General features: G+C 46.1%; 10 protein-coding genes, 1 long non-coding RNA gene and 1 other non-coding gene across 27 annotated transcripts; 8 read left to right on the top strand and 4 right to left on the bottom strand.

Moving 5' to 3' along the window:
• The first annotated feature begins 7,660 nt into the window (after nucleotides 1-7,660).
• Nucleotides 7,661-21,791, top strand: SLC25A19 (solute carrier family 25 member 19). Of its 4 annotated transcripts, XR_332918.5 has the most exons (8): nucleotides 7,661-7,815; nucleotides 10,206-10,386; nucleotides 10,956-11,111; nucleotides 11,743-11,913; nucleotides 14,741-14,912; nucleotides 15,375-15,505; nucleotides 15,624-15,728; nucleotides 18,045-18,175. XR_332918.5 is itself a non-coding variant. In XM_006136425.5 (7 exons), exons 2-7 carry the CDS (start codon nucleotides 10,255-10,257, stop codon nucleotides 18,243-18,245), a joined length of 963 nt encoding a protein of 320 aa, XP_006136487.1. In that variant the 5' UTR covers nucleotides 7,661-7,815; nucleotides 10,206-10,254; the 3' UTR covers nucleotides 18,246-21,791. The 4 variants fall into 4 exon arrangements, 3 of the variants coding, with proteins under 3 accessions (XP_006136487.1, XP_075759806.1, XP_075759807.1); XM_006136425.5 differs by lacking the exon at nucleotides 15,624-15,728 and having other exon boundaries at nucleotides 18,045-21,791; XM_075903691.2 differs by lacking the exons at nucleotides 7,661-7,815; nucleotides 15,624-15,728 and adding an exon at nucleotides 8,255-8,274 and having other exon boundaries at nucleotides 18,045-21,791.
• A 2,333-nt stretch (nucleotides 21,792-24,124) lies between these two features.
• Nucleotides 24,125-36,895, top strand: MIF4GD (MIF4G domain containing). 4 transcript variants are annotated; one of them, XM_014580277.4, is made up of 7 exons: nucleotides 24,125-24,265; nucleotides 28,668-28,801; nucleotides 30,201-30,310; nucleotides 30,823-30,912; nucleotides 31,443-31,598; nucleotides 32,498-32,590; nucleotides 33,780-36,895. In XM_014580277.4, exons 2-7 carry the CDS (start codon nucleotides 28,720-28,722, stop codon nucleotides 34,005-34,007), a joined length of 759 nt encoding a protein of 252 aa, XP_014435763.3. In that variant the 5' UTR covers nucleotides 24,125-24,265; nucleotides 28,668-28,719; the 3' UTR covers nucleotides 34,008-36,895. The 4 variants fall into 4 exon arrangements, with proteins under 4 accessions (XP_014435763.3, XP_014435764.3, XP_014435762.3 ...); XM_014580276.4 differs by having other exon boundaries at nucleotides 24,190-24,578; XM_014580278.4 differs by lacking the exon at nucleotides 32,498-32,590 and having other exon boundaries at nucleotides 24,186-24,578.
• A 355-nt stretch (nucleotides 36,896-37,250) lies between these two features.
• MRPS7 (mitochondrial ribosomal protein S7) lies at nucleotides 37,251-49,185 on the bottom strand. Its single transcript, XM_075903700.2, has 5 exons — nucleotides 49,028-49,185; nucleotides 45,106-45,297; nucleotides 44,115-44,178; nucleotides 42,142-42,309; nucleotides 37,251-37,931 (listed from the first exon to the last, which is right to left on the bottom strand). Exons 1-5 carry the CDS (start codon nucleotides 49,102-49,104, stop codon nucleotides 37,710-37,712), a joined length of 723 nt encoding a protein of 240 aa, XP_075759815.1. The 5' UTR covers nucleotides 49,105-49,185; the 3' UTR covers nucleotides 37,251-37,709.
• Nucleotides 49,186-50,836: 1,651 nt separating this feature from the next.
• On the top strand, nucleotides 50,837-91,419 carry GGA3 (golgi associated, gamma adaptin ear containing, ARF binding protein 3). 4 transcript variants are annotated; one of them, XM_025178118.3, is made up of 18 exons: nucleotides 50,885-50,909; nucleotides 61,919-62,041; nucleotides 65,051-65,135; nucleotides 65,920-65,995; nucleotides 66,563-66,661; nucleotides 68,542-68,665; nucleotides 69,868-69,971; nucleotides 70,521-70,601; nucleotides 72,328-72,465; nucleotides 74,213-74,294; nucleotides 74,971-75,087; nucleotides 78,363-78,638; nucleotides 79,316-79,383; nucleotides 80,144-80,466; nucleotides 81,183-81,451; nucleotides 82,727-82,896; nucleotides 84,163-84,273; nucleotides 87,345-91,419. In XM_025178118.3, exons 2-18 carry the CDS (start codon nucleotides 61,954-61,956, stop codon nucleotides 87,453-87,455), a joined length of 2,322 nt encoding a protein of 773 aa, XP_025033903.3. In that variant the 5' UTR covers nucleotides 50,885-50,909; nucleotides 61,919-61,953; the 3' UTR covers nucleotides 87,456-91,419. The 4 variants fall into 4 exon arrangements, with proteins under 4 accessions (XP_075759808.2, XP_075759810.2, XP_025033903.3 ...); XM_075903693.2 differs by lacking the exon at nucleotides 61,919-62,041 and having other exon boundaries at nucleotides 50,837-50,909; XM_075903695.2 differs by lacking the exon at nucleotides 61,919-62,041 and having other exon boundaries at nucleotides 50,874-50,909; nucleotides 65,051-65,148.
• Nucleotides 61,907-62,042, top strand: LOC112543601 (U4 spliceosomal RNA). The gene has a single exon (XR_003086839.2). It is a non-coding gene; the product is annotated as a U4 spliceosomal RNA (small nuclear RNA).
• NUP85 (nucleoporin 85) lies at nucleotides 90,252-111,888 on the bottom strand. The gene is made up of 19 exons (XM_075903697.2): nucleotides 111,731-111,888; nucleotides 110,984-111,074; nucleotides 109,717-109,879; nucleotides 108,899-108,969; nucleotides 104,946-104,989; nucleotides 103,377-103,446; nucleotides 102,209-102,330; nucleotides 100,660-100,794; nucleotides 100,049-100,171; nucleotides 98,826-98,957; nucleotides 97,988-98,094; nucleotides 97,558-97,641; nucleotides 95,934-95,999; nucleotides 95,278-95,429; nucleotides 95,060-95,177; nucleotides 93,184-93,284; nucleotides 91,267-91,418; nucleotides 90,529-90,615; nucleotides 90,252-90,438 (listed from the first exon to the last, which is right to left on the bottom strand). Exons 1-19 carry the CDS (start codon nucleotides 111,761-111,763, stop codon nucleotides 90,337-90,339), a joined length of 1,953 nt encoding a protein of 650 aa, XP_075759812.1. The 5' UTR covers nucleotides 111,764-111,888; the 3' UTR covers nucleotides 90,252-90,336.
• Nucleotides 111,889-123,266: 11,378 nt separating this feature from the next.
• On the top strand, nucleotides 123,267-132,625 carry SUMO2 (small ubiquitin like modifier 2). The gene is made up of 4 exons (XM_006136420.5): nucleotides 123,267-123,412; nucleotides 125,430-125,561; nucleotides 129,479-129,550; nucleotides 131,990-132,625. The coding sequence occupies exons 1-4, from the start codon at nucleotides 123,392-123,394 to the stop codon at nucleotides 132,050-132,052; spliced, it is 288 nt and encodes a 95-aa protein (XP_006136482.1). The 5' UTR covers nucleotides 123,267-123,391; the 3' UTR covers nucleotides 132,053-132,625.
• Nucleotides 132,626-132,773: 148 nt separating this feature from the next.
• Nucleotides 132,774-167,065, top strand: JPT1 (Jupiter microtubule associated homolog 1). Of its 2 annotated transcripts, none has more exons than XM_025178164.3 (5): nucleotides 132,774-136,185; nucleotides 147,956-148,098; nucleotides 149,026-149,114; nucleotides 151,088-151,112; nucleotides 166,089-167,065. In XM_025178164.3, coding segments are annotated over exons 1-5 (408 nt in total). In that variant the 5' UTR covers nucleotides 132,774-136,183; the 3' UTR covers nucleotides 166,238-167,065. The 2 variants fall into 2 exon arrangements, with proteins under 2 accessions (XP_025033949.2, XP_006136475.2); XM_006136413.4 differs by lacking the exon at nucleotides 132,774-136,185 and adding an exon at nucleotides 139,608-139,766.
• Nucleotides 161,779-189,656, bottom strand: ARMC7 (armadillo repeat containing 7). 3 transcript variants are annotated; one of them, XR_012896815.2, is made up of 5 exons: nucleotides 189,529-189,656; nucleotides 188,237-188,331; nucleotides 187,925-188,068; nucleotides 184,975-185,483; nucleotides 161,779-161,903 (listed from the first exon to the last, which is right to left on the bottom strand). XR_012896815.2 is itself a non-coding variant. In XM_006136416.3 (4 exons), exons 2-4 carry the CDS (start codon nucleotides 188,325-188,327, stop codon nucleotides 185,146-185,148), a joined length of 573 nt encoding a protein of 190 aa, XP_006136478.2. In that variant the 5' UTR covers nucleotides 188,328-188,331; nucleotides 189,529-189,656; the 3' UTR covers nucleotides 178,666-185,145. The 3 variants fall into 3 exon arrangements, 1 of the variants encoding a protein (XP_006136478.2); XR_012896814.2 differs by lacking the exon at nucleotides 161,779-161,903 and adding an exon at nucleotides 173,480-173,605; XM_006136416.3 differs by lacking the exon at nucleotides 161,779-161,903 and having other exon boundaries at nucleotides 178,666-185,483.
• On the top strand, nucleotides 167,928-183,496 carry NT5C (5', 3'-nucleotidase, cytosolic). The gene is made up of 5 exons (XM_006136414.4): nucleotides 167,928-169,155; nucleotides 180,740-180,840; nucleotides 180,923-180,983; nucleotides 182,942-183,056; nucleotides 183,155-183,496. Exons 1-5 carry the CDS (start codon nucleotides 168,970-168,972, stop codon nucleotides 183,388-183,390), a joined length of 699 nt encoding a protein of 232 aa, XP_006136476.2. The 5' UTR covers nucleotides 167,928-168,969; the 3' UTR covers nucleotides 183,391-183,496.
• A 25-nt stretch (nucleotides 189,657-189,681) lies between the features above and the next one.
• On the top strand, nucleotides 189,682-191,604 carry LOC142819102 (uncharacterized). The gene is made up of 2 exons (XR_012896816.2): nucleotides 189,682-189,824; nucleotides 190,376-191,604. It is a non-coding gene; the product is annotated as an uncharacterized LOC142819102 (long non-coding RNA).
• Nucleotides 191,605-200,359: 8,755 nt separating this feature from the next.
• SLC16A5 (solute carrier family 16 member 5) lies at nucleotides 200,360-237,908 on the bottom strand. 4 transcript variants are annotated; one of them, XM_089771927.1, is made up of 5 exons: nucleotides 237,483-237,908; nucleotides 233,532-233,612; nucleotides 209,851-209,994; nucleotides 207,310-208,176; nucleotides 200,360-201,332 (listed from the first exon to the last, which is right to left on the bottom strand). In XM_089771927.1, the coding sequence occupies exons 2-5, from the start codon at nucleotides 233,554-233,556 to the stop codon at nucleotides 201,091-201,093; spliced, it is 1,278 nt and encodes a 425-aa protein (XP_089628053.1). In that variant the 5' UTR covers nucleotides 233,557-233,612; nucleotides 237,483-237,908; the 3' UTR covers nucleotides 200,360-201,090. The 4 variants fall into 4 exon arrangements, with proteins under 4 accessions (XP_089628053.1, XP_025033915.1, XP_006136473.1 ...); XM_025178130.3 differs by having other exon boundaries at nucleotides 233,532-233,813; nucleotides 237,483-237,907; XM_006136411.5 differs by having other exon boundaries at nucleotides 233,532-233,776; nucleotides 237,483-237,905.
• Between the last annotated feature and the right edge of the window lie 1,576 nt (nucleotides 237,909-239,484).

Genomic DNA, 239,484 nt, shown 5'->3' with positions numbered 1-239,484 from the left:
ATCTGCCATTGATGTGGCAGACACAGCCAGGAGAGCCACAGTCATGAGGAGAACCTAACAGTGACTCCTGAACAACCCTCCACACATTAGGCCTGGACACCCCTCTATATCGTCACAGATGCTACTTCCCTTACAAGAAGAACAGGGACAGCTTCTATAGCCGCCCCCAGCATAAGCCTTATGACCATAACCGTCCCAGACAGAGATCCCAGAGGGAAGCGTCCGCCTCAGTCACATTCCTCGGGTTCTTAGGCCCCTAAGCAGCAAATGTGATATCTTGGTCGGGGATCTGCCCGACCTCCCCTATCATTCAGTGCCAACAAGCCAAAAACCTATATTCGACCACAGGCTCCATCTCTTTCTACATTGTTGGGATGCGATAACATCAGACCCGTGGGTTCTCGGGATTGTTCGCGCAGGCTACTCTATCCCATTCATGTCACTTCCCCCTCACCTTCCCCCTCTCCTGTCCCTCTTCAACAACCCCTCTCACGAGGTCCTTCTCAGGCAAGAGATCACTCGACTTCTACATATTGGAGCGATAGAGAAGGTCTCAATTCCTTATCAGGGAAGAGGGTTTTATTCAACCTACTTCCTGACCCAGAAGCGCACAGAGGTTTGGAGGCCCAACCTAGATCCGCGCAAATTGAACAAGTTTGAGAAAACAGTGCTTCAGGATGGTCATGCTGGCTTCAATCATCCCTGTACTGGACAGAGGGGACTGGTTTGCAGCCCTTGACCTCCAGGATGCCTATTTCCCCGTCTCCATACTACCAGCCCACAGACGTTTTCCCCGTTTTGCAGTTGGGAAGGACCATTACCAATACACCGTCCTCTCCTTCGGCCTCTCCCCAGCACCTTGAGTCTTCTCAGAGGTCCTCACACTAGTAGCGGCCTATCTCTGCCAACGAGGGGTCGTCATTTCCCCATACCTTGATGACTGCCTCATCAAAGGCTGGTCGTACACAGAGGCAACAGACATGGTGTTAAAGACCAGATGCCTCTTCAATTACCTGGGGCCATGGGCAGCAAGTTATATGGGCTCATGTTGCCCATGCTCCAGGAATTGCTGATCCATGATTACTGAAAATGTTTCACCTCATTTTTTCTTCCAGACCCAAGAAACCATGTAATAGAGTACACATGCAAATAAGTTTCTTAACTGACTGCATTCAGTTCCGTGTAGGCCAAAATTATGGATCTTTTAAGCTTGATTAGAATGGCAGTCTCAAAAGAGCAATTTTTCATGGTTACAATGGGCAAATATACACAGAATAACAGAACGTATTACATATCCAAAAACACCCATCCTAAAATAACTGCAGAATGCATGTAACAATACCTGAAACATGAGAACATCTGGAGTTACTATTGTCTGTCACATTTATCTCTTGGATAAAAGCACTAGCTATTCACCCAAATAAAATATAAGCCTACACTGTGCAACAAGCATACTAACCACTTAACTAAAAAGTGATAACTATGAGGATACAGTTTAGCAATAAAAAGATGGCTAGAATTAATGCTGATGCCACAACGTATGTTTAACTGGAATTTTTAAACATATTTCTAGGTAACTGAGCTTTAAAAGGCCCTACGTATTGTTTCACATGCTCCAGGGTTGTGACTTCAGATGCTGTAGATAATATAATTCACCCAACAGCAGAAAGATGGGAGGTCAAAGTATTTACGAGAAGTGAAAAAATGAACAAAGAGTTTCTAATCAATATTTCAGTCTTATTCCAACATGCACTTTGATAGCAATATACAAGCCATAGCAAAACTCTTATGTAAGAAAAAACATGTCAAATTAGCTAACATACTCAGGGAGCATTTTGTTGGTTTTTTATAAAAAAGGTATAGATAAGAATCTCTGCACTCAGACCCCATTCAATCTTTGTCATTTATTGCAATTTAAAAAAAAACTTAGTAAAACCAACTTTCTCCAATGACTGAGTTTTATAAATTTTATACAAAATAGTGTTCCAAAATCTGTTATATATGGAAAAACCACCTTCTACAGCTCCCAGAAGGGTGGGGGCCTGAAGAACATTGCAAAAGAAGGGGCTATATTTGTTTTAATTTTAGAAAGTATTTGCTTTTGAGGGTTATTGATCAAAGAGTGCTTGGTTGTTTCCATATTCAAAAGAGTGTTAATAACATTGATATTCTTAGTTAAATCATTTTTTCTTATGAAAAATGTAGGGAAACTGTTAAACACTTACGGTTTCCAGTCCATTTTTACATTATTTAATAAAATATATATATTGGTTGACAGGGCGGGTGGAGGAAGGGGGGACTAGACCCATTCTGGGCACCACCAAAAATTATACAAGCCTGCTGCCCCTGCCTGGGGCTTCTGATAAATGAGTAGAAATCTACCCCACTTCCACTCCAATAAATAGAATTCATAGGGGCTTGCCTTGATTCCATATTGGTTCAAGCCTACTTACCTCAACAGTGGTTCAATACCCTCCGCGATCTCATCAATGTGGTATCTACAAACCCAGTCACTACTGTTCATACCTGTCTCCAAATATTGGGCCACATGGCTGTCACGACATATGTTGTCCAGTTTGCACATCTCCATTTTCCCACCCTGCAACATTGGCTGACCTCAGTTTACAAGCCATCTCATCACCTGCTCCACAAGTCAGTTTCCGTTCCCAGTCACGTGCTCCAATCCCTCAGGTTGTGGACATCCCCCCCCACCCCGTAATTTACGCACAGGAGTCCCTTCCGTCAACCCAAACTATCCGTGCAATCACCACGGATGCCTCACTCATAGGCTGGGTGAGTCACCATACTGTGCAGCGAAAATGGTCACAGCACGAAGCATTTCTACACATCAAATTGTTAGAATTCAGGGCTGTCAGGAACACCTGCAAGCACTCATTACCAATCGCACAGTGTGCTTACTCATGGACAGTACAATCACTATGTTTTATATAAACAGGCAGAGGGGTGCACGCTCCCAATCCCTCTGCACAAAGGCCACTCACCTTTGGAACTGGTGTATCCAACATGGTGTTATCCTGAGAGCATCCTACTTGCCCAGGCTTACAGGATCTGATGACAAAGGGTGCTGGGGTCGGTTGATCCCTGTCTAGACTACAGTGCTGTGCCAACAATCAGCTGATTGGCACAGCGTGGTGGCCATTTTGATGTAAATGAAGTGGCGATTATCTAAATCACCGCTTCATTTTGCTATGTCTAGTAAACTCATCTACATGGCTCCGTCGACGGAGCCATGTAGTCTAGACACCCCAACTGTGAAGCACCCACGGAGACATCACCCAAAGAAGAAAAGGAAGTTACTCACTTTATGCAGTAATGACTGTTCTTTGAGGTGTGTGTCCCTGTGGGTGCTCCACGCCCCTCTCTTCCTCCCGTCTGCTCAGAGTTAAGTATACTCGGGCACAATCGAGGAATTGAAGGGGAAGGGTTGGGTCACGCGCAAAGCAGCTGTCAAAACACCAATGGTGTGAGCTGCCTCCTGCGCATGTGCGGCCTGACAGTAAACTGCTAGGGAAAAAGCTCCGAACTGCGATTCCGGGGATAACCTGTCACCAACAGTGGAGCACCCATGGGGGGGACACACCTTGAAGAACAGTTGTTACTGCGTGAAGTGAGTAATTTCCTTTTATTGCAAATACAGCATGTGCACTCATTCGTTCTCTCACACACATGCGCGCATCCTACAGGAGGTGTTACAGTCTTATTCGTGCTAGTGGCCAAGATGGCTGGGTACAGGGAAATAGCCAGGTTCTGTTGGCCACATTCTGATGCTCTGACTAACCCAAAGCTTCATGGCTACACACCCCATTTTTATGGTTGTAAGACCCAACTTTCTATAGATTTAGTGTCATGCTCTGCCACAACACTCTTTCACCGTTCACATACTGCAAATCATACTACCAACCTCCCTGCCCTGAGCTCCTCACACACCCCAACCCAAACTCCTGCACCCTCACATCCACAAAACTGTGGCTTGCTCAGCACCCCAACCCTTCACCTGAGCCCAGCACTCCCCAGCCTGGAGCCCCCTCCCTGAGCCAGCATCCCCTTCTCCACATCCTCCTGCATCCAAATTCCCTCCCAGAGCTTGTAATTCTCACTTTTTCCCACACCTAAATCCCTCATTCACACCCTAGAGCCCGCACCTCCTGTCTCAACCCTGTGATGGTACAGCTAGACTGCAGGAGTTTTTCAGGCAAACACGCTCTTTTGGCAGCCCCTGTATTCCTCGTTGCATGAGGAATAAGGGGTCTTCCAAAAGAAAGGGGTTTTCCAACATTTGTCGCAGGATGGGCCAAATGTCAGAAAAATCTCTTCAAACAGAAGGATTGAAAAAAGTGGCAGTGTAGCCCTGAGAGTGTATAAGGGCCGGGGATAGCAAGTGATGGAGAGAAGGGGAACAGAGAGGGCGGGGCCTTAAGGAAAGGGTGGGGTCTTGGGGAAGGGTTGGGGTAGATCTTGGCTTGTCCTGACATTTAAAAAGTGATCTTGGGTGTAAAAAGGTTGGAGACCACTGGTCTAGAGTAACATGCTTCTATGCTCTAACATCCACTTAATCTGGCATGTGTATTTATATCTTACTATATATTGCCTATTATATCTTGCCTGTGTCCATAGTGACTAGTATATGGTAGGTACGCTGAATTTAAAAACAAAACAAAAGGACACACTCCTTGTGAATCTTGGGTTTGAACACAAAACCAATGTATTTGTGCTTAAAAAACTGCACAGGATCTTTTGCAAGGAGATAAGGCAAAACACCACACTTATTGGTAATACATATATCAATCACTACTATCATATGCATCTGATATATATTTCACTCATGCATTCACACACACACAGGCACACTCTGTCCTGTTACCAGCCTGTTGCTCCCCCTAACTTCACTGGCCATGTGAGTTCGATGAGGGAGGGGTGGAACCAGGCTTCTGCTGATCCCGATAGATACTCTGATGTTAGTAAGAACCTGGGTCCTCTTGCAAGACATCTTAGATTTACTGTAGTTTCCCTCTCATGCAAATCTATACCAGTTAGTCATCATATGTACATGCAAAATCTGTGTCTGTGTCAATTGGTCATCTGTGGCACTTTCTGGGTGTTGTCTTAATGCTGCCACATTCATCTTCAAAGTCGGTGCTTTTCAAAGGAAGGTGCCTGCTTCTGAGTCCCAAGGCCCTCAATATGTCTGATCTTCTTTCATTGAGCCCACTTGACAGGTCTTATTGTTCTTAGATATGGCTTCCATCCCCTCTCCAACTGTTGTAGCTGCTCAGAGGTGTTTGCCTTCCAGGCATTATCCTTTCACACCTCATTCATTGAACAGGGCAATCAATTAAGTAAAGGGGAGAGATCTATTCTGATACAAAGACATAACTATAATAATATACTAAAACTTAATAAAAAGTTTCTATATAGAAGAACTTAATACAAAGTTATATGAAAATGGAAGTTATGTAGTATGAAAAGACATAATACAAGGTTATGTCAATACAAGGTTGTATGAAAATGATTAATACAGAGTTGTATTTACATATTCCCCCATCCTTCTACAGGCCATCTACCTGGGACTTCTCTCAATTGCATTCTGATCCTGTAGCAAGTACCTGACCTCATCAGAGGAAGATGTGATAATTGTCTCTGGAGGCCCAAGCACCTCTTTCCCAAAAGGGAGATTTGCCTGAGACCAGGATTGGCTAGCTCCAGATCTTTAAATGGGCAGAAGTCCCTTTTACAATCAGGCTATGTCTACACTGCAGGGTTTTTGCGCAAGAAGTCTTTTGTGGAAGAGTTCTTGCGCAAAAACTTCTTGTGCAAAAGCACATCCACACTGCATATACGCTCTTGCGCAAGAAAGCTCTGATGACCATTCACAGAATGGCCATCAGAGCACCTGTGCTTTTTCGGATAGGCTCTTTTTGTGCAAGAAACCCCTGTGGAGCATCCACACATGCCTTTTTGCACATGAGCTGTAGTGCAAAAAGGAGTTATGCCTCATAGAAGGAGGTAAACCTACACCACAAAAAGCCCTCTGATTTGTCGATTGACTATAGATTTTCTTGCACAAAAATGCACTTGAGGTGTGGACACTCCGTGGATTTTTGCACAAAAAAGGCTTTTTTGTGCAAAAATGGACATTTTTGCACAAAAACCTTGTAGTGTAGATGTAGCCTCATAGAATCATAGAACACTAGAACTGGAAGGGACCTTGAGAGGTCATCGAATCCGGTCCCCTGCGCTCATGGCAGGACCCAGTACTATCTAGACCATCCCTGATAGATGTCTATCTAACCTGCTCTTAAAATGTATGTTTCCTCTGTTGCAAAGATCAAGATGTGTGTGGTGGGACCTTTTCCTCTTATCACCCTAAACGATTTCCTAGGACAGGTTGGGAGGCAGGGATGGAGAGACATGGAGAAGAAAATTCAGTAGCGCTGTAACTCTAATGGTAGCTGGAATGTGTCCAACTAAAGCTTGGATTTGGGGAAGGAATTAAAGAGAATAGTAGCTGAATGCCACTTGTTATAAATGTGTAAAGATTTTACTCTCAAACTAGAGGTGTGGGAGGTGCTGCAGCCCTCTGGCTTGAAGAGATTTCCATTACATGCAGGGTTACAGGTTGGTTATATACTAGAACTGGATGGGACCTCCAGAGGTCATCAAGTCCAGTTCCCCTGCCTTCACAGTAGGACCAAGCACCATCTAGATCTGTGGTGTTCAACCTGTTCTGAAGCAGTAGCCACAGTGGCTACTTCTATAGCGACTTAGCCTGACTAAACTGGCCCAATAGCCACATTGATCAAGCCAATTAGCCAAATTCACCTGGTTAAATAGCCACATGTGGCTAGTGGCTAGCATGTTATACATCAGAGATCTGGATAATCCCTGGTAGATGTCTATCTAACCGGCTCTTAAATATCTCCAATGAGGGAGATTCCACAACCTCTCTAGGCAACTTATTCCAGGGTTTAGGAAAAACTTCCTGTCAAGGTGATTAATGTCCAACCTAAAATCTCCCTTGCTGCAATTTAAGCCCATTGCATCCTCTCCTATCATCAGAGGTCAATGAGAATAATTTTTCTCCCTCCTCCTTGTAACCCCTTTTTAGGTACTTAAAAACTGCAACCTTGTCCCCTCTCAATCTTCTCTTTTCCAAACTAAACAAACCCAAGTGTTCAGTCTTCCCTAATTGGTGCTGTTTTCCAGGCCTTTATTCAGTTCTATTGCTCCTCTCTAGACCCTCTCCAGTTTTTCCACCTCTTTCTTAAAATGTGGTTCACTGGCTCTCAGACCCCTCTCCCTCACTCATTGTACAAATTGTTCCAGGGCCCCTGGGGTGTGTGTACAGCTCCCCCTCCCTGTTTCCGAGCAGTGGTTCTAGGGCAGCCAGGCAGCAGGAGCCAGTGGTTACTGCTGCAGTGCAGGGTGGCTTAGGACTTGTGCAAAGGGATGGGGGTGGGAGCAAACAGGTTTGAAAGCCAGGCTCTTCCTTTGTGTTCTCACTGCCTGTGGCTGCCCGGCTCCCTGAGCCCAGGCTGCTAGAGGACGGGTGCATAGGGACCAACCTCTACGCCCAGCCAGCGGCGCCCCTTTGCCCCGCACACATGCGCCCCGCCCTGTTTCCACGACCTGGCTTGACTACATCTCCCAGCAGGCCGCGCGCCAGTAATGGTCGTGAGCATGCGCAGTCTGTGATGTGTCCTCCAGGTCCAGGACGGGCCTGGGCGGAGGTCAGGGACCGGGGAGCGGCTCTGGGCAGCGCCATGAGGAGGCGACAGCGTCCTGGGCAGCAACGGGGTGAGCGGCGGCGTCCTGTCTCCTCAGGTCGGGCGGCGGCAGGGCCGCTGGGGGCAGACGCCTGAGGGGGACAATCTGAGGTGCCCTGATCTAGGGCAGCCTCGTCCCCGGCGCGTTCCCGTCCACACTGCCGACCCGCCCGCGGCGCGTGCCCGCCACCATCCCTGGGAACTCCGGCGCGCCCCCGTCCAACCGCCGACCCGCCCGCGGCGCGTGCGCGCAACCGTCCCTCGGAACCCCGGCGCGTCCCTGTCCACACTAGAGACCCGCTCGGCGCGCGCCCCCGCCACCCTCTTTTGGAACCCCGGCGCGCCCCCGTCCGCACCAGCGACCGGCCTCGCAGCCTGCCCCAGTCCTGCTCAGTACTTGCCCCTGCTGCACGTCCCCGCCGGGAAGCACCACTCCCGCCCATGATCAGCCACCTCTAGCAGCGCTGGTCCCAGCATGTCTCGTTCAAATGTTAGTGTATTCGTGTTGCCTTTAGTAGAGTCATAGAGCTGGAAGGGACCTCAGAAGGTCGTCAAGTCCAGCCCCTGCTCTAGGCAGGACCAATCCCAGCTAAATCAACCCGGCCAGGGCTTTGTCAAGCCGAGACTTAAACACCTCTAGGGATGGAGACTCCACTACTTCCCTAGGGAAGCCATCCCAGTGCTTCACCACCCTCCTAGTGAAATAGATTTTCCTAATATCCAAGCTGGACCTCTCCCACCACAACTTGAGACCATTGCTCCTTGTTCTGCCATCTGTCACTACTGAGAACAGCCTCTCTCCAGCCTCTTTGGAACCTCCCTTCAGGATGTTGAAGGCTGCTATCAAATCCCCCCTCGCTCTTCTCTTCTGCAGACTAAATAGTAGGCTGGCTGCGGACCATTTATGTTATTTTATGATTGTTTCTGTTTGCATAAACCATGGGGTCTGGTGGTGGTCGGGGGTGGCGGGGGGGAGGAGAGCAGTGTTAGGAGTTGGGATTTCCTGTTGGGGCTACAAAATATTCACAGGCCTGAGGCTAGCGTGTTGTGTAACAGGGATCTCTTTGCTCTTCTGAGAGAAGGAGAGAAAAAAATTGTTGTTCTTAACTTCTGATGATAGGACTAGAAGCAATGGGCTTAAATTGCAGTAAGGGAGGCTTAGGTTGCACTTTAGGAAAAACTTCCTGTCAGGGTGGCTAACTACTGAAATAAATTGCCTTAAGGGGGCTGTGGGATCTCTGACACTGAAGATTTTTAAGAGCAGGTTAGACAAATGCCTGTCAAGGATGGCCTAGATGAGGGTGGGGAACCTAAGGCCCGGAAGCTGGATGCAGCCCCTGGGTTGCCTGGATCTGGCCCCCAAGGCTGAGTGCCTCCCCCAGCATTAGGGAGCCCATGCTGGCTCTCCAGGCTCCCTGCAGCCTCTTCACAGCTCCGGCCCCCAACTGATTTTTCTGTGGGTCTGTGGCCCCAGACCGAAAAACGGTTTCCCACTGCTGTCTAGATGGTGTTGGGCCAAGGACTGGACTTGACCTGTGATTCTATGAGAAGTAGACTAGGGATGTAAATGACTAGTCAAGTCACTACTTGCTTCCCCTCTCTTGCTGCTTCAGTATCAGAGGCAGCAAGGAGAGGGGTCAGGAGCTGGTTCCCCCCAGGAGTCTCCACAGGGGAGGCAGAGGCGCACAGGCCCAGCCAAAAAGCTGACAGGGGTGCCCAGACTGTGGATGCCACATTGCAGGCAGAGCCCTAGGGAGTGGGGCCGGAAAAGGAACTGCCCCCACTACTCCATCCTGTTGCAGGTACCAGACCAGGAAACTCCCTTCCCAGGCCCACCCATCCACAAGCCCTGGGTGAGTTTTGTTTGGGCCGTAGGAGCCAGCTCAGCCCTGCTCACCTGGGCTGGGCAGCGAGCGGCAGGTGGAGGAAGCAGCCAGGAGGGAGTGTGGGGAGCGTGTGCTCTGACAGGGCTTCAAACCCAAGCCCAGGCCACCATTGGGTAGCACGAAAGTAGCCGGGGCCAATCACCATAGCTAGTGTTGCAGCTAGTGATCCAGAGTCAGGCATCTCTCGACAGGAATCAGGCAGTTTCAGTGCCTGAGGCATCTCTTGTGAGGCTGAATTAGCCACCTGATTCACACCAAAAAGTTGTCAATTGCAGCGTGAGGCCCTGAAGCCACGGGGCCCAAGACAGCTGCCTTGCTCACCTTGCCCTAAGGCCAGGCATGGAGGCGCAGCAGGGGATGCAGCGCGATCCGGAATTGCTCAGTCCTGGCTTGTGTCCCCCCCCCCCATATTGACTAATCGAGTAGTCGATGGAAATTCCATCGACTACTCAATTAGCTTATTAATTGCTACTTAACATCCCTAAAGCAGACCTCTCACTGAAAACTCCTCGTTCTTTTCTGTTTTGGACTGTAGTGCTCCTGTAGGTTGATGCAGGTGGAGGCTGCCTGTGGACCAGACAGTGATGGTCGGTTATGACCCCAAATGTGAAGTGAAGTCCATCTCAGCTGTGGAAGTAGCTCTGGCAGGATCTGCATCTGGGTTTGTCACTCGGGCTCTAATCAGCCCTTTGGATGTCATCAAGATTCGCTTTCAGGTACTTTTCCCAACAGCCCCTGTGATGCACCTGTGACCTTTAAGAGAATAAAAGGAAGCAACACTTTACCTTTTAACCTTTTATAATATTTAAATAAATTGTTGCCAGTGTCACAGTACACCCAGAAGCTATTGCATAGCTGATTAAACCTCTGTGTAGGAGATAAATACAGATTATACAAGGTAAACAGACCAATTTCTCCTTTGGGGCCATTTCAGCTTTCTGTTAACAAACTGATGTATTTTTACTGCTCTGTCTTATTTTTGTGTACATAGTGCTTGTATTTTTCTTGTTCTTCCTTCTCTTTTTCCTTTCTGTACACCTGCTCTAATTTAGTTGTATTAACATTTTTGTTGAATATCATAGCTCTTTGGCATTGCACATACCTCTTATTCTTCCCCCAGCTCTCAAGGACCAGCAGCAGTGGTATCTAGCCAGTTGTAGCTGCCATGAGGGAACATTGACAAGGGGGGTCTGAGTTGTAATGTAAGCCACTGAGTGTTCTAAAGATCATGTTTAGGTCCTTGAAGCAGATCACATTATAAAATATTTTCTTTGTTCTTCTTCAGCTTCAGATTGAACAAATATCCTCCAGAAATCCACTGGCTAAATATCATGGCATCTTGCAAAGCACACACCGGATCCTTCTTGAGGAAGGGCTGACAGCGTTCTGGAAGGGGCATGTGCCTGCTCAGCTCCTTTCAGTCAGCTATGGAGCTGTCCAAGTAAGGTGTCCTGGGCTAGATTTACTCTGAAATTTTTAGTTCATATAGGGGTTTTCTCAGCAGGTGCATTCTGTCATAACTGCCAAAGTGAAGACTCTGGCAGTCTGATTAGCTGATAATAGAGCAGTGGACCAAGAGCAGAGATGTAGGTTCTATTCTCAGATGAGTCCTTGGCTGGGTCACTTAACTTTCTCGTTCATTTACTGTCTCTGGTCATTGAAAATGACAGTGTTGATAATACTAATTCTCAGGTTGTTGTGAAGCTTAGTTTATTAATGTTTGCTGAACCTGTGAGACCGTCTATTGAAAGGTGATGATATATAAGAACCAAATATGTATTATTTAATAAATAATTGGTTGAGAGGAGAGAGAGTTAAAATGGGATTGCCCTAGAATGCCTTTTTGTTTTAAATCCCAGACTGTATTCTCCTAAAGGGAGAATTGGAGATTTTGAATGCCAAGAATATTTCCCAATTTGATGGCTGTGTCCTTAAAGTATCCACTTTATGAGATTGCAAATGATGGATTTATTTATCTATTTATTTTTGTTACAATATGGCAGAAACAAGAGGGTTACAGGTGTTGGTGGTAAGAGTTTTCTCTGTGACGTATATTTCTGTTTCTTTGAAAGTTTGTGACCTTTGAGTGCCTGACAGAATTGGTGCACAATGCCACACCATACAACGCTCGCAACTTCATCGTACACTTTGTTTGTGGTGGCCTGGCTGCTTGCACTGCTACCATGACCGTTCAGCCCCTTGACACACTACGTACCCGCTTTGCTGCTCAGGGCGAGCCTAAGGTATGAGTTAGGGGAGAAGACCTTCAGACTTGTCAAATTGGTTGATGGTAGCCATGATTTCATTCAGATTAGCATGGGAAAGACTGAATACTGCACAACTTCCAGCAGGTGATCTGGGAAGGCTGGAGCCCATAATAGGTATTAATGTCATTACTGACAAGTTATCCTTTGGGCCGTTGACACACATGCTTTGTCCTGGCAGAGCGAAGGAGAAACTGTTCTTTTTGGTGTGGCTGATATGGCTCTCACTTGGGTACTCTTTTGCTCTTCGTTAGGGGACATATCTCAAACCTAGAATCATAGAAATGTAGGACTAGAAAGGATGTCATCTAGTCCAGCCTCCTGAACTGAAGCAGGACTGAGTATATACCTAGACCGTCCCTATCAGCTGTTTGCCTAACCTGTTTTTAAAAACCTCCAGTGATAGGGATTCCACAAGCTTTTTTAGAAGCCTTCTAGTGCTTAATTATCCATATCAGTGTGGGCAACCTGTGGCCCATTGGTGTTCTATATGTGGCCCATGAGACATTTTGCTTTCCATTGCCCATGCACAGGGTTGCCAGATTCTGCTTGTTTTCATCCTCATAGTTTTTTTCCTATTGGTATTACAAAAGTGACATGCACTTAAAACAAGGACACGTGTAATGAGGTGCATGCTGATATTACACAACGTTTTGAGAGCCGGGTGCTCCCTCTGCATCCAATCAAAGCACCACTACAGTTAAATCACCATACCCCATAAAGTCTAGGTACGCCAAGTTCAATTAGAAAAACTATCCTTTCCCAGGAGACTATCTTGGTTGTGACTGACTGAGATGAAGAAGGGCTACTCATGCAGCCTACTCACTAGTCTAGGTTGCCCCTCTCTGATCTATATAGTTAGAAAGCTTTTCCTAATATCTAATCTAAATCTCTCTAATCTCTACAGATAGGGAGCAAGTGTAGACGTACCCTTTTATTGAATACTAAGACCATTACTTCACATCCTAGCTTCAGTGGACATGGAGAACAGTTTTTCGTCATCCTTTTTACAACCCTTGAGATATTTGAAGACTGTTACTAGGTGCTCCCTCTGTCGTCTTTCTCAAGACTAAATTTCTTTAGTATTTTTAACCTTTCTTCATAGGTCAGGTTTTGAAATCTTACATAATTTGTATATTGCTCTTTGGACTGTCTCCAGTATGTCCACATTTGGTCACCACACTTTAAGAAAGAACTGGACACAGTGTCCAGCTGAGGCCTCACCAGTGCCGAGTAGGATAATTACCAGTGGGATAATTATTTCTCTTGTCTTACAACACCGTTGCTATTATATCTCAAAAAGATGTAATCATTTTTAACAACTATGTCACATTGTTGGTTCATAAACCTGAATTGTACAAAGAGACATGCAGGTTTTTATAGACATGAAGTTTTAAAGTAGTCCTCTAGAAATCCAGTTTCATATTTTTGTTTATACCCGGCTCTTTCTCCCCTTTGTTCTTCCTGGAGACACTTAATTTTGAATTGGAGCCATTTTCTTACAGTATTTCTGCTTGGCTTGCAATGGAATCACAATGCATCCGCATATAGTCAGTGCCAGGGCTTTAGTGCAGGAATAAACAGAGAAACTTAGTCTATGAGGAGGAAAACGCACCGCTGAAACAAATACAAGTGCCGGTGAGCTAAAATATTTCAGAAGATTATCAAAAATATAAGTAGCAGCTAGATTTCTTAGTACAATAAGTCTTTGAGTACTAGTGTTTTCTTGCCACCAAACAGTGGTCAAGAGATGTTCTCAGCTTTTTGAGTAAAAAGCTGTTCCTAGCATACTTGACATCACTCTTGGGGTGTGTCTACTCTAGCCCCCTAGTTTGAACTAGGGAGGCTAATGTAGACATTCGAAGTTGCAAATGAAGCCCGGGATTTAAATATCCCAGGCTTTATTTGCATGTTTCCATCTGGTCGCCATTTTGAAATTCCACTAGCCCGAAGTAACTGCCCGCGCGCGGCTACACGCGGCAGTGAAACGGCAATTTGAACTAAGTCCTTAGTTCGAATTAACTGTTACACCTTATTCCAGGAGGAGTAACAGTTAATTTGAACTAAGGACTTAGTTCAAATTGCCGTTTCACTGCTGCGTGTAGCTGGGGACAGTTACTTCAGGCTAGTGGAATTTCAAAATGGCGACTGGACGGGAACATGCAAATAAAGCCTGAGATATTTAAATCCCGGGCTTCATTTGCAACTTCGAATGTCTACATTAGCATCCCTAGTTCAAACTAGGGGGCTAGTGTAGACATACCCTTGTAAATTAAGAATCTGTGAAGGACACTCTTTTTATCTGTAAAGTCAGCTGTGTTTTGCAGTTACATCCTGCCTTATCTTCTATAATAGCTGTCCTGTTCTGCCAGCCTGCCCTTATTGTCACTTTCTGAAGCTGTTCACACCAGGGAGTTCTCAGTCATCAGGACCCATCTCTAGGACTTTTTTTTTTTTTTTTTTTTTTTTTAACCAGAATCAGAGTTTGGACAACTTCATTATGCTATGTCCAGCCTTGTCTTTCAATGGGATATCCGTGTGAAGCAGAACTGAGGGTTTGTTGGTTCAGTTAGTCTAATGTGGAAGAAATCCATGTTTATTCAGCCAGTTGGTTTTAGTTATTATCAACAGAGAGTGTCCATCTGCCAATACAGGAAATGGTTTTCTTAATCTCCTTGTGCTAAAAATCAAGCTGTATATTGAAAGATGGGAATTCCTATGATCAATATCAGGAATGTGACTGATTTCTGGATAACTGATTATAAGTATATCTCACCGGAAAATTGTACTGTTCCTTGTTGTTTAGGTTTACCGAAACCTTCGCCATGCCGTGGTAACCATGTACCAGACAGAAGGGCCTCTGACCTTCTACAGGGGTTTGACTCCCACTATCATTGCTGTCTTTCCATACGCTGGTCTCCAGTTCTCCTTTTACAATCTCCTGCAACAATTGTATGAATGTGTGATGCCATTCGAAGGTAGGTGCTTGGGACTGTGAAATACTTAGTCATGGTACCAACTTCTGATCTCTACCAGCCTGTTCTGATTGGAACCTTCAATTGGATGTACAAGGATCCATAGTCTATTACCAATCTCCAGTATTTTTCTCTAGCAATGTGAAAGCTTCTATTATTATTTCTTTTGTATATTGCCATTTCACAGAGTTGCAGAATAAATAAATAAATAAATAAACCAGTCTTTAAATTAAGATTGCTTAGCTTTCAAAAAAGTTGTGGACTTGATGCAAAAATTCCAGGGTGAGGTTCCATTTCCTGTTGTTTGCAAAAGTTGAGACTAGATTATCCTGATGGTCCTTCCTATACTTACAGTCTCAGAATAAATTATTCTAATTTACTTTCCATGATGATTTTATAAATTAGAACTGCCTTGAAATCTTCCATTTCCTCCCTCCATTCTCTTTCCACTCCTCTGCTTTTCAGGTAATGTTAAAAACCTTGTGTGTGGCAGTTGTGCCGGAGTTATCAGCAAAACCCTTACTTATCCTTTTGACCTGTTCAAAAAGCGGTTGCAGGTGGGAGGCTTTGAGCAGGCCCGGGCAGCCTTTGGGCAGGTGAGAGATATTTTGATCAACTGGTTTTCATATGTTGAAGGGCAAGAAATATATATTACCCAGAAAACTCAGCTGTAGCATCTCCTTTTGAACAGGGTTCTGTTTATTTCCTCTCTAGACCTACCAAAGCATGGAGATATTGGTTGATTTGTTCACAAGAGAGTAAAGAAAATTCTTTTATTGAGCAGTTATTTAGGGTGAACCAGTCATCCCAGATAAACAGGTACATTGATTAGGCAATTATTTTTCCTTCTAGAAACATACATTACTGAAAAGACCTGAAATTAAGTAAAAGACCGTAATGAGTAAAAATAACCATGACTTTTAAAAATCATCTGTCTTGCTAATTTTGTAATTTCTGTGTTAAACTGATGTTGAAATTCTGAAGTCTTGGCCAAATGCAGAATTTTTGCTTGTGCTGTTATAAACAATCAGCAGTTACTTCTGTTGACAATTGGAATAAATTGGCTTTCATGAAGATGACCCAACTGAGTAGTGTACACTATGTCTGTGTGTGTAGATATAGGCTAGTGGGAGCCTCAAAGGGGCCTTGGGGATTGACAGTATTCATAGCCATATAATAAATTTACTGTTGACTGAGGGTAAAATTTTTAAACATATTTAGATGCCTAACTCATATTTATTTGTGAGAATTAGGTGCCTTTTAAAAATCTGTCCCTGCCTCACTTGCACTGTGTTCTTGAAGACGGGATGAATGAAAGTTTGGAGGAATTTGGATCTATTTATTTTTTTATTTGCATATCAAGGTGACATGAAAATCTTCCTATTGTATTTTAATTTATGGAGTAGGCATTCAGTACATGGTGTGTGTCTAAAGAGATTTATAAAGTAAATTAAATACTTCAAGCATTCCTAAGCAACTTAAAATAGCCATTTTAAAAATAGTGTTAGAGAAACATTTCCTTTCTGCCCCAATATGAAAAATTCCTTTCCAGTTAATAGTGGCCTAATGTGCAAATTGAAGCAATGACAGATTCGTAGTTTGAGAGGGAAGGATGTAAATACTAGGGAGAGAGATGAGTTGTTTAAATTAAGCACCAATGTTAACACAAGAACAAATAGATGTAAACTGGCCACCAACAAGTTTTAGATGAAAGTTTCTAACCATCAAAGGAGAGAAGTTCTGGAATAGTCTCTTAGATTTTTTGGCATTACTTCTCCCCTAACTGGCTTCAAAGACCACTTGGGAAATTTTTGGTGCGGTTGGTATTGTAACAATAACAGCTGATCTGTGACAGGCTGTTGGGTCTTGCTAAAATGTTCAGGATATAACTGATCACCACATTTGGGGTTGGGAACCACGTTCCCTCTAAACTTTTCCAACCAAATGCAGTTTTTTTCTAATTGTATAATAAATTTTATGTGCATTGAGGCATGTGCGAATGGAGAAACAAAAAACCTAGCTGTAGACGCACTGCTAATCATCTGGCTCTCATTCTGCTAATCATTTGACTCTCTCTTGAGTGACCACACAAGTAAACAGCTTACCGGGAACACTGGGAAGGCATTTTTCCCTAGGTCAGAGTGTCAGAGCTCACAGGGCTTTTGGACTTCTTCTGTAGCATGGGGCATGACTCATTTACAAGTTTAAACTTATGTAAATGGGGATTCTCTGCACCTTGCAGTTTTTAAATCATGTTTTGAGGACTTCAATAGCTCATCCAGAGGTTATGGGTCTATTACAGGAAGGGTGGGTAAGGTTCTCTGGCCTGCAGTGTGCAGGAGGTCAGACTAGATTAGTGTTTCTTAAAGTGTTCTGGGGAACACTGGTGTGCCACGAGACAGTTGGAGGAGTGCCACAGAGAACAACAGAGTTCAAAATGGCCCCCCCCCTTTTTGCTCAACAAAAAAATCCTTGGCATTCCTCATTAAAAAAATTGTTTAAGAAACGCTGGACTAGATGATCATGATGGTTCTTTATGGCCTAAAAGTCTGTGATTCTACATGGAAAATAATAGATGCAATTGGTTCCAGAGGAAGCGTCGCAAGTCGGGGGCGTCGTAACTCAAACCCGCATTTAGGGTAGGTGCTGTGCACCATCATAAATGTGGGCCAAGGATATAAGTCGGGGGTTTACGACCCTTTCCGCACTTACAAAAATGGTTGTAAGTGCGGGGGGTCGGAACTCAGGCAGTCGCATCTTGGAGGCCTTCTGTATACACATTCTGAAGTGGTTGCTCTACAAATTGTGTAATATGAACAGTGCATGAATTATGGTCTAAAGGATTTCCTGCCATTCAGTTAGTGTGCAAGCTATTGCTGATAATGGTAAATGTTGTAATTTGTGGCTCTGGTTCCTGCGACTACAAAACAGTACATGCTCAAATTGATTCTCCGCTACTGACAATTAGCCATAGTGAATATCCCTAGAATCTCCACTGTATGGCTTCCTTTTAAGTCCTCTATGTCCCTTTCATTGAGGTGTGGTATGTAATAGAGAATTTTCGGAGAGAATCCTGTCCTGAGGGCTTGGGTTTGGACTGTTGCTCTCTTTACTCTCTCAATTCTTCTCCCCCAGGTTCGGACATACAAGGGTCTAATGGACTGTGCTGGACAGATTGTGCGAGAGGAGGGGCCTGTTGGATTGTTTAAGGGTCTATCCCCCAGCTTGCTGAAGGCTGCTCTCTCTACTGGCTTCACCTTCTTCTCATATGAGTTCTTCTGTAACCTGCTATATTCCCTGAAGGATACTAGTGGTACTAAGAGACAGGAGGGCTGATGGGGCATAACCCATCAGCTGCAACTGCTCTGTGGAGGAGTAAGACTGTTGGTCCCATTGTCACATGAAGTGGGATGGGGGATGGCTCCTCCCTGCCACTGCTTTGCAAATATATCTCTACTAGCTTTGGAGGAAGATGTGGTTGGAACAAAACCAAAGGACGTGACTGCAGCTTTTGTTGAGGTCTGAGCATCTTCCATCATCATCAGTACTCACTTTGGGAGAAGGGGTTTTATAAACAGCTAATGCTACAACTCATCTGGTAACGTATTCCTAAGAGGCATCTGATCAAGAGTGTGAAATCCTTCATGCACTGGGACCCATCTGGCTTAGCTAGTGCCACTCAGCCAATGTCAAATGGTGTTACACCTGCCAAGATTCAGCCTTCTCCTTAGGGCCTGTCCATTGTGCTGCATATTCATCTCCCTGGTGTACTGGTAAGCCCTCCCTTATTCTGCATAGACACTTTTTTTTCTCTTTGCCACCCAGATTTTCTGCTCATTGACATTTATAAGACATCTTAAACATAGCGTCATCTGGCAAAGTTTATACCCATCTTGAATTGTTTTCTCACTACAAGTGGCAAGCTTAATTTTATTTTATAAATGCCCCTTACTCTGCTTATGTGTTCTGCTGTGGGGCCTCTCAGGGTCTGTTTTATGAGTGTAATGCTCCAACAAACAGGTGTGCAGGTCTAATGCTATTTGCTCTCAAGTTTTTCAGTGCACAAAACCCATTATTATTTTGCACTGATGTGCAGGATTCTGCTTTGCTATTAGATTGTCATGATTAAGTAGATGCTATGAAGATTTTTTTTAACCTACCTTAAAATAATGAAGGATAGCCCTATGGAAACTAGTGAATATTGTTTTTAATGTATTACTTTCTCTGGATTATTTTTTGGAACAATATTTTTTTTATTAGGTCCCAAAAACATTTTCACCCTCTTGCAAGATAACTCAGACATGAGAGTTACTGTGCAATGATGCTCGCAATCAAAGGTATTTTTGCCAGATATGTCATTATGGAAAGCAATTGATGTGATGCTGAAGAAGCAAGCATGTCAATTTCAGCTCCATTCAAATACTGCTGAGTAAAATAATTCTCTTTCAGATAGAGGGAGATAGAAGAACACATCTTTCCTAACAAATTCAGAGTCACCAAAGGGTTTTACAGAGTTAAAAATATAAACCATCATTTGTACAATAGCAGAATGATAGTCACGCTTTTACTTCATCTTCTTAAGTTAAGCAGGATGGTGCAAAGTAAGTGATGTGGAGCAAGCTAATCAAGGTGAGGAAGGCTGGTAGTCATATAGAAGACGTCCAAGGAAAATCTACAGTACTCCAAATAAGTATAATGCAGAGTATGACTCAGAGGGCAAAAAAACATCATGTTGAGCCCAAAACCTACATAGAATTAGAGACCACTGTGTTACTTCCAGATGAGAATAAAACAGAGGTCCTAATTTCTCAGTCCCCTGGATGTCATGTGGCACTTTTTTCAGAACTAGGGTGCTAATCCCAGTGGATTGGTCAAATTTTAGTGTGAGCAATTTCATTCTGATTATCTGAATTCCCCTGGTAGTTTTGCTTGTACATTGTTCTCAGTCACTTGTTCTAAACTGCTGTATGGAGATGCTTGTGAACAGCATCTCTGTTCCTCCCTAGAAGTGGCTGTATTTCACTGGTGGGAAAAACAATCAACCTAGGTCTGTCCCTGAAATGCCGAGTGGTTGTATGTTTTTGTAAAGTGGCTTTGGATCCTGTAACACACAGAAATTCAAACAAGCAAAGTCCCACTGCAAGGGCAATTCTGGTGACTGATTGGAGCCAAGCAGATCTCCTGTGCTCTAGCTGATGCACCCAGGGTTTGATATAGGTGTCATGTGGAAAGTTGACATATGCAGTGGGAGTTGGTGGTCACATATGCCAGTGAAACTGGCAGCTTCATTTAAAGAGGGCACCTGTTAGCCTGGACTGAAGAAGTAGGATAACATTTTCAAATTCCAAGTTCTACTGACTTTTCCCCAAGTAATTTAGGTTCATTTGAAAATATACCATTATCCTCTGATAAAACAGACTGAGTTCAGGATTGTAGCTGATCTTTGGCTACCAATAGAGGGGAAATTAGGGTTGCCTAGAAGGTAGAAAATAGACCACAGCAGCACATCTCTGAACTATGCCATGGCCAAAAAGTCAGTGTGGGGAATACGCACACTGCATCTATCCCCCCAGAATTGGGTGGCTCTTCAGATTCTTCATGATCTGTCACTGAATTGCTATAAAACTCCTCTGTAGTAATGTAAGCATATCATAGAAGGAAGCTAACCGTAGTCAACTTTAAATAACTGGAATTGCAGAGTAGAGTATAAAGTGATTATTTCTCTCTGATCACCATAGAGCCTAGGAATTGCTGAGAACCTGATGCAGCTGGGAGATTCGTTCTTTAAATTTGGTGCTGGGGCTTGGGACAGACCTGAGATCTGTCAGACAGGCGGCTTTAGAAAAATGGCATGATTGCTCTGTGTTAGTGGGTGGGAATTAGTGCCCTCTATAGTAGAATGAAAAGACAAACCATGAAACAATCATTTCACCTCCTGCCTTCCTAATGTCTTTAAAATATTTCTAATGTGCACTTCATTAGTCTTTAAATTCAAGTCACATTATAGGTGGATGACATGAGAGCATTGGTGCCATTAAGTAAAGAAGAGAGAGACTGGTTTAAAACAAAGAATTAGCAGGATGGCTCTTATTTTTGCTACTGTTGGGTTTTGTAGGATTAGTACATTGGGGTTATTTCCTAGAATCAGGTTTAAAAAAGGAAAAGATCCATTAGATAACCTTGTTCTCACCTTCAAGTGCAGGGTTGTTTTGGATTGTATACTTGACTTTAGGCCAGTTTACAATGACTCATTCAATAGGGTTTGCACCATTTCCGTGAGATTGTGCCACAGTGTAACTGATGGTGATTTTTGGAATTTTATTCTAATGTAATCCTATCAGCGAGGATTTACTTTGCCTGAAATTCACCCCACAAGCGACCAGCAATTACATTTGTTTTTGTCCTAGTGCCTTTTATCATCTAGGTAAAGCAAAGCACTTAACTAAACAAAGCACTAATATTGCAGAAGCTGTTATGGAATCCACAACAGTACCCACCTAGTCTTGGCCTTTAGATCCTCTCTGTGCAAATTCTGCAAGGAACACTTTCCAATAGCATATCTCCTGTTTCCACTAGCACTTATCTGAACTCATGTACAGTAACACTCTTCTCTCAGGATGTTTGCACTGAACTGTATTTATTGGGTGCTTCAGTGAGGAAAACAAATGTTCTGAAGTAGGTTGTTTTCCCTTTTGATTTGAAGCCTCCATTGATATGCAAAACCTTAATCCTCTGCAGCATTTCTAGTGATCATCTGAATGGACCTTCTGTGCATGCCGTAGACTTAAGGTTTCTGACTAGCTGTTTCTTTTCACAAGATATGTTTAATGTGTGCCTGTGTCTAAAGAGATGAAAGAAAACATTAAATATTTTTTTATGTTCCTTTCTGGCTTTGCCTTTCAATTCTCTGCAAACACATAAAACTTGTATGTCAGTGGTTCCCAAACTTTTTGGCATCAGGCCCCCTTTTTGACTTTGGAAAAACCCTCGCATTCCCCCCCCCCCCCAAAAAAAATAGCAAAACTTGTTGAGCAAAAAAAAAGGGAATTGACCAGGCTGATGGGGTGATGCAGTTGGATTGTATTGGACAAACACCCTTTAACGAGGGCCTGATCTTGCTCCTGTTGACTAGAGAGATCAAGGCTCATGAATTATACTGCAGATGCAACCTGAAAAAACTAGTAGGCTGTAGCACCTTAGAGACTAACACAAAGTATAGATAGTACCATGAGCTTTCATGGGCACAACCCACTTCTTCAGATGATGAGTGAAGCAAAAGGCACAGAGGGACAAATTTAAAGCAGAAAATTTAGAATTTCAAAGTTGCTGAGCTTGGTTGCTAGAGGGCGCCATTGCCACAATTACAAAGCAAGAGAGGGCTTCAATTCTTAGATCTCCATTACTGCACAAATAACTAGTGATTGTCCAAACGGATTTGCACATGCTTTGTCATTCCACTGTGTATGAGAATTAAAGCAGCAGATGTTTGACCTACTTCACGAGTCTGGTAGACAAGTTCAGACTTAGTGCATATGTATCCATTACATGCAGTGCTGCAGAACATTATCAAAAGCTGCTCATTCTTCATTCACTGAAGCTGCTTTCTAGTTTCAAGAGTATGCCTGTACTACTTTGTCTAAATATGCTCATGCTAAGGAGTAAGAACCAGCACACATCACACTTTAAGCATGTGGTAACATTGGCACATAAAGTTGTGTTCTATAGCACCTGTTTTGAGATCTTAAAGTGAGTTGGCATAGCCTCTCTTTCTCTTATAATGTTTAGTGCTCATATATTTTTCCCCCGTTTATAAATTCTTCAAATGTTTTTTCCTACCTTGCAAGTAAAACCCTAGTGTCAGGACCAGAGCAATTCTGCTCCAACATATTCATCGGGTTGTGTATCTTAGAGAGGGAGAGAAAAATAGAAGAGTTAAGTAGATTTCAAGTTTCTGAAGTTCACATACAAACTGTGAAGGGAAATATGAAAGCAAAAATACGAGGTTCAGTTCTTATGAGCAAAACCCAGACTTCCAAGCTAACAGGAGAGTGTGCAGCCATGGACTACTACTGTACAAAAGGAAAAACCCAAAAGGAGGAAAAGTGTATTTATCAGCCTCAAGCACATGAACTGATCTGAAAGAGATCAGCATGGGGTAGCTGCTTGAAGGTGCAGGAGGACTGTTGGATATAGGCAGGCCCAGTTCCTAGTGAGCAGTTTTTCATGTTTCATTAGTAACCATAACCACTAATGAAAATCCCATGCAGCCCTCCCCATGCTGGTAGTGCCCCAGAGGCCAAAGGTTGAATGGACCACAGAGTGGGAAGGACTCATGTCTAGTAGGTAGATCCCTACAGATCAGGAGCGGGGCATGTTTGCAGAACAGTGTAGGGAATCTGCACTGTAGCTTCTCTGCTGTGCCTGTCCTGTGACTAGACAAGAGCACTGCAGCCTTTCACAGGGGCTAAGTTTACACAGAAAAGTAAAAAAGCTTGTATGGGCAAAACATAGCATTAAAACACAGCTGTGGATGAAGAGCTCTTATGAGTGGGAGACGTCATCCTGAGTCAGAGAGGAAAGGAAGGGCGTGTCACAGAATCATAGAACACTAGAACTGGAAGGGACCTTGAGAGGTCATCCAGTCCAGTCTCCTGCCCTCTGGGAAGGACCCAATACCTTCTAGACCTGTGTTTCTCAACCTTTAAAAAAAAAAAAAGTATCCCCTTTTAAAAAAAATTAAGTATCCCCAGTACCAACAGTTTTCAGACACACTTATTTTTTTTCTACCATTGCAACACATTTGTTTAAACAGCTTAATTGTAGCTGGGCAGGTGATGAAATTTTTGGGTGTAAAAAATACAAAAATAATAAAATGCTGTAAAACTTAAAACAAACATTCAGTTTTCTCCAAATTTCAGTTGTCAGTAACCCCCAGACTTCTAAGAGTACTCTTACCACTGGTTGAGAAACACAGCTCTCGCCCATCCCTGAGAGATGTCTGTCTAACCTGCTCTTAAATATCTCCAGAGATGGAGATTCCACAACCTCCCTAGGTAACTTATTCCAGTGTTTCGCCACCCTGATAGGTAGGAAGTTTTTCCTAACTGACACAGCTCCCAAATCTCAGAATGATGGAAGAGGAGGAGCAGGGTGAGGGCACCGAAAGAGAAGGACCGAAAGTGAATACAGAGGGCTGCACAATTCTGATTCTACCAGGCGATGGCGCTGCTGAATCACCGCTCTCACGTCCCTCCTCCCCTTGGCTCTGGCTGCTAGGAAATGACCTAAGAGGAAGCCCGCAGATTTGCAGTGGAAAGAATCCGTCTGGCAACCACTGAGCCCAAAGAAGCCAAAAAGTAAGAGCAGCCGCTGGGAGTTGAGCCCTGATCCTGCCAGCTGGGTCCGGCAGGGCGCTTGCCTGGTGGCGGGGCGAACGCGTGAAAGATGCCCATCTTGCATTTGCATTCCATGCTTGAGCTGCTGCCTTTCCTGCTCCTGCTGCTGCTGTTCTTGGCTCTGGGTTTTTTCCTGATCTACCTCCAAACCCCCGACCCTGAAAACAAGAAGAATTAGGGGAGGGGGCGGGTTTCTGTGCAAAGGTACCAAAGATGCGAGCGCTCGAGTCCTGAGAAAACCTCTCTGGGAGACTGAAGAGCAAAGCCGGAGCAGGTTGGTGACATTTACAGATCGGGCAGGGCTGGTTAGTTTCAGCAATTAACGCGCGCCACTTTTGGGTGGAGCAGCATCTACTTTCCGAGCAGGATATTTCTCTGCTGACTTTCTCGACTGGCTGGCCTACTTTTAAAGCAAACCGAACACCTAATTCCTGGGCCCAGTCTAGGCTTTTTCCATATTTTTTTTATTTTTTCCCAAATCCAGGGAAAGTTTGTTATTTAATGGTGAGCATAATTCGAGACATTTGGGGGGAATTTTCTGATGCCTAAAATCACTTTTCTCTTACCAGCTGAGCTAACCTAGATGGATCGACTGGTAACCACAGGGCAGGCACTTTCATAGTTGTTTTACAGGGATATCAATGTCAATTTCGAGCATGTTTCTCTCTCCTGACAAACAATGGGACAAACCATGGGTTATCAATTCATATACAGCTGAATGGTTTGATTCTACACCGATGGGGTATCTATTAAAAAGTAAAAGGATAGGAGACAAGACTTAAATTGTTATATAAACCAAGCCTAATCCTGGGTATTTAACCCCTCAGTCATCTCAGAGTGGATCTTCTGCATCACCCCCACACCGATTATAGTCCTAGCAAAGGGAAAATCTTGTCTCCCTGTTCTGTCTTGGGTATTCGTAGCTTCCTTTACCAAAGTATCTGAAAACCTCACAATTTGTAATGTATTTATCCTCAGCACCCCTGGGAGGCTGAGCAGTGCTATAATTTCCATGGTACAGAGTAGGACTGTAATAATCTAGTCGATTAACCGATAAGCAAAAGCTTATCGGTTAATGCTATAGACTACATACATTCCTTCCCTTGCAGCAGTAATTTTTTTTAGCAGGCTGGCCAGCAGCATGGCTCAGTCTCAGCTTGCGCCGGGTCTGGGACCTACCCCTTCTGCAGCTCTGCATTTAAAGTGTATTAGGAACCAGGCGGGCAAGCAGCCTGGTTCCAGTTTGTCCTGGGTCCAGGAGCTCAGACCCCACCCTTGGACAGAGGCTGTTGCAGTGTGGGGCGGCAGGCAGCTGGTCCGTGATGGGAGCTGGTTTTTAAACTGGCTCCCCTAGTGGACCAGCTCCCGCCTGGCACCCTGCACTGCTGCCTCTGGTAGAGAGGCAGCAGCGCGGAGAGACGGGGGTTCCCCGGGAGTGGGGCTGGAGCACACTGGCTGCTGGCCCCACTTCTGGGGACTATAGAATAGTTGACTAATCTATAAGAATTCATGAGGTTAATCGACTATTCAATTAACCGATATTTAACATCCCTAGTACAGAGGAGGAACTGAGGCCCAGAGAGACTGTGATTTGCCTGGGGTCATGCTGGGAGCCAGGAGCAGAGCTGGGAGCGGAACCCTTACCTAGGTCTTCCCGGTCCCAGGCTAGCACCCAGGCCACAGGAACCATAATCATCTAGTCTGATCTCCTGCACAGCAGAGGCCAGAGCCCCTCACCCACTGATTCCTGCATAGAGACGATATGCCAGAGATCACACTGCAGGGCACATCCTTCCAAGGGGCACAGAGGAACGTTCAGGGGTTGAGCAGTGATGCCAAGTGGCTTGTGCTTTGACTGTGGATAAAGTAGGGCTTGGAGCGAGAGAGAGACAACTCCACTTCCTGACCCACCTTAGCTGGCTACCCAGTCTGTGGGTCAGTGCCAATGCCTCCATGCCCAGTGATGGCTCCACCCCAAGAGATCATCACGTGCACTTTCCCCAGCCCTGAAAATCTGAGTGGGGAGTTTGAGGTATGGTGGGGGGGGAGGGGAAGAGCACCCAAAAATTATAACTCAAATAGTTCAGCTCAGAAAGTTTGACAAATGCTGCCATATGTTGTGGTGGATCCAGGTGATTTTTTTTTTTAAGAAACATGCTCAGTCTTGATTTAAAGACCTTGATGTTGCTTTCCCTGCTCCCCTTTGTTCTGTGATCTTGCCATTGATGCTGCAGTGCCCCTTGCAAAAGAAAAGCAGGGGGCTCAAGTATAGCAAATGGAACAGGGATTTGTCATTTATTATGCTGAGCATTCGTGGCTGGTCTTCACCCGCCCTTTTCTCCAAATACCCCGCAGTGCTAGCTGCAGTAGGATCCATAGATTGGCCTGACACTGCATTTTTACAGTCAGGCCATTCACATTTGCTTTTGAGCAGGGTTAGTTGATGGAATGGTCAAAAGGCTGGCAGCCCCCAAGTGACCACCAGGAGATGCTTCAAGGGAAATAGGCTAGAGAAAAATCACAGACGGTCGCCTCCTAGGTCTCTTGCTTGCAACATCAGCAGGTGGGCTTGTACTGCCCTGTTACCACACAAAGTGTGTCGAAATTCCAGCCCAGACTCAGCAATTGGAGAGTGGACTACAACTGTTGCTTATCGTAGCAACCATGAATGACAATGGAATGACATCACATCCTCACTAGGAAAGAGAAGTTTAACTGAGAACACACACAGAGCTCTGTGTTAAGTACATGGTATTAGAAGACCAACAGGGAGTTTACCTGAAAAGACACCTGGTGGCCAGGGAGGAAGAGATTGTAACTTGTGTTTATTCCCCTAATGTTAAACAGAGAACGTTTGCTAATTAAATGTTGTTGTAAAACCACAAGGGACAGCAGGGAAAATAAACTATTTAAATGCTAGTCTGTAGGCAGATAACATATTTGACTACAGGAGAGTATTCTGCTGTCCCCCTTTGTGCTCTCCAGATACTGGGCTGCTCCAGGAACCAAAATGGCCCCTTGTAAATTAGAGCATTGAGGGGTTGCCATAACTTACAGTAGCCTGTCTCAGGCTGCTTTTGGGCTATAGACAACTCCCCTTTTCTGGTAACCCCTCTTAAAGGGGAGTACTGCCCAGATAGAAGCAAAGATCCAGTTGAGTGTTCAGCTTGACATACCTAAGCGAAGCAATACGTGCAACCCTCTACTTCATAGAACTGACAGCTCCAAGCCTGGTGAGGTGCAGTGTGGTGCATTAGAAAAGATTGTATCTTGGACATCTTACTGAAGGCAGGCGGGGGGGGGGGGAGCTGCGGGTATACAGAGGGACGTGGTTCTCTGGCCTCTGCCCCCCAGAGCAGTGCCAAAAGAAGTCTTGCAGGTACTGTATAGTCACGGCAACTTAGATAGGTGCCTTGTCCCACTATCTGCTTCCTGGCCTGTTTGCACAGTGACTGAGAGCAATAGCTGTGGAATTCTCATGAGCTGGCAAAACGCATTGAATGCTCCACTTGGACATTTGCCTTCTCAGTGTTTCTGACACAGGCTACTGCAGCCCTGCAACAAACGTTTGGTGCTGCGCTGACCGGGGTTGATCTCACATTAGGTAAGGCTGGATGGGTATGTGAAATGACAATGCCCCCAAAATAACTAATTAGAGGAAAACTTGGGAGTTTCTGGGATCATTTTGTACTGGGGAGAATAATGCAGGATCTCCAGGAAAGCAGAGACTTAGTAATGGTGTAGAATTTACTTGCTATTTCTGTTTGCCACTCTGAGCAGCCCCTCTGAAGTCATTGAGTTTGGCCTAGCACGATGCGGACGCAGCTCTGCTATTAAGTGACAGTGCAGGAGAGAAGCAGACAGGATAATCATCTGTATGTTTGGAATTTCCCCGGTGTCTTTGAGCAAATCCGCTGAATTGCAGGTTCGGAGCCACATGCGAATAAATGAATCAGCAGAACCAAGCCGTGCTCTTGTGTGTTATTTCCCTGTGACCGGCTCAGGCTGTTACTCCCTGTAAAAGGAAGTGTTTTGGTTGCCTCAGGTGGGCAGTTTGTTTTTAAAGCCACAGATCAGCAGTTCAAAGAGGCTTTTATATTAGATAATATAAGGGAGTCCATTGGTCCAAAGCCCCCTGTGAAAGTGTGGCAGAGGGCAGGGATTATAAAGAAATAGTAGTGATGGTTGCCCAGGATTGGGGGTTGGAGTTTGGAAAAATGTCATAACCCCCAAATATCTGAATGCTCTTTGCATAGTTGTTGGTTAAACCACACAGTGCTCCAGCGTTTCCCCAAATGGCAAAACGAACACCTGCACTTCTCCATCTGGCTTCCTGACTAACCGTGTTTGCTCTTTTCTCCAGGGTTTGACACTAACAGCCACTTCCCTGACCGTGCTGTCAGAGCAGGCCAGACATGGGAGACTCGGGCAAAGAAGAATATAAGATACAGTCATTCGACACCGAGACACAGCAGTTATTGAAAACAGCTCTGAAAGGTCAGCAGGCATCTGCCTTTCCAGCCCCCCTGCCGTGGCTTCCATGCCCAGTCTGGCTGGCAGATCACATCTAAACAGCCAGGTGCCATTATGTCTTGTTAACACTGATGGAATAGGAAAGCTATGTCAGAAATGCAACTGCACTGCTGCTTGGCCCCCAAGGCCTTTTCCCTGCCATGGGGGAGCTAGTGGAACACACAAGCTCTGCTCCCTGCCACCTCCTCCCTGAGATTTAAGGCACAATTATTTGAATTCAATTCCAGGTTCTGGGAGTGTCCTCTAGTGGTTATTATCTTTCTGTTCCGATGCCTTCCAACTCTGTTCCCATCCACCCCCTTCCCTCTATCCATTTTTCTCCAATCCTGGATTCTGCTCTCCCACCCTCCCACTACCTCCCTCTCTCTGCTCCTGCCTGGTCCCCTCATCAGCTGTCTGTCTCCTGTGTGCTGAATCATACTTACCTATGCTCCCATCCCCCTCGGCAAATAATCAACATCCTCCACTCTCAAATCCTGCACTCCCACTCATCCTCCTTCCTGACTTACCTTTGCTCTTATCCATCCCCCCTCACTTTGCCTTTTGCCCCACCCAGGGCCTGCATATTCTCCCATCCTCCGTCCTGCCCTTGTTCAACCTGTTCTTAAAAACCACCAGTGATGGGGATCCTCAGCCTTATAGGAAAAAGCCAGCTGTGGTCAGCAATAGCAGTTGTATTCAAAGCATAATGAACATTGGCCCATTCAGCTCCAGTTTAAACTTGTCCCTTACTCTCACTCTTTTCCTCTTTCCCCTCCTCTTTGACTATGTCTACACTGTAGCATTTTGTCAGCAGAGGAAATGCAAATTGATTTTTTTGTGTGGAAAAAAAAAAGCAGTGTAGATGGGGCCATTTTGCACAAAAAACCCTTTTGCGCAAGGTCCTGTATACCTCCTTTTTTGAGGGATAAGGGGTCTTGTGTAAAAAGGTTTTTTTGTGCAAAATGGCCCCATCTACACTGTGTGTTTTTCCACAAAAACCTCTTCTGTAAAACAGATCGGAAGAGACTATGCAAATAAGAGTGCAAAAAATGTTAATGAGCGCTTCATTTGCATTTCCTCTGCCAAAAAAATGCTACAGTGTAGACGTAGCTTCAGTGACGACTGAGGGCTAAGGACTGTCTGAAAATGCCATCCCTCATGCAGTCTGTTGGGGGTGAAAGCGGCTGAGTTTGCTGCCTCCAGTCTGTGGGAAGTGGTGTGAGCCTGAGTTCTTCCAGCATGGTAACACAACTCACTCCCATGTGTACAGTGGCTGCTTTCCTAGTGCTCTCAAGGGAGCAGGGAGAGTGTGAAGTAGGGAGTTTGTGCCATGTTGGGAAGCGAGTGCGTGGTGCTGATGGTATTGCCTCATCTCCTGCAGACCCCAGCAGTGTGGACCTGGAGAAAGTGGCCAATATCATTGTGGACCAGTCCCTCAAAGACTCTGTGTTCAGCAAGGAGGCTGGGCGCATCTGCTACACCATTATCCAGGTGAGAGGAAGTCAGCATGCTGACAGCAAATCCTTAGTGAGTCATGCTGCCTGCCCTTCTGGATCACAGCTAGTGCTTGTGGACATCCCAGTGTCTCAGCTGGACCTGCCTCAGTTCCACAGCATTTACAGAGCACTTTTAATCCACAAAGCCTTTTAGTAACTCTACTGAGGCTTCCAATGCCACCCTCTAGAGCAGCCGTGGCCAACCCGCGGCTCGCGAGCCATATGCGACTCTTCCCGCCCCTCTTCCCCCGGGTGCGGCTTGTGAAGTGTCCCCTGTGACTTGTAAAGCTGCCCTGCCGTCCCTGAAAATGGCCCTCTTCTCCCGGCTCCCTGTGCTGGGCAGGGGAGCTGTCAGGTGCAGCCATTAAAGACGGTGTTGGCCGGTGGGAGCCTGGTGTGGCCAAAAAGCCTCTAAATGCATTTTCTTAAAGGGGCAGTTCTATTTTTTTTTTTTTTTTGCTTGACAACTTTGCACTGGATCTACTGATATTTTGGCTTTTTGCCCAGAATGGGTGGGCCACCCCTGTTCTAGAGGAGTATCATCCCCTTTTCAAAGAATGGGAGAAAATCAGACACAGAAGGACAGACTTGCAGAAGGTAATGCAGAGAATATAACCCAGCACATCCTTTCTCCCGGTCCTGTTTTCTGACCATCAGGCCAGCTCCTCTCTGTCTTTGTAAGGGTTTTAACAGAGGCTACCAGTATCTCCACCACTTGCCCCATCTGTTAGAGAGAAGCAGAAATCCGAAGCTGTCCGCATGTGTCTGAGTGCAGTTTCTCAGGCTGAATGGCAAGGGGGTCCCCTAGTCTTTGGGCAGTGGCTGTCATGGCAGAGGAACTGGTCCAGCATATTGATGGAATTATTTCTTCCCAAAAGATGAGGTGTGAGGCTGGGTTGCATGCTTAGGAGGAGCTGCTGTAGCCCCAGAGCAGCAGTGAAATAGAGGAAGAGAATGGGATGGGATATGCAAGCCATGACAGCAGCCTGAACTCCACATGCGGTTAGACTCTCGGCTATCATCTTTCTCTATGTAACAATGGGAGTCGGATGATGAGTGATTTGTAAATAGTCTAATAATGTACCTGCCTTTCCCCCCTGCCCCTCCTCACTCTTCTGGGGTCCTAGGCAGAGAGTAAGCAGGTGGGCCAGAGCATTTTCCGACGGAGTCTTCTCAACCGACTGCAGCAGGAGTATAAAGACCGGGAAGAGCTGCGTGCCCGCTCACCCCAGGCGTGGATCTGTTACGTCACCTTCATCTGTAACATTTTTGACTACCTGAGGGTAAGGTGCCTATGCGGGAGGACATCCCTGTCTGTTGCCTGCTGGCTAAAGAGGGTTGAAATGAACCTTTGCAGAGTTAGGGACAGGAGCTTGGGATCTGGAGTGAATTCTTGGTTCTGAACCCCTCGCTCTTTGTATGGGCAGGGGCTCTGCATTCAAACATCACCGTTCAGGCCTTCACTAATTGTTCAATATGCAGAGGGCAATGTGAGGCCATTGCTTACTATTCCCCTTATCAATAAAGCAGAGGATGAGGGAAAAGTTGTCAGTCTGTAGCGCAGAGCAAATAATTCTTTGCAGACAAACTGTGAACAACTAGCAGCATTCCTCACAGCTCCTGGAACAGGCGCACACACACCTTTATCCATTGCTTGGCACACTCTTTGACTGATCTCAAATGTACGAAATCCAAGTCCCATTGGTTAGTTGTGAAGGGTTGGGTAAGTTGCATGGTGGTATTTCCTGTTCCCAGACTGGATGAGTGCTAAAGCCCTCCCAGCAAGAATTGGTTTTCTGGGAGCTTTGTGCTCAGAGAACGCATGGGCTCAGATGCTGATAGGCAGTGAAGGTCATGGGGTTGTGACCACAGCTGAAGTGTGGTGAGAAAAGCATAGGTGGTGTTAATTCATTTTAAAATATAACCAAATCTTCCGTTTTTGTATTACTTCCCCATCTCTGTTGGAACCTTTGCCCCATGCAAAGATCCCTGGTGCCTCTGATTAAGGAGATATGTCTGTACGATCTCTTATGCCAAACCTGCCAATAGGACCTCTGAGCCAGAGTGACACCTTGACAGGTTTACAGGGGAGCAGTTCTCCTTCCATGTGAGAACAATTAAAAAAAACAACACCCCTCTGCCTCTGCCCATGAGCTGAGATATGCATGCTGCCCATTAACAGGTGAACAACATGCCCATGATGGCGCTGGTGAACCCAGTTTATGAATGCCTGTTCCGACTGGCGCAACCTGATAGCCTGAGGAAGGAGGAGGAGGTGAGCGCTGGTGGGATGCTAACCTGCAAGGAGAGTTTGTACAGCCAAGTGACTGGCAAAAAATACTGTCCTGCAAGGACTGCTGAGAAAGGTTTGAACCAATGTCTGGAACAAAGCGGAGGCACAGAGCTGAACTGAACCCCCCCCCCTTGTACCTATTTTAAGTGGGGTGGGCACAGGGAACAAGGGAAGCTTGTAAAGTGGGAAGTTTCCAGCTGCCCCAGAATGGAAGAATTATGGAGGTGTTGATGCTTCTCTAGTTAAAGTTGCAACCACGATTCCATTTCTCCCCCAACCCAAACTTTTACTTCAAGCTCCAACTTTGACTGTGGCTGGTATAGCTGCACAGTGATATCATGTGAATGCCAAAGGCACTGAAACAACCATCAAGTTCATAGGCCCTTAGATATGAATTTTGCTTCGCAGTTCTCCCTGCCATCCTACCCCAAACATACCCTGCAAGCATATTACTGTGTGGCTCGTAGCACAGGTGCTGCTGTTCCTGGTTAATTTGAGAGAATGGCAATCCGATGATAAAAGAATGCAAACCATCCTGGAAACAGAGCATAGTTCAGCCAGATCACTTGGTACAGGCGTTTATATACTGTACCTATTTAAGCAGCCCTGGGGAGAGGCTGATTCAGCATTTGCCACCTGCTGGCAGCCTCAGCGTGAGTTGGTGCAGTTCTAATGGTGTGAATTGCTGCCATCCTGCTTCTTCAGCAATTTCAGGTGCAAAGCTGTGGGATCTCCTTCCCTGAGAGCCCCCTCCAGAGCAGCTATCAACATTCAGATTCCTAGTCACTACCAAATGATGGCAAGTTTCCTAAGGAAAGTGGGCAGGGAAAAAAGAAATCCAAGAGAACAGGATGGAGGGAACCAGCCTCTATTAATTTTGAGGTGATGGGGAAGGAGCTCTATTTAGAAACACCATAGATTCCCACTGCATTTTAAACAAAAAACAGGACTATGTAGCACTTTAAAGACTAACAAGATGGTTTATTAGGTGATGAGCTTTCATGGGCCATACCCACTTCCTCAGATCAAACCTCATCACCTAATAAACCATCTTGTTAGTCTTTAAAGTGCTACATAGTCCTGTCTTTTGTTTCAGCTACACCAGACTAACACGGCTACATCTCTATCACTATACTACATTTTAAGGCATTTTTCCCTTTCGTCTTTTAAGGTGGACTGCCTGGTGTTGCAGCTGCACCGCATTGGAGAACAGCTGGAGAAGATGAATTCCCAGCCAATGGATGAACTCTTCTCCCTTCTCCGAGATGGTTTTCTCCTGCAGGAGGGGCTCAGCTCCCTCTCTCAGCTCCTGTTGCTGGAGATCATAGAGTTCCGTGCCGCGGACTGGAAGATGACAGATGCGGCTCAAAAATACTATTACAGCGAAGTCACAGATTAATGCTTCCACAGCCAGAACTATCTCACCAAATAGTTTCAGCCTGGCACTTTCACCAGCAAACATCACACAAATAAGTTTAAGAGATGTTAAGTTATGTTTTTTTTCTAAAGCTTTTCTTACATTGGTTTTATACTCTATTCCCACTAGAACCTTTGCACTTTGTCTTTGCTGCATTGCCATGGGAGACAGTTTGATGTGGGGGCAAGGGCAGTTTTAATCTAACCAATGTCCAGCCTTTTTCTATGGTTGATAATTAATGCCTCTCAGACCACTGAGCAACTGTACCTACATGTTCCCACTCTTCAAGTAGCATTAGGAAAGCACAGCCAATGGTTTACTGGATTAATTCTTATTCACCAACTCCATTGGCCACCAACGGAGCTGAGACAAGTGGAAGAAAAAATTTTCACAGCTTGTTTGGAAAACTGCATTCTTTGATTTACTGCCATATGGAATCTGTTCACGTAACACACAAACCAAGCTTTAAACAGTCCTCCGCGAAGAGTCTCATCCTGCTCCCTGTGAAATCAATGGGAGTTATGACTGAGCTGTTTACATGGGCAATCTATTGTTATTTCTCCCACTCCTGGCCTCTGGGTGACTATGGACAGCAGAAGTAACACCTGCTTCAGGAGGAGAAGCCACCAGCATCCATCATAGCAATTTCCTTGAGCACATGTAGCTAGAAAATGTTTTTATAAAGTTTTATAAAGTAACCACTATATAATTTTTCCCAAAAAACCTATTTAATGAAATTCAATATTGTACGTTGCTGATGACAAAAGGGACAGGCAAAGGGGAAATAAGTGTTCTACGGAGGCTTTTTTTTATTAAAATGTTTCCACTAATGAACACCATGTTTTCTCTCTCCACAGAGATCTTGCTTTGTAACATTTCTAGGAAGTTGGGCTTCTATGGAGGTGGCTACAAACAGGGTATTCTGTTCCGTAAGATTGCCACGTGTTAGTTTTCCTTTGGTGGAGGGTGGCTGTCGTTTGCAACTATAGGGCAGCTGAGCGAACACAGGCTACGTCTAGAATACATCCATTTTTTCGGTAAAGATGTAATTTAGGCTTGTCGACATTGCAAATGAAGCCGGGATTTGAATTTCCCACACTTCATTTGCATAATGGTAGCTGCCTTTTTTTCGAAATGGGGCTTTTTCGGAAAAAAACTGTTTAGTACAGGATCTTTCGAAACGGGGCATTTGTCAAAAACGCCCTGTCTAAACTGATTTTTTTTTGAGAGCCTCGTTTCGAAAAAAGGGGCAGCCGCCATTATGCAAATCCCGGCTTCAATGTCGACATGCCTAATTTACATCCCTGTAACGAAAAAGGGATGTAGTCTAGACACGGCCTTAGGGTTTTAAAATCAAAACAGACAAGGTTTGTGTTACTGAATTCTTCCCCAGATCAGATGGCTTTGCCCTGCGGTGAGAAAAAGTGCTCTATGCTTTTCCAGCAGAGCACAACCAGTACAGAAGTGCTAGGACAAGATTCTGACTAGCGGAATATAGATGGGAAGGCGTATCCTAGAGCCATGGTCACCAACCTATCGATCACAATCGACTGGTCGATCCTGGAGGCTTGACCAGTCGATAATGAGGCTTTGGGGGCCCCCTCACTGCTACCTCCAGGGACCACGGGTTGGGTGTGTGTGTGTGGGGAGAGGGGGGTTTCTGCAGCTGCACGCCAGGTGCTGGAAGTGCATGGGTTGCTCCGCCCCCCGCCCCCCCTCCCGTCCCAACAGCCAGTGCAGTACCTAAAATGCCAGTCCATGGTGCTGGGGACTTTGTTCCCCTGCTGCCTTCCTGTGCACAGGGGAGGGGTGGGAATCGTGACTGCGCTGGCTCCAGCTGTTCGGGCAGCGTGCACTGCCATAGGGTGTGGAGGAGCAAAGCATGTGCTGCCGGAGCAGTTGGGGCTGGCGTGGTCTGGGATTCCCCCTCTCCCCTGTGCAGGAAGGCAGCAGGGGAATAAAGTACCCAGCATGCCGGCTTCAGCTGCTTGGACAGCACGCACTGCCATGGGGAGTGGCAAAGCAAGGCGCACAGTGCCCCAGTGGTTGGGGCTGGCACAGTCCGGGACTCTCCCTCCCCAGTGCAAGAAGGCATCAGGCATGCGACGGACCAGCATTTCAGGTACTGCGCTGTTTGGGAGATGGGGGAGCAGCTCATGACCTTCCTGGGCCCTGACATGCAGCTGCAGGATCCCCACGTATCAGTCCCCTCTCTCTCTACCCTGCACCAGCACCCACAAGCACCCTGTCCCTGCACTCACAAGCACAGTTGGGGCCACATTAGTGAAGTTTGAGGGGTTGTGTTTTTGTATCTCACTTGTGTGGCCCCAACTGACTTTTCTGTGGGCCAGTGACTCCTGACTCAAAACAAGTTACCCTCCCATCTCATAAATAAAGACGATGCTGAAACCTTTTGTGTTTGACATTTTATTTAAAAATGAAGCCTGGCCAACAAGCCCCCAAACTCCTGCACCCCCACATCCCAGTCTTCTGCCACAACACTCCTGTACCATCCACACACTGCAAATTTGTGTCCTGAGCCCATCATACTTCCAGCCTCCCTGCCCTGAGCCCCTCACACTCCCAAACTCATCCACAAGCCTGTGGCTTGCCCAGCACTCCCCAGCCTGGAGCCCCCTCCCTGAGCCAGCATCCCCTTCTCCACATCCTCCTGCATCTAAATTCCCTCCCAGAACTTGTACCTCTCACTCTTCCCCACACCTAAATCCCTCATTCACAGCCTGCACCTCCTGTGGGGGTATGGCTAGACTGCAGGAGTTTTTCCAGAAAACGCACTCTTTTGGCAGCTCCTGTATTCCTCGTTCCACAAGGAATGAGGGGGCTTCTAAAAGGGATTTTCCGACATTTGGCCCAGTCTAGATGGGCCAAATGTCAGAAAACTTTCTTTTTTTCACTGCTGAAAAAAGTGGTAGGGTAGCTGTACCCTGAGAGTGCATAAAGGCCAGGGATAGCAAGTGATAGAGAGAAGGGTAAGAGAGGGCGGGGCCTCAAGGAAGAGGTGGGGTTTTAGGGAAGGGATGGGGTAGATCTTGGCACGTACTGACATTTAAAAAATGATCTTGGGTGTAAAAAGTTTGGAGACCATTGTTCTAAGAATAACACTTCCTTTGGCTGATAAACATCACGGCTCTGCTACAGTGATGGGCATCAGTAAAAAACCCTGAGACAGACACACAGCACTGGAATGCAGTTAGAGTCAGAGGATGATAGTGAGTTTCCATTTTTATTTTCTCTAACATCCAGATCACATATGTTCATTCAAACAATTATTCTGCTAACCAACAGTCTAAAATTCAAACTGAGCTCTGTCTGTCTCCGGCATTGATATGCAGAAGGAGCATTCACAATGCAAAACAGATTCCAGAAGACAACCCCTCCACTGCTTCCAGAGAGCAAGGTTTTTTTAGACAGTGTTGCTCAGAAAAATAATCTAAGAAAATGAAGCTTTTGTGGGTGCATATCTCATCTTGAATTTTCTCTGCTTAAGAACCCAGCCTAGGAGCTACTAACAGAAATGGGCAGGCAACCTCCCTTTTACAGCTCCTCTGCAGAAAAGTAGACAGAAGATGATGCTTCACAGGTTTGAGCTCCACAAGTACAAGGGAGTGAGGAAATGTTCCTGCTGTCGTAAGTCAAGGTCTCTCTTGGTCGCAGGAAGACCCCCTACCACCAGCGATAGTGAGCATAGGCCCGGTTAGCCTCAGCCATCTTGTGTATGTCATGCTTTCTCTTGATCACAGGGCCCTCATTGTTGAAGGCCTGTAGCAGTTCCTGGGATAGTTTTTCATGCATGAATATCCGATAATGCTTATGCTCCCTGCACTCAGTAATTAACCATTTCATGGCCAAGAAACGTTTCCGGTTGTCCGTCAGAGGGGTTGGAACCTAGGGGACATTCAAATAGTGACACTATTAAGATGCCTTATCCCACAATAGGACCATATGCTGAAATATCACTTTTCAATTGTTAAACACTCCCTGGTGATTCCATAGAAAGTGACTAGTTCTGAGGGGGAGGGAAGAGATTAACTCTAGCCAGGCACCTGTGAGTTTGTCCTTAGGCCACTATCTGCCTCTATGAATCCACACATCAGGTGCAGCAGTGCAAGGTTTCTGATGTTGACAGCAGGAAGCATTTGCCTCAAAACTGCAAAAAGAGCAGCAGCTACCTCTTGTGACTGGATGGGAGTTCCATTTGGTTCTTGGCCTTGCTGTCACTTAGGGGAACTTGACCAAACTATTTCTGATCAATTACCAGAGGGCAGTAATTTGTTGGCTGGGTAGCAGACTGGTGAAATGCTCCACAGTTCATTAATAATCCCATAAACCTGCAGGGTAGGGAACCTTTTTTGGGTCAGGGGCCGCTGACACACAGAAAAAAAAAACCCTCACTGACATCTGGCCCCCGAGAAGCAGAAAGACACTCCCCACACTCCCCTCACACACCAGAGCCTAGGGGGGCCCAGCCTAATAGTTTTTATGGGCTCCATTCCCATGGGGTGGGGGTGGGGAGGCTGGAGCACCAGCACAGGTTTCTCATTGCTTGGGGGGAGGAGGGAGGGCGGGCCTGAACCTCAGAGGCCAGATCCAGGCTAGCCGCATCCGGCCCCTGGGTCTGAGGTTCCCCACCTCTGCCATAAGCTATCCAGATGCAAATATCTCATTAGGAGAGCTAAAGAACTGAACTGTGCTCAGGTTTTAAATAAAACAAGGTATCTATATGAACCTTTTGTGTGCACTGCTCTCTGTGGGGGCTGAACTGCTCTGCTGCTTCAACTTAAACAGCTGGTTGTACACAGAGGCAGACTGGTCTGGCAGACAGACTGAGACCCCAGAGACGTGGTAGAATCTTGGATTTGCTATTGATCTGTTCTGTAACCGTAGATAAGTCATTTAATCTCTCTGTACCTCAGTTTCCCCTCCCACACTTGGTCCATTCAAAATGCAAGCAATCTGGGGTAGGAACTCTCTCTAATTTATGGCTCAATACAATACTCAGCACACTGGAGTACTAATTTTGGCTGGGGTCTCTAGGTGCTAATTAGGGACATTAAGAGATTAACTGATAAGATGATTCTTATTGGTTAATGTTACCAGTTAAATGCTGCCAACTTGGTGAGTTGGCTGTAGGGATGTAAGTGACTAGTCGAGTGACTATTCAACTACTTGCTTTCCCTAGCCCCATGCTGCCCTTGTATGAGAGGCAGCAAGGGGGGGGGAGAAGCAGGAGATGGAACTGGCTTAAAAGCCGGTTCCCCTCCCCCCAGCACTGTCTTCGTGGTGTGGGAGGAGGGGAGAGGCAGGGGAGGCAAAGCCACAACAATCCTGGAGCCAGTGTGAACTGGGACTATCCAGTCCTGTTTTGCGCTGCCCCAGGAGCTACTTACCCCCACTGCAGCTCTATACTTTAAATGTAGTAAGAGTCCATTGGCTCTTATTACATTTAAAATGCAGAGCTGCAGCAGTGCTAGCGAACACGCCTCCTCATCTACTAATCAAGTAGTGGATGGAAATTCCATCAACTACTCGATTAGCTAATTAACGGATACTTAACATCTCTAATTGGCTGCCCTCCTGCTGTGGCATTTAATTTGGAGTCAACAGGCAGGCTCTGTCCTGGCAAAAGCGACGAAGAGTCCTGTGGCACCTTATAGACTAACTGAAGTGTAGGAGCATAAGCTTTCGTGGGCAAAGACCCACTTCGTCAGATGCATGTAGTGGAAATTTCCAGAGGCAGGAATAAATATGCAGGCCAGGATCAGGCTGGAGATGACAAGGTGGATCCAATCAAGGAGGATGAGGCCCACTTCTAGCAGCTGATCTGGAGGTGTGAATTCCAAGAGAATAGAAGCTGCTTTTGTAGTTAGCAAGCCATTCACAGTCTTTGTTTAATCCAGAGTTGATTGTGTCAAACTTGAAGATGAACTGTAGCTCAGCAGTTTCTCTTTGAAGTCTGGTCCTGAAGTTTTTTTGCTGCAGGATGGCTACTTTTAGATCTGCAATTGTGTGTCCAGGAAGATTGAAGTGTTCCCCTACAGGTTTTTGTATGTTGCCATTCCTAATATCAGATTTGTGTCCATTGATTCTTTTACGTAGGGACTGTCCTGTTTGGCCGATGTATATAGCAGTGGGGCATTGTTGGCACATGATGGCATATATTACGTTGGTGGATGTGCAGGAGAATGTACCAGTGACAGTATGGCTGATCTGGTTAGGTCCTGTGATGGTGTTGCTGGTGTATATATGTGGGCAGAGTTGGCACCGAGGTTTGTTGCAAGGATTGGTTCCTGAGTTCGAGTTATTATGGTGCGGTGTGTAGTTGCTGGTGAGAATATGCTTCAGGTTGGCGGGTTGTCTGTGGGCAAGGACCGGCCTACCTCCCAAGGCCTGTGAGAGCGAGGGATCATTGTCCAGGATGGGCTGAAGATCACTAATGATGCGTTGGAGAGGTTTTAGCTGGGGACTATAGGTGATGGCCAGTGGTGTTCTGTTGGTTTCTTTCTTGGGCTTGTCCCGTAGCAGGAGGCTTCTGGGTACACGTCTGGCTCTGTCAATCTGTCTCCTCACTTCCTCGTGTGGGTATCGCAGTTTACAGAATGCTTCTTGAAGGTCTTGTAGGTGTAGGTCTCTGTCTGAGGGGTTGGAGCATATGCGGTTGTTTACAGCCAAGCACTGAGGTACAACCGCATATGCTCCAACCCCTCAGACAGAGACCTACACCTACAAGACCTTCAAGAAGCATTCTGTAAACTGCGATACCCACACGAGGAAGTGAGGAGACAGATTGACAGAGCCAGACGTGTACCCAGAAGCCTCCTGCCTCGGGACAAGCCCAAGAAAGAAACCAACAGAACACCACTGGCCATCACCTATAGTCCCCAGCTAAAACCTCTCCAACGCATCATTAGTGATCTTCAGCCCATCCTGGACAATGATCCCTCGCTCTCACAGGCCTTGGGAGGTAGGCCGGTCCTTGCCCACAGACAACCCGCCAACCTGAAGCATATTCTCACCAGCAACTACATACCGCACCATAATAACTCGAACTCAGGAACCAATCCTTGCAACAAACCTCGGTGCCAACTCTGCCCACATATATACACCAGCAACACCATCACAGGACCTAACCAGATCAGCCATACTGTCACTGGTACATTCTCCTGCACATCCACCAACGTAATATATGCCATCATGTGCCAACAATGCCCCACTGCTATATACATCGGCCAAACAGGACAGTCCCTACGTAAAAGAATCAATGGACACAAATCTGATATTAGGAATGGCAACATACAAAAACCTGTAGGGGAACACTTCAATCTTCCTGGACACACAATTGCAGATCTAAAAGTAGCCATCCTGCAGCAAAAAAACTTCAGGACCAGACTTCAAAGAGAAACTGCTGAGCTACAGTTCATCTTTAAGTTTGACACAATCAACTCTGGATTAAACAAAGACTGTGAATGGCTTGCTAACTACAAAAGCAGCTTCTATTCTCTTGGAATTCACACCTCCAGATCAGCTGCTAGAAGTGGGCCTCATCCTCCTTGATTGGATCCACCTGGTCATCTCCAGCCTGATCCTGGCCTGCATATTTATTCCTGCCTCTGGAAATTTCCACTACATGCATCTGACGAAGTGGGTCTTTGCCCATGAAAGCTTATGCTCCTACACTTCAGTTAGTCTATAAGGTGCCACAGGACTCTTCGTCGCTTTTGCAGATTCAGACTAACACGGCTACCCCTCTGATACTCTGTCCTGGCAGGCGCCATGTCCCAGCAGCTGGTCCCACTCTTGGGCTGCCCCTGCTGCAGCTCTGCATTTGAATTCGGAGCCAGCACACGTGCCGGGACGGAGCCTGGCTGCTGGCTCTAACTTCAAATGTAGCGCCCACAGCAGGCTGGAGTACATCCCCAGGCTTAACTAATGGTTAACTCTGTAACCAATTGGAAATGTAACAGTTACTGTTTTAAGTGATTTTTAACATTCCTCGTGCTATTATAATCTACTTCCAAGGGAGACAAGTTTTGGGAATGGTGGAAAGGACACTGGTAGTTTTGGCACCCAGGCTGGCCTTCTGGTCTCTTCTGTTTACCTGATAGGTTTTGCCTCCTTTCTTGATGTTGGAGATCCCAATGATAGGCTGACAGTTTTTCAGTGCCTGATGGAAGATGACGTAAGGGTTGCACTCAATGCTCTCCCTTTCCTCCTCAGAGGCTTGATGGTATTTCTCAACCTGCTTCCTTTTAACGGCTTCTAAGGTCTAAATACAAACAAGAAAACAGGAACTCTTGAGCTACAACAAATTTTACTCAATTCTCTCTCACCACCTTACACTGGGTTGCCACACGCAAGCAAATGTCCTTGCTGGAGTCAAGTACTTACTGTTTTTTTCCTCATGTAGCCCACTGAGAAGTATAGCAGTGACCACCAGCAAACAGGGTATCAGAGAGGAGATAAAATAGTTCTGCCTCTACCCCTACCTTACAACCTCCTATTAGATTGTCTCAAGATTCACTTCAACCTCCTCCATGTATCAGTTACACCAGTTTACATATACTATTATGCTGCATCTACTCACTTTTTTGGTCAATTTATACCCACCGCCCAACCCTAACCATGGAGAACACTGCCCTTTACAGCACCACTGCATGAAGCCCACAGCATGCACCCTAAATCAGGAAACTGTAGCCCATTATGGTGGGGCAGTTCTGTACTGAACGGAAATTAGAAGGCTTCTACACTTCAGTTCCACATCAACTAGTGCCCAAAGGAGGGAGTCTGGTTCAGTGAACAGAGTAGGAGATACCCTAAGAGGAGGACACCTGGTTCTGATCCCTGGCTGTGTCACAGTGGTCTTGCCTAATTTTAGGAAAGTCACCTGACTTTTCTGTCTCACAGCTATCACCTGTAACATCTGCATAATTATACCCCCCTTCCTTATGAAGGGGTCAGAGATCCTACGAAAAGAGTACTAAGTATTAACAGTATAGATACGAAGTACCATTTTATTAGGGCTGCCAAATTCTTATTCCTATTTTCAGTTGATTATAACTTGGCCAAATTTCAATTGTTTGGGCTGAAATTTTCCATACTGGGCGTCTGCCTCAGCATCATTTTTTAGCAGAAAATGTTAATTCAGAACAGTTCCGAAAATGAGGATGGGGGGAAAAAAACAATTATGCATGTTAAGAAAATTCTTTCTTTAGCCTCTAGTGCCTCCTAACTTTAGAACAGGGACTTCAAATATGGAAGTTGGGTGGCCTTTGTAGCAGGGATGTACCTTTGCCATGCCTGTGAAAATTCACCCCAAAGTGGCCAATTTATAAACCACTGAAGAAAGTTTGCCTGCTTTCAATAGAGACTTGCCAGACTTACCAAATAATTCCATCTGTACTAGGTATACTCTAGCCCAGTGTTTCCCAAATGGTGTTCTGCGGAACCCTGGGGTTCTGAAGTGAAATAAGAGTTCCACGAGAAAATTTCACTACAATAAAATTTTATTATTTTAAAAAATAATTAATATTTAAGAATGTATGAATTTTATTGAAAACAATTTTCATTTGTGTTTGCCACGGTAAGTGTCCCTGTGTAATGCCAGCTTCACCAGAGACTGGAGACGATGATGTCACTAATCAGTGCTGTGCACGCAGTCAGTTGGTGCTGCGATCGCCTGTTATACACCATATATAAGACTGTTATTAGGGGTTCTGTTAAATTCTTTCGAGTTTAAAAGGGTTCCGTGGCCAAATAAAATTGGGAAACACTGCTCTAGCGCAAGGCTGAGTAAGGCTTTCCCTGCAGTTTTAGCTCTGTGCTAGCGCTGGACACCAGAATGGAGAAAAAGGGAGCTTGTCTCTGCTGTATTCTGAGAACGACCCTCCTGCTTGGCCTAGGCAGCATGGAGAAGAAAGCTGCTTGATTTGACTGTGAAGCAGACAGGTATTGCAGAGGCAACCTTATTTCTGGCATTTCATAAGTTCTGAGCGCTCCCTTTGAAAGATTAATAAGGTTATTTCAGTGCAGCTTTTTGGCATGCAATTTAAAACATACAAGTCCAGTCCTCACCTGTGACATGATGGATCTGGCCAGCACTTTGTTTCCTCCCTTCATCATCATATTGATGAATTTACTGCAAGCACAAATCCAAACATTATACAATCGAAACTTTGGTTCCATCACCAGAGGTTCCCATCTGTGTTGTTTCCGTGGTTAAATCCTATTCTTGCTAGATTCTAGGTGTCTGTGCTCATCTTTAGCCTCTACTTTTCAGTGGCATTTCCATGTGTGAAAAAATTAACCCAAACACAGGAATTACAGAGTACATGGAAGGCAATACACAGCCTGGCAGATAAAGTCTAATGCGGGGAGGGGGCACTATAATGACTTTACTATTTAGCCATAGTGGACTCAGAAGCAGAACACTCTACTACTCCATCCAGCATCATAAACATCCATTTCATAATAAACAGCAAATCCCCATCCAGACAGAACTCATGAACAAATCTCTCCATCCAACTCATCTGCCACCCTCTTTCTGGAGAGGGGAAGAGAAAATTGACAGTAGGGGTGTGATAGTGTAAACGGTTACATACAGTCCGCCCTTCTCCCCCACTCCCCACCCACTACTGGCTCTGTATCAGAGGCAGCAGCAGGGGGGAGGGGGAGAGTGAAGGGAGGCAGGCAGGAGCCAGTACTCGCGGGGAGCTGGCTTCAGCATAGCTGCCTGTAACCCACCCCCCACCCCAGCTGCTGCTTCTGATACAGAGGTAGCAGTGTGGGAGGGAGCCACTCCGCAAGAGCCACCTCCCCTCACTCGCATGTGTAAATGTGTCTCAGCTGAAAATGTCAACCATTACCCGTTTACCAAAATAAATGCATTTCAACATCCTTATTCGGTGCTGATCTCTAGCAGTCACCTGGGATTATGGCGGCTCAACAATTCTGAACAATAAAACCCAATCCTGCTCCCACTGAAGTCAATGGCAAAACTCCCAGTAATTTCAGTGGGAGCGGAATCCTTGGGACACAGCTGGTGCTGTAACAGGGGCTTTCTGACCTGATTGTAGGGTCACTGAACAGAGAACTGGTGACATTACAAGGGGCAGCTTTTATGGGTTGGAGGGCTTTAAGATCCTGTTCCATTTTCTCCTCCTCAGACAGCTCCTGCCCAGGTTTCCGGTATACCTCCTTGTTCACTTCTGGTTCGAGGTAATCGGGGCCATACCGGCTCCATCTCACCTGGGTAAGCCTGCAAAAAGTAAGATGAGATGAAGAAGTTTGTAAACTGGCATCACTGTCATTCCTCAATCTGTAGGCCTGTGGTACCTTAGAGACTAAGAAATTACATGTACGTATAAGATCCAGCTCATCTGAAGAAGTGGGTCTCTAAGGTGCCGGATGACTACTCATAGTTTTTAAAGTTACAGTCTAACATGGCTATCCCTCAGACTTATTCCTCAATCTGGCTCACCAAGTCCATCTCCAGTGTTATGGAACAAGTCTTGGAACAGACAGGGAAGACAACTGATAGTGGAGATACATTCCAATATTGCTCAGGGGCCCCAATTATCATGAGGGCCCAATATGTTGGGTGCTGTACTAACACACTGCAAAAATCCCTTTCTGAAAGAGACAGCAAGGTCTAAATCCCCACACAGCAAATAATTAAATTCTGGTCACCTATAAACTGCTGAATATTAAAGATAATTACTAATATAAAACCAACAAGAATTACAGTGTGACAGGGAGAATTGCCTGCTACTGTCTTCCTTTCTGCCAGCCACGCACTTGAGCTACTCCCAGACAGCAATGATGCCCTCTCCCCGCTTTGGATATACAGAATGCTCCCGAGTGGCTGACAACCCCTTTCTGTGCAGACACCTGGGACATTAATCCCAAAAGCCCTAAAGTTCAAAAAGAATTGAAGGCCTGGTCCTGTGAGGTTACCAGTAGGGATGTGAAAGGTTAACCTGTTAACTGGTGGGGGCTGGAGCAGCTCCTCACCCACCTCGAGCAGGGAGCTACTCCAGCCCTGCAGGAACTGCTGCAGACAGGGATGCACTAGCCCAGCTCGAGCAGCCCTTGTCTGGAGCAGAGGGGCAGTCACAGGCGAGGACTATTTCAGCTGGGAGCAGCAGCCCTAGCAGCCACCTTTGGGATCCCAGTTAACTGGTTAACCAGTTCAACATGTTTAACCAGTTAATTGATTAAACAGGACTTTACTTCTCATTGGTTTCAACAGAAATTTCTCAATTAAGGAGTAATGTTATTTTACTACTTTTGAGAGAGGGAGGGGATCATTTCTAATAAAAAAAAACCCTGTAAAAAGCAAAAGGTATATTGATATACTTTACTCAGGGGGTCCTAAATAGGGTGATAGTTTCCCTTTAGTTACTGTTAACAGGGAACTGTGGGTACATCTAGAGTCTACCACCAAAGCCTCTCCATGAGATGTAACATGAACAATGTACTCAGCATGCATCCACAGAAAATTAAATGCAAAAGAGTTCAATTCTATGAGCAATTTAAAATTCTGGTCCCAACCCTGGCCCCTTTTTAACTTAAATGGAAATGGGATCAAGCTCATTATTTACAGCAAGATACATCTGTGACCATTATAGTAATTAAAAGTATATATAAGCAGGGCTCGACAAATAATACAATCTACTCACCCGTGGCAAGTAGACTGCAACCCCGAAGAGCCGGATTCGGGCGATCTGCGCATGCAGAGAACGATCTGCGCATGCACAGATCGCCGGACAGCGCGGCTGGCGAGTGGGGCTCGCCGCGGTTCGGCGAGCCCTGTATATAAGAATGGCAATAGCAAAAAATACAACTGAAGTTCAAGTAATAGTCCTGAGCATTAATATACTGAGTCTCCAGCTCAGCAGTATTGCTTTGATCACAATTATCCTACAGTGGTCAGCCAGTTTATTCATATTGCTCCACAAGAGGGTTATTGAAATACACTGACAAGACAATTACCTTTAGGAGCAAAGATCCCAATTATCCTTCTAAATTAAAGGTCCCAATCCTGCAACTGGCCCTGCATGAGTTTGTTTCCACCTGTTGCATGATGGAGACTAAAGCCACATAAAAAACATAGCAAAAAGACAGCCCACAAGAGCAATGCAATCTACAAGAGGGAGTCGTAAATAAATGTTTTGGGGAGCATCATTTTTCATAAGAGAAACAAATGTCTAGGTCTTCCTGATTGTCATTGTGCTTTTTATCAGGACAGCTCAGCACTTCATACCAGAGATGTTAAATATCAGTTAAATGAATACTCGATTAACCTCATGAATTCTTATCAGTTACTTGACTATTCTATAGTCCACGGGGATGGGGTTGGCAGCCAGTGCACTCTGGCCCCGCTCCCAAGGAGCCCCCAGCCACTCCATGCTGCTGCCTCTGTATCAGAGGCAGCAATGTGGGGTGCCAGGTAGGAGCTGATCTGCAAGGGGAGCCAGTTTGATAGTTTGAGCAGCACAGGGTGGTAGCAGCCCGCCTGGGAAGTGGGAGCTGAGCTCCCAGATCTGGCACGAGTGAGAGCTGTCTGCCTGCCTGGCTCCTAATACACTGTAAATGCAGAACCGCAGTGGGGGTAGGTCCCAAACACAGCGCGAGCCAAGACTGAGCCGGGCTGCTGGCCAGTCTGCTAAAAAATTTACTGGCAGGGGATGGGGGTGGGAAATGCATGTAGTCTATAGAATTAACCTATAAGCTTTTGCTTATCTGTTAATTGACTACACTATTACATCCCTACTTCATACCAACAGTAGGGCTAGAACTCAGATTCACCTGCTCTAAAAGCACAGGCCCCTGCCACATAACCTCTCTGTGAAACTTTTTTAAGCTATTAGCAGTATAAGGGCAATGATACATCTGAGCTGTTCCTACAATTGCCAACATCTTTCACTGATGAAATAGTAATGGTAGGGCTTTAAAAGGAAGCAAGTTCCAGGAAGAAATGTGAAAAAAGTGAGGGAAGACTGATTCCAGGCATGAGAGGCACAGGACAAAGAGCAAAAAGACGAGTGTAATCTGAGAGCAGAGCAAACTGAGAAAATTACTCCACTGATGTATCAGGCAAAGTCAAGTCAGTGTCATTAAGTGAGGGTTTTTTTGAGAAACACTGCAAAAATCTTCCTTGGATGCTCTAAAAATGCTTTAAAAAAATCCATGAGTGAGACTTGGCAACTCAAGAGACCAAAATCTATAGCGGTACTTACACTGCAACGGGACAATACCCCGGCTCACCTGCCATCCTCCCTATACAGCTGCAAGGAGCAGATTGTGCATGCACAATGCTTTGAAGATAGGAAGCGCCATCACCTTATTAAGCTTCACTATAATGAACCTCAGCTCAAGGCTCCTAGGCTGGCCTTACAAAGGGATGTAAAATCCGGTTTTAAATGTTAACCGGTTAAACTATATGTTTAACCAATTAACTGGCCCGCTGCATCATGCCATGTGTAGGGGGGGAGGCTCTACCGCAGCCCCTCATCCAGGGTGCACGGGATCCAGCAGGGCAGGGCCCACCGTAGCACCAGGCTGCTCTGGCCTGGCCAAAGTGCCCCCTGCTTGCAGCCTGGCTTGAAGTGTTTTCCAGTGGCCCCCAAACTTTTCAGGATCATGCCCCCCCCCCCTTACCTCTCTCTGTGTCCCTTCAGAGACGGGTAAGGGGGCTGAGGTTGGGGCCACAGTCAGGGACCTAGACGCAGGGCTGGGGCGAGGAGCAAAGCTGGGGGGCACTCTCTCCCTAGCCCCCTGGGGGTTGACCCCGGCCATAATCCCCCCTCGGCTTTCCCCTGCACTCCCCATGGGGCACGCCTCTGTGTACAGCTGGGTCAATGGATCCCAGCGTCCCGGCAAGTGGCGCTGCCCCCGCCCCGCAGCGAGCAGGGCCGGGCGGGACCCCGAGCCAGAGCGGGAACCGCGCAGCCCTCGCCAGCCAGCCGCGCGGGGCCGCTCCTTACCCGGGGAGCCAGGCCCGCGCGGGAGCGGCCAGCCGACGGCCCAGCGCCCCAAGCCGCCCCGCCAAGGGAGCCGCCATCTTCCATCCGGGCTCCGCAGGACCCCGCCGGGCCTCCCTGGCCGTTGCCTGCGCTGCTGTCTCGGGCCCGCCTGATCGCCCCTTGCGTGCACAGAGCCGGCCGGCGCGCGCCTGCCTCGTGCTAGGGCGGGCGCTTCCCTGTCGCGGCAGGTTATTATTTCCCTCACTCTGCCATTTGCACTGTCCCTTGTTGTACCGGACGCCAGGGCAGCAAATTGTGTCCGGTCCGGGAGAATTGGCAACTTTGCAAACACCTTTCCCCCTCCCCACACACTCCCTATTCCAGCAGAGTGATAAGCAGGCCTGATTCTCCTCGTTTAGCGGTTTTATTCCCATGCTACTCCATTGACGTGAATGCATCCTGATTTACACCAGTGTACGATCAGCAAGCATGTCCCTCTTTTCAGCTTTCAAATACTGCCCTTGGATCTCTAACTGTGGGTCAGGACCTCAAAACGGGTCGGGACCCTGTTTTAATGGGCTAGCCAGGACCTCAAGTCTTGCTGGGACTCAGAGCTGAAGCCTGGTCTGCCCTTCCCCCAGACTAGTGGGAGGAGGGCTGCATTTCCTTCCCTTCTTACTAGGGTGGAGGGGCTCAGTCTCTGTTCCCTTTTTGATGACAAAGTCACTACATAACTCCAGAGTAGGGGATGTGGAGAATCTCTGGGCTACGCATCGACATTGCTGTCATCTACATGGGCCCTTATCTGGCACAGTACTCTGTGGAGACACGATTCTGGAGCCCTCCGGATGTCTGCACCAGCTCTGCATAATCAGGAGCAAAGGGTAACAATTTAAAAATACCAAAATGAATTAGGAGTTTGTCTCATTTTCAAAAAATTACTTAGGCCTTTAAAAGTCATTTTGGCATTTTGGAAATGTTGCCCAAAATGGTAGTATCTGTGCTTTTAGTGCCATCCGATGTCTTACTAGGATAAAATGTAAGCCTGTCTTGTGATCATTGTTTACATTACTGGCATCCTACCATGTCCTGCAACTGGAGCCATATCAGTGCAGGATCCACTGATGTAGAAATGCCAGGTAGGGATCTCAGTTTGCTAGTTAAGATTAACAAAATAAAACCAAACCACATGAGAGGCGGGGGCTCCATGTCAGACATAGCTGAGTATTATCCCCTTTATGCTATTTTTTGAGGGTAAAAACCCAGAAGAGAACCGACACTGGGGCCTGAGTTCTGGAACCTAGTACCCCTGTCAAAAAGTCTGCCACCTAGTTCATGGGTCCTGGTGCAAAGGGGCACCACATGCTAGGGAGACCAGACAAGTGTGAAAAATTGGGATGGGGTAGAAGTTATAGATGTCTACATAAAATAAATCCCTATTTGGGATGGCACCTGTAACATCCGGACACCCAACACACACTTGCATGGCAAAACTTCTGCTGCACTGTTGCAGAGGGAGCCTCTGGGTGCTGTGAGTAAATCAGAGCAGTCGTGGGACAGACCAGGGACAGCTGAGCCCTAAGCCCATGGGGCAAGGAGTTGGGGGGGGGGGCTTTTATCAGCCCCATTTATGCTGGGGGTAGAATACCCCCTGCCTGCTGCGGGAGGCTCATGAAGCCCCAGCACTAGCGGGGGTCATAGCGGGGAGGGGGTTCAGCTCCCTCACCTCACCCCGCAGTCTCCCCTCCCACCACAGAACTGCCGCCCCTCCCCCGCTAGGCCCTCCCGCGCCCCTCCCCCGGCCCGGCTCCGCTCCGCTCCGCTCTCGCGCGGCTGAGGCGGAGTCTCGGCCCGGCCAGCAACATGGCGGAGGCGGAAGGGGAGAGTCTGGAGTCCTGGCTCAGTGAGTGACACCCCGCCCCCGCGGCCCCGTCCCCTCAGCAGCGCCCTGCGCTGCCCCGTCTGCCGCCCTCCGTGCCCAGGGCCCCGATCCATGGCCCCCCGTGTCCTCCCGTCTGCCGCCCTCCGTGCCCAGGGCCCCGATCCATGGCCCCCCAACCTCCCCCATCTGCCGCCCTCCGTGCCCAGGGCCCCGATCCACGGCCCCCCGTGTCCTCCCGTCTGCCGCCCTCCGTGCCCAGGGCCCCGATCCATGGCCCCCCGTGTCCTCCCGTCTGCCGCCCTCCGTGCCCAGGGCCCCGATCCACGGCCCCCCGTGTCCTCCCGTCTGCCGCCCTCCGTGCCCAGGGCCCCGATCCATGGCCCCCCAACCTCCCCTATCTGCCGCCCTCCGTGCCCAGGGCCCCGATCCATGGCCCCCGTGTCCTCCCGTCTGCCGCCCTCCGTGCCCAGGGCCCCGATCCATGGCCCCCCAACCTCCCCCATCTGCCGCCCTCCGTGCCCCGGTGCCCACCTCACTGCTTCTCTTTGGGCATCTGTCCCGCTGTCCATGTCCCCAGTCTAACTCCCCACACCCCCTTCACCCCTGTGTTTCCTGCCTGCCCCCCGTACCTCCGCGTCCTCCATCCTGTCCCTGCTCATGTCTCACTGTCACTGCTCATGCTTAATGCTCCTTTGCCCGCTCCATCCCCTCCCACTCTCATCTGTGCCCATCACCCCTCTGCCCATTTCCTGTCGTCGCTACCCAGCTCATATAAAAACAGGGGTGGGATGGGACATACAGGTGTAGTCTGTGTGTGTACATGGACACAGCCTTCTGGTCTCTGGTAGAAGGAAGTCGTTACTCATGCAGTTATCATGCTAGCTGTTTAATAGGGCTTCCCAGTGTACTCTGGGTTTTATCCCATGCCTCTATTTGTCATGACTGCCCATTTTTCTGAGTCTCTGGGCAGGTTGTTTAACAGCCTGATTGTGTGTTTGTTGCCTCTCCCCACTTCCAGAGTTATGCACAGTCTTTTGTCATTGCTTTTAAATCAAAAGTCTGATCATTCCTGATTGCTTGGCCTATCTTATACCTGTTCCTTTTTTCCCCATTGTATGTCTGCTATCTTCACCTACTTGACCCACTGAGTTTTTGCTTGTTCTCTTTTTCACTGCCTGGCTTTATTCCCTGTTCTGTCTCCCTGTCCCTTTCCTGTCACTCACTTCCTGTCATTCTTGCTCTCAACTGTGCAGTCCATCCCTGGTGCTGAAGGAGTAATACAAGGAGGAAGTTACTCCATAGACTAGCCGTCTGCTGTAGCTAGGGAGAGGAAGGAAAAGAAGGATTATTATGTTTTCACACTGCAGGGGAATGATTCTCCCCTCAAAATATCCCCACCAATAAGTTATATAACTGAGTGTTCAGTGTGCTCATCATGACTGTATGAGGGAAGCAGAAACCCAGTGCTGCAATTGCAGTGGGCACAACAGCAGGTCTGGCTTGTTTTTTAGTGATTCATTTGTGCTATAAAAGATCAGCATTTCACTTTTCTCTAAATTTTCTGTCGTTTGGAGTCTCATTCGCTAAGTATACTGTACTAGGCTGTCACACAATTTGTAGCTTTTGTAGGCCAAGCTCCTTGCCTTCCTCTATTACTGTTCACAGGTTCTCTGTATACTACGTTCTTCACCCCTTCTATTTCAGGGACTTTCTGCAGCCCTTTTTTTGCCAGGAGCTCTGCATGTACTCCATGCTCCCCCATTCTTACTATGCCAGAGGTCCCCATGTTCCTCCTGTGCCCATGACAGAGCCTCCCATGCCTGTGGTCTCCTCCTTCCCCACCAGTGCCAGAGGTTCTGTGTCCCACCCTCAGCCACATGAACTCAGATCATTGTCAGGAACTCTGTCCTATTTCCTCACAGATCATTGTCCTCCATTTTTCCGCAGGGGGTCCTGCAGTTTACTGTTTTGCCACGTGCCATGGTCTTTGTGCATTCTTTCCCAGCCTCCCATTCTGCCTTTCCATATTCAAGGCTCTGGGGAGAGGGCTTCCCTTGTGCTCCCTGTTCTCCATGTGAGGGGCTCTGTGTTCCTTTATACTGTCTTCCACATACCATTATTATTTGACTGGGAGGTGTGTCAGCATGTTAAACTCAATTGGGAGGATGGGCAGAGCTGATATGAGGTAGACCAGTGGTGTCCAATGTGCAAGCCACATGTAGCTATTTGGCCAGTTGAGTATGGCTAGTTGGCTTGAACAATGTGGCTATTTGGCTATAGCAACAGCCACTATAGTGGCTACTGCTTCAAAACTGGTTAGACACCACAGACATAGACAGTTTTGGTGGAAAGTGTTAATTGGTGCCATCAGTTATTTCTTGGCTCTATAGACAAATAAGATATAGTTGAAGCAGCTGCATGTCTTAGCACGATATAAGGGGTTCCGTGTGCCTACCATTTCCTCCTTCCATTTTTCATTGGAAGCAAATGTACCCATTGATGGCTAGAAAACTCCATATAGTTTTGGAATAGGCCAGATACGCCATTGGAAGTTATTGCATCAGATAGATGGCAGAAAAATGCTACCAACTTGAATGTAAGACATCACTTCATTTGGCTGTGTACTCTTCGTCTTAGTCCCCACATTTAGAAATTTCACCATTAAATCAGTCAAATACTATGTGTGTTGTTGTAGCCATATTGGTCCCAGGATAACAGAGACAAGGTGGGTGAGGCAGCTGTGACAGAAGTTGCTCTAATAAAAAATATTGCCTCACCCACCTTGTCTCTCCGATAAGTTGCAGTCATGTTACACTGGGGCCGGGGGGAGTAGGACAGTAACCCCTGCCTTATTCAGCACTATTATTTCACAAGAGGAGTTACCAGGTAATACTTACTATTTACAGTTAACCAGTGGGGGCCACTCCAGCCCACCCCCATTGAATGGCTTAACCATATAAGCATATGTAACCAGTTAATTAAATGGGATTTTAAAACCCTACTAGTAGCTATAAGCTTTAGATGAAATAGCTTGTCTTTTAAAAGGCTTGTGGAATTGTTGCAAGCATTAGTATTTGGAATGATGGCTTTAATGGCAAGTTACTCTCAGATTACAGAATCCTGAACTTTTAGGTAGAAGTCATCTTGGTTAGTCCATCTCCCAGCCTGTGCTAAACATTTCCCCAATTGTACATTAATCTGCTTGTAATAGGGTACAGACTCACCACCACAGCATCTCCTGTGGATCATTCTGGGAATTAGTTCAATTCATGCACCCTTTCAGGTGGTGTCTCATCTGTCACTACTAGGCATGCCATCAAATAGTCAACTAGATGATTAACCGATAAACTTAGACTTAGTGGTTAATTTAGTCGACTGGGCAGAAGCAGGAGCTGGTGCTGGGGGGAGCCGGATTAAAAGCTGATTCCCCCCAAACTGGCTCTGTGTTGCTGCTTGCTCCCCTTGTCCCTGTGCTGCTGCTCTGATATCAGAGGCAGTAGCCCAGGGGGAGGGACAAGGGAGGCTGCCACAAAGCAAACCCTACCTGCAGCGGGCCCTGTCCGCAAGGGTCCAACCTCCCTGTGGACAGAGGCTGCTTTGCATCCCATGGAGCAGCCTCTGTCCATGGCAGGCTTGGGCCCACCACAGACAGAGGCTGGTCCCCAAAAGCAGCCCCTGTCCGTGGGGGTCAGAGCTCCCCATGTACAGAGCCTGGAGCAGCCAGCCTCTTCCATCCCCTTCCCACTGGGGCCTCTGTCCATAAGGAGCTCGGACATCCCTGAGTAGGGGCTGCTTCCACCCCACATTGCTGCCTCTGTATCAGAGGCAGCAGCATGGGACGGCAGGCAGCTAGTCCATGAGGGGAGCTAGTTTTTAAATGGGCTCTCCTCACAGACCAGCTCCCGCATGGCACCCCACACTGCTGATTCTGACACAAAGGTAGCAGTACAGAGTGGCAGGGGCTCCCTGGAAGTGGGGCCAGAGCATACTGGTTCAGTGTTTCTCAACCAGTGGTACGAGTATCCTTAGGGATACTCGAGAGAAGGGGGGGGGGGTATGTCAACACAACTGAAATTTGGAGAAAACTAAATTTTTGTTTTAAGTTTTACAGCACTTTATTATTTTTGTACTTTTTACATCCCAAAATTTGATTGCCCACCCAGCTACGATTAAGTTGTTTAAACAGATGTGTTGCAATGGAAGAAAATGTTTGTGTATGTCTGAAAGCTGTAGGTACCAGGGGTACTTATAATTTGTTTTTAAAAAAAGGGAGTACTTTATAAAAAAAGGTAGAGAAACACTGGAATAGTCAACTAACTAAGAATTCATACTGTTAGTTAACTATTCTATTACCCACTATCTAATATCCATAGTCACCACTTTGTTGTCTCCACCTACTGTAGGTTATGGATCCATGTCCCTCCCAGACCAGCATCCTAAAAGGCACTGCCCTCTGGCCATTCCCCACAGGGGGAACCAGCAGTACTTTGCCTATCCTCATACTGCAGTGGTAAACTGCAGCTCCTAGTCTAACTCCTCCATCAGGGGCACACTGCAATCCTTTAGCAGTTTACATTCTCTAGCACCAGTGGGGCAAGGGAGACAGGCCCACCTGTTATTCTTGGCTCTGGCCCAGGGACCCTCAAGCAGCATCCACTTACTGCACTCCTCCACTTCTCTCTACTACCTGCTTTCCCTGGACCACTTCCCCATATCGCCAGCACCTTCTCTGCCCCTGTGTCAGGGCTTCAATCTGGCAGATATCAACTGTAGTTTTCTCTCTTCTACTTCTGCTGTCTTCTTCTTCAGCAGGTTTTCTTCCCCATACCTCTCGGAAGAGTCCACCTCCAGTCTGCTGAGCAGCCCCTTATAGCTGGGCTGCTCCAGCAAGCCTTTCTTGATTGGTCAGTTCTAGAAGCCCTTTCCTAATTGGCCAGGGTCTGCACAGGCTCCCTCCAGCCTGTTATAACCCCTTCCAAAGGAGGTCAGGTGCTCCACTACACTGTCCAATTTAGCTGTCTTTTTTTCCTGTGTTTGTTTAGTGCTTAGCACAATGTGGTCCTGTTCCATGACTGCTGCTCTTAGGTGTTGTTGCAATACAAATAAATAGTAATAATTTGTTTTTAAATTATCCAAGGGATAGGACTTCTACTACTGCTGTTAGGGAGACCACTCCACAAATAACTAGATCTCACAGTCTAGATTTTCCCTGTCTTTATTTCATCCCACTTCTTTCTGTATTTGTGTTATAATGTGTCTAAAAGTCCCAACCAGGATTCAGTACTGTACAAATGTAGACTAAAACATAGTCCCTACCCTATAGAATTTACAGTCTAAAATCTATTATGCTTAATTATATCTCCATGTGTCCACTAAAATAATTTCTCTTCCACCATGGTGTTTACACTATTCAGACAGGTGTAGAATGTTATCATCTACTTCTGTAGTGTCAGTTGTTTTTATCTTAGTCTTTCCTTATAAGTAATTTCTTCTTGCCTACTGATAATTTTTGCTGATCTTGTGACATACTCAGAAACACCCTGTCTCTCTCTCTCTGGATATATCTACACTACAGAGTTAGTTCGAACTAACTTAGTTCGAATTAGTTAATTCGAACTAAGCTAATTCGAACTAACGCGTCTAGAACTAAAAACTAGTTCGAATTAGCGTTTTGCTAATTCGAACTAGCATGTCCACATTGAGTGGACCCTGAACAGGGCTTAAGGATGGCTGGAAGCAGTGCCGGCAGGGCATCAGAGGAGGACTTAGAGCGTGGAGATGCTCTCTCAGGCTAGCCGAGGGCTGCGCTTAAAGGGACCCGACCCCCACCCCGGACAGACAGTTCTCAGGGGTGCCGCGCTTGAAAACCAGTCCTGGCTTGGAGTGCCCGGAATGCCCACACTGGGCACTCGGCCATCAGCCCGGCTGCACTTGCCGCAGGCTGCCATCTGGGGAGAGGGGGCAATTGGGGGGCTGCAGGAGAGCTTCCACCCCCAGAAGCCCGCAGAGTCAGCTCAGTCTTCCCCATCGGGGGCTCGTACCCAATTCCTCCCTCACCTCCTTCCACTAACCTTTCCCTAGCCCCCCTTCCTGATGTACAAAATAAAGATAACGTTTCTTCCAACATTTACTGAACAAAACTGGGGGAGACTGGGAAAAGGAGGTGGGAGAGGGGAAAAGAAAGGTTGGGAGAGGGGAGGGCAACTAACATGATCAGGGGTTGGAAACAGGTCCCAGATGAAGAGAGGCTACAGAGACTGGGACTGTTCAGCTTAGAAAAGAGGAGATGGAGCGGGGACAGGATAGAGGTCTCTAAAAGCAGGGGTTGGGTGGAGAGGGTGCATTCAGAAAAGTTCTTCATGAGTTCCCATAAAGAAGGACTAGAGGACACCAAAGGAAAGGAATGGGTAGCAAGCTTCAAACTAGTAAGAGAAAGTTGTTCTTCACAAAGCAAAGAGTTAACCTGTGGAACTCCTTGCTGCAGGAGGCTGTGAAGGCTACAACTAGAACAGAGTTTAAAGGGAAGTGAGATCAAGTCATGGAGGTTGGGTCCATGGAGTAGTCTTAGCCAGGGGGTAGGAGTGGTGTCCCTGCCCAAAGTTTGTGGAAGGCTGGAGAGGGATGGCACGAGACAAATGGCTTGGTCACTGTCTTCGGTCCATCCCCTCCAGGGTCCCTAGTGTTGGCCGCTGTCGGCAGACAGGCTACTGGGCTAGATGGACCTTTGGTCTGACCCAGTACGGCCATTGTAAGCTCAGGGCTCAGGGTCAGGGGGGTCTCAGTGGACCCCCTTGATTTTCATGCACACCTGCTCCTGGGTGGCCAGGCTGGCAGCTCTCCTGCCCTAGACGGCCACTTTCCTGTGCCTAGTGCGGAGATCGTGGACGAGGTCCACGATGTCTGCACTAGCCCAGGAAGGTGCCCGCCTCTTGCGGTCCCGGGCAAGCTCCCGGGAGCCGCCAGCCTGGTCCCGGGAAGAGGGGGAGGGCTGGGGGACATCGGGTGGGTGGCTCTGTGCCGTGCCAGGTGCAGGGTCTGCTGGCTGGGTGCTGGCAGGCTTGCACCTGGCAGGGGCACCGTAGCCAGCCCGTGCCCCTTTAAGGGGTCCGGGGCCGGGAGGGGGGCAATAGAATTTCCCTGGTATTGGCCAGAGTGGCCACCAGGGAAACCTGGGGAGGGCTAGCCTCCCACTAGTTCGAATTAAGGGGCTACACACCCCTTAATTCGAACTAGTAAGTTCGAACTAGGCTTAGTCCTCGTAAAATGAGGTTTTCCTATTTCGAACTAAGCGCTCCGCTAGTTCGATTTAAATTTGAACTAGCGGAGCGCTAGTGTAGCGCCTATGAATGTTAGTTCGAACTAACGTCCGTTATTTCGAACTAACATTGTAGTGTAGACATACCCTCTCTCTCTCACTCTCCCCAAGAAGAACTGATTCAGGGCATACAGCTCGGCTACGTCTAGACTGGCATGATTTTCCACAAATGCTTTTAACGGAAAAGCACTTTTTACGGAAAAGCGTCTGTGCCAATCTAGACGCGGTTTTGCGCAAGAAAGCCATTTTTGCGATCGGGGCTTTTTTGCGCAAAACAATACTGCGTTGTCTACACTGGCCCTCTTGCGCAAAAGCATTTGCATAAGAGGGCTTTTGCCCAAGCGGGAGCAGCATAGCATTTCCGCAATAACACTGACAATCTTACATGAGATCGTCAGTGTTCTTGCGGAAATTGAAGTGGCCACTGTAGACAGCTGGCAAGTTTTTCCTTTTGCGGAAAAACTTGCCAGTCTAGACGCAGCCCTCATACATGAAAATGTCTAATACGAAGGAAATTTTGGGCCAGGTATCAGGAAAACCTTCCCAACTATTTGAATTTTAACTTTGAAAGTTGAGGGACTGGTTGTCCTATGGCTCGGTGTCTGAAAATTAGAGAGAGCATATCATTAACTTCTCTGAGTCTGACTGGGAGCTGGAGGAATAGCACATTTTTCATGGGATGTAAGTGGGCTTGAAATGATCAGATTTGTATCAGTAAATGTTGATTTCACCTCACATGCACAAATTGACAAAAATATTTCCATGGATAATAATTGAAATGTATTTAGGATGTTAAAATGCGGTTAATTGACTAGTTGATGGAATTCCATTGACTAGTCGACAGGCACGTCCACATTCCTCCTTTGAAATGCACAAGAGCCCCTTGTACAGGAGGAATGTGGAACTCAATGTACAGCCGGGGCCAGCGGGAAGTCCTGCTGACTCCGGACTGCAAGCAGGTGCCTTCTTTGAAATGCATAAGAGTCCTCAGTAGGGCTCTTGTACATTTTAAAGGAGGAATGCGAAAGTTCCTATCGACTGGTTGACTAGTCAAAAGACTATCGGATAAGCAAATGGCTTTGAAATGTACAAGAGCTCCCGCTGAGGACTCTTGTGCATTTCAAAGAAAGCACCGGTGTGCAGCCTGGAGTCAGTGGGACTTCCCTGTGGCCCCAGGCTGTACGCTAAGTTCCGCATTCCTCCTGTACAAGGGGCTCTTGTACATTTCAAAGGAGAAATGTGAAAGTGCCTATGGACTGGTCCACTAGTCAAAATGCTTATCAGATAGTCGACTAGTCAACTAATCTTTAACATCCTTAAAATGTATAGAGAGCCAAAGTTTAAAAAAAAAACAGTGTATGAGAACTTTATTTTATTTTTTGTAGAGTTTTATTTAAGGATATTTACTTTGTATAGTTTGACATGATATTGAAAATTTGCTTTTTAACAGCTATAATACTTTTCCTTTTTGAATGGCAGTGTCTGATGCATTTAAATAATTATTGTCTGACTTCTCCATCTCTAGCTGTGAACATTAAATCCATAACAATAAAAAAGATTAAAAGAAATAATCAGTATTATCTATCTAAATGATACACAAAAATAAAAATAGAATATGCCAACTTGGATGTTGCCTTCTAATTAAACAAAACAGTTTATGCTTGATCACTAGTACAGTGACTCATAGAATCCTCCCTTTGTAGAAGAGTGCTCACAAATTAGTTTCCATTGGCCATTGAAGAAATGCATGTGGGCTGGTGGTGAGAGTCTGGGTGTCTTTGCCAAATGATACACACTTTGTCCTCCCAAAATTACATTTCCCCGAGGAAATCTCAGTGAAGAAATACAGGGCAGGGACCCGTTGCCCTGTGGCCTGAATGTCATTCAGTTGGATAAAGGTGAGGGGAATGTGTGCTGTTGTATCACTCTTCGTTACTTCATGGTAATTGTGTGGCTGTGGGAGTGGGAAACTTGGTCAGAAGGCTGAACTGCTTAGACTGTTTTTCTGAGGACTTTCTATCCAAAAAGGAGTCTTATGTCAGATGCTAAGCGGAAAGGTGTGTACCTGTTGTATCCTCATGGAAGAAAAGGGCAAAATCCATGCAACAGTAGGGACCAATATCCCACAGGAAGGAAAGGACAGAACATGAATTGTGTGACCAGGAATTTTCTGAATCAATGGCACTCGCCCTTCAACTGAGCAGTAGTGCCATTCTGTCACAGCACCACAGTTTAATCTCATCCTCAAGTCTTCACACTGCAGTGTAGGGATGTAATAGTGTAGTTGATTAATCGATAAGTAAAGTGTATAGGTTATAGTGTTATAGACTACACGCATTTCCCTCCCCTCCCCCACTAGGAATGTTTTTAGCAGGCTGGCCAGCAGCCTAGCTCAGTCCTGGCATGCAACAATTCCAGGACCTCCCCTTGCTGTGGCTCTGCATTTAAAGAGTATTAGGAGCTAGGCGGGCAAGCAGCCTGGCTCAGTTCCGGCTTGTGCTAGGTCCGGGAGCTCAGAGGCAGCAGCACAGGGCAACAGGCAGCCAGTCCGCGAGGGGAGCTGGTTTTTCAACTGGCTCCCCTCACATACCATATCCCAACTGGTACCCCATGCTGCTGCCTTTGATACAAAGGCAGCAGCACAGAGTTGCAGGGGGCTCCTCGGGAGTGGGACCGAGAACACTGGCTGCTGGCTCCGCCCCCGGGGACTCTAGAATAAGAATTAATGAGACAAGACAGTTAATCGATATTTAACATCTCTGCTGCAGCAGGAGATGTGCTTCAATATGTGATGAGTAAGAGATGTGAAAGATTAACCCGTTAGCTGATGGGAGCTGGAGCGGCTCCCCACCTGTCGTGGGTAGGGGCTGCTCCAGACCCATGGGGCCCACCATGGACAGGGCGGGTCACAGGCAGAAACTGCTCTGGGCATCTGTAGCAGCCCCTGTCCACAGTTGGCCCAGGCACTTCACAGGCAGGGGCTGCTCCAGGCGTCTGTAGTAGTCCCTGTCCACGACAGACCGGGGGGTGCATGTCTGTGTGTGTGTGTGGGGGGGGGCTTGAAGCTCAGTCAGGGACTGTTCCAGCTGGGTTGGAGCAGCTCCTGACTGCGGTGATGGGCCACTCCAGCCCAGCCATGGCAGGGAGCGGGGGAGGCTGCTCCCACCCAACTGGGCTAGAACAACCCCTCTTAATTGATTAACTGATTAAAAATGAATTAACCTTCATGTTTAACTAGTTTACCAGTTACGCAGGATTTTACATCCCTACAAGCATTGTTATCCTCTTTTCCTTCCCACTTCTGGCTACTGGGATGACAGGGCTCTTCCTCTTCCTGTGTGCTTTAGCTGAAATGGGAAGGGGAGGTTAACAAATTAATTTCAAAAGCTTCAAGGGCTAGCTGAGTTAGTCTGTACAGGATAAACTTAAAAAACAACAAATAGTCTGGTAGCACTTTATAGACTAACAAAACATGTAGATGCTATCATGAGCTTTCGTAGGACAGCCCACTTCTTCAGATGACCAGAGTGTTGGATGTCCAGAACTAAAATAAATAGGGGAGAAAGGGCAGGGGTGGAGGGGAGGTAACAAGACGAGGCAGTGGGCATAAAAATATCAAGGGGAAAGCCGAGCTGGAATGCCTTTTGCTTAACACTCTCTGCTCTGTCTGATGCCTACATGCAAAGTAAACTTACTTATATTATTCTTTGTGCAGTGGCAGTATCGTAACCAATGAGCTCAATCTGAGGCATGATTATTGCTAATAGAAAACTTTCCCCAATACCCTGCCATGATGACTCGTTATCTCCGTATGTGCTAGACCTTGTCCATACATATGGTAAATATAAAGTGTACTGCTCCAAAGAGTTCATAATCTAAGAAGAGGGAGATGTGTGTGCGTGTGTGCAAATCGTATAATTTTTTTCCATTTCATCATTAGTTGGCATTCTGCATATTCTACCTGAGAGAGAAACAAATTAAAATACCAGACACATAGCTGCTAGGAGCTGATTCAGGTCATTAGTCTGGTAATGAACATTTAGAATGTTGGCTTGTTTGTAACTTTTCCTTTTTTAAAACTGAGAAGTAAAACAGTGAAAATATGAACCAGTCATTAGACAATTAAAGATCTCTGTTCCCCAGGGTTCCACAGCATTGCTACATAAATGAAATGGGCCCCCTTGATTTACAGCTGAGTGTTACTTCATTAGTGTTTCAGGATTTGGAGCAGCTAAGGAATGCAGTGACTCTGACACTCAGATCAGGTATCAGGCAACATTATTATACCATCAGATATGACCCAAAGGATTAAAAGCCAAAGGATTGGGTGGTGATGGGATTGTGGTAATGTGTTATAGAGCCCTTTCCTGTAGCTGCTATTTCAGATCTACTGAGGGCTTCAGGGGCCTATGTGAAATCCATTGCTCACTTTTAGTATGTGTCCTAGCAGACCAGGTGTCGCAAGAAACCTGCTTCCACAATGGGTGCTAACAGGATCCTTGTTGACTGTATTAATAGAGAGGCCAAGGAGTGAGGAGTAAAACTCTTCCAGGGATGATACTTTCAGGATTGAGGCACATTAATGAGGCAATGTAGGGAAGCTTGTTCTGCTGCTGCAAGAGTGTTAACTTCTATGAAATCAGATATTGTACAGGTATAATATTGATTTTTACGAGTTGATTTCCTTAAGTGAAATGAAATCTCCCTCAGTGACATCTCTCTTCTTATTAGAATTGAATACCCTGAGAGTTCAGAGTATAAAATAACAAGGTTTATGAGGTGACTCCAAGTCCAAACTAAGAATATTCAATCCTCTGGGATTCCAAGAGATGCTAGGAGAAGTCATTAAGTTTAAAAAGCAGAGCAGAGCAGCTTTAAAATCAGTGGAAATGAACATTTATGTTTCATTGTCTAGATCAGATCGCCTTCTTGATGGCAGAATGTGCAGCCAACCAAATGGCTGGAAGGAATTAGTTGTTTTACAATACTAGAACATCCCATTGTATAGTTCTTATGTCTGAATTGTGAAAAGAGCAGCACAAGAGCAACGAAAAGGTGCTTTGGAACACAGAGCCATACAGAAATGCTGATTTGCTTGCCTGAAGAGAACTTCAGACTGTCTTGTAAGCCTGGCTTTTCATGCTTCTGTCATGGTGTTTAGAAATCAAAGGCACAGTAATAAGGTTTTAGTAGTAAGTGTTCTTAACAAATACTTGGCACTGCAGAAAAACTACCTTTTTAACAGAACTTTCTTGAGTTTAAAACACAGCTTGGAGGCGTAATTTAAAGACTAAGGGAAGCAGCTTTGTAATGTGTGCCCTTTTGCTCACCCAAAGTCCCATAGAAGCTGCTGGGGCTCAGCCCGGGCACAGGAATGTGGAGCATCTCGCAAGACAGGGGCCTGTAAGATTATGGGAGCATTTTTCTGTGGAAAAGCAAAGCCAAGCAAACACTGTAGGAATACAACAGCAAGAGGATTTGGATGCACTTTAAAACAGACATTTCAGTGCAGTAGTTTGACAATTGATATATGTATGCCAGTGGACCAGAGGAGGGATGTTTTAAATTAATGCTTATACTTAATGACTCTTCTTAGTGTAGTGTGTACTTAAACGTATTCTTTTACATATGCATTTAAGATGACAGTACATGCACATTTACATATTTTCACTATGGTTTGATTTGTAACTTTGCTATATGCTGGATTTGTAACACATTTTTTCCCTTGGTATTGATTCTTGATGTTGATAACTCAGTCACTGGGGCTATGTCTATAGACTGCAGGCTTTTTGCGCAAGAAGCTTTTTGCGGAAGAGATCTTCTGCAAAAACTTCTTGCGCAAAAGCACATCCACACTGCATGGATGCTATTGCGCAAGAAAGCTCTGATGGCCATTAAAAAATGGCCATCAGAGTACCTGTGCTTTTTCTGACAGGCTCTTTTTGCGCAAGAAACCCCTGTTGAGCGTCCACAGACACCTTTTTGCGCAAGAACTAAGAACTCTTGTGCAAAAAGGAGTTATTCCTCATAGAAAGAGGTATACCTACACCGCAAAAAGCCCTCTGTTCTGCCGTCTACTGTAAATTTTCTTGCGCAAAAACGCGCTAGAGGTGTGGACACTCCACGGATTTTTGTGCAAAACCAGTTGTTTTTGTGAAAAAACTCTGTAGTGTAGATATTGCCTGGGAGAGGAGGGAGAGAGGCTGTATTGGTGATGCAAAACTGCATCAGTTTTCTGCAGTCTGTTTCTTTTTGAGCTAGGGAGTGTTCCAAAGTTAAGTCTTGACAACTGGATCTATTTCTAGTAGGTAGTGTAAAGGCATCTAATAAATTCTGTGACACTCCAAGAACAAGGTAAAAGATCTATGTACTGTGTTAAATCTCAGATCCTGCAATTTGTACACATGCAAAACTCCCAGTGAATGCAAAAAGGAGCTTTGCTTACAACAGAACTAAAGGCACTGTCTGTAAGTAGCTCAATATTATAAATGAAGGAGGAGAGAGACAACATTGCAAACCTGCCTAGCTGAGGGAAGACTGTGAGGTTGTTCTCTTTTATACAGTAACTAGAAAATACTGAATCTAAAAGCACTTACTTGTCATTGCATGGTTCTGCAGTGAACTGTGTTAGGTGTTTGGCTAATTTTAGAGCAGCTTGACTTGACTTTGACACACCTTCCTTACTGAGCACCCACACATATATGGGAATAGAAATTGTGAATTCATTTCTCAATTTTGGTGGGCGGCAATTGATGCTTCTTCTTTGGAAAGGCCAATTATTCTGCGTCTTCTTGTGTTTTAGTAATACATATTTTCTCTCTCTTTCACTCTCTTTTTTTAACTAAAGACAAAGCCACCAACCCGTCTAACAGGCAAGAAGACTGGGAGTACATCATTGGGTTCTGTGACCAGATCAACAAAGAACTTGAAGGGTGTGTTGTCCATGTCAGTCAGACTTAGTATTGTATTTTAACATTCTTAATTTAAACAAAATTTTATGTCCAGTTGTTGATGTTTCATATTTGTAAAATATGCTGATATTACGAGGAAAACACGAACATAAAGGAAGCAGGAGAACGTGGAAGCATATAGCATAGCTCTGTCTCTTTTCTTTGAAAAGCACTGTGATCTGAGTGCAGGATTGGGTGCCAGGAAGACTTGAGTGCTACACCTGCCTCTGACACTGACTGCTTCTCTGGCCTTGGGGATCTTTCCTAAGCCCTCTGCCTCAATTTCTCAATCTGTAAAATGGGGATAATAATCCGTATACTTTATGTAAGGCTTTAGATCCTTAAAAAATCTTTATAAACAATAACAAATGAACCCTTATGAGTCATGGCACTCCTGCAAAGTATAGAAGTATTATTTTACTGCACATGAAGCAAAGTGAGGCACTGCGAAGATTCAAGGACACACTAGGAATTAATCAATGAAGCAGGATTAGATCTCAGGTATTCCTGATTATCAGCCCTGTGCACAGCCCACTAGACCATGTTCCCTTTTTACTCATGTAAACACCCCAGTTTATGTATATGTTATGAAGAATATTTTGTTAAAGTGCTTTGAAGTTTTCAAGCTAGAAGGGCAAAGTGGCATTTCCTTTTCATTTTGTGATGTCCTGCTTTTCTAAACACAAGATTTTGTAAAAGTCTAAAAAGTCCTAAAAAAATCTCTGTATCTGTTTTATTTATAATGTGGCACTTTGGTTTGTTTCAGTCCACAGATAGCTGTGAGACTACTGGCTCATAAAATCCAGTCACCCCAAGAATGGGAAGCAGTCCAGGCCTTGACAGTAGGTAGTCCGTACCTTCTCTCTCAAAGCCCCAAATCCAGCTGGTGTCTGTCACTGTGGACTTTTAAAGGGAGAGGGATCCCAACTATTCAGTGGGTTATCTAGTACTATCATTGTTATGCTCCATGAAACTGTTGCAATCAACTCCTTAATTATCCTTCTCCACAAGGGAATGGAGACTGAGAAAGTAAGATACTTGCCTTATGTAACTTAAGCATGGAGTTCCTTTATTGACTGCACTGGAGCCAGAAAATGTTTTCACTTTAAGTCCTCTGTTTGTTACCTTCAGAGAATTTTTTCTTCACCACTGCCACTCTTCTCCAGAAGATGGCTCCTAGATGTGCTCTGTCAAAATTAGAGACGTACCTGTTTTGATAACATTTCACAGTCAAAGAAATGACGTTCAAACCTTGTGTCTTTGGGCAGAGTTCCTGTATCTCAATGAAATGAGACCCTTACTGTCACCTGGTATAGTTGGGACCTCCCTTAGAGGAAAACAAGCTGTGTTATTTCTTTGGACTTGGGGGTGTATTGGTTTCACCACCTGTTTCTGTTGCTTGAACACAGGTGCTGGAAGCTTGTATGAAGAACTGCGGGCGAAGATTTCATAATGAAGTAGGAAAGTTTCGGTTTTTAAACGAGTTAATAAAAGTTGTCTCTCCAAAGGTCAGTCTTTAAGCTATTTTCTATACTCCTGTGTAACGGCCTGGCCTTTTTAAAACCACAAGCAGCTCCCAGTATCTGGCTCACTGTGTGAATTAGTCTGTGGCTTTTGTTTGCTGGGTGTTTTGCACTCTGATTACTAGTTCCCTCAACAAGCAACAGTTTTTTTCTCATTGCTGGTGCAAGATTTATCATTTCTCATTTCCTTAATGTGGTACAAAGACTTTTGGACCTTGTATTACTCACTTTGTTTAAACATAATTAGCAGCAGGGAGGAGTTGTGATTCAATGGCAAGAGCAAAGGAGTAGGAGTTGGGGCTCCTGGATTCAGTTCTTGGCTCTGCTACTAACTTGCTGTGTGTAGCCTTCGGGAAGTTGCTTAATCTCTCTGTGCATCGGTATAGCAGGCAGCTAATACTTATATACCTTTTAGGCGTGTGATGAGGCTTGATTCCTGTTTGGAAAGCTTGCTGCTACTCTTTGGTGAAAGATGATGTCAGTGCAATGTATCATCACCATCATTTTCTTAGGCTTTGTCTACACTTCAGGGCTTTTGTACAAGAAGCCTTTTGTGGAAGAGTTCTTCCACAAAAACTTCTTGCACAAAAGCACGTCCACACTTCACAGAATGGCCATCAGAGCACCTGTGCTATTTTGGATAGGGGTTTCTTGCACAAGAAACCCCTGCAAAGTGTCTACACTTGCCTTTTTTGCTCAAGAACTCTTGTGCAAAAAGGAGTTATTCCTTGTGGGGACAGGAATAACTGTACTGCCAAAAGCCTTCTCTTCTGCCGATTTACTTGCACAAAAGCGCACTTGAGGAGTGGACGCTCCACTGGTTTTTGCAGAAAAACAACCGTGGCTTTTGTGCAAAAATCTTATAGTGTAGACGTAGCCTTAGATAAAAGCATCTGGACACTCTGATTTCCTTGATGCCACTGGCAAAGCTCCTGATTTCACTAGGAGCAGAATTGGGCCCGGGGCAGCCCATTTAGACATTGTGTAACTCCAAACCAAATTTGAGTCCTGGGGTATGTCTAGACTACATGCCTCTATTGCCAGAAGCATGTAAATTAGACATACCGACATAGTCAATGAAGCGGGAATTTAAATATCCCGCGCTTCATTAGAATAAAAATAGCCGCTGCGTTGTGCTGGCTCAGCTGTTTGTTGGCATGAACCGGCAGTCAAGACTGGGATTGGTTGGCAAGGAAAGCCTTTGCCGACTGATCCCTTATGCCTCGTGCAGTGATGTTTACAGGATCGGTCGGCAAAGGCTTTCCTTGCTGACTGATCCCCGTCTTGACTGCTGGCTCGTGCTGACAAACAGCTGAGCTGGCACAATGTGGTGGACGTTTTTATTCTAATGAAGCGGGGGATATTTAAATGCGCGCTTCATTGACTATGTCGGCATGTCTAATTTACATGCCTCTGTCACCAGAGGCATGTAAATTAGACATGCCGACATAGTCAGTGAAGCGCGCATTTAAATATCCTCCGCTTCATTAGAATAAAAATGCCTCTGGTGACAGAGGCATGTAGTCTAGACATCCCTCCCCTCCCTTGTCTGAAGCAGGTGGAGATAAGATTATTTTATCCTGAAAAACAACTTAAATATTAGTTTAAAGAGGTGAGGGATGTTTTTGTCTTGATGAACTGCATCTTGTATCAGTGTAGTTATGATAAGGGCGGCTGGCCATCTTTATTGTGAAACTGTATCCCAGATCAGCACTGACAGGAGATAGGGGATATTCATACTCCCTTCTAATGTGGCAGACTTTAGTGATCACCCAATGAATTCCCATATTGAATGTTTGGTTGGTTTTTTTAACAAAGGAGAGATAAATTGTCATGTTTTCCTTTCTTTTTTCTCTCCTTCTCAGTACCTGGGAGACAGAGTCTCGGAGAAGGTGAAAACCAAAGTGATTGAGTTGCTGTACAGCTGGACAGTGGCACTGCCAGAGGAATCCAAAATAAAAGATGCCTACTACATGCTGAAGAGACAAGGTGGGAAGGAGCTTCTCATGCATGTATTCCTGCAGCCTACTTGTTTAAGCAGGAATGCCCCAAAGTGGAGAGACTCAAGAAGGCAACCACTGACTATCTGGGGACAGGACTTCATCAATTAGATGGTAGAAAATTCTTCAAAGACTTTGTCTACATGAGAATTTCACACTGGTTTAACTTAACTTGATTTTTTAAGCTGATTTAATTAGTGCAGCCTCCTATAGTCACTCTTATTTTAGTTTGAGTGGCTTATCTTGGTGGAGCTTAACCTGGTTCCTAATCAGTTTAAGCCAAACAGGCCTGGTTTAAACTAAAATAAAAGTGTCTGCACAGCTTGTTTACCCACTTAACTACATTACTTTATAACTGCACTTTAAAGTAATGCAACTTTGTCACCTAGGCAAGGCCTCAAGAGCTCTCTTCTCTCATAGCTTCAGCACAAAGAGGATACCTTCAGAAGCCTTTATGAGTATAATACAAAGTTAAGGATTTTGTGGTGGGGCCTAGCTGTGAAACTTGACCCTTTCTGCAACTAATGGCTGGGAGTCTGTGGAGTACCAAATCCTGCATTATTGTTCTTGGCTTGTCCTACTGCCCGTCTGCTAAAAGTACAGAGCAGGATTACATGGGACTTCACATTGGGGAACCCTGGCCAATTTGAAAGGTTAGACTTTAGGAAAAACTTCCCGTCAGAGTGGTTAAACGCTGTAATAAATAGTCTAGGGAGGTTGTGGAATCCCCATCCCTGGAGATATTTAAGAGAAGGTTGGATAGACATCTGTCAGGGATGATCTAGATGGTGCTTGGTCCTGCCGTGAGGGCAGGAGATTGGACTTGATGACCTCTCGAGGTCCCTTCCAGTTCTAATATTCTATGATTCTATGAAAGAAGAAATACACATGGTAGAGAGCTATTGATCACACGGGTCAGGTCAGAAACTGCAAGGATGTGGCAAACTAAGCTCTGGAGTGTTGGCCTTTCTCTAAGGAAACATCCCTTAGTTCACCAGATCACGTGCACAGGGAGTTTGCTGCTAAATTATCCCATTCCTCATGGAAACATCCTTCCATCTCAGTGTTTGAAGAACCGAACCCAGTATGCGAACAGCAGCACTACACCCTCTGTTTGCTGCTTGGATGCAAATAGTAGCAGTGCCTTGAGTGACTGCATGTACAAACTTGTTTTTTTCTTTCTTCTCTCAGGTATTGTTATGTGTGACCCTATAATTCCAGTGGATAGAACCTTGATTCCCTCTCCACCACCTCGCCCCAAAAACCCTGTGTTTGATGATGAGGAGAAATCCAAGGTAAAGTGAAGGCTGGAATCTTAAAACTCTTCAGCAAAACAAAACATTTTAGTAAGAGGAAGTGCTCTGACTCAGCTCCGACCTGCTGGTTTATGGGCCTGATTTCACATGGGATGTAGATTTGATTCTTACCACTTGGGCACTTAAGAGTTGAAATCCTGAGTGAGCCACCATCTCAGTGTTATCACTCTCTGGCCATTTCTAGTTAAGTTGCTCTTCAGCTGCTGTAATGGATGAGAGGAAAAGCTTTTTACCTATCTGCAGTCGGAGCAACTCTTGTCTAGTATCAGCAAGTCTCCAAGATCCCAATGTGCTTGAGCTGCACATGATTGCAGATATGGTAATTTAACAGAAAACAAAATAGCAAACCCATGAGAGACTCTTGCAGAAGTTACTGTAACTCAAAAAGCAAAGTAAGGTGCTTTGACCTGAGTCGTCTTTCTCTGAACTGTCCATTTCCCTTGCTCCAGTGCAGCAGCCATTCGATATATGATCTTTCTGCCTCACCAGAGGCCACTTTTCGTAAAAAGTGCTCTTCTCTTCTTACAGCTCTTAGCCAAACTGTTAAAAAGCAAAAACCCAGATGACTTGCAAGAGGCGAACAAGCTTATTAAAACCATGGTAAAAGAGGTAAGAAAAAGCAGTAGAATTATTTTTCAGAGGCAAGATCTATACTAGCCCCAGAAGGTCAGCTTACGGTACACAACTCCAGTTATGTAAATAACGCAGATGGAGTCAACATAACTTAAGCTGAGCATGACGCTGCCTCCACAATGGGAGGTCAACGGGAATAAATGCTCCCGTTGGCTTCCCTTACTCCTCACGACTGCGAGTACCACCAGCGCCAAGCGGGGGCACCCTCAGCATTCAATTTAGCGGCTCTTTACTAGATCCACTAAATCGAATGCCAGAAGATCAGTCTCCGGAGTGGCAAGTGGAGACGTAGCCTAAGAAATCTTTGTAGGAATAGGGGGTTGCTTCATCATGTAGTGTGACCCTGTAATTAAATATGTTAACAATACTGATGTATAGCTTTAGTGACCTGTGAATGACAGACTCATTGGATTTGTTTTTTTTTCATTCTCCATTAGTGTTGCACTAGTTCAACTAGTTTAAAGTTTAGGCTTGAAGCTCTGGGGACTGAATTACTCAAGGGGATTAGCAATGATGTTCATCTCTAGGATTGCCAGCTCACATCCAGTCACATTTCAGTAACTGAAAGTGGATATCGCCCAGTGGCTGTTGCATGGGCTGTCTGAAATGAGTTTGTTCATGAGTCTCAGGCTGGGTTCCAGTTAACAGGTATTTACATCCTTAAAACCTCTGCAATTCGTTCCCTTGCTGGAACACTCAGAAGAAGGAAGGATCAAATGGACCATGAGGAATAAACTACCTTCTCACTAGCAAACTGGCACTGTGATCAGATATTGGTGAGGGAGAAGCTTGCACTGATGTTGTGCTTGTAATTTCTAATCTGTGGATATAGTGGACTGTCTGCAGGGTTGTCAATCTGGCACTTGTCACAAGCTATCTACATGTACACATACATCCCGCCCAGCCTATATATCTGTGGTATCCAACCAGTTTATAGCTAACTAGCCACATTCAACCCCCAAATAGCCACATTGTTCATGCCAACTAGCCTTAAAAGCCACATATGGCTAGTGGCCAGCATGTTGGACACCATGGCTATATATGAACTTGTGATATGTTCATCAGCTCTAGTATTCAGGAGGCATGGCATTCAAGCAACCCAGTGTTGTTCTAGCAAGGAGAAATACAGTTTCTAATTTGGGGAGAATAGAAGTCACTGGAATCTCTTTTCTATAGAAATTAACCCTACCCCCATGCAAATCTAAGCATCACATAGGAGGGAGTCTCCCTTGTTGTTGAAGAGCATGGTAGCCTAATCAGAACTGATTAGACGTTTTCTGACAGACTGTTTGTGTCTCTCTTGGAAAATGCCAATTTGTTAAAAGTAACACATTTTTTGCAAAAAATGTGTTAATTTCAACAAAAATGTGTTTAGGATTAAAAACAGAACAGAGCATTCCAGTATTATAATTTGAAGACTTGAGAACAGATTGGAACAAAACATTTCAGTTGACCCAAAACAGTTTTGTTTTAAATTTTTTTCCCCACGGGAAGTTTTGAACTGTTTTGGTTCTGTTCTGTCAGCATGGAAAGGGTTTTTTTTGAAATTGCAGAATTTCTAGCAAAATAGAAAATCTAGTTCCTGCCCCCCTCTATTTCAAATAGGAATCAGCCTTTCATTTAATGTGACTCACAGCGATGCTCCTGCAGTTGAGATTTCATGGGAAAGCTCACTTTCCTCTTTTTGTTTTAAACCCTAAAGGATGAGGCTCGGATCCAGAAAGTGACAAAACGCATGCACACTTTAGAGGAAGTGAATAATAATGTGAAGCTTTTGAATGAGATGCTGGTTCACTATAGCAAAGAGGACTCATCGGAGGCTGATAAGGAGCTCATGAAGGTGGGTACAGCCTCATCCTTCTTTGTAGGAATCCTTCAGCATTTTCTTCTTTCAGGTTTTATGGAGCTTTGCCTTTTCATGAGTTGAAAATATGAAGAAAAAAATGATCAATAACACAAAGAGCTACTATAGGAACTGAGAACCATCTATGGAGTGATCCGCTAGAGATGATAATGCTATGCACTCAACACTTTTCAGCTGAAGGACTCAAAGTTATTTGTAAAAAAAAAAAAAGTGGTCATTAGATCTATTAACAGATGATGAATGACTTGCTGAAAACACAGTGTGGGTCACTGACAGAATTAGGAAACCACATTTTCTGATTCTCAGCCCCACTGGCCCAGCTGTAAAGTGGGGGTGATGATAGTTCTGTTCTTCCCATTAGATTGGAGGCTTTTTGGTGCAGGGAGTGTACAGCACCTCACACGATGGGACCCCATTCTCATTTGGGGTTTTTAGGAGCTCCTGTAGCAGAGATGATAAGAATCCAACATATGGAGTGGAAAAAGAATTAAGGATAAATGCTGTTAGCGTGGAGGACTGATGATATCAGTGGCAAGCTGTGACATTTTTAGTAAGGGGACTCAACAACTCACTTGCATTTACGGCTGTCTTTAGGATTTATGGGGCCCTACGCAGTGCTATTAAACTGGTGTCCCTATGGCAGCTGGGGAGGAGGGGATGTTAACGATTTTTAGAGGTATGATTTTATACTCTTCAGCAACACACTAATTAAATATTTTAAACTAAGGCTCTTTAACTATAACAATAAATTCAGAAACTGACAGTATATATCTGGGTTTGGCAAATGCCTGTTACATGGCTTCATTGCTACTCAAATGGCTCTTTCACAGGTTCAGTGTTCTGCTAGTAGGTCTGTCAGGCTTTTTCACTTTTAAGTTATCTAGATCCTCTCCAGAGAGAGCAGAGCCACAGAACAGAGATAGGAAGAGACAAGTGGGTGGACATTAAGATTCAGTGGTTCCCCAAATTTTTTGGTTTCCTATGCAACTGTGTATCCTGCGTATGGTTAAGGACAGCTCTGTTTGTGCGGCTTAGGTGGTCCAAAATGGTGTCTTCCATGTAACATGACCTTCCAAGTATGGCAAGATTTACAAAATGGCATCCCTCTCAGGGGACGGACAGAAAAGTCCTGTGGACTGCCAACTGGACAATGCACAATCAGTCAGGCATGCTGTGCATGACTGGTATTCTACTGGTATGCTACTGACTAGTATTCATCTTTATTATACTGAGAATGTAGATCAGACTTGGACTTTGCATGCTGATAAAATGGTAAATTGCCCCCTATAGGGCTAGGAAAGGGGGACTTGATCACCCAGATGGACTCTGGGTCTTCCTTCAGACTAGGGATGTAAGAGTGTAGCCGTTTAAACAGGTAACTGATAAACATGAGCTTTTTGGTTACCCAAATGGTTAAATATGGCTCCCGGTTCAGCTCCCAGGGAGCCGGCTGCTGCCCTATGCTGTTACCTCTGTACCAGCAGCATGGGGCAGGAGCCAGTACTCACCGGGAGCCAACTGCTGCCCCGTGCTGCGGGTGCATGTAACTGTGTGTCTAACCCCTGATATTTTCAGAGGTTACACAGTTAGCCCATTACCCATCCCTACTTCATACTGAGACTTCCATTCAGATGTGTCATTTCATTCTGACTGTCAGAGTGGTGTTTGTTGCTGTCGATGGCTTTTGGCTGATGAGATTCTTTCTTCCAATATCTCTTCCCAGGAGCTCTATGAAAGGTGTGAAACCAAAAGACGGACGTTATTCAAACTGGCCAGTGAAACAGAGGATAACGACAGCAGTTTGGGTAAAACAACCATGTCCCCTTTTTGGTAGGAAGGGGGTGTGTTTTAAGGAGAAGATTGCAGCCAGGCTGACATGGCTGGTAACTGCCAGTGTAAAGCAAGAGTGTTATTAATGTCATGTTACTTCTTTCTATGCCACCAGGGATGTGTATGACCCCTAACACAGGGATAAAAAGCCAAAGCCTTTAAAGCTTACAATCTGAATTAGAGCGGGGCCCTGGCAGTAAGAATTGTAGGTACGCCGTGTGGTAAACATTCTCAGTCAACATAAGGTAGGGACGTTCTACACTTACAGGAGGGGAAATGACTAGAGCCCTGCAAATGCACAGATATCTGCTTTTTATCCACAGGTATCCTCATCTGCAGATGTGGATGCAGGTATCTGCAGCTTCTTTTTGCAGATACGGATGTGGATGCAGGTACAAATTTTGCATCCGCGCAGGGCTCTAGAAATGTCCCTGTGGAAACTAATCACTGAGTAGCTATTAATTATTATTACTATTACTGTTACTATAGCAGTGCTCCAGGGCCATTGTGTGAAGTGCTGCACAGGCAGACCCTGTCCTGAAGAGCTTGCAGCCTAATAATGGATTGTTAATCGTTTGTAGAGCATCCAATTCAATAGAGAGCAAAGTGACTGAAATTTCTTCTCAAGTTTTGCCTCTCTCCCACATCTAGGGGATATTCTGCAGGCTAGTGACAATTTATCCCGGGTAATAAATTCCTATAAAAAAATAATCGAGGGTCAAGTCGTCAATGGTGAAGTAGATATCCCTACATTGTCTGCAACCGAAGGTGAGTAGCCTTCCTCAATAGTCATCTGCTGTTCAGTTTTGAATCTGGTCTTTTTGTGAAGGGTGTCCAATTAATTGCAGTAAAGGACAGTATTATCAGCTGTTTGGGGTAAAACCTGTCCAAGCAGGCGTCAAAAATCTGCTTCCAAACAGCAGCCATTGATGGGTACACGGATGAGTTTATAATTCTGGCCACTGGTGAAAATGCTTTGACTTGAGAGACTGGCTTTTTTCTAATGAAATCTCTTAACTTGTGACATTCTGACTAAGCAGACCTGCATCTGAGCTGTGCTTTCCTGTTTAGATTACTAATAGCTGGTGTGGAATGTAGCCTTTTCATTAGATTATTCAACAGTCCTGGGTTAAATACCAACAGGGAGAAGTTAATATACATTTATTGTTCATCTTGTTCTCTATGCTTAAATGGGAGGTCAGAAGCATTATCTAAGGGATTGGAACAGAGGTCTGGGAGTCAAGGGATGTGGGTTCTATTTCTGTCTCTACCAGAAGGTCAGTGAGTGAATTTAAGCAAGTCCCTTATGTATCCACTATGTGCACCAGTTTCCCCATCTGGAAAATGCTGGGGAAACCACTCTGGGCACCATGAGGCATAATTATTATTTGGAAAATACTTAAAGCCGTGGTCCCCAACGTGGTGCCCACAGATGCCATTTATGTGCGCCCGCCTAGTCTGCATTAGGCTCACCCTAATGCAGGGGCGGACTGGCCCAGTGGGACAGAGCCACCAGGCTCCACACTCCTGCACCGGAGCTGGTAGGGGCGCTGCTGACACTTACGGCCCCACCAGAAGACCCCACCAGGCTGAGGGACTCCGATGAGGAGGCCGGCAAGCTGACCCCGGCCAGGGAAGTTACCGGGCCAGGGGATGGGAAAACGGGCATGGCTGTGAGAGGCGCGAGCATGCGCCGTCAACCCGGGTGGAGCCAGGCCTGCACTGGGGGTGAGTCACGTGTGGTGCACCGGAGGGGGTTGTGCCACGTTGGTGTGGTGTTGCGGCGCCGTTTTTTAAAACGGCCAGCTGTGGATCGGGGAAGGAAGAGGAAGGCGATGTGCCGAGTGGGGGAGCAGAGCCTGGCTAGAGGTGGGACGGCGGTGAGCGCACCTGGCGGGGCGGTCGTGTTGTGAACACCGAGCGGCTCAGCTCCAGGTCCGGCACGTGGTCTGGAGCCTGGGCTGCAGGGACTTCTGGGGCCCGATCGCAGCAGACTCCAGCCCTGCAAACTGGAAGGCAGAAGAGAGGGGAAGAATAGGAGGAAAGGGGGGGAGAGGAAGGGGCTTATGCTGATGGGAGAGGGGCAGGTCAGGAGAAGAAAGGGGAAGGCACCAAGGGACAGGGTGGAGGAGATACAAATGCCGGGGGTGGGGGAGCAAGTGGACACAATGAGGAAAAGGGCAGGAGGGGAGGTGTCAGTGGGAGGGGGGACAGGGTGATGCTGGGAGAGGAGAGGATAAGGGCATTGGGGCTAGAGTGGGGAGGTGCTGGGAGAAGGCTTGAAAGAAGGGGTGGGCATGAGGAAGGTGGGGATGGAGCAAGTCATGTGTGAGGGCACAGGGGCATGAGGGGAACGGGGGCAGAGGGTGGTGAGGGGGTGGGCATCAGGGAAAAAGGGGGCAGAGGCAGTGAGGGAAGGAGGAGGCACCAGGAGGGTGCAGGGGTAAGGAAATGTGCAGGTGCCAGGGGATTCTGGGGTTGAAGCAGAAGGGCAGACACCTGCAGGGGAGGGACCAGCACCAGACGAGAGAGGCAGGGCAGGTGTGTAGAGGGAGGTGTTAGGAGAGGGAGTAGCTCACACGATCAGAGTGGGCTACTGAAGGAGTGGGCACAGGGGGGAGAGAAGGGCTGGTGGAGGGGGCAGGCCACAGGAGGGCTGAGGGCAGTGAGAAGGGCAGGAGTCAGGACAGCAGAGGAGGGTGAGAGGTTGGGGGGCAGCAGGCACCAGGAGAGTTGATGGAGCAAGGGGAGGAGACGTGGGGATGGGGAGTGTGAGATTTAAAGGTGCCATGATTTTTTTTGGGGGGAGGGTGCTTTTTATGCTCAACAACATTTGGACACTCCCCCCCCCCTTTTTTATTAATGCAGAATTTTGTTTAAAAATGAATTACAATATAATTAACATAAAAATTATCCAACTAAATTAAGTTTCTATCAAATTTACCCAATTCACATTTAATATGAAAATAGCAAATTCACATCCTGAGGTGAAAGAGTAATTGCTGAATAATTTAATAATACCTTTTACATGTAAAATTACCTTTTTTATCTTATGGATGCATATATTAAATATGATGTTTTTCATATTATTTAATGTACAAATACAAAGTAAGCCTTGAAAAATTGTTGGCGCCCGCCACACTCTTGTGAAAACATGAATGTGCTATTGGCCAGAAAAAGGTTGGGGACACTGACTTAAAGGTTCATGGATGAAGAACAGGAGGGATCTGATCACTGTGCAGAATGGGGTCCCTTATTGTAGGGAAGAGCCAGGATTTGGTTGTGATGAACTTGAAGGAGATTCTGGATGCAGAGAGAGCCTGTAGTTCTCTTTGGCTCGCTAGTAACTCCTTGACTGATTACAACCTGTACTGCCTATTGTCACTGCACTGGGGCTCCCAAGTTCCAGAACTAAGCAGGCATAGAGAGTTTGCCAACTACACAGAATATATGTAGTAGGGAGATAGCAATCGCTGGACTGGGGTCCTCTTTTTATACAGAAGTTTCCTAACAATACAGCGTCCGTCTCAATAGCTGTTAAACAGCCAATGCTCCAGTGCAGTATTCCACAAATGGTGTTCTGAGGAACCCTGGGGTTCTGTGAAGTGAAAATAAGGGTTCTGTGAGAAAATTCCATTACAATAACATGTTATGATTTAAAAAAAAATTAATATTTATGAATTTATGAATTTTATTAAAAACAATTTTCATTTGTGTTGATCTCATGACCTTGTTTAGCATTTGTTTATTATTATCCTTACTTATTTGTGGAGTAATTTTTCAGCTCCATGTATAAGTCTGGCATTAGGGGTTCCACAAAATTCTTAAATTTTAAAATTTAAAAGGGCTTAAAAGGGTTCCGTGGCCAATTAAAATGAGGAAACACTGCTCCAGTGGAAAGCATCGTGGTTTCCTCTCTTCTGAAGAGTCAGAAATTCTGATTAAAAGGGAAGCCGTCTGACCCAATTCCCTGGGTATTGTCTGCAGAGCCTTTGTTCCCGCTGACTGCAGTCCTTCTTAAACTTTTCTCCCCATCCCTGTAGGGAGTGATCCTACCAGTAATGTCAGCACACTCATTGACCTTGCTGGCATAGACGTTTCCAGTGCCCCGCCACCGCCAGTGCCACCTGCAACGCTAACGCCAGCGTCAACATTAGCACCGACACAAGCCTCCTCAGAAATTCCCATCCTCCCACCTCCTCCCCAAAAGTTGGGTCACTTACGGAGCCGGTCCTCCAGCCAACCAGAAGCTCCTCTGACTCATCAGAACAGCGTGGCCAATTCCCTCTCCTTGCTGGATGAGGAGCTGCTGTGTTTAGGTAAGTGGCAGGCGTGGCTACATCCTGGTTCTAGAGTTGGGCAGCAGAGGGCAGTGTATCAGTACTACCCACACATTGTTAGTGCTAGGGGTTATTATTCTGGCTTGCTTTGGATGTCATCCAAGGGACACCGAAGAAGCTCCCTGCCAATGGGAATTTGGGAGTAGGCTAGCATTAAAACCTCTGGAATACCCTGCTGAAATCAGAGAGAGGTCACAAATGCAGTGAGTTTGCTGTAATCCCAGTCTAATCCCTAAAAATGCTTGTCAACTACCAGTTCACATTACATTTCAGTACTGAAATAGCAGTGGGGCTGTGGTTAGGAGAAAAGTGCATTAGGGGATTCTGATACTAAATAACAGGGGATGCAATGGGTCGGGAAAGAGGAACATTGGAAGTGCTGCATGCAGAGACTTGCTTGCAGGTGCAGGAGATATGTGTATGAGATCTATGAGCTTGTGGCTGATCATTGATATGGAACACATATGTCTCTTTCATCAAGCTCTCAACCTGTTACAGAGTTGAACTGAGTGGTTTTACCATAGTGGTCAAAAACCCTATAGGAGGGGAGTAGGAAAACTAGCAGTCTAGCACCACTTCCTTTTAATTCTTGGCACTCGTGTTAAGAGTTTTTTGCAATTTTACTCCAGTTTCCAAATCTTTTCTGCTTCATTCAGGCCTGAATGACCCAGCCCCCAGTGCAATGAAAGAACCGACTGAAAATAACCAGTGGAATATATTCCAGGTATGGAGGGAGGGAGTTACAGACAGAGACTGTTGTGGTGTGGTGGCTTTTTCCATATTCTAGGGCAGTGCTTACACACAGGCCAGAGACAATAACTATTCCAGATTTGAAGGCCTGTGTCTTGCCTCTGGGTCTTGTATAACTGGGATCTCTGAACCAACAGAGAGAAGACATCTCTGCTTTCACATCCCTTCTTTGTACGTGCTGCTTTTTGAGTGCATCTCAACAAAGCTTGATACAAAAGTCTCTCACCTGGGGGGGATGTCAATAAGTATAGATTGAATAAAAACATTAACCCTGTTTGCAAGGGAATGGCTGTATTCTGGATTGAATACACTTGGAGGCCAAAGGGAGAGGCCATCATTCCAGGATACCGGGACTGCTAATCAACAGGTAGCACTCTTCAGTTGTTGCTACCCTGAAATGTACTGTCCACCTCCTCACCCCTGTGCTCTGGCTAGTATATCTTTCTCTGCTCTGATAGGATACTTTCCTTAGAAGTCCGCATCCAAATGCCCATAATGCATATAGCCACCTCAGCTTCTGACTCCTTCCCGTTGATCTCCAGTTCACTAATAGTATCTAGTCCCGCACAGCACCTTATGCTGCCAAGGAAACTACAAATTGGACATAGCCCAACAGACCCACCTGCTTGCCATTAGCTTTTCCCCCATCATATCCTAATGGGTAAGGCCTATTTCAGTGAGTTACAGTGGTATCTAAGGCACAGGAGGAAGTAACAGCATACTCTCTGTTGCAGAATGACCAGGTGGATCTGGACTTCTTTAGTTCAAAGCTGGTGCCTGTCGCCTGCAATACTGCAATGAACCCTCTTCTTCATCATACGTCTCAGTCTGTGTGTGGAACATCAGTGCCTCTGCCTTCCACTTTCACCGCCTCTCAGACTGTTTCCAACCTCCCTGCACCTAATTCAGCTCCGTTCTTGTTCCCTACTGGACCAGCAGCCCCCATGGGCCCACCGCAGGCTATGCCAGCTGCTCCCCGGTACCTCAGTTCTGCCATAGGAGGCAATGCATTGCATAAGATGGATGCACTGGGACATCTTCTTGAAGAGCCCAAAGGGTAATAGTCTGGATTTTGCTTCATCTCTCCTGTTGAAAGTTACTTGTTCTACAGCTATCCAGTTTGCAATAAGGAAGCCCTGTTTCTGTCTCTAGTGTGATGGAAATATATTATTGGCTAGTGGTGGTTTTACATTTATTTAACATTTCTCCTCTTGAAGGATCTCAAAGCACTTTACATAATGATATGGAAACTATACCCAAGGGTCCCTGTCCCAGCACTGAAATGCAGCCAGCTTGATGGTAAAGCACAGCACCTGCTTTGCAGTGCACAGCTATACTACGCAGTGGCTTAGGGAAGCAGATTGATATGTTGAACAGAACACTGGGGTGATCAGGGTCTACTCTTGTGAAAAGTGCACTGAGATCCTTAAATGTCCACAGATGATGAGGTCTGATTTTCATCTCATCCTCCAGCAGTATCGGGTCCCAAGACAATACTGGGGTACCAGCTCATTGCTCATTAGGGGTAGGAGAGACCTCCCAAATCATCACCACTCCCTGAAACATTGTGGTTTTTGGTGTAGGCCTCACCCAGCCGAACACAAGACTTCAGTGTCACAACACTCTGGTAAAACTACAGCCCACTGCTTTCACCCTAGTTTTAGGTAGTGCGGGAGATGGAGGGAAAGCCAGCTTCGTGCTCGGTGCTGTCACTGCCACTTCTGCTAGCCAAGAGTTCTTAATTTGCCACTTCTGTTTTTGTCTCTCTCCCAGGACTTCAGCCCAAGCGAAGTCAGCACCCTCGGCATTCCACCCTGGGGTTACCTTGCCAGCCTCTGTCACCTCTGCCCCTTTAATGTCCACTGCAGGATTACCAGTTACTGCTCCAGTTGCCCCTACTATTTATTTTCCAAGCAGCTGCACAACAGGTTCAGGAAGCCCTCTCCTCCAGCCAGCTTCATTCCAACAGCAGGGCAGCCCTCTGAAAGGGACGGATGTTTCTTTGGCTAATGTCCATGTTCCACTGGAATCCATTAAACCCAGTAAGTATCTCAGACCCCTTTCAACCTGCTCCCAAACCTGGTCTATCCCTGTTTCAATCCATTAGTGGTGCTTACTCTCAGACACTGTTAGTGGTAGAGAGTCAAATTCTGTGTTACACCTGAACAACACTGAATTATGTCTACAGCAGGGGTGGGGGAACCTGAGACCTCGGGGCTGAATGTGGCCCCTGGCTTGCCTGGATCCGGCCCCCAAGGCTCAGGGCTCCCGCTCCTAGCATTGGGGAGCCTGCACCTACCGTGGGACTGGAGCACACAAAATCTACTAGCCTGGGCCCCATTAGGCTCTGGTGTGCGAGGGGAACGTGGGGAGTGTCTTTCTTCTTCTTAGTCAGGGGCCACATCAGTGAGGGTTGGTTTTTGAGGGGTTTTTTTGGGGGGGCTTCTCATTTATGTTTGGACCACAACTGATTTTTCTGTAGGTCATTGGCCTGACCCAAAAAAGGTTCCCCAACCTGGTCTACAGTGATGGATCTGGGAGCAGGATCCAGCCCTTAGCACAGACTGCATTTAGGGAGATTAGGCAACTGGTTCTGGTTGTAGCTTTCTGGTTCCCAGGGATGAGGTTTTTGGCAGTTTCTTTCTTTCATTTGGACCTGCCCTGCCCACAGCATATGTGCAAAAGGTTGTAGGGTCTCAGGCAGCCAGCAAGAGAATTAAGGGGCTTTTAAATCCCTTAATCTGAAACTACTGTTTTTTTCTTTGGAATCCCCTTCCTGTGTTCTTTGTACACTGCTCATGTGCACAGTAGAGCTGTCAGTCACCTCTGAAATTCTACTGCCACTTACGGCGCTGAAATAGCACACTGTAATGTGCACTCAACTCAGGTGCTAAGCGCCTTACAGCCACTCCTGACACTACAAACCAGGGTCACATCAGTGCTGTTATTTTGACACATCAGCTGTATTTCTCTGCCTGTGCTTTTGCCATTATACATCTCCATTGTGTTTTACCTAAAAACCATCTGGTTGTGTCAAAGCCCAGTCCAGCCCTGCCTAAGCAGGAAAGTGACTCACAGGGTAACTGTTCTGCTCAGGAGATGATGGATCTTTGGAGAAAGCAGGTGGTTTTGCAGGTCTGTTGCATCCAGAGCACAAAACATTTTGTTCCTGAAGGGTATTTTAAAACAACGAACAGCTCTCTGAGGAAGCCCCTGCCATGGAGAGAAATGCCAGGTAGTGAGGTTCTGTTGTCAATTTGCATAATACTCCTGCAGATGTAGTCTTGTATTTGTCTTCCGCTCCTCTCCATTCCCAGGTCGTGCCCTTCCTGTGACAGCCTATGATAAGAACGGGTTCAGGATTCTCTTACACTTCGCCAAGGAGTGCCCACCAGGGAGATCAGACGTGTTGGTTGTGGTGGTATCAATGTTAAACACAGCACCCCTGCCTGTTAAGAACATTGTACTGCAGGCTGCAGTACCAAAGGTAGGCGTATAGACTCAAAGGTAGATGGGGATCCTGCTTTGAAACAATGCAGCCCCAGTAGGAGATGGGTGTGAGCTCTGGGGATCAGACATGATATTATAGTGCTATCTTTTCTTGGAAGCAGTATTCTTTCTGCTACCAAGTGGAAGTAACATATAGCAACAGAAACTTCTGATAGAGAGTATGTTTCCCCCTGTGGGGTAAGGTCAGCTGAGCTTTATTTTGGTGTGTGCACTGGGCTGAAATTAACTCAGTGGCAGGACTGTTCATACGCTAAGCTCCATGCTTTTTTCTTTAGGGGTTTGAGCTTTAAAAGGCCTATTGTCACCACATGGAAACATGCTCAATTCTGATCCCACCTATATTACAACAGCATCGGGGACCCAGTTAAAACCTAACAGTTTTGATGTAGCTGGGACTTACCCATGTCTCTGTAATTGGGTTAAAATCTCAGCTTCTTGATAGCAAGATCAACAATTGAAAAACTCCCAAATGGTGGGTTTAAACCCCATTGAAAGGGACATTAAAAACTAAAGTGGACATTCAACCAGAAAGTTTACAAGAGGGAATGATCCCATCCTGGCCAGGAAATGAACTAGAAGATCTAACAGGCTTTCCTCTTGTCTTTGCTGATCACTTTGGGGCAATGATCCCATGTTCTGAAATCTCTCCTCCCCCAATATCAGAAAAGGAAAACTGGTTTCTAAAATGCAGACACAAAGTAAATGAGAGGGAGGTCCAATTTGCAGAAGGGATCAGAGATACACAGGCCAGTAATAGCAGCTCCAAATCATGCTTTTAGAAAGGAGAAGGGACAAAATTAGACAGTTCCAGGAGTTGGTATTATTTTGCACTGTGCCCTAGGAAATATTTCAATGTGAGCTTTTGATCTTTTTCCACCTCCTTAGTTTTGGGTGACTGATTATAGTTTTCAAAATGAGATCTAAGCTTTGTTCTGTTCTGTCTGCATTAGTGAGGGAATCTGTATTAAAACCTTTCCAAGGAGCAAGAAAGGGTTCTCTTGTGGTTTGCCCGTCCAATTCATTATCTCAGTGTTGATTTTGGTATGTGCCAAGGACTATGTGCTCAGTATAGACTGGGCTCATCTGTGTCCCCTGCTCTTCCCAAATGGACACGTGCTCATGTACACAGCTAGCATTATTTTTCCTTGCTTGTGTGTAAACTCTGTTACTCCAGTTAGTTCTGGGGGAATTCTGCCAGTGCAGTTAATGGTACCTGAGGGTTCCTTTTGTTTCACATTTGCAGTCCATGAAAGTGAAGTTGCAGCCACCCTCGGGTACAGAACTTTCTCCATTCAACCCCATCCAAGCACCAGCTGCTATCACCCAAGTAATGCTGCTGGCAAATCCTATGAAGGTGAGAGGGGCTCAAAACTTCTCAACAGTGACTTATCCAGTTTGTAAAACAGTAAGATGAGGATTAAATTCCATATGGGTTTTGACTAAATATTTGTACAAACATGATCGTCCCCAAAGACTAATGACCCTAGAGCGCTGTCCTGAGGCAGAGTAAGAGAAACTGGGTATCTTATTTTGAATCTATTTAAAAATAGCTTTTGAAATTTGGCGTGTCCACACTGCACCAGATTTTGAAATAACGTGCTATTTCGAGCCATTCCTTATCCCTCAAACAACAAGGCTTTCCAGGATGGCAAAATAGCATTCCCGTTATTTTGAAAGATATTTCGAAATAACGGGCAGCTTGTGTAGACACAGGGTAGCTAAACAGCTGTGCAGCGTAGGCATACCCTAAGAAATGTAATTATGACCACTTAAATAATATACTTAACTCTCTCTGGGTATGTCTATACTACCCTCCTAATTCGAACTAGGAGGGTAATGTAGGCATACCGCACTTGCAAATGAAGCCCGGGATTTGAATTTCCCGGGCTTCATTTGCATAAGCTGGGCGCCGCCATTTTTAAATCCCGGCTGGTTCAAACCCCGTGCCGCGCGGCTACACGCAGCATGGAGTAGTTAGTTCGGATTAGGCTTCCTAATCCGAACTAGCTGTACTCCTCATTCCACGAGGAGTACAGCTAGTTCGGATTAGGAAGCCTAATCCGAACTAGCTACTCCATGCCGCGTGTAGCCACGCGGCACGGGGTTCGAACTGCCAGCATTTAAAAATGGCGCCGGCCGGCTTCATGCAAATGAAGCCCGGGAAATTCAAATCCTGGGCTTCATTTGCAAGTGCGGTATGCCTACATTACCCTCCTAGTTCGAATTAGGAGGGTAGTGTAGACATACCCTCTCTCTCTTCTGACCAGCATACTGGAAACATCCATTCACAAACTAGTTTTTAACCACAAAAGTCCAAATAAATCTGTTAGTCTTTAAGGTGCCACAGGAGTCATAGACTTAAGGTCAGAAGGGACCATTCTGATCATCTAGTCTGACCCCCTGCACAATGCAGGCCACAGAATCTCACCTACCCGCTGCTAGAATAATTCTCTCACTTACATCTCAGATATTGAAGTCCTTGAAACGATGGTTTAAAGACCCCAAGATGCAGAGAATCCTCCCGCTAGTGACCCGTGCCCCATGCTACAGAGGAAGGCGAAAAACCTCCAGGGCCTCTGCCAATCTACCCTGGAGGAAAATTCCTTCCAGACCCCAAATATGGCGATCAGCAGAACCCTGAGCATGTGGGCAAGACTCATGAGCCAGACACCCAGAAAAAAGTTCTCTATAGCAACTCCTATCTTCCCACCATTGGCCTATTTACTACTGATAGTGAGAGGTCAATTAATTGCCAAGATCATGTTACCTCATCAAACCATCCCCTTCATAAACCCATCTAGCTTTATCTTGAAGCCAGATAGGTCTTTTGTCCCCACTACTTCCCTTAGAAGGCTGTTCCAGAACTTCACTCCTCTGATGGTTAGAAACCTTCGTCTAATTTCGAGTCTCAACTTCCTAATAGCCAGCTTATATCCATTTGTTCTTGTGTCCACATTGGTATTGAGGTTAGAAAGCAATCATATCTCCCCTCAACCTTCTTTTGGTTAAGGTAAACAAGCCAAGTTCCTTGAGTCTCCTTTCATAAGACATGTTTTCCATTCCTCGGATCATCCTAGTGGCCCTTCTTTGTACCTGTTCCAGTTTGAATTCATCCTTCTTGAACATTGGAGACCAGAATTGCACACAGTAGTCCAAATGAGGTCTCACCAATGCCTTGTATAACGGCACTAACACCTCCTTATCCCTACTGGAAATACCTCATCTAATGCATCCCAAGATCGTATTAGCCTTTTTCACAGCCAAGTCACAGTGGTGGCTCATAGTCATCCTATAATCAACCAGGACTCCGACCGAGGTCCTTCTCCTCTTCCGTTACTTCCAACTGATGTGTCCCCAGCTTATAACTAAACTCAACCAGAGTTTCCACCTGCATCTCCAATCCTCAGATCTTTTCTTCCATCAATTCTATTAGGCGGCATTTCATACAAACAAAACTCCTTTCAGGTACCCCCTCCAGTACCATATACATACCACAGCTGCCACATCCATTCAGTCTCATTGTATCCTCCACTGCTTGGGTTATGGCCACTGCTATCTCTATGTTAATCAGCCTTCTCACCTAAATCCTGTTAGTCCGGCGAACACAAAAACAAACCAAAACACACCCCTACGGCAAAAACAAACCCTAAACGTGTCCCACAATCCAAACTCCCCTTACAAACTCCCAGTTTACAGCTGCTGCTGTCCTCGTTGATTTTGCCGATACAGATTAACACAGCAACCCCTCTGAGACTTCAGATAACCTAGGCATTTGTAACTTACTGTTTTTGAAGAGTATGGTAAAAGTAGTATTTACAACATCAGCTAAAAAGTGTTAGATCCCAAGGTACAAAGATCATGGGGTTTTGGTGGATTTCTATAAACTAACGTTGTGGAACATCTAGAAAAGCCATATAACCAAGGGAGGGAAGATTTATTTTTCCACTAGTCATTCTTGCAAGAAATAGGAATGTCAGGTTGTACGCGTCCTCTACATCTTGCACTACTGTTTGTTTTGAGACTTTGTACTCTTCTAGTGGTACTAAAGCATGTCCTTAGTGATGGGATCATTGGGAAACAGCTGAACTACAAATGCTGATGGTATACAATGTATCTATTGCAAAGTAAATATTTTTTTCTGCTATTTCACTCAAGAAACAGACCTTTCATACTCACAAACTAAAGAATAAATAAACCAGCCTTATTAACTAGCCAGAAATGCTCCGTTTATATATATATATATTCACTGACCCCTTGCTCCATATGGTGTGTCCAGACAGAGCCATTGTGGGCTCTAAACTATTATTACAGTAGAGTGTATCTTTTGGGAGCACTGCCATTGTTCTCCTGCTAGTAATGGGTGATGGCCTTCCTGCTCCAGGGGATGCTGCTACTTTAACATCATGTTTTTCTTCTTCCTTGCAGGACAAGGTGAGGCTGAGGTACAGACTGACTTTCACTTTGGGAGACCAGCCCAGCACTGAGGTTGGGGAAGTAGATCAGTTTCCCCCAGTAGAGCAATGGGGTAATCTATGACGCAGCGAGTCTGCCAGTCTCCATGACAGGACCAGGCAGGCACCCCAAAGGGACTGGAATGTGACGTGGAAGGGGCACACATGCTATCCACTGGTGATGTTTAGCTTTGTTTACATGTCCTGACCACTCCGCTTGTAGCTTTAGTCTGGAATGTTTTACCTCGGGTTGAAGTGGGCCTGGGGCATTTATGCCAAGAATGAACTGAGAGGCAGCCAGCGAGAGGCTTTGCTGGCTGATTTATCTTGGCCTCTGGGTGAATCTGGTTCTATCTTCCACTTTGTTAAACTTGAAATAATGGTGTTCTGGAAGGGAGACCTGTAGCCAGAAGGGGATGGGTTGGCTTCCTCCCTTGCTGTTGTCCAGAGCTGCCTACAGGCTGGTAAGGGTTATGATGCCATCCCGAGTTTCCTCGGGGCAGAGCCCTAAAGCCTGTGCCTGCCCTATGGCTTTTGCCTCGATGCCAGAACTGAACCTTCTCGGCATGCTGTGCAGGAACCACTGGTTCCGAGACAGGAAGGCTTTTTACAGTAAAATGACACTTCATGCCTCCTGTTTTCCTCTCCAGTGCCAGCTGGAGCCAGTGCTGCTCATTCAGACGGTAACTGCACCTTGTGTGATACTCTTTAGTTGCTTTTGTTTTATATTTCCAGCTGCCTCTGCACTGTCTCTCTTCCAGGCAGCTCATGCTAGTTTTTCTATTCATACGGCTGTACTGTGTATTCTTCTGCCTTCATCACATTCCATAGTATGAGGGAGAGGAAATGTGTGCAACAGGGAGGTAAAACCAACAGGGCCAAAAGGCTCCAGTTGTCCTTGACTGAGTGGACAGCAAAGGTTACATTGATAAAAGGATGGTAATTACAGTGCAGCAGCCTCAGCAGCCACTAATCAGGTGCAGAGACTGAGACCAGGGATAAGGAGAAATGCCTCTCGGTTCTCCTTATGCAGACAGTGTTGTTATAGCTGAATACTGTGTTCACTTGAAAAGACTAAGAATATGAGATGTAAATAGTGAAGTTATAGGACGTAAGTGAGCAGATTGATGAAGGTAAGGCAGAATCCACTAGGCTGAGATGTGCACTGCTGGGTTTAGTACCCTGTTTTATTTGTTCCCAGTATTAAGTGGCTAAGTGCAATTGTCTCCACAAGGGGAACGCCCTGCTCTGCAGGAAATCAACTGTATGTTGAATCATGGGGCTTGGGACAAATGAGCTCTCTATCTGCACATACCTAAACAATTATTCGGTGACCTTTTAGCTAATTGTTTTCATGAAACATTTTTTTCCTGGTTTAATTCTGTAAACTTGCACTCCAGTGAAGACAGCATGCAAGGTGGCTGTATAGAAACTAACTACACTAAACACAGCGTTTCTAACAGTTTAAGGTACAGTCAGAGCTCTCTGAAATTGTGAAGAGATTGTTCAGCCTGACTGCCCACACACTCAGTACTGCAGGAAGATATTCTAGCCTGTTATAGGAATAAAACTAAAATGAGGAAATGCTGATGGATTTAATGGAGGTTACAAAATTCATTACTGTTAAGTAGAGCTTGGAGATCTCTCTAGTCACTTTGTACTTTCCACAGTCGCTCAATGTTTTTCTTCAGAGTAGTAAGAAATATGAACCATGGAGCAAAATGAAAGGGGCACTAGACATTAAAAGGTAAGTAGAAGTAAAAATCCACTCAGCTTGCAAAGTGTTAGTTGTGATTTGGTACTCAGGACATGTGGCCTTCTGAATTGTCTTTGAGTGGAAGAGATGCTTGTCTTTTGAAAAAAAACTGCAGCTGTGTTCTTAAACTGATGGGAAAGGGGGGAGCAAGGAACATCCTTTTTGCTTTCAACATGGGCCTCACTGGCATTGTAGACAATACATCTAGGGGCTTTGCTTAGCTCTTTTAAGTCTGCCCAGGTGCTGTAACGTATTGTTAGGAAGCAGATTTCCCTGCTTTAGATGCCTAGAAGTGAGACTCACTGAGAGGAAATCAAAAGAGCACAAGTGCTTTCTGCAGAATAGCTTCATCCTCTTTGTTCATGGCACTGCAAGGCCCATGCTGTTCAGTCAAAGGGAAAGAGACCATAGTCTCACTTTGTGGAAAACTATTGTATGAGCTTTGGAAATTATTTATGAATGTTACTTGTTCATTGGCAGCTTCAGTCTGAGCAGTCACACTGTAAATATGTCTCCAATGCATTTGTTTTGCTGCATGTTAAATAAACTGTTTTCCCTACTTTGCTTATTGTGGGGTCTTTTGTGACAAACTGAGAAGTAGGTTGCTGTTTATGGAAGCCATGAGAGTCAATCCACCAATCAAAAAGAGGTGGAGGCTGTTACCTCAATCAGGGTTGGAAGGTAGGCCATTAAAATTCAGCTCCAGATAGAGGAGACACCACAACTGAAATGGTAACACGCAAATGTTGCACACATTTAGCTATCTGAACAACAACATAGGCAGGGCTCGCTGAACCGCGGCAAGCCCCACTCGCCAGCCGCGCTGTCCGGCGATCTGCGCATGCGCAGATCACTGGAATCCGGCTCTTCCGGGTTACAATCTACTCGCCCCGGGTGAGTAGATTGTATAATTTGTCGAGCCCTGAACATAGGTCAAGCCTGGCAAACCTTCACTTGCAAGCTGACTTGCAGCAACCAAATCCTTTATAGGAATTGAGGTGCCTAGAATAAATCTTAGAGGCAGTTTATTGCTAAAGGAATGTAGAGCATGTGGGGGAAGTCTTCCTACAGGCTCATTATCTTATTTGAAACATTTAGAGAAAACTGGCACAAGAACAGATGAGCTAGAAATATGCAAAATGAGATTTATTCTTAGAAAAGCTGCCAGTTTATGTACAGTATATCACAGAGTTACTTCAGTAGCCCATTCTCATGATCCTTCCAACGTGCCCTCCTTGACAATAGCTCGGGCAAGGTTTCGTGCGAGAGCAAGTCTTAAGATGTCCACCTTGGTGGTCTCAATATCATCACCCTAAAAACAAGAAGAGTTTTATGCAGACTTGCTTCCCCTTTCCCATGCCACTCCAGTCAAATCATCTAATTGACCTCAGGCCAGGATTACCTGAAATTTCTGATTATCTGTCTTTCCAGCTGTCAGGTCTTCTAAGCAGCGCATCAATTCATATGTCTGTTCTGCTGAAAATATTACCTGGAGGAAAGAGAATATTGCTTAAAACATTAACTACATAGCTGGAAGGATCGAGAATGAGTGGCTCTGGGGTAGGTCAATGAGAGGAGACAGCTTCTGCACACCATGTCTCCATTTGGACCACAACACCTGCCAAGGCACAGGTCTTGCAATTGAGAGGCTGTAATTTTCTGGACAAACCTTAAACGAGAGGGATGCACACTAGAAAATCCCAAATTCCAGCAACTAAAGCAGTTGGGCAAGTTTGTAGTGAGCCCAACCCTAAACAGTACAATGTTTCTACTACTTTGAAAGGACAGGGCTGAATTTAGTGCTGATTTACAATCTTACCCCCTACCTCCTGCAACCCTAGCGTACATATAACATTTCACAGGATGTACAACGGAGATTTATTTTGTCTTAAGTGCCTCTTCATCTTTACCAACACAGGCCACAACTTTCATATGGCCACATATTTCCTGAACAGCCAAATCTAACTTATTTGCAAGACAAGTACAGAGAATCACTAGTGCAGTTTGTCCCAGCCACAAAGGGCAGACAAAGAGTTCCAAGATACCCTGTCAGATCTCTGTACTCCTAGTCAGGATAAAAGAGGTGCCTGGGAATAACAAGTAGAGCAGTTGTATTGTTACATCAGAACCCCCAACTCACCTCTTTTTGCTCCAGGAGGGGGAGAGCATCGATCAACAGGGTCATCCAGAATGAACATGGAGCAATCCGAGCTGTCATCAGCATCAGGAGCAGCTTGGCAGCTTCGGAGAAACGCTTCTCCCCATACAACCGATGGAATTCTCGGTATTTCCCTGTGGGTGTGGTGAGTGAGGACAGTAAAGCATTAGCTAGTGTCAGAAGATCCAATGCCTTTTTTTTAAAAAATAAAGTTGCACGATTAGCCTCTGAAGTCTGTGGTAAAGCTCCCAGAACTTAAATGGTTGGAGGAGTGAGCTCCTTGGCAGGTCTTGGCTGAAGAGGAAAGTTGAAATCTTGTGCTTCCTATACAAGGCTACATCTACATTGCCTTGATATTGCCCTTGTGCAATTACATATGCAAATGAGGCATGGTGTTGAATCACTGCACCTCATTTGAATACTCAATGAGTCGTCGTTTTGCACAAGGGGCTTTTGAGCAAGAAGGAGCAGTCTATGCTGCTCCTTCTTGCACAAAACCCCGCTCTTGTGCAAGAGCCGTTCTGCCAGAGTCCCCAGCTGATACCGGGCTCCACGTGGCGCTGCCGCTTTGAAATGCCGTAAGAAACCTGACACTGGGCTCCCCACAGTGTTTCAAAGCGGCAGTGCTGCATGGAGCCTGGGATCAGCGGGAGTCCCTAGCTGACCCTAGGCTCCACGCAGTGCTTTCGCCTTTGAAGTGTAGCAACAGCCAGGGCAGAGGTGCTCTATTGACTAATCGATTAGTCAATTATGTGCAATTTAACATTCCTAATATGGAGTTAAGTGTTCCTCACTATGGGCCTAGAGTTGCCATGTTGAACAAATAGAGGTGTGGAGATGTACTCTGGAGAGCTCCAAGTGGCAAGCAGAACTACCATATGGGCAAGATCATTAGTGCAAGAGAGTTGCCTTATGTATCTAGGAAAATCCCCACAAGTTTTTCCAGGTTCTGATCACTAATGCCTCACAGGAAGCACCACTAGATAGGGAAACAGAGGGGAAAGGTAAGTGGTTATTTAATTAGATTTTAGATTTATAAATCCCAGATTTATGAGTCCCAGAGCCTTAGACTGTCCTGTACAAACTGGTATGGAACTTCAGAGAACTTCTTTGAATGCAGTCTGAGGTAAAACAGTCTGCCAACAGTAAGAAGGCAATATCCCAAATCATACACAATAATCTGCTCTCCACCCGACATCTGTAAAGGACTAGGGATGTAAAGGAAAGAAGAAATGGAGAGAACCTGTAGCAGCTTCAGACAAATAGTTGTAGGGTAAGAAGTTCTAAGAAGGGTTTGCAGTAAGGATGTAATAGTATAGTCAATTAACCAATTAACTGATAAGCAAAAGCTTACTGGTTAATGCTATAGACTACACATATTCCTACCTCCCCGCTGTTGCCAGTAAACTTTTTAGCAAGCTGGCCAGCAGCCCAGCTCAGTCCCAGCTTGTGCTGGGTCTGGGACCTACCCCTGCTGCAGCTCTGCATTTAAAGTGTATAAGGAGGCAGGCAGGGAGCCTGGCTCAGTTCCAGCTCACACTGAGTCTAGGAGTCAGACCCCACTCTGGACAGGGGCTACTGCCACCCCGTGCTGCTGCCTCTGTATCAGAGGCAACAGCGTGGGGTGAGAGGCAGCCAGTCTACAAGGGGATCTGGTTTTTAAACTGGCTCCCCTTATAGACCAGCTCCTGCCCAGCATCCTGCACTGTTGCCTATGATACCAAGGCAGCAGCACAGAGTAACGGGGCTGCTCAGGAGTGGGGCCAGAGCACAGTGGCTGCCAGCCCCACCCCTGAGGTCTATAGCATAGTCAAGTAACCAATAAGAATTCATGAGGTTAATCAACTATTTAATTCACCGACATTTAACATCCCTGGTTGGCAGACAGCAAATTCTCACCAAGAAATGTCAGCCGATCACTGAGCAGCATGGAAGGTCCCAAGTTATCTATAAGGTCCAGGTCTGAGAAGCTGCCCCTCTCACAATAATCCTTTAGGAATCTAAAAGGAAATGGCACACATCAGAGGTCAGAGGAGACTTGTGTCCACCAAGCTCAGTTTATACTTATTCTTATGTTCTGTTCCCACTCTTCAGAGAAGCTTTACTACCCAACTGCAAAACTTCACTCTGTTTTAATCACCCTCCCAAAGAGCCAAAACCATTCCATGGAGGCAGGATAGAATGTTTAATCCACCCATCTCCATACCATTTATTTTTGTTATTATTCAGGATACCTGCAGTCATCAGGGTTTGTTTTTAAAAGCAGAGGTGGAAGAATAGCAGTACAGTAAGCAGTCGAGGAATAAGTGCATAAACACCTCTGCCAGTTCAGAACTAAGGCTTTGTTTTTCTACTGCACAGAAGAGCTGATAATTTGCTCTGGCTGCTTAAGTCCTAAGAGTTTTTCCATTTGAGCCTTTATTATGCTTCTGCTTTCAGTGCCAACTTCCTGAGTTGGTTCTCTTCCACATTCATTCAAGTAAATATAATCCCTCCCCCTCCTAAAACAAGACAAATTAGCAATCCCCCCATGGTATTCAGCCCCCAATGTGAAAAAACACCACCTTGCACTATTATGGCATTTTTCCTAAACAAGTGTGTCCTAGGGATTGTGGGAAGACTCTAGATGGGTGAACAGGACACTTCTCCCAGCCCAATGTACAGGTGGCCTGGGGAGTGATGACTGGAGATCAAACATGCCTGCGCTCACCCAACAGTAAGCCCAACTCCTTGCTCCAGGGCATTGTGGTCTGGCACACAGGGTTGCAGTGCCACTCAGGTTTGGCCCAGCTGCCTGGGATTAAGATTGCAATGGTAGGGCAGAGAGTGCATATAGGTAAGGGTGGATTATAAAAAAACAAACAAAACCACCACCCACCACACCAAACCAAACACAACCCACCAAAATGTGTTTGGTGGGTCGCCTTAGCAAACAGTTTGGGAAGCACTGTTCTGGAGCATCTTCTACCCTAAGATCTCAAAGTTTACAATCTAATCCTAGATGAGACTCAGGTACTTTCCCTTCATCTTTAAAAAAAAATGAAGCAGATATAGGATAGACTTGTCAATGATCACATAGGAGCAAGTCAGAAATAGAAATCAGATCTCCCTTCTCCAACATTGGATAGAACACATTCTCCCTCCCTTAGAGGCCCCCCACTGCCCACAAGATTAAGTCTCCACAAAATAAGGTTAATTGCCTCTGCTACCTAAGATTAAGTTGATCTGTAAGTCTGTTATTTCCCTATTCTTGTCCTTTCAGGATTGCAGAAGATAGGGAGGAGAATGGTAAGGAAACAGCTAAGGAAGTAGTATGTTGCAAGTATTATACGTAAGGATGTGAAAGATCAACTGGTAAGCATCACCCTTCATAGGTGATGCTTACCAGTTCCAGATAACCAGTGGGGGCTGGAGAAGCCCTCCTCCAACGCCCACAGACAGGAGCATTCCAGCTCAGCCAGAGTAGCCCTTGTCCGCAGCAGGCCTCTGTTCCCCCTTTAATCAGTTAACCGGTTAAATATTATGTTTAACCAGTTAACAGGATTTTGCATTCCTAATTATGTAAACATCTCTCTCTCTGAAAGGGGTCAAGGATTTAATTCACTAGTGCAAATTCTGCACTAGTTTGTCCTAATGGGAGGGAGATTCTATTCTAAGAGAGGTTATCTTCACTAGCCTTCAGAAGAGCCTTCTCAGGACAATCCTTCCTTCCCTCCACCATTACTGCAAAGTCTCTAAAAGGTTCTGCTCAGTCTAGACAGTAACAAAGACTCACCTGTCCGATATGAGAGTAGCAAATGCTGCATCCTTGGCTCGGATGCTCCAGGAAAGTGCCGAGCCTAAGCGATTGTTTCGCACAGCTTTCATGGCCATGATCTTACAGATACTACGTACTTTGGGATGATGTGGGGAGAAGAGAAAATGGAGAGTCCGTTTTTAGTAGTTCTACTCAGGTCACTATAGAGGAATGAAATGTAATGAAGAGTCAGTCACCTTGTTCGTGCATCTGTCTCTGCTCACAGATCCTCAGCACCTTGAGGGCTTTTTGCTCCGTGTTGAGAGGGATTCGTTCTATATGAAGTTCCAAGTAGACCTTACCATACTCTGGACAATAATCAAAATAATCTACTCCCAGCTGCCATAGGCTACAAAAGGGGGGAGAAAAAGGTTAAATGTTCCATCTTAGGAGAACTCTTCAGTTAAGCATTTTATTATAGCCATGAAAGAAATTTGAGACAGGACTAAGAACAGTAACACAGTCAGAAACCCCTTGGTTAGATCACTCGTCTCTGAGACTTAAATTGGCTTTTACTCTTTATCTAGTACTGATGCCTATTGTGGCCACCCTACTACCCACAACAGCTGCTCTGCACACTTGGGGTTGCAGGGATAACGTTTTACTTGTGGCATTTATAACCAGAAAAAACAAAGCAATAAAACTATGGTGGAGACACTTGATAAGAACTAATATATCTTTCCTTTCTTTAACCCCTGGTTCTAGCAGAAGCAGTCCAAAGGCTTTGTCAAACAGTTCAATCAATATCCCGTCCCATAAAAATTGTTTTGCCTTTTATATCATTAACATGAAGGTGCCTCTTTTGATGCCCACTGTTGGCCTAGAATCTGAAAGCAGGGAAAGAGTTGTTTACCTGTGATGGGAAAAGAGCCCGGAAGCATACTCCAGCAGAAGGAATTCACGCATATTGGAACCAAAACTGAAACAGAAAAGTAAAAATATTTAACCCTTACACGTACTCAGACTACAATGTGATTACCTGTTTTATTAAGTGTCTCACAATCCATGCTATTAGTGTTTTTTGTTTTTTTAAGTAGCAGCTAAATTAGTCAATTTTTCTACAACTCATGCATATCAAGGTTTTTTTTGCAGCAGGATCCCTCAGCAAACTATGAACAGCCTCAATGTTGTATCTTAAATGGAAAGATTCTGTTGAAGCTATTAATAAACCCTTTTCATTTTCACAATACATTTCGTCCCATAGCATCTCAGTATGGTTTACAAACTCCACTGAAAATCAGCCACCCCATGGGACAGACACAGCAGCTGTTTAATAGCATTTCATAGCTAAAAAATAATTCAGGCCATCCTTTAGCCAACTGGAACGGCAAGCAAAATTTAGGCAGAATGCAATTACTCAAGTAGGAATGTAGCAAAGGTAAGAGGATTACTAATCCTACTTCATTAAAATTGTGCCATGGGATCTTTAATAACCACTGTCAGTTATATTTCATCTGAAAAAACTTCACTGCCCACAGCACACCAGACATTATCATCAATGAGGTGCTGGTTTAGTATCAACTCAGATGTGGCAGGTGTGGCAAAGCTCTGGCTGTGCCCATGGGTCCTATGCTTTGGGCGGATAGTATTCAGCCTTAAAGGTCTGCTATGTCCCACCACACGGCCTCTTCCTTTTTACTAGAGGCCTACTGAGCCATACCCATCATAGGCTAGTCCATACTATGGGGGCAAAACCCCTCTAAGTCCTGGTCTCCTATCCAGGGACAGACTCTGTAGTGGTGTGGGGAAGGCTGAGGGTAACCCAGGCCCACCCACTACTTTGGGTTCTGGCCCAAGGACCCTAAGGCGGCAGCAGCAGCAACAGATGGGATTTGTTCTCCTCCACATGTGGCAACTACTTTCCTGGGCCACTTCCCCAAATGATTCCTCCCAGAACCTTTCCTCTGGTACCTATTCCTTCACCACACTATTCCTGCCTTGCAGCTCCCACCCAAACTCCTCTCTCTCAGCACTTTGGCTCCTTCCTTTCTTCTCACATGCCTCTCAACTGACAGAAGAGGAGCTCTTTTAAACCAGTCTCAACTGGTTCTTGATTGGCCACAGGTGGTCTGATTAGCCTGACTCCCTTGGCTCTGAAAGGCTCCAGGTGTTCTAGCTGACCTGATTGTCCAGACTGCTTCTGGAAAATTCCTGCTGGTTCTATGCCAGCCCGTTTACCCAGGGAATAGACACCGACTTAATCTAGGGCTCACATACTTTCCTTCTAGCACTCTTAAATCCCTGACCTGAGCCTGTCACACAGATTAGCTAGCATTCTCCTGCAACGTCACTCCTTGCAGCACTTGGATTTTCTTTTTTTCCCCACAAGCTTCACAGGAATACACAGTACATCCCTGCTCTCAGAATCTGATATGTGGTTCTTCATCAAGAAAATACCACATTATCCTTCTATCACCACTCCTTGGTTCCTATCTTTGGCCTCAGGACACCTGAGTAAATAATGAAGAGGCACTTACTAGAGATTGTGAGACTGAAGGAGTTTGCAATGATCCAGCAGGTCAGTCAGATGTGCCACAAACCACCAGTTGCTCAGGGCGATGCTGCATTTGCAAAAAGCAAAAGAAGAAAATATTAGCCTGTAATTGAGAAGTGACTTATGTTTTCTGGAGAAATTTCCAACTGACAGAATCAATGCACTGCACTACCCCAGCAGGCTTGCAGTTGAGTGACATTATGCCACAGACCTAGTGGTGCTTTAAGTGTTCTTGCCAAAGTCTTTAAAAAGCAGATCTGAAAGGCTCAGTTATCCTTATTATGCAGACGGAACCCCGTATGCAGGCGGACTCCTCTCCCAAATACAGAAGAGATGCCAGCTCGCTGCTGGACTGAGGGAACAAAGAAGCAATGCTGTATAGTGAAGAAGTCAAAGTCTTACTAAAACTCAACCTGCATTCTTTAATCACTTGGTGGATCTCGAACTCAAAGGCTGCCATTAAGATGCTGTCTAAAGGTTCAGGGCTGCTCTCTCCTTCCAGGAACAGGTCCAGGCTAGACTGTGGAAGCCCCCAAAAAAACACAAGACACATTCAATGCAAAGGGCCATTGGGACAGCGCAGAAGAATAGATTTATTTGGCTGCATCGGCCTTATTCAGACCTTTCAGAAAAAATGGGGAAGGGGAGGATAAACAAAACATTATTGAAATGATCCAACAAGCTTCATCTCTGTTTTAACAGAAAAGATTCAGCACTATGATTTAAAGAAATTAGCACAGGTATTCGCCGCTTGCCCCATTCAAATAGAAACTGAACCACTTACAAAATACACTGAAAATTCTTGGTCAACTACATATTTTTTACTCATAACTAGGGATGTAAAAGATTCACCAGTAAGTCCACCTTTAATGGGTGAGGCTTGTCTGTTCCAGTTAACTGGTTGGGGTTGGAGTGACTCCAGCCCCACAGGGCCTGCTGGAGCTGCCCCTATTCATGGCAGGCCCGTCTGGCCCGCCTTCCCTGCCACAGGTTACACAATGGGTCCCTGGGAGTGGAGCGGAGAGCTGGCTGCAGAGCCTGCAGTGAAGCCTCCCCTGGAGCAGGAATGTAACCGCTACGAATTTTTAGTAGTTACAAAGTTACATTTTTAAATCCCTACTTATAACGCACTTGGAACTCAGGCGGTTGCTGATCCACTTTCAAACTCTGTAGGAAAATCACACAAGTATCCGGACCCTGTAAAACTCAGTCCTCGCAACATGGTGTTGAATACAATTACTCGCGACTTACCTGGGCATAGAAGCGAAGTTCCACTGGCTTTACAGTTGGGTGGGAATACAAAAGTCGGGTCACCAGAAAGTGGTACCAAGTGGTCATGAGCTCCCTCTTTTCCAGTATAGCGTTCTCATCTCCCAGCAGGATCTAGCATGAAAGAGAAATGCCTCCATAAGCCCTCAAAGACTCATCTTCATTACTAGTTTCCTTCCTTTTAATCCCTCCGCTCTACTTCTCTTGGCATCACTCCCACTGGCAGGACATGCAATCACTAACAACTTAATTAAAACCACATAACTCAAAGGAAAGGAATAGCTGTTCTTGAAGGCACTGTATTGAGGGGACAGTCTGAACTGATGATATCAATCTTACACTTATGACTGAGTCTTTTTGCTGAAATCCACTAAGGCTAGGTCTACACTGGCATGATTTTCCAGAAATGCTTTTAATGGAAAAGTTTTCCGTTAAAAGCATTTTTGGAAAAGCGCGTCTAGATTAGCAGGACGCTTTTCCGTAAAAGCACTTTTTGTGGAAAAGCGTCTGTGGCCAATCTAGACGCGCTTTTCGCGATCGGGGCTTTTTTGCGGAAAACAAATCTCTGCTGTGTACACTGGCCCTTTTGCGCAAAAGTTTTTCGGAAAAAGACTTTTGCCCGAATGGGAGCAGCATAGTATTTCCGCAAAAGTACTGACAATCTTACATGAGATTGTCAGTGCTTTTGCGGAAATTCAAGCGGCCAGTGTAGACAGCTGGCAAGTTTTTCCGCTAAAGCGGATGATTTTGCAGAAAAACTTGCCAGTCTAGACACAGCCTAAGTGTTTCAAAAAAATTAATCAGGCCTCCAAACATGCCTATGAACTCAGTTCTATAGCCAGCATTAGTCCTGACTTATGGAGAGGTGAAGTAAGTGGAAGTCACTCAAGAGTCCAACACCCTATATATCCTGCTTTCACCACAGACCACATAGCATACCAATATTACCTCTGGCCAACACGGGACTTCCAACCCCCCGTGGATGTCTACTGGTGCCTTCAAATCTATGATCAGGGCTCAACAAATCAGTGAATCTACTCGCCCGTGGTGAGTAGATTTCAGTGGTTGCCCCGTTCACCGGTGGCGGGTGTATGCGCAATGCAGGTCTTGCGCATGCGCAGTGCGGGGCTGGCGAGTAGATTTCGCCGCGGTTTGTCAAGCCCTGTCTATGCTCATAACCTTCTTCCCTCGCAGCCGCAACACACCTTGCAGATGGACTCCATGCGGGGATTAGAAGCAAAGGTCCCATCCTGGAGGTACTGCTGACATTCTTCATGCCAGTGCTGCCATTTCAGTTCCATCTCAGTCAGTGTCTGGGTACTGCCAATCTGAACAGGGAAGAGACATACACGATAAAGTAAATGCAAAGTCCAACTGCTCCGACAGTCATTCTGCAGGACTCTCAAACAAGCCTTTCACAACACAAACCAAAACATTGGCCCTCAGCAAGGATTTTTATGTATTCTGCTATCTTTTGAGGTTTCATCGTCATTTCAGCCACTTAAATATCAAAGAGATAGAGTGCACAGGAACATATCCAGGACCACAATGCAGCTTCTGGTGCCTTTTCACCACAAAAAAGCCACTGCAGCATGTGCAGAGGGGAGATGTGTGGATGAAGTCAACAAGGAAAATTATCTGGGAGGTTGTGTAAGAGCTGTCAATTTGGAAAGTGTGTCTCCTTCCACAGCATTAAGAACAGGAATCACTACCAAAGCAAAATGATACAAGCTGGACTACAAATGCCACCCTCCTAAAGACCATCCCATGCATTATTCCATAGTGGAACTGTCTGAGAAAGCTGCTGCATGCATACACTAAGAACAGGCATCTTCTTCATCAGGTCATCCAGAATTCTGCACATGCCCATCGATGTAGGGTTGGCACTGGCTTCTTTAGAGAGTAAGTGCCGTGCCTCATCCATCCGGCCCTGCAGCACAAAGATGTCCACCTGCAAAAATAACCAGTCTGTGAGCACCATGCAGAAGCAGTGTTGAGACACCACCTTACTGCAGAAACAGATCAAAAGTGAATTTCAGTCAACATCTGTGGCTTAGGAAAGGTAAAGTAACCAGAAGAGCTTAAATTATAGATCCTGCTAACTCAAATGCTTGCATAGCACAAGCCTCCTGCAGGAGGGTGAAGGGCCTCTTTATGAGGGAGGAGAGTCCACAACCCCTCAGCTGCTTCTCAGTTGGTTGTAAGTGGCCCGGGTCATATAAATGAAGAGAGATAAACAGTGGTCAAATCAAAGGGACCTGAGAGAGACAGAGAAAAGAGGGAAGTGAGAACTGCCTGGGAGGAAAGGAAAGACCCAGGCAGAAACAGGAGTAGTACAGGAGAGCTGGTACTCAGAGCCAGTGGGAAGAAGGTGAAGCATGTTGTTGGTGAGGACTGACCAAAGCTAGAGAACCCCTGCCAAGTTACAGGACTGTTCATGGAGAGGAACCAAGGGAAGAACCATTCCTCGTTAGGGGAAACCAAACCCAAAAGAAGAAAGTTGATGGTGGAGGGTGGATCCCAGGACCAAGGGCAGGATTCACAGGCAGGGGCGCGGGGGGGGGGGGGGAGGGGAAGGGGGAGTGAAACACTACAGAAGACCCCCTGCCACACTCCTGAATGAAGAACTATAGGGAACCACATCCAGAAGAGATTGGTTCCTGCAGCAACATTCTATGAGCATGTGTAGGACTCACAAGCAAGGAGGCCTGCAAGGGAAGAATGCTGCAGGGAGTTTTTTCAGAGGAGACCTGACTTAGAGCGATCAGAGAAGCATCATGGGCAAAAAATGACTCTGGGAACTCTCAGGTGGACAGCCTAGAGTGATGCCCCAGAATAAGAGTGAAAAGACAAACATTAGAGAGGGACTGTATCTCAAGAGGGTGAGCAGGAAATAACATCCCAGGAGGGAGTATGAAAAAATGCTGTGAACCTACTGAACTCCATTATCCATAAAATCCCTATTTTCTAACTTAGAGTATTGTATATGTGCAGGAATTAATTATGCCTAAAAGTGGGTTTCTGAATCACACATTGAGAAAGACAGCTCCTTTAACAGATGAACCTGTCATGCCATGACCTGATGCAGGAGGGCCCGCCCAGGTAGGGTGGCCCTATAACATTTCCCTGTAGTGTGCTGGCCTTGGCCTCTATTTTGATTTGAAATCCTCTCTAGGAGTGAGAGCAATAGTTTTCATGATGGCTTCCTCCAGGAATCCTTCCATGCAGATACTAGCAGCTATGTCATATGTCGGTTTCTGAGATGCAATCTAGTGTACAAACCCATTCATGAAGAAGGAGGGACAGAGCATGCATGCAAATATATAAACTTCTTCGATGGAGAGAACACAGACTTCTTCACTCACAGCATTCCAAAAGTCTTTGTGTTTTGATGGATTTTCACTGTTCAGAACTTCACGAACCATGCTGTCTACATCACACACATGAAGACGAACCCAGTCGAGGAGGTAAAGAAGGAGATGGCCAGCTGTAGGCAGAGAATACATCTCTCGATCAAATCCCTATTGCCTGCTGTTTTAAGATTCTAATGTTATTAGTTTCATAATATAGTTCCCATAGGCAAAAGCAGAGGACAAGTCTGACTAATCCTCCAGCTCATTCATAGGATTTTTATCTCCCAGGCTCAATTCACTGAAGGCCATGGGGAAAAACAGGCTGCTGCCTAATTAAACTCAGAATTTTACAAACTGAAAGTGGATTTGTTCCTTTGTCTATTCGCCTGATCTGTGCCGTTGCTAGCTGACAACACTGTTGTAATGTATCACGGGCACTTCAAAAAGAATTATCATACATCTTAAATTGCCCATATGATGCACATAGTTTTCCTCTTCACTTTATTTTCCTCTCCAATCTTTTTTCTCTTTGCTGGAAATGAGGAAGAAAATTAGCACGAGATAATATTTGCACTGAACAAACAACCATCAAATGGTCCAGTTTGAAAAACCACTCTTCCAGAGTATGTCATTGAATAGACAGCACATGTTTACATGCCTAAAAAGTCACTTGGATTGAAAATCACAGGCCAAGTCCTCTGCTGGTGTAATTCAATTGACATCCAAGAAAACACTTTAAAGTCAATGGACTTGCACCAAAGAATTTGGCCCCAATGGGTAAGTGATACGTAACATTTATACAGTCTGTGCTTATGCATTTAATAGTGTTTTGTATGTAGAGATTGTTTATTGCTTGAAATTCAACAACTCAAAAAAATTCCATTTGATATCACACTTCTTTATTTCACGTACTATGAGCCAACTCCAGTTCCGTTGTACAAAGAAAGGAGAAAATTAGAACAGGAAGAAAAAGGGAAAGAGATCTAAAAATTTTGGGCACAATGCAAGATAGAGAAGACAAGTCTTATTTGAGACAGGAGGCATTAGTAGTAGGTTCTGTTGCTGTTTCCTGACAATATTACCATGACTTTTCTGATGGGCACTTTATACATTTCTAAAACAAAGACCTATGCAAACAAAAAACATTTCTATTTTACTATTATTATATGCCGATTCTCACCTGGTGCTATTTCAACAAAAATGATCTCACACAAGTTCCAGATCAGCTCCATTGCAGACAGAATACAGACCTGAGGAGCAACAGATACAGATTTCATATGCAACAATAACTCCAGAGTTTCCTAATACAGCAACCAAAGAAAGGCATTTGAACCACAATATGCTCAGGATCACCCTCCTCTTTATCCAGTCCTCTGATAAGTTTATTTCTTTGGACAGAAGTGTTTTACAAACATTTCAGAGATGACTGGTATTAAATGAGACACAGGGCCACATATATGATTTAGGGAGTTTCGAAGCTGCTTGTAAATTAAAAAAATCTACCATCTGTAGTCAACACTAAGCTAATACAGGAATTCTTTCTGACATTAAAACTTAGCAATCTTAGGCTATGTCTGGCACTGCACTCTAAACTCGAAATAAGATAAGCAATTCACGCTATGCAAATTGCATACTTATTTCGAGTTTATTTAGAAATAAAGCGCTATTTTAAGACATCCCTTAACCGTGGAATGAGGGTTACCAGGATGCCGAAATAGTGCACCCATTAAAAATAACAGATGGCTTGTGAAGACACAGGGTAGGTATTTTGAGATACCTCTGGTATCCCAAAATAGCTTTGATGTGTAGACATACCCTTAGGGCTCGTCTACACTGGCCCCTTTTCCGGAAGGGGCATGTAAATTTCACGAGTCGTAGTAGGGAAATGCGCGGGGGATTTAAATATCCCCCACGGCATTTAAATAAAAATGTCCGCCGCTTTTTTCCGGCTTTTAAAAAAGCCGGAAAAGAGCGTCTACACTGGCCCCGATCCTCCGGAAAAAGCGCCCTTTTCCGGAGGCTCTTATTCCTCCTTCAAAGTAGGAATAAGAGCCTCCGGAAAAGGGCGCTTTTTCCGGAGGATCGGGGCCAGTGTAGACGCTCTTTTCCGGCTTTTTTAAAAGCCGGAAAAAAGCGGCGGACATTTTTATTTAAATGCCGCGGGGGATATTTAAATCCCCCGCGCATTTCCCTACTACGACTGGTGAAATTTACATGCCCCTTCCGGAAAAGGGGCCAGTGTAGACGTAGCCTTAGAGACCTCAACTAAAAGTGACCTTTATTTTGCTTCTATAGATCTGAATTTATAATGCAAGAAAAAGTTATGACAGAGAGAGGAGTACGGCAACATTAACATTGACAAGATAATGCCACAGCTGATATTCTTTACTCTTCCTGAAAGATTGTTCCATTATTGCTTCAAGTGCAGGATTTCAAGTCTCACTACAAGCCTCATTGGTTTTGGGGGTGAGACACTGGAGACGTAGGATCTAATAGAGGGCTGGGGGATTCGTTTATGGTTGGATTTTGTTAGAAGGTGAGAGTATCTGAGGTCTAAAAAATTGCATCTGTACATAAATAACGTCAGAGCACAACTTGTCTCTCTTATACCAATATATCACCAATGCAAAATACTAATGAAACAGATTTAGAATGTCACTGTAACAACATACTTGCATAATGAATTTGCTGGCAGTAGTTTTTTTTTTCAGTTGTGACTAGATTTCACAATACAGTGTTTGCAAATTACCTGGGTGCTGTGTTGACACTGCAGCTCAGGGTCCCGAGTGGAAACTGAGGGAAGAGAGAGAAAGAAGTCAAAACACCCCAGAAATATTCTTTCAGTCCTGTGGTGACACTGCTCAGAAATAAAGCTCTTTCATGTTTGAATCCAATGATATGCTTAGTCATTCCTTAGTCTCGTTATAGACGAGGGGTGGAGAACCTACACAGCATGGGGGCTGGATCTGGCCCCCGGCTTGCCTGGATCCAGTCCTAGAGTCTTGAGGCTCCCACCCCAGCATCAAGAAGCCTTCACTGGCATTCTAGCCTTGTGAAATTTGGGCAAGAGGGGGCCACATCTCCCTCCTCCCCACCCAGATGTCACACCTCAAGCCGGCTTCTCGGCAGCACCCTCCCACACACTGAACTCATTTTTGGTCCCACCCCAGAACATAGAGGAGCCCCGAAAATCTACTAGTCTGGGCCCCACCTAGGCATTGATGTGGAAGGGGGATATGAGGAATGTCTTTCTGCTTCTCAGCTGGGGTTTTTTGGTTGGTTGGTTTTTTTTGTTTTTTGTTTGTGCTTCTCGCTTCTGTGTGGCCCCTGACTAATTTTGTTGTGGTCAGTGGCCCCCAACCCAAAAAAGGTTTCCTATCTCTGTCATAGACTTTTAAATGTTACTAGGCATTTCATTAGTTACTTAGCACCTTTTCTTAATTTTTTACATGTTCTGATCTCTTTTCTAAGAGTCATAGAGGGGATACTATTCTGAGAGCTCTGTGAAAAGATGATAAATTCATATGATGTTATAGCTGGAAACAGTTTTGCTTGCTGAACAGTATTTCAACACTGAGTGTTTGTGGTAACTACCCTGCTAAATGTCATTATTACATATACGTCATATGATGGTACAGGAAGAGAAATAAGGATAAGGATAAGGAAATAGTAAGTTACAGGTAGGGGTGCCACATGCAAGAACAAGCCTATTAACTAAAGAGAAGAAGGACTAGCACTAACTATCATCAGACTATGCCTAAAACTGATGACAAAACAGGGACATTGCAGCTGTAATAATGATCCAGTATGGTCACCTATTCTTCTGACAGAGTTAGAAGTTGCTTTTCCCAGCAGAGAAGATGAGACAAAATCCTGCATTAATGGAGTTACAAATAAATAATCAGAAGCATGGCATTCTAGAAGGGACAATAAGAATGACTGTTTGAGGCAGATGGAAGTGGGAGAGTACAAAATATTTTAAGAAATGAAGCAGAAACAAAAAAAGCAACTTGTGACAGCTGAAAGATCAAGGAGGGAATCAAAGAGCTGAATAGGGATGTTAAATATCAGTTAATTGAATAGTCGATTAACCTCATGAATTTTTAATCAGTTACTTGATTATTCTACAGTCCCAGGGGTGGGGCCAGCAGCCAATATGCTCCAGCCCCATTCCTGAAGAGCCTTCTGCCACTCCATGTTTTTGTCTCTGTATCAGAGGCAACAGTGTGGGGTACCAGGTGGGAGCTTGTCCACGAGGGGAGCCAGTTTAAAAACCAGCTCCCCTCACAGACCTGTTGCCCTTTGCTGCTGTCTCTAACACAGAGGTAGCAGCACACGGTTGTAGCAACCCCTGTCCGGGGATGGGGTCTGAGTATCCAGACCCAGCATGAGCCAGAACTGAGTTGGGCTAGCTGCCTGCCCGGCTCCTAATATACTTTAAAGGTAGAACCACAGCAGGGGAAACTCCCAGACCTGGCACAAACCAGGACTGAGCCAGGCTGCTAACCAGCCTGCAAAAAATTTACTGGCTTGGGGGGGGAGGCAAGAGGAAATGTGTGTAGTCTACAGCGTTAACCTATAAGCTTTTGCTTATCAGTTAATCAACTATATACTGTTACATCTCTAGAGCAGAGAAATAATTTGGAGGAATAAGTATTTTAAAAAGTGAGTGTAAGTGTAAATTCTGAAAATTCAATTAAAATAATGCAAAATGTCTCTCCCTAGGTTGGCATGGCATCTATGGGTGGATCTAAGGATATTAAATATCGGGTAATTGACTAATCAATTAGTCAATAGGGTGCCTCTGCATTTGAAGTGTAGCAACAGCCCTTTGTAGCAACTTCAAAGGCGAAAGCACCACCTGGAGCCCAGGGTCAGCAGGGGACTCCTCTGCTGACCATGGGCTCTGTGTGGCATTGCCGCTTTGAAATGCCGTGGCAGCATTTCAAAGCGGCAGTGCTGTGTGGAGCCTGGTGTCAGCAGGGGAGTCCCCAGCTCATCCCAGGCTCCACATGGCACTACGGCTATGAAATGTCACAAGGAGCCCAAGATCAGCTCCATGCAGCCCTGCCACTTTAAAATGCCATGTGCAGCCCGACGCTGGGCTCCCCGCTGCATTTCAAAGCAGCAGTGCCGCATGGAACTCGGGGTCAGCTGGGGAGTCCCCAACTGATCCCAAGATCCACACGGCACCGCTCTGAAATGCTACGTGCAGCCTGGGGACACCTCAGCTTGCCCTGGGCTGCACGCTGCTTTTCAAAGTGGCAGTGCTGCGTGGATCCTGGGGTCTGGACCCAGGCTTCAAGCGGCACTGCTGCTTTGAAGTAGCCCTCTTCTTCCCCCTCCTTGCTACCTCTATCTGACAAAGACAGCGGGGGGGAGAGGGGAAGAGAGAGGGGAGGTGACAAGTCAATTATCCTGTCAACTATACAATAAGTATTTTCTTATCAGATAGTCCACTAGTCCTTCACATCCCTAGGTGGAACTGCATTCTCAATAGTTACTAAAATTAGAAAACGCTATTACAGCAGTTATTACAAATTACAATTGCAAAATGTTATTCAAAGAATCAGAACTGGAGGTCATCTAGTCCAGTCCCTTGTACTCTCAGAAGGACTCAGTATTATATAGACCATTCCAGACAGCGTTTGTCTAATTTGCTCTTTAAAAAATCTCCAATGATGGAGATTCCACAAACTCCCTAGGCAATTTATTCCAGTGGTTAACCATCCTGACATTTCCTAATGTCCAACCTTAATCTTCCTTGCTGCAATTTAAGCTCATTGCTTCCTGTCCTAGCCTAAGAGGTGAAGAACAATTTTTATGTACTTGAAAACAACTATCATGTCCCTTCTGTTTTCTCTTCTCCAGACTAAACAAACCCAATTTTTTCAATATTACCTCATAAGCCACATTTTCTAGATCTTTAATCATTTTTGTTGCTCTTCTCTGGACTTTCGCCAATTTGTCCACACCTTTCTTGAAACATGGCACCCAGAACTGGACACAATAGTCCTGCTGAGGCCTAATCAGCATAGAGTAGACCAGAAGAATTACTTCTTGTGTCTTGCTTACAACACTATTGCCTATACATTGCAAAATGTTCGCTTTTTTTGCAACAGTATTACAGTGTTGACTCATATTTAGCTTGAGATTCACTATGATTCCCAGATCCCTTTCTGCAGTACTCTATCCTAGACAGTGATTTCCCATTTTGTATGTGTGTAACTGATTGTTCCTTCTTAGGTGAAGTACTTTGCATTTGTTGTAACTGAATTTAATTCTATTTACTACAGATCATTTCTCCTATTTGTCCAGATAATTTTGAATTTTAATTCTGTCCACAAAAGTACTTGCAATCCCTCCCAGCTTGGTATCTTCCTCAAACTTTATAAGTGTACTCTCATCTATACCATTATCTAAATCATTAATAAAGAATTGAACAAAATTGGACTCAGAACTGATCTCTGTAGGACCCTGCTGCTCTTTAGGCCCTTTCAGCATGACTGAACCATTGATAATTACTCTCTGGGAATAGTTTTCCAACCAGTTTTGCACCCATCTTACAGTAGCTCCATCTAGGTTGCATTTCCCTAGTTTGTTTATCAGTTCCTGTGAGATAGTATCAAAAGCTTTATTAACACCAAGATTTTTTTATGGTCTCAAATACTGTCTTTTCTTAAATGGAGAACAATAACTTACTAGCCAACTGGTGCATCTCCTCCATACAAGCTCTTATGACTGAACGGTAGTTTTTACTCACTAGAACCAATCTGTGAAGAATACAAAAATCTTGTTTAGAGAGATTTATTTATTGTTAGTCTTGTGCCTACAGGATAGTAGGGCCCCAATCCTACAAGTTTCTCTGAAGAGGCAGATCTCTCCTGCACTGTACTGAAGTCAGTGGGGCTCTACACAGGCATAGAGGTCTATTTGCAGGATTGGGGCCAAATTTTGTAAAATGGTAACAGGAAAAATTAGTTACACAATATTACTGAGACTCACCAGCTAAGAGAATTTCAGTTTCATTATTCCACTCATTGGAGAAAGATTTATATGTTTGGTAGAGGAAGGGGAACAATATACTGGTCATTTTCTGCACAGAATAATTATTGTATCACCTTACCTCACATTCTAACAAGACAATCTGTAAAAGGCATAGGGGATTTGCTCTCCTACCTCGTATCTACAGATGAGGCAGTAGAGATCAACAGTAAAGGAGAGTGGGCACAAATAAAAGGAACAATCAAGATATTCTTTATTAAATTCAGTCAATGAACAAAGGTATATACTGTATGAATTGTACCTTTGGTAACTCACAAACTTACCAACCTAACAAGATGCACAGATGCAACACTATTTGAGAAACAGATCTGACGGAACTATTCCCAACCTGCCTTCGCCCTCCACTATTAAGTGGCACATCTAAAATATGCCTCACTACTGATCTCCATGGGGAACAGGGAAGCAGACATGTTCTCTTTTTGTTTCAACAGTATCTAGCATTTCTGTTTACTCACTGTGCCTTCTTTGACTTCCCAGCCAATTCTTCCTCACTCTTCTGTAGTCCAACAAAAATCCCATGGGATTCATTGAAGAGTTTGCGTAATGTCTGTGAGTACACATCTTGATCTTTGCGAACAATGAAAATATTGGGGCAGCCTAGCCCTTTCTCTTCACGTCCTGAAATGAAGCATGTAAACCATAAAATAGCCAAATGAATGCTATGGCTCTGCAGAATCTCAGTCCTATTGGATAGTAATATACTTCTGTACTTACAGTAATGGTTCTTAACATATTAACTGGAAATTTATTTGGTAAAAAGTCTAGGAGTCAGCACAAAAATAGGACAAGAGGCACAAAACTATTAATAAAATATCAGACCCTCTGTAATATTCAATTCCACAAAATTCCTTAATAATTTGCATGTGATAATGAAAATTCAAATCTGCTCAATATAATTCCTAAGTCTGATCATGTATGCTTACTGTGACTGAATGTATGAGTCTAATGTGCACAAATGTGACTGAATTCTTCACCCAGCTCTTAGCTGTTTAACAGTGTTGCTAACTCTCACATCATTTGGTGGTGTTCTTGAAGCCTCAACTCCTAGAATCAAATGACCGGCCAAGAAGTTTCTAGCTCTCGTTGCAAAATAAAACTTGAAAAACATGATCTGAACGTACACCAAATTCTTTAAAAGGCAATAAAAAGAACCCCACGCTTATTTTCAAATATCTCATTTTAAGCTAATTTATTTTGGGATCTAATTTACAGTTTCTGAACACTAGGGCTACGTCTACACTGGCCCCTTTTCCGGAAGGGGCATGTTAATTTCACCTATCGTAGTAGGGAAATCCGCGGGGGATTTAAATATCCCCCGCGGCATTTAAATAAAAATGTCCGCCGCTTTTTTCCGGCTTTTAAAAAAGCCGGAAAAGAGCGTCTACACTGGCCCCGATCCTCCGGAAAAAGCACCCTTTTCCGGAGGCTCTTATTCCTAGTAGGGCGCTTTTTCCGGAGGATCGGGGCCAGTGTAGACGCTCTTTTCCGGCTTTTTTAAAAGCCGGAAAAAAGCGGCGGACATTTTTATTTAAATGCCGCGGGGGATATTTAAATCCCCCGCGGATTTCCCTACTACGATAGGTGAAATTAACATGCCCCTTCCGGAAAAGGGGCCAGTGTAGACGTAGCCTAGAGGTTGTCAATACTCCAGTTTGCTCTGCATTAATATTTAGTAAAATCCACCCAAGACAAGCATTCAAAAATGAAAGAGAAGCTATCCACCTTTTGGGAACAAAGTTTCACACACCAGCATCTCTCCAGGTCCCCAGTCAAAACACATCTGCTTCCGATTGGAGTCCACTCCAGGAATCAGCTGTTAGGAAAGAAGGCAGAGGGACTATCAAGCATGTGGCTGCGCTCTATGACAACAGAGCAAGCAAGCGGGATTCCTTTTCCTCTTTCAGAGTATGTCTCCCTTGCAGCCTCCCAATTTCAGTCCACAAGCTTGTGGTAGTGGGGCCCACAGTAGCAAACTCAAATTAGCTGTTTAGTGTTGCAGCCCGCATTCTTAACCCCAGGAGAGGATGGGGTGGGTTTGAGAGCCATAATGTAAAAGCAATATCTACAAAGTCATTTTTAGCACACTAGGGCAAGGCCCCATTAGCACAAGTCTATCTAACCAAGCTGGGATGCTTGCTCCCAGATACAAGAGAGATGCCCTCAGTTTGCCCATCTGTAAAACGGGGATAATGATCCTACCCTCTCTTGTAGAGCACTAGGTACTGCGCTAATGATCATTGCATTTTTTTTTTGCGCGGGGGACTCATCTGTGCTAACAAAGGGAGATAATCAGTAATGCACAGGTACGGGGGAGGGGCCGAAGTGAGGCACAACAGCTCCCTGCCCCGCACAGCCGCGCCCCTCTCCCCGCAGGCCCCCCCCCTCGCCTGTTCCCTCCCCCGCCCCAGAGCTTCTGGCAGGGGGAGGAGGGTCCAGCCTCCCCAGAGGTAGGGACTCGCTCTGCCGTACAGTGACCGCCGGCTCCACATCCAGCTCCTCCATGCCACCAGCGCGCTCTCCAGGCCGGGGCCGGACAGCGGAAGCGAAGCAGCTCTGCCGCCACCACAGGCCGCCTGCACTCAGGGCGCCAGGCAGAGAGAGAGGCCCCTAGTTCGGAGCTGACTACTGCGGTGCCTGCACAAATCTACGCCACCTGGGCCACATTGCTGCAGCTGCGCTTCTCGACTAGCTCCTTAGGAAGGGGGGGAATTGCGTGTGTTGGAAAGGGTGAGGGTAAGTTCTCCCTTTTGGGGCTTTTATGTTGAAATGGGGGGCAGGCGCTCAATAGACAGCCCGATGGCGCAACGAGCGCTGGAAGGACCCCGCGAAGCTATATAAGCGGGAGAGGCGGCCCGAGTCAATGCATTCGGAGGGGGAGGGGGGTTGTCTCTTGATTGGGTTGGGCTCTTTGGGGTCCCCTGCTCGTCCCTCCCTAACGCTGGCGGCTCGGCTCAGCTGCTCGCGGGGTGGCGGTGGCGGTGTCGCTGGCTGTGGGGCGCCCTCACGTTGCCCATCAGGCTGGAGCGGCAGCCCCTGGGGCGTTGCTCTAGTCCCGGGGGAGGGCGGTGCAATGGCTCTCGCGGGTGGGCTCAGGCGGTGTCATGCTCAGTCCAAACAGCCTGTGGCAACATCATGCTGGTGTGTAGGGATCCAGAAATAAAGGGGTGGGAGAGTTGTGCTAGCAGAGCTGGAGGGCTCTCCCACTGCTGGCCTCTCTTCCTTCCAGCTGCATAGGTGGGGATGATGGCATACATTGGTGTAATGGAGCAACTGCTTAACCTGCTCCATACCTGGATTCATGCTGTAGGTGGTAAATTCTGCACACAGATATAGGTATTTGAGTCTCTGAGTGTTAAGTGACAGATGATGAAGGGAAAGCTGAAGTACTCAATGCTTTCTTTGCCTCTGTATTTGCAGACAAGGTGGGCTCCCAGACTAATGCGCTAAGTGATGCAAGATGGGATGAAGATGGACAGCCCGTGGTGGGTAAAAAACAGGTTAGGAACTATTTAGAAAAGCTAAATGTACTCAGATCCATGGGTCCGGAGTTAATGCATCTGAGGGTACTGAGGGAGTTGGCAAATGTCATTGAGGAGCCTTTGGCCATTATCTTTGAAAAGTCATGGAGGTTGGGAGAAATCATGGATGATTGGAAAAAGGCAATTGTAGGGCCCATCTTCAAAAAAGGGAAGAAGGACGATCCAGAGAACTATAGGCCAGTCAGTCTTACCTCGGTTCCTGGAAAAATCACGGAAAGGATCCTTAAGGAATCCATTTGAAGCACTTGGAAGAGAGGAAAGTGGTTAGGAATAGTCAGCATGGATTCACAAAGGGCAAGTCGTGTCTGACCAATCTGATTAGCTTCTATGAAGAGGTAACTGGCTCTGTGGATGTGGGAAAGTCAGTGGATGTGATGTACCTTGACTTTAGCAAGGCTTTTGATATGGACTCCTACAATATTCTTGACAGCAAGTTAAGGGAATGTAGATTGGCTAAATGGATGGTAAGATGGATAGAAAGATGGCTAGAAGTCCGGGCCCAGCGGGTAGTGATCAACGGCTCGATGTCCGGATGGTGTTCGGTTTCTAGTGGAGTGCCCCAAGCTTTGGTTTTAGGACCGGTTTTGTTCAATATCTTTATTAATGACCTGGGTGAGGGGATGGATTGCAGCCTCAGCAAGTTTGCGGATGATCCTAAGCTAGGGGGAGAGGTAGATATGCTTGAGGGCAGAGATAGGGTCCAGAGTGACTTAGACAAATTGGAGGATTGGGCTACAAGAAATCTGATGAGGTTCAACAAGGAGAAGTGGAGAGTCCTGCACTTGGGACAGAAGAATCCCAAGCATAGTTACAAGCTGGGGACCAACCAGTTTAGTAGTTCTGCAGAAGAGGACCTGGGGGTTACAGTGGATGAGAAGCTGGATATGAGTCAACAGTGTGCCCTTGTAGCCAAGAAGGCTAATGGCATATTAGGTTGCATTGAGAGGAGTATTGCCAGCAGATCCAGAGATGTCATTATTCCCCTTTATTCGACTTTGGTGAGGCCACATCTGGAGTACTGTGTCCAGTTCTGGGCCCCCCACTACAAAAAGGATGTGGACGCATTGGAGAGGGTCCAGCGGAGGGCAACCAAAATGATTAGGGGGCTGGAGCGCATTACTTTTGAGGAGAGGCTGAGGGAGTTGGGTCTGTTTAGTCTGCAGAAGAGAAGAGTGAGGGGGAATTTGATAGCAGCCTTCAACTTCCTGAAGGGAGGTTCCAAAGAGAATGGAGGCTGTTCTCAGTAGTGACAGATGGCAGAACAAGGAGCAATGGTCTCAAGTTGTGGTGGGAGAGGTCCAGGTTGGATATTAGGAAAAACTATTTCACTAGGAGGATAGTGAAGTACTGGAATGGGTTACCTAGGGAAGGAGTGGAGTCTGCATCCCTAGAGGTGTTTAAGACTCGGCTTGACAAAGCCCTGGCTGGGTTGATTTAGTTGGGATTGGTCCTGCCTAGAGTGGGGGGCTGGACTTGACCTTCTGAGGTCTCTTTCAGCTCTATGGTTCTATGATTCTAAGGTAGAGTGTAGTCCTCCATCCCTTGCTACCCTGTACTATGGACGGGCCTCCCCATTTATGATCATAACAGGGGCTGATAACAGGGAGTTGAGAGGGAGTTTGGAAAAAAAAAATCTTACCGTTCTTAAAAAATCTTTTCACTAAACTATTATCAAAACTTCCTAAGCTCTGGTGGGCCTTCAGGGGTTGATTGCATCAGAGGCAAGGCTTTGAGACAGGCCTAGCCTCAGCCTTCTTAAAAAGGCAGCCAGAGCAAATGCAGAGAGCAGCAGCCAACCTGGGAGTTGGCCTGGGAATTCACCCTAGGAGACCCCCATAGTGTTTAGTGCTCTTTTCCTTGAATTTTTTTTCTTTTCTCTCTCCTGCCCTTCAAGGAGGCATTTAATAACATCTGAGGATACTCTCAGAAGGAAGGCAGGTATGGATGGTGATAGGTCTGCTGTTGTTACCTGCACAGCATGTGCCATGTTAGTCTTCCTCCCGGAAGAAAGAATGGATTTCATCTGCTCTAAGTGCAAGCTGGTCACCATTTTAGAAGAAAAAATTAGAGGACTTGAAGCCTAGGTATCAACCCTACATTCTATCAGAAAGGATGAAGACTTCCTTGATAGAAGGCAGCATTTAATCCTGCAGGCACAGCAGGCTGAAGAGCCAGTCAGGGCAGTACAGGACAAGGAAGAAAACTGGCACCATGTCATCTCTAGAAGGAGAAACCTCTACAGGAATGGGGGATACCTGAGTTGGCTAAGTAACTGCTTTCAGGCTTTCTTCACAGCACTGCGGTGGATAATGCTTTGGCAGGGATCTCTCAGGGAAGAAATTAGAAGAGAACACCATCTACCAGAAGGCATGGGATGCCTCGTCCGAGGGATGGGGGTTCCACGACTACCACCCCCAAAAGAAAACAGGTGGTGGTGGTTGGGGACTCCCTCCTAAGGAGGACTGAGTCATCCATCTGTCGTCCAGACCTGCAATCTCGAGAAGTGTGCTGCTTACTGGGAGCTTGCATTCAGGATGTGACCAAGAGTCTTCCGAAAGTGATTAAACATTCGGATCGCTACCCATTCCTGCTTCTCCATGTAGGAACTAACAATATGGCCAAGAATGACTTTGAGCGGGTCACAGCAGATTATGTAGTGCTGGGAAGAAGGATAAAGGAATTTGAAGTGCAAGTTGTGTTCTCCTCCATCCTCCCAGTTGAAGGAAAAGGTCCGGGTAGGGATCATCAAATTGAGGAAGTAAATGTGTGGTTGCACAGGTGGTGTCAGAGAGGGCTTTGGTTTCTTAGACCATGGGACTCTGTTCTGGGCACAAGGATTGTTAGGAAGAGATGGGATCCACCTAACCAAGAGAGGAAAGAGCATCTTCATGGGTACGCTTGCAAATCTAGTGAGGAGGGCTTTAAACTAGGTTCATTGGGAGACTGTGACCAAAGCCCTGAGGTAAGTGAGGAAGTCGGACACTGGGAAGAATCACAAGGAGGAACGAGCAACAAAGGAGGACCCCTCTTTTAGATGGAGAAAGCAAGGCGATCAGCTGGTTAAGGTTTTTGTACACCAATGCGAGAAACCTGGAAAACAAACAAGAAGAATTAGAAGCCCTGGCCCACTCAAAGAACTATGATTTGATTGGAATCACAGAGATAAGGTGGGATGACTATACCCTTCCATGACAGTGCTCCAGTCATGCTAAACTGTTCAGGAAGAACAGGCGGGGGAGAAAAGGAGGAGTTCTATTGTATGTAAGAGCAATATGATTGCTCGGAGCTCCAGTACTTAGAGGGAGAAAAGACTGTCGAGAGTCTATAGGTTAAATTTAGAGGTGGAAGTGACGGGTGATGTTGTGGGTGGTGTCTGCTATAGACTGCTGGATCAGGTAGATGAAGCTTTCTTTGGACAACTGAGAGAAGCTTCCAGATGGCAGGCCCTGGTTCTCATGGGTGACTTTAATCACCCTGACATCTGTTGGGAGACCAATACAGCAGTTCAGACAATCCAAGAAGTTTTTGGAGAATGTTGGGGATATCTTGGTACAAGTTCTGAAGGAACTGACCAGGGGCCATGTGCAGCTTGACCTGCTGCTCACAAACAGGGAGGAACAAGTAGGGGAAGTAGAGGTGGGTGACAAGCTGGGAAGCAGTGATCATGAGATGGTAGACTTCAAGATCCTGACCAAAGGAAGAAAGAGTAGCAAAATACACACCCTGGACTTCAAAAGAGCAGACTTTGACTCCCTCAGAGAACTGATGGGCAGGATTCCCTGGGATGCTTACATGAAGGGGAAAGGAGTCCAGGAAAGCTGGCAGTATTTTCAAGAAGCCTTATTAAAGGCATGGGAAGAAACCATCCTGATGCAGAGCAAGAAAAGCAAATATGGTAGGTGACCCCATTGGCTTACTGGAGACATCCATGGTGAGCTTAAACACAAAAAGGAAGCTTACAAGAAGTGGAAACTTGGACAGATGACTAGGGAGGAGTATAAATATTGCTTGAGAATGCAGGGGAGTTATCAAAAAGGCGAAAGCACAATTGGAATTGCAGTTGGCAAGGGATGTGAAGGGTAATGAGAGGTTTCTACAGGCATGTTAGCAATAAAAGGGTGACCAGAGAGGGGGTGGGGCCTTTACTGGATGAGGGAGGTAACCTCATGTGACAGATGTGGGAAAAGCTGAAGTACTCAATGCTTTCTTTGCCCCTGTCTTCACGGACAAATGCTCCCAGATAAATGCACTAGGCAATGCAGTATGGGAAGGAGGTGGACAACCCTTGGTGGGGAAAGAACAAGTTAGGAACTATTTAGAGAAGCTAAACGTACACAAATCCATGGGTCCAGATTTAATGCACCTGAGAGTACTGAAGGAGTTGTCAAATGTCATTGTGGAGCCTTTGGCCATTATCTTTGAAAACTCGTGGAGATCAGGAGAGATCCCGGATGACTGGAAAAATGCAAATGTAGTGCCCATCTTTTAAAAAGGGAAGGAGGACAATCCAGGGAACTAGAGACCAGTTAGCCTTACCTCAGTCCCTGGAAAAATCATGGAGGGGATCCTCAAGGAATCCATTTTGAGGCACTTGGAAGAAGGGAAAGTGTTCAGGAATAGTCAACATGGATTCACCAAGGGAAAGTCATGCCTGACCAATCTGATTAGCTTCTATGATGAGGTAACTGGCTCTGTGGCTATGGGCAAGTCAGTGGATGTGGTATACCTTGACTTCAGCAAAGCTTTTGATATGGTCTCCACAATATTCTTGCCAGCAAGTTAAGGGAGTATGGATTGGATAAATGGACTTGTAAGATGGATAGAAAGCTGGCTAGATTGTTGAGCCCAACGGGTAGTGATCAATGGCTCAATGTCAGGCTGGTGGTCAGTTTCTAGCGGAGTGCCCCAAGGATCGGTTCTAGGGCTGGTTTTGTTCAATATTTTTATTATTGACCTAGATGAGGGGATAGATTGCACTCAACAGATTTGCAAATGACACTAAGATGGAGAGGTAGATATGCTGGAGGGCAGGGATAGGGTCCAGAGTGACCTAGACAGATGACCATGGGAGTGACCTAGACAGATGACCATCAGCTATGGCCAAAAGAATCTGATGAGGTTCAACAAGGACAAGTGTAGAGTCCTGCACTTGGGATGGAAGAATCCCAATTATTGTTATAGGCTGGGGACTGAATGGCTAAGTAGCAGTTCTGCAGAAAAGGACCTGGGGATTACAGTGGATGAGTCAACAGTGTGCCCTTGTAGCCAAGGAGGCTAATGGCATATTAGGTTGTATTAGGAGGAGCACTGCCAGCAGCTCTAGAGAAGTGATTATTCCCTTTTATTTGGCTCTGGTGAGGCCATACCTGGAGTATTGTGTCCAGTTCTGGGCTCTTCACTATAGAAAGGAGGTGGACACTTTGGAGAGGGTCCAGCAGAGGGCGACCAAAATGATTAGGAGGCTGGAGTGCATGACCTATGAGGAGAGACTGAGGGATTTGGGTTTGTTTAGTCTTCAGAAGAGAAGAGTGAGGGGGATTTGATAGCAGCCTTCAATTTCCTGAAGGGAGGTTCCAAAGAGGATGGAGAAAGGTTGTTTATAGTAGTGATGGATGGCAGAACAAGGGGCAGTGGTCTCAAGTTACAGTTGGAGAGATCTAGGTTGGACATTAGGAAAAACTATTTCACTAGGAGGGTGGTGAAGCTCTGGAATGGGTTACCTAGGGAGGTGGTGGAATCTCCATCCCTAGAGGTTTTTAAGTCTTGGCTTGACAGGGCCCTGGCTGAGTTAATTTAGTTGGGATTGGTCCTGCCTTGGGCAGGGGGCTGGACTTGATGACCTCCTGAGGTCTCTTCCAGCTCTATGATCGCTATTACAACTTCTTGTGAGAGGGCTCAAAGAAACATTTTACATAACGGCAGTCTCTGGTGGTCTTCATTGATGACCAGTGGGACAACAGATGGCTGGGTGCTTCAAAATATTACTAGCCTTTGTCCACCTCACCAGGCTGACTTGGGAACATGGCATTTCAGGTTCTCTTCTCTTTCCATCTAAACGTTCCATCTAAACGTCTCTATGGGTACATCTACATTTGCTCCCTAGTTCGGACTGGGGATGCAAATGTAGGCGACCGAAACTGCTAATGAAGCAGGGACTTAAATATCTCGCACTTCATTAGCAAGATCTCGCCCGGCATGCTAGTCCGAATCCCTGGTTCGAATCAGCTGTGGCCGGTCTAGACGTGATTTTGCGCAAAAAAGCCCAGATAGCTAAAATGGCTATCGGGGCTTTTTTGCGCAAAACCATTCTTCCCTGTCTACAGTGGCCCTCTGAGCAAGTATTCTTGCACAAGAGGGCTTTTTCCTGAGTGGGAGTGTGAAAGTATTTGCGCAAGAAGCACACTTTGTACATTACAAAGTCAGAGCTGGCGGGGGGGGGGGGGGGAGGGGATGGTGCAGCAGTGCTGCCCGGGGGAGATCAGGAAGAGGAACAGGCTGGCAGGAAGCAGAGCTGGGGGAGCTGCAGGGGGGCTGGCTGGGGAAGATCCAGAGGGGAAGTGGGGGAGAACTGGCCGGGGTGGGACTGACCTGGATCCTTGCTGTCTGTCCCACGCAGGCTCCCGGTGACACATGAGCAAGGAGGAGACTTCTCCTCACACTCAACCAACTGAGGGCTCCCAGCAGCAATTGCGACCCCACCTCCCAGCTGGGACTACCAGCGGCTCCCCCCTCCTGCCCACGCCAGGCTTCTGTCTGGTGCACAGCTGGAAAAATCAGAAAATATCGGACATTGCAATGTCCGGTATTTTCTGATTTTTTTTACCAGAGCGAACAAATACCGGACTGTCCGGTACAACACCAGACACCTGGCAACCCTATCCACAGATCATGTGATAGGGATGTAATAGTCTAATTGATTAAGCGATAAGCAAAAGCTTATAGGTTAATGCTATAGACTACATGCATTTCCTCCTTTCCTTCCCTCTCCTCTACCCCCCACTCTAGGCAGTAATTTTTTTAGCAGGCTGGCCAGCAGCATGGTAGTCCCAGCTTGCACCAGGTCTGGGACCTACCTCCACTGCAGCTATGCATTTAAAGTATATTGGGAATCAGGCGGGCAGGCAGCCCAGCTCAGTTCCAGTTTGCACTGGGTCTGGAAGCTCAGAGCCCATCCGTGGATAGGGGCTGCTGCAGTGTGGAATGGCAGGCAGCTGGTCTGCGAAGGGAGCTGGTTTTTAAACTGGCTCCCCTTGTGGACCAGTTCCTGCCTGGCACCCTGCACTGCTACCTCTGGTAGAGAGGCAGCAGTGTGAGGTGCAGGGGCTCCCTGGGAGTGGGATTGGAGCACACTGGCTGCCAGCGCCGGCCCCACCCTTGGGAACTATAGAATAGTTGACTAATCTATAAGAATTCATGAGGTTAATCGACTATTCAATTAACTGATATTTAACATTTCTAGTATGTGAATCCATAGGCCATGCTCATCTTGTAGGTTTGACACCCTGTGATTTCCTCCAACTCTTAGACCCAGGATAGTATGAAGGTTCAATGTCTCGATAACCCTGAACATTATTGGATATGAAGATTGTTTCCAGCCAACCTTTTATAAGGCTAACTTTGGGTTTTGAGAAGGGGACTGGTGTTAGGGAAAATACATGTCAAAAGACAAGGAAAAAGTGGAGCAGCTTTCATGGTGAAATAATATTGGGAAGATCTAAAAGGAAGGTTGAGCTTTATTGGTGACTAAGTTCTCAAGTTGTGCAATGACATGTTTTAATCTGTGCAATTTTTGTCATTATATATCTGCTAATGTTTGTGGGCAGTGCATTTTATGTATTAAAATGTACATATTTTGTTTTTTACTTCATAGCCAAGTATGTGTTTAAAAACAGCAAGTGGATATGATGGACACAGTTGCATTAGCAATACCTAAATTGTAAAGCTCAAAAACAGTTTTGATGGAACCAATTCAACAGCCTGAGACTTTCCACAGAAAGTCTCACATGTGCTAATATCAAATCTATGGGTGTTCCCCAGAACCTTGATAAATTCTTGGATGAATTTCCATATGGCATTTGTAACAACTTTCAGTATGAGTCCTTTAGGTCTAGCAAAATTTATTGATACCACATCATTGGTTCTTTGATGTGTAGCTGGATTAGAAACACCTGAATATCTCTAGATATTTTTTAATTGTGGCAACAATTACTTTAAAAGATCAAATAATCAATGATATTTACAATAGAATGCTCTGAGTTAGTTCCAGTATATCTTTTATTAAGTGATTTTTTCAAAGTAGCTATCACATTCTTCCCCAGTTCAAGGATCTGAAAAATAAACTTTTGAAATTATTTCCAACTTGTCAGATTTTGTCTGAGTGTACATAAAGGACAGACCCTATGATTTTAGCTGAGGCTATTAAAACTTGAAAGTAGAAATTTCTTGAGAGGAAATCCAGTACGGCATTCCTTCAGGTGGGAGAGTTGTCCTTCAGAACTGAACTAGCTTCTTATAAACACTTTATATAATGTACCGATTACCGAACCCTTCATTAGCATTAGGAAAGTGAGACACAGAGTTTTAAGAGGATCAATGTAATGATATGTAGGGACTTTGCTACATAGTGTGTAGGTGTGGTGGAATAATATGAGTAAATGGGAAGGATGAAAGCATTATAACCACAAAGTAGTGTACAAAATGTAATCTAGATTAGGCTTTTATGTTGGTATACCTGTGTTTCCCAGGGATGTGAAAAATCCACACTTCTGGGAAATGTAGCTGTAGCAACCGAACCCCTGCTATAACCAAAATCAGTTTGATGGAAAAATTGTTCTGCTAATTGTTAATGGCTCTTGGAGAGGTGGAATACCTGTCCCCCTGTGAGAATACTCATTTTGGTCTAAGTGAGGAGCAACCTAGGCTAGTGAGTGGTAGGAATGTAAGAGGTTAACCGATTACTCAGTAAATTGTGGGCTTAGTGGCCTGCTTACAGAGTAACAGATTAACTGGCCTGGCAGGTTGGACCTCCCCCCCTCCACCCCCAGCCATAGTGGACCCAGCCAGAGCAGCCCCCTGCCTGTGGCAGCTAACCAATTAAACAAAACATTTAACCCCACGAGTGACCCGACAATCTCAGCAGACTCTAAGGCTGCGTCTAGACTAGCAAGTTTTTCCGCAAAAGCGACTTGCTAGCTGTCTACACTGGCTGCTTGAATTTCTGCAAGAACACTGATGATTTCATGTAAGATTGTCAGTGTTCTTGCGGAAATGCTATGCTGCTCCCGTTCGGGCAAAAGCCCTCTTGCGCAAATGCGCAAAACCTAAATGGACTGCAGGTTGCCCATCACTGAGTTAAACACTGGCTACACTGAAGCACTAATTATAACTAAAGGCTATGTTTAGACTGGCATAATTTTCCAGAAAAGTTTCCTGTTAAAAGCATTTTCAGAAAAGAGCGTCTAGATTGGCACGGACGCTTGTCTGCAAAAGCACTTTTTGCGGAAAAGTGTCCGTGGCCAATCTAGACGCGCTTTTGCGCAAAACAAATCTCAGCTATCTACACTGGCCCTTTTGCGCAAAAGTGACTTTTGCCCGAACGGGAGTAGCATAGTATTTCCGCAAAAAGTGGATTTCTTACAGTAGGAAGTCAGTGCTTTTGCGGAAATTCAAGCAGCCAGTGTAGGCAGCTGGCAAGATTTTCCCGGAAAAGCGGCTGATTTTCTAGAAAAACTGGCCAGTCTAGACATAGCCATAAGGTTTTAAGTGTAGACTAGACCTATGTGAGTTATAGGGTAGAGGCACAAGGGGGTGACTTTAGCTTAGAGCAGCATTAATGTACCTATGTATGTACAGATGTATCTGAGGGGCATAGAGGGCCACGGGTAAGTTGACAAAGGGACATACAGAGGACTGAGTAAAGAGTTAGGAGGAGGAGGAAGAATTGAGAACCTTAAGGGAGTAGGAGATACATGGCAGTGTATGAGGGCCACGCTAAAAATGGGGGGTAGGCTGCTGGGTGGAGGCACATTTGAAGCAGGCCCAGGAAGGGGATGTGAGGGGAGCGGTGACCCTTGGAGTGATGTCAGGTCTGTGACCCAGAAGGGACTGTAGAGGAGGGGTTGAATTGGCCCCAGGGTGCATATCTAGGGCCAGACATGCACAGAGCCCAAGGCTAGGGAAGGCTGCTGTGGGAGGGTACAGGAGTGTGTGGCAGGGCACCTGGGCAAATGGAGGCCGCAGCTACAGACCGACGGCCATTTTGAGAGGACAATACACTCGGCTCGGGCACGGCACAGCCCGTTGCGCCCGGCGGGTTGGGGGGCGCGCACGCAGGGCTGTGAGATGCCCGTGCGCGCGCACGCTCCTCCTCTCGGCCGTGTTATGTAACGGATCAGCGCGCTCCCGGCGGCCGGACCCAATGGGGCCAGGGCTAGGGGGCGGCGCGGGCGCGCGCACGCAGGGTAAGGCGCGGCCCCGCGGCAGTGCGTGCGCGCTCACCCCAGCCTCCCCCTCTCTCTCTCTCTCCGCCTCGCTCGGTCTTTCTCCCCCCTTTGTGAAGCGCTCGGAGAGGCCCGGACCCTGCTGACTCGCCATGGCCGACGAAAAGCCCAAGGTGAGGGAGAAATCCCCGGTCTAGGGCAAAGAGGGGCCGGGCCCGGCCGCGGCCTGGCAGGGCAGCAGCCCTGGCTCTGCCGCGCCGGCTCTGCGCGCCATTTTCCTCCCCCCTCCGCACCAGGCCTGGCCGCCGTCGCGCTTTGGTCCTCGGCCCCCGCAGGGCCGCCCGGCCCGGGCCGGCTCTCTCCCGCGGTGGTGGAGCTGGCTCTGTGCCAGGGGATCCCCAAGGGCCGCAGCGGGGTGAACCGGGCCTGTGCTGCTTCCCCTGTCTCAGGGAGGCAGGCCTACGCCGCGGCTGCGGCCCCCGCCTCCCGGAGGGGCTGGATTCCCCCCTCCCCCCCGGGCCGCGGCCAGGCTTTGCAGCATCTCGCACCTACCCTGAGCTGGGGCCATTCGCGGCTCTCCCCGGGGAGGGGGACCCTGAAATAGCTCGGCGGTGCCAGCCTGCTGGGGAGGGCAGGGAGGTGGCTCACGCCCCCGCTCTTTTGTGCCTCCTGCTGCCCAGCGCCCCCTGCCCTGGGCGGGTCTCCCGAAGCTCTGAGCGGCCTGGCAGGGGAGGGGAGCAGCATGGAGCAGCCTGTGATTCCCTGCTGTTGCGTTTTCATTTTAAATGGAGTTTGAAGGCGCCAAAAAGCCTCTCCCATTTAAAGGACCCGTTCTCCCTTCCCTCCAGGGCTCTGATTGTAGCTTTCTCTAGGCAGCAGACTGTGTTTCATTCCTCTTCCCCCCCTGCCCACCCTCGTTTGCAGGGATATCTGTCACACGGATACCTGACCCCTCTGTACCTTGTTGTCTTCTGAAATCTTATTCAAGCTTCACAGTGGCTAGAATTAGGAGGTCTTGACCCCACAGTGTGGTATAAAGTGAAGTTGGAACACAGACCCCTGTGCTGGGTGCCTCTGGTATCGCCTTTTTAATGAAGCAAAGCTCAGAGAACTGTCTATATCCGAAGGAGAGATGCTTAGTTTGAACTGACTAGGGTGTCATCTGCATTGGGTGGTTTATGTTCTGCATTAAAGAGTGCTCCACCCCACTCCCAAATTATTTGAAATTAAGGCATACACTGTTAAGGGTGAGAATAGTTAGAGTAATTGTTCCATTGGAACAATTTATCAAAGGTCAAGGTGGATTCTCCATCATTGACAATTTTTAAATGGAGATTGGATTTTTTTTCTAAAAGATAAGATCTAGAAATTATTTTGGGGATATTTCGTTGCCTCTGTACAGGAGGCTGAACTAGATGATCACTATAGACCCTTCTGGCCTTTAGAATCTAGCAGGGTATGAAATTAAAAATCTGAAATCGCTTTTGCATTATTAGTGTGGCTCGTGTGCATTTTTTAGGGGGTTTGAAGTGTAAGTTTCAAATTTTTTTAAAGAGATAGAAATAAACTGAATAAAGCTGCTGATTTCAGGTGTTAGGCACGTTAATAGATTCATGAAAGTCTAACAAGATGCAAGATCTGAACTTGCTTCCTTTTAAGATCCGTGGCATTCAAGTTAAACTTTCTGAAAATTGCAGAATTTGCTTCACTTGGCTAAATTGAAATAAAGTGAGGAGGGGTGGGATTTTATAGGATATTTGAGATTACAATCCTAAATGTAAATTTAGTTTGCTTTATAAGGATGAAATGTATTGTTGTATATGAGCATGTGACAACAGTATTCTTAATTCTTTAGCCCTTTGGAGAATTTTTTCAGTAATGCAGTTAGTATGTGTCTGTGTTCCTTTTAAGTTTTTCTTCCATCACCATTGTGTGTACTAATTAATTTCAGTAGATCTTGACAGAATTTATTCCTTTCAATGCTATAGAAAGAGGTTTTGCATTTCCAAATTAGGAAGAGTTTCATACTAGGAAAATTGAAAGACACTTACTTTGAATTATGAAATAAAGTGTGAAGCTTGTAAGGTACTTTTGCTCTTCTGTAATAAACTGTTGCTACATGGTAAAATGTTAATGTATTTCATGCTTTTTTTACAATCATTCCTATCCTTTCTTTTTTCCCCTGAACAGGAAGGAGTGAAGACTGAAAACAATGACCACATTAATCTGAAGGTGGCAGGGCAAGATGGGTCTGTGGTGCAGTTTAAGATAAAGAGGCACACACCACTTAGTAAACTCATGAAAGCCTATTGTGAACGACAGGTGAGGCACTAAAAGGGATCAATGTCTATAGGAGGGGTCATCTTAAGTAAGATGGATGAGGACAATAAATGTTTTACATATTTAGCAAAACCAATCAGATAGAAGACTATGTACTGCTTTGAGCATTTGTTGGTAAATAGACTGAGAGAAAGAGAATAAAGTTAAGTTATGTTCGTCTGTTTCATAGTCCCCTGTTGTTGGAGTGCAACTTTAATATTTCTACTCCCTTCTTTCCCCAAAACACAGAGAGTAGGGTAGAAAGAAATGTGGTTAGGAAGCTGAACAGGGATAAGTACCTTTGTAATTGTTGTTTGTTCTCAGATTTCTGATTTTTGGGCTTAGTTTTACTGTACAGAAATAGAAAGTGTCAATGGCTGGTCATAGATTTCTTTGAAATGTAAAACTGTATGGGAGTGGGCTTGGAAAGAAAATGTGGGCTTCATGATCAGTTTCATTTTTCTAATTGTATGTGCATCTACACTGCACCATTACTAATAACTATCATTATTCTGAAATAACAATGTGAGCATATATACAGTCATTCCATTATTTTGAAATAATTTTGAAAATAATGGACAGCATATTCAGAAATCTGTAAACTTCATTCTATGAGGAATAACACCTATTTCAAAATAGCCCCTCACCAGGGCTAGTCTAAGTTATTCCTTCCCAGTGCCTCCTGGGGCTCTAAATCGAGCTAGCACGTCTACATTATGTTAGGATGCCTCAAACTAATTTTGAGGCTTTCCTGCAGTGCACACATGCTATTTCAAAATAAACTATTTTGGAATAACTATTCTGGAATAGCTTATTTTGAAATAAGCATGCAGTGTAGACATTCCTTTTGTTGTTTAGTGGATTAATTAACTCATCTGAGTAAACATGTTTTCCGATATCATGCAAATAGATACCTTCCATAACTTGCAAATAGATATTGGGGAAAAAAGGAGTTCTCAAACAGTAGTTGCAAAAGTAAAGAGTGATGCCAGATAACTTATTTTTTTGATGAGTTGAACAGTCAGAGCTTGAAACATCATCTTATTTTAGGAAAACTTACTGACTTTTTTTTCTATAGTTGTGGAAGAAGTTGTCTGACACTTGGTCCATAAGTTTCTCAAGAATGTATTTTTAAAAAGTCTCTTCTCTAAAAAACTTGTTTTCGGTATCAAGTTAATCTACGATCTCAAACTGTACTGATTTTTAACAATACTAACTAGAACCTTTATAGCTCTCTAATTCTATGCACGTTGGGGCTATGTTTAGACTACACCGAAGTTCAGAAAGAGGATATGCAAATTCTGTGGGAATTTGCATAGGTTCTTCGGATCTGCTTTCGAAAGTGAAAGTAGTCAGGACGCGTTTTTTTCCCCAGCAAACCCCCCTCCTCCCCTTTGAAAAACCGCTCTTCCTCAAAAAAATGAGGTTTCCATGGCTTTTCAAAAAAGAGGGGAGGTTTGCCCGGGGGGGGGATGCATCCCGACTACTTTTACTTTCGAAAGCTCTGCTTTTGAAAGTGAAATTGGAACTTTGTCATAGTCTAGACGTCGTTGTGCCAGTATAACTATTGGATGTTGTGCCAGTATAACTATTTCAGTAAAAATTAGACTTCTGCCTAAAATAGATTCATTGGCACAAAAAATGTGTAGGCCACGCTTGGGTCTAATAATTCTGTCCTTCTCTGACTAAGATGGGGTATATTTCAAGGGATTTATACAATAAGATCATTTAAGTTATGCTTTAGTTGTATGATTGATATACGTTGTAATTAACGATGCTTACAATTTACCTTTCTCCATGTCTGGCTTTGAGCTAATCTAGGGAGCCAAAGGAAACCTAGGTATAATGCAGAAGGAATTCAACAGGTTTTCATCATGGTGAGAGTGATTGTTTGAATGACATCTGCACTTGACAGTCAGAATCAGAGATAATTTTGAATGATGCATACATTCACTACAGTCCCATATTAAGGGCAGGAGTACCATGCATGCCCATTCCTTACCCAATAGGTGTTATGACTATGAATTAGTGATGGTGGCGTCTGAGACATTTTCTAGCCCTGCCAATGGCTCATTATTATCTTGAGTAAGTTACTGAGCTTGCTGAGTTCATATGTCTTTAAATAAGGCAGGATGAGTGTAAGGATTTAGGCAATTTTTGCAATGAGCAGAAACCAGATTTTGAATAAATTAACATCCAAAATCCAGTTAAAATAGGAAATGAGGTAAGCAACCATTTTAAAGGGTTCACAGGTCAACGGCAAAAATGTTCAAACTTGAAGGCCTAAAGATAGATACCCATTTAAATAAGCATTTTTCATAGGAGATTCTGTAGATTCCATCTAAAGTCCTTGAGGACTGTGAATGGTTAGCACTTCTAAAAATCAGAACTATTTGTAGACTCCCAAGCTTGAAAAGTTTGGCTAAGAAACATGAAGTTGAAGCAAAATGACTTCATGCATATTGAAGAAAGACAAAAGGTAGGCAATGCAGAGACCTAGCCAGCTTTACAGTAGAAGTCATGTAGGGTATATAATTGGTCTAAAATGAAACTAAATAGTCTTCAGATATAGTTTCAGGAGATCAAGGTTATTGAGGATCATTGTTTCTGGGAAGAATGTATTACTGGAAATTGTTCTAGTACATTGAAGTGCAGAAGAATCCATATTTTTGTGAGAGTGGAGTTCTCAAATACACACTTTTCTGTCAGGTCTCACTTGCAGTCCATACAAAATTGCCAGGAACCACTACAAAATAACATTCTCTAATGTTGTGGATCTTGTATGTTGTTTTTCTCTTGGGTGGCGCCTTCAGTTTCCCCCTCTTGTTAAGTTCTTCCCGTCAAATACTCTACTTTAGTAACTAATTTCCTGAAGAGGCTATCAGCATCAGTTGCTTCATCCCAAGGGCTGGGAGAGCTGCCTATATGCATCAGTCACTCAGTCCTTCAACACTGGGGCTTGAACCTAATTCCTTTGTGTAGCGGATAGTTGTGGAACCACTTTACTAACTGCTTGGTCAGCCACAGGCTTATATCTTAAATTCAGATGCTCTTACGGAGGGACAACTAATTTGGACTATATCTGCTCTACATAGACCTGGGCACTGACAGAACGCGTTTTACTAGTGTAGGAACATTTCCATCAGCCCATGTGAGAATGAGATAGTATTTTGAAAATGGAAAGGGTCACCAAATGATTTTAGTGAGAATTAAAAGAAAAAGTTTTAAAGAAAATTCTATGTTATCTTATCTTGGTAGATACCCTACAAAGGTAGATGACTGCTTGTTTCTCATCTTTGTGTTCTTGATCATCCACGTTCTGTAATTTCATCTTGTGTGTGCCTTAAATTCAATATGGAGGTTAGACTTGATATCACCATTAGATGCTGGAAGTTTAAAATACTATAGCCTTGAATGATTACTTTTGGCATTAATCAGCTACTTCTTGAATCATTTCAGACTGCCAGATTGATGTGAGCTTTACATGAGGAAAATAAAATATTTTGTAGAATATTGCTGCTTTTGGAGACAGTGAAATAGAGCTGTGCTGCATATTTGAGCAGGGATGTTACTTCACCTGTGACACTTGCCATCCAAAGTGTTACTTCTAACTTTCCTCCAAATTAATTATTTAAAATTCTTGTAATTTTTTTCAGTGCCTTCTATCCTTCAGGGCTTGATGGGATTTCTAGTACACTATTTAATGTTCCGTTAGTAGGAGCAATGATGCATCTTTTTAGAAACTAAACATTGTGCAATTTGTAATTCAAAGGAGCACAATTGTACAAATTCTGAATTCTCAAATTCTGAATTGTACAGGAGGTGAGCAAGGGGATTATGGCATCAGTTTGGGTTGATTGACCTCTTGTAACTGGAGCTATGCAGTATTTTAACATGTGACTTATTTCTCTTTGTGCAAGGGTTTGTCAATGAGGCAAATCAGGTTCCGGTTCGATGGGCAGCCAATCAATGAAACAGATACACCTGCACAGGTAAAAATTATATTTAAAGATTGCTGCAGGAGTTAATGGTTGTGTCTTATACTACTGCTAAAGAGCAACATCCATATAACTATCCATGCTTAAGTAATGGAACTTGACCATTGGTATAACTTCGGACTTTTACAGTAACTAATTCAGAAATGTTGGGACAAGTATAACACTATATTCTGCATCTAGAATATTAAATTTATACCACCACAGTGCCAGATAAGATGATGTACAGCTTCTACTGATGCCAAGCCCTGTAAGGATATTACTTTATGGATTACAATGGTTGTGGTGGGTTGTTAATCCTGGCAGGTAAGTATTGAAGTTCTCTTTCAAATAATAATATTAGTGTTAGCATACTGACAGGCCTGCCAGTTGATGGCTCTGTAGAACGGTATACTATACTATAATTTGAAAATTGTTTAGTATAGTTAATGTGAAGTTAGGATCTCAGTATGTAAAGTTACCAAGTATTGTGCATTGAGATGGTTGAAGTATGTAAGTTTAAAAACAAAAATCAGACCAGCAATGTAGGATGCTGGTTCATTTTGGCAGTGATTGCTGGTGATACCCAAGAATGTCTTTCTGGAGTGTTTTGTGTAGTAGGCCCCTGAATTGCATGTTGATTAAAGTGTATTCTTTCAGCATGCCATCCCATGATAAATAAGGGACTTTGCAATTTTGTCAGTGCTGTCATTGGGCTGTTGTTTCCAGACTTGTGCTTCAAAGAATGTCACCCTAGCTGTTGAAATTTAAACTTCTGGTTAAGCCTGAAATGCAGAGAATCAAAATCATATGCCATTTGTACACCATGCATGCTATGAAAGCTAAATCGGTTTATTAAAAACCGTAAAACACTGTGGACTTACAACAGGTGCAGAATCACACTCTTAACTTCACCAGGAGCATTACTGTGATGTAGCAGCACCAATGCACTGTGGACATGGTCTATTAGACATACCACAGTGGACCTTTCTTTGCAGTGTAAATGTACTTGTTTAAGCATAACATCTGGAGCCCTTACAAAGCACATGAGATCTTTTATAGGGGAAAAGGCAGTATGCCAACACAGAGTGCCACTTGCAAGACTTGTACTCTTGAACCTCTTTAATCTAGCAACCCTGGGAAACAGGGTTTGCTGAATTAAAGATTTTGCCAGGCCAGGGAAGGTGTGAGGGAGATAGGGGTGCAGTGCTTACCTGGTGCTCTGCATTCCTTGTCGCTCGCAGACACCACCCCCTGCTGTTATGGGAGTAGTGGACAAAAGCCTCCAGCAGAGCATGTCCTTATGCTGCAGTTCCCCCAGGTGTGTGGGTGGGTGGGGAGGGGAGTGGCAATGCACAAAGTTGCTGCTGCCTCCCCTTGCCAGTGTTCAGGTGTCCCCAATACAAGAACACCTGGGCTACGTCTACACTGGCCCCTTTTCCGGAAGGGGCATGTAAATTTCACGAGTCGTCGTAGGGAAATCCGCGGGGGATTTAAATATCCCCCGCGGCATTTAAATAAAAATGTCCGCCGCTTTTTTCCGGCTTTTAAAAAAGCCGGAAAAGAGCGTCTAGACTGGCCCCGATCCTCCGGAAAAAGTGCCCTTTTCCGGAGGCTCTTATTCTTACTTTGAAGTAAGAATAAGAGCCTCCGGAAAAGGGCACTTTTTCCGGAGGATCGGGGCCAGTCTAGACGCTCTTTTCCGGCTTTTTTAAAAGCCGGAAAAAAGCGGCGGACATTTTTATTTAAATGCCGCGGGGGATATTTAAATCCCCCGCGGATTTCCCTACGACGACTCGTGAAATTTACATGCCCCTTCCGGAAAAGGGGCCAGTGTAGACGTAGCCCTGTGGTATGGAGGTTGCAGTGTGTTATAGCAAACACAGCTCTAGTAATAGGGCATGTTGTACTCTGGTACTGTTTGTTACATTGGCCATACAACATGTCTAGAAACTCTTTATAGTCAAATTCTTTGTATCTAGTAACTAGTATCCCATTTTCTTATTGACTTTGAACATTGTGTGTGTGTGGTGGGTTTGGTTTGGTTTGGTTTGGTGTTTTTTTTTTTTTTTTTTTTTTTTTTAAATACTGTAACTTAAGCCACTTAAAATGCTGTGCATTTGAACAATCACAAAGTGGAATGGAGGCGGGGAGGAGGGTGGATGTGAGTGAAATGGTCTAATGTAGTAGGCAACAGAGTTGTCTGTGAAGCCCTTAGAGCATATCAATATAGTCATGGATCTTAATTTTGTTTTAGTCAATTATCCACTGTTCTTTATATCACTCTTAAAGTTTCATGTTCCTATAAAGCAGAGTGAATGCATACATTTGGGATTTTTTTTTTCTGCTCATTTAAAATTGTGGTAAGAGATATGTGAAGATGTGAAATTAAGACATTTCGAATATGTCTAATATTTACTCAGCTGAGTTGAAAGCAGTTCTTTCTTTCTGATACAGTTGGAAATGGAGGATGAAGATACAATTGATGTGTTCCAGCAGCAGACAGGAGGAGTCTACTAAAAAGAGAACCTGCTACTTTTCTCTCCAAAACTGTGCTCCCACAGACAACACATTCACAATTAGAAAAATGAGACTTGGTTCAGCCACATCCTGACTACTGCAGTATAGTTTTTTCTCTTCTCTTTTTTCCTCTTCCTTCTATTGTACATAAAGTATCTGGTGTATGTGCACAGACACAATGCATATTTTTTTTAACTAAATGGCCAATGGTATGTTTTGATCAACATGGAATGGAGATGGGGTGGGGAAAAAAAGCCTGGTTCTGTGAAAATACCCCTTTTCTCCATTGTGGCATGCTCCTTCAACTTTTATCTTTATATTCCAGTAAGTTATTTTGCTCTCACTGTTGACAAACAAAAACATTGCATACTTTGTTTGATTGGATAATTTCAATGTTTTTCTTTTATCATTGTAAAACCAAGGACGATTTTATAACTTTTTTGTACGTAGCTGTTACATGTAGAGCAATCTCTGTCTAAGTAGGGGTAAATTACTCCAAAAAACATTGATCCTAGATAGTTTCCCTTCAAGTAAAGCGTCTTGTTGTTTAAATAAACTTCTTGTTTAAAATAATCAGTTTTCTCAATTTTTCTGCATAGTGGTAATACTTAGCACTTGTAGTTCTTTATATCTCTCTACCAGTGTACAAACTTTAATCCTCAAACATCTACACCTCTGTGGGTAATGACTGCACTGTAGCTGGGAGTAAATTTTCCAACCCACTTGCACTAGTGGGGCATGAGCTAACACACTGAAAATAGCAGCATGGATGTTGTAGCCCTGGCAGAGACTCAGACTAGCCACTTGGGGTCAGCCTGAGATGCAGCATCCACATTGCTATTTTTAAGTGCACAACTCTGCTAGTGCAAATTTGTCTACCCATAGTGGGAGACTTTCTCCCAGGAGTAGAACAGACACACCCTATGTGGTAAGCAAATAAATACAGTTCCCATTTTACAGATTGGGAGATTGAGAGGAAGAGTGTTCGGTTTACATTAATGTGGATTAGGGGAGATATATTTTGGAATGCTAAGGTCAGAATCCATGAAGTACTGTACAGAAAGTAGATCAGACTTTGTAGATGGACACATTCAGGTATTGTAAAGAAGGTTCAAACCCTGCTTCGACGCTATGCTGTGTTATAGGATGAAAGAAGAAGAGTTCAGGCCCCATTTAAATCCTGATTCATATCAAGAAGAGTACAAAACAAGAGGGATACAATGGAGTGGAGCTGTAATCAAGACTTTAGTGAAAAGCCGCTAAGATCTCTCTATTACTTCCTCCCCTCACTGTCTGAGTAGAATATTCTTGTTTGGTTTTCTTGTTTGTTCTATGTCACTTGGAATCTCCTAATGCTTTCAGCTACTCACAAGTACTTAATGCATAAAGGAAGTAGAAAGTAAAGCCCTGCTTTTTCATGACCACCTTTTGCAAGTGCTCCAAGAGTTGTGGGTGTTGTGTGTGTTTTTTTTTTAAGAGTGATTCCCTATTCCTCCTGCCCTAGCAAATGAAATGTCAGTCAAAATGATTCTTGCATGGTAGATTATGGCTTCTATGCTTTAAGAAAGTTAAATGACTGAATGGTGTTTTCTCATATCACCTAGTAACACGTTAGCCACCTTAAACTTCTGGGTAGAATAAATTAACAGAATATGCCTGTATTTTGTGGTAACTTTCAAATAAATATCCAGGAGTATTAGTCTCCTGTTGTAGGCCACTGCATGTTCCCCCGTTACTAGAATTAGGGATTTCTTAAAATTTAGCAGAGTATTTTCTTCCTCAGCATGCAATTGTTCTGGACTGCACTTCAAAATCACACTGTTCTGGGGAGATGACATTGCTCTTCGTTGCAGATATTTCTCTATCTAGATCCACAGGTGATTCCTTTTTTAAAAAAGTTCAGTGAAGGAAAATTAAGATCGAAAATCAGAGTCCTGGGTGGGATTCTGAGAATACTTTCCCCTTGGTCTTCAGATGTTCTGTCATTCAACCTGGCTAGGAAAGACTTCTCCAGCCTGAGATTTCTGAAAACCCACTCCAAATCTCAAATTCTTTCAGCTGCATGGTATTATGCCAAAACTTTGGAAAAATCTGTTTTAACTTGCTTCAGCTTCTGAAAATAGAGGACGAGTTCTCATTTAATTTTTTGATCACTCTTACCTACAGTTAGTCTGAAAACTGCCAGGTGCATTTTCAGTCTTGTTCCTTCTCCCTTAAGGGAATAGGAGTAAAAAAGACAGGCAGGGAGCACCCATATGTTTTCAAAAGTGGTAAGGAATCCTTTAACCTCATACAGAAGTACAATGGTGCTTCATTTGTCACTAACCTCATTGAATTCCTGTCAACATCATGGGGAGCTGTATGATTTTTTTAAAGAAATCAGACCATTTAAATTGGGTTTATACCTTATTTACAAAAGTTTCCCTGTCCAAAAGAGTGAAAAAATATAATCTGTAGCAATGTCAGGTGCTGCAGCTTTAAGAATATCCCTAGTAATTTTATGTTAGGTCCTTGCAGAAGGATTTCAACATATTAAAACAAAAGCTGCAATCAGTTAACCTCAATTCCTTTGTGTCTAGTACCTGATTTTCTAGCTGTTGTTGCTTTTAGATTAAGGAGACACTTTCAGGCTAACAGCTGCCTTCAATAGTACTGGAAGATGACTATGGGTACAAGCTCCTATTGCCTTAAAATGTTTGACAACCAAAACCATTTTTGTCCCCAAATTTTTCAGAGACTTTTCTTTCAACTAATCTAGCAAACTGATTACTAGAAGGCACTTACTCATTCCAACATATAAAATGTAGCAGGGGTAGCATACCAAATCTTTTTAAAGCCCAAAAACTAGTCCTTTGGACCTTTGTCCTGGTATGTTCTTGCCATTCGTATCCCTGTGACTTAAGTTGATCCTTCCTCTGAAGACTGCCAGCACTAAGTGCTTAGAGGTTTGCTGTTGAGTTCTGCTTCCTACGGTCTGAGTGTGTCTGCACGATGTCATCTTCATTAGAAAAATGACCTATTGCTGCTGATAGGTGTCAGGAACAGGTTCATCTGAACTTGGTTTTACTTCCAATGTGGATCAGGACAAAGGTTCAGCACTTTAAAAAAAAAAAAGGTGAAAACTGAGTTTTCTTAATGAGGATATGAATAGGCCCATAATGAATATAAATGCCACAGGTAATGCATACTAGCTAAATACAATAGGGACCACATGACCTTTAATACAAAAATGCTAATGCAACAAACTCATTAGATCCTCACTAAGATGCAGTTTAATTTTACTGGTCTTTCACAAATCATGGCCATCCCTTCAAATAATATTTTGGACACCCTGAGACTTATTTTTCCATATCTGTTCTGTTAATAAAAAAGTGTAATCTAGGCATTAAAATGGGGCACTAGTAGCCAGGACTCTTCTCTGAGTTCAGATAAAGTCTTGTCTTTGGGCAAATAGCCTGTACTATCATTTTCAAATGTGAGTGCCTACAATTATAGATTTACATCAATATATATGGACCCTAAAGAAAAGTGGCTTGAGTTTTAGAAATCCAGCTGTCTTCAATGGGAGCTCTGGGTACTTAATACTGAAGATCAGGCAGTTTTATTCAGGCCTTGAATTATAGATTTAAGTGTCCATCTTTAGGAACTCAAGTTTGAAAATGCTGGCCTTACCTTTTCTGTGCCTTAGTTTCTCCAACTTCAAAATTAGGATTATAATATATATCCATCTAGCCAGTGGTTTGAGGATTAATGTTTGTTAAACACTTTAAGATGTTCATGTGAAAGAGGTTCTAGAAATGCAAAGTATTATGACATGCTTGACATCAGAATGTTCTGAAATCAAACATGCTGAGTAGCTAATAACTTCTAGGGTGCAAAGAGATACTTCAAGAAGAGTATCTTTTTTACATTTACTCAAATTGGCTTTCAAATAAAAAGGTGATTAAATCAATTAATGGAAATAAAATATAGCATGGTCTGATGCTGCAAGCTGTACAAAGTCACAGTGAAGATACTGATATAAAATAAACACCTTGGCAAAAGATAGCTAGGCTCAAAGCAGATACTCCTCTTGCAAGAATATTATTTTCCGTAACTTCATTTTGTTACTCATACGGCCTAGCCAGCATAATGTAAGTAGTGTCAATTTTTCTGATGGATGCTGATTATATTGTGACCATTAATGCAAAAATATTTTATGATTAGCCAAGAGAACTGACTCTAGCTTCAACCAATCAGAAATGAGTGGATTTCTAAGGCTCTAGCTGTTTGTTTTCAGACTAAAAGGAAAGTGGTCATCCTTTAATTTTTATATTTTAAATCTAAAATGAACATAAAAATGGGAGATTTTGTAAGATAGAATTCAAGATTGTGGCCTCTTCTCCATACATGTCTGTATCCCCTCACGTAATGGGCTATTCTGGAACAATAAAACAAAGTATAATTTAAAATCATTTTTACAATGCTTTCACATTGAATCATGTTTTACTCTAATACTTTCTATATGCAATTATTATTGTGCTTTATCTAAAGTGAGCCAGTGTGACTTGGGTGGACCCAGGCTCTTAGGCCTCCTCCCTGCCACTCCTTGCCCCAGAAAATGGCAGTAAAAAGATCCTTCAAGCTCCCCAAAGTGGCTACATGGGTTGAAGCCATTCAGGAAAGACTCCGTAGGGCTCAGCAGGTCCATATGAAAGGAGCTTCAGAGCTCACATGAGTTCAGTCTGTAGGTAGACATTGGGGAAGTAAAAGGTGGTTCTGGTTGGCTGCAGGAGAAGGGCCAAAGGAATAAGGAAGGGACTCCTGTCTGTCTGCAGGAGGTGCAGCCAGGAACCAGGGGAGCAGGGAAGGTATTTCTGAGTGGCTGCTGGGACTCAGAAAAGATAAAGGCTATGGGGAAGTGGCCCAGGGAAATTTAGTTATTCTCTTACTTAGAGAATTTCTGAGTTGGGGCCTGGAGAAGTGGGTCCCCTTGCAACAACAGTCACTGAAGAATTGGCTGTGCCCTGAGAGAGGACAGTTTAGACAGACCCAGGGAAGGGATGGAACTGTTACCCCACCCCCAGAAGAAAAGTAAAATGAAGCTGACCCAGTTGGAGAACCAGGACTAGAGGACTAAAGGACAGGTGAAGTCATAGACTTGTAAACCTGGAAGGGACCTCGAGGTCCTCTAGTCCAGCCCCCTGCACCCATGGCAGTTTTCTTTGTTTCTTTGACAGGTGTTTCTCTAACCTGCTCTTTAAAAATCTCCAGTGATGATTTCACCATCTCCTTAGGCAATTTACTTCCGTACTTAATTGTCCTGATACTTAAGAAGTTTTTCTTAATGTCCAACCTAAATTGCCTGGATGCATTTTAAGTCACTGCTTCTTGTTTTATCCTCAGAAGTTAAGGAGAACAGTTTTTCTCCCTCCTCCTTGTAAGAACCTTTTATGTACTTAGAAGGTAGTTTAGGGGTTTTGCTCCATCCCAGAACAGAAATCTTTGCACATAAGCTTGCCAAGTTGGGTACTGAAATACGCCTGATTAGCCTTCCCTCATCCTCAGTCTGATGATAGAAATGTTGCTGATGGAGAGGTACAGTGATGGGGCTTTTTGGATTATAAAAGGAACTGAACCCAGGAAGAGCTGCAGAATATTACTAAAGGTTTTGCGATTAGGCCTGGTTGGACAATATATCCCAGAAGGAGTTGGTTTGGTTTGGTTTGGTTTTGCAGTTGGAGTGTGTGTGACTTGAATGGAGGGTTGAGTCACTGGAGGCTTGCTTGATGAGTGCATCAGTTGATGGGGAACTGAGAGCAGAGGAAGTGGAAAAAACTGCACTCCTACTAGACCAGAAAGGGTGCTTGCGATAGGTGGATGGTATACCATTACAGACAGATTAATTTCTGCTATGACTGGGTCACAAAAGTCAGTGTATTCAGACCTGAGAGGCACTCATTTCCTTTTGTTTCCTAAGGGAGAGTGATAGGGAGGCTATGTAGTTGAGTTGGGACATGCCATTTGGAATTGTGGGTAGAGAAGCAAGTTGGACTGGAAATTTGGCTTCTGATCTCCATTCTGTGGTACTTTTATGACCCTTGTAAAGTAATTTCACCTCTGTGTCCCCATTTCCCCATCTGTAAAACTGGGTTAATACTCCTGATTTCCATCACAGGGGTGTTAGGAGATTTAATCAGTTAGCATTTTAAATGTTTGGATGGAAGGTATTATAGAAATTATGGCTAGTAACTGAGATTTGAGACATATTAACTATTAGACAAAATTCTAACCTACATAACTATAGTGGGCTATTTATCAGAATAGAATATGAACTAATCAATCTGAATATGATTCCCATTTTCCAAATAACATATGACTAAGTTCAAGGTTAGTCCATTTCCTTGGTACTTTGCAAGCTATCATGAGAGAATAAACATGTGACCAATGTTAGTCATGTTTCTTAATGCATTGCTGGAAGGTGCTCAGGTACTTTGGTGGTGTGTAGTGTAAGAAGCTATAGAGGATAGAATAGAATCTGATTTGATACAGTGCTAATGTATTGTAACGGAATGTGATTCTGAAAGAGCAGAATTTTATGCATCATCACGTATCTTTTGACACAAAATCACTACTGTGTGTTACATTTTGAAGCACTGCTGTATGTCTCTTTGTCTGGATGTTAGAGGCTGCACTATGATTATCGTTGTGATCAGATTTTGAAGTGGTGCTATTTTGTTGTATCCCATGAGTTTGTGAAATTTTAGTTGCCGCCATTGCATTGCAGCAGAACATTTTGAGGCAATCGGTGTTATTGCTTGTTACAGCACGATGATAGCCTTAGATGGGCATTTAAAAAAAATCGAGTGTCACCTTAAAAACTAACAGTTGTATTTGGGCATAATTTTTTGTGGGCTAGGGACTACTTCAGCATATGGATGTGGGTAGGTGCTGAAATTATGTTTTGAGATGGTGGCTTCACATTGCATCACAGGAAGATTACCTTTGGAGGTAATGACATGGCATGAGAGCATTACATCATGGTGTGGTGACTTTCTGAGACAGCACCAGCAACATGAGAGCAATTTTGAGGTATTTTGTACGTGGTGGTGATTGGGTTGAAGATTGAATTTCTGGCCTGATACCTCCCACTGTAGTGCTGCTAAGCTAGATCCAGTCACTCCATTTGTGGGGACCCTTCAGTTCCAATCCAACGGTGCCCCCTCATAATGAAAAATCTGTTGAACTAGACTTACTGGAGATTTGTCTGGCCTCATATATAGTTGAGCCAATCAGAATCGAGTCAGGTGAGTGACAACTGAACTTTCCATTTAGCAACAAAGGGATCCCGGCACCAAAGGCAGCCAATCCACTCTGAGAGAACATTATTTCTCCCCCAATCAAGTTTAGGGGCAGGGAAGAAGGCTGCCCTATGCCACTCAGAATACAGGTTGAGGCGGGACTAAGCACAGAGTGGCGGCTCCTCGCCCAATGGTGGGTGGGATCGGGTTTGAACCGTCCAATGAGAGAGCCGAAGGGTGGGGCGCGTCTTTTTGCGGGTATAAAAACCGGCTGCTGGGGTGGGGGGCAGCTGCAGTAGTTGTCACCAGCAGCGGGGAGTGAAGTTCACCTCCTGCCAGCCTCTTGCTCGGAAGCGCATTCGCCCATCTCTCCCCGCCATGACCACCACGACCACCTTCAAGGGCGTGGACCCCAACGGAAGGAGCAGCTCCAGGTGGGCGGACCGGGGAGGGAACGGGGCTGACTGGCCGTTGGGACCGTTTGCCCGCGGGGGGACAAAACTGGCCGGGCCCTGACGGGGAGCCGCGCGCTGGGGTGACGCTGAGGGGCTCCCTCTCGCGACGGCGGCGTGCATGCGGGGGGAGACGGGAAGTCCGGATCCGTGAAGCCCCGTCGCTGGGTTGGGTCCAGCCGTGCGGTGCCTTGACGGATCTCTCGGGGCTGGCCGGCATGTGCCGCCCGTGGGGTTCGCTGTCTCGCGGCGAAGCCCTGACGCAGTTGTCTGGGGATGAGCCGCAGGGCCTGGGATCGCGGCAGACCCGCCCCGGGCGGCTGCTGCTGCGTGCGGCTGCTCGCCGAACAAAGGAAGGGAGCTCGCTGCCCAGCCACGCAGTTGGATTCGCCTCTCGGTCCCTCCCCAAAACCCCGGCGCCGTCCTCCCTGCAGTCCCTGGTGCCGCCTGTCTTGAGCTGCTGGTAGCTCGCTCCTTGCTCTAGTGGCGGTGCCCCGGGAGGGTTGCCCACACTGGGTGGGGCTGGAGCTGGCTCTATTGTCTCTCGTCTGTAGCTTCTCTACTTGTGAACCTTAGCAGGGGCAGTGGGCACGCTGGTAACTCATCGGGCATTCCTGTTAAGAGGCTGCTCCTACTCGGGGACAGTTGTAGGGTCCTGGAACTTTGTGGAAGGTTTGATTGTGCCAGCTGGACTGTGTCTATATTGTCAAGCTCATTGTCTACTGGTGCTTTAAACGGATTATAGGCAGCAGGATCTCTAAGAGCATGCTCCAGGGCTGGGGGAAGTGAAGGCGCTACTTCACTGAGCATCTTTTCTCCATTGATCAAAACCTGCGGCGGTGCACTGGCTATTCTTTGAGGGCGGGGGTTCCCACATAATGATGTGGGAGCCATCTTGAGGGGGCAGGAATCAAGGGCTATGAAACTGCTGTGAAAAAGAGGGCTTTTTTTATTTAAAAAAAAAAAAGATACCAGAACAAGAGAGAGCATGAGACTGGATCAGGGAAGCCAAGGTTGGTCTAAAACAAAGAACTTAATTAGATCACTTGTGAGAGTTTGCATAGCATTTCTTAAAAATTATCTCAAACTACAGTTGAGCTCAGCATTGGCAGTGTAAATCATGGTCTTCTGGGCAAGTTGGAACTAGGCAGTTGTTTGATAAGTGGCGGTTTTAAACAAGCAGAAACTTCCTGTTGAGAATTTGGGTATTTGGTTCTGTTGCAAGAGTGTTTTCTTCATGGAGCTGAGGTTTGCTTCTCATTGCTCTTTGCATGAAATCCAATTAAAAACGTAATGTATTTCAGGAAAAGTGTGGCTGTTGGCGGGGCAATTGCAAAATCCTGGGCTTGGATGATGACTAAAAGGGTGAGCTGATAAGCTTAGCTGGACTAGAATGTCAGACATGTTGAAGCTTCACTAGATTTCTTGAGTCATTGTGGATAGTTCTCTGAAAACATCCACTCAATGTGCAGCGGCAGTCAAAAAAGCAAAGTTAGGAATCATTTAAAAAAGGGATGGAGAATAAGACAGAGAACATCTCATTGCCTCTAAAACCATGGTACAGGCAGTCCCCGACTTACGCGGATCCGACTTATGTCGGATCCGCACTTACGAACGGAGCTTTCTCACCCCGGAAGTCGGGGCGAGAGCCCCGTTCGTAAGCTGCTCCGGTGCCCCTGGTCTGCTGGAGACCGTCTCCAGCAGACCAGGGGCACCGGGCGGGTTCCCGCGCTTCTGAGGCTTTGCCAGAGCAAAGCCTCGGAAGCGCGGGAACCGCTGCTGCTGCCACTTGGGTGCCGGTGCCTGTGGTCTGCTGGGGACCCTGACTGAAGCTACAGCCGCGGGGGGGTCCCGCGCCTCAGAGGCTTTGCCAGAGCAAAGCCTCAGAGGCGGGGCACCCCGCTGCCGCTGCGGCTCTGCTCCCCATGTCCCTGGTCTGCTGGGGGGGGGCGCAGCTAGTGTGCTCCCCCCCCCCCCAGCAGACCAGGCTTTTGTTTTGGACTCTGGGGCAGAGCAGCTGGGGCGCTGCCGATTGGTCCTGCAGCGCCCGTGGGCACTACTGGACCAACCCGGCAGCACCCCAGCTGCTCTGCCCCAGGTCCTGATTCAGCCGCTGCTGGTCAGTTTCAGCAGCGGCTGAATCAGGACGTCTGGGGCAGAGCAGATGGGGTGCTGCTGGGTTGGTCCAGTAGCACCCCAGCTGCTCTGCCCCAGGCGTCCCCAAGTCAGCTTCTGCTGAAACTGACCAGCGCTGACTACAGGAAGCCCCAGGCAGAGTTGCTCTGCCCCGGGCTTGCTGGAATCAGCTGCTGATCAGTTTCAGCAGCAGCTGACTTGGGGACGCCTGGGGTTCTTAAGTTGATTCTGTATGTAAGTCAGAACTGGCGGTCAGTTTCAGCAGTGTCTGAATCTGGACGCCAGTTCCGACTTACATACAGATTCAACTTAAGAACAAACCTACAGTCCCTATCTTGTACGTAACCCGGGGACTGCCTGTACACCCACATCTTGAATATTGAATACAGATGAGGTTGCCTCCTCTCAAAGATCTTGGCGTTGGAAAAGGTTCAGAAAAGGGCAACAATGATGATTAGGGGTTTGGAACGGGTCCCTTATGAAGAGAGTTTAAAAAGACTGGGACTTTCAGCTTAGATAAGAGGGAGACTAAGGAGGGATATGATAAGAGGTCTATAAAATCACGAGTGGTGTGGAAAAAGTGAATAAGGAAAATTATTTACTTATTCCCATAACATAAGTACTAAGGGTCACTAAATAATAGGTAGCAGGTTTAAAAGGAAGCTTTTCTTCAGACAGTGCATGGTTGGGCCTGTGGAACTCCTTGTCAGAGGAGGATGTGACGACAGGGTTCAAGAAAGAACTAGATACCCACCCTGGCTAATAGCCATTGATGGACCTAACTTCCATGAAGGTAAGAGTGGTGTCTCTAGCTTCTGTCAGAGGCTGGGAATGGGTGACGGGAGAGGGATTGCTTGAAGATTCCCTATTCTGTTCACTCCCTCTGTGGCATCTGGCATTGGCCACTGTTGGAAGACAGAATATTAGGTGGACCTGTGGTCTGATACATTATGACCGTTCTTATGTACACTTAGCAGTTGGCTACCCTTTTTTGTGTTGTCTTAGTCTGTTTGACATCAGTCTGCCTAGGAAATGATTGTCACTAATCTGTCAATAGGGGGAGATATGGGCTGTGGTTGCAAGTCCATCTTTGAACACTGCAACTAATAGATGAGAGGTGGTGTTCACATTTAAACACTTTCACTAGAAGGATAAATTTTCTTTACAAGATATAGTATTCAGTAGATGAATTTTTAATTGACTGTTGTAATTGTTCAAACTACATGCCTCAGAAAGGGGACTAAAGAAATCATAAAGGTATATGTGGATTTTTAAAAGCTGTGTTTAATCTACTGGGTAGTCTGGATGTATGTTCAGTGCGTAGTGTAGTATAGCAGGGATTCTGTACAGAATCCCTGCTATACTAAGAAGCAGTGCAATTTAGGGGTGTTCCCCTCTAAGGATGTTTTCAAAGTAAGTTTAAAAACTCCATTCAGTTCTAGAATATCAAACAAATTAATTCACTCTTGTATGAAAGTTGTGTTGCTTGTTGCTCTGCTGCATTTGAGGTTATCAAGGTATAAAAGTAATTGGATGTCTTATGTTTCTGCCTTTAGTGCAGTAGGCTTAAGGTTTGGAATTCATTGAGAATAATTAATTCCTGGCAGCGATCATCCATATCTGAGTCACAGGATCGTTATTCCAGCTCTGCAGTATTTGTGTTTGAATTTTTGCATAGTAGAAAGATGTCTGTAGCATTTCACTATGAACTGTAGCATAAGACCCAAACTGTTAAGGGGACTTAACTGTACAAAAAAGTAGGGATGTTAGAGTTTAACCGATAAGCATCAGCTTATCAGTTAATATTATCGGTTAAACTTTCCCCACTCCTGAGGAGGTGGCTTTGCTGCAGCAGCAAAGCCACTCCCAAGGAGTGGAGCCAGCAGGGGCTGGCAGCCCCACTAAGCAGCAGAGCTTGCAGCATGTGTAACTGCTGAGATTTTCAGCAGTCCCATGATTAGTCTGTTAAAACAGTAAACATCCCTACTAAAGTACCGGGATCCTCACTTCACTATTATAGACTTACCCGACTGTCCATTCTCCATAGTTTGGGTCTGAACTGTATATGAAATGGCGATGTAAAGTTCTGGTTAATCAGTTAACTATTAGGTCAACCTAACATTCAATCTATTAAGCGGGATCCCAGATTGGGGGCTGCTCCAGCCTGGTTGGTACAGTCCACAGGGCTCCTGTTCCTAGCCCTCATGTAGGGCCTGAGGCTGCCACCGGCTCCTGCTAGAGCAGCCCTTGTCCGAGGTGGGTTGGACTCCCTGTGGACAGAGGCTTCCCCTACTTGTGGAGCGCCTGGACCCGCAGCATCTGGCACAGCCCCTGCCCATGGCAGGTGGGCAGCTGCTCCCTCCCTCACTGGCTACCAGTTAACTCTGTGGTGTACAGCATGCTAGCCGCTAACCCGGGGTGGGCAGAAGCCTCAATGGGCCAGATCTAGCACATCTTGGGCTTTGATATGGCCCATGAGGCAATTCCAGTCCCCGTCCCCTAACAGGTGTGCACCACAGGGGAAGGAGCTCAGCTCTGCCACTCCACACCCACGGAGCTGCTGGAGAAGAGGCAGCACTGGGGCTGAGGCTTCTCAACAGGGCTGGCCCTGGAGGCATCGCTACCTCAGCCATGTGGCCTCTCTGGGTTAGCCTGTGGCTGCAGTGCCTTTGGGGTGGCCGGGTCAGTGTGGCTGCAGCCGCTGCTTCAAGAGGACACGAAGCCAGAGAAGGTTTTCTCCCCCTCTCATGCCCAGACCCTCCCACCCCAATCCTGTCCCTTCCCTCCCTCCCAAAACCCCTGTTCCCCCAGCTTGTTCCAACGCCCTCCCTTGTTCTTGCACCCTCTCTTCTGGCCCCACACTGCACCCTCCTTTGTTCCTGCTCCCTCCACTTGGCTAGATGCCCTACTCCCAGCCTGCTTCTGCACCCCATCCTAATCCTACTTGCTGGCAGCCTTGTCTCTTGCACTGTACTCCTCATCTCCCCCTCCCCACTCTGGAGCCTAAGGAGGTCCATAAAATCCGCTAACTCCAGAACACCAGAAAAAAAATCTGGTCTATGGGAAGCCTTGTACCTCAGTTACCCCATTCCCTGGGGCTGTGTCTACACTGGGCCACTTATTCCGGAAAATCAGCCGCTTTTCCGGAATAAGCTGCGAGCTGTCTACACTGGCCCTTGAATTTCCGGAAAAGCAATGATGCTCTACTGTACAAAATCAGTTGCTATTCCGGAAAAACTATTCTGCTCCCGCTCGGGCATAAGTCCTTATTCCGGAACACTGTTCCGGAAAAGGGCCAGTGTAGACAGCTAGTAGTCTTTTCCGGAAAAAAGCCCCGATCGCGAAAATGGCGATCGGGGCTCTTTTCCGGAAAAGCGCGTCTACATTGGCCACAGACGCTTTTCCGGAAAAAGGGTTTTTCCGGAAAAGCAGCCTGCCAATGTAGACGCTCTTTTTCCGGAAATACTTATAACAAAAACTATTCTGTTTTAAGCATTTCCGGAAATTCATGCCAGTGTAGATACAGCCCCTAGGTATGTCTAAACAGAAAAGTGAATTTGAAATAGCAGAGCACTTATTTCGAATTTGGTAAACCTCATTCTACAAGAGGAGTCCTGTGGCACCTTATAGACTAACCAAAGTGTTGGAGCATAAGCTTTTGTGGGCAAAGACCCACTTTGTCAGATGTGACAAAGTGGGTCTTTGCCCACGAAAGCTTATGCTTTAACACTTTGGTTAGTCTATAAGGTGCCACAAGACTCCTCGCCGCTTTTGCAGATTCAGGCTAAGACGGCTACCCCTCTGATACTCATTCTACAAGGTAGACTCTGGCCACCGTGCCTGTGCCAGCTCCAAGCCTGCATGCCCAGAGCCAGCAGTCACTGACCCTGACATAGTGGCCCCAAAACGTGAGCCAGCAAGCCACTAGCAGCCAGCCCTTCACTGCTCCACAGGAACAGTCTGCTAGCTCCCGGGAGCCTTCCTGTTACAGGGTGGAGATCATGGACCTTATTCAGGGTCCCCAATGGACGTCCTGGATGGCAGCCTGCAGAAAGTGCAGCCAGGCTTGCAGCAGTGCGTCCACGAGAAGCACCAGAGTGCCCAGGGGCAATTCTGGCTCCATGTTGCAGAGTGCTGGGGTGTCCCGAGTGAGGGCAATCAGAGTGCGCAGAGACAAAATGCTTTGCTGTCTCTCATCCAGCTAGACAAGCAAGCAAGGAAACCTGAGAACTGGTTGTCTGGGAGGGGGTCCCTTTAAGCACAGACCTCAGTCTCAGGCAGCAGCCCCACGCAGTAAATCCTGACCTGGTGCCCTGCTGCAACTGGTTCCGGCCAGCCTTAAATGCGATTCAGAGTCCACTCAGTGTGGACGCACTATTTCGAAATAGCAAAATGCTATTTCGAAATGCATTTTGTGTGTAGACCCATTATTTCAAAATAGGTATTTTGAAATAACACTGTAGTATAGACATACCCTTGCTCTTCCTCCCCTCTTCACCCCCCATCCCCCGCCATGAGGCTGGCACACCAAAGGAGTGAGGTGTCTCAGTTGGGGCCACATCATTGGGGGGGGGGAGTGGAAGTTTTTTTTTTTTTTTTTTTTTTTTGTGAGTCAGTGACCCCTGCCCAAAAAAGGGTTCCCCACCCCTCCTATAAATAAACAAAACATTGAAACCTTTTATGTTGGACATAATATTTTACTTTATTTAAAATGAGGTTTGATAAACTAACATGAGAAAGTTAAAACACTTAATCTGTTTCATAATTTAAATTAAACTCTTCTTTCTAGCTGCAGCTGGTTCAGAAAATAAGGTCACAGTATCCAGCAGGGTGGTTCTCAACCCTGCCCCTTCCGCTTGAGGCCCTGCCTTTCTGGGTCAGCCTGTGGCAACTTCTGAAATTTGTAAAGTGCCCTGCCCCCCCCCCCCCATCCAAAATTATTGCCCAACCCAGTGCTAGCCACATGTGGTTATTTGGCTGGTTGAGTGTGGCTAGTTTGCGATAGCAGTAGCCACTATAGAACTAGTTGAACACCACAGAGTTAATTGGATAGGTATGCCTCACCCATTCAGTAAGGTGATGCTTACTGGTTAAGATTTCACATTCCTAATATGATAACTTCATTTGATATTCTGAATCAACAACTCTGGCAGTATTTTGAATTTTGTCTGAGAGCTGTTCCTTACTCATCTAGCCTCCAGTGGTGCTAATCTTCCGAAATTAGGCTGAAGAAAATATGGCTGAAGGAATTGAAAGCTTAAGTGTTGTGCACTTTCTTATTTTCTCTTCTTGACTTTCTGGAGGAGGTATCAGATAGGCTTCTTACTACTTCCTGCTCAAGGTCTCACTGCTAGATTTATCTTGCTTGTTTGAGCTATATGCCATGCCTTTTTTGCTTGGCAGCTAAACTCTGCCCCTTGATCCCTGTTCAATACAGATGGCACTTGAGCAATTTTTACTATAAGCTTTTTGGCTCATCTCTTAATTCAGGAACTTGCTGCATGTTTGGGTTTAAAAAAATTGGAACAGTTCCAAATAGAAGAGTCTGGAAGCTAGACACAATCAGTGATGGTGCAAATAGTACAGTGGTTTATGTGCCAAATGTTGGTTTCTGCCATATTGCTAATTTCAAGATTAATTTTGTAGGGTGTTCTAATGAATTTGGCTGCTAGCAATTGAAAGATTGGACTCTATGATAAATAGGTTTTTGGCTCTGAGTTGGAAATGTAGTATTTTTTTCCTGATTCTGAGATGCTTGGATAAATGGAGCTGGCTGAGGTTCTCCCCCCCCTTCCCCCCCTTTGTTTGGCTATCTTTATTTAGTGTAGTGAATTGCACTGTCTCTCTCTCTCTAGTCCTCTGATCAGTTCCGTATGAATAGCAGCAACCGAACAGATGTCTTTGTGCTATCCTGAAGTATGTTGTAGGTCCAGGAGTGAGCTACAAGTGTAATTCATTTTAGTGCTTGGCTTGTGTATGCCAAAACATGATAAAACTCTTGAAATATAAGATTGTCATACTAAATCTTTCTACAGGGTACTGCGCCCTCCAGGCGGAGGTTCCAATTTCAACTTGGGCTTTGATTTGCCGAAAGAGCAGCCAGTGCGAAGGAACAGAATGGCATCCAACATCTTTGGTCCTCCTGAAGAGACTCCACTTTCTAAGGCTGAATCAACAGGTAAAAGCATCACTCTGGTTTTAGTGTCTATTCTAGTGTTGCTAGTGTCCAGCGATTATTCTAACTTTGTAATGCTTTATGGAAAAGGCTATGAGTGGTCCCTTGAACTGCAAAGCAGTATCATTAGCATCTTGAAGTGAATGCAGTTGATGGTATTGAGGGGGAAAAAATTTTTTTTTTTAAGTTCAGGCACTAGCAGTTTGAGATTCAGATAATGTGGCTTAATCTCTCATGTTTGCCACACTTTTTCTGTTTCTATGTATAAATGAGGAAAAAGTATATATTTATCTCAAAGGGGTGAGGCTGTGAGGATAGACTGTTTGAGGCATTTTAATACTGCAGTGATGAGACACCAAGATACCTGGGGTGAAATCTTGGCTGTCACTGCTCTTTCACTAGTTCATGAGAAATAAAACTATGGATAATTGTGCTAGTGTGCTTTCTTGTAGGTTGAATTTACATCCTTACTAAAACTTCAAAAGTGTTAGACTTAGTCTCTCTGTTTTAAAAAGGAGTAGTCCTGTGGCACCTTATGGCATATTTACGCTGCAGGGCAAAAGTTGAATTAAGACACGTAACATCAGTTACGTAAATTGTGCAGCTGAAGTCAAAATAGCTTAATTTAGCTTTTGGCACTGTCTACACAGCAGGAAGTCGAAGGAAGAGTGCTCTTCCTTCAACGTCACTATCTCTTTGTGAAATAAGGATTACAGGAGTCAGAGTAAGAAGTCCATCTCAATATTATTTTGAAATAATGGCTTGCTGTGTAGGCATGGCCTTGGAGACTAACAAAAAAAATATAGTATGATCTTTTGTGGGCAAAACCTATGTCAGATTAGATGATTTCAAGATGAAAGCTTGCATGTGTGTGTTAGTCTCTAAATTGCCATGAGACTACTCATTTTTAAAACAAAATTCTGCTTTCAGGGATCATGCCCAGAGGTGTGAGAGAAGATTCTGAACCACAAAGGAGAAACTCTTCTGATGCAAACTGTGGGGACTTCATAGATCCAAAGGTCAGTGATTATCAAAAGCTCGTGCCATGCTTTTGGCTGCTGGTAAGATTATATAGTAGGAAAAGGGACTGAAGACTTTATTATGGCCTCTTATTTTCTACCTGGAGAAAGTATAAAATCTCCCAGTACCATTAATAAGCTGATAGCTAGCAAACTAAACACTGAGTTCTAGATTTTTAAACTGGGTACTCAGTAAATTTTTCTGACTTGTTCCATTGCTAAAATCTGGAAATACTGAGGAAAATTGTGCCTTAGCCCTAATGGGGGTTCAATATTACCGGAATTGACTTGTAAAGTTCAAGCAGCTGTGCTTTGGGGATGTTAGTTTTGTGCTGGAGTGCAAAATAAGTAACCTGAATACTTCTGTAATGACTTGCTTAGCTGCCATCTACAAGGAGCAGCAGATGCAAGTATGTGGCCTAACTTGAGGTGGAAAGGCAAGAAAAGGACTGTGCTATTTGTACAGGTTTTTGCTTGATAGGTGATTCCAAATCCTGGAGAATAAGACCTAGAACAGTAGCTTCTGTGCACATAGCTAAACTGGAGAGGCTCAAGCAGGCTTTGACTGGTTTTTAGATTTCTTCATAGATGCAGCCTAAAATCCAATAGCTTTCAAGGAAAGAAACTACAAAGTGTAGCTCCCAGGTTTGATAAAACAGATAAGTGTGTAGAGACTTACAGTTATTCATATTTAAATGGCATCTAAAGTCACAGACAAAGTTGACTTTTTTTGATTCACAATGAGACTTGTGAGTGTAGAAACATCTTGCTTGCTAACTGGAACGTAACAGCTATAAACTTCATCTGATGGTTACAGCAGAAAACCAGAGTAAACTGTTTGTTCTAATATGTTTAATTTCATTATATATTCTGTAGCATGAAGAAGATGACTCTTCAATATCATTCCTCTCACAGAATGCTTTACTTGAACAGTAGTTGTAGCTGCAAGCAGTTTAAATGATTATAGTGTAGTCCTGTCTAGAACTTAAGAGGTGCATACACATGCTTCAGCCTGTCTCATGTAATTCTGTTGACGTCAGTGCAGCTGTCAGCTTACACCTGAGCAACAGGCTCTCCGTTCTAAGATTCATTATCTCACTGTTAATGGGTTGATCTGCATCAGGGAAATGACCTAGTACTTTATAGATTGCCAGCAACAGTTTCATGTTGGGCCCCAACCTGGTGTTAAAGCTGCTCAAGCAAGTAAGGAAGTTTAATTCAGAGCTGTTTCAGAAAATGTAACTGGGACTGAGTGGAATGTAAGCTCAGTAAGAATCACTTTGTTCCACTTCACATGCAGTTAAATGACCTTTGAGACAGCAAGGGTATGCTTTCGGGGGGGGGGGGCTGAAAATTCCCACGACACATTTTCTAGCTATCAGGTTAGTTTTAAATATAACTTAAGCTTTCAAAGTGAATTTTCTAGTGAAAGGTGTTAAGATGAACAGTGTTGGATTGAGTGCCCTGTCTGCTTCTTGCACACGAGCACAATACAGGTTTCTCCATGTCATTATAACTCTGGTCTTTAGGGTGCGTTGGCATCTATGTCCAGTCAGTCTTTACCATTATACACTTATTAATGAACATGTCTGTATTTAAAAAACAGATATATCTAACCCCTTTCCCTGATCACTTGACTGACATTAGACTCCTACTTAAATTGACCACCTCCATAGATGTGAGTGGCAATAGTGGTTCTTCAGCATGCATTATCCACAGTATTGCCTTGACATCTGATCTAGAAAATTCAACATCCTAATATTGCTTCCTGTTTCTGCATTTCAGAGGTAGCTGTTACATTGTTTCTTCATTCCCAAAACTGGGAGGGCTGTGCTAGGTATAGAGAAATATTGTTTAGCCTTGTTTAGCAGTCATTGCTAGGTGGAGCCCGGTGTTCAGTGCTTCCTACTGTATCTAATATTAAAAATGCATTGCAGAGTAAAGGGAAATAACGTGTGTGTTTTTTCTTCTAGGGCGGGGAAACTGGTGACACTCTTGGTAAGTAACTCTCCCTTTCTGATAGCTAATCTATAGAAGTCTTGGGTGGGGGGGGGGAATTGAGTTCTGGTATATTTGAAGTGTTGGAAGGAAATATGGATATAAATAAGTTTTTAATGACTAAAATTGTAATAGTTAACACCTGCCTGTCCAAGATTGCTTGGGCATGACTTTGGAGGGGTGTGTCTCCTGCCAGCTTCATCAGGCTGAATTGGACCAGCCAGGGTTGGAAGTGGCTGGGGCTCAAACTTGTGTGCCCCACAGGGCTCTGGGGCTCATGGCCAGTGTTCCCTCTAAGGTGTGTGCCTGTGTGGCCATATACAAAAAATTCTGAGCCCGCCCACATCTTTTGGAGAGCTGCATAGCAGCACTCCCCTTCCTGGACCTGGAAGGTTAGTTGCGTGGCTGCTCCCATGGCCAGGGCCTTGGGGTGGAGACGTGGACATGGCAGGAGGCGCCTGCTCTGGCTGCTGCCAGGACCACAGGGAGGACGGCTGCTGCTACTAGAGGTGGGGCGGGTGGTTTGCTGCTGCCGCTGGGAGTGGGGCTGCTAACCACCCAACACCTCTATCATACTAATCCAGGGACACACCCCTGCAATCAACTCTGGTGCCAACTCTGTCCACACATCTATACAAGCGATACCATAACAGGTCCTAAACACACAAACCACCATATCAGAGGCTCATTTAATTGCACATCCACTAAAGTGATATATGCCAGCAATGATCCCCTGCCATGTATGTTGGCCAAATTGGACAGTTTCTACCAAAAAAATTATTGGAAAAATCAAATATCCAAAAAGGCAACACACAGAAACCTGTTGGGGAACATTTTAACTTGCTTGGGCACTCATTTAATGGATCTCAAAGTCACTGTATTGTTTCTGGCCAATTTCACAAGCCAGCTCTGCAGGGAAGCCTTAGAACTTAACTTCATTTACAAATTTGATTCCTGTAACAGAAGTATGAATAAAGACATTGGCTGGATGCCCTGCTACATTCCACATCTTAATGACACAAACCGAACTATGGGTACTACAGAACAGTTAGAGAAGATACCATCAGCTTGTAGCATGAGCATTCTAATTTTGTCTCCCGCAACCCTTATTAACATATATTGATAGTAACTGATGTGTGGCATGCATCTGACCAAGCACATGTGACATCAGCATCAGCGCACAAGACACATTTCACCCCGCTCACAGATGGAAAATCTTAGAGGAAACACTGGTCATGGCAGTCTGCCCCATGCGCTAGGCGCCTTATAGTATAAGCCATCTTCCGGCATGTACCGGCTTCCAGATGCCTGTCCCACTCCCAGGGAGCCAGCTGGGAGGGAAGATTTTTAACTGAAATGGAAACCGCTAAGCATCAGCTTATCGGTTAACTGAAAGTTGAACTATTAGGGATGTAAGAGTTAATACCCATGTAAAAAGCTAACCTGTTAAGTGTGGAGGGCTGGAGTCCTGTGGCAGGGGGAGGGTCTTGCTCCAGCTTTCTGGTTAACCTTTTGCATCCTTTACGGGAGAGGGGAGAATCATATATCTTGTTCAGATACTAGTGGTGAAATCTAGCCTGTGACTACCTCTTGGATCTTTCAAAAGGGTGATGACTTGAATATTTGCTGTGCTTGGCTAGAATGTGGAGGGAGGGACAGCTCAGTGGTTTGAGCAGTGGCTTGCTAATCCCAGGGTTGAGAGTTCAATTCTTGAGGGGACCATTTAGGGATCTGGGGCAAATCTGTCAGGGATGGTACTTGATCCTGCTATGAGGGCAGGGGGCTGGACTCGATGACCTCTCAAGGTTCTTTCCAGTTCCATGAGATGGTATATCTCCATATTATTAATGTAGATGAAGTCTAATTGTAGAATACCTGTGTCCTTGTTTTTAACCCATTGGATTTGGGTTTGAGCATGTTCCTTTGCCAACAGTAAAGTTAGTCTCGAGTGCAGGCTTCTTGGCACTAACGAGCTAACTTGAAACTAGGGATGTATAAAGGTTGACCTGTAAGGGGTTGGGGCAGCTCCCCATCTGCCCTGGGCAGGGAGTCCTTCCAGCCCCGCAGAGCCTGCTGGAGCAGCCCCTGTCAGTGTCTCTAACTCCCCCCCCCCCCCCCCCAATTATGCAGCAACCCCACTCAAGGAGACTTTGCTGCAAGCTCTGCAGTATAAAGCTTAAATAAGCTTTATATTGCAGAGTCCACAGTGTGTGTAACCACTGTGATTTTTAGTGGTTACATGGTTAGATTTGCAAACGCACTTTTGTGTCCCTACTTGAAATCCATGTAACGGGGGAAATGGGGATGGAAAAGGACTGTCCCTAGATACAACTGCTGTACTGCACCAAGTTTCATCCCTGCATTTTATTTAACCTAAATGAAATAAATCTTTGACTGTGGGAGTTGTGATGCTTTCTAAGACTCCTCTTTAGCATCCCTAATTGAGTGCCACAAATCATTAGTACTAGGACAGTGGGGTCCCAACCATAGTTTGAGAGCCAAATTGGGTTGCAAGTGCAGTCCTATTCTAATGGGGTCTCCAGGGCTGACTTAGACTTTCTGGGGCTGAAGCTTGAGTCCCTCCACACAGGGCTAAAGAGAGAGCCTGAGGGCATCAGTCTGGAGTGCAGTATTCAGGTTACAGGGCCCCTGCCTGGGGCTGAAGCCCTGGAGTTTCAGCTTTAGGTTCCCCTCCTGCCCTGCCTAGAGCAGTGGGGCTTGGGCAGCCTCAAGCTTCAGTCCCCTTTCCTGGGATTGTGCAGTAATTTTTGTTAGAAGGGGGTCACGGTACAATGAAGTTTGAGACTTCCTGTACCAGGATTTCAAAATCAGTGTGTATGAAGCTCTGTAAGTGACTTCAGTTTCTGAACAATTTGCTGACACCTTAGATACTAAGTTCAGAGATTGTAAATATTAAGTTGAGTTTTGTTTATAAAAGGACATTATTTGTATTGCTACAGAAAATTCAGAATTAAGTGAAATGTGACTAAATCTTGCTGTTCTTTGTAGCTTCTTGTTCAGTATATATGCCCTTAAAAGACCACTTTTGGCTGCATAGCTGTTGAGCCAAGTGCACAATATAGTCTTTGCAGAACATCTCAAGTCTGAGTGAAGGTAGTTGTCATGTATTTTGCTTTTTGTGATTGTTGCCAACATCTGTTTAATAGTCAGTGACTACCTGCAAAATATAGCACTTGCAACTCTGGTCCACAATGAAGAAACAGCTCCTAATGCTGTCCTCTGATTGGACAGGGTTTGAACATTTGAAGAGCCACATTTGAACATGAATCTACTCCCAAAAGACTTTAAAAGCATTCATAAGGTTCATGTTTTTATTAAAGCTTAGATTTCTTCACTAAGCCAAATGGATACTTGATAACAGTAGGGATTTGTTTGTGATTCCTTAGGGCAATGGTGTCTACTATGCCCCTTAAGACTCTTAACAGTCATCCTCCTCAAGGAGGAGAATTAGGTGGAATTTATATTTGAGTACATGAATATTAATAGCAATTTCAATTTATAACCTTTTAAAAAGCATCTTGGAAAAATCTAGGTTTCATGTGTATTCATTATATTTTTCATGTGGTAGGTCGTCCCCCCCCGGTCCCCCCCCCCCCCCGGTCACGCACTCCAACTTCATTGGACTATTATCTGACTAGCCTTGCTATTTATGCACTAAAAGGTATGCTTCCTACTAAGAATCTGATATGCAGTGTCTCCATCTAGATGTCATTGAAAGCCTTGTGGTGTGTCATTAGGGGCATTGGCAACTTGAATCTTAGTTCCTTTGTGACCAAGCAGATCTAGCTTCAGCTCTCTTAATCTGAGCTTTTCATTCAGTATCTTTCTGGCAGGGACCTCTTAGATGCTTTAACCAAGACTTCATAATTTGAAAAAGCCAGAAGGTACTCAGTTAGAAACAGCTTACCTATCCTTGTAGGATGTAAATGGTTACCATCAAATTAAACAGCACTTGTAATTTGTTTTCTATAACTGTAAGTTTTCTGTATTCTAGTTCAAATTTTGTGTATTGAATGGCATTTGGTTGATTCTATCCATATAGTTAAATTTCTCTTCCCATGTAGTTTTCACACCAACAGAGCTCTTTTAAAAACAGATTGCTTTAAAAATGTACCTATGACTCAACACTCAAGAATAAAGTGATACTTCACACCTCTTTATTTCAAGTAAATAGTCTTCTCTTTAAAGTCTTTACCAACTAGTTTTGCTGAGCAGGAGTTTATTGGCAAAACAGTCCATGTAAATATGGAAAACCATTGATGCCTTTGATCATGGATAATCTCTTTCTCCAGGGTCTAGGTGAAGTCTATTGCCTCACACCTTCTTACATTTACACAAAAATAGCCCACTTCCTGATTAGAACAAGTACCCATTTGTTTCTTTAAACCAATACTTCCCTTAGTGCCACTTTCCACACCAGTGAACTTTAGCTTCTGGAAGATCAGCAAAGCTGTGAAGTTACATTTCCTGAAAGGACTTCTCCTTAAAGGCTTTAGGAGAACTTCCATTTAAGGAGGAAAGATTTATGGGATGGGCTTGACATCTGATAACACTACAGCAAATGAAGCAAAATGCAGGACAATGTAGCACTTTAAAGACTAACAAGATGGTTTATTAGATGATGAGCTTTCGTGGGCCAGACCCACTTAAAGCTCATCATCTAATAAACCATCTTGTTAGTCTTTAAAGTGCTACATTGTCCTGCATTTTGCTTCAGCTACCCCAGACTAACACGGCTACATTTCTATCACTATACTACAGCAAATGTTAGTGTGGGAAGAGTATCTAATGCCCTTGACTAATATGCAGTTTTCCTAAATGTTTTCCTATGAGCCATTCCTAATGCATTTTAATTGGCATTGCAGTGGTGGACTCTGAGACCAACTTTAGAATCTACTGAGGCAAGAGCATGAATTCTTCTTCGAGTGCTTGCTCATGTCCATTCTGATTAGGTGTACGCGTGCTGCGTGCACGGATTCCGGAGCTTTTTTCCCTTAGCAGTATCCATAGGGCCAGCAAGGAGCCCCCTGGAGTGGCACCATATACCGGTGCATATATACCCCTGCTGGTCCCTCCACCCCCTTAGTTTTTTCTTACCGCCCATGAGGGTAGCTGGAGCATGCTTTCAGGCTGTTAGCCTATCTCTTAGCAGTTGTATTTCCTTTATCTGTTGTACTATAGTTACAACTACAAATTTATCTAGTTAAGTAGCTGTTAAGTACTGTAAATAGTGTAATTTGTTAGATAGGGAGAGTCCCGCTGTGCTCCCCTGTGAGGGGAGGGCATGCCAGGGCCTCAGGGCTTTAAACCCTGTGCTTCCTGCTCTAAACCTATGTGCTGTGGAGATCCTCACTCCGACTGCCTGAAGTGCCTGGGAGAAGCCCATCAAGAAGAAAGCTGCTCTATTTGTAAGTTTTTTAAACCCCGGACCAAGAAAGAGAGGGACTCCCAGATGAAACTCCTATTAATGGAGTCAGCACTGCAGCCCCAGGGCAAGGAGTGCCCCCACTCTGTCCGCTGCGTGCCGTCAGCGGCACCTGTGTTGGCAAAGCACCAGTCAGAGGCCGATAAGGCACCAAGACATAGGTCGCAGTCCCCAGTGCCAAGAGGCTCCATGGGCTCGAGGGGATGCTCAATGGAGAGGAGTGACCAGAAGGTGTGCCCTAAGGAGGGGCACCTGTCTTCTAAGGCCTCAAAAAAGAGGCACAGCCCAGACAAGGGTAGGACCCCGGGGCACCCCATGGGTATAGGGGAGGTCCATCCTCCCTCCACCCCAGAAACTTTTGAGGCGGCCTGAGACCTCATTGAGATGGCCATGGAGGAAGGAGAGGGCAGACCACACCGATGCAGGGCTCAAACACCCCCCAGCAGGCTCTGACAGCTGGGCCATGGGACTCTCTCGGCGAGGTGCAGGCCTCGGCCCAGCACCAGCAGTAATTCCCCGTGCCGGCAAGAGCACCGGCATCGGAGCCAGGACAGACACCAGCCTCGACCCCGGTCCTCTATCCGGCAGCAGTGGCACTGGTAGCAAGTGCGCTTGTGGCACCGATGGCCCCAGTACCTGGGCACCCGACGGCCTATTCGGCACCAGTCTCCCGCACTGTACCAACGCTGCTACCTCTCCCCGCACTGCACCGACGCTGCTACCTCTCCCCGCACCGATCCCAGCTCACGCCCTGGAGCACTGGTACCGCAACAGACTGCGGTGCAGAAGCAAATGGCAGCACCGGTTGGTTATTTACCGGTCTGCCAAATGCAGCTGGGCACGGTACTGCCGCAGCAAGTGCCTCCACTTATGCTCCCGCTGGCACCACATGTGGAACACAGGGGCAAGCCATCGGCCCTGGTGGCGCAGCAAAGGGTGCAAGCATCATCGGCTCCTCCCTGGGCGGCATTTGACTATTCGTCAGTCTGAGGCTGAATCGGTGACATCAGCCTGGTCATCGTACAGGTCCCGATTCCCATCATAGGTCTTGTTCAACTGTTAGATTGGGTCACTGGGACTCAGTGGACCAGCAGCAGTGGCAGGGACAACCCCAGTGGCCATTCTGGACGCCCTGGACTTACCACCAGGCCCGGGGCCCCCTCCTACGGTGTTGGTGGCTGGGTCGTCCCAAAAGAGTAGTGCCCCATCAGCCACCCCATTAAGAGCTCCTCTGCCTGAGGAGAGCCTGTCCATGGCGACAATGCCTAGGTCTCAAGTAATTGGCCAAGGGCAGGAGGCTACAACCCAGCTGCGCTTGGCCCTGATGGGCATCTCAGCCGGAGGGGAATCAGAGGTGCAGCTCTGTGAGGAAGAGGTAGTCCCTCAGTCCTCATCGTCATCGCTGGACGAGGCTCTGGCGGACTCCGCACCTCAGCCTCCTTCAATGGACGCAAGGGTGCACCAGGAGCCGCTCCGAAGGTTGGCGGTTAACCTAGCGGTCCAGCACGAGGAGGTCCAGGAGGACCAAGATCCTATGGTGGACATTCTGACGGCAACAGGCCCTGGGCGAGTGGTGCTCCCACTGAATAAAACGGTGGACAAGCTGTCAAAGACCCTGTGGCAGACACCAGCCTCCATTGCGCCGACCCAGAAAGGTGTGGAGAGATGGTACTACGTACCTCAAGCGGGGCACGAGCATCTTTTCAACCATCCAGCCCCGGGGGTTGATAGTAGTGCAGGCTGCGGGGTAGGAGGAGCATCAAGGGCCTCCAGGCCCTACCCCAAAAGGCGAAAGAGCCTAAGAAATTGGACCTGCTTGGCCGGAAGGCCTACGCCATGGGAGGCCTTCAGCTACGTATAGCTAACCAGCAAGTGATGCTGGGGTGTTATGCCTTTAACACGTGGGCGTCAATGCAAAAGTTTGGCAGCCAGCTTCCCCCTGAATCCCTTTAAGGTCCCTTCTGACCTTAAAGTCTGTGAATCCCGACAAGAGTGCAGGGCCATGACGGAGGAGGGCAAGGCAGTGGCGCATACGTCCCTCCAGGCGGCTCTGGACACGGCCGATTCAGCTGCCCGCACTATGGCTACTGGGGTGGTCATGAGGTGTAGTGCATGGCTGCAAGTGTCCGGCATCCTGTCCGAGGTGCAGACCACTATCCAGGACCTACCTTTTGAAGGGTCGGGCCTGTTTTCAGAGCAGACTGACTCCAAGCTTCATAGCTTGAAGGACTCAAGAGTGACACTGAAGTCGCTAGGGATACACACCCCGCCCCCCCCCCCCCACAGGCTAGAAGCTATCCCAGACCCTTTCAGTGGGGGCAAAGCACTGATAGGAGCCGCAACAATAGCCGCCCCGACCTTTTTAGAGGTAGGCGTAGAGGTCCTCGGTTGGACTCGGAGAGAGGTGCAGGGCCGTCACCTGGCCACCAGACTAAGCCTTCATTTTGAAGGTATGCCGGAGAGCAGAGTATCAGTCACACCTATCTATCCACCCTTTGGGGACCATCTTTTTTAAACCAGAAATGGGCAAAGATCACGTCGGACCGCTGGGTCCTAGACCTGGTAAAGCAGGGGTATACTATCCCCTTCCTTTCCTACCCTGCCCTCCAGCCCCTCCCTGTCCCTTTTCAGGGACCCCTTTCATGAGACACTCCTCTGGCAGGAGGTGTCCAACCTGCTGGCACTAGGGGCTATAGAAAGAGTGCCCCCAGAGATGAGGGATAAGGGTTTCTACTCCCGCTACTTCCTGGTACCCAAAGCGAAGGGGGGCATGCATCCCATATTAGACTTACAAAACCTGAACACCTTCATAAGAAAAGCAAAGTTCAGGATGGTGATGCTGGCTTGCATCATCCCATCGCTCCAAAAGGGGGACTGGTATGCTGCCCTCAATATCAAAGATGTGTACTTCCACATTTTGATTTTTTTCCAAGTCACAGAAAGTTCCTATGGTTTCTGGTGGGACAGGACCAGTTCCAGTTTACGGTCCTCCCATTTGGGCTGTGTGCAGCCCCAAGGATGTTTACCAAATGTATGACGGTGGTAGCCGCGTTTCTGCGGCAGCACAGGGTCCAAGTGTTTCTATATCTGGACGATTGGCTGCTAAGGGGCACGTCTCGAACAGGTGCTAGATCATGTCACGGGCAAGGGCATTGTTCGGGAGCCTCGGCCTACGACGTCAAATCCTCATTAGACCCCACGCAGGTGATAGACTTCGTGGGGGCCCATCTAGACTCGCCCGCGGGAAAGGCGTCTCTACCGAGGGGCAGATTCCTTGTTATCCGCTCATTGGTAGCGGAGCTACAGGAGTTTCCCACTACGACGGCAAGGACTTGTATGAGGCTCCTAGGACCACATAAGTACACGCTGCCATGTGGCCAACATGCCAGGCTGCGCATGCGCCCATTGCAGGGGTGGCTCAAAGTAGCACACAACCCTTTGAGGTCGCCATTGGATGCGGTGGTGACTATACCTCAGGAGATCCTACGCTCACTAGACTGGTGGAAGGATGAGGGCAGGGTGTGTGTGGGAGTCCAGTTCACCAGAGCGTCCCCATTGGTGCAACTGGTCACGGATGCTTCGGACGTGGGATGGGGAGCACCCCTGGGCAGCCTCAGAACGCAAGGTATGTGGTTGCCAGGGGGAAGTTCCCCTCCATATAAATATCAAGGAGCTCCAGGTGGTCAGGCTGGCCTGCAGGGCGTTCCTTCCCCACTTACAGAACAGGGTGGTGGCGGTGTTGACAGACAACTCTACGGCCATGTATTATATCAACAAGCAGGGTGGGGTGCGTTCCTCTCCCCTGTGCTGGGAACTGTGGGAAATGTGTGTAGCCCATGGCATTTGCCTAGAGGCGTCTCACCTCCCAGGGACCAGGAACGGGCTAGCGGACCGGCTCAGCTGTTCGATTCAGGCACACAAGTGGGTGCTAAGGCGAGACATACTTCACAAAGTCTTCCAAAGGTGGAGGTTTCCCTGTCTGGACCTGTTTGCGACACTGAGCAATGCCAAGTGCTGGGAGTACTATTGGTACATGGGTCACGGTCTGGGTTCTCGGGGCGATGCGCTGCAGATCAGGTGGCCCAGAGGTTTACTCTATGCCTTCCCCCTGATCCATGAGATGCTCATCAGAGTGCAGCGGTTCGGGGTCCAGGCCATTCTGATAGCGCCGGTGTGGCCTCGCCAACACTGGTTCACCACCCTGTTATACCTAACCGTGGAGAGACCACTCAGGCTACCTCTCTTGCCAGACTTAAGCACGCAGAGCTGCGAGGCTAGAGGAACACTCCACCTGAGCCTGTCATCCTTGTGGCATGGTTCTTCAGTGGCTCTCGGTTACGGAGCGAGCCTGCTCCAGAGCAGTCCAGGAGGTGCTGTTAGAAAGTAGGAAACCATCCACTAGAGCTCTTTACGAGGCTAAATGGAAGAGGTTTACCTTGTGGCTAGGGGTCAGAATGCTCGCTCCGGGTGAAGGGGCGATCCTGACTGTCCTGGAGTACCTCCTCCACCTGCGTGAGCAAGGCCTGGCCACAGCCTCTCTGAGGGTACACCTGGCGGCTATAGCAGCTTTTCACCCCGGGGAGGGTCAGAGGTCCATCTTTGCTAATCCTATGGTTAAAAGGTTTCTGAAGGGAATTGACAGGATGATGCCATATGAGAGACCGCCGGTCTCGCCTTGGGACCTTAACCTGGTCCTGACTGCCCTTATGAAGCTGCCATTTGAGCCTCTGGCATCCTGCTCGCTGAAGCACTTGTCTTACAAGGTAGCTTCCTAGTGGCCATTACCTTGGCCAGGAGGGTGTCAGAGCTTAGGGCGCTGACTTCAGAACCACCCTACACGGTGTTCTTTAAAGACAAGGTGAGGTTGTGTCCACACTCAGGGTTTCTACCCAAGGTTGTCTCACATTTCCATCTCTCCCAGGATATTTACCTACCAGTTTTTTACCCCCAAGCCACACACATCACCCAGGAAACAGGCTTTGCACTGCCTGGATGTTAGGAGGGCATTGGCTTTTTACATAGGATGTGTGGGTTTCGTAAGTCACCTCAATTGTTTATTTCAGTGGCAGAAAGAATGAAAGGGTTGCCAGTCTCGGCGCAGTGTATATCCTCGTGGATTACTTCCTGCATTCAGCTATGCTACGAGGGTGCGGGTAGGTCACTGCCGCTCATAATGGCTCATTCCACAAGAGCCCAGGCGATGTCGGCAGCGTTCCTAGCTCTTGTGACAATCTTGGAAATCTGCAGGGCAGCAACATGGTCGTCGGCGCATACCTTTGCGGAGCATTATGCGATTACGCAACTGGCCAGGGAGGATGCTGCCGTTGGGAGGGCAGTTCTGAGATCTGCAGAAAGATAATTAGGTAGTTAGTTACCATCCGACTCCACCTTGGGGGGGGGGGGCGGCGGCGGCGACACGGCTAGGGATTCACCTAATCAGAATGGATATGAGCAAGCACTCGAAGAGGTTACTTACCTCATAACTGTAGTTCTTCGAGATGTGTTGCTCATGTCCATTCTGCATTCCACCTGCCTCCCTGTGTCGGAAGGAGCTGGCAAGAAGGAACTGAGGGGGTGGAGGGGCCAACAGGGGTATATGTGCACCAGTATACCAGCACCATTCCAGGGGGCTCCCTGCTGGCCCTATGGATACCGCTAAGGGAAAAAAGCTCCAGAATCCGTGCACATGGTGCACGTACACCTAATCAGAATGGACATGAGCAACACATCTCGAACTACAGTTATGAGGTAAGTAACCTCTTTTTTTCAAGACTTCTAGGAAGGAATGTTCTCTGTTTTGTCAACACCATTCCTAGTAGTAAATGTGACTGGTGCAAATTAATATTCATGTTACTGTAGCTCTGCTTGTAATTGAAACCCTAGGGCTACGTCTACACTGCGCATTGTTGCACAAGAAGATATGCATATTGCCATGCTTCCTTTGCATATCTTATGAGCTGCCATTTTTGCGGAAGGGGCTTTTGTGCAAGAAGGAGCTGTCTTCGCTGCTCCTTCTTGTGCAAAAACCCCTTTTTGTGCAGGACCCGTTCTTCTGAAAATAAGCGGCAGAACCTATGCCTACTGGAAGAGTAACTTCCAGCTGCACTGGATAGTCCGTCAACCCACTTCTCAGTGATATGGACAAGTGAAATGGAGTTGGTTTTCATGACATAATATTACGGGAAAGTGTTTTGATTAAATTGCATCAGCGCCAGGATTGAGACAAGGAAACATGACTGCTAAGTTGTTCTGGCCAGTCACAAAAGTTGTGAAGACAGGCAAACCAGTCACACTTAACTCTAATGCCACTAGCAGGAATTGTAGAGGTACTTGTTCTTCCAAAGCAATAGCACAAGTACTAGGAAGGCAGGCACCTCTGACTGAAATTCCTCATGAACCCTGATAAATCTGTGCCCCTTTCTCTCTGTGCCCCTCCCCCATGTCTTTATGGATACCCAGTAGAGCATGGTCAGAACTGCACAGCACTGTCACTGAGCAAGCCTAGCATCTCAGAATGTCTCTTCTCATGCCTGTCATGTGAAATGTTCCACCACTCGTGCAGACAAATGTTCCATGCCCAGTGTTGTTCATGTTTCCATTCACTGGTCTGAAATAATTTTCTAAACTGTTTCAAGCTTCTGTTGCTTTAAAGGAATATGGATGCAATCTGTAATTCTGAAGGACTCTGGATATGTCTATATTTCATTCCTCTCTCTCTCTCAATGCAAATGCAGACACCCAAAATTGCAAATGAAGTGGATTAAATATCCTGTGCTTCATTTTCATAATTACGTTATGGCGCTATTTTAAAATGAAGCGCGGGATATTTAAATCCCCACTTCATTTGCAATTTCAGGTGTCTGCATTTGCAGAATAAGTGAGTGAGAGATGAAGTGTAGACATGTAGGGTCCATTTATCCAGCCAGTTTCTAATTATGTATTGTAGATTACTGAAGAGATTACCATATGAGAAGTTTAAACTCTCTGCTGGATCATTGGGGTTTTATATACTTTTTGATGCATCAGCATAAGAATGTTTTCCTTACATCTCCTATAGGTGATTTGCTAAAAATGTGTTTTGTAACTAAAATTTGCTGATAATGCATCTTGCATTTAGTCTGGAGACCTGAATAAGAAGTCTTATCCTACAGGAATCTTTCAAAACAAGACTTGACAAGTCAAAGGAGTGGGGTTTCTTTTCTGTCACTGCTGCTTATTGCAGCACAAGTTCAATCTGTTCCACTTAGTTACAGCAAATCCTACAAGCCTCTTCATGCTTTCAAAAAAAATTGAAAAACATAAGCAATCAAGACTAGACTTCTGAATAGCAGAGAATGGGGGGGGGGGGTGCATTTTCAGTTAGCTTTTCCCTGAACTTCATTGCATGTATATACTGAATTGAGTGAACATGTGACATCTGTGTCTCTCCTATTTTGTGAGAGCATATTGTAGATTAACTACCTCAATTGTCCTAAAAAAGCAGAGGGACTGCTGTCCTGGGACAGATGGAAACTGTTCCCAGCTGCAGCAGAAACCAATCTAGTTACATCCCTCCCTGACTGGAGATTCATTTAATTAAAACTCCTCTTTCCAGAAATGTGAATGGACAAAGCTGGATAATTGACTCTAATGAATAGAAAACTTAATAGTTGTGTTGCGAGAACCACAGGTCTGATGATGCATACCCAAGGGGGGAAGGACAGAACCAGGTGGACCATTTTAGTAAACTAAAGATATTTGACAGTGATGAATTTATAGTATTTATTCTAAGATTTTTAATAAATGGTGTTAATGAATTTACAGTATCTATTATATTCTATGACTTCTAGTTAAACGTGTCAAATATAAGGATGGGAACGGTAAGGGGAATAGTCTCTATTCTAAAGATATCCAGTTACATTAATTACCAGTGATAACTACAAACTCTATGTACTACCAAAAACAACTACAACACTAAGCTTATACAACAAGAAAATAAAATCATACATACCAACTTACACAGCACACAGAACATTTCAAAGATATCGGTTCGGTTGCGAAGGCCTTGGTTATGCCAGAGAGTCGGGGGAGGTGGCTGGTCGGTTGATCAGGCCGGCAGTGCTTTGGAGTATACGGGAAGGTGCACACACGGTGGTACGTGTGTTGCGAAGACCTCCTCGAGCGAACTGTGTGATGGGTATTTATCCCCAAGTCCGCTGATGGGTATTTATCCCCAAGTCCGCACATCACTTTCCCACACTTGCATATTACCATATATGGGCCAACGGTCACCAAGTGGGGGTCTGTGTCCCAGGGGTTGGGCCGAAACTGTGCAGGTTTCCTGCGACCAGGTAAGCCCTGCAGTTCTCATACCAAGGTGACAGGTGGGAGAGTCTGAGGCTATTTTCCCCTTTTCACACCTTCCCTTTTTCTAAAGGCAATGGTATGCAGGAAGGGTGCGTCCGGCTTCTCCCAAGGAGTACTGCAGCCCACTATAAAAAAGTTTAGCCAGGCTGCTCTTGTTACTTGGGGGGGGGGGGGGGGGTTTCCTCTAACAAGTTGATGCCCTGGCAAACATTTAACAAATGGGCTACACTTGGAATTCCTGTGTGTGGGTGGGGTATGTTTGTTCTTTTTTGGGGGTCCTTTTAACCAGAATAGAATTGGATGAAATGGTGCACTCTTTAAAAGATGTAAACTTCAGGGAAGCCCATATTTTCATGTGGACCTATTGGAGGGCTTATAAACAAACCACAGAGGTTTAGGAAGGGGATTAGGCATATTATCTCACTCAGTGTAGATTCTGTTTAGCTTGTGTATTACAATGTGAATGAAGTATGTAAAACTCTTAATTGCAGAACTTGGGTTCAGACTTGCATTGTAGTGGCTATTTAACACCTATTGAGATGTTTCACTAGGAGCCACTAGCAGGTTTGATACATAACTTGCATGACGAGTGCTAGAACTGGAACAATTTGTGTAGCTGGGGTGCTGAGATGCATTGAACCAAACTATAAACCCTGCATATGATGGAATCCACTTCAAATTGAAGGTGCAAACGTAAATATGCATGGCCATACTAATTGTGAGTACTTGCCTTGAATTGCTTGCAAGTGCTGCTCTTCTGGCAATTGAACTAAGTTGGCCCCAAATGACTAGAGCCAAGTGAAGATGTTCACGGCTGCATCCTCTTGGAATGTGGATGGGGGAGGTACCTAAAATGGAAGTCTCCACTAATAGGCAAGGGAAAGTATTGTTTTCCTCAGAGCTGCCTATGCTCTCCACCAGCTGCCTGGGAGGGCTGGGGCAGTGATGTGGCAGCCAGGCTCCTTGGAGGGTTGGGACATGCCCCCTGCTGTGTCTGGGGGCAGTCAGCTGCGGTGTGAGGTGGGCTTGACCCCACTGGGGGGGAGGATGTGGATGGGGCAGAGCCTCAGGCTTGACTTCCTAACCTGAGCTTTCACCCACCACCCATGTCTCTGACTGTCTCCTTTTCCTTATCAAACCTTTTTTTTTTTTTTTTTTTTTTTTTTTTTAATCTTGTCTTCTAGAAAACATTGAGGCTGATGTAGAAGCTGCTCCAGGCCAGAGTGACGAAAAAACCCTGCCAGCTGCACCTGTTCCTAGCCCAGTAGCACCAGTACCTGCACCATCCAGGAGAAATCCACCTGGTGGAAAGTCCAGCTTAGTCCTTGGTTAAACCTGTTCCTTTCTGTTTTGAACTCGTGTCTGTTTCTTCCCCCCCGCTTGTGAACTGCACAACTTGAGCCTGACTGTACATCTAATTCCTTTCATTAAAAAGAAGCACTTTATGTACTGCCATTTTTTAAAGAAGCTTTTTTTTCCCCCACTGTTTTGTCTGCCCAGGATTTACTGGAAGTGACATGGTTTTTTTTTTTTTTTTTTTCTAGTCGTAAACATGAGGGAAATTGTGGACGGATAGTAATGTGTTTCAAAGGAGACTAGATTGGTTCTAAATGTGCTTAGAGGGTTTTTGTACTGAGACTTCTTTTTTTAAAAGAACCTCTTAGTCAGCTTTACAAGGGTTTAGGATTCTGATTGAACAGGAGGCAAACAATAAGAGTAATCCCCTTTACCACACAACTGTTGGTTGATTTCCCTGTGGTAAATGTCTCAAGCCCTACTGTGCCATATAGAACAATACAGAAGTATGATGCTAATGTATGCCATGCTGCCTTTAATAAGGGGTATCTTAGAGTTGGACCATTATGAAATGGGGCATGTGCCATATGTAGGGCTGAGATGCCTGTCCTAATATTGAGAGGTGGATTTAGGTGTATAGCAAAACTTTAATTCAGTAAAGGTGGAATGAGGAGTAGATCATACAAGAGTGGCTATTCAAATAAAAATTACAGGGGCATTTTATTATAAATGACTCAATGCTGTGCATGATCATGCTGGTGCTTGACCATGAGGTGAAAATCTTATCCTTTTAAAATGTGTGTTGTAACTTCACAAAGCTGGACTGTTGCTTAAAAGTAAATAATATAGAAGTTTTGAAGCAGTGTTTCCTGTGTGGGTTTTATTTCAATGTCCCTTTTTTTTTATATATCTTGTCTCTATCTATTGCTGGTACAGTATACTTTGAAGCATTTCAAAGGAAATATCCCTCATCACAATAGCTTAATTAATCTAGGTGTGTAAAAAGACATGAGCAATGTTCCCTCGGATCTTTGCCATCCAGGTGCAGAACAAACGTTTAATGTGGTGCACATTCAACATGCCTCAGTGCACAAGTAGAAACACAAAGCTAGTTGTGGGTGCTCTACTAATCAGCTGGACAGCACTGGACTCTCCTGAGTGGCTGCAAAAGTGCCCATCTTACAGGGAGCTCTGGACATGAGGACTTGTAAATCAAGAAACATCACACAGGAGCTGAGTTAGAAACAGTAGAAGTATCATGAGATCAGAGTAGTGCTCCACCTACTCTGTGCTGTCAGCCAGGGCTAGCTCGTATGAAGCATGATGGCTTCCTTTTTAAAATAACTGGATGTCTAATTCTTGCAGAATGGGACTAAGATCTTAGTCAAAGGACCGCTTGTGGCAATGAGGCTATTGGCTAATATTTCATGCTATTTTGCTGTCTCGGGAGGGGAACTAAGGCTTGACCTACACTACAGTGAAAGGTGGAATAAGATGTGCAACTCCAGATATGGTGGCAAGTACCAGAGGGGTAGCCATGATAGGCTGGATCTGCAAAAGCAACAAGGAGTCGTGTGGCACCTTATAGACTAACAGATGTATTAGAGCATAAGCTTTCGTGGGCAAAGACCCACTTTGTCAGATGCCTCTTTGCCCATGAAAGCTTATGCTCCAATACATCTGTTAGCCTATGTAAGGTGCTACAGGACTTCGTTAATAGTACTCCACTCAGCTGTGTATCTTAAATCTAGTTTCCCACTATGCTGGTAACAGCAAGTTGACAGCAGCTTCCCTTACTCTCTATAAGGAGCAGCAGTACTGATATTGGTGAGGGGGAGGCACCCTCTGAGTTCTATTTAGCTCATCTTCACTAGACTTGCTAAATTGAACACCAGATTGATGCTGCAGTGACAATCTTCTACAGCGTGAAGCCTTTGCCAACTCTCCACAGGTGTTCCAGAAGCAGACATACTATGACTTGGTTTATTGCTATTTTTTCCTCTTTAGTGCTAACATTTAGTTTTCAAATGGGGCAGGGAAAAACTTTAAATACTTGGTTCTAACATTTTGTCTTTGTAACAGTTTTTTTGTCACTCACATTTAGCTCAAGCTTGCTCTTCCATTATCAGGGGCATGTGTATCACCCAGCATGAGCACCACCAGAACTGGTGTTTTAAAAAAAATCTAAGCGTGCCTTCATTTGACTCAGCAAGTGTTGTGGAAGGGCAAAGACTTGGACTGAATCCCTCCCCCTAAGAACCTACCAGTGCAGCTTGCTCAAGCCGAGCTGTAGTCCACTCCTATTAGCCAAACAAAACTGGGAGGAGGCCTCAGAGCTCCGCCCTGAACCGGACTACAGCTACCGTCCCGCTCCCTGCAGGCGCCTGGCTGCTCTTCAAGAGCAGCAGGACAGGCTGGGTACGCTCTTCCGGCCAAATCCGCTACCTCCATTGCCCCAGCCGGCAGCACCGCTCCCCTCCCAGCGGGACGGGCTTGGCATTGGGGGAAGTGAGCAGCCGCTCCCGTCCGAGCTTTGGCACTGGCTCGGCCGGAGCGGAAATGGCGTGTTTCCCCCTCGCTGCTCAGCCTCCATGCTGAATCCCCCGCCTGGCCGGCCCTCCGCTGCGCGCCCCGCCCCCGGGCTTTCCCGCGCCCCACGAGCGCTGAGACCCCTGCGGGGCTTGCCAGGCGCCAAGTCCGCCCGGTCTTATTGACTAAGCCGCTGGGGGCTCTAAGGAGGCTGCTGCCGCATCACCGGCGCTGGGTGACATGGCTGCAGCCACCGCGCCCCGGCTCCGAGTGCTGGTGGACATGGACGGGGTGCTGGCTGACTTCGAGGGCGCAGTGCTGCGGGCCTTCCTCGCCCGCTACCCCGGGGAAGCGCACGTGGAGCTGGCGGATCGGCGGGGCTTCTCCGTCCTGGAGCAATATCGCTGCCTGCGGGAGGACCTGGAGGTGAGGGGCTGGCGGAACAGGGTAGAAGCGCCCCCTGACATAGCACGTGGGCAAAGGCGATGCCCCAGTTAGCCTGTCCAGCATTGCATGGTGGGCTGGGGGCAGCGTGCCCTGGTTGGGCTCACGTGCTGAGCAGGCAGGTGTGTCGCACAGCGAGGGGGCGGTCTGCTCTCACCGGATCGGCTTGAGAGCAAACCAAGGAATGAAATGTCATTCAAAATGGAGCAGCTGCTCCCTGCTGAAAATGCTCACTCTCTCGTCTTCTTCAGTGGAGAGAAATGTACTGTCCCTGGAATACTGGTAGGGCAAAATGGGAGCCACCACTTTTCTTCGGGATAGTACAGAAGGTTGTTGAATGCCACCATTGTTAACTTTCAGCTGTATCCTGATCGGCTCACAGTGAACACTCTGTCCCCAACTCCTTTCAGAGAAAGGGAGGCTCCTTATTTAAACAAACACAGGCAGTAAACATAGTCCAGCTGAAACTCTGAAACACAGGGGCATCCTCGTGTTCGTTTATCTGCTCCAAAGACCTGTTCTTGTTATACAGCAGTGGCAGTAAAATTTTCCATCCAAGCATCTCTGAGCACTCTACAAAGGTTAAGAGCCGGGCAAAGAGACACAGAATGGGGCTATTACAGCACCTGTTTCCCAGGTGAGAGAACTGCAGTGCACAGAGCAGTTACAGGAAGCTATCAAAGCTGCAAATGAACCCAGCTCTCCACTTCCAACAGAGTGAATTGTTGCCTTTGATGGAGTCTCCTAGACTAACTCCCCAAATAACTATTTTGAAATAATGATAGAAATGTAGCCGTGTTAGTCTGGTGTAGCTGAAACAAAAAACCATCTTGTTAGTCTTTAAAGTGCTACACAGTCCTGTATTTTGAAATAAGTTAATTCTTCTTCAAAAGTAGGAATTATTATTTTGAAATAATAAGACCCATTATTTCAAAACAACAGGCTTGGTAGTGTGAATGCTCATTTTGTTATTTTGAAATAAGAGTTGTTTTGAAATAACTCCCCAGTGTAGATGAGCCCCTAATATCTGATATTGAATGAGAGTGTGGTCGGTTTGGGTATTTTTAAGTAAACACAACAAAAACAAAAATAAAATGCAGATGGATTTGAGGCTTTGTTTTTTTTTACAGAGTATTTAATGTGCTCTACAGATAGTAAAGGGACTGCGGATGCCTTCCTTGAGAAATCCACAGCTTCTGCTTTTAAAGTCCCAAATAGTCTAGAAAACTACCCATGCCTGTAACTTGCAGCTAAAAGACTATTATTCATGTTCCTCTTCTCTGGCACCAGAACTGGTACTCAGAACACTCAATCTCCACCTGATTTTCATAGGCTGACTAATGTGATCAGTCTCAGAGCTGTGTTGTTCGTCTGTATCTCCAAAAATGGGGAGTCCTGTGACACCTTAAAGATTAACATAATTATTTACACATGTCTGATGAAGTGGTTTTTTCTCACAAAAGCTTATACACAAATAAACCAGTTAGTCTTTAAGGAGCCACAGGACTTCTCGTTAATGGGATCAGGCTATTCACTTGCTTGTAGTTAACAGCTGTTTTATACTAGAAACTTTTTGGAACCTTTTATTGTCCCCTACACTAAGTAAATAGGATCCTAACTAGGGATGTTAGAGTATAACCGATTAACCAGTTAATCAATAAGCTGATACTTGTTGGCTAATGGTATCAGTTACACTTAGCCAGCTCCCAGCTAAGCAGAGCCTGCAGTGTGTATAATTGCTATGGTTTTTAATGGTTACATGATTATCCTATTAATAATTTTTAACATCCCTAACCCAATTGAAATGAAAATAGTTTATTGAGTGTATCTGATCCTAGTATCCAGATGCTTTTGGGGGCAAACATTTTTCTTCTAGTAAGTTAAGTGGTATTGTCAGCGTTGCTAGTCTATGTTGTAAGATGAAGGCCTAAAACATAAGCCCACATGCAGTCACAATTGATAACATGCACCTCATTGCTCAAGGATTCACCCACCTAAATGCTACCATTTTGTCAATTATCAACAGCCTCCAGAATAATATTTCATTAGCAATTGCTTGTGTGGCCTATGGGGACTGAGTAATTGAAATAATTAAGGACAGGCTACTGCAAGTGCAGTTACAAAATTGGCCATGAGTATACTAGACTGCACAGCTATCCTAAAACAGATACAGAGGCAAGGAGTACATCATATTGCTCCAAAGCTTCTGCACTCTGCCAAATTTGACAAAGTTCCAAAACTGGACTACGAGGTCAGTAAAACTATGTACCTCATGATGACCGTTCTAAGATGGACACAAAAGCCAGTCAAAATATACCATGCAAACAGTGTGGGCACTTTGGTAAATGATACATTCCTACAGCATTACTCCACAGTGCGTTTGGTAACTTAAACTGGCTTGGAAATTAATCAAGCTTGCTGCGTAAAACATAAAGGATGGTGGCTATGTGAGTGCTATGCTACAATTGCTATTAACACAAAGAAAGGCTGGGCTCAATTGGTACAGAAACAATTAGTCGTCGAAGTGGTTCAAATACAAGACATGGTATGTGCATTGGGTTACTCCCACTTCTCAATTTCAGGCCACAATTGTCCTGCAAGGAATGCAGCATTCTGTGTCCCGGTTATGGGAACAATCCAAATAGGAACCTATGCGTTTTGGCCAACAAGCAGTGTTAACAGTCACTTACACAATTACTTCTCCTGCACACTTGAACAATTTTGTTAATTCAACTTTTCCCTCCAGTGAAGCAATGAAAGTTAGACATACGTGATTTGGTAGCCAAAGCCAAGGAAGCTTTGATGCCCACAGCCCAACTTATCCAACAACAAATAGAAGAAGTAGAAAGTATCCAAAGAGAAGTTGAAACACGCTGGTGGGCTAATCTAGAAGATGTAACCTAACATCCAAAAATGAGAACACTCAGTATATTCCTCATGGTAATCCACGCTATAACAGTCATAGCCCTACTTCGAATGTGTTGCTACATGCATAGACAAACCACAAAGCAAACATACAATATAGGCTAAAGAAAGGAATGGAAGTAGCTATTAACACTGCCATAATTGGACCCTTTCAGTATAAGGAATAAAGTAACTGTTATGAAACACCACACAGACCCAAAAAAAAGAGAAAACAAAAAACCCCGTGATCATAAAAATATCAAACCACTTGAAACTGAAGTAAGACATGGGCATGGTAAACATACATATATATACGAATATAACTATACTTACTTGTATCACTCATATATATTAATCACTTACTAAACAGTTGGTTAGTTAGAAGTATTATAACCATAGTTTAGTATTCCTATATATGCTACAGTATATTTATGCAAAATTATGACTACAGCCTTTGTTTTTAAGGTAGTGTTGTCACTCTGGTGTTTGTAACTCTGAGATTTTATTATATGAAACAAAATAATGTCCCAACAAACCACAGCTTGGAGAAGCCAGGGCCACCCACAGAAGGGGGGGAGGATCAGTTTGTTGAAGGCCCCCAAACACAAGGGTGTTGTGACATGATGCACAGGTTGCAATACCGCTCACTAAAAATTGGTAATGGAGGAGCTGCCAGACCTAATCTGAGGAGCTGAGCTACTGCTGCGGAGTGAGTCTGCGTGGACTAGCCCTTCAGCTTCGATAGCGCGAGTGGCATGACAGGCTAGCTCCTTGCAGCACAAACCTGCCTAAAACCCTAGGTATGTACTTGGGGCAGCTAGCCCATTCCAACTCTCATGCTGCCACAGACACTATTTTTAGAACAGTGGCTTGATCGGGGCTAGTGCCTGTATGTCTCCTGGAGCTGGAAATTATGCCCCTAGCTCCTATGTAGACACACCTGAAGTGTGAGTGTGAGTTTAGTCCCCACAGTCCGTTCAATCCTGTAGGCTGTTGTGATGACTGCTAATGAGAGGGTGAGGAGTGGTGGTGAGTTAAGGGTGACACTTATCAGTTAACCTTTCACCTCCCCAATATGAGTAGCTTTCTGCTGCAACCAGCACTGCAACCCTCCAAGTGGTATTGATGCAGGTCTCTGACCAATCTAGGCATTTCCCACTGAAAGGTGCATGGATGACACTTTTTCTTGTTTGCTGTGTTTTTAAAGGAGGAGGAACAGCACAACTAGCTGTGTGGAGGGCAGGACCCCAGCCATGCCAGTAAAACCTCAAGTGGTGTATCCTCTCAGTAGGGAACAACGGTGCCTCTGAACTGTACAGCAAACCCTGACATATAGCAGTATTAACTCTCACCTTTTCTGCACCTTTGCTCCCTTAAGGGATTCTCTGAAAGGGAACTTTTTCCTGGCTTACGCTCATGCTTGGGTGTAGGTCCTCTGTTCTTTTGAAAAGTCTGTTTTCTATCAACCGCAGACTGTCTTTGCCACATATGATTCCTCTTCCTCCACACGTCAGTACAGCTCGGGCAACTGCAGGAAAACAATGTCTCTTGCTCTGATAGCTGAGGCATATGCAGCAGATTCCACACACCCCCTCCCCGGAAAACTGTCAGTTGTGGAGTGTCCTGATTATGGCAGGGGAAGGAGAACACGGAGTAGCAGATAAACTCATATTTGTACAAGCAGGCTCATCTCTGTGCCCAGAGTTGGCCCTGGGACAGAGGGAAAGGCAGCTTGTGCCTCCCATATTAGGGGCCGAGGGGGCCAGTCTAGTCCCTCTATGCAAGTGAGGGCTGCTGGAACTTGCCCTCAGTGGTCTGGGGAGCAGAATCACCAGGCTCACAAGTTCATCTCAAACTGTCCTTTACATCCCCTCCCTACCTTCCCTATGTTCCAGACTAGCCCTTTGTCCTTTGGCTGCTGGAGCTGGCTCTGACCTGGGTGTTCTCCAGGGGGGCACCAGCCTAGAGCACAATGATGATTCTTTCCCTCATTTACTTCCAGAAACAGACAAGAAAAGCCAGCCCTGTCACTTACGAGAGGCAGCAGGGTCTCAGCAATGCATGAGACTGGGAACAAGGAGCTCACCGGACAGAGCCAGTTCTTCTACTCGCAGTTAGGGATGTAATCAACTAGTTGACTATCCGATAAGCAAATCTTGTTGGATAGTCAACTAGCCACTTCCTCCCACTTGCTGCCTCTGTTACAGACGGGAGGGGAGGAATCAGGAGCCGTTGCTGCAGGGAGACAGCTTAAAAGTTGGTTCCCCCAGCACCATCTCTGCAGGCAGTAGGGGGGGTAGTGAGGAGCAGGTGTGAGCCAGGAATCAGCTGATTCCCAGCTCGCACCCAGTCCCAGACACTGCACCTCTGCTTTTTAAACTTGGCTTTTAATACATTTAAAAATCAGAAGCTCAGTGGGGGAGGGGGACCAGGGAGAGCTGATTCCTGGCTCATGCTGGGTCCCCCCTGCTGCACCTCTGTTTTTTAAATGTACATTTAAAAGGCTACAGTGCAGCAGGAGAGACCCAGCGTGAGCCAACAGGCTCTTATTATGTTTAAAAGGCATAGTTGCAGCGGCGTTAGCTCATGGCCTGGGAGCTAACCCCGCTGCAGCTCCCCCATTTATTGACTAATCAACTAGTCGATGGAAAATCCATTGACTAGTCAATTAATTAAACAAAATGTAATATCCCTTCTCGCAGTGACTACTGATTAGTGCTTTTAACCTCCATTTTTTAATCTGTAATAAAGATAGATGTATTATCTCACAGGGCAATGAGGATTAAAGACCCCAAAATGTCATGTGTTCATCAAGTGCTTGTTCACCTCGGTTCTGATGAAGGTGTGTGCGCATTGCATGCATGGACGGACATCGGAAACTTTTTCCTAGTAGCTTCTGTAGGGTCAGCCAGGGAGCCCCCTGGAGTGACGCTAGTATATGGTGCCATATGATCCTGCTGACCCAGCCCTCCCTGAGTTTTTTTTCTTATTGTCCACAATGGTGCTGGAACATTGCTCGCTTGCTCTACAAGTGCGTCATTCCCTAGTTGAGTTTGTATTTATTGTTCGTAGCTATTGTTTTCACTTTAGTGTTAATTGTTAGAGTAGTTGAGGTGGTAGATAACGGCTATCACCTGCCTTGGGCGGTGTGCTATGCACAGGCCCAAAGCTGCAAAGCTTGTGGTTCCTGCCATAAGCCTATGCCTAATAGTGACCCCCACGACTCCTGTCTACATATTCTGGGGGAAGCTCACCAAATAGACCATTTTAAGGTCTGCAAATCCTTCAAGCCACACACAAAAAAGGAGGATTGTTGTTTGCAGCAGCTACTGATGGAAGTGGTACTTAGGCTGAGGGTACTGGATCCACTGGGACCCAGTTTGCTGGTGCGCTGTGCTCCTGCATCGGTACGGGACACAGCACCACCTGAAGAAGCTGCTAAAGAGCTTTGGCACCACAGATCACTGGTACCACAACGGGACCCTCTGCCTCAGCACCGATCTAACTCCCCAGTGCTGAGGGGCATAAAGAGACTAATAGAGCGTGATCCCCTCTTCGGTCTGCCAAGTTCCCCTCAGTTTGTGGAACCTTGAGGCAGAGGGTGATGGCACCGCCAGCTCCAGTACCACAAGTGCTGATGAGCCCAGCACTGGGCGCTCCCCCACAGATCACAAAGTGGCAGACATGTTAGAGCCATTTACATCTGATACATTTGAGGTGGCCAGAGACCTGAGATGGTGGCACTGCAGCAGTGGCCACACGGCATCGAAGCCTGCAGTGCTGAGGTGCCCTCATCACAGTCTGATGATTAAGCATTCACCTTTACCTGACCAGCACCATGCCCAAGTCACCAGATGGTTGGCATGGCTTCCCAGTATGGAGCTTGCACTATGCTAGTGCTGCACCATCACAGGAAGCCTGCTCCTTGATGCTGTTCCAGGAGCCATATGATGTACTGGTGAGGGACTCTCACCGCCTCCAGCCCCTACCCAACCCCCGGCACCGAGGCCATGGTACCGGTCCTCCTTGGGGTAGGGATCATGGCACCAATTGCTGGTACTGCCATTTTGCCTGTCAGAGATAGGGATGTGACAGTGTACATGTGTAAATGGTTAACCAATGAGCCAGAGGGGCAGGTGGGAGCTGCTGTGTGTAAGCATGTATCCTCTGAAAAATTCAGCAATTAAATGTTTACCAAAATGAATGCATTTTAACATCCCTAGTCAGAGATCAAGGTCTCTGAGTGCATATGGGTCCTCACCAAGTTTCCCCAGCACCGTTCTTGTTTGCCTTCCTCTCAATACCAGACCCCTGTGCAGGATTCATCCGCCCCACCATGGTCTTCACCCTCAATGTCGTCATTATCTAAGGGTGAGTCCACCTGCTCCTGGGCAGCCAGAAGAACATTCTCACCCTACAGTGGATCACCAGATGCAGTGGCATCCACAATGGCTTCCTTCTCCTCGGTGGCCATTTTGGACCCCCTGGGCATACCACCAAGCTCAGGGAAGGCCTGCCATGACTTCTAGGTCAGTAATGTTAGGGACATGTCACCCTAAATTGTCAAGGGGCATCCATTTCAGGACCACCCCCAATAGATCATAGAGCGTTCCATGAACTTCTCAGAATAGCCCATAATATGGGCATTCAGGTGCAAGAAGTGGCTGAGGTTGAGGGCCCGATGATGGATATTCTGGCCCCAGAAGGGTCTTTCGGGGTAGCCCTGCCCTTCATAAAGATGGTAGAAATCTCAGAATTTGGCAAACACTGGCTTCCATTCCCCCAGTGGCCAGACATGTGGACAGAAAGTATTACATCCCATCCCCTTTCATGTTCCTTGGTTTCTACTGTGAACTAGCAGGAGCAGTGGGGCCGGCCAGCTCTGGCACCAAAGAGGCACAGCACCTCGATATTTTTGGGAGGAAATTTATGCTGTGGGATGACTCCACCGGTGGCTAGCCAGTCAGCAGGGTGTCCTTGCATAGACTTTGCGGCAATGGCTGAGGAAAGGAAGGTGGTGGCTTGGTTCCAATCTAGGACATTTGCAGGGCAGCTACCTGCTCTTCGATTCACATGTTCATGGTCCATTATGCCATTGACTGTTAGGCTTGAGATGATGATGCAGTAGGCAGGGCCATCCTATAATCAGTGGCTAACTGACTCTGCCTCCTGGGATTCAGCTTGGGAGTCACCTTTATTAGAATTGACATGGACAAGCACTTGAGGAAGAAAAACGGCACTAAGGTGTCATAACTGTTCCTCGAGGAGGGTCAGTCACGTCCATTCCAATATCCTCCCTAGCTGGCAAGAAGGAATTGAGGGAGGGGTGGGTCAGCATGGTGAGATATATATATATATATAGTGCCATGTACTGGAGCCACTCCCTGGCTGACCCTACAGAAGCTGCTAGGGAAAAGTTTGATGTGCACACCTTCACTGGAATGGACACGAACAGCACATCACAAAGAGCAACGGTTACGAAAGGTAAGTAACTGGTTTTTACTGAAATGTGTTTGTAGCAGCTAGTCACAGGAGGAGGTTCCATTATATTAAAATCACACTCAGCATTGTTCTGCCTGGTCCCTTTTAACCTCTAAAATCAGGCCCTTGGCTACAGGTATATGAAACAAGCTCTCAGCAACAAGCCTGTGTTCAGCAGGAAGCATTGTCTCTCATCCCCGTTTCGGAAAGGCCTGCCATCTCTATGCTGCCTTTCAAATCCAAACCAGTCAGTTTGTTCCAGGTGAGGTGGTGACTGGCCGTGGGCCTGTCCAGTGAATAGGTGGACCTTCACTAAACCCACAATTGGCTTTAAATGGCACCTTTATTGTCAGGGCCAAGCAGGGTAAGGTTGGCAAAGCTCGTGCAGTTGCTCTCACTGCTGTGAACTTGTTCTGTGGGACCCTAGTCACTAGCACTGAATTTCACAGGACTGCTTGCAACACCCGCATTTTATTGCTGTACTTTTTAGAGACAATAATTCCCTAGTGTTCAAGCTGACTACGCAGTGCCTCACAGAATGAGTAACTATTGAAACTTTAAAAACAATGAGTGGTCCTGTGGCATCTGAGGGTATGTCTCAGCTAATTCGAATTAGCGCATCTAGACTTAAAAACTAGTTCGAATTAGCGTTTTACTAATTCGAACTAGCATGTCCACACTGAGTGGACCCTGAACCAAGGTTAAGGATGGCCGGAAGCAGTGCTGGCAGGGCATCAGATTAGGACTTAGAGCGTGGAGCTGCTGTCTCAGGCTAGCCGAGGGCTGTGCTTAAAGGGTCCCGACCCCCACCCCGGACAGACAGTTCTCAGGGGTTCCCCTCTTGCAAAGCAGTCCTGGCTTGGAGTGCCCTGAGTGCCCACACTCAACACATCACAGCACTCGGCCATCAGCCTGGCTACACTTGCCGCAGGCTGCTATCCGGAGGGGGGAGCAATCAAGGGGCTTCAGGAGAGCTTCCACTCCGAGGAGCCTGCAGAGCCAGCCCAGTCCTCCCCATCGGGGGCTCGTACCCCATTCCTCCCTCACCTCCTTCCACTTACCCCTCCCTAGCCCCCTTCCTGATGTACAAAATAAAGGACAGGTGTGTTCAAAAATAGAAACTCTCTTTATTGAACAAAACTGGGGGAGACTGGGAAAAGGAGGTGGGAGAGGGGCAGAGAGAGGGTGGGAGAGGGGAGGGCAACTAAAATGATCAGGGATTTGGAACAGGTCCCATATGAAGGAGAGGCTAAAGAGACTGGGACGTTTCAGCTTAGAAAAGAGGAGACTGAGGGGGGATATGATAGAGGTCTATAAAAACATGAGTGGTGTGGAGAGGGTGCATAAAGAAAAGTTCTTCATTAGATCCCATAATAGAAGGACTAGAGGACACCAAATGAAATGAATGGGTAGCAGGCTTCAAACTAACAACAGAAAGTTCTTCTTCACAAAGCCAATAGTCAACCTGTGGAACTCCTTGCTGTAGGAGGCTGTGAAAGCTAGAACTAGAACAGAGTTTAAAGAGAAGTGAGAGAAAGTCATGGAGGTTGGGTCCATGGAGTGGTATTAGTCAGGGGGTAGAAATGGTGTCCCTGGCCTCTGTTTGTGGAAGGCTGGAGATGGATGGCACGAGACAAATGGCTTGGTCATTGTCTTCGGTCCATCCCCTCCAGGGTACCTAGTGTTGGCCGCTGTTGACAGACAGGCTACTGGGCTAGATGGACCTTTGGTCTGACCCAGTACGGCCATTCTAAGCTCAGGGCCCAGGGTCGGGGGTCTCAGTGGACCACCTTGATTTTCATGCAAACCTGCTCCTGGGTGGCCAGGCTGGCAGCTATCCTGCCCTAGACGGCCACTTTCCTGTGCCTAGTGCGGAGGTCGTGGATGAGGTCCACGATGTCCGCACTAGACCAGGCGGGCGCCCGCCTCTTGCGGACCCGGGCAGGCTCCCGGGAGCCGCCAGCCTGGTCCCAGGAAGAGGTGGAGGGCTGGGTGGCAGCGGGTGCCTGGCTCGAGCCGTGCCAGGTGCAGGGTCTGCTGGCTGGGTGCTGGCAGGCTTGCACCTGGCACGGGCACCGTAACCAGCCCATGCCCCTTTAAGGGCCCCAGGGCCGGGAGGGGGGCAGAAGAGTTTCCCTGGTGGTGCCCAGAGTGGCCACCAGGGAAAGCTGGGGAGGGCTAGCCTCCCACTAGTTCGAATTAAGTGGCTACACAGCCCTTAATTCGAACTAGGCGTTAGTCCTCGTGGAATGAGGTTTACCTAGTTCGAATTAAGCGCTCCGCTGGTTCGAATTAAGTTCGAACTAGCGGATCGCTAGTATAGCGCCTATAAAAGTTAATTCGAACTAACTAATTTGTTAGTTCGAATTAACTTTGTAGTGTAGACATACCCTTAGAGACTAACTAAAATATATAGGATCATGAGCGTTCGTGGACCCCCCCCCCCCAAAAAAAGCTCATGATTCTATCTATTTTGTTTAGTCTCTAAGGTGCCATGGGACCTCTCTTTGATTTTCAAGTTACAGACTAACACAGCAACCCCTCTGATATTATCCAAACTTTGAATTCCCTTGCTTTAGTCATTTTGCCACTACAACATCTTAAAATAGAATTTGCACTGATATCACCATGGGGAAACTGTCATACCGACACCAGAATCTGCTCATAGATATTTCAGTCTTGTTGCTTGAGGCCCTGGACAGCACACACTCAAAAGCATTGAGAGCAACACAACAAATATGCCACCAGTATATTCAGTCATGGTCTGGCAGGATCCACTGTAAAATGTGAGGATAACTGAGTCTGTCCCCCAGTCTGACTTTGGCCCTTCTGCTGAGAGTGCTAGTTATCATGGTGTGGTATGTGTCTGTGTGTTGTGGCCCATTGATTTGTTTTTGTAACCAGGCAGATATGTCTACTGAGAACTGGAATGAAATCTAACAATTCATTTCACAAAGGTCACCAGATGGTAATTATTTCCAGCCATTACCTGCCTGGGCTGGATTTGTCCAGGCACCAGTAGGTGAGACTAAGTAACCCATTTACAATTATCTCAGCCACTTGGCCTCCCTCCCTGAAATGTGGGCAAAACAGGTCCTTCTGATGTTGAATACTTTCAATAGCTATTGTGCACAAAACTCCAATTTAAAAAATTGCTAATATTCCTCATATCTCTTTCCAGGCTAAAGTAGCTAATATCTATGAGTCACCTGGCTTCTTTCTGGGGCTGGAGCCAATTCCAGGAGCCATTGAAGCCATGAAGGAAATGATCCATATGCTGGAGTAAGGACACTAAAGTACAACTGCTTTTTTCTATTATCTATGTTTCTGACATCTACTAATCAAGGCTGATTTTTTTTTAAAGCACTGATGTTTTTATCTGCACAACTCCCCTACTGAAGTATGAGCACTGCATCTTAGAGAAGGTTAGAGATTTCCCCTCACTTCTGTTTTAAGGATGCTATTGCTGAATCTTGCCAGTTTCAATTATTAGGGTGCGTCTAGACAGCACCCTAAACTCAAAATAAGATACACAATTTGCGTAGCACAAATTGCATATCTTATTTCGAATCTGTTTCAAAATAGTTATTTTGAAATTTGATGCATCTACACAGCACCAGATTTCGAAATAACACACTATTTTGAGCCATCTCTTAACCCTTGTGCAATGAGGTTTACCGGGATGGCGAAATAGCGCACTCATTTTTTCAAAGTGTATTTCAAAATAACGGGCAGCTTGTGTAGACGAGGGGTAGCTTTTGAAATAGCCATGCTGTATAGATGTACCCTGAGTGTGTGCCCAAGTACCGTGTCACTGTGAGCAAAGCCTGTGAAGTCGGCAGGAACCAGCACACCAATACTCTGAGTGGCAGCTGTTCAGATTGAGAAGTGATATAAAAGGCCAGGAGCAGTAGTCTGCCTAGGCCACACAGTGCCATGCCTTTTGCAAGACATCTGAGTCCTACACAATGAAAGCCAGAATATAAAACACTTAAAAACCAAACCGGACAAACCAACAACAACTTTCAGTAGCTCGTACCACAGTAGCAAGAAATGGCATAGGACAGGCCCGCCCAACATGCGGCCCGAAGGGGCTCACTGTGCGGCCCACGACTTTCGGAAATAATATTTCCTCCCTCCTCTCTTCCACTCTCCTCTACTCCCCTTTTGAATGTGGCGCTCTCTTGTGCCAGCGCCTGTCCCCGACATCTGGCTCTGCCCTACGCCCGTTTGCAGCTCCCCCCTGCTTCTGGCCCAGGACTTGGACCCCCTGCACGCTGCTTGGCTGGGTGGCCGCTTACGCGGCGCAGACTGCTGTCAGAACACCATGCTCCCCATGCAGCACGGGGGTTCAGCGCTGTTGGAATGCGGGGCAGGTTGCCCTCGCCGCCACGAGGCAGCCCCACCCTATCACAGCTCGCCGGCTAGTAAAAATTTATGCCCCGTTGATATTATAACTTGTATCAGAGGGAACAAATTTTGCGCCATGAGATATTTCTTCTCTTTGTGTGTGACTGGGAGTCTTTCCCTTGTGTGTGAATTTTTTCAACAAAATCTGTGGTTGCGTGCTGAAGCTGGGCAGTGTGGGGTTTTTTTGGTATGCCCGACACACGTGGGTTCTCCCTCCCCCCCCCAAAAAAAAAGATTTTTAGCCTGTGTGTTCAGTATATTTTGGGAGAGCATCTGGCAACCCTACTTGTGGCCTGCAGCTGTTTTCTTTGGAGTAATATGTCCCTCGCCACTTTCTGAGTTGTGCAGGCCTGGCATAGGAGGAATGGAGGAGGTAAAAGAACGGATGCAATAGAATCAAGTAGAAGCCACTGCATACTCCAGAGGCAAGTATGGAGGGGTCTGATGCACTGCATTGCATGCTGGAGGCTCCTCTGAGAAAATCTTGACTAAATCAAGAGATCAGTGCCAGGCAGAAATGTAGCGAGAGAGGGGATAATCATGTACTTTGGGGTTAAATAATAAAGGGCCTAGTATATTCCATAGGCTGACTTTCCTCTCAGGTTGCTTTACACAAGTGTAACTGCATGGACTACACTGCTGGTTTTGTCTTACAGTAAGGTAAAAGAGGAGATTGAGGCCCTAAATGTTTGAATAGTACTAACAAATTGGGCACTGTCTGGGGGCTCCTGGCAGGCAGACAGGGCAGCTCTCAGCTTTGACATGGTTTAGGTACATAGTGCAGGGACGAGCGAAGGGCCCTGAAAGTACAGTTCACAATAGTCCTTTCAGTGTCCAGGACAACGGCCCAATTGCAGGGTTCATAACGCTCCTAGGAGAGATGTGGGCCTGCAGCATGAGATCACAGCGCTAGGAGTAGTCAGACTTGCTGCTAAGTACAATTCGTCTAATGCTCTTCTTCCTCTCCTCACAGTACCACTGGGTGGAAAAACATCTGGGTCCTAAGTTTGTGGAGCGGCTGATTCTGACCAGAGATAAAACAGTTGTATCAGCTGACCTGCTGTTTGATGATAAAGATATCATTCAAGGTTTGGGAAGTTCAAGGTGGAGATTTTACAGCAGATGATTTACTGTTGTTCAGAGGAAAGACCAACTAACCTCAGCTTTCCATTCTGGCTCTTCTCAGGTGCGGAGCCTAAGCCGAGCTGGGAGCACATCTTGTTCACTTGCTGCCATAACAAGCACCTAGAGCTTCAGCCACCACGTAGGCGGCTGCAGTCGTGGGCCGATGACTGGAGGGGGATAGTGGAAAGTAAACGCAGAAGTAAGGCAGGAAAAGAATGCTGTGCTAGTCTCATTGCCAATGGAGGCAGCCAAATTGGGAACTGGCAACGAAACCCCCTTTTAAAAGAAGAGAACTGACCTGGGTAGGTGGGGTTTTAAAGGCCAATGATACGAAGCTTAGTTTAAGATTTGTATCATCTCTGCAATGTTGGTGCAATTAAACTACTGAATGTTTGAAGAGTCATTCATGATGTTTTGAGGGAGAAACATGACGAGACAAGCAACTGTTTATAATGCTGGATATCAAGTTTGGGGTTGTCAGAAAGGGAGGAGAGGGTGAAGAAATTAGAAAGAGGAAGCAGGGTTATGAAACTCTATGAAAACACTGTACCCTGTCTCATTCACTCTTGCAGGACCTGAAGCTGTAAGTATGAGCGATGAGGTCATGTTAGGAAAGGAAATCTTGTTTTCCACAGTTCTGATAATTTCACATATTAAGCCAGATTGGCTGTTCAGCACTCTTTCCCTTTTTACCCTGGTTGGTTCATAATGAAAGAAGATTTTTTCACTTCCTGATTCTCTGTAGTAATGTGAGCTGAGAAGACTTGGGCTTCAGATGCTGTAGACCAGTGGTTTGCAAAATTTTTCTCATAATCCACTTGAAGAAAATTGTTGATGCCCATGACCCAACATAATTTGACTAGAGTGTACGCTGTGGGGCAGGGCTGAGGATAATATCTTTGGGGTGTAGAAGGGGGATCTGGCTTTGGGGAGGGAGGTGAGGGCTGGAGTAGGAGGGGTTTATCTTGAACGACTCCCAGTCGGTGGTGGTGGTAAGGCAGCTTCCTGTTTCTCCTGGCACCGCAGACTATGCTGCACCTCAGAAGCAGCCAGCAGCAGGTTCCCAGCCAACGGGAGCTAGTGCTCAGAACAGGGACAGCATGCGGAGTGCTGTGTGCTTCCCCCTCCCCACCAAGGAACTGGGCCTTTTGCTGGTCACTTCTGGGATGCAGTGCAGTCTGCAGTGCCAGGACAGCAGGGAGCTGTCTTCATACCCCCCACTGGTCACCTGATCGCCCTGAGCAATGAGACCCAGTGCCTGACATTCCACCACCCAGTACTCGGTTGCGACCCATAATTTAAAACCCACTGCTGTAGATAATGAATATCTGATTCAGAATTGTTTATACTTAACTCTGAATTTTTTTAAGTTAATATCTTAAGTTTTACAAAAGCTACTACAACATGGGTTGTCCCACTGAGCTGTAATGTTAGTATTCTCTTCTAAATATTAATCTTCATCTTTTCCACCATGTTGTGGTGGAATACATTATTCCTACTGATATTTAACAGCCCTGTATCATAATTAGCTGACCAGGTGCCTGTGGTATGAGGATGCTGGCTCCTACTTTGTCCTGAGATATGTGACCACATTGCAAATTGCAGGGAGAAAGTGGTGTGTTTTCTCCTACCGAGAAATAAAAACCATATGTTTTAAACTTATTTCAAAGATATAGTCCCTGAGAAGACAGGAAGCAATAGTTGCAGCTAGGGTGAAGGTGATGCAAAAGAATTGTGTTGGGTTTAAGCTACTTGACAATCACACTAAGAAGGGCAGCATCAGAAATGATTATTTGGCCTGATTTTTATCACCCATAATTTTTGTATTGTTATAGCGTAGCTGTCAATCCTGCCTTCTGGACCCATGTCCTGGCTCCTTACCTGGGCCTTTCAAATGGAGGCAGAATTTTAGGAATGTCTTTCTCCTTTCAACTGGTTTCACCAGCTTCTTGACCTAGCCTGCAGGTGGAGGGGGGCCACTAAAGATGGAGCCAGGAATATCTCTTCTCATTCAATTGAAGAGTCAAGCTCCTCCCTCTGCTCTGCACAACGTCAGTCCTTCGGGAGAGGGATCCCTACAGCGGTATGTTTGCTCAGGTTCCTGGCCTCCTCCACCTGCTCAGGAGAGCAGTAATCCTCAAGGAAGACCTTTGCCAGGTTGCTTAGCCTCCTGTTAGCTGAGAGGGAGAAACGTAGCATGCACTCTACGACCGGGAGTGCTGTGGTCTGCTGGCGAGACTGTGGCATGGTCAAGTACATCAAAGTAGTGACTGCTGACATCACTGTTTCCTCATTTGAGCTGGATAAGCAGTTTATTACAGGTGCCACCCCATCTGCCGCCAAGATATAGTCCTTGTTTGTCTTATCCAGACAAAGGTTGCAAAGGCCACCTGAAATAGAAAAGAGAGGGATTGTGGCACCCTCTTACTATCACCTATCTAACTCCCTGTTGAGGTATAAGTGGCACTGCTACAACCAGGATCCTCAGCTCTTTCTTGGGGCTTGTCTACACAGTAACTAGAGCCAAAATAACTAAGCAGGGCCAGTCAGGAATTAAGTTAGTTCAAACTAGTCTGTGACAGGGCCCAGGTTGTTCTCTTTAAAACACAAAAACAGCCTACTTGTTATTTCCTAACAGGATTCTCGTGTAGATTAAGGGCAAGTGTATATATACACAGACTGCAAGTGGAGGTGTGAGTACCACCCAATGTAATGCTGCTTCTTACTGGTGTACAAAGTACATACAATATCAGAAACAAAATAAGGCTTTACACTTCACTGAGACCCTTTTCCTCACACACAATCAACTGCCCAGAATATTTTTGTAGTGGTTGGGAAATTGGGACTCTCCTGCTCCTGGATCATTTTATTCTCAAAAATCTGTTCTTCCTTCCTCAAAGTGATTTTTTTTTTAACCAAAGTGCTCATTCCTCTATGTGACATGAGGGGGTGCTATACTGTTGGAGGTAACACCTTTCACAGGAGATGAAACAAACAGACGGGTCACTTAAAAATCCTTTAGTAAGTTTTTTTTTAAGAGTAGGATTAGAAGACTTGGTTTTCTGTTCAGGAGCTGCCTATTTTCACCTCCAAGGTGGCTACAATGCAGTGAAGAGTGAGCGATTCCTAGATATACGTTCTGTACCGCACAAGGGTTCTAGCAAGACTCAATTACAAGAGGTTATCAGAAGTAGCATGGCCTTATTAATATGCATTAAGATATTGTAAATATGATTTCTATCGCTTGTGTAAATACTAATATGTATTCTATGCCAACAAAACTTGGCACTTAGAGTGCAGCCACAGTAGCAACATTTTAATCAATAACACCCCCAGTGCCGTTCTGTCAGTGGAAGTTTAACCATCACATCATTTAACCCTGCTAACCCATTCAGGATCTGATTTTGGCATGGCTAGCTCTCCAGTTGTATTAAATTCACTCTAACTCACTTGAATGGAAGCCTCATATTCTTTAGAACAAGTTATTTTAGGATTAATGGTCAACAACCACCATAATAAAGAGTACTGATTCTGTTCTCTGGCAAAATCTTAGTTGTTCTCAATAGTTGTCTCATTACAATAAGGACGTGGGTTAAAAACTCTCATTAAGCTACACTTTGTGTTTCACTATTTAGAGATTTATCTAATCTTACACAGTTTAATTTTCAGCACTGCAGCATGTTAGTAGAGTGAAGGGGAATGTTGCCTTAATATGAAATAATTCACCTCAAGTCCTATTGAATACTAGAACTGGAAGGGACCTTGAGAGGTCAAGTCCAGTCCCTCTGTCTTCCTAGCAGGAGCAAGCACCATCTAGATCAATGTTTCCCAGTTTTATTTGGCCATGGTACCCTTTTAAACTCGAAAGAATTTTACAGAACCCCTAATAACAATCTTTTATATATGGAGCTGAAAAAGTAGACCACAAATAAGTTAGGATAATAAAAAAATGCTAAACAAGTTCATGAGATCAACATTTAGTTTAATTGCACATATTTAAAAACAAAACACATTGAGAATGAGTGAGTATGGGTATTTACGGTGGTATATAACAGGCGATCGCACCACTGTCTGACTGTGTGCACAGCGTAATGACATTACACAAGGACACTTATCGTGGCAAACACAAATGAAAATTGTTTTCAATAAAATTCATAAATGCTTAAATTTTTTTTAAATCATAAAATATAATTGTAATGGAATTTTCTCATGGAACCCTTATTTTCACTTTGCAGAACCCCGGGGTTCCGCGGAACACCATTGGGAAAATACTGATCTAGATCATCCCTGAGAGACGTCTGTCACAACTGCTCTTAAATCTCTCTAATGAGGGAGATCCCTCCCTAGGCAATTTATTCCAGTGCTTAACCACCCTAACAATTAGGAAGCTTTCCTATCCTGATCTCACACCTGTTTCAGCTGTTCTGTATAGATTTTTATACTCCTATCATCGCTGTAGTATCTGAGGGCATTAAGCAGTTTGAGCAACATCTGCCATAGATGGTTTGTCATGGAGTTGAGCCTCTCCCCCAAGTTCAATTCAGGGCCATAACAAGGGCGAGGTGAGTGAGGCACTTGCCTCGGGTGCATGGCTGAGGCGGCACAGAAAAGACAGCTACTACGCGGTCTTCGCTCATGCCTTGCGCCATATCAGTACCCCCGCCCTCGCTGAGGACGGTCTTGCCTTAGGCGCCCAATTAGCTAGTTACAACTGGCTCAGTTGGACTACAGAATCAAAGCAGCAAGGCTGACATCCCCTGATCCATCAAAATCCAACTAGTGCTTTCAACTACTGTTGTTCATTTTACAAAGTTTTAAGGCTACTCCTTACCAACTGCAAACTCCACGAGGGTCTCATTGTCCTCTGTGAGCATATCGAGAAACAGGTCAAGGACTTGAAGCTGTCGGAGATATTCGTAGTTCTTGGGATCATAGGCGAAGTTGGCTAGATTAGCCAGTACTTGCTCCTTGGCTTCTGCAATATATATGCATTTAGGTGAAGAATGAGGCAGCTGAGGTGGGCTGGGCTGTCCCATTTCTGAAGAAAACCTCTCTCCCCCCCCCCCAATAACTGATGAGCCAGCTATGATCCTGACATTTGGAATATACTTTAATAATAATAAAAAAAGGCTTATAAGTTCACCTGGAGACTCTGTTACTTGGAACTCTGTGACCAGTGCTTGCAAGTATTCAAGCCGCCCCAGGTCCAGTGGATCCTGCTGCTTTTGAGACATGGTGCTAAAGAGAGGAAAATTAAGTTTTGTTCAAAATAGTGTCCTGTATGACCTCAGTTTCACTGCAAGGTTAATAAAAACATTCTGAGAAGTATAGAATAGGCAATTGGTTTTCTTTTCTCTCCCTTCACATTCACTGAGGGGACTGAAAGTGGTAGTATAACCAGCCCTGTCAAGGTTTGAATCAGAAACATGCTCACTACAACTGGGTTTATCTTATTTGCACTGAGAATCATTGGCAATTGTCCCATGTTTCATCAAGCATTGTTGCAGCTCCATTACATCAGTCTCCACTATAAGTCGCCCCAGCATATATCTGTTCCACACTAAAGTCATTGACTCTTGTAGGAACTGATGCATTAAGAGTCCTCCCATTCCCCGCTCTTAAGTCACGCACCCTCCCCCTCCCCAAAAAAACAACAACCAATTTGTGCAAATGGAAGTCAGTCACCAGGAATTGCTTAAGTTGTTTCGCTATAAGTTTAGTTTTTTGGAATGTATCTTGGACTTAGGACAGCCTGTAGCATAGGCTAGCCATGAGTTTTTACTGTAGTCTTTTAACCCTTTTACGCTGGTAATCCCCCAGGCTACGTCTAGACTGGCATGATTTTGCGGAAATACTTTTAACGGAAAAACTTTTCCGTTAAAAGTATTTCCGCAAAAGCACGTCTAGTTTGGCAAGGATGCTTTTGCGCAAAAGCATCCATGGCCACTCAAGATGTGATTTTGCGCAAGAAAGCCCCGATCGCCATTTTAGCCATCGGGGCTTTTTTGCGCAAAACAGTTCTTCCCTGTCTACACTGTTCCTCTTGCGCAAGTATTCTTATACAAGAGGGCTTTTTCCCGAGCGGGAGCGTGGAAGAATTTGTGCAAGAAGCACTGATTTTATCCATTACAAAGTCCGTGCTCTTGTGCAAATTCAAGGGGCCAGTGTAGACAGCTGGCAAGATTTTGCAGCAAAATCTTGCCAGTCTAGACGCACCCCCAATGCTCACTTTACACTGTAGCTTCCATCATTGCCACCTTTGGTGAATGGGCGGCTTGCAAGGGGCCGCGGCGCACTATTGCCAAACCCAGCCATTCCACAACTGCACCAAAACCACGAGCTCTCCCACTGAAAAGCACAAGCTGTAGCCACCCTGCACCGCGCGCCCGGGGCTGCAGGGCGACCCTGCTCTGCAACCCAGCGCCAAGCTCGCACCGTCTCCAGCGCTGTCCTGTCGCGGGCCGCTCCAGCCTCCCTCTGTCCTCGCGCGCAGCGCCTCGCCAGCCCCTCCCCGCGCCTGCGCACGCGGGGAGAGAGGGGCGGAACGTCGGGGGGCCACTCGAAAGAAGAGCGGAAATGGTGAGAGCGGCCGGACGTGACGTATGAGGAGGGTGGGGGCGGGGGTCCTGTTTGTGTTCCGCTATGGGTCGTATGTCGGCGCGGAAGCGGCTGGCGAAGCCCCTCCTCTTCGGCAGCATCCTGTGTGCGCTGGCCGCCGCCTTCGTGCACAGGTGGGGGGGGCTTTGGGTGGTAGGGCTCAGCTGGGGGGGACCCTGGGGGCCTTGGCCGGCAGAGCTTGGGGGGCTCATCTGGGGGGGACCCTGGGGGCTTTGGCTGGGGGGGCTCATCTGAGTGGGGGGACACTGGGGGCCTTGGCCGGCAGAGCTTGGGGGGGTTCATCTGGGGGGGACACTAGGGGTCTTGGGGACTTTGGCTGGGGGGGCTCATCTGGGGTGGGGGGGGGGGACACTAGGGGTCTTGGCCGGCAGAGCTTGGGGGGCTCATCTTTGGGGGAATCTGGGGGCTTTGGCTGGGGGGGCTCATCTGAGTGGGGGGACACTGGGGGCCTTGGCCGGCAGACCTTGGGGGGGCTCATCTGGGTGGGGGAGGTTCTGGGGGCCCTTGGTTGGAAGATCTTGTGGGAACCTGGCCAGAAGGTCTTGGGGGAACATTGGGGGACATGTCTGGCAGGGCTTTGGAGGGGGATTCAGGTGAGTAAGAGGAACTGGGAAGTTTCAGGGGGGGCTCAGTGCACTGCAGTTACTGTCTTTCTCTGTCTCAGGCACCGCTTCTTCCCTGAGGTGGAGGAGCTCCGTGCCAGGGAGCACGAGCACCATGAGAAGATGCGTCAAGAGGTGTTGCAGAGGCGCCAGAAGCAGCTGGCTGAGCTGGCAGAGAGGAAAGCTTCCTCCTAGGCTGAGAGGGCTCCAGGGAGCCCAGCTCACCCCTTCAGTAGGGATGGGGAGCTGTGTTGGGAAGTGAAGAATATATACAACTCTTGCACATGGCACACAGTGCGCACAGACTGAGTGAAGCTTCCATCGGCTTGGCAGGGATATTGGCTGGAGTTTCCTCCCCCAACTTGCTTGATATGCATGAGTGATGGCTTCAGAAATCCCCGTGTTGGTATTGTGATCTACTAGTCAGATCAGGGCTCTGGCAGTCTGGGACAAGTTCAAGTCCTAGCTCTGCCAGTGAATTGCATTGTGTGATGTTGGACGAGTCACTGTCATTCAGCTTCTCTGGGGTTGTCTTCACTGGGAAAAGCAGTTGAGTTTAGATTGAACTTAGCTAATATGTTAGCCGAGCCTAACTTAAATTAGACCCTTTTCCTAGTTTAGACATATTTAGCTAATCAAATTGCGGCCTAGAAGATGGTATCCTGCATCTATTCTAGGGGAAAGAAGGTCAGGTTTTGCTAACTTGTATTTACCAAGCGTGATCTGAACTTGACCACGCTGCTTAATCAAGAAACACCCTCTGTGCCTCAGCTTTCCTAGCTGTAAAGTGGGGTAACAGTGCTTGCCCGCTTGTATGAAGCATTTTGAGATCCATGGATGAATGGTGCTATAAGTGCTAAAATAATTGACAGGTGACAATATACCTGAGTTTATTGTCACTTAAGGTGAGAAGTGTCTAGAAATCTGGATCTCTCTGATGTAACATTTTATATCTTATCTAAAGTGATTTTTGTAATCTGTTGTTTCTGCCATGATAGTGTTGCACACTACCAAATAAGACTTTAGCTACAGCTTTTGTCTGATAAATCATCCTTAAGAGTGATTGAAGAGCTTAATTTTAAGCATAAAATGACTGATCCCTAAGTGCATCCCATTTGTTATTGCTTTGTGTGGTATTCACAGCAGGCTTTGTATTGTTGATTGAAATGTTTTCTTCCCTGGATTTTGTGCTGAAATATGAAGGGACCACTCTCCCTTGAAATTACAGATGTAAATACACATTATGGTATTTGTTTAACTCTTCCTGTAATAAAAAACAATGGGTTTTAAAGCAGGAATTTTTTTTTGCGCTCTAGGAAGGGCCTGAATATCAAAGTAAGAATAAGAGATCCTCCGGAAAAGGGCTTTTTTCCAGAGGATCGGGGCCAATGTAGACGCTCTTTTCCGGCTTTTCTAAAAGCCGGAAAAAAACGGCGGACATTTTTATTTAAATGCCGCGGGGGATATTTAAATCCCCCGCGGATTTCCCTATTACGACCTGTGAAATTAGCATGCCCCTTTCGGAAAAGGGGCCAGTGTAGACGTAGCCCCCGAGTTTAGGTCGAACCTAGGGAGGGTTTGTGGTCCTGCTGTGAAGGCAGGGGACTGGACTCAATGACTTTTCAAGGACCCGTCCAGTTCTATGAGAGAGGTATATCTCCTTAATTTTTTTTTTAGCTATGTTAGGTCTATTTTCTAAACACCAACCCCATTCTGTTGACTTTAAAGGCTGTTAAAGTTGATTTCTGAACTCCTCTTTGGCAAGAGGAGTAATGGTAAATTTGACATGGGGGGATGGTTTACAGGCCAACACACTTAATTCAGTGGGTACCTTATTAAGAGCAACATACATGACTCATGTTGCTGTCTTGTCATTCACAAAACTAGCTTTCAAAGCCTCTATGATTCTCACTGCTCCTTTATGTATTCACCTAACCTTTAATTATGAACAGCCAGAAACCAGGGGAATGAGATCTGCCTCAACCCTCCCATCCCACCGGAAAAATTTCCCCCCTTTACTTTCACAGATATTGTGGACTACACAGAAAGTTGCTACATCAATGGGAATGTTGCTTTTGCTGTCAGTCAGTAAATTGTGAAACGTTTCCTTCAAATGTTCAAAACCACATTCTGTCACTTTTCTGCATTTGCTCAGCCTGTAGTTGAACTACTCCTTACTGCTCTCCAGGCTGCCTGTGTACGGCTTCATGAGCCATGAAGGAAGTCAACATCCAAAGAAACATTTCAACATCTTCAATGGTAATATTTTGGTCTGGGGAGAAAGTTCCATCTTGCAACTTTCTGACAAGACTAGAGTTCCTAAAGCTGCACGTGTCATGCATTTTTCACGACCATCCCATGTTGATGTCGGTGAAATAGCCTTTGTGATGCACTAGTGCCTGCAGTACCATCGAGAAGTACCCTTTGTGGTTTATGTACTCCTTTGCAAGATGGTTGGGTGCCAAGGTAGGGATATGTGTTCCATTTATCACTCCACTAAAGGGATCCCCATTGTGGCAAGCCATCTACTATGTCCTGCACATTTCCCAGAGTCACTATCCTTCCTAGCTGAAGGGTATTTTGATTGCCTTAGTTATTTGGGTCACAGCAGCCTCCAATGTAGATTTACCCACTCCAAATTCATTCCCAACTGACAGTGTTGCAAGCAATGTTCTCTCTAATTTTTTCCATCTGTGATCAGAATAAATTTTATGTACACTGAGGCATGCATGGATGTGCACTACCAGTAGAAACACATTCTCCATCTGCTGCTGGCTGTGAGTACTCTGCTAATCAGCTGGGTAGCATTTTAATTTCTCCTGGCCTATGTCTAGACTACGGAGTTTTTCTGGGATACTGCATTTTTTTTTGAAGAAGAAGAAGAGCAAACATGCGCTTTCGGAAGCCCTGTCTTCCTCCTCCCACGAGAAAAAAAGGGCTCTTCCAAAAGACATTTTTTCCAAAATTTGACCCAGTGTAGATGGGCCAAATTTCGGAAAAGCCTCTTCCGAAAAACTATCGGAAAAAGGTACGCACATTGTGGAGCGCAATGTGCGTACCTTCTTCCAATAAAGCCCCGTAGTATAGACATAGCCCTGGGCTCCTGCCCAAGTGCTCAGGTTAGAAGGAACAATAGGTGCAAGCTTCCACAGGGCTATTGTACTCACTTCTTAACTGTCAGAGCAGGTCTCATTCTGGTTATTGCTGTGCTTCAGGGTAGGGGAAAGCAATTTGCAAAGTCCCATGAAAGTAGTCTTATACATGTGAAAGTTTTGCAGCCACTGCTCATCATCCCATAGATACATAACTGTGGTCCTTCCAGTCTGTGCTTGTCTCCTGGGACCAGAACCAGCATTTCACTGTGACAGCAGGATCAACTGCTGCCAGCATATGCCAATTGCTCCACTCAGTGATTTCATGCGTGTCTATGTTCATGGCCTCCTCACATTCTTCCTCGCTCTGGTGGTTCCTGGCTAGGCTCTGGACGTACTGCAGCATAACGCACAAGGTGTTTGCAACATTTGCCACAGCAGTTGGAAGTTGAACAGGATCCATGCTTATTCTGTTACGGCATCTGCATGGATAAGAAGGGTGAAAAAGGGCACAAAAAGATGCTTTGCCGTTGTTTTCAAGTGGGGGAGGAGGGGGGAGAGATAAGTGCAATATAGGAGGTTGACAAAACGTACCCAAAAATATCTGCTGCAATATTTTTGCTCGATCAGTCACTGGGAGCCTAACCCAGAATGCAAAGGGGTGGATGGAAGTATGGGATAGCTACCAGTGCTTTTTTTTGGTAAGAAAAATGTGCCGGTACTCTGGGGCAAACATGTTGAGGGGAAAAAAAAACATGCTTGGGGCGGAAATGCGGTCGCAACCCCTTTTAAGAGCCGCAGCGCCACACTGGGAGCTAGAAAAAAACCCCGCCACATGTCTGGAGCAGGCTTCCGTCAGGAACTGAGCCGCCCCAGGAAACCAGGCGCTGGGGAAATCCCATTCCTTTTCTGTGGGCTGGGAAAATAGGAGACGGTACGCCATTCCAGTATGCATCGCTTTGCACAGTGAGGACATGCGCTTTTAACTTTACAAAATTGGGTGCTAAAAAATAAACCTTAATCAATTTGATCTAACTTCGTAGTGTAGACATGGCCTTATCCTTGTAATCTGAATGTACAGATTAAATAGGTTGATGCTGCTACAATTAAATTCAGCACTTTAAAATTACAGGGTTTGCTTGTTTGTGTGAAAGTGCAGATATTTTTACCCAGGCTTGTAGGCATAGGCCAGGCTTGTATTAGAAACTTGCCAGTGTAGCAGTGTTGTGTAGTGGCATGTATTTTTTTTTTTGTATAACACTTTTATGTCAGCACGTATCTCCTCTATAACCAGCAGTTATACCAGCGTTTTGCCAGTATATCTTATTTCACTCAGGGAACTGGTATAAGGCACACGAACAAAAGCACTCGTTTGGTGGTATAAGTACCATTGGCACTAAAAGGATTTGCTAGTACTGTATACCAGCAAGCCTTTTTCTAGTGTTCACTAGGCTTGTGTCCTTAAGGTAATAGTTGTATTTTCAAGCCCAACACATTTATAAAGACCTGGGGGGACCACTAAGGGCAGGGGAACTAGTCAGTGTATGAATGCAGGCAGGAGGTGGGGAGGAGAGAAGTTTATGAATTGGGGAGAAAGATGGAGGTGGAGGAAGACAGGAAGTGAGAGATGATTTAGGGGGGAAAAGACAAACCACCATTCATTTCAGGAGGAGAAGCCCATCTTTGTCTTTTTGAGTCCTGTTACCTCTGTTCCTTCTGGTTGTAGTCTTGCTTCAGCATAAACCCAAGATGGCCAGAAGGTGTGACCGCTTTTTGCATTTAATAAGAAGCAGCATGAAAGTGGGTTTAATTGTGAGTCTTGTGAGGTTTACATAGCAACTATGGTAGGGAATTCACAGGCCACAGTAGTATCCTGTGACAAGACCCTTTTCAAGGCAATCCTGGTGCTTAGCACCTTCAGGTTATCTTGGAGCAGGAAATATGGGTCGCCATTACATTTTAAAAGGGTCGCCAGGTGTCTCCCCAGGTGGCTCTTAAGGAGCCATTCACACATTTTTTTGAATTGCTCTGGGTCACTAAGTCTTCCTGAATTGTCAAAATGGGTCCCCATCTGGAGCTTGACTTGGTTATCCTTGAAGATAATTTGTCAGCTTGAGCTAGTGCAGAGTGGTTCTTCATGAACATGTGTCTCTGACACTTTGTGCTGACTGTTTACATATAGTTGTAACATCTATATAAGATGTTACAACTATGAGTAAACATATAAAATCTATATAAATTGCTCATAATCCTGAAATATTCTGAAGACTGAACTCCTGATCTGTATGTCATAGCAATAAACAAACAGGCTTATTGCAAAAGTGCTGAGCCTGTAAGAGTGGGTGGGACCTGTAGTCACAATGGGATCAGGATGCTGGGGGGCCCGGATTTACTTTTAGATAATTTCCCTGCTCCATCAGTACTATGTTGGTTATAACCAGGCTAAGGTAGTAGTAGTGTCAACATAATTAAAACTGATTTTATTTTCCTCTCTTTAGGAAGTCTGTAGAAATCAGTTGTGCTTCGGGGGAGGTTAAGCTGTGGCTACATTGCATAGTTGAGTGACTTTAAATCTAATGAAAGAAACCTTTGTTACCTTATTTTCTTATGACCTCAAGGCCCTCTGGGATTGTGTGTTCTAATCTCTCGGTTCTGCTGTGTCACTCCAAGGAGGAATTTTATTATTATACCTATTGCATGGCCTTTTATGAATAAATACAAGGACCCAGCCCAGAGGAGATTATAGTGTAGGTCAGGGTGGTCAATAATTTTTGAGGAGGGGGGCCAATCCAAATATTTGGTAAATGTTCATGGGCTGTACTTTTCTATGACATTAATGGATGGGTGTGGGGTCTGTGATGGAGGTTGGTTGCAGAAGGGGCTTCAGGTGGGGATTGGGGTGCAGGAGTGTGGGGTAAGCAATGAAGTGGAGGATGGAGTATGGGAAGGGGGTTGTGACCTGTGGCAAAGAAGGGGGGTGCAATAGGAGTGGGGTGCCAGGTGGAAACTCTGGCTAGGAGGTGCTTACTGTAGGTGGCTCCCAGCAGAACCCTCAGGTTGGCTCTCTGTCTGCCAGTGCCCCCCATGCCACTCAAAGCTGTTAGCTGTTGGGGCAAGTGTGTGTGTGTGTGTCTGCATGGTGTGCCCCTTCAGAGGGAGAGGGATCTCCTTCACTGCCTCTGCCCCAAGTACAATCCTTGCAGTTCCCATTGGCCGGAAATCAGTGATCTGGCTGGAGACATTCACTATTTTATATTACAAGAAAGCAAGAATCCAACACCACCTCCCTAAGAGCTATTTAACCTGGGAGATGTCAACATAAACCAGTTTTTTTCCTTATCAGAGCAATGTCTCAGCTTGCATGAAAGTCAATATAAATAAAAACCAGAGCACTGCCCCCATAATGTCGGAGTAGTAAAACAAAATGCCCCACGCCTGTTTCTGGATAAAAGTATCTTTACTCTCTGCCCTAAACTGTTGTGTAACGTTGCTGCTTGGGTCTCTGTTAACGTCCTGCCCCAAGTTTCTTTTCAGTAATGGAAGAAGTAATCTCTGTCAGTTTTCTGTCTTTGTGAAATGTGTTAATCATTTTCTTTACCACGTGATGAGCAGCATGCATCATACTACTTGTTCCCTGGTTTGAGTGAGCCATGACTAGTAGCACTGAAGATGCAGTAATCACCTCTTGAAAGGGAGGGAGATGCCTTTCTTTGCTCCTTCAGGTCACTGTTTTGTTTAGATTAGGAGCAATTTGGATGGGTCCACATTAGGGTTGCCAGGTGTCCGGTATTTGCGCGCTCTGTCCGGTAAAAAAAAAATAATTAGAAAATACCAGACATGTGCAATGTCCGGTATTTTCTGATTTTTCTGGCTGCGCACCAGACGGAAGCCTGGCAGGGGCGTGGGGAGCGACTAGGAGTCCCAGCTGGGAGGCGGGGCCGCGATTGCCACCGGGAGCCCTCAGTTGAGTGTGAGGAAGAGGGGAAGCCTCCTCCTTGCTTGTGCATTGCTGGGAGCCTGCGCGGGACAGGCAGCAAGTGCTCAGGTCAGTCCCACTCCCCGCCGGCCAATTTGCTCACCCCCCCCTTCCCGGCCAGCCGGTTCTCCCCCATTTCCTCTCCTGATCTTCCCCGGCCAGCCCCCCTGCACCGCCCCCCAGCTCTGCTTCCCGCCAACCTGTTCCTCTTCCTTATCTCTCCCGGCCAGCACCACTGTACCTCCGCCTCCCCCCGCCAGCTCTGCTTCCCGCTTTCCCTTCCTCCCGGCCAGGCCCCCGCTCCCCGCTCCCCAGCTCTGCTTCCTGCCGGCCTGTTCCTCTTCCTGATCTCCCCTGGCCAGCACTACTGCACCTCCCCCCCCCCGCCCGCTCTGCTTCCTGCCCCCCCTTCCTCCCGGCCAGTCTTGCAGCCCCCGATCCCCCCCAGCTGAGCTTCCCACCCCCTTCCTCCCGGACAGCCCTGCCCCCCTCCTGGCCAGTCCCCCTCCCCCAATATCCTGCGGCCATCCCCGTTCCACCCAACCCCCCCCCACCACGACCAGCCCTGCTTCCCGTTGGCCCCCCCATCTCCCCCAGCCAGCCCCGTTGCCCCCCTGTTAGCTGTTTCCAGGCCCCCTCCCTTCCTGGCCAGCATCGCCCCCTTCCTGGCTGGTCCTTCTCCCCTCCCTTCCCCCATGAAGTGTGTCCGTTTTTTTTTTTTAAATGACTACCTGGTAACCCCTAGCAGTGATCCTATCCCTGTGATTATCACAGAGATTTAAACTGAGAAGCAACTTGCCTCCCTCCAGCCCCCAAGTTCTTGGAGTGTTTTTTTTTTGCTCAACAACTTTGGTCTCTCCCCCCCCCCCCTTTTTTTTCCTTCAACAGAATATTTTCTTGGTGTTTTTTGGGGGGGGAGGGGGCGGTATTCGGTATTTTTGTTTCAACCATCTTGCAACCCTAGTCCACATCCTGTCCTCCTTGGCTAGGTCATTCATAACAACAGACGACCTTGAGGTAAGCAGAGATCAGTTGACTCCACCTCACTGGGAGAAGAAAAGGTTAGGAAGGAGCAACAGGAAAAACAAACCATTGAATTGAATGTAAAATGTACAGATCATGTAAAAAAACCCACACGTGTTGCTGCCTAGCTCCTTTATTCACAAAAGCTTGAACAGGTCTCAGCCATAGACCCTTCTCACTGGTTTGTTCTCACACAATAGAAAAACTGCACGTTTACTTAAGGATCAGAGAGTGCTTGTGTAAAACCAAATCCCAGTTTGCTTTGTGGTTACTAGCCATTTAGGCTTTATGTAAAAGTTACTAAATACATATGACTTGAGATAAGACATTTCTTTAAATGTACGTGGCTACACATAAACATCTTCCAGCTAATCTTATTTAAGTATATTGGTGACAAAGAAAGGCAAAATGGGTGAGGCCGTTGTCAAAAGAGGCACTGCTAGATTGTGGGATCCTAATAAACCATGGTGGTTAGATATGAATGTCTTTATTGTCTGGAGAGCATAGAGGCTCAGCTTTCTCGTGGTTTGATGCATTTGCTTCTAGGCTTGTCAGGCTGGGACCTCATCACATCATTCCAACTAAGCAGCTGTTTTTTTATCTGAATTGTGACATGACTTCAGTATCTGTTATCTTGGCAATCACTAAAGCCAGTGTTTTTACTTTCTGATAGCATTTTAAACTCCCATCTTTCAAGGGGTTTAAAGCAACAGTCTTCACCTTTAATGTTCTGTGAGAGATCTGCTGTTACAGTTATTTCAGAACTGAAGCAGAATAAAAGGAAAAATGCATATTAAGTGCATTATGATAGCTGTTATCCTGGGCCACATCCAGAGACGAGCCTAAGCTGGCAAAATGGTAGTTTCTTTCATGTTACACACCATCTTAGAGGTCCCTTAGTCCTCTTTTCCTTCATATAGAGGCACACCCATTTACCACCATGTAACTTACACCCTCATTTAGTTTCCCCCCTCATCTCTCACTTTTGTTCACTAAGGGTAAGTCTAGACTACATGGCTCTGTTGACAGAGCCATGTAGATGAGTTTACTAGACATAGGAAAATGAAGCGGCGATTTAAATAATCGCCGCTTCATTTACATCAAAATGGCCGCTGCACTGTGCCGATCAGCTGTTTGGCGGCATAGCGGGGCAGTCTGGACGCGCCATGGTCGACGAGGGAAGCCTTTGTCGATCGCTCCGGTAAACCTCATACCAGAGCGGTTGACAAAGACTTTGCTTGTCGACCGCCTCGCGTCCAGTCTGCCTTGCTGTGCCATCAAACAGCTGATCGGCACAGCGTGGCGGCCATTTTGATGTAAATGAAGCGGCGATTATTTAAATCACTGCTTCATTTTCCTATGTCTAGTAAACTCATCTACATGGCTCTGTCAACGGAGCCATGTAGTCTATACATACCCTAAGGGACCAAAGGGAGTTCAAACTAGTAAAACTCATATGCTAAGGCCACAGAAAAGGAATATAGTAAGAAAGGTCACTAACAGGGGTGTGTGAGAATGTGTAAGTAAAACTAAATGTACCCCCTACTTTCTTCTGACTCTTTGCCATTTAAATGACCATAGGGTAGACTCCCTTTTATATTGGAAAATGGGTGTAATTAAGTCAGAGTCTGGATGAGGAGCTACACAAATGTACATAAAATGAGGATCTGATCTTCTAAGTGCAAGAGTCTCCCTTACCCTAACTGAATTTGGCCCTACATGTAGACTACTGAAATTGCTTTCAGGCTCAGTACATTTTTCAAAGTACTAGCCCTGGACTAGTGCTGGAAAGAAAATAAATGTCCATCACTGTATTTGCCCCTCATTCACCCTGTTTTTTAGTGCATTTACATTGGCCATGAACTGTCAGATTCTTGCAGCACACCTTGGTAAAGATGAAGAGGAGAGCGCTTAAAACATGGCACAAGCTATAAAATGCAGGCACTTTGAGTCCGTTCAGTTTTATTGGGGCTTTGAATTTAAAGCTGTGTGTCCCTGGAAATGTCCTTGAAATGCAGGAATGATTACTAGTTTGTAAAAGATTCATTTTGACCTAAGTGCAACTGATTGCAGGTGCTAGCCCAGCTTCTACAACCCATGTAATATTCCATACAGATGGGAGAAAGCAGCAAAACATCCTCTAGGAAAGGGGTTTCCCTGCCCCTGTGGGGGAGGCACCCAGCTGACTTCACTGTGAGATTAATCTTTGCTAGGTTGGCATGTCCAAACAAGGCAATTCAGCGGTACTTATCTCTTCCAAGGCTGATAGATGCTTCTGTGTCAGGAACCATTGTAGTGCATAACCTAATAAATCTTTTTCCAGTCTTAAAAACTGAAATATATAAGCAATATAGAGTCTTTTTTTAAAAGTCACTGTCAATTTAATTCTAGTAGCTTAAAGTAACGCATGGTAAGTCACAGAACTATCCTTGCCTTAGGGCCTTGCACCTGATATAAGAAGTGCTCCTTGTTCTTTGGCTTTCTTGCTGGTTTGAGGCTCTGGGCTCTGACTCTGATCTGGATCTTCCACCTAAAGTCTGAAGCAGCATTGCTGAGTAGATGCTCACTGCAAGACACAGATGGGTTACTGTGGAAAGGAGGCATTCCCTTCCTCCCTCCTCCCCCCATCTCCAGTTACACTACTCGTTGCGTTGCGGGCCACAGAATTCTATGGGTTCCTCTTCGTTCAGATGCTTGTGATGTACATGACTGCAGGAGGGGCTTGTTTTTCAGGCTCTTGGTTAGTTGGCACTTCAGTGTATTGGTATCCGGTGGGGTTATTGGTGGCTAGCTTTGGAGCTTCTTTCAGTTTGTTCTTACTGTCCAAAGCATAGAAACTGAAACCCATGAAGAGCGCAGCTGACACCATGAAGAAGCTGGAGGCATAAAAGACATAACTGAACTGGCCAGTTATATCCACCAGAAGACCTGAAATAGAAACAGAGCTCAGCCAGAGCAAAGTTGCGCACCAAAGAATAGTATCTTACTTTGACACAGTCCCAAGGGATCCAGGGCAGTTCAGAAACTGCTGCATAAGCAGCACTCAGGTCACTGAAATACAGTTGCCTCTGAAGTGGAGCAAAGCAGCTGTTTAATAGCACACACAAGAGCTACCTAGCATGGTAGGGCAAAGTGGTGATATCTTATCCAAGCAGAATGCAATTGGGTACTAAAAGCTGATGTAGACACTCCCCCACAGACTGATTACACTGCAGCTGGGAACAAGCCTGCCTACACAGATTCGAGCATCTCAGCTCAACTTAGCACGAATACAGTGGCCTAGAACTGGCAGAGGCTCTGCTTAGCCATCTGAAGTCAGACTTGGGGCCAGGTGGGTCCAAGCTCAGGAGCTTTGTGCAAGCCTCCGCCAGTGCTGAAACCACCATGCTGCTGTTTTTCAATGCACTATCTTGAGCTGATCTGCGTGAGTCTGTCTGCCCAGGCTGGAAGGCATGCTTCTAGGTGCACGGTAGATATCTTGTTGGGGAGGAGGAATAATGAAGAAATGAGTGCATAGATTCATAGATTCATAGACTTTAAGGTCAGAAGGGACCATTATGATCATCTAGTCTGACCCCCTGCACAGTGCAGGCCACAGAATCTCAACCACCCCTCTTAGAATAATCCTCTCACCTATATCTCAGATATTGAAGCCTTCAAATACTTTGAAGGACCCAACATGCAGACAGTCCTTCAGCTGTGATCTGTGCCCAATGCTACAGAGGAAGGCGAAAAACCTCCAGGGCCTCTGCCAATCTACCCTGGAGGAAAATTCCTTCCCGACCCCAAATATGGTGATCAGCTAAACCCTGAGCATGTGGGCAAGACTCACCAGCCAGACACCCAGAAAGTTCCCTATAGCAACTCCTATCATCCCTCCATTGACCTATTTCCAACTGATAATGAATGGTCAATTAGTTACCAAGATCATGTTATTTCATCCAACCATCCCCTTATCATAGAATCATAGAACTGGAAGAGACCCCAGAAGGTCATCAAGTCCAGCCCCCCGCTCTAGGCAGGACCAATCCCATCTAAATCAACCCGGCCAGGGCTTTGTCAAGCCGAGACTTAAATACCTCTAGGGATGGAGACTCCACTACTTCCCTAGGTAACCCATTCCAATGCTTCACTACCCTTCTAGTAAAATAGTTTTTCCTAATATTCAATCTGGACCTCTCCCACCACAACTTGAGACCATTGCTCCTTGTTCTGCCATCTGTCACTACTGAGAACAGCCTCTCTCCATCCTCTTTGGAACCTCACATAAGGATGTGATGTCATGGCTACTGCCATTTGCATTTTTTTCACCTGAAATAGCACTTATAAAAAATATTGCTTTGAAATAGTCCCCAAAAGGCGGGGTCTGCTTCTTGTCGGAATCAGGCCAATGCTCAATACATGTGGGTTAAACTCTTTGTGTGGCCTTAGGACTTGAAAGAAAGCATAGCTGTGCTTTCTCCTGTTTCCACCAATGTTTGCTCCACAAGAGACCAAGTCAGTAATTAAGTGTGGGGGGGGGGGGAGGAGACCGAGTTTACAGCTCATGCAATTCATTTATTTGTTTTGTTTCAGCAGCCATGGGCCTTGAACCCTTGCTGCTGATAGTCACCAAAGATTGGAATGTGTTGTCATGTAAAATCTGATATAAGAGGACTAAGCAAATAACAGAACAATTTGTACCAATCAATTTGTTTTCAATGCTGAAAACATTTTAAAATTCCCCGTGTGGTGAAGATGGGGGAAAACCTTCAGAGGAACAGATATTAGCTAATGAATGCTCTTAAAGTGCTGTAAAAATACAAAGCCTTGAAGGGCTGAGAGCAATGCTGACCTGAAAATGTTGATATTTACAAGAACCTAAGAATGGCCATACAAGGTCAGATCAAAGCTTCATCCAGACCAGTATCCTTTCTGCCGACAGTGACCAATGCCAGGTGCCCCAAAGGGAGTGAACTGTACAGATAATGATCAAGCGATCTCTCTCCTGCCATCCATCTCCACCCTCTGATAAACACCATTCCTTACCCATTGTGGCTAATAGCCATCAATGGACTTAACCTCCATTAATTTATCTAATTCTCTTTTAAACCTTGTTATAGTCCTAGCCTTCACAACCTCCTCAGGCAAGGAGTTCCACAGGTTGACTGTGCGCTATGTGAAAAAAACTTCCTTTTATTTGTTTTAAACCTGCTGCCCACTAATTTCATTTGGTGGCCCTTAGTTCTTATATTATGGGAACAAGTACATAACTTTTCCTTATTCGCTTTCTCCACACCAATCATGATTTTATAGATCTGTATCAAATCCCCCCTTACTCTCCTTTTTTCCAAGCTGAAAAGTCCTAGTCTCTTTAATCTCTCCTAATATGGGACCTGTTGCAAACCCCTAATCATTTTAGTTGCCCTTCTCTGAACTTTTTCTAATGCCAGTATATCTATTTTTAGATGAGGATACACAGTATTCCAGATGTGGGCATACCATGGATTTATATAAGGGCAATAAGATATTCTCCGTCTTATTCTCTATGGCTGTGTCTACACTGGCACGTTCTCACGCAAAAACTCTTTTGCGGAAGAGTTCTTGTGCAAAAACTCTTCCACGAGAGAGCGTCTACACTGGCATGTGCTTTTGCGCAAGAGCATCCATGCCAGTGTAGACACTCTCTTGCGCAAGAAAGCTCTGATGGCCATTTTAACCATAGGGGCTTCTTGCGCAAGAAATTCATGTTGCCTGTCTACACTGGCCTCTTTTGGAAGAGCTCTTGCGCAAGAGGGCTTATTCCTGAGAGGGAGCATCAGAGTTCTTGCGTACGAAGCCCTGATTTTCTACAGTACAAAGTCAGTTTACTTACGCAAGAACACGTGGCCAGTGAAGACAGGCAGCATGTTTTTGCGCAAGAGCGGCTGTTTTCACGCAAGAAGGTGCCAGTGTAGACGTAGCCTATCCCTTTTTTAATGATTCCTAACATCCTGTTTGCTTTTTTGACTGCCACTGCACACTGCAGTGTCTTCAGAGAACTATCCACAATGACTCCAAGATCTCTTTCCTGATCAGTTGCAGCTAAATTAGCCCCTATCATATTGTATGTATAGTTGGGGTTATTTTTTCCAATGTGCATTACTTTACATTTATCCACATTAAATTTCATTTGCCATTTTGTTGCCCAATCACTTAGTTTTGTGAGATTTTTTTGAAGTTCTTCACAGTCTGCTTTGGTCTTATCTATCTTGAGCAGTTTAGTGTCGTCTGCAAACTTTGCCACCTCATTGTTTACTCCTTTCTCCAGAACATTTATGAATAACTTGAATAGAATTGGTCCTCAGACTCACCGTTGGGGAACACCACTAGTTACCTCTTTCCATTCTGAAAATTTACCATTTATTCCTACCCTTTGTTTCCTGTCTTTTAACCAGTTCTCAATCCATGAAAGGATCTTCCCTCTTATCCCATGACAACTTAATTTATTTAAGAGCCTTTGGTGAGGGACCTTGTCAAAGGCTTTCTGGAAATCTAAGTACACTATCTCCACTGGATCCCCCTTGTCCACATGTGTGTTAATCCCCTCAAAGAACTCTAATATATTAGTAAAACATGATTTCCCTTTATAGAAACCATGTTGACTTTTCCCCAACAAATTATGTTCTTCTATGCGTCTGACAATTTTATTCTTTACTATTGTTTCAACTAATTTGCCCAGTTCCGACATTAGATTTACCAGACTGTAATTACCGGGATCGCCTCTAGAGCCCTTTTTAAATATTGGCGTTACATTAGCTATCTTCCAGTCATTGGGTACAAAAGCTGATTTAAAGGATAGGTTACAAACCATAGTTAATAGGTCTGCAATTTCACATTTGAGTTCTTTCAGAACTCTTGGGTGAATGCCATCTGGTCCTGGTGACTTGTTATTGTTAAGTTTATCAATTAATTCCCAAACCTCCTCTAATGACACTTCAATCTGTGACAATTCCTCAGATCTGTCACCTACATAGGACAGGTCAGGTATGGGAATCTCCCTAACATCCTCAGCCATGAAGACTGAAGCAAAGAATTCATTTAGTTTCTCTGCAATGACTTATTGTCTTTAAGTGCTCCTTTTGTATCTTGATTGTCCGGGGTCCCTACTGGTTGTTTAGCAGGCTTCCTGCTTTTGACGTACTTAAAAAACATTTTGTTATTACCTTATTTATCATGTACAAATAATTAACCTTCCCAGTAGCTAGAGATGGAAAGAAAAATACTTAAATCAGGTAGAATTCAGCTGGTATGTATGATGTTTCTTATAGGCTTGTGGGGGGGGGGGGGGAAGAATTCTGCAGTAACATTCATAGCTTGCATGCATTAAATGTAAACATCTTAATTAATGGCACCCTTTGTAAAACTCTCTTTGCACTGGTGTAAAGTAGAAGTACAAAGGTAAAGAGCACAAAGTAAATATATTTGTACTGTTTTACAAACAGTAATAAAGCTGTGCCCTGCCGCAACACCTCCCACCAGAAGATCTCAAAACAAAGAATGAACATTAATGCCATACATCTCAGAACACTCCTGGGAGATAGCTCTCCTGTATATGTCTATCAGGGGATGATATAATGGCCCCAGAGTTTGCAGGCCTATCTTGCTGAATGCACGATAGAAGGCTGTGTTCCTGGCCTTTATAGCTGGAGCTGCACTTGTGCTGTGTCATTCCCCACTGTACATGATGTGCCATATATGTAAAGGGAAGAGAGAAACGCATCCTGATAAGCCTGGGTGGAGACAGGCTGGCATTTCACCAGCATTAGGTGACTTGTAAGGCATGGGGCATGAGGCTCATAGGAGCATTAGTGCACTGACTGTCAACTCTTGATTTTTCTGTGTCTAGCATATCCTATCCAAAGTCTCTCCAGTCCCACATCATCCTACTCTGCGCTAGCCATTGGCTGGGGATCTTTCAGGTGGGGCAACCTGTTCAGGGGATTAAATTCCAGCTCTAAGCAGCAGTATGCTGGTGGCTTTTAAGCTGGCTCCCAGTGAAAACCGGCTCTGTGGAGCAACCTGCCTCCCCTCTTCCCTCCCACCCCCTGTGCAAGCCAGCTCCCCACAAGCCCCTGCTCCCCCTCCCCCCACACTGCTGCCTCTGACACAGAGGCAGTAGGGGGGTGGAGGGGCTTGTGTGTGTTTAAATGTGTACACTATCGCATCCCTAGTCCTGAGCATCCCCAGCTCCTGCTGAGTCAGGGAGTCAGACCCTGATTCACAGTCAGTACCAAGTTTTCCTCTTGACAGTCAGCCGTTTGAGTTATTTGCTGGGTTGCAACTCAGGATATTACACTGATGGGGCAGGGATACTAGGGTGGAGGCAGGCTGGCACTCCACCTAGGGTGGACTGATAAGGCACCTAGGGTGGACTGTCACTTTACTAGAGGGGCTTACCACCACCTGGAGTCTTTGTTGGTGTCTGTTCTTTCTGCATAAACAGTTGCAGTATAACACAACAAATAACTCCGATGACTATGAAGAGGGATGTTGAGTAAATTGTTTCCAGGGATAATAATCCTCACTGTCAATTTATACTGCATTTTCCAGTCTGATTTATCTAGCTTCAAATCCCAGACATTGCATCATGTGACCTCTTTGTGTGCCAGACTGAGCAGCCCTTTATTATCAGTCTTTTGTTCCCGACACAGGTGCTTACAGAGCATGATCTGAGCCCTTAAACTGCCAGTGAATCAGGGCTGCTAACTCCCTTCTGACTTTCCTGTTAATGGTGCTCCCTGCCCTGGGAACCCCTGGGGTTTGGATAGCTCCTCCTTCCCACCCTCATTACATTCCCAAATGTCTGTCATCAGAGCCCTAATACCCCCTGTCCTTTTCCCAGCCTGATGTCAGTGGATCTCCAATAACAGCTTTGCACTCTCACCTGTGAGTGGGGGTCCAAGGAGGATGGTGACGCTCTCCAGGATGGTGAAGAGCCCTAAGGCACTCGAGAACCTGTCCATCTCCACCACGTCCATCAGCACCTGGAATATCAGCGCCCCGACGCCGCTCATGGACACACTGTAGATGAGGCAGTAGAGAATGAGCACGCTGAAGTCGGCTGAGATGACACAGATGAGATTGCTGAGCCCGTTGAGCAGCACGGCCAGGCTGAACAGGTACGTCCGCTTCCCGGTGAAGATGTTGAGTCCTGCCAGCAGCCCAGCCATGGGGCGCATGAAGATGTTGATGAAGCCGATGATGGAGATGAGGAGGGCAGCCTTGCGCTCTTCCACCCCGTTCCTGATGGCATAGGGCACCAGGTAGATGAGGGGCAGCACGAAGCCCATCACCATCCAAGTTACACCAATGGTGTAAATCTGGTAGCCTTTGTTTTTGCAGAAGATATCAAAAGCCAGGTACTTCTGCAGAGTCCTCCTGCAAGCAGCAAACCTGGCCTGGTGTGGGGTCTCCACCTGATGAGGGGTAGCTCCATTGGACAGCTGTGCATCTTCAGCCGAGTTGCCTGGCTCGTATCCAGGGCTGGGCTGCAGCGGTGATGCAGGAGGCCCAAGCTGGACTGGTCTCATAATGGCCCCACAGACACAGCAGTTCAATAGTACCCCCCCAAAGATGAGGAAAGTGTTTCTCCAGCCCATCTCATCCAGCAAGTACTGAGAGATCAATGGCCACAGCGTGAGGCCGATGGAGGCACCGGTGGATGCAAGGGCATTGGCCAAAGCCCGTCGGCGCACAAAATAGTAACCCAGCACAGTCACTCCTGCTTGGAAGCCAAAACAGGATCCTAGACCTTTTTAAAAAAAAAGAGAGAAAAAAAAGGCAGTATTTTATATTCCGGTTTAGTGCCTTTGGCTGGAAAGACCCCCAGGCACCTCTTCTTCCACCCTGCACTACTTCCCCTCCTGGGGTGTGGGATGGCCACTGTACAACAGCACATGCAGAAATGCTACTTGGTAGCTCAAGATGGGAGCTTAGTGTTCTCAAACGTCACTGCACCACTAACCCTTTCTGACAACAAAAGTTACTTCAAGACCCCAGGAGGGGGGACCAAAGCTGAGTCCACTCTACCCAGAGGGTCAGAGCCAAAGCCCGGGGGCTTCAGCCCCAAGTGGGACGTCTGTGAGCATGAGCCCTGCCATCAATGACTGAAGTCCTCAGGCTTGGCCTTTGGCCCAAGGCCCTAGCGAGTCTAACACCAGTGTTGGTTCCCATTACACCCCCACACACTTTGGGGTCCTGACCCACAATTTGAGAACCACCCACTTAAATGAAGCTGCAGGCAGCCTTTGGCTGAGCGTACACACCTAAACTGAGATGTATCTAAGACACCCTGCTCTGGCTAGAATTGCTCTCTGATTGTTAATGCCCAGAAGTGGCCTTGACTTCCATTTTACATCTTATGCAGCCGCAGCAGCACTGTGCCGCCACAACACCACTTTGAGGCATTGGCTCATGAGGGGCTCAGAGAAAGAAGAGCCATCTGGGTTAGACCAAAGATCCATCTAGCCCAGGATCTTGTCCCCCAACAGTGGCCAATGCCAGATGCCCCAGAGGCAATGAACAGAACAGATAATCATCAAGTGATTCATCCCCTGGCACCCATTCCTAGCTTCTGGTAAGTTCCCATTTTTATTACTTCTGTCCCAACCGCCACCATGTTATTATGTTTGTTCTTAGAAAAAAGGGGTCTCCATCCCTACGTAAATATGGACACACCCAATCTATCTGGAGAACATTCCAGTTCCAGTGAACTTAGGGTCTGAAATTTACAAAACAGATATGAGACAAGATCACAAAGAAAAAACAGTTTCTTGCCATTTCAACCAGAAAGGACACTGTCTCAACGACTTAACTACCTGCATTCTGCTACAAAGACCTTTTACATCTGCACTTGAAAGGGAATCCTCTGAACTGTCATTCATGCTAAAATTCGACACACTCCGGGGGGATTGAACAAAGACCCCAACTACCTTACCCATTACAAAGATAGCTTCCCCAATTATCACCTCTAATACCATTAGCTCACAGACATCTACCTTTCCCCACCTCTAATATCATTAACTCACAGACATTTACCTTCTTCCCCCACCCCCCCCCCCGCATCCCTCTTCTGTTCTGAAATGTGATTTGTCCTTTTCATATGTGTTCATTTTTTTTAATTGTATCCTTTGGTATATATGATTGTGACTATTTTCTTCCACTATTTGATCTGAGGAAGTGGGTCTGGCCCACGAAAGCTCATCATGTAATAAACCATCTTGTTAGTCTTTAAAGTGCTACATAGTCCTGCATTTTGCTATAATATTTACTGATTGTCCTCATTAGGGCACTGGCTCTGATTCTTCTAATCTTTCCTGCTTGTCACATGAGTGAAGCACCTACGTACTCGTTCCTCCCTGGACTCTCGCTACATCCAAATACCAACCCCAGTGATTTCTTTGTCATGCCCTACGTCAGTACTTACCAGTAATGAAGCCGGCTGTTACGTAAAGGTGGTTGATGGACTTGGAGAAGGAGCTGGCAACCATGCCCACTCCACAGAGCAGGCCACCCAGCATTACTGTGAGCCTGCAGCCAAATCGCTCCACCAAGACGCTGCAGAGGGGCCCTACAAAGCAACCAAACAAACATCAGGGCAGGAATCAATTGGACAAGTTGTTCTGCCTTGGGTTTTACTTTGGTGGGTGCAGGAACAAAGCTCTGCTTGTTTTGAGTGCATAATATAATTTCCCCAGGATTGTCCCTCATCACACAGGGCCAGAACTCAAGTCTTCTGACTCCTCAGACTCCTGCTTCTCTTACATCAGTCAGGGAGATGACTCCCCTGATCTGATCATCTGCTGGCCATTAGGGTAAGAACAAAAAAAAAAAAAAGGATTTCCAAGTTTCTGGGCAAGAGGGGGTAGATTCTGGATAAAGCTCTTTGAATGGAGGCAGGGGGAGGTGCTTCAAATGGAATTCTTTGTGCATACGGTATAGATTCTGGGCACATTCTTGAGGAGAACATGACCTGGATTTCTGTGCCCACTGGGCATGAACTCTGGGCAGAGCTCTAGCTCCGTTTACAGCCTCTAGGAAGGGGGTTGGGACAAAGATATAATAATGACATTGCGGCTTTTAAAATGTTTTGCAATGACAAATATCTCAATCTGTCTCCAGTTCAATGCTGGGGCTCTCCCCACAAGCTCCATGGGTGCACAGGGGCTGGGAGTGGTCCACAGTGTTACTCTAAACCCCCTTTCCACTCCCACCACCAGGTTTGCTCCAAATCCAACAGAGCTTCCAGTTGGCTCCCTGCAGCACTCTGGTCACCTATAGGAGCGGAGGTAAGCCCAGGGAGGGTTCCTGTGCTGCAGGAATGAGGGACCTGTGGAGGTGAGGGGAGAATGAGGAGAAGACAAAGGGATGGAGGATGGAGACTAAAGGAAGGGGATGAGCAGATAAGTCTGGAGAAAGCAGGAGAGAACATGATGGAATGAAGCATTTGAGAGACAAAAGGAGAAAATCCACCCAACCAGGAACAGATGAACTCTTGTGCAAGTGGGCTCAGCTCTCAGAGACTTCCCACTTTCACCCAGGCTGACTTTGGCCTGGAGTCCCTGTCAGTCACAGCTGAGCGATGCCAGCTCAGGGAGAGCCAGGATGTCCAGAAGACTATTACACTTGGCTGTAAACTCAAAGCCCCAAACTGCTTCCCATGCCCCTGGGGCTTGGAAGGTGTGGGTTCTATCCTGGCTCCGACACAGAGTTCTTGGGTAAAGATGGCAAGTCATTTAATTGATTGATGCTTCATTTTCCCTACATGTAAAAGAGGATACTGCTATTCAATTAAACCAAAAGTCCTTGGCACCTTATAGACTAACAGATTTATTGGAGCATAAGATTTTGTGGGCAAAGACCCACTTTGATGCTATTCAATGATCCCTCTAATCTTTTCCAGCCATGTGTGGAATAATTTTTTGTATGTGCACCAAGGCATGTGTGAATGTGCACCACCAGTGGAACCAAACAGCCTAGCTGTGAGCACTCTGCTAATCACCTGGCTGGCATAAACTCTCCTGAGTGGCTACACAAGTGCATAGCTTACAGGGAACACTGGTGCTATTGTCTCTCTTGTAGGAGTGCTGTGGGGATTAATTGGTTAATGTACGAGATGTGCTCAGATGCTGGGAGCCTTAAAAAGCCTTCCATAAAACTACCAAGAGTTTAGAGCTAGGTTCAAACTCTGCAATGTGGGTTCAAATTCTAATGAGAAGATCACAGCAGCTGTTCAGAAGTTCCCCCCACTGCATCTAATGATTCCTCCCATCCAGCTCTGAGCCTCCAGCAAAACCCTCTTTACACGGTTCCTTCCTCCCTCTCCTCCACCTTCTTTAGCCTCAGTTATGGCGTCAGAGCCTGCTGACAGCTCCCTGGTAGTGCTTTGCTGAGGGCAGGTCCCACTGGAGCCTAAGCAGCATTCAGCATCCTTTTGGGGTCCTGCTTGAATACATTTCAGTAAGTGACCCTAAAATCCCTGCAATCCCAGAGCTACCCCCAAGGATACTGCTTCTTGGGAAAGGAGCTGAGAACAAGTGCAGGGTTAACCCAGAAGCGTGGAGCCCAAGAGATGGAACGGCTTTCTGAGCTCTCAGCAGTTTATAATGAAGTAACAGAGTAGCCGATGTTCCAGAAGCCTAGAACTGGGTAACAGTCAGACAGGGCTGAGATTTCCCTCTAAAGAGAAGACAGATTAGTCCTGAAACAAGTCAAGGATGGGAGAGAGAGAGGACGTGCCTAGGATCATGTGCGTGGGACATGTGTCTGTCTGCTTTAAAGCAGGCACGTGGAGTTGTGCATCTGCCCTGCAATTGTGCTGCCTCAGAGAATATGAATGCTGTGTTGCTCATGCAGCGCCTTACATCTGTCAATCCCAACACACTTGACGGGGGGGAAGTGTCACTAGCGAAGGGAGAATCTGAGTGGTGCAGTGAGCCAGTGAGAGAGCAGGGGATGGAACCCAGGCCTCCAGATTCCCGCCCCTACAGCTGAGCTCCTACGGCCACAAAGAACCGAGATGCAGCCACGGAGTCTGGTACTTCAAAGAGGCCAGGGCCCGTGTCTGTTGTATGTCTCCAGTGGGAGGGCTGGGTCATATTGTTTACATTGCTCGTGAGTTCTGCTAACAAGCAATTTCTGTTCATCTAGCAAGGAAAAGATAATGTGCAAGCAGAGGCTGCTGTAGCTATTGGCTGACTAGGCAGTTGTCAGGGAGGAGATGAGGCTGCCCAGTGAAGGGTAGTTTCCAGCTGGGGAATGGGAAGAAGTCCCCTGAGCCAGGCTGCCTGGGCAACACTCCCTCCACCACCTCTGGAGCTCCCACCCCCAGCATGGGAAGATCACAGCTGCTGAGTGGCTCAGGTCAGGGCTGTTCCTGGTGTTACACGTGCTGCTGGGGCTTTGGACACAAGCTCAGCGACATGTTTGGCTCCATGTCTGTGGCTAGCCCACGTCTACAGGCCATGCTGCCCAGGCAGCCCCCAGCTCCTGCTTCTGCTTCAACCTGATGATGCCCATGCTCTGGAGGCGCTGCTCCCCTGTAGCAAGGACTCATCTGGAAAGGTGTGTGGGTTGCTCAAGGGCAGACCAGGGATGTAGAGCTTGGGGGGCAGGGGGATGATGGCCTGGTGGTAGGGTTGCCAGCTGTCTGGTATTGTACCGGACAGTCCGGTATTTGCGCGCTCTGTCCGGTAAAAAAAAAACAGAAAATACTGGACATGTGCAATGTCCACTATTTTCTGATTTTTCCGGCTGGGTGCCGGACGGAAGCCTGGCAGGAGTGGGAGGAGCGGCTGGGAGTCCCAGGTGGGAAGCGGGGCCGCACTTGCCACCGGGAGCCCTCAGTTGGTTGAGTGTGAGGAGGAGGGGAAGCCGCCTCCTCGCTTGTGTGTCGCCGGGAGCCTGCGTGGGATGGGCAGCGCCCCGGGACCTGCAAGTGCCCGGGTCAGTCCCGTGCCGCGCCGGCTGATTTGCTCACTCCTCCCCTTCCCAGCCGAATCTTCCCCACTTCCGCTTCTGATCTTCCCTGGCCCTTCCCCCTGCACCCCCCCCCCCCAGCTCTGCTTCCCGCCCCCCTTCCTCCGGGCCCCCCCCTTCCTCCCGGCCAGCCTTGCAGCCCCCAACACCCCCCCCAGCTCTGCTTCCTGCTGGCCTGTTCCTCTTCCTGATCTCCCTTGGCCAGCGCCGCTGCACCCTTCCCCCTGCCAGCTCTGCTCTCCGGCCCCCCCTTACTCCTGGCCAGCCCTGCGGCCCCCGACCTCCCCCCGTTCTGCTTCCTGTCCCCCCTTCCTCCCAGCCAGTCCTGCCCCCTCCTAGCCGGTCCCTCCTTCCCCTCCCGCCCACGATCAAGTGTGTCTGGGTTTTTTTTGGGGGGGGGGTCTACCTGGTAACCCTACCTGGTGGCACAGGGAGCCACGGTGCAGAGATGGCCAAGCTGGCAAGGCAGGGACCACCACTGTCCAGTGGGAAGTAGTCTGCCACCCTTTTGTGAGGGTGATCAATGCTCCCAGCCTGAGTGGCTTTTTGTGGGAGGTGTGTGTGTGTGTGTGGGGGGGGTGTCTGTGATGCTCATTAATCGGTATCCTACAGCCTGGGAGCTTCCCTCTGCCAGTGCTCTGGTGTCAGACTGTTCCCATCCCGCAGGGTGTTTCACTGGGGCCCAGCAACCTTTGTAGCCCCAGGCCAGTTTCTGGCCTTTCAGCCTGCAACCCAGCTACATGAGGTTCAGGGATGGGGGTGACAACAGCTGGGGAGATCCTGGGGCATCTGCCATGAACTCTTAGAAGACTGAACATTCACTCATGGCGGCCAATTGTCTTGAGTAACCTCTGTGCACAAGCAAGTATGGATGTGTGGTCAGTTAAGTACATGTAAATGTATGCAGCTTTGGGGCACCCCATAGGCTTCTGGTAAATTGCCAATCTAGTCCTTGGTCTTGCAAATTTAGGCCACTTCTCTATAGGGCAGTATAAGAATGGCAGTGACATGCTGGCACATTGCTAGAGAGGAACATACTCCTCTGTTTAAACAAAGGACCTGTGTGCTAGTGGAAGAGGAAGTGAGGCTAGAGTTTCCCTTTTGTTCCTAAGAGGAGGCCCAAGGATTTTCAAGTGTGTGGTTTTGTTTTTTTTCCAAATATGGCATTACATAAGCAAATCTAAAATGGTCACAAGCTTCAGCAATACAACACCTTGGCTCCTATTTGTAGCCTAAGACCATATACTGTTTGAAACAAAATCCACAATTGTCAAGCAAACAGCTGAGTTTGATTAAAATGAAGGTAGTAGTTGCTTATTATCTTCTGCTCAAGAAAGTTCATATGTTCGTGGCTGAATTAGCTTTTCAAAAGATAATTAGCAGGTTTAGAATTTAACTTCTGAGCAAAGAGATGGTGATGCAGGCTAGTCAACTCAAACGTGCAGTATTAGAGTCCAGCCCCTGGGACTGGCTTAAAAATCATGAGATTAAAAAAGCATGTTTAGTTTTTTCTTTGCCTTTTGGATTCTGAGCCTTTTGAATGTGTTTTCTAAAGCTGAGATTCTCATATAGTTTCATGAGGCTAGTAGTAAGGAAATAGTCAAAAAATTCATAAGAACGGCTATACTGGGTCAGACCAAATGTTCATCTAACCCAGTATCCTGTCTTCCAACGGTGGAATGCCACATGCCCCAGAGGGAGTGAACAGAACAGGTAATCCTCAAGTGATCCCTCTCCTGTCATCCATTTCCAGCCTCTGACAAACAGAGGCTAGGGACACCATTCCTACACATCCTGGCTAATAGCCATTGATGGACCTAACCTCCATGAATTTATCTAGTTCTTTTTTGAACTCTGTTAAAGTCCTAGTCTTCACCACATCCTCTGGCAAGGAGTTCCACAGATTGTGCACTGCATGAAGCAAAACTTCTTTTTGTTTGTTTTAAACCTGCTACGTATTAATTTAATTTGGTGACCCCTAGTTCTTATGATATAGGAACAAGTAAATAATTTTTCCTTATTCACTTTTTCCACACCACTCATGATTTTATAGACCTATATCATATCCCCCCTTAGTCTTCTCTTTCTAAGCTGAAAAGACCCAGTATTTTTAATTTCTCTTCATATAGGACCCATTCCAAACCCCTAATATTTTTGTTGCCCTTTTCTGAACCTTTTCCAATGCCAATTAGGGATGTAATAGTGTAGCTGATTAACCAATAAGAAAAAATGTATAGGTTAATGCTATAGACTATACGCATTCCCCACTCCCTTTCCAGTAAATTTTTTAGCAGTCTGGCCAGCAGCCTGGCTCAGTCCTGGCTCGTGCCAGGTCTGGGACCCACCCCCACTGTGGCTCTGCATTTAAAGTGTATTAGGAGCCAGGTTGGCAGGCAGCCCAGCTCAGTTCCAGCTCACGCCAGGTCTGGGACTTCAGTCCCGCCCCTCAGACAGGGGCTGCTGCCACCCTGTGCTGCTGCCTCTGTATCAGAGGCAGCAGCACAGGGCAACAGGCAGCCAGTCCAGGAGGGTAGCTGGTTTTTAAACTGGTTCCCCTTGCAGACCAGTTCGCAGACCACCTGGCATCCCATGCTGCTGCCTCTGATAAAGAAGCAGCAAGAGAGGGTGGCAGGGGGCTTCTTAGGAGTGAGGCTGGAGCACACTGGCTGCTGGCCCCACCCCCAAGGCTAGTCGAGTAACTGATAAGAATTCACAAGGTTAATCATAGAGTTGGAAGAGATCTTAGGAGGTCATCAAGTCCAGCCCTCTGCCCAAGGTAGGACCAATCCCAACTAAATCGACTATTCAATTAACCAATATTAAACATCCCTAATGCCAAAATATCTTTTTTGAGATGAGGTGACCACAACTGTATGCAGTATTCAAGATGTAGGCATACTATGGATTTATATAGAGGCAATTAGATATTCTCTGTATTATTCTCTATGCCTTTTTAAACGATTCCTAACATTCTGTTTGCTTTTTTGGCTGCCACAGCACATTGAGTGGATGTTTTCAGAGAACTATCCATAATGACTCCGAGATCTCTCTCTTGAGTAGTTATAGCTAAATTAGTCCCCATCATTTTGTATGTACAGTTGGGATTATTTTTACCAATGTGCATTACTTTACATTTATCAACATTAAATTTCATTTGCTATTTTGTTGCCCAGTCACTTAGGTTGTGTCTAGACTACATCCCTTTTCTCAAAAAAGGGATGTTAATTAGACACTTTGAAATTGCAAATGAAGCTGGGATTTAAATTTCCCACACTTCATTTACATAATGGTGGCCATGTTTTTTTTGAAACGGGGCTTTTCGATAGAAAAACGGCAGTTTAAACTGGGATCTTTTGAAAATAAAACTCTTTTTCGAAAGATTCTGTACAGGTTTACAGGATCTTTTGAAAAGGGTTTTATTTTCAGAAGATCCCCATCTAAACTGTTGTTTTTCTATCAAAAAGCCCCGTTTCAAAAAAAAGTGGCCGCCATTATGCAAATGAAGCATGGGAAATTTAAATCCCGGCTTCATTTGCAATTTTGAAGTGTCTAATTTACATCCCTTTTTTGAGAAAAGGGATGTAGTCTAGACACAGCCTTAGTTTTGTGAGATCTTTTTTAAGCTTTTCACAGTCTGCTTTGGTCTTAACTATCTTGACCAGTTTGGTATCATCTGCAAATTTTGCCACCTCACTTTTTACCCCTTTCTCCAGATCATTTATAAATAGGTTGAATAGGATTGGTCCTATTGTGCACTCTTGGGGGACACCACTAGTTACCTCTTTCCATTCTGAAAACTTACCATTTATTCCTACTCTTTTTTCCTGTCTTTTAACCAGTTATTGGTCCATGAGAGAACCTTCCTTCCTATCCCCGGACAACTTACTTTACTTAAGAGCCTTTGGTGAGGAACCTTGTCAAAGGCTTTCTGGAAATCTAAGTACACTATCTCCACTGGATCCCCCTTGGCCACATGTGTGTTGATCCCCTCAAAGAACTCTAGTAGATTAGTAAGGCATGATTTCCCTCTTTAGAAACCATATTGACTTTTCCCCAACAAATTATGCTCATTTATGTGTCTGAAAATTTTATTCTTTACTATAGTTTCAACTCATTTGCCCAGTACTGATGTTAGATTTACCAGTCTGTAATTGCCAGGATCACTTCTAGAGCCCTTTTAAAATATCAGCATCATATTAGCTATCTTCCAGTCATCAGGTACAGAAGCTAATTTAAAGGATAGGTTACAAACCAGCGTTAATAGTTCCACCATTTCACATTTGAGTTCTTTCAGAACTCGGGTGAATGCCCTCTGGTCCTGGTGACTTGTTACTATTAAGTTTATCAATTTGTTCCCAAACCTCCTCTAATGACACCTCAATCTGGGACAATTCCTCAGATTTGTCACCTAAAAAGAATGACTCAGATTTGGGAATCTCCCTAACATCCTCAGCGGTGAAGACGGAAGCAAATAATTCATTTCGTTTCTCCGCAATGACCTTATTATCTTTGAGTGCTCCTTTGGCATCCCGAGCATTCAGTGGCCCCATGGGTTGTTTAGCAGAAGATTAGTTTATGGGTTCTGCTCAATACAAGCCGTTGTGCTGGGAAACAATGGTGGAGGTTATGAGTCAAATTCTACCTTTGCTTACCATGGGGCAAGTCTGGGATAATTTGATGGCATAGCTCTATTGAAGTCAGTGGAGTGTTGCAGTCCCACAGAGAGGTGAGAGCAAGGTTATGTTTGCTTAAACCACCAACAAACCTGTAGGAACAGCAAGTCTGGGCAGGGGCAAACTATTAAGAGGTTCCAAACACAGGGACAAAGTTGGATGACTGAGCTCTCTAAAACAATGCTCATAACAACCTTCTTATCTACTGATCTCTCTCTCTCAGGGATTTCTCTTGCGTCCATTGCTGTTTCATGGAAGCATTGTGTAGGTGAATTAGATTTGTGCAGCGAAGTCTGTTGTGAATATAAGTGAGTCCTCTGCTCTTCTCAGTTACTGTAGAGCTCTGCTGGGGGCATATATGTTAGTAGAGTTTTTGCAGAGTTGCCTAGCTGTCTGAGATGGTCCATTTCATGTTCAGCTTTGAAAGCCTCAGCCAGTACATATTTGCACCCTCCCAGTTATGGTGAGTAAGCTATCAAAAAGGCAAGTCTTCCTGCATGATTTAAAATCTGTCAGAACTTGATCAATAATTTCCTCTGATAGCTCATCCCACCGTTGTGCTCAAATGACAACCCACCTTCATTTCCCACCTATTCTATCCTGAATTGTCCTAAGGCAACACAGATGTCCCAGCGGGTCATGGATCAAGATGCTGGAGGTCACTGATGAAGCTTGTTCCTGGCCAGTGGGTGGTTTTGCAGATCAAGGCCTTGTACAGGGACCAGAATCTGACACAAAGACTTGGAAGATGCAAAAATACAATGGTGGCATGCTCATAGCATCCTGCGCAAGCTGCAGCCTCTGGATTGCTTCCTCCACCCGGTTGTCTATTGCAGGCCATAGTGGCTACCGATGTGGCATTGATGGAAGGTTACAATGCACACAGTAAATGTTAAAACACCTATGCCATTCTGGCATGACTCGCAGGTCATGAGGGTTTATTAGTGGGAAGGACTTAATTTTACTCAGCTCTCCTAAGCATGAATTTCCTTAGCAAAGCCAATGAACAATAACAGATATCTAGGGGTTGATTGGCTGCCTTGTGATTTTGTTTCCTTTTTTGCAGGGAACATACCAGAGTATTAATGCCCCCATCCCTAGTTAGTATGAAGGGGGCAGAACAAGGGAGGGAGAAAGAACAACCTGTGACAGATGCTTGAAGCACTGTAACCAAGTGGCCTTCTACTTTAAGGGCTGGAGGTCTAAAGCCAGCCAGCTCTATCCAATTAGCTCTGGCTGTTGCACTTGGGATGGGATGTGTGGTTAGTTAGTAGAACCTGCTGAGAATGGAGGAGCTGATTACCTCTATAGAGAGCAGCAGGAAGCTGGTGGAGTATTGCTTGGGGAGAGACACAACAAGAGGGGAAGTGGGAGAGAGGGACTACACAGACTTCTGGGAGGGAGTATGTCCTAGGTGGGAATGTTGAGCCTTAAGGGAAAGGGCCGATGGCAGTGAAAGGCTGGGAATATGGACTCGATGAGCCATTTTGGAACTCTGTTTTGGGAGTGATCCTGTTTGAATAAATCTAGCCCCAAGGAGAGAGAACAGCTGACCAAAGAGAGAGAACAGAGAAGACTTTGATAGCTTGATTGAAAAAGCCCTGTAAAGTGGGGAAGCTAAGGCAGAGCCCCTGCTGTGCAACCTTTCACGGGGGTGTGCTTGGGTTCACAAGTACTTTTGAAAAATGCTCTGACACCACCTTAGAAGGTATGTCTGCATTACACCATGACAGCAACATAGCTCAGCACCTGATGGGCCATCCTGGATCAGACCAATGGTCCATCTAGCCCAGTATCCTGTCTTCCAACAGTGGCCAATGCTAAATGCCCCAGAGGAAGTGAACAGAACAGGCAATCATCAAAGAATCCATTCCTTATTGTCATTCCCAGCTTCTGACAGAGGCTAGGGACACCATGCTACTGTAGATGAAACCTATAGTGACAGAAAGGGGTTTTCCATCATCGTAGGAGCCTTGCGCCCCCCCCCCCAAACAATGGTAGCTAAGTTGATGGAAAACTGCTTCCATTAACCTAGTTTTTTCCATGCCAAGGGGAGTTAAGCTAGCACAGCTATGATGCTCAGGGTGTGGATTTTTCACATTCCTGAGCAACATAGCAATGTTGCCTGGATTAAGACCTGCACTGCACCTAAAACGCAGGTCAGCAAAGATGGAAAGACACAACAAAAGCCACACACATGCACGGAGCCTGATTCTCTTCTCACATTGATTTCACACCACGTTGACTCCTCTGATTATAGTTGTGTTAGCCCTTCTTCACACAACTGTAAGGAAGGCAAAAGCTAATCACAGACTCACAGACTCCCAGGTCAGAAGGGACCAATATGATCATCTAGTCTGATCCCCTGCACAGTGCAGGCCACAGAATCTCAGCCACCCCCTCCTAGAATAATCCTCTCACCTATATCTCAGATATTGAAGCCTTCAAATAGTTTGAAGATCCCAAGATGCAGCTGTGATCTGTACCCCAGGCGAAAAACCTCCAGGACCTCTGCCAATCTACCCTGGAGGAAGATACTATGGGGCTACATCTATACTGCAGTACTATTTTGGGATACCTCCAGTATCTCCAAATAGCTATTTAATGTCTTTTGAGTTTGCCCATTATTTCAAAATGTAACGGGCGTGCTAGTCCGACGTCCCTGTAAACCTCATTCCATGAGGAGTAAGGGACGTTTGGAATAGTGATTTATTTTGAAATAAGTGCTGTGTAGGGACAGCGCCAAATTTCGAAATAAGCTATTTCAAAATTGACTTGAAATAAGCTACGCAGTTTGCTTATTTCCAGCTACAAGTGTAGACACACCCTATCTGTCCCCATGCTGAAAGGGAGAAATACTGCTTGGCATGCAGAGTAACCATAACTGGCTTGTGACATTGTGTAACCAGTAAATTACATTAAGTGCCCCAGAATTAGCCTCTGGAGAATAAATTTTATTAGTGTGAGGTTGGACTTTCCTTATCCTTTTGATGGGTTTCTGATCAACTTAATGTCCTTGTATGTGACTTTGCATTGAAGTCCTGAGCTCCCATGAAGCATGTGTTTGTAATCAGGAACATAAAAGCAATGGTATTTCTGACCACATCCTGTCAGGAACTTTGTACTTGTCAATCTCTGTCCTGATGTGCACCATTAGTGGTCTAAGAAAGCATTGTAAAGCCACTGGACCCTGTGCTCTTTTCCATTGCTAGCAAGAGATGTTGCCTGCATAGAGGAGGGGCAGCACATGGGAAGCTCAGCTGTTTCCACATGTGATCAGAAAAGGCATCAGTTTGTAGCAGGAGAAAGCCCTGATGGGATCTGCCCATCTCGTCTTTATTTTCTTTTTGGAATAACTGCCCCAAAGGATTGCTTCTTCTGCCAACCATTGATGCCTCTGGCCTCTCACACATTCACCTTTTCTTAGGTCACGTCTCTGTTATGAGGAGTTGCTTTTTTTCCAAAGCACTTGACATTGGCTTACTTCTGCTGTGCAATCTGACCTGGCCCCAATTACAAGTGTTGGGGCTGATCTGATGTAATTTGCAAAGCATATACTGAGTCTCGGTTCAGATTAGTAGCTTTTTCTCACTGAGGACTTGTTTCTGTGGAAAAATTAGCATAGGGAACATTGGGGTGAGAAACTCCCCTACACTAGCTTGCCAGGGTCATAAAATCATAGAATGCAGGGGCTCAAAGAGACCTCAAGAGGTCATGAAGTCCAGCCCCCTCCCCAAAGCAGAACCAACCCCAACTAAACCATCCCAGCCAGGACTTGTCAAGCTGGGACTTAAAAACCTCTAGGGATGGAGATTCTACCACCTCCCTAGGGAACCCATTCCAGTGCTTCACCACCCTCCTAGGGAAATAGTTTTTCCTAACACCCAATTTAGACCTCCCCCACGGTAATTTGAGACCATTGTTCCTTGTTCTGCCATCTGTCACTACTGAGAACAGCCTCTCTCCATCCTCTTCGGAACCTCCCTCCAGGACGTTGAAGGCTGCTATCAAATCCCCCCTCACTCTTCTCTTCTGCAGACTAAATACAGGCAGTCCCCGACTTACGCGGATCCGACTTACGTCGGATCCGCACTTACGAACGGGGCTCTCTCACCCCGGAAGTCGGGGCGAGAAAGCCCCGTTCGTAAGCTGCTCCGGCCAGAGCAAAGCCTCAGAGGCGCGGGACCCCCCTGCGGCTGCGGCTTCAGTCCGGGAGCCTGTGGTCTGCTGGGGACCGTCCCCAGCAGACCACAGGCTCCCGGACTGAAGCCGCAGCCGCGGCGGGGTCCCTCGCCTCTGAGGCTTTGCCAGAGCAAAGCCTCAGAGGCGCGGCACCCCGCTGCCGCTGTGGCTCTGCTCCCCATGTCCCTGGTCTGCTGGGGGGGGGGGGAGGGGAGCGCAGCTAGTGTGCTCCCCCCCCCCCCCAGCAGACCAGGCTTTTGTTTTGGACTCTGGGGCAGAGCAGCTGGGGCGCTGCCGATTGGTCCTGCAGCGCCCGCTCTGGGCACTACTGGACCAACCCGGCAGCACCCCAGCTGCTCTGCCCCAGGTCCTGATTCAGCCGCTGCTGGTCAGTTTCAGCAGCGGCTGAATCAGGACACCTGGGGCAGAGCAGATGGGGTGCTGCTGGGTTGCTCCAGTAGTGCTGAGGAGCGGCGCTACTGGAGCAACCCAGCAGCACCCCAGCTGCTCTGCCCCAGGCGTCCCCAAGTCAGCTTCTGCTGAAACTGACCAGCGCTGACTACAGGAAGTCCCAGGCAGAGTTGCTCTGCCCCGGGCTTCCTGGAATCAGCTGCTGATCAGTTTCAGCAGCATCTGACTTGGGGACGCCTGGGGTTCTTAAGTTGATTCTGTATGTAAGTCAGAACTGGCGGTCAGTTTCAGCAGTGTCTGAATCTGGACGCCAGTTCCGACTTACATACAGATTCAACTTAAGAACAAACCTACAGTCCCTATCTTGTACGTAACCCGGGGACTGCCTGTAAGCCCAAATCCCCTTGCCTCTCCTTGTAGATCATGTGCTCCAGCCCCCTAATCATTTTGGTTGCCCTCTGCTGGACCCTCTCCAATGCATCCACATCCTTTCTATTGTTGGGTGCCCAGAACTGGACATAGTACTCCAGATGTGGCCTCACCAATGCCAAATAAGGGGAATAATCACTTCTCTAGATCTGCTGGAAATGTTCCTCCTAATGCACATGGATGGTTAGACTGTGGCATATTAGGGTGCACATGCACCCTACTGAAATGCATCAGAACAGTTTGTCAACAGGCGTTGATCTGGTCCCCTTTTAAAGAAGCAAGTGGGTAGTTAGACTGTGTCAGGCTAATGTAGGGTAGGTTTTCCGCCTATCTTGCTGCAAACTAATTGTTCATGTAGACAAGCCCTTAGTTTGAGGTGATTTATATTTGGGATGATTACATTTTAGGCGGTTGGGTACAAAACAACTCCTCATTCTGAGGCTTGGGTTGGGTTGGGTTTGGGATTGGCTGTAGTTTACTCAGGTTTGGGTTGGGCTTCTGCTCCAATTGAAGCCAGTGATAGAGATTTCAGTGAGAGCTGAAAATCCCACCCATCCATCTCAGCCATGCTGAGAGCCTGAATACAATGTGGTCAGTCCCTGAACTCACTGACAGCCTAGCCTAGCTCATTTCAGTTGGGTACTCGGAACAGAGGTAAGTGCATTTACATCCCATCTACATCACACTGTGGATCTACAGTGTAAATGTGTCTTGTTATTTATTTGAAGCTTGCTGTTAACAGTCCAACATACTTTTTTCCTTGCCTCTACCCAAAAGCCCATTTTTGTATTAAGGCAATTTAATAGGTATTCCTGTACTAAGAAGTTAGAACCAGGACACTTTAACTGCTATGGCCTAAATGTTTAGGCATGTCTAGTGATTTGGGATGAGCAACTTGGACTTTCAGAAAGTGCTGAATACCTGCCCTCTGGAAATCACGTGGCTCAAGTTGGGCACCCAAAATCTCTAGTCACTTTGAATATTTAGACTTATATGCACATCTCACTCTGCTCCAGATACCAGTTCAATCTAGGTGGAGCAGTGTGAACTGGTCTAATTATCTCCACAGGGCTTTAAAAAACATATCTTTTAAATGAAATCATTTCCCATGAGGCTTCTTCTGCACCCATTTCTTACATTTCTGGGCCCAGCTGTTTCTACAGAGGAATAACCTCCTTTGAATCCCTCACCTGGTTGCCACCCATGTATTCACGACAAATCAGACAGCAGCTGATTGCATGCCATGCAACCTTGACATCAGCATGACTCAGTATTTTCTTTCACAGTGTCACCTCTAGTAAGCACAGGGAGTGGTGGTGGTGTGTGTGGGAAGTCGGGAAAGCAGTCCAGCTGTTGAACCTTGGCCAGCATGTTCTCCTTTCCCCTAGTGCCAGCTCAGATAGTCTGTTTACACAACAGTCACAGAGGCATACGGGGAGGGAGACCCAGGAAGGTCAGCAAAACACAGTCCATTCCGAGGGGAGTTCTGGAGCCAGCTGGATTCCCCCCCCCCCCCATTCTAACCCTAAGTCATAAGAGTCTTGAAATCCCAACCTGATGCGGTACATTTTAGTTGTCTGAGCATGCAGAGGCAGGGGGTGGTTGTGGAGAGGTGTCCTTGCACGCCGGTACTATCCTGCTCCCTGCTCCCAGGTTACACAGATAGAAGAGTTGCAGCACTGGCTGTGAGAGGCTGCAGGTCACTCAAGGAGCATTTTCTGCAGAGGAGATGTAAGGCACTGTCTTCAGAATTGTGCCACTGGAGGCCGCCTCCTCCTCCTCCTCCGTCTACGGCACTAATATGGCCCCCTTGGTATCTGAGCATGTCCCAACACTCCAGAAAGGGAGGGCAGTGGTATTATCCCTGTCTCAAAGCTGCGGAATGGAGGCACAGAAGAAGACCCCTGAGTGTCTCAAGATCACACAAGGAGTCCGTGGCAGAGCCAAAACTGGAGGCCAGGTTTTCTGACCCATAGAGTTGCACCTTTACCATGAGGACAGACTTCTTAACTCCTCAGCGGTGTCTACATTGGCACCCTTTTCCGGAAAAGGGATGCTAATGAGACCAGTCGGAATTGCAAATGCCGCGGGGGATTTAAATATCCCCTGCGGAATTTGCATGAACATGGCTGCCGCTTTTTTCCGGCTCGGGGTTTTGCCGGAGAAAAGCGCCAGTCTAGTCGGGATCTTTCGGAAAATAAGCCCTTTTCCGGAAGATCCCTTATTCCTACTAGGGAGTTTCCTCCTACTAGGAATAAGGGATCTTCTGGAAAAGGGCTTATTTTCCGAAAGATCCCGTCTAGACTGGCGCTTTTCTCCGGCAAAACCCCGAGCCGGAAAAAAGCGGCAGCCATGTTCATGCAAATGCCGCGGGGGATATTTAAATCCCCCACGGCATTTTCAATTCCGACTGGTCTCATTAGCATCCCTTTTCCGGAAAGGGGTGCCAATGTAGACACAGCCCTCATGTTTGCAGGTGTAGTATCCTCTCAGCAGGTCTTTTGAGGCTCAGTCCAAATAATCAGACCACTCCCGTCCCCCCTTGAAAAAGTATGTTTACTTAGTAATACCAGAGTCTAAAAATAAGAGATGGAAAAACCTATTAATAGCTGACCGGAGTTACTCCCGTCCAGCTTCTACCAGTGACAGATTGTTCCCTACAGAACGTCCCGGAGGGTTTTGTTTATGAAGCTCAGCTGCTGGGGCCGCCACTGCTTCCCTCTGGGGACTGATCAGTCTTTGTGATCTTACTGGTGGGAAATCTTTCCTGACATCAAGCCTACATTTCCCTTGCACCATTTCATCCTTTTATATAACTATTAATCCATGACTCAGCTTAAACCATTTTTCTTCCTCTTTGATTTATTTAATACTCTGAGTCATTTCTGTAGCCACAATCTGCCAGAATGGGTCAGATGTTTTATGGGTGCAGCTTCATTCACACCAAGAATTCATTTAACCTGTTGCCTGTTCTTTTAGCCTCTTCTTACAGGTCAGTTTCCTCCTTAGGGAGTCACGTTCCACTGATGGACTCCAAAAATAAGACCAGGATTTATTTTTGATTCTTAAACACCTAAAGCTTAGGTAGTTTACTTTTCCGCACAAAATTGGTACTAAATGGAGGGCTGTTCTGCATATGATTTTAGCATGCTACCTCATGATAGTCTTCAGCTGGGTAAAACAGGAATAAAGCTAGAACAGATGCTCAGAGTACTAATGAGAGTGTGAACACTCACACTTTGGTCTTGTAGTTATCATGATTCAACCAGAATCCTCTGAGGAGGTATGTCTGGTTTTTGTATGGCCTATATCACTCAGCTTTACCTGAGTAGTATCTGTGTGTGGACACATATTACTATTATGTAATTATGTATAAAAATTAGATTCACACAGGCTGTGTCTACACTGGCACCCTTTTCCGTAAAAGGGATGCTAATGAGACACTTCGGAATTGCAAATTCCGCGGGGGATTTAAATATCCCCCGCGGCATTTGCATGAACATGGATGCCACTTTTTTCCGGCTCGGGGTTTTGCCGGAGAAAAGTGCCAGTCTAGACGGGATCTTGCGGAAAATAACCCCTTTTCTGGAAGATCCCTTATTCCTACTTTCAAGTGCCATTCTGGGGTGGGGCTGGAGATGAGGAGTTCAGTATGCAGGTTGCCCTGGGGAGAGAGGACTACCCCAGCCCTCTCGCACCACAGCAGCTTGGAGCCAGGTGAGAAGTGCCCGTCCATGGCCGCTGCAGTTGCAATGGGTACAGCTGGAGAAGGGGTACAAGTCCCCTGGCTGGGGGACAGATAGACACACAAACAGACACATAAACAGACAAATTCGCTGAAATAGCTAGTAGATAACTCTCCCTTTCTTCAGCCATGCCCCCTGCTGGCCCTATGGCATTATAGCTATCCCGGTCCCCATCTCGGGCCCCTTGCTGCCTCCGGTGGTCATTCTACAATATAACTGTCCCTCCTAACAGACCCCTCCCTTTCCATTTTATGAGAGACAATCACATTCCAGGCATATCCCATTGTCCCTAACCTTGCTTTAAGTTATAACAAGAGGAAGCTGCATTCCAAATTTGGTGGTTCTAGCTCTTACTGTTTAGGTAACAAACAAATGGACTTACAGACAGACACATACACAGACACAGACAGACTAAGTTTTTAAAATATATAGTAGATTACTATGTATTATTTTATGATGGAATCATAGAATACTAGGAATAGAAGAGACCTCGAGAAGTTATTGAGTCCAGTCCCCTGCCCTCATGGCAGGACCCAGTACTGTCTAGACCAGTGGTCTCCAACATTTTTACACCCAAGATCACTTTGTAAATGTCATAACAAGCCGAGATCTACCACCCCATCCTTCCCCCAAGACCCCACCCCTTCCTTGAAGCCCTGCCCTATTGATTCTCCTCCTCTCCATCACTTGCTGTCCCCAGCCCTTATACACTCTACATTGCCACTTTTTTTATTCTTCTGTAGGAAGAGGTTTTTCCAACATTTGGCCTGTCTAAACTGGACCAAATGTCAGAAAAACCCCTTCTTTCGGAACCCCCCGTATTCCTCGTGGAACAAGGAATATAGGGGTTACCGAAAGAGCATATTTGCTCTTCCACTAAAAAAAGCGAAAGAACTATGGCAAACACAAACAGTTTCTGCATTGTCTTTATTTATGAGAAGGGCAGGGAATCTGTTTTGAGTCAGGGGTCACTGACCCACAGAAAAGTCAGTTGGGGGCCACACAAGTGAGATGCAAAAAAATAACTCCTCCAAAACCCCCCCAGGCCTCACAAATGTGGCCCCAACTGTGCTGTGGGAGCAGGGGACATGGTACTGGGGAAGGGTGCTAGTGGGTCCTGGGGCACAGAACAGGATGCCAGTGGGGACGGGGGACAGGGGACAGGATTCTGCAGCAGGGGACAGAGTGCCAGTGGGGATAGGGGACAGGGTGTTGCTGAGGACAAGGAGTCCCCCACACCCTCCTCCTCCCAGGTCTTCTCCCCCCTCCCTCCCGCAGAACAGGGAAGCCCAGGCACGCGCCTCCTCCTGGGCTGACTCCTCCTGCCCGCAGAGCAGGGAAGCCCCAGCGCATGCCACCTCTGGGGACTCTCCCCCCCCCACCCCACTGCAAGTTCCCGGTATGCCACAGACCTGGGGGAGGGAAGTGGCGTGCAACTGCAGGACTTCCGTCTACCCCGCAGGAAGCCAGCACTGCCTCCATTGTCACTGGAGATAGGTAGTGGTGCTTCTTGGGGGTGGGAAATGGGGCAGTGCCGAATGCCTCACAATTGACCAGTCGAGCCCTCGCAATCGATGGGTTGGTGACCATGGGTATAGACCATCCCTGATAGACATTTATCTAACCTGCTCTTAAATATCTCCAGAGATGGAGATTCCACAACCTCCCTAGGCAACTTATTTCAGTGCTTAACCACCCTGACAGTTAGAAACTTTTTCCTAATGTCCAACCTAAACCTCCCTGGCTGCAGTTTAAGCCCACTAATTTTTGTTCCAGACTCAGAGGCAAGGAAGAACAATTTCTCTCCCTCCTCCTTGTGACACCCTTTTAGATACCTGAAAACCGCTCTCATGTCTCCTTCAATCTTCTCTTTTCCAAGCTAAACAAGCCCAGTTCTTTCACTCTTCTTTCATAGGTCATGTTCTCTAGACCTTTAATCATTCTTGTTGCTCTTCTCTGGACCTTCTCCAATTTCTCCACATCTTTCTTGAAATGTGGTGCCCAGAACTGGACACAATACTCCAGCTGAGGCTGCAGTGCAGAGTAGAGCAGAAGAATGACTTCTTGTGTCTTGCTCACAACATACCTGTTAATGCACCCTAGAATCATGTTTGCTTTTTTTGCAACAGCGTCACATTGTTGACTCATATTTAGCTTGTAGTCCACTATAACCCCTAGATCCCTTTCTGCCGTACTCCTTCCTAGACAGTCGCTTCCCATTCTATGTGTGAAACTGATTGCTCCTTCCTAAATGGAGCACTCTGCATTTGTCCTTATTAAACTTCATCCTATTTACCTCAGACCATTTCTCCAGTTTGTCCAGATCATTTTGAATTATGACCCTGTCCGCCAAAGCAGTTGCAACCCCTTCTAGCTTGGTATCATCTGAAAACTTAATAAGCGTACTCTCTATGCCAATATCTAAATCATTGATGAAGATATTGAACAGAACCAGTCCCAAAACAGATGCCTGCGGAACCCCACTAGTTACACCTTTCCAGCAGGATTGTGAACTGTTAATAACTACTCTCTGAAAACAGTTATCCAACCAGCTATGCACCCACCTTATAGTAGCCCCATCTAAGTTGTATTTGCCTTGTTTATTGATAAGAATATCATGCGAGACTGTATCAAATAGTGCTACAGGCCTGCTCAGTACAGATAAAAGGACAAAGTCCCTGTTGCAAAGAGTTTACGGCTGACTGTAGACATGATGCAGCACAGGCAACAGAACAATAGAGGAGGAAGATGTGGTAAAGTCCTGGCAATAAAATGATGTGAAGGCTTGTGAGCAGCACAGTTAGGAACGGAGTTGTGGGCTAATTCTGTACATCTATATGCCATAATCACTTTGCTGAGTCTCTTCTTGTGCATGTCACAGGAGAAGTGAGTCTTCAGATGGGAGTTAAAAGTGGGAGGACTGTTATGGCCCCATAAGATGTAGCTCCAACAAGTCTGGTAAAATGGGGGCTAAAATACTGAGTGGGGGCTAGTAGTTAACAGCACAGGCAGTCCCCGGGTTACATGGATCCGACTTACATCGGATCCCTACTTACAAACGGGGTGAGGCAACCCCGCACTAGCTGCTTCCCCCCAGCAGACCAGGGAGATGCGAAGCTAGCGCCCCCCCCCCCCCCCCAGCAGACCAGGGAGACGCAGAGCGGCTTTTCTCAGCAGACAGCTCAGCTTGAGAATAAAGGACTGAGGGAAGTGAGGTGTGGGAGAATAAAACTGAGCTCTGGAGAAATGTGTGGCTAGAGTTTCCCCTACAATGTACCAGTTCCGACTTACATACAAATTCAACTTAAGAACAAACCTACAGTCCCTATCTTGTACGTAACCTGGGGACTGCCTGTACATAACTTCAAATCCCCCCTTTGTTATTGACTTGCTACATGATGTTAGGCAAGTCACTCAAACCGTCTCAGTTCCTCTGTCACTACATCACTAATACTCCCCTCCCTATCTCCCGGGTGGGCTGTGAGGATTAATGAGTTACTCATGACATAGTTCTTTGATCATGTTAAGTGCTGCTAACTGTTACTACTCTTGTAGCTCCCTTTTCACCATAGCTTCTCACCTGCCCCAGCCCTGACCCTGGATCATGTGTCGACGGCTGTACTCCTTGCACAGCCTGGGAGTGGGCATTTTAATACAAAGCACATTGCAGAGAAGGAAGGAGATCATCTTTCAGGCCTGGGGTTACACATGGAAGTAATGAGGGCCGTGGCTGGCGCTGTCTGTGGCACCAGCTGCCTGCTTGGTGACCGTTTCCCAGCCTCACATCTCTGTTTCCACAAAAACTCCCAGCAACAATGCTCAGGCACTTGCTTGCACATCTAGCCAAAGTGGAATCTGCACCTTCTGCGACAGGAGCAGAGTTTAGAGACCAGAGGTTTCAGGTCCTGGAGGCAGCAGCTGCAGCACAGCAAAAGGTTGAGAGAAAAGAGCATTCAGAGGGGCTCAGGAGCCAAACCAGCGAGCTAGAAGAAACAGAGCGCTGGTTCTGGGGTGCTAGATATCAGCCAGTGCTCACGCTCTCGTCATATGGCTCAAGTCACCCTTGCTTTATGCAGGCTTCCACTGACGTAGGGATGGGCAATAAGCAACCCACAGGTTGGATGCAGTTCACCAGGGTTAGCTCCTGGTGGGCCACTCTATTTACCTGCGCTGCCACAGGTACATCTGCTTACATCTCCCATTGGCTGTGCATCACTATTCGCGGCCAATGGGAGCGGCAGGAAGTAACATAGAGCTCCCATTGGCCAGGAACAGCAGTCCACAGCCAATGGGAGGTGCAAGCAGTCGTGCCTGTGGACCTGCAGGTAAATAAAGTGGCCCAACGGAGGCTAACCCTGGTGAACCACATCCAACCCATGGGCTGCTTATTGTCCACCCCTGCTCTAAAGCATCCCAGGATGCTGGGCCCCTAGCAGTGGAATGTCTGCCGGTGTATGGTGCACAACATGGCCACAACTTCTCCTCCACTAGGTGCCCCAAAGTGGGTGACATGGAGTGGGAAATCATGTCCAGTAAGCGCACCCTGCTCCCAGCCTCTGTTCGTGTGGCTCCTAGGAAATCCGTGGCACAAACTAGAGCAGCCTTCACTTTGCAAAGACACCAAACACCGCTTATACCTCCCTTTCAAGCAGGGATGAAACTAACCCAGTCTCTGGCAGCTCAGTGTGTCTAGCAAAAACATCCCCTGTCCAGCATGAACTGAGTCAGATTGGGCCCTGCTCCATCTCTAACTTCTGTGGTTCTGTGATGCTTTGAGTCAGTCAGTGGGGCAGACAGATTCACCAGGCCCCCGGGCAAGGCAGGGAGAGGGATAGCTCCATGCCCTGGAATGGGTGGGGCCTCAGGTGGAAGGGGTGGAGCTGGGGTTAGCCCAAAGTGCTGCCCAGAGTGTGCTGCGAGGGGCTCTGGCTGCTTCCCCTTTTCAATTGCTAGGCCCCAGGGCAGTTGCTCCATCCTCCCGCCACCATAGGTGGGCCTGGAGTCAGCCCAGCTCCATTAAGCTCTTTCCCTGATGTAGCTGGCTGCTGTCCAGGGTTTGCATCACAGCCCAAGAGTTGCTTTTAATCCAGCTGTCTTGTATTCAGAGAGACAGAGGGGTCTAGCAAAAGCATGTCTTTGAACCTGCAGGGCAAAGTTGTCCCATTGTACTTGCAAGGAGACCCCTACTCTCTGGGGACAGTGAGAGGGACAGGGAAGCCAGGAAGACAGGTGTACCAGACATAGGGAAGTAAAAGAACAGTTGATTAGTTGACCACCTGATAAGCCTAAGCTTATGGGATAGTCAAGTTGACTACTCGCATCTCCCCCCATTGCTGCCTCTACATCAAGGCAGCAAGGGGGGGAGCAGGAGCCAATGGTGGGAGGAGTTGGCTTAAAAAGCCAGTCCCCCCCCAGCATCATCTCTGTGCTACCACTTGCCTTCCCCCAACCCCCCGTGCTGCTGCCTCTGTCAGAGGCAGCAGTGAGGTGGGGCCATGGGAGGCTGCTCCGGCAGCAGTCCCTGTCCACGGAGGGTCCCAGCTGGGAGTTGGGACTGCCTGCGAGTAGGAGCTGTTGCGGCTAAGCAGCCCCTGCCCACGGAGGGGGTCCCAACTCCCTGCTGGGACCCCTGCGAACACAGGCTGCTGTCACGAAGCAGACCCTGTCCAGGCCCATCCAGCTGGGATCCCCCATAAACCTGGGCTGCTGCTGGAGCAGTCTCTGTTTGTGGTAGCCTGTGCGCCCAGCTCTTACTACATTTAAACTGCAGAGCCAGAGCAGGGGTAGCTCCTTCTGAGCATCTTCCCTTATCGACTAATCGTGTAGTCAGTACAATTTGTATCAACTACACGATTATCCAGTTACCCGCCTCTTAACATCCTTAACCAGACGGGCTCTTCAAGGGGCCCTCATGGAAAAGGAAATGCATTTTTCCCATTCTGGAGACAGGGTGCAAAAGGGATTGTCTTAAGCTTTAGTCTCTCTGGCACCTGGCTCACCCTGCCAAGGTGCCTCCAGGGAGAGCTGGGCTTGTGAGAGGAGTTCTGCATCTATGTCCCATCCAACCCGTGACCTCTCTGCTTTGATACTCAGCAAAGACCAATAGTGTGCTGAGACCCATCAAACTCATTTCATGTAGGTCACGGAACAGTCAGGTGACATCTAGATTGGCGTGATTTTCCACAAATGCTTTTAATGGAAAAGAGTGTCTAGATTGGCACGGACGCTTTTCCGCAAAAGCACTATTTGCGGAAAAGCGTCTGTGCCAATCTAGATGCGCTTTTGCACAAAAAAGCCCCGATCGCCATCTGAGCTGTCTACACAGGCCCTTTTGTGCAAAAGGACTTTTGCCCAAACGGGAACAGCATAGTATTTCCGCAAGAAGCACTGATTTCTTACATGAGATCGTCAGTGTTCTTGCGGAAATTCAAGCGGCCAGTGTAGACAGCTGGCAAGCTTTTCCGCAAAAGCATGTGCTTTTGCAGAAAAACTTGCCAGTCTAGACACAGCCACAATCAACCTTCTGTGGATTCATATTTGGGTGTTGTCGCCCTCCCCATAGCCAGCCCTCCAGCTGGCAGTACCATAGCTACTCTCATGACATTTTAAAGATGCTTTAGCTAATGAACCCTGTGCACTTGCCTAGCCAGGAGAGGAAGAGAAAGGCAGCTACTTGGCATCTTACTCACCGCCCGCGTGCAGCACTGCTGTCATGATGGATGGGAACCATGATGTCTCGCTGTTGGTGGCTTGGAACTCATGCTGCAGGTCTGTGAAGAAGATTCCGATGCAAGAGGGAAAGGTCAGCGTCAGTCCTTGAAGCAGCACAGTGGACAACAAGACCATCCATGCCCATCCCCGGTCCTGAGTCTCGGAGGTCCCATGTGTTGCTCCTCCTCTGGACATTTCCACTTCCACCTCCTTCCAAGCCAACCTGTTTGAAAAATCAGCTCAGCTGTCACACAGTAGCCCTGGGAGCAATGGAAAGAGAATCACAGCACAGACACCTGCTCTCTCTGGCCACAAGAACCAATGCCTTCTATGTCTTGCCCTCCGATGCCTGCTACGTCTTGCCCTTCACTGCTCAGAACACTTTCCCATCTCTTTCGCCACAGGATCCTGGCACCACAGTGCTTAGGAAATGAGCCACCTTCCCCTGTTATTTCACAAGAGGCTGAATGTGTCCAGCTAGAGTCCTGGACACGCCCCCTTGGAGGTATGAATTGGCCTTACCCCGCTCCCTCCTAGAGCTTGTTTTTCCTTTCACCTGCTTTCAGCACACAGTCCCGGTGCTGTGGGTAGCTAAAGTAATAAAATCCTCCTGCTAAGGGGAGAAGGAAGCTGATGCAAATACCAACAGTAATAACAATTATATATAGCTCTGCTGAGTAGGACAAGCAGCGCTGGGCACCTCTGTGCAGCCCCTGCCTGCTCCTGGGTACAGCCTAAGCTGCAAGTCCTGATTGTTAAAGTCTTGAACAGCTTGGGATTTGGTATTTTCAGAGACGGGTCTTGCTCCACCCTGTCTCAGCCAGATGAAACTTGGTGGCAGTTCCCAGAGCGGATCTCTCTGGGTTCAGCAGTAGCATGAAGCAGTCAGCTGAGAGCCACTCCTCTTGGGCAGCCTGCCAGGCTCCATGTGCGACAACCGTCAGGGCACCGTGCAATGCTGGACATGGACGCAGGACTTTTCACCTGTGGCTCTCAGAGCCCCATTCAAAGGACAGCCAATATCAATATCCCCATGTCTCAAATGGGGAAACAGGCAAAGACAAGGCACGAGCGTGACTTTATTCTGGCTCCCACAGGGAGACACTGGCAAAACCAAGAATGAAATATAGGTCTCCCAGTCTGAGGTTCTAGTCTTCTTGCAATAAACATTGATCTGGTTTTAGCTGTTTGTTGGGGATTTGTCTAGGTTTTTAAGTGTTGATTTAACTTATCTTGATTCCAGTAACATAGGCATGTGATTGCTAATGTTCCTAAAGTCAGCAGCCCCAGCCTTCAATGCTGCTCCTCCCAGATAGTTTTATGTAAAAAAAAATAAAAATTAATTAATGGAATAATCTACTCCAGGCTCAGCATTTCAAAGCCCCCATTACTTTAATTAACTGAGAGTCTGCATCAAACACCAGGCTGGTACCAGAATAGCCATTCTATAAATTAATATGATTAACACGTGTTATATATGCAGAATAGGCAAATTCACACCCTATTACTAAACATTTATTTTACAGTAGCAAAGAGCCCTGCTAACTCTAAGGCCCCATTGTTCTGGGCAGTGTGTTCATAAACAGATAGTCCTTATCCTGGAGACCAGACAGACTCAAAGAGACACAAAAAGAAAGGCTTTGGTGGGGGCACATACACAAAAAAACAGGGGGATGATTGGCACAGTTTAACTCTTTGTACGCTGTGTCTGGGCAGAGATAATGCAACTGACTAGTTCATGGGCTATCCCTCTGCTATGGTCAGATCACTCTGATTTAGCTGACTCATGGCTTAACGTCTGTCCCCAGCAATCACAACCCAAACAAAGACAGCCCAGAACACTGCAGTTCGAATTGTCTTTGTTCCCGATTGCACAACTCGGACTGTTTTGTCCAGCTACTGATCCCTGCCAACCCCAATCCCACCAGATTTCTTTTTTATGCTGGCTCACTGCCTACTAATTAAACTCTCACCATAATACACACCTGCTGTAGCTTTCAACTACCAACTCCACCTACTGTCCATCGTTACAGGCCAAGTTTCCCTCCTCAGCAATCTGATCCCACTGGTTCGTCTGCCTCTGAATGAATGCTGAGACATCCTGCTTATAATACACAGACTAATGCAAGGAACCTCAGCAACCATAGTGTCATGCCAGCTGCATTCTGCCTCAACAAAGGTAAATGGGAACAGGGTCAATCTGGTGCCAATTCACCTGGCTCTGTCAAGTGGAACGACAAAGGAAATGCAGCTGTACAAAGCCTTGCATGGACTCTCCCCACAGTAATTAAGTGATTGCAGCAAGCTAGTAAGGGCATGTTCGGTCCACGGGAATTGCTGTACTGGAAGTTCATCTGGTCCGGTATTCTGTGTCTTGTTAGACTACAGAAGCCCTTTGTAATACAGGTTGCCACTTGTGGAGTGCTACAGCAGGTGGAGCTATTCCCTCTTGACCACTGCTGGGATTCATCTTAAGCCCCTCTGATGCACAAGGGCAGCTACCCCATCATATTACCAGCCTTGTGTAAGAGCAGAAGCTGATTTTATCAAGGTGTGCCTCATCCTTTGTTAAAGGTGTTTCTCAATGTGTGAATTTCATGCTCCGCTCAGATGCCGGATTAACAGGAAAGGACACTGACGAGGCCTTTCTGCTTCTACAGCAGAGGCAGAAGTTCCTTCACCTTGCCCCTTGGTTATAGTTCAGTCTTGGCACCACCGCTGAGATTACTTGGTCTCTATGGCCAAATCAATCTTTGGGGGCCAATCAAGGTTACCAATGTTCATGCTTTTACTTGACATTCTTAGGTAGAAGGTGCAGTTAGTGCTCATGAGTGAGCAGCAAGAGACCTGTGCTCCAGACCCAACTCTATCACTTTCTTGACCTTATGATTCTACCTGCTGGCTTATCTGTGCCTCAGTTTCCCAATATGCAATGTGGGGTTAGCCCATGTACACACCTGGAGATTTTTTTTTTTTTAAGGTGCTCAGCTGTGGCCCTTTGCATACCAGTTTATGGCAGCTATGAAAAAATGCTACTGCTTCCTGGGGTTAAGGGAACAAGGGGAGAGCAGCACTGGTGGGGCAGGTTTGTGTCCCTTGTTCTCAGTGCCAGTGAGCAAGGAGAGAAAGGCAGGGAAAGATCTAGTGTAAGGTGAAACCCAGAATTGAGATGGCTAGTTCCATTGTGTTTGCTCTCAGTTTTCCCTGGCACGGCCAGACTTTCAGCACAGAAGGTTCCAGCCTTCTCTCCACAGTGAGTAAGGTATGGTCAGTGGTTGGAAGAATGCCCCCTCCAGACTGTGGCCAGGAATGAGCCCCAACCTTGTGGGCATTACCCAAGCCTGGCTGGAGGACCAGATTTGGCATGCTCTCCGGAGAACTCCAGTGCCAGGCGTGTTTCTGGTTCCCTTGCTGGGAGGGGATCAGGGTGGTCTGGCTTGGCAGAGGAGAGTTTCCCGTGAGCCCTCTGGGGCTCTGCCCAAAGGGTCCCCTAGGGGCTCTGGGACAGAGGTCCAAGCTCTGGCTGCCGGGTAGCCCCTGTCCCAAACCCTGGCTGCAGACCAGTCCGGCTTGAGGGCCCAGGCCCAGTTCCAAGGCAGCAGCCGGCCGGGAGGATGCACAGAGAGCAGCGCCCGGCGATGAGCCAGCCTGCCCTTCCCCGGGCACGGCAGCAGGAGGTGACACTGCCGGTTTCCGCTGTGGGGGGCTGCCCAGCCAGCCACCCCCGAGCCCCGCTCCCGCTTCTCTCTCCGGCGGGGTCACTGGTCACAGCCCCGGGCGCCCGAGTCAGGCAATAACCGTGAGACCCCCCTCCCCCGCCCCGCCGTCCGGCCCCGGGAGCGCCCAGCTGTGAGATCCGGGCTCCCTTCCGCTCTGCTGCGGCTGCGAGGCCGTTCCTTCCTCCACACCCCCGGAGTCACTCCGCTTACCTGTTCACACAGGCGCCGCCATCCGGAGTGACTCCGGCCCAGAGCTCGGGGAGGGAGGGCACGAAGGAGCGGGGCGCTCAGAGGGCACCCGCGGCTCTCTCCTCCGCCTTCCCCCGGTCCTCTTCCTGGAAGGGCAGTGCTGGCTTCTCTCCTTCGCCCTGCGAGGGAGGAGACACAGCCGATGCAAGTCAACAGAGCAGCTCCGTGCAGGCACATCTGTGGCGAGAGGGGGAAGTTCAGGGCGGGTGCGTCCAGCTCCATGCAGGCACATCTGTGGCTGGGGGAGGAAGGGAGGGTCGCAGAGCACCTGGGGGTGGAGGGGAAAAGTTACATCCCCAGAGGATGATGCCTGATCTATAGGCGGGGTGGGAGTGGACGTGGGAAACTATCAAATCCCCTGGGGATCACACAGCATGGGTGTGTGTGTGTGCAGAAGTTTTGGGAAGTAATTTAATCTCTTCAGTGTCACACGCCCTAGGGAAGGGAGTAGGTCCAAAGGGCACCACATGGGATGGGGGAGGGGTGTGTGTGGAGTTGTTTTGTTGGGGGAAACAAAATTGTACCAGGAGCATATTGGGAGCCAGTGGCAATTAACTGGCGACTTTGGGGGAAATGGTCAGATCCACCCTGTGATCACACAGAGTCTAGGGGAGGGTGTGAACCGGAACAATCGGGAGTTGCTTTGATTCACAACTGGTTGTACAAGATCTACTGGAGATAGGACTGGACCAATGGCATGTTCGTAGATCCAAGCGATAGTGGCAGAGGATATAGCGGGGAATTGGAATGGTCAAAGCAGGAGGGCCAAATCCACTGGGAGAAATCTACACATAGGACTTCACAGAATCAGCGGAAGGGACGGAGTGGGAGATCTGCCAGGGATTTTCACAGGCATTTTTTGGTAGTCTTGAGATCTGCTTGAGAGGGGATTGAATTATTTCTTCAGCCTGCCTCAGTGGATCTAAAGCATCAGAGGGGTAGCGAGTTAGTCTGCAACTGGAAAAACTTAAGAAACACTGAATAATCTAGCAGCACCTTAAAGACTAACAAAACATGTAGATGGTATCATGAGCTTTCATGGTACCCACAAAAGCTCTTGATACTATCTACATGTTTTATTAGTCTTTAAGGTACTGCTTAGACTATTCATTTTCATTGGATCTAGTTGGACTGGAACCACAAGCTACAGTCGCAGGCGCTGTGAACTATGGTTCTGCTCAGGTTTATGCTGGAGAAGGAATAACAATGTTTGGTGAGAATTTTAGAGACTGGCTGTTAAAGTGATTTGAAGATTCAGGTATCCCCTATCCCAAATCTCAGGCTTTTTAACTCTCTATGCAACTCCCATATCTCTATTAAGGATGTTAAAGACTAGTCGACTATTCGATAAGCATTTGCTTATTGGATAGTCTTTTGACTAGTTGATAGGCAATTCTGCATTCCTCCTTTGAAATGTACAAGAGCCCCCGCTGGAGGAGGAGTAACAGGTAATTTGAACTAAGGACTTAGTTTGAATTACCCTTAAACTGCAGCGTTTAGCCACAGGCAGTTAGTCTGGTCTAGTGGCATTTTAAGATGGCGACCGGATGGGAACATGCAAATAAAGCCCAGGATATTTAAATCCCGGGCTTCATTTGTAAATTTGAATGCCTACATTAGCCTCCCTAGTTCGAACTAGGGGGCTAGTGTAGACATACCCTAAATCTTTTTGAGGATCTGAATGCAGATGCTAAGCCGAAGCTGAAGGTTATCTGATACAGAGATGATATGGCGCTGAGCGGAGATGAAGTTTGATACCATGGTATCCATTGTGATTACATGTCATCACCCCGGGGAGTGTTCTGTTTACTCCTTCACAGAACACTAATTGGATGTGTAACCTGAGAGGACTTCTGGCTGCCTCTGAACTGCAGTAACTAGACACCTCTCCTCAAAAGTCCTTTCCACATGAATACCCAACAGATGGCCCACCCTACTCCCCTCCACTCCTAAATACTCCAGT

This window comes from Pelodiscus sinensis, chromosome 20 (assembly GCF_052426305.1).
Source record: "Pelodiscus sinensis isolate ZL-2025 chromosome 20, ASM5242630v1, whole genome shotgun sequence".
Classification (NCBI taxonomy): domain Eukaryota; kingdom Metazoa; phylum Chordata; order Testudines; family Trionychidae; genus Pelodiscus; species Pelodiscus sinensis.
Note: the sequence above shows the minus strand (reverse complement) of the source record. Positions and strands in the feature narration are given on the sequence as shown.

Excerpts from the sequence above, each read along its gene's own strand:
- SLC25A19 (XM_006136425.5), top strand. The coding sequence starts at position 10,255 with ATGGTCGGTTATGACCCCAAATGTGAAGTGAAGTCCATCTCAGCTGTG. Across the intron at positions 14,913-15,374 it reads ATGTGTGATGCCATTCGAAG|GTAATGTTAAAAACCTTGTG; the intron begins GTAGGTGCTTGG and ends TCTGCTTTTCAG. Across the intron at positions 15,506-18,044 it reads CCCGGGCAGCCTTTGGGCAG|GTTCGGACATACAAGGGTCT; the intron begins GTGAGAGATATT and ends CTTCTCCCCCAG.
- MIF4GD (XM_014580277.4), top strand. The coding sequence starts at position 28,720 with ATGGGAGACTCGGGCAAAGAAGAATATAAGATACAGTCATTCGACACC. Across the intron at positions 31,599-32,497 it reads ACATTTTTGACTACCTGAGG|GTGAACAACATGCCCATGAT; the intron begins GTAAGGTGCCTA and ends GCCCATTAACAG. Across the intron at positions 32,591-33,779 it reads GCCTGAGGAAGGAGGAGGAG|GTGGACTGCCTGGTGTTGCA; the intron begins GTGAGCGCTGGT and ends TCGTCTTTTAAG.
- MRPS7 (XM_075903700.2), bottom strand. The coding sequence starts at position 49,104 with ATGGCGGCTCCCTTGGCGGGGCGGCTTGGGGCGCTGGGCCGTCGGCTG. Across the intron at positions 45,298-49,027 it reads GCGCGGGCCTGGCTCCCCGG|GCTTACCCAGGTGAGATGGA; the intron begins GTAAGGAGCGGC and ends TACTTTTTGCAG. Across the intron at positions 42,310-44,114 it reads CCAGATCCATCATGTCACAG|ACCTTAGAAGCCGTTAAAAG; the intron begins GTGAGGACTGGA and ends GTTTGTATTTAG.
- GGA3 (XM_025178118.3), top strand. The coding sequence starts at position 61,954 with ATGATTATTGCTAATAGAAAACTTTCCCCAATACCCTGCCATGATGAC. Across the intron at positions 65,996-66,562 it reads AAGCAGTCCAGGCCTTGACA|GTGCTGGAAGCTTGTATGAA; the intron begins GTAGGTAGTCCG and ends GCTTGAACACAG. Across the intron at positions 72,466-74,212 it reads CTGATAAGGAGCTCATGAAG|GAGCTCTATGAAAGGTGTGA; the intron begins GTGGGTACAGCC and ends ATCTCTTCCCAG.
- NUP85 (XM_075903697.2), bottom strand. The coding sequence starts at position 111,763 with ATGGAGGAGCTGGATGTGGAGCCGGCGGTCACT. Across the intron at positions 96,000-97,557 it reads CTTCAGTCTCACAATCTCTA|TTTTGGTTCCAATATGCGTG; the intron begins GTAAGTGCCTCT and ends TTTCTGTTTCAG. Across the intron at positions 95,178-95,277 it reads GAGACAGATGCACGAACAAG|TACGTAGTATCTGTAAGATC; the intron begins GTGACTGACTCT and ends ATCATCCCAAAG.
- SUMO2 (XM_006136420.5), top strand. The coding sequence starts at position 123,392 with ATGGCCGACGAAAAGCCCAAG. Across the intron at positions 123,413-125,429 it reads TGGCCGACGAAAAGCCCAAG|GAAGGAGTGAAGACTGAAAA; the intron begins GTGAGGGAGAAA and ends TCCCCTGAACAG. Across the intron at positions 125,562-129,478 it reads AAGCCTATTGTGAACGACAG|GGTTTGTCAATGAGGCAAAT; the intron begins GTGAGGCACTAA and ends TCTTTGTGCAAG.
- JPT1 (XM_006136413.4), top strand. The coding sequence starts at position 139,711 with ATGACCACCACGACCACCTTCAAGGGCGTGGACCCCAACGGAAGGAGC. Across the intron at positions 149,115-151,087 it reads GGGACTTCATAGATCCAAAG|GGCGGGGAAACTGGTGACAC; the intron begins GTCAGTGATTAT and ends TTTTTCTTCTAG. Across the intron at positions 151,113-166,088 it reads GGAAACTGGTGACACTCTTG|AAAACATTGAGGCTGATGTA; the intron begins GTAAGTAACTCT and ends CTTGTCTTCTAG.
- NT5C (XM_006136414.4), top strand. The coding sequence starts at position 168,970 with ATGGCTGCAGCCACCGCGCCCCGGCTCCGAGTGCTGGTGGACATGGAC. Across the intron at positions 169,156-180,739 it reads GCCTGCGGGAGGACCTGGAG|GCTAAAGTAGCTAATATCTA; the intron begins GTGAGGGGCTGG and ends ATCTCTTTCCAG. Across the intron at positions 183,057-183,154 it reads TGATAAAGATATCATTCAAG|GTGCGGAGCCTAAGCCGAGC; the intron begins GTTTGGGAAGTT and ends GGCTCTTCTCAG.
- ARMC7 (XM_006136416.3), bottom strand. The coding sequence starts at position 188,327 with ATGTCTCAAAAGCAGCAGGATCCACTGGACCTGGGGCGGCTTGAATAC. Across the intron at positions 188,069-188,236 it reads CCAAGTAACAGAGTCTCCAG|AAGCCAAGGAGCAAGTACTG; the intron begins GTGAACTTATAA and ends TATATATTGCAG. Across the intron at positions 185,484-187,924 it reads CCTCGTGGAGTTTGCAGTTG|GTGGCCTTTGCAACCTTTGT; the intron begins GTAAGGAGTAGC and ends TTTCTATTTCAG.
- SLC16A5 (XM_089771928.1), bottom strand. The coding sequence starts at position 236,023 with ATGAATCCCAGCAGTGGTCAAGAGGGAATAGCTCCACCTGCTGTAGCA. Across the intron at positions 233,777-235,967 it reads CCTGCTGTAGCACTCCACAA|GTTGGCTTGGAAGGAGGTGG; the intron begins GTGGCAACCTGT and ends TTTTTCAAACAG. Across the intron at positions 201,333-207,309 it reads CCTTGGACCCCCACTCACAG|GTCTTCTGGTGGATATAACT; the intron begins GTGAGAGTGCAA and ends TTTCTATTTCAG.